Raw genomic sequence first — 281,711 nt, 5'->3', positions numbered from 1 at the left:
GACATTTGCAAGGATTGAAAGAAGTTTACGGGAGACAGGGCAATTTGGTGTTAGAGACGTTGACCGTGTGGGTCGTTCTCAAGTTCGTAATGCTGCTGTTGAAGAGAACAAGGAGGTCTTATCGGGGGCAATACCACAAGAGCTCAGATTTAGCCGGATAATTTTTGTGCTTGTCTTAGAACACTTTCTTTTTGGTGTAACTGCACGAGACCTGTTGTAACTAAATCACGAGAGCGCAGCTCGAGTGATTTTGCCAAACAGGTCGAGTTTTGTACCATAAAGAAAGTATGAGAAGACAAGCGGAAAAATTATCCTGCTCAAAATCTGAGCTCGAATGGTATTTGACAATTCCATGAATATAATTCTGAAATATAAGGTAATACAACAATTTTATTAGAAACGAGTATTTAAACAAATAAAAACACTACACATTAAAAAGAACAATTATTAAAAACGCAGTTATTAAAAACACAATTCTTTCTTGCACTTTCACCTTGAAGGCTACTTTCTAGGATCGATGTAGATTCTTTTGTAACTGTAGCACTTGATTGTTGATGTAACTGAAATAGATTCTTCGATGATGGTTGTATAGGTGCATCAAAGTTTTCAGAATGCTCTCGGAGACAGGATACAAGGTTTAAATGATGATCAGTGTGAAGTTGTAAATAAGGTTTTATGGAACTTGCTGAGGAGTGCCCAGTAATTTTGATTAAATTTTGTTCACTAACACCGGCCTTTGCTAAATTTGACACCGCACTCGAGCGGTGAGAATGATTAGTTATCTTTCTTCTTTTAATGTCCAAACCAATTTTTTCGGCGGAGGTTTTTGTCCACTTGAGTATTTCGTTAACTCCTATAGGAACATTCTTGTACCAACCTTTTGACGTGTTACTTTGCCAGAACGGATTTGGAGTTAAGAAGAATCTGTCACTTAAAATATGATTTTCTCTGTGTGATAAATTTTGTAAAATAATCTTACTGGACAAATAGAAGGATTTTCTTTGTTCTTTACTAACCATTTACTGTCGCAACATTGTTTTGAGCCACCTTGACAAGTTTTTTGAAAACACTGAATTGTACTCGATGCGGCCAGTCAAGTCTCCATTATTAAACCTTTCCTCCTTGAAATAAAACACTTTACAATTAGCAGCTTCGCCTCCGCGCCATGCTAGCTCGTATGCGACAACATGGTAAAATATTTTTAATAGGCCTATTGGTGTGTCTTCATTCCATATTAACGCCATTTTGTCGATTTCACTCTTAGTTAATGCGACAGAACTTTCTTTACCTTTAGTGTAGTCACTTTGCAGCTTCTTTCGTTTAGAATCACGTGCGTCGCGAGACTTTTTGAAACCAGGATCAGTAAAAGGATTAAAAGTAACACGGTACCTTTCTAGATTACGTACTCCTTATAATCATCGCCGTTTTTTTTTTTTTCATATTAAATCCCCAATCCATGAGTATAAGTGCAATATCGTCTACTGATTGCTGTGTCTCCAGTTCGAACTGCCTTTCTTCACAAAACTGACTAAATTGTTTCCATATTGAAGACTGGGACTTCAGTAGAACTCTATCCGAAGCGAGCCATAACCAAAACAAAACAAACAAACATCAAAATTGACAGTGCCAGCAAAAATCTCAAGGTGAGACATTGCAACAATAGAAGTGTAGTGAAAATCCGTGGAAACGATGAAATCAACAACAAAATTTATCCGATTTTTTTATCCGCTAGCAAACTCTCTTCCTTCCTTATTAGCCGATAGCAAACCGTGTTTTGATGACGTATATATGGCATTTTTTGTACATGAGTGGAATTGTCGCTGTCATTCTGGTGAAAATGCACTGCTCATATGGGACATTTAACACATGAGGGAAATATTCGGGGGCAATACCATAAGAGCTCAGATTTGGCCGGATAATTTTTGTGCTTGTCTTAGAACACTTTCTTTTTGGTTGTAACAGCACGAAACCTGTGATTTTGCCAAACAGGTCGAGTTTTGTACCATAAAGAAAGTATGAGAAGACAAGCGGAAAAATTATCCTGTTCAAAATCTGAGCTCGAATGGTATTTGATAAGACAATTCCATGAATATAATCAATAATATAATAAGACTGCGACTTCCTTGTACTGGCAGAAATACATTCTTCTGGTTCTTTTGATTTTCTGCAGTAGAACTCTATCCGAAGCGAGCCATAACCAAAACAATACGAACAAACATCAAAATTGACAGTGCCAGCAAAAATCTCAAGGTGAGACATTGTAACAATAGAAGTGTAGTGAAAATCCGTGGAAACGATGAAATCAACAGCAAAATTTATCCGATTTTTTTATCCGCTAGCAAACTCTCTTCCTTCCTTATTAGCCGATAGCAAACCGTGTTTTGATGACGTATATATGGCATTTTTACAAAGCCAAAGAGAGTTTTGAAACTAAGACATTAAGGCACTTTTTTACGTAGAACACGATGACGTAATTAGAAAAAATCTATCGTCATTGGTTTGCGAATATGGATGATAACTTTGTAAGCCATCTTGAAGGCGGCCATAAGAATTTTGTGTAATATAAACTTTTTCGGACACAACTTCTTACAACTTTCTGCTTAAAATCCAATTCTCTAGGCATGGTATAAGTTTGGCCGTTCAACCCTGACTCACCCTAAAGAATCCAATATTTGTGGGTTGTCTTATATTGATTAAAACTATTTTTTAGGCAGCAAGCAAAATAATTCTATCATCATTATAAGGAAAGTCTACTGATACTTACCAGAAATGGCAACCGGCAGTGCGTAATTCAGTGAATCGATCTGATAGATAATTGGCGTGTAGTACCTAGTACTCGTATGAAGTAGACGTCTTTGTCGCATTCTAAAACTTCTAGGTTCGCATTCTTAAGATGCGACCGATGTCCATTCGAGTAATGTCGCTTGTATCTGTTTCAGTGGCGCTGGCGCCTAATCTTCCCGCTATTTCCGCAACAGCAGGCGCCGGGGTGCTGCAAGATAAGAGTATTCTCGGGTCCTCGCCGATGGCAAATCGTGTGTTGTTATTTTATGGAGTTGTCAAACGGAGAATCCGGTTAGTAGTGGACCAGTGCTCGATAGATTGGGCAGACAGTACTAAAGAAAAGCGCGCGCTGATTCAACTTTCTTAATAACTTTGGGGGTGCTAAGTGTAGCATGACACTTCGTGTTTTTTTTTTCACGTGTGACACGTTTTTTTTTTGTTGAGCTTCCCAAGTAAGTTTTGTTTTTATTTTATTATTATTATTCTAAACGCCCGTTATTATAAAGTATTTAGAAACCAAATATTGTTGTTGCTGTCAATGATTCTATTATTACGTGGTTTTGTAGCTACAATTTTTATTATTTCTAGTTTCTCTTTAATTTTGTCTTTTTTTACATTACCTTATTCCTAACAGTTAAACAAAATGTTTTTATTATACTTCGTTTAAAACATTGTATTTTCATTTCTACTACCTAGAATAATGAAAAACGAGTTTTTCCGTGCGTTGAATAAATGGTTTAACATAGAAATATAGATAATAACCTTTTAAGAAAATTTAGAAACCCATTCATATTTAGCACAAGCCTTTTTTGTGTTTTATCATATAAATGTTTGAATATTTAGATATGTTTCTGCAAAATTTTAAAACGTTTTATGGACGTTGCCTGAGAGTACTAAAACTAAAAGCAATTAAATCCACTTTGAAAAACAGAATAGAATTAATTTTAACTCACAGTGATTTTGCACAGATATACAGGGTTTTTAACCCAGTGCATTTGATAGCTGAGATAATTTTAGAACATTCTTCCACATGTCATTTCATAAGCTTGGTTGATCTGTCTAGGTTTGGAAGATTTTAAATGTTTGGTCTACAAAAGAAATTACTGGGTGTTTTCGAAAAAGACGCAATATTTTATGAGGTACGTCTAAACAGAAATGAATTATTTATTAATCGACAGCCTAAACCCCTAGTTTCATTTTTAATAAAATTTTAAATTTGAATGTTTTTATTAAATTTTAAAAAATTTTATTAAAATTTAAATTTACAAAATTTAATGTTAAATTATCGAGAGCTTTAAAATTACCAATAATTTTCATGATATTCCATAATTTTACGAGTCCTTTAGGACAAGAGAAATGTGTAAGGAAAATATGCTACAATAAAAATTATCTGGTTAATTGAAAAGCTCGAGCGGTATTTAGTGAAATTATTTCTCAAAATGTCACCAAAAAGTCTAATTTTTATTAAATAAACCAATCGTACAATGGCATTCTTATGATTTCATGACGACGTAAAATTATCGGTGGCAATATCATAAGAACTCAGATTTAGCCGGAATATTTCCTCATGTGTTAAATGTCCCATATGAGCAGTGCATTTTCACCAAAATGACAGTGATAATTGCATTCTAAAGTGATAATTGCATTTCGATAATTGCACTGTACGTATCTATAACGACTGCATTGTTGTAGAGCCTATTGCTAGTACACTAATTGTTGTCCTTGCGCAGTTTTTTGACTTTTTATAACCAAACAATGTCAAACCCGATTTCAATAAAAATTAATGAACGGTTTGGAACTTGCTTATTGAGCTCCATTGAGCAATCTATAGTTGCAGCAAAACCAAAACATTTTCTTTATTCGGGAAATATTCCCCAAAATTACATTCGTGCCTTAAAAATGACCTGATAATTCTGCGTTCAAACTTGTCATCTTTGCAAAGAACGACAAAAATTCTCCACCTTCGGTGTCGGGCTCTTTCGCCAAAAAATATAAAAATAAACTCATGCAGTTAAGAGATAACAAGTTTTCATGCAAAATTATCGGTAATTTTTATGCACTTGTGCAATTACCCCCGATAATTTTTGTGCCAACAGGACGAGTTTTGTACCATAAAGAAAGTATGAGAAGATAAGCTGAAAAATTATCCTGCTCAAAATCTGAGCTCGAATGGTATTTGATAGGACAATTCCATGAATATAATCAATAATGTAATAAGATTGGTTTTCGTTGTACTGGCAGGAATCCTGCTCAAAATAATTGAAAAGTTGATTAAAGATCCCGGGATATAAAGTAATTTTTCTAATTTTGGCATATAAAGTGACTCTTTTCAAAACTGATTAGAGTGACAAAACGTTTTACGTTTTTCGTAACTAGTTACGAAAAGTATCACTTTATGTAACTAGTTATGAGAAGTTCATTTCATCACTCCCTGTTTTCCGTAGAAACATATGGGCGACATACATCATAACATGTCGTTGTCACAGTTTATACAAGGTGCTATGAAAGTAAATATTTGTGTTAAATCACTTTTAAAAGATGGTTTTTACCGCTTTTTGGTCAAAATTAGAAAAAATTATGTAGGCAACACGTTTCGAAAATGTCTTATTGTGTAACTCATTCAAATTGTAGGACCTCGCTGCGCTTGCCCTACAAACATCTTCTTCGTTACACAAAATCGAACTTTTCGTAACTGGTTACATAAATAGCTATTAAAAAATGTACGTGTGTTTTGAAAACATCCCATAATTCTTTTTTCCACTACTAACATGATAAACATATCATTATTGAACGATTATTAATTGAGAAATTAGTTTTCTCTACCTTCATGGTCATTGTTGTCCTAGGTTAAAAATAGAGACAAATTTCTAGTTCTAGTCTGGCACAAACCCAACAAAAAAAGAAATATTATCGACCTAGGTAAATAATAATGTCAATGCCTATTAAGACATATGACATATGAAATATACTTGACTTGATAGAGAGAGATAAATTAGGTTGACTCTTAAATTTTAAATTTTCAATAAAAAGACCATCAGAAATATGGTTAACAGGGGAAAAAACCCTATATTATCCACGGTTTAGACAGCTTTTATTGACCTAGCCAAAAAGCAGAAACACGTGTCGCCGGTTTATCATCCTTGTTCCTTTCTGCTACTTTTTTTTTGCGAACTTCACCCAAAAATCACTTTCCTGTCATTCATGACATCCGCGGTAAATTTTTATACGCTTTAAACTTTTATAATATTTTATATACGTCAGTATGTCCAAGATTCGATACTCTATACAGGAATCTCGCTTCCCGTAAGAGCTACTGCAAAGGTTAAATGGGGAAAGTTTTAGAGAATTTAATAGGCAATCCAACACCGATTTAAAAATATTTAATTTTTGCTTCGTTTTTGAATTATTTTCGAAAAACCAAAAACGACCATTTTCAAAAAAATGCTGTATTTTAGCTAATTTTAAAACTTGGCTTAAACATTGTTAGATCAACTTTTTAAGGCCTATCTTTTTGTGTATTTTGTTTTCAGTTCCGACGCTTCGGTCTCGAGATACCATCATCAACTTCTTTTTTTCTTATGGACGCCATTTTGTTTTTTTTTTATCTAGTTAAAAAGAGCACGTTGTTTGCATTAAAATAATGTATTACATGTTACAAAAAATGTTCTTTTATGTTAAAAAAGCTAAAAAACAGTAATTCTTAAAATTACGTTAATGCAAAATCTAAACGATTACAAAATGATGAAAATGTAGTATGTAATTACGGTCCAAACTAGCTTTCAATCTAACCAAACGTAACTTAATCTTAATCTGGTAAATTTTCAAAATGTCTTCCGTTCGCTCGTCGACACTTTTCGCAATTCTTTAGCACCCTACTTACGGCTCTGCCAAGTGTATATCGGTTTATCATTGCAAAAGTATTTATTACCCTTTCTCGGAGAACATCAACATTTGCAGGAGGTTCAAACTCATAAATCTCATTCTTAGCATGACCCCAAAGATAAAATCTAAAAGGGATAGGTCTGGGGATCTAGCTGGCCATGGGATTGAACCGTTGATGCAATGACATTGTTTCCAAAATTTTCTCAAAGAAAATCCATAACAGGCGCTGTGTTATGTGCAGGACAGCCATTCTGTTGAAACCATAATTTTCAAATAAAGCTGATTTTAGCTTCATTTGGCACAATTTCTAGAAGAGCTGGTAAGATCTCAGCTCTCATTAAATCCAAATACCTCCTTCCATTAAGATTATAATCAAATGTAAATTGCCCTATTAAACGATTTCCTAAAATGAGAAACATTGCTCAGTTACGTTATTATAAAAGTAATATTTTATTGCATACCAATGATTCCACACCAAATATTTAAGTCAAATCTTGTCTGCATCGATCTTTCAGCAACCTCATGGGGATTCTCTACAGCCTAAAAATGTCTGTTGTGCTTATTAAAAACACCACAATTAGTAATCCTGCTTTCATCAGTCCATACAACAAAATTAGAAAATTCTGGGTCCTCCTTACATTGATTGTAGTCTTCTGGGATAATCTCCAAAAGTCCTTGTACAACTGTTGGCTTATAAGGATGATATCCAGAAGTTTTAAGAACTTGGTGAACAGTTGATGTTGGTACGTTTACATCTTGTCCTACCATTCTAACAGATCCGGTTGGGTTTTCATTAACGGCTTGCAAAATATTTCGATTCCGGATTTCATTAAGAAGACGGTATGATCCCCCTCGGTTTTTCAAAAGCACCGTGTTCTAATAAATTAACAACTAGGTTTCTAAAGTGCAACCGCAATTGTGCGATATGAAATAGACCAATTATAGCTAATCCTGAACGTAAACAAAATAATTCTTCTGGTTGTCATCCTCACTGACAGTTGGCATCAAAACATTGCATTTTGGCTTATGTTTTGAGGCAGTTTCAGTTAGTGTTCAATTAAAGAATAAAAACTTCTACTAAATTTACAATGAATCAAATCACCGCCTTCTTTACAAGAAAGCCTAGAATGTTACTTTTAATGGCGGCGTTATCGGATTTTTTTTTGTACACAAACCTATGGAGATGCAGTAGAAAATATGTTTTTTTTTATTTTTTCGTGTAGTTGATTAGAAGTGTGAGTGAAAAATCAAACAACTCTTCATTCCTGATCCAGATATGTATAGATATGGCTTTTTATATCCAATAAAGTCCAGCCAAAGCAAGTTTGGTTAGAACCCTTTGTCTTGGAAAGTACAACAAACTAATGTAAAAACTGCTCAATCAAAGAAAATTTGGAAATCCTTGAATCTAGGTAAGCAAAACTGGTAAATGGGTTTTATATTATTACCAAGACCTTTCTTTTAAAATGTAAATGTGCCAATAGAACTTCTAAAAGCTGTCCTGTTTCTTCAGAGTAAACCTTTGTTGCTTTCAAAATGCAGGCGGCCTCAAATGTAACTCACATAAGTCACATACCAATGTATGTAAGAGGCAATAAGTTTACTGAATGAGAAAGCATATTGTACTTACCATTGAGTATTGTGTTGGAGTAAAATCATTCCACTTCAAAGCTTTCAACCACTGTTGGGTTCGAGCAGGGTCTTTTGGAAAGTAAAAGACTGACACTTTTGGGCTTTTCACCAAATTCCTTTTAGAAATTTGGCAAACAACCAGTGGACGGCATATTGTAGAGGCAATAGAATTTAAGTTAAAAAACCAACCACAAATTATTTATTTTATATTATTATTATTTATTATTATATTCAACAATGAAGGAACAATAACAATAGTGATAACACAATAAAATGAACACAAACTACACTTTCACTAGAACAATAAACATATAAACAACAATTACTTTGGCAAGTAATCCCAAGTCTTGACTTTAAACCTTAAAAATTAATTAATCATCCAAAAACTCAATTTCCACAATACAAACAAATGCAAACTGTCAATCCCATATTTCGGCCATATTGGAATTTTTGGCATGCACCTTCTTGGCTTTCTTGTACAGAGGGAGGTGATCAAATCCATTCAACACCTCAACCTAAAAGACGAAGTTAATCAGCTGTCACCCACCGGTCAAACTTTGGCTGCGTCAAAAGTGATAATGTAAACACGGAAACGTTTCAAACATTGAGTGTTTATTTGTGTGAAATTTGGTAAGTAATTCCATTTAGTCGTAGAAAAAATAGCGTGTAAAACTCCGGCGAATTGTCCATCCTTCTAGCCCGAAAAAGCACAAACTTTCGTTGTTGTACAATAAGGACATCTTATTCACCCTTGTTGACGGATTTGAACCAGCGGGTTTTGCGTTTCCGGCGCAGTGATTTACCAACCGAGCTACCAAGGCACATTGGTGCGCTCGACTTTGATAATAAATAATATAAGTGCCTTAAAATAAGTTTCATTTTAATATTTTGCTCACTTCGATCACTTTATAAGTACTTTTTTGTTTGTTTGCAGTGTGTACCAACCTACACTATTGGCATTGAGCAGGTGCTTCGATGGAAATGTGCATGGACGATCTTTCAGTTACACTTTGTATTGGGTCTTCGTAGACTTCGCAAACACTGTCTTTACTAAGAGAGAGTAAGTATGTCTAATAGCTGTATGAGTGGCAAACAAACAGACGTCCTATACAGGTAAAAGAAATTAAATTGTCTATAGGAGATTAATGGTAAAGTAAAAGAAAAGACAATCATTGCAAATCAATGCTCTCGACAAAGACATAGCAAAACGTTGTGATTACAAACCACACATCACACAACGGAACGGATGTGACGGTATTATACATCATGTGTAGCACCTTTGAACAAATTTATTCTTACGATAATATCTATAGAAATAACAGAATTGAGCAATAGTACCGTTTGATTTGACAGGTTTTATAGATATTATCTTTGTAATAAATTATTCTTAAGTACCGGCCCTTAGTAGCATGAATCCTCTCAGGAACTCTGATTGATATCTGACACTCTGTTAGTTAAAAATACACAGCAATTTCGCTTACACATAGTTTTTCCGTTACGTAATGACCCCCTTTACGCACAGTTGTTAAAAACGCCCAGCTGGAGAAAATTGATTTCGTTTCTATTTCTTGCTTTTCAGAGTATATTAGATGGAGATCATCGCGTATGCATTGTTCATACAGTTTCACGTAAATACCAGTAGGGATACTGTGTAACTTGATAGAGATAGAAACAGGCATTTAAAGAAGGCAGACTTATAGTAGGACATGCAAGTCAAAAAGAGATAAAGAAAGAAATTTATTTTCTATTCCCTTACATAGTTCCACTGCAGGTCATCTAAAATATCATCTGTAATCGAAAACAAACAAGTAATTTTTACTCTTTCTATTACTAATACTACATTATTCAATTGAGGCGTAAATAAATATAAGAAAAGCAAGACAACCAATACGCCATTTGTTCTTAATAACTGTAATTGTAAGAACAACACAATAAAAGCATGTTTGTGTGAACATTTTTTATTACATTATAATTTTTCTTAATAGCATAACACTTATGATTAGTACAAATATAGAGTTAATACGTTGAAATTATTTTTTTTTGTGAACAGAAATTACTCTGAATTATATAAGTTGTGAAAACTTTAGTAACTTTCGTTCCTTTAGCAGCATTCATTTGTAAAAATTTGTAGGCACTCTTTGGCTTCATACTTGTTTTTTAGAAGATAAACAGTAATATAGTAAGTATAATCATCCATCACAGTCAAGAAGTATTTCTTCTCATCCCATGTGTCTGGATGAATAGGTCCACAAATGTCTGTATGTATGAGTTCTAGTGGTCGCTTGGCTCGACTTCTTGTTGTGGAGAACGGATACCTTATTGGTCTTGCTTGGATACAAACTTCATAAGTATCTTCTACACAGTCTTGCTTTGTTATATTCATTCCAGTTGACATATCGATCAATTTTTTCATATTTTGAATGGTCATATGACATAATTTTTCATCAGTCAAGTTTTGTTATTTACGCGAAATTGCAAGACTGAACCATATTATATGACACACACCGTAACCAGAAAAAACCTTTTATTCGAAAATGTAAAAATTCAAAATGGCGCCCATAAAGAAAAATGAAAGTTGATGATGGTAAGCAAAAAGCGAAACGTTGGATTTCACATATGGTACTTATTGCCATGTTATAGAGGAGGAAAAGTGGCAATGAAAAAGTGTCATTTATTTTCATCAAATAATAAGTTATTTATGCAACAACAAGTGGAAAAAGTACATCTTTTTTGCACGTAAGTGAAAGTAAGTGCAAAAATATACTTTTTGCATGGGTTGCATACAACATTTTTTATAAAATCGACTTGTTTGATGACAAAAGCACAGCAAATATAACATAGTGCAAGAAATACTTTCACTGGTGCAAAGAAGTAAAACTTTTTGCACTAAAAATCATTGAAAAAAGTTTACTTTTTTACACGATTTTATAAAAAACAACAACAAAATTAAAATTGTTTATTTTTTAACATGGACGATGATATTTTCGACGGATAAATTTGTTCGAACGTTTGTTTATCAGCAGAAGAATTTCTCACTAAATTTTAGCACTTTTTTTCTAACTTTAGGTCTGTTCGTAGAGAGAATTTCCAACTAGTAATCAGAGAAATAGATACATCCATTGGTCACAAGTCAGAAAACGTCATAGTCACGTGAGCATTCAACCAATGAAACTTGACATTTACTGTTTCTGAGTTGGAAACCAGTCAGGGATTGCCTCTGCGAACAGATATAGATTATATTATTGTTCCATCAGTACCATTTTAAAAGTTTGTGTGACAGTATGCGTTTTTAAAACATTGGACGTAAGTTTTTTAATGTAATAGTTTATCTGTACGTGCATCATATTGTTTTAGTCGTCTGAAGATCCTTAGCAGGTGAATCTCGAATAACGTTTAATAAAACTAATTTGGACTTTGTGTCATTTCTGATTGTATGTACTTACAGGGAAATCTCTTTGAGCAATATGGACTATCATTTTGAAAAATAAAAATGAAAATTAATATCTAAAATTTAGTTTTTTTCCGGAAGTAATCGAAATTTTTGAAATTTTAAAAAATAGTAGTTTTCCTAATCAGTGCGCAAAGTTATGTTTTTCTGCACGTGTAAGCAGTTAGACGAACGAGTTCGGATAAGCTTTAAGTGCGGGAAAACTACTTTGCGCACGTATTACTACTTTGCATATGTAAAACTGTGCAAAGTAGCTTCTTTGCGGTCATTCGTAAAAAAAACATATTTCTAAACCGCAATTTTGCCGTAATTTAACCAACTCGGTATATCTCAACGTTTTTGAGATTCCCATACACACCAATTTGTGGCATCTTGTTTATCGAAAGTATGTAAACATGTAGACAAAAAATCCGTTGTTGCCACTGATTTCATGAAGATGTGGCAACATTGGAACTACATACAAAAATATTGGATGCCCAGTTTCTGAGCATCAAGCTCTATCGGTTAAATAGTCATCATTCCGATAAATTTAACAAAAGTTAGCTTTAAAATTAGTCCGTTTTTTAGGTAAAATGTTCCAATGTGTAGTTAGTCTTGTGAGGAAGTGGGAATTTATTATTGTCCAGTTGTGGGGGTTTTCCATTTCAGCTCTAGTTCCGTTAATCGTTCTGTTATCCAATATTATTTAACCAATATAGGAACTTTTTAAGTGGGTTTTCGAACGATGAAATTCTAGAGCTGATTACATTCTGATAGATATTTTTGTGGTTAGTTTACCGAAAACGCCTTGGCCACTCGTAGCATTTCCATGACTTCTTCATCAGAAGACGATGAATTGAAAAATCCATTTGATAACAAATTAACCACACAGAAAACAAATATAACTAGAACTTTAAAAGTTAAGTGAAGGTTTGTATTTGTCTGTCATATTTGTGGATCGGATATATGGAGACACTTTTACGATTGATGTTTCGATTTATAAAAATACAAACAAAACAAAACACCAACTTTGTTGAGTCAAAACCCTGCAAAAGCAATCGTGCGCAAAATTCAATTTTGTGCACGCAAAATGGAGCACAAAAGAACACTGATTTCTCACATTCTGCTTAAATTGTATTCACAGTTACCTTTTAAATTACCCGAAGATATTGTTGGTTACTTATCCTGCATTTTTATATTTACAGATCTTGAAGAAAAATGGACAAAACCATCGTACGATTATTTGTGACACTAATTATAGCAGCCATGGAAGCATCAGGTGCAATTAAATGTCACGTATGGAGGGATATACTCCCATGTGACTGCCAAGTAATAGCTCCCCAGACACGAACTACTAGTATAACTTGCGAGAATATGCTCTCGTTTACTCAGGTAACTGTTCAAATGACATAACACGTACACCTGTCAATAACTTATGACCGGTTGTACTTTTGTACGACGTCTTTGCGATATATTGACGTGGAGAGTTTATTTTTGATATTTTGCCCCATACAAAAGTTTGCGACTCAGGCTCGGGAAACGTCTACAAGTGGGCGCACTGACAACTTTAATTTAAAGCAAGCTATTGGTATAACTTTGATCAATTTTTTGTTGAGGTAAGTCAAAAGTTGCTTAAAAGAAACTGAGGTAACTTCGAAACTTTTTGTCGTCAAGCATTGAGTTTGGCACCCTTGAAAAGCAGGGTGATGCAGTGGTGAGCAGGTTTTTTTCTATCAGCTACACTGTAATAGTGATTCATCTACGACTAGCATGGTAATGATCCATTACATAGCTTCTTTTGAGTTACGTAATGATCAATTTTATCACAGTTTTGACCATTTTTTCCTAAAGAAGAAAATCAAATGCAACGCATTGCGTTTCAATATAAACTAGTGATTTAATAATGTTTTAGTGATAATGCCTTTCAGACGTATTTGACAACTTATAATATAGTTAACCTTATCAACGATGAAGCCGTCATATAATACTTATTTACATTACTAGTGTTAGTGTGGTATAAGCATTTTTACACTCACGACTGTGGGAATTATTGCTAGTGATCACACGAGTCCATTAATTTGCCATACCACACGGGTCATATATTCTAGTATATTATCTTACAAGCACGGAATGATACTTATTATTCCTATGAGTATGATGATTACGCACGAGCCCGAAAAGCCAGTGCAGTAAATCGTATGAATTTACTTTTTATTTCAAGGAAATAAGTATCATTCAGTGGATTCTTGCAAATAATTTTGGTTCTATCAGTAAACTTTTTATACCTTTTTATTATTATTGGATGATTGGATTTGCAATTTAAGTGACTCTCGTTATTTTGTTTAGTTTCTGTTGTAAATTTGACTGTTGTATCTAATGTGTTTATGTGTGTTAAAATTTATTCGTAATAATCATCTCCATAATGAAAGTATGTTGTTTTTCCACAAATAACGTTTTAGTACAGTGCTTTTTTTTTTAACGCGCAACATAGCATTTTACGTGTTAAATTTTTAAGAAGTATTTATTAAAATAAATGGTTCAAAGTGACCTCACAAGTTATCGCAAGTTCATTCAAGCAACTATTGACTTCACTTTATTTCAAAAAACAGAGAAAAAAAGTTTAATCAAAGTTGTTACTACTAAACGTAGCTTCCTTTTGTAACGTATTTTCAAGGTGCCATTGTATTTGAAATTTTGGAGTTTTTTGGTAGTTTGCATAACAATTCCCGGTTTCTGACGTTTTTCCAAAATTTGTGGTTTTGCGTTAAATATCTTGAAAAAATTATTACAAATTCCATAGAAAATCTTTGGTGTAAAAATTGCAGTACTTTATTTCTTTTGTCTTTAAAAAAAAGGTTTTTCTATAAGATGTTAGTTTATGAAGGATTACGTCCATAAACTAATGTTAATTCCAGGTAGTCGATTTGTTAAGAGGCCACTTTCATCCGCATGAAAAAATCAACCTCAGGCTGGATAGATCTAATCTGCAAGATTTGCAGTATCGACAATTCCGAGAAATCAACGTCACGATTGAAAGTATCAAACTCAATCACGACTACTTGGGGTGAGTCTCATTATTAATTTTTTTTATTAGTTTATTTATTAAAAAAGAAAAGCTTTACTCAGAATTGTAATCATTTTAAATGACGTCAAGCAGATGAGAAAACTGGCAAGTCTTGAATTAGATCACAATTTAAAACCTACAACATTTTTGGAAAAGAGACGCGTTTTCTGTTCACTCATCATAGATTTAGAAAAACTACGTATCAAGATTGTATAGGTACAGCTTGATAACTAACAACGTTTTTCTACTCGCGTGTGCAAAGTCGCTATTTTGCGCACGAAAAAGTTGGTATTTGGCTTGTTCTGTTTGTATTTATAAATCGAAACACCAGTCGTAGAACTTGTTACGTTAAGGTTAAATATGGTACAACAACTGTGCATGTGATAAGCTGGCATATAGAACTTCAAAGCCAACAAGATGAAAAGTGTCAAAAGTGAAAAGTGTCGTGCATATCCACTTTCTGACTGATTTTCCAGTTGGAGATAGTTTTCCATTCTAACATAATAATTCTGTTTTAGCATACCTAACATTTCCTAACCAACATTTTCTTAAGAATCTGGGCAAAATACCCCGGTCTTCTTCTTGGTCTGCGTAAATCTGTTTTTTTTTTAGTACAGGACTACTGACTATTGAATAAACAAAACTTAGAAGAAGATATAACTCGACAGAAACTTCCTTAGGCGTATATCAAAATGTGTAACATTTTTAGGAAATAATTAGATGTTCTAACATGAAAAAATGTCATCAGTTCTCTAGTATCATAGCTATGTGCTTCTTGCATCGAATGAGGATTTTCATTTAACCAATATCGACAATTATAAAAATAATGAGAACGCAACATTTCTGATCAAACTGCTTAGTTTAGGTATAGAACGAGCAAATAGAAAAATGGTGCCAAATTTACAGCAGTTTTAAGAAAATAAATCCAAATCAATACATTTATAATTAAAAAAAAAAACAATTTTTATATGTACGTACTTTATGGAGCACCTTGATGTATTATCCCCATTTACAAAATATCCTAAAACTTTTGATAATCCCTACAACTTTTATACAGACTTTTTTTATAGGAAGCGTGATTTCCAAAATATTAGGATGGTCCTGAACATTTTGCACAAAGTGTGTATTTTAGCAATAATAAATTAGATTTTAATTAATAATAAGTATTGTCTGCCTGTTAGACACAATAAAGATGAATAATATGCAGCATTGCACTGGTAATGGATTAGTATTTCAATAACTACTATTAACATTAGATAATTCAAAATTATTTAACTGGGGAATTCTGATTAGAACTGACTGTTGCCAGTCTATTAGTGTCGTAACATTGAAATTTAGGATAAAAATAATAGAATCTCCGCCTTAATACAATTTACCAATAAAATGATTTATTATTCATTCCTCGATTTTATCGTAAACCGAGGCGCCACTTTAATGGTCGTTTTATTACCAATAAAATGATAATTATTTGAGTAGATGTCAGCAGCCATTCTCATATGTAAGTGTAATTCTTGTAGGGTAACGAGATCCTCCTATCGTTAGTTGATTAATTACCCACAAATAAAAATATGAGCTGCTTAATTAAATTAACTGATGAGAAATATTAATGGACCAAGTACGTTATTTACTAATAAGTACGTGGTATATCTTTGCTTGTTAAATTTATTTATTATTTTATTATTATTCTTTAAATGACGACTTGCGGTTCTGAGACCGTAGGTCAAAAGTTTGTACCCTAAGAATTATTCAGTCTAAAGTACTCTAAAATATTGGCGTAAAAGAAACATTTTGCACACAACTATACAGGGTGTCCCATAAGTAATGGTAAATAATTTAATAGCGGATTTAAGGGACCAAAATAATTCGATTTAGCACAACTTACCTCAGACGAAAAACAGAAATACAGGGGGTGAAGTTGTTTTTTTTTAATTACTCACGAATAACTTGAAGTTTCTTGGTAAAAAAATAAAAATAGACAATCTCGCTACGCCTTTCCTCAATGTACTCTGTTGGAACATTTTACCTAAAAAAACGGACTAACTATTAATTTTAACCTTTTCTTTGTAAAACATTATCTTTTTTTTTTGTGTTTTTGTTTTGTTGTTAAGTGATTTGAGTTTAAAAATCAAAAAATTAAAGTAACTGTCTATTACTGTTCTTCTTCATACACAAAATGCTTCAGGTAAAACTTGGTGCTGGTCAGAAAATAAAAAATAAAATTTTGAAAAAGTAATTTCTCACTTGTAATGAGAAATGATCTAAGGCTCCATCCTCCAAGAAGATTACAAATTGCAATCATGTTTGGCACGAATACTTTAATTGCAAATATCTCGCAAACTGTTTATCTTAAGGATGCCAACTAAGTATACCTTTTTTGTAAAAAAAAATATTGGAAAACCGATACTTAGATTTCAGTTGTCAATTCGCCTTACTAGAAAGAAGTTAGAGTGATTTTTAAAGCCAATCACTGGTTTTAGATGGCGACCTCTATTAGCTGGCTTAAAACTGAGTAGATAATAAAAGTGAAGTGAAAAAATGAATTAAAAAAATATATATTTTGACCCCATTAAGACGTGATTACATTATTTACCATTACTTATGGGACACCCTGTATACTGATTCAATGTGCAGGATGAGGAGTATGTCAAGATTATATGATATTTTCTAAAAACGGACATTTTTAACGTGCACTTTATTAGAAGTAATTTCTTCAATATACTGGGCTAATGAGAGTCGGGATTTTCGTCTGCTAATAAATTTTTTTATAAATGAACTGCTGGCCAATTGAAACGGACCATTTTATTTACTATTTTTTTGGTTAAATTTGAGTTGAAATATTTAGAAGACGAAATTAGAGAAAAATGTTTATTGTGGGATATGTAGTTCAGTAATGTATCTGTAAATATGTGTGAATTTGAGTGACTAATGTATAGGCACTTTATATAATTAGTGTACACAGGAACTATGCAAAATTTTACAGAAAATTGTGGTGTGGTACTTACAGTTGCATTTTTTAATATTTCTATTGTTTAAAAGCAAGGTTTGTTAAATGAATGGTTCATATAGCGTGCATCAATTTCAACAAAATGACCACCAAAAATTGAAAATGGTCAGAAGGCATTATAAAAAACTTGAGGGCATTATGAAAAATAACGCCCTAGCGCATTATCTGTCATAGAATTGACCTTAATAGGTGTCCTTATTGATGAAATAATAGCCCTGTCGGACATTAAATTATTAACGAAGATGAAGTTTGCTATACGCCTTAGTGTGGTAAATCATTGAGTGAGTAATATCCATTACATACGAGTAGAATACTATATTTTTTCTACGACTCTCTATTGAAAGTATTCTTATCTGCTGTCAACGTGACTATAGCCATCACTGAGTCCATCATATTGTTTGGTTTGGTATAAGAAAATTTGACGGCTATTGCAAAAATCAAAGTAATTCGAGATACAGTAACAATGTAATAGAAAGGTAAATCAAGGTTTAGGAACAACACGATGGAACCTGAAGGCATTATAGGCGGGCGTTATCATAACGTTTCTTTATCCTAGGATGCTCTTGACTTTTTAGGCAACAAACTTTTATTAAAAATGAAGTAGTACTCCATATTTTTTCAGTGGAGTTGTGCAAGTACAACAGGAAGGGAATGGTTGTACTTCAAATGGTTGTACCATCAAATGTAAACTTTTATTAGCTTGTGCTTTATTTTCTTTAAGGTTTTCTAAAATTTTGCCATCGGGCTATAGGCCCTCTGGCTCTTTCGGCCTTCAGGACATTATGTTCTCTCTAACGCCCGTCGTACATAAATAGCTATTAATTTGACAAATGAAGAAGCAAACGTTCACTATTGTTACATTCAAAACATTTGTACTTCTATTTTACTTGTATACCGGTGGTTTCTGCAGGTGGACTAAGCCCGTAAGTAATTGTTGTGAGTATTACCCACGGGTAGGTAATGGGTGTTATTATCTATTCAAAACTAGTAAATAATAAGTATATTATTAAACAGTCGTAGAAAAAAAAAAACAATTTTAGATCTTTTTGACCAAATTAGCTCTAACTTCGGCTGCAATATTGATGATAGAAGATCTCAAAAATAAAGGGTTTCGAGTCAGTATCTAATATGTATTGTTTCTCTATCTTAAGCACAGCTTTTTAGTAATGGGGTATGCAAGAATGTGAGCGGCACGCGGAGCGGAAGTCGGCAAAAGAGGCGCCACAACATTAGGCGCCACTACGAGGAGAAATCGCGTTTAGTGCGGTTTACATGTACTCAACTCTTATTTACTGCTTCTTGATACCTTATTATGTCGATTGGCGTAAAATGCATACCGATGATTAATTGGTTTCTTGTTTATATGTCCGCGTTGTCTATCCTAATCATACTAATTACAGCATTTTGAGTTGATTAAATAAGGTCAAGTTAATTAATCCCTTTTGTAAGAATATTTCAAATACTTAGACATACACCTATAAAAAATCATTCTCTCCGCAGTTAATTAATGAGAATGATTTAGCCGAGTATTTCGTTTTTTGCTAGCATAACATAGGCATGTACTATACAGAGTATTTCGAAAACTACAAAAGTTAACGTTTTGAAAAATTTAGGATGAAATATTTGTAGTGATGGGTAAATTACCGGTAAAATAGATATTTTACTTTTGACCGGTAAACGACAAACATTGTGTTACTGGCAATTCAATTCAAATTTTGACACCAATTTTTCATGCTATTGGATAGGAAATTGAATGAGAATTCCATAAATGTGCTTAAAACAGTCATTTCCTTGCTCCAAGTGGGTTTTACAGTCGACTTTGGCCCTGACTGTTCTTTCAAACTGTGTTTCTGGCAGTTCAATGTTCGACGTCTCTTTTCTCCCTGGCTGTACCAAATTTTGTAGTGATTTTCTAGGTTATAGGATAGGAAATTTAATAAGGATTCCAAAAATGTGCTTAAAACAGTCATTTTCTTACTTCAAGTGGGTTTTACAGGCAATTTTGGTCTTTAAACCGTGTTCAAATTTCAGTCAGACCACAATTTCAACTGATGGCGACTGGAAGACGGTGAAAGTGAAAAAAATTGCAACAGTCCAAAAATTTTCCAGTTTGCAGGACCGTTTTTGCTTCCCGTATACAAAGTATGAAGTTTCACTATTTTTGTCACCCTGTACACAATTTTTAAGATAGTATGTTTTACTCTACACCACTAGAAAGAGGAGCTCAAAGCGGTTCTTTTAAGTGGTCGAACCACCTCTCAAAATAACCAAGTTATAGGGTGTTCAAATTTCAACTGATTTGAAAATTTGTTGCAGCAGACCAGTTTTTCCTAGATAACTCGAAAACGGTGAATTTTACAAAAAATTTTCAAGAGACCGAAAATGTTCGACATCAACTTCTTGACTCAGCATCGTAAGTTTGCAGGACCGTTTTTGCTTCCAGTATACAGGGTGTGCATGGAAAGTATGGTAATTGACTGTTTGTGGTCACTCTGTACGCAATTTTTCGGACACATTACATTTTTTTGCTTTACACCACTGGAAAGAGGAGCTCAAGACGGTAAATTTGAGTGGTTTAACCTCCCTGAACTCCCAAAAGTTCAAATTTCAAGCCATAATTTCAACTAATTTGGAAATTTGTTGCATCAAACTAGTTTGTCCTCAAAAACGGTGAAAGTTACGAAAAATTTGAAAGAGAACAAAAAAGTTTGTTAAAAACTGCTCAAACAGTTACAGAGTGCTCAAATTTCAAACTACAGAAGGTGAAAGTTGGAATTTACTGGTAAAATTGGTAAATTTTCCTGTCACACTGAATTTTACTTTTTCAATTTTACTTTACCTTACCGGTACATAACCGGTCACGGTAAATTTACGCCCATCATTAAATATTTGCGATATTTTGGGGTCTTCAAATCTAAAATGATTTTCCTTTTAAGCTACCACCGTAAGTACGCAAATTGGTACCAACTTCACTATTTTAAATGGATCATCCTGTATATTATTATATTTTTCGATTGTCCTGAACGATTTCAAGTATGTTTTATGTATGATAACCTACATCTCTATTCAGCTATTTTCAATATATTGACGTTTGAAAAATGACATCAGATGAATTTCATCAATGAAAGCCGACTGTCGACTATTAAAAAAAAAGTTTATTGTCTAGAAAATTAGATATTTAATTTAAACATTACAACAGTAGGAAGAATTCGGTTAATTTTTTGCTTTCTTGAGAGGGGAAAGGCTTTGATCTTCCTCTTCGTTTTCATCTTTAGTTTCGCTATCGTCTCCATGGGACCCCTCTAAAGAAACGGTCACAGGATCCTCCTGATCCCCTTCATCTTCGGAGTCAATTTGAGGGACCCCATTCAGGCAGTTCCCCTGGCAATTTTGGCATGCTTGGGAACATGTGAGGCTTGCTTTTTTGCAGCCATACTTCGCGCTGGCACAGTCTTTCGTACAACCGCAGAAAATTATTTTAAGAATATCGTCCGATGCAGCTGCTAACTCACGGGGACCAGGCAGTTGTTCTCAATCTTCCACCCATACATCTGAGGAGGCAGGTCATTTCCTAGCCACAGCTGAACTTGATAGAATATTCTGAGGGAATGCTGTTTTACTGCTACTTCGATGGGAGAAAAACAAGATTTATCAGGTTTGATGGTGGCCACCGATTTCAAGAATGACTTGTACCTGTAGGCATTCCATACCGCTTTAACATACAGGTTTCACCTGCCTTTTGTACGTGAGCGGTGGTAGAGGAAGGATCTGAAAAAACTGCTGACGCTTTCTGGATCTCTGGTAACTTCAGATGCAACTTGCTTTTTCGAAATGCGGAACATGTTGTGAAATGCATGCAAAAACAGCACGTCCTTGAAACCTTGTTGCTGAAGCTCTTGAGACTGAGAATAAGGGAATCTCTCATCTTTCCACGTCCAGGCTTGATAAAAATAATGTCCTTATACGCATGAGCTTTACCCATCAAAAGGACGATGAGGTCGACATCTTCTCCCACAATGCAGACAGCTGTCGTTTCCGACATTTCCACAGCCGTATCCAAACTCAGAACGTCCACATCACTTTCTGCTTGAAGGGTCCTAATCCCATTGTCCTCAAGCTTCACCTTAAGCATGTTGACGAGTCTGCTTTTGTTGAACTGATTCGACAGAAAATCTTCTTGTTTGACGTTTATCTCGGTGTCTTTGCTGAAATATGCAGACTTTCTGAGTCGATAGCGCCTTTGCTGCTCTGCTACTTTTGTGCTTGAGATGAATGACGAATAACCGTCAAAAACTACAGTACATCTCTTTCAGTGGTAGTTTTTCGTGATAAAGTGGATGTAACTCTTGCAGATTGTCGATATCTTTGCACCTCTTTGCCAAATTACTTTATGAAGGAGAAGCCCTCCGTCAAATACGATTTGTAGCTGTGCGACATGTACATCCTTGGTCGTAGTGTTGAATAGTTTGTACAGCGCTGACTTAGTCTCTTTCCTCATCCCACTTTCACTGAATAAGGCTAATGGGAACGGGGCTAATTCGTATTTCATGTATAGCTTTAAATCTTCGTCTGGTTTGTTTGCTGATGGATATACGTCGGAATAGCAAGAATGGGTTCACAGGAATCTTTTCGACGTTGAGTTCACTGTTGAAACAGGAAGAGCTCAGTCTTTTCGAATCAATTTGATGTTAGAAAATGTTGAATTGACCATTTTAGCCATTGCTTGCTTACCAACAAACCCTACAACAAGAGCAAAAATTTCATTTTTCAAAATTACACACTTTCAAGAGCGGATATCTCGAATACTTTACAAGATATCAAAAAACTTGACGGAATAAGACTTGTAGCAAATTTAAGCAGCTTTTATTTTGTTTAGAGAGGTCTTGTCGTTTCCGAGATATAAGCAAAAAACCGAAAAATGAGACTTTCAAGAATTAAAAATTTAATGACATTTAAAATTCCAATAAGTTTGGTGGGTGACGTTTCAAATTTAGATCACGTATAATTTACAAAATACAAAATACTACCTTGAAAAAAATACTATTTACAACACTTATAAACTTTTTCAGATATCTTGATGATAACACCTTTTTGGGTATGTCCAAGGTGACGTATGTAAGCTTTGCTGACACAGCCTTAGGAGAGGTACCATGGCATTTATGGAAATTTATGCCAAGTATCCAGACCGTTGATCTGGGAAGGACTAGAATCAAAGAAATTTTGTATAATAGTTTTCAGGCAAGTAAGCATACTGTTATTCTGAGCGCTTGATATAACTGTAAAATTGCTTCGAATATTTTACAGGGCTTGCCAGACTTGAAAACTTTAGTACTACCGGGAAATCAAATATCCAGGATAGACAAAAACGCAATTCCCTTGCATGTTCAAAGACTTCATATAGGAAGGAATAGAATTTCAGACCTGAATGGCACGATATACGGTAAGTTTTTACAGTTTGTATAGGAGTTCGAGTTATTATTTCTTCTTCGACATTTTAATTGACCTAATACACCACAATATAATAAACGATAACTTTTGTCCTTCACAAAACTAATAAAGGGGTAGACTTGATAAAATTAAAAATATACAATTTTTTACCGATTTTGGGCAGTTCTTGAACCAAAAAGCCCGATGTTCTTTTTTGACATCTTACGTAAAGTTTTCTACCATTGTTCCCAAGATTTTGGCCAGTCAAAGTAAATTTTTAATTTAAAATTTTAAAAATATATATTTATAACCTTAAGATCTTTCCAAATCGTTTCGATTTTTTCTTTTAAATTAGAAAAAAATAGTCAACTATGCAATGTAGATTTTATTTATTCCGATAACTTTAAAAACGAAAAAGTTATAGGTGATCAAAGTTACTCAAATTGAAACGCCTATACTGTGTGTTTTCACAGAAAAAACCCATTTTCCGGCTAGACAGAAAAAAACTAGTAAACATGTCTAGAAATCGATTTTTTGAGAAAAAATTAATGTCAAAAACCATATTTCAATATCTTGTCAGTTTGCGGCGCTAAAGAACGTTTTTTGAAAACTACTCACAACTTTTTTGTTTATTAAAATATCGAATCAAAACTTAAACATTCTTAAGGCACTTATTCGATGTGATTCCAGTGGCGTGCTTAGTTTTTTGCTAATGTATTCTGTTTTCTCAGAAATTTACCTAACTTTGTTGTCTGTAACTTTAAAAAATATACATTTTATGCCGTTTACTACACAGGAAGTATGTATAGTTAATCTTAAAAATAACTGAAATATTACGCTTTTTTGTTTTTATTCAAGTTGTCAGCTATCAAAAGTAACGTTTATTTATTTCTTGTTCCTATGACCACACAAATGTTTGAAATTACTGCGTTTTTAACTTTTGATTCAAAATTTAATTTTTTTTTATTGTATTTTTTTTTTTCTACCGTTAATTCAAAAATTAATTTTTTAGTCGTTAGTTAATTTAATGTGCTTGAGAATACTGAAAAAGTAATTTGTTATTGGAGTATCTGTTACTCATTTCAAGTTAACTTCATATTTCAGTTATTTGTAAGCATAACTATAGACATACTTCGTCGTAGTAAATGTTTAAAAATGTAAATTTTTTTAAAGTTATATTCGATTATGAGTTCCATATAATATAAGAAAGTTATATCAATTATTGAGAAAAAGGAAGACAGCAGTAAAAAAATAAGCACGCCACTGGAATCACATAGAAAAAAAGCCTTAAATAGCTATTTATGTAACCAGTTACGAAAAGTTCGAAATGTCAATAAGACATTTTCGAAACGTGTTGTATACATGATTTTTTCTAATTTTGACCAAAAAGCTGTGAAAACCATCTTTTAAAGTGATTTAACACAAATATTCACTTTCATAGCACCTTGTATAAACTGTGACAATGACAAGTTATGATGGATGTCGCCCATATGTTTCTACGGAAATGCATAAAAACAGAGAGTGATGAAATGAACTTTTCATAAGTAGTTACATAAAGTGATACTTTTCGTAACTAGTTACGATAAGTAAAACGTTTTGTCACTCTAATCAGTAGAGTCCGGATTTCTAGAAATTTAGCTTTTTGTAAATAATAAAAGCAACCAACTTTTGACATCTAATGTGAACGATTTATAGAAAAACACGTCATTTGACAGATTTTGTTCATGCTTTTTTTGCTTTTTTCTTCTTTTTGTGCTTATTTTAGTTTTTTGTGCTTATTTACTGCTATTTTTGTATGGTTTAACTAGTTTTTAACAAGTTTTCAAGTTTTTAAAAATAAACTAATAACTGCTTTGACAGAAAAACGCAGGAGTTTTGACGTAATCTTATTGGTTCTGTAACGTTGCACAGTAGGCCATTGGGCCAAGTGGTAATATTGACTTTTGCTGTATTGAAACGACAAAAAAATTTCCAAATGCTCCTAAAGTAGTCTAAAAAAATGTAAAAATATTCCAAAACTCTATAGAAGCTCTAAAATGCCTTACAAAAGCTTACAAAACAGACTAGAAGCTTCCAAAAGCTTTTAGAACACTAAAAAATGCTTTTCAATTTATCTAAAAGCTCTCAAAATATTTCAAGACAGTCTAACAGCTTCCGTATACTTCTAGAGTAGTAACAGCTTCAAACGTCTACAAGGTTTCAAATGCCTTAGAACCTTTAAGGATCTTGAAACTGTCCAAACACCTTACAAATGCTCCTAAATTAGTCTAAAAAGGTTTTAAAACACTGGAGAAACTCCAAAATGCTTCTCAAGCAGCCTAAAGCATTCCAAATAGTCTTCAACTAGTCTAGAAGCTCTCAAAAAGTTTCAAGGCAATCTAAAAGCTTCCGCATGCTTCAAGAGCAATTTAAAAGCTTCCAAAAGTTCAAAGTAAAATGTCTTAAAAACAGTCCAGAAACTTCAATGCTCCGAAAGTAGTCTAAAAAGATTTCAAAACATTACAGAACCTCCAAAGCATTCGGAAGTCTTTTAAAACAGTCTAGAAGCTTCTAAAAGCATTTAGAACAGTCATCGAATAGATTCCAAATGCTTTTCAACTAGTCTAGAAGCTTCCAAAAAATCCTAGAACCGTGTAAGAGTTTCCAAATGCCTCTAAAGCCTTCCAGAACCTTCAATATGCTCTTTAAACAGTTCAAAAACCTTCCAAATTATAATCTTCCGTATGCTTCTAAAGCAGTTTGAAAACTTTTAGAAGTTGAACTCAAAAATAGTAAAAAAAATTGTATCTCTGAAAGAGTTTTGTGCTTTTTTACAGATTTTTATGCATTTTTGGAGGAAAATGATTTTGCTTTTTAAGCGCTTTTTTTCACAATTTTAGTGCTTTTTAATCCGGACTCTACTAATCAGTTTTGAAAAGTGTCACTTTATATGCCAAAATTAGAAAAAAATGCATATGTATGATAGTGGATAAACAATAATGATAGTAATGCTAATATCAAAATACTCCGCGAAAACTATATCGCCGTCATCCGATTTCGTTTTCGTGCGATAAGGACATTATAAATAAAAATTTAACGCCATTTGTACTTTCTAACTCATAGAGTTGAGTGCAGATGCCACCAGATGTTGCACAACAACTATAAATACTAACATGTTAAAAATTTTGCAACTAAAAGAAAAAAATCTATTAAGTAATCGGAAAATATTCAGGTTGTTACGGACCAACTTATGTAAAGCGTGATTGATTGTAATTCAGTGTTGTTTCACGAATCACTGAGGTAAAATATGGTAACCATTTCTATTAGAACTTTATTTGATATCACTTACTTAATTTATGATTTTTTGTAACTGTCCCTCCTATACAACCAACAAACTCTAACACATTTTAGTTATATGGTGCTTTGACTGTGACAGATCATCAAAAAAATATCGCAGGGAAAGCAAAATTTAACTTAAACATGCTTAGTACTTTCAGTGAATAGAAGCATGAAAGTATTATAAACTAATTTGCTTTCAGGATTACGAAATATGAGTTGGTTATTCCTGAACGCAAACGCTTTTGAAGACTTGCAAAATCAATTGCCTTATGAAGCACCAAATCTCAAAATGATACATGCTTCTGATAACCGGTAAGTCAAATTGCAGCGTACGTATTCTCGTACTACTTCTTAGGTTTTTGCTGAATTAACGTAACCTACTTTTTGGATATTTTAAACGAACGTAATAGTTTGCTTCAAATTGTAAATTGATTAAGGATGTGACTTTTAAAACACGTTAATATGTTCATAGTTTTTAACATCAACCACTGTTGTCTTAGATTGATCAGAGTTCCGCAACAACTTTCCGACTATCCACGTCTTGAAACACTATTCCTCAACAATAATGAAATAACCTCTTTAGACGGAGCGATTGCTAGATGTAGAGCACTCGAAAGGATTGATTTAAAGTCCAATCAAATCCATACGGTATAGTAAATCGCATTTATTCATAGTATGAATCATGTCTACATATGTGATTATTACAGATAACGTCCGTGGATTTTCTGGAATGTGAAGCATTAGACACGTTAGAATTGTCGTTTAACCAAATAACTACATTAAATAATTCCCTACTACCATTAAAGAGGCTGGAGACCCTTTCTCTCGAAAACAATTTGCTTACCGAATTTTCTTTCAGTGAAATTATTGGACTAGAACGGCTTAGGAGGCTGGATTTGTCTTATAATCAGATATCAAGTATTTTAGGACCTGCTTCGGTAAGAATATTTACCTACTACTAATAATTGTAAAAATTAAAGCATTATAAACAATATGACACACAACGTAAATAATTTATTATTGCAGAATCTTGTAGAACCTAACATACCACTTACAGAGTTGAAATTAGATCACAATTCTTTGGAAGTACTAAATACAGCTTTGAGTGGACTTTCGCAATTGTTGAGACTGGATCTTAGTCACAATAAACTCAGGCGGATCTCCCCAGATGATTTTATAAATTTAGATCAGCTTAGGCTACTGGATATTTCACATAATCAGCTCAAGACTTTGGAGGAAATGAGTAAGGTAAAGAAATCATTTAGTACCATCGAAGATCGTACCTGTAAATGTATGTTTATTTCAGACTTACCTTCCAAGACTGTCGGAACTAAAGGCAACCCACAATCAGTTATCCATTTTGGATAGAGATTTTCATGGGTTGCCAGTGTTATGCGACGCTGACTTATCTAATAACCAGATTGTGGCTTTAGGCCGGGAACTCGTGACCAAAACACGATGTAAAATTGAACACGGAATCCACGACGGCATGTACGACACCTTAAAGATTGTATTATCTGGTTAGTTAGCGATACATATTATAATTTCGCGGTTTTAATCCTGTGTTTAAATTAGAAAATCCGATTTTATGTGATGCTGCAATGCCAGAAATCAGATCCGAAATGGAGACTAATCATACCAGAGTATCTGGGGTATCTCACTGTAAACCCCTCAACGAGCAACCGATTACAGCAAAACCGAATGCTTATTTAGGTCTGTTATTTTCTTATTGGCAAACGTGACGCGTTATTTAAATAATATTATATTTTTAGGGTATATTCCAGAACAAACGTCTTTGCCATCGATATATGCGAAACCATCTTACGACCAACCCGTAATTGTAAGCCAAGCAGAAACTCCCAATCAAATTGAGCCTAAACTTTATTCTTCTTTGAGAGAGGATCAAAGACGGAATGAACCATATGAGACGGAACGGACACAGCATTTAGAAGGTATACGAATTGTATACAAATATTCTCATAACTTCTTATGTACAGACTACAAGGTATTCAAATATTCAAAAAAAAAAAAAATGTTGATAAAAGGCCCAAAAAATCGCTGGAAAACGGTTGAAATTTCTAAAAATGTCCATAAGCAGGCGTCCTAAAAATTTTAATTAAAAAAGTGTATATCTCTAAAATTTCAATTAAAATGGCACTTTGAAAATACTTGCAAAAGAAAACTACTTATACTACTTATACTTTTTTATTGCAAAATGTGCTTTATCGTTAACAGGTGAGATCAACTAAGTTTTATAAAAATATCCGAAGCTGTTCTGAAAAAATAGTTTTAGATTTTTTTGTCCAAATTTTAACACCCTGTATCTCCATGATGAATCATCTTTGGACCATTTTTTGACGTTTAATCTATCCCTAAATATGACGCATTTATAATAAAACACCCTGTAGATTGAAGAGCAGCGGGGATAATATGCATCCTTGTTGCATTCCTTTTCTTATGACTATCTTCTACGACAATTTGTTTTCTACTCTTACTTGACTTGTCTGATGCAAGTAGTATTCTTCTACGCCTGTTTTTCTAAGTATTTCTGAGAATTTATATTTATTGCACACAGTCAAAAGCTTTGCGGTAGTGTTTAGTACATGAGACATTAAATTCATCAGGTAATCGTCGCATTGGGACGCGTTAGGTTTTTTGGATGCCAGGCTTCCAAAACCCCAAAGGGTCCGGCGGGTAGGCCTTAAAGTTTTTTGGCCGTTTCCCACCAAAAAAATTTTGTTTAGCTCTCGGTATCTAGTCTAGCTATAAAAGTTTAATATGACAGAAAAGGATAAAGGCATAATCTGATTCTCTGAAAACTAAACTTAACTCTGTTTTGCTGCGAAATTGGCAGCTCTTATACTGTCTTAATTTTCAATAACTTTCCAAGTTTTTGGTGCGTTTTCTTCGGTAAAAACTTTGAATTTGAGAATAACGTATCCCCCCAGAGCAAAATTGCCCCCAAACTTTCATTGTATATCTTTCTCTTAAGGCTCATAGGGATTTAACTACTAAATACGTTCTCTAATTTGCCATATCCAAACCAACACAACACACGGAGAACCAATAGAGAAAGTTAGCAAATACAAATACTTAGGAACAACGGTTAATGAAGATAATGAGTACACCGAAGAAATTAAAGCAAGAATTGGACAGGCCAGAACCATATTCAACAAAATGAGGAATGTGTTATGCAGTAGAGATCTTAATCTACACCTTAGAGTCAGAATATTGAGATGCTATGTTTTCTCGGTGTTGCTGTACGGGATGGAATCCTGGACGTTAAAGAAAGAGATAAGCGACCGACTGGAAGCATTCGAGATGTGGTCATATAGAAGGATCTTGAGAATAAGTTGGGTAGACATGGTAACAAACGAGGAGGTACTGGGAAGAATGAGAAAAGAAAAGGAAATATTAAACACAATTAAAATAAGGAAGCTGCAATATCTGGGCCATGTGATGAGGGGAGATAAATATGTATTGTTGCAGAACATTATGCAGGGAAAGATACAGGGGAAAAGAAGCAGAGGAAGAAGACGTATCTCTTGGTTGAATAACCTGAGAGGATGGTATAACTGTAGTTCCACTGAGTTGTTTAGAGCTGCAGCATCGAAAGTGAGGATAGCCATGATGATTGCCAACCTTCTGAGAGGAGATGGCACTTAAAGAAGAAGAAGAAACCAACCATTGGTTGCCCAGCCTAAGCCGATTCTTCTTTGTATCTCTAGTGTCTGGTTGTCTCTAGTGCTTTTCACTTCGTGTCCAAGGTATCGATATTGTGTAACTTCAGCTATGATAATTTTTTATTTTTTTTTTTGGTTCTGCCGATGATTAAGTTTGTCATTACAATTGTTTTACTGTGGTTTATCTGTAATTCCATTTCTTTGGTTACTTGTGCAAGTTCATTAAGCATTACTTCGGCTTTCTGTAAGTCATCAGCAATGAGTAAAATATCGTTCTCGAGCATTTTTCCGTCGAGGTTTATCCCTGTTTTGCACCAGCTAAGTTTCTTAAGGGCGTATTGAAAAAGTGTGCTTTGGTGAAGTGTGAACTAATATCACATATTTAATTACCGACATACGTTTTTTGCTCGTGATTGTGACGCAACAGTTAGAAGTCGCTGTTTCTAATCATTGTTTACTTTTTTTGAGTCAAAGAATTTTAAATTGGAAGATATCAGTTCTTATTAACTATTATTAACTTTAAACTGATGTTTTCAAACAAATATTTGATGTGGCCTGAGATATGGCAACGTTCTTTAACAACCTGAATGACCAACCAATGAAACTCCTGATATTCAACGATCAAAGCCGGTATCAGTCGAATGTCTCTTAACTTTGGTAGGAAGAGTTCACGAAGAGTCAATCTCTAATTCGCTTTTTCTTTTCAACTGTCTCTTCTTGTTAAATAGCTATTCTTTGCAGAGAGTATGTTGTCGCCTTTTTGTTTTTCACTTTTTTAATTTCTCCCTTGCCATTTTGCAAACTTTCAAGCTTTTGTTTTGTTCCCTTGTTTGGTGTATGTGCTCTTTATTGTATTGTCTTATGTTATTCCGGATATTACAATTATCCAACTGAGTTGTTAATTTCAATTCTCTTCGTTGTTCTATTAGTCCTTTGTTGTGGAGGCGGATTTTGTTTGCTTTTCCTGTTTTGGGCAGAGATCGTTTGTTGTTTTTATTAGAGCTTCTGTTACTGTTTTATTTAGCTCATTAACGTCTGCTGCCTCTGTGCTTTTTAGTGTTTTTGTAATAGTCTTTTCTGGTTCATGCCATTTCCTCTTTGTTTTGGTTTTTATCATTCTCGTCTTTGCCTTCTTGACGTTTATATTTATTAAAGCTCTCACCAAGCTGTTACCACTGCCAATAAATAGTTGGTTCTGCACTGTGACGTTGTTGACAATTGATTTTTTGTCAGTGATGATGAAGTCTATTTCATTCTTCGTTTTCCGTCCGGGCTTGCCCAAGTCCATCTTCCATTTGGTTTTTTTATAAAAGAAGCTGTTCATTAGGTATAAGTTGTTCTCTAAAAGTTGGATTCTACTACAAAGTCCGTATAGTCTCCATACTAGTGTAGAAAATGTGTCTTTGATTCATGTAATGCAGTTTTTACTTTGTCATAGAAAGTCTGTATCTCCTGTTTAGTTTTGAAGTCAAATATGCGACTCGACTAGATACTTTTTTGATAACTTCAATGTTCTCTTTATATTTTCTGTTGATCATTAGCCATAGCTCTGACGCATTTCGCGTCTTTGATTGATCTCGCATAACCCTATTTAGTTCCATCTGATTTTCTTTAGCTCCTCATCCATTTCAAGTATCTTATCTTCCGATGAAAATGTCCGGGTGTTGTAAGTTTTTTAGGATATCGAGTTGGGTGTTTAGTAACAAGGGTTTTTTAGGTCTATAAAAAATAATCTTTTTCTAATATTCATCTTTTACTTTATTTTAGGACACCAGGCAGATGGGCTCAGACAGACACTAAACGAGCAACCAATAGTCGCTGTTTTACACCAGTCAACTGTACAAACAAACCAAACTTTAGATGGACTGCCTAATGTCAATATATCATCTGCCGTTTTTGATCCAATTACCCAGGGCCAGGTGATCAATAAATTGGCTTCGGAAATTCAGGAATTAAAAACCAGAATAGAAGAAATCAGTGTACAAAACGAGAGATTTTTCAACAAAACCATTTTAGAGCAGTCAAATTTAACTGTAAAAGTTCCATGAACAATTAATGCAAAGTTGTAAAGAACACTCTATTTTTCGCCTAGTCATATCAGCTGCATGCAGTGACGTGCAGCTTTTGTAAATTTAATTGGTGATGCAACCGATTTCCGATTTATATGTTGTTATAAATCAAGTTTATTGCGATTGATTTCGGACATCGATCTGATTGATATTCATTGCAGGTAATTTCGTAAGCACTATGCAATCTAGTGCAAATATTGAAGACAGACAATTCTTCCTGAACTGGACGTTATTAAGAAAATTTTGATTCAGTGAGACTTGCGCTCTTATTAACAAATAGGTGTATTATGTTTTATAACAAAAGCAATACCATATTGTTTATGTGAAATCAAATATAGGGTATTCGAAATACATTGTCATAATTAAGATAAAAGCTGCATCCATCTCTTAATCGTCGTTTCGCGACATCTTCCACAAATTTTATGAAAATTTCTATAATCAGCAGTATAGGTTTTATCCAGCCAATTTGCTGCTATCTGCCTTTAAACTTCGAGCAAATAACAACGTTTTATTATTAACTTTTAAAATACTTATGCCCGTTTGCACAGAAATATGAATAGGGTAATACTTTACTAGGTTTCCCTAATTTTTAGGTTACCCTAACATGAAATTTGTTTGCATCATGTTTATTAGAACCCTGAGAAAATACCTTTAAGAAATAATTTTCCAATAAACTAAAATTTCTGTTACTCTGCTGACAGTTATTTTTAGTTAGGGACTCAAAAACAACCACCTTAAATAAGCAATACCTAAAGTTAGTTAGGGATCAAAATTCAGATGATGCAACAAAACAGGGCCTTACCTAACTTTATTCTTAACCTAAGGTGTAGGGATTCCTAAAACCGGGAGGCTTGTGCAAACAGGCATTAATAAGATCCAATGAGAAGGTGAATTAGGGATGAGTAGTAGGTATTTTCTGTTTTCGATTCTTCAAAATAACCAAAACAAGTTGATGATTGCTGTATCAATGTTTTATGATATGTCAAGTCACATAGTTGAGGAGAAAATAGTTCAATTAAACAAAAAAGACCTAGTAAAATTACTGACTTACTAATGATCAATTTAATTATACATTCTCCGAACCAGAATCCAAAATGTATCTATCGTATTCATCTCTCATTCCTAATCCACCTTCTAATTGGATTTGAACAGATAATTTACTAAATAATGAAACTTTAATTCTTGTTAAACGTCTAAACTCAGATAACAGGAAATAACTTTGTTAAATCTTGCTGAATATAGGAATTTTCGAAGAGCACAAAAATCGATTAAAATCGATCCCGATCTATCAAAAAAAAAATGGTGCATGTCGCTAGTCTGAATACCTAGCTAGGCTTTAAAACTTTGAAGCGATCATCAATAAGTAGATTTTCTAGCCTAATGTGGTAAATTTCACCTTCTGGCAAACGATAGACTTTCCAGGAACATTTGGAATACCCTATATATTAGGTTGTAATTAAAAGAATCACTTAGGGGCCAATTATTGAAACGCTAACGTATTTATACATAGTTAATATTTAACGAATTATTGATATTATTATCCTTTTCAAATCAGAAGACGTCTGCGAGCAAAGCTTAATAATTAATAGCCCAATGTTAATTATAACAGTAAGTTAAAATATTTATTAAAACAAAAATACAACTTTTATACTTTGTTGAGTTTAAATCTGACTTCCTTGCTATAAAATCTGTGATTTCATATCTGAAGGAAGTTTAGTTATGTAGATAAAGAGTTTTGATTGAGTGTTTGATATGTTAATGTTAATTGTGTAGCTATAGACAATTTACTACCCTTTAATACTTTAAGTAATATTCTTATGCTAGTTCAATTAATAAATTTATTTAATATACGCATATGGCCTTATTTTTACGTTTTTTCCAAATGTTCTAAAATATTAAGGTTAGGTTAGTATACAACTTACAACTCTTAATAAACACACATTGAAGTACCTACGTTAATACTTAAGAACTACTTTTTAAAGTTAATAGTTAGGCCGGGTATACAATTTTTGGTTAAATGGGAAAAAAGTTCCGTAATTATGGCCTTAATAAAATGACATTTAGGAACGTCGACATTTTTTTGTTTTTGAGATCATGAAAAAAGTGAATTTTGTGATTTTACATTTTATTTTTTTGTGACGTTAATATTAGACCTAGACCAAAACTAATCACACTGCTCCACAGCAACTTTTCTAGCTTTTCTTAACTCCGTAAAGTGGCATCAGTTTTTTATTACGACGTTTTGTCCATGCCGAACTATCCTAAACCTTATTTTTTTAAATGCGCTCTTTTATTTCAGATTCTGAAAATCCTTTTTATTCCGAATTCAATGATGTATGACATTTTATGGTTTAAATGCGTTTTACTTTGTTTTTTGACATTATAATATAAAGAAATGTTCTATTACGCCAAATCTAAAAATATTTTTTTTTTTTTTTTTAATTAAAAATTGCCTATGCCATTATACAGGGTGTCCAATAAGTAATAATTTAATGGCGTATTTATCGGGTCAAAAGAATTCCATTTAGCACAACTTACCTCAGACGAATAGTCAACGGAGACAGAAATACAGGGATCAAAGTTATTTTTTTTAAATGCATTTTTTACTTAACACGCGCTTCCCTTTTGAGTTTCTTGCTAAAATTAGGTATTCGAGGGTTTTTGAAGATGCCAAATTTGATACTCAATTTTAAGTCAAATTTCTCTGTGAAACTTTATTTAGATGCAGAAGACATCACTGATGTCAATAAAAAGAAAAACAAACTTCTCCATCTTGGTGGCCCTCAACTACAAGAAACTGCTTTTGACTTTCCGGGAGCTGTTCTAGAATATGATCCCATTACAAAAAACAATGTCTTCGAAGTATTGGTGAACGCCCTTGATAACCATTTTTTGCCACAACAAAACTCTTCTTTTGAGAGACACGTATTTAGACACATGACAGTTGAAAATGAAGAAAACCGCAAGAAACTTTTACTAAGGTGTAGAGCACAAGCTAACAAACGCTCGTTTGGAAAGAATGAAAATGAGGCTGGAGATAATAAACTCATTGACATGTGGACTCCTGTTGAGTTAAGGAGGAAACTTCTGAAAAGGGGATTACTGCTCAATTCACATTTGGTATTGGTATATTTTTATTTTGGATTTGTCACATAACGGTAGAAACGATTAATATATAAGTTTTTCCATAAATTGTATATTTTTCGAAATAATTCAGGGTTGCCGGACGTTTTACACACAGTGTATATTTTTATTACATGAAATCAGTGGCAATCACGGATTTTTGCTCGACAACCTTAGTAACATATTCTGTACTTTTATATTCTGCTAGTTATTCTAGACAATAATTTATGATCTAATCAGTTTATTTTCCTAAATGTGGTCGCTTTCGAGAAATTGACTACTAAACATTGTAATTTTCAATATTTGGTTGGCTATAGCAGACAAACGGTTGAAGAGTGCAAAACGTTTTGCATGTTTCTAACTTACCTTTTTAAGATTTATGTTATGACGATGTGATGATGGTAATTTCGAAATTTTCAAAAAGCTTGACATTTTTGACGATTTTTTTTTATTTTTCTTTGCCCACTATTATAACAAAACAGCTTTAAATTCAAGCGGCGCCGCTTATTAAGATAACATTTTTACATATCGCCATTAAATTTGCTAATATCACAGCTAACATTAATCAAACGCCTATCATAAGAGATTGCTGGATCAGTAAAATCTCTTCGGGAAGGCTCTGCCGATAAAAAACTCTCGAATCTTCCGAGTAATTCGTGAACGACTCCATAAAGTTTAGCATCATGGTAATTTCTGTTATGACATCGGCGTTTTTAAGTCTGACAAAAAATCATACATTTCTTAAAGGTTTTTTTACGATGTAAAATTTTAACTTACCCGTTATTTTGGCTTAGACGAAGAACGTAATCAGCCACTTGTTTGACAAAATGTCGGGTCACTTCAAGGTGGAATTGCTTTAAAACGGTGTGCACTGACACAGACAGAGCAGTACCGTCCATTTGTTCACTACTTCTTTTACTCAAACTGGCTGCAATTTGAATACATAAATGATTAGTGCATCGATTTTTACTTAAATAGAAAAAACACACCTAACTTCTGAGGTAGAAATATTAACTTAACATGGGCTAGAACAAAAATAAACATCGTAATGGCGTAGCTTTTGTCGCTGCGCTCGATCACGTATACTTTATTCAACGGATCGTTCAGTCCAGCATAGTCCAAATACTCGGAAAGCTTCTTTATAACATTCTCAGACGGCATTGGCTTGTCCTGATTTAAGTCTAACAGGAGAGATCTGTTTAATGTCCTCAAAGAAGCTTCCAAGTTCTTAGCGTTGAACTTGCAAGATTTGTTTAAATGGAACGCTATCAAGTTGCGTAAAAGTTGCAGTTGACCGACTAAAATCGCTTTCTCCAAAAATTCCGGCCAGATTTTTGTAGTCCTGCTGACGTAAGTCTGGTATACTTTCAGAGGGTTAACGTCATGTTCAACTGCTCGTTCTTTCATATCCGTGTGGATGGCATTTATGACGTTGCTCCAGGAGGGCACTTTGACGTTTTTATGAGTCAGATGGGCTGTGGAAGTGTGAATAATTAAATAACTGAGATAGTCTATTCACGATGTTTTTTCAAAAATATTTTATAAAGTTTATTGAAGCGGCAATTAAAAAAAGATGACTGGATATGAGCACAGGGCAAGTGTGAACAAGAAGTTTTGTCCAAGAGTTGAGAACAATATTTTTTCTAAGAGGAACCCCATACTTTATTTATTTTGCATCATAAATATAAATTAAGGCTGGTTTTTACATGTAGGTCCAATGCAACAACCAAAGAATAGAGCTATTTAACAAGGGACAGCCGGCATAATTCCTTTGATATTGGGGTGATACTTTTGGCTGACCTCGGTTTGCCTTTGGTAGGAAACTAATTAATTTTAATATTTTTTTCTCCATTATAAGGTAACCTTGATCAACCGCGTTTTTTTGAATATCTTTACTAAAACTGAATTTTGCAGATTATTACATCTTTAATCCTTAAAAACGTTAATGGGTTTTTGGAAAGTTTTCCTCTTAAAAACTATAAACCCCAGGCCCTAGATTCTTGAATCGAGGGAAGGGAGTTATCAAGAGAAAAGAACACATAATTTGACAGAAACCTGCTTTTGTCAACCAGTTCTGTCACATTCTATCAACACTGCTATCGGTAATTTTACTCCCTGCGTTCAAAAATTAGGGCCCAGGTCTGCTGCCCCCTGTTTTTACTTAATGACAGCATGATTTTGTAATTTTGTACTAGGTATAAGCTTCCTTTTGTTTTTTGTATAATTTTTTAACATTCAACATGTTCTTCTAGCCTCTGATGATAAGCTGCTTCTGCGCTCAAAACGTGCTGGGCACTTTTTAGAGAGGTTTAAGACCTAATAAATTTATTGTGGAGACGACTGAGTGTTACTGTTACCCCTGTAATAAAATATTTGCTTTGATTATTTGCTGAAAAATATTTGCTGTCGGGTTTGCCAAACAAAAAAAGAAACTTCGCTTCCCTTTAGCAAACAAGTTTTGAGGAAATATTTGCTAACGTGTAAAAACATAGCAAATATATATGCTGAAAACAAACATTTACGCAAATAAATTCGGTAGCAAATGTAGCAAATATTTGTGTAATGCCTGCTTAAGTCTTAGGTAATGCCTGCTTTATACCCCATGCTCCCATTTAAGAATTAAATTAAATTTAAATTTCCACTAAAATTTATATTTAAACTAAGAAATCTTGCTTAGGTTTATACTACAAATTAATAATTAGAAAAATAAATGACTGTTTTGACTAACTGGACGTTCGACGTTGATGTTTGACGTTGACGTTTCTATTGTCATCGTCATTACGCGTGTTTTGTGGATAAAGAAAATTTTTATTAAAATAATTTAAAAAATTTGTTCTTAAACCACTTTTTCGGTAAAAAATCCAATTATGGAAATAGACGATTCAAGTCTAATAGACTACGTATCGCAATAGAAGACAGCAATTTACATCATGAGTGATGACAAGTATGACAGTGATAGTTCCGAAAGTCAACGAATTTAAACGAATTAAGCCGAACTTTAATAAAGTTGGTTTAACTTTAATTTAAAATTAATTTTAGTTTAGTGTAAATTGAAAGTATAAATGGGCTCGCTTGTAAGTTCACTTTCAGCTTTGATAAATTAATTTTAGTTTAAATGAAAGTTTAGTTTAATTGTTAATTGAGAGGTATAAAGCAGGCATAATAGTTCTACTACACGCATAAAAGGCTGAAAGTAGAAAAATGGTTCGCGGACGTTTGATATCACAAAGCGGAGGGAGATGAGGACAAAAGCAGCAATAATACTTTACCTTGCGGGCGGAAAAGTGTAAATGACAACTATTGAAAGACTAACCTGCAATACGTTGTAAAGCTGTAATTATCATAAAGGAAAATAGTCGGTCGAGGCCTACTAAACCAGTTATTTCCACAGTTTGTGCTATTAACGCGATGGTTTCTTTGTTTAAAACTGGTTTATGTGACTTTATGTCGTACCACGTGCAAGTGGAAGGTAAATACACTGAAGTCCTAAAAGCAATATTTAGGGGCTGGATTTAAGTTTAATACAAAAGTTACCTTGGATCAGTTAATCGTATAATTTCGCGAGCCAAACGGCCCACAAAGTTCTCGCTCTGATCTAGAGCTGGATAAATGGGAATAGGGACGTATCGGCTTTGAAACCGACTTTGCCATGGCTGCACTTTGTTCTTGAGAAACGAAGTGCAGCCGTTGCACTCCTGTTCTACGTTGTAGTTCACTATCCTCGTAACCTCTTCTTGCCAAATTTTTAGGCCGTTTATATTAATATAATCCTTTAAAAAGAAACTCATCTCAGCTATTGACTTCATTGATCTTATAGACACTTAAAACTAACTTGAATATACTCAAATGATCGTTTAAAACCATCCATTATCAAACTCAAAGTGCGCAACTTTGTTTCTAGCTCATCTGGTTTCGGTTTGGCGCTGAATGTAAAATGGTTGTGCAACGCTCTAGACACGTGCTGCACTAACTCTTTCCTGATACCATCCTCCAGCAGTTGCTTCGGATCTAGACACACCACACCCACTAGAGTACTCTTCATTAAGCGCATGCCTGAAAGGTAACTATTGAGTTTTTAAACGAGAGTGATGAGTGATGTCCACTCCCACCTTGACTGAAAATGGATACCGAATGCGTCAACTCGGCAAACTCAAACCGTTCGTCAAGTTGCGCGTAATCCCTCAACTTGTCCTTGTCCACGCGACTTGGCACTTCAGTAATGACGTTAGTCTGCATCTGAATGATCCGAGCGAGTTTTTCGAACATCGTGCTCGGTATGATTTGTAACACTTTTCTGACGTAGATATCCAGCTCTTTGCTGTAGTACTCGGACACGGACACCAGATCTTCGCTGTGCGCCTGATTGATACGCAGTAACGGCAACTCCAACGCAGACGCCAACTATGAGCACAAAAATGTTGGGTACTGATTACTAAACCTTCAGACATAACGTGTAAAGTTGGGGAGGGAAAGACGTGGGGTTGGAACCCATCAATACTGCGATGGATGTATACCATGATAGTGAGACCTATGATCACATACAGCGCAGTAGTGTGGCACAGAAAAAAAAAAAAAAAAAGGTGCAGAGACTTGTATTTCTTTGCATAACGGGAGCAATGAGATCGACCCCCACGGCAGCACTAGAGGTAATTCTCGACCTCACACCGCTCCACATCATGGTGAGAAGAACTACTTGATGAGCACATCTCAGGTTGGATAAGGCCGAATTTAAAAGGAGAGCACACAGTGCAAAGGACTCACTGCCTACTGGCAGTGCACACCTCGCCGATCTCCCAACCGACTAAATCATCAGGAAGTTTAGTTTCGAAAAACAATTTCGAACGAAACTGTGCACAAGTGAGATTGGAGCAGAGAATCCATTCAAACATTGGGAAAAACAACCATAATATGGTATACGGACGGATCTAAAACTCCCGAGGGGACTGGAGCAGGAGTCTACGGGCCTCGCACCAGATATACCGAACCCATGGGCCAGTTTCCCAACATTTTTCAAGCGGAAATTCACGCCACAGAAAGGTGTATTCAGTTCAACCTCGACAGGAAATACCGGAACAAGGAAATTGCAATCCTTTCCGATAGCCAAGCAGCCATCTAAGCGTTGAGCTCATCTAACATCAGTTCGATGATGGTTCTGGAAAGCTCAATGATCTAGGAAAAAACAACAAGGTAACCCTCCTCTGGATTCCGGGGCACGTCGGAGTAGAGGGTAACGAACAAGCAGATACTCTGGAGCATCAGCGCCACTGATCGGGCCAGAACCATTCTGCGGCCTTGGAAAAGCATATGTCCAGGAAGAACTTAATAAAGCCGGGGGAAGACTGAGGCAGGCCAAAAATCTCTTCGGCAATTTTAACCAAGCAAGATCTAAGACACTGAGCTCAAGGCATTAACGGGGTTTCTAACGGGTCATTGTCGACTCAGAGAACACCTAAGGAAGCCATGCCTAGAAAAGGACAGTACCTGCAGGTTTTGCGGAGAAGAACCAGACCACACATTGCTGGAGTGTCATGCTGTACGCCACAGAAGATTATACCACACACTGGGATTATACCAGCTGGCTGTGGAAGAAGTACCTCGAACAGACCCACTCCTGAAATTCCTGAAGAAGGAACTAAATTTTGAGGGGCTGCTATGAACAAGGAAACCTTGAGATAGCAGAAGAAGATGGGGTACAATAGATCTAATCAGGTCGCAGTACATCTGTCACCATTCACACCTACCATTACCATTATTATTTGTTCATATTCTTTAATATACATTAAGTGAACAAAACATTAATGACAGTCAGAGAAAGAACAGTGGCAACTTGCGAGAGTGACAAGATGTGCTTTTAATGTATCAATGTTAACTTTATTAAATGCTACGCCATCTACTAAAATGTCATTCTTACCTTCAAGAACACAGCTCGTAGCTTAATAACCAACTTGGGCTCTTTTTTAATTCCGTTCTGCATTAAGCCCGTGTAAAAGTCTATCAACTCCCAGGCGTAACTAATATCCCCGATAATCTGTAGATGAATCAGCACATCCTCATTGATCTTCATGGTCTGAATCATTTGATCCAGATCCCTGCGGGTCTCGGACAGAAACTGCACTACTTGCATGTGATTCCCCAGTTGATGGTATTCTTGAACCTCTTCCAGCGCCTGGATCAACTGCACTAGCTTCCTAACCGAGCCGGAATCGTCCCTTGACAGATTTTCCACCTGGTTAGCGATTTCCAAGAACCACCTTTCCAGATCAGAGTTTTTCTTAATTCTAGACAAAGCTTTGGCGCCGCCAAAAACTTCAGCGAGTTCTTTCAAGTTTTGCTGGCATACGTCCTTTAAACTGTCCCACTGGCTATCCTTTTCCGTAATCAAATTCCGGTACAACTCTTTGGTTACCAACTCGAGTTGAGCTGTGTTCAACAGCAACAGAAACAACTGGGAATGTTCACAATTCGCATCCGACGCTACAGCATCCCTCAGTTGTTTTAAACGTTTGTTTTTGTCGCTAGTACCTGTTGATAACCATGTTACAGGTATAAAATGGTAAATATACCAACACAAACCTGGTTTTAAAACAATATGCAAAATCAGCCAGCGCAAAACCACATTGCACTCCCTTAAACAGTTTACAATGGGAGTGATGTTCTTCAACAGAGTGTCCCTAGTAATTACACCCTCTTTGAGAAACTTTCCTGTCGTTGCCAGCAACTCAGGAACCTTAAGACCGTGAGCGACCGCCAGATTTTTCAAGTTGACCGGTTGCAAGGTATTGCCTAAAGCCTGTTTGGCTGCCTTGAAATTTTCCCAAGTGTCTGCCAAATTAACTATAAAACTGTAAAAAACTTTGTCAGTAAAAGCAAAATCAGATCCACACAGCTATCTTGCAAAATCATCATGTTTTCACATTCTTTGGATGTAAATTAATGGAAATTGATGTAAGAAGAAACCCGAGAAGAAACCTGTTTATTCACTTGAAGAACTCACTACGCTCGTGGAGCTCATTGTTCTTTTCGTGAATAAAAAATGGTTTAAGTAACTTGCTGTATAAATAACTATTATTGTATCTGATAAGGGGAAGAAATTGCAACCATCTCGGCTCCTTAAGGAGCTAAAACTTTTTTCTACGCACCTGAAATTGCCTTACGACTTCACAAACTAATTCTACTATACATAAGAAAAATACAGGGTTCCACAAATTCGTGTGTAAGTATGGGGATCCCGAAAATGGTGAGAGATACAGAGTTGGTTAAATGGAGGCAAAGTTGCGGAATTTGGAGATACAATACAATACAATACAATTTATTTCCAATATCACAAAAGGGATGTAGGAAGATTACAAAATCACGTATATAAAAAAGAAAATACTTATCACTTATCACACATGTTATACGTCTTCAAAGCTGTAGCCTAGGAACTCCTCCACTGTATAAAAAGCCCTACTTAATAAAAGGTCTCTCATAAATGATAAAAACCTGCTGTTTGACAACTGACGTAATTTTGGTGGGATCTTATTATATATCACAGCACCAATATAATAGGGGTTCGCTTTAAATAATTCAAGCCTGTGTAACTCATATTGATAGTTATTTCCAAATCGGGTAGCATAGTTATGATTAGTATTTAGAGTTATGAAAGCGGACGCATTCTGCCTTACAAATTTTAAAAGTTCGAATATAAATAAACAAGGAAAAGTCATTATTTTCTCTGAGATAAATGATGGTTTACATGATTCCCTCGATTTTAAATTAAACATTATACGTACGGCACGTTTTTGGTTTAAGAAAGCTCTATTGGATGCAGACGATGCACCCCACAGCACTATTCCATATCTCATACGAGATTCAATATTAGCATAGTAGAATGATTTAACTGTTGCCCGACTCGTTATTTGTTTTAGGCGCTGTAAAGCAAAACAGCTTCTCGAACATTGGCTGCAGACAAAATTGACATGTTCTTTCCAATTCAACGACAAGTCTAAATATAAACCCAACAACTTAAAAGATGTAACTTGTTTTATAGTTTTACCACTCAATTTGATAAGATGACTTTTCAGGTAGTTGGCTCCGCAAGGATGAAACTCCATTGTATACGTCTTATCTTGGTTCAGAGTTAATTTATTGTTACTAAAGTAATTTGATAACAAGCTCAAATTATCATTCAAAGTCCTTCTCAAGATATGCTCATCCTTATTTGAGGATAACAAAGTAATATCATCAGCAAATTCACAATGTGGTGCACTCAAATATTTTGGCATGTCATTAATGTATATAAGGAAGAGTAGTGGGCCTAAGACGCTGCCCTGCGGGACGCCAACTTCAATTGTTAACTGGTCTTATTCAGATTTATTGAATAAAACATATTGTTTTCTATTAGATAGATACGAGTTCAATAATTTATGACAATTTCCTCGTATTCCATAAGAAAGACATTTCTGCAAAAGCAAGGTGTGCTCGACACAGTCAAAAGCTTTGGTCAGATCAATAAAAAGGGCCATAACGTTTTTATTTTGATCTAGTTCCCTATAAATTTGGTTAATAACATAGCATAGTGCTGATAAAGTTGATTTCCTGCTTCGAAAACCATGTTGTGAGTCTGATAGTACATTATTGGAATCTAGAAAGTTTAGAATGCGTTTTGATAAAACTTTTTCAAAAATTTTCGAGAATATTGACAGGAGTGATATTGGGCGATAATTTCCGATATCAGCTGTGCTACCCCTCTTGTGCGCACAAATGACTTTGGATAATTTCAAGTAGTCCGGAAAAATCGCTTGCGTAAAACACAAGTTTAATAATATGCACAAGGGCTTACTGACCTCTGAACTACAAAACTTAATGAGTTTTGCCGAAAATTCGTCAGGACCGGTGGAATTCGTATTTTTTAAACTGTTTATTACTTCAATTATTTCTTTTTCTGTAACATCAAATAAATAGATTGAATTATTAACATGTGGTACTGTATTGAGGGAGTTAGAAATTATTGGTATGTGTAGATTTTGGAGCGATAAGGGAATATTTACGAAAGTGGAATTAAAATGGTTTGCTATTTCTTTGGAATCCGTAATTTCAATATCATTTACTAATATCCTATTTATTTGCTTGTTTCCTTTATTTTTAGTAGTAGAGTTTATAATATTCCAAATAGTTTTTGATTTGTTAGTAGAAGAAGATAGTTTATTATCATAATATGTTTGTTTTGCAAGTCGCAAGGTTTTCCTGTAAATACTCTTATATCTTTTATAGTAATCCATACTAATCTCTGCTTTTTTAAGCTGGGAAGACATTTTGCGTAGGTTCTTTGATGACACCTTCAAGCCTAAAGTGAGCCACTGTTTATTCGAAATATAATCTAGCGCTTTTTTCCTTACAAAAGGAAAGCAGATGTTAAAATAACTATAAAAGATCTCAACAAATTGCAACATACTGTATCCAACATCGTCCGCACTTTCCAGTAAGTTGGTCCATGACTCCAATGATAATAATCTTTTGAAATTATTCATGTTCTTTATAGAAAAACATCGTACCATGTCAGAATTGTTAATACTTTCATTAGAACATGCCGGAATTGTAACAAGTTGATAAGTGTGGTCCGATAAGCCGTTTTCGCAAACCTTTTTATCAATAATAAATCTTATGCCGTTTTAACATTTAAAAAAAAATCCTATTACTTCCGAAAAAATACGAAATTGTGCAAAAACGTTTTTATTTTATTTGATACACTCCTCATAGGCTGAAGTGGGCAATCGACTCCTTCCAACCATTCAAGTCCCCTGGAATTGACGGCAACTAGAGAAGAGCACGGGTCACCTTCATCCCTAAAGTGGGGAAGAGGGACCCCACCCTCCCAAAGTCATTCAGACCAATCTGTCTCTCATCCTTCCTCCTGAAAACACTGGAGATGAAAGATAACTATATTAGACCCGAGATACTGGAGAGGGTGCCTCTGCACTCCGGACAGCACGCTTACAGAGCGGGAAGATCAACAGAAAACGCTCTTTTCGTGTTGTCCGAAAACATCCAAGCACAAAGAAATGGTTATATGCGCCTTCTTAGACATAGAGGGAGTATTCGACAACATCTCTCACGAGGCAATCAAAAGGGCCCTGATGTCCACAAGGAGGGGTCCTATCACCCTTAATGTGGAGTGGTAGTAGACGAACTTCTCGGAAATCTTACCGGGAACGGAGTAACTTGTCTTGGCTATGCTGACGACATAGTCATTATGGCCAAAGGCAAATTCGAAGGAACCCTCTGTGATCTCGTAGAAAGAGCTAGAGACCACCAGAAGATGGTGTTTATCAGTGGGATTGAGAATCAACTCATCAAAAACCACAGTGATACCTTTCACTACCAAGACTTCAGCACTTGAGAAATATCTGCCTCAACGACAAAAACTTGGAATGGCGGCAAAAAGTTAAGTATCTATGACTTACCCTAGACTCAAAACTTATCTGGAACCGCCACGTAGAAGGAAGAAGTTCTAGTGGTTTGTGATTCAGTTAAAATATGCTTTATTTATTATGGGTCTTATTGTGTGATTTATTATTATTATAATTAGCTTCATTAGGTTTTGTATGAATGGCATATTATGTATTAAATAACGGTCGGCTTACCTTTTTTACGTAGAGAGCAGATTAAAATCATATTGTAAAGTCCTTCAGGTGCGTAGAAAAAATTTGGATCCTCTTTAAGTAGCCCAGATGGTTTTAGGTAGAGCCCTCCATCAAATACAATAAAAAAAACGAAAGTCCTCGATGTCCGCCTCGTAAAACAATACTGCACTTATTTTCATTAACTTGATGAACTTACATAAGAATTTCAAGTTCAACAGTCTGTATCTTTTTTAATATTAACTCTCGTCATAAGAGATTTCAGCTAAATCGTAATATTTTGATGTCAGAAAACTGCTCTAGCTTTATGTACCTTATGGTCCACCCTGTCAAAAAGGCATTTTATTTGCAAATATCACAGAAACGGTAAGAGATGTTCAAGGCATTTTTTAGCTGACGACATCTCGAAAACGGTACAGATACCTACACACACAGATGTATTAAAATAAGTTTTGTAAAAGAACATTCCAGTCGGGTTTTGAGGTTCTAAGGTTTAGTTCACTGTTATAAACGGCCTCTTTTCCACACTAGTATATGATTAAATACCTACCCCATGTAAACAGAAATCACCCAATTGTCGGGAAAAAACTTATCGACAATCTCCCTCATTATTGCCGTCTCTGAATGCAGAATTCCAATGGAAAAAAACAAACAAACATATAGCATTGAGGCTTGGGTGGCCAGAGCCGTACTACGATGCTTCGGTAGAGAATACACGGGCACTTGTGAGTAAATATCGTCTGAGCGCAGCCGCCCAATTACCATCTCAATATAAATAGGATTGATAGAAACTCTCCTGGAAGATAAAAGTCAACTCAGGAAAAGGCAATAACAAAAGCAGTTTAAATAACTTGAAGTAATCCTCAGGATAATTTTGTGGTCTCTTTGGGCTGTTACATCCTGTATCCATTAACAATTTGCAAACCTCATCAAAACTGCTCTGCGTATCCCTTCTTAACGGAGTGTATCTGTTGAATGACACTAGCAGTCTTTCCCTAACGATTCCATCAATGTGAGTGTCAATGGTTAACAGCATTAAACCATAAAGGAACAATGCTTCGCACTGTAATAGTACTGTTGCTACAAGCCTTAAAATAGACCGTATAATAAATGACTTACTAAAAGTTGTTTCCCCTCAGCGTCTTGGAAGACAGTCTCCAAAGACTGATGGATGTATACACCATCTTCTAATTCTTCAATATAGTGATTTAAGTCAGTGATGTATGCATGGATGCTTTCAAACAGTAGATAAAACCTTTTTATAATTTCAATATTGTTAGCCCTGAACTCTTCGTCAAGTTCCCGCAATTGCTGCAATACAATTTAGACTCATTTTGCTCATTAAGTATTCTCTATCTAATTTACCTCATTTGCCTCAACTTTTCCTTCTTGAATCTCAGATGTTTTTAAGTAGGAAAAATCCAGTATAATTTCTCCATATTTTTGCACATCTTGTCTGCTCTCTAATCTGTGTTAAAACGCTGTATTGGAGCCCTAATAAATACAGGGTGGCCCAACGTAAAGGTCGCACCCCTACTAATGACCTTCCTGGTAGATTTGGAAAAAAGGCTCGAACCACAACCACACACATCTTGTCCACTAACATACTACACAGGGTGATCCATAAAGAAGAAACCACGGCACATTTTTAATTTTTAATTATAGTTTATATCATTTTGTCTTATACCCCCAAATAGCAGCACGACGTACTTAGTACATACAAAGTACTCGTAAGTAGGTACATCGTTGGTATATTTCTAGTAAAAAGTACGTACTTTTTTGATCCCGAGTTCCAACATTCTGAGCGTATTATAGACGTACATTTACGTACGTCCTTAATACATAAATTTCAGTTCTTACTATAGATGTATATGTGGTGATCCAATCGTGGACCATATGCAGGGTGATTGCGGACATAAGTTATTAAGTAAGTTACACACTTTGATGGACAATTTGTTTGACACTTTAGTTAGATGGATATGGTAGTGTAGGAATAGTCTCCGAATTAGATAAGATAAGACGATGATTCAAAGACTTAGAGGTGGGCCTGTTTTGCACTTGCCAAAGCTATTTGGTATTGTTATAAAATAATTTAAGTCGCGTTGCAGCCATTTTGTAATGCTTACTATACTAGGTTTTGAATCCCAAAATAGTAGTTTTCCTATTCAGTGTGCAAAGTTATGTTTATCCACACGCGAAAGCTTCAAGTGCGGGAAAACTACTTTGCACACGTGTTAGGAACAATATTTTTTCTACGAATGAAATATCTATACATTTTGTTTTTAATTTTTATTGATATTAAAAACAACAACTTATAACTATTTATTGTTATTAACAACATTAATGTTAAATGTACAGTTGGTCGCGTTTTTTAAATTGATCGCAGATTGAGCAACTGAAGGTAAAATACTGGTACTTGGAACTGCTTCACTTTCTTTAGGATTGAAGGTCAGAATTTTGTTACTTAATCCTTTTTTATAACTTGTGGATTCATCAATGTATTCTTCAGCTACCGTAGTCGATTTCCAACCCCCCAAGCGTTTTATGTCAGTGATTCCTTCTCCAGAATCGGCCAGGAACGTGCCCTGTGTAGAGTTCTGGATTTGGCAACTTCAAAAAAATAGCTATTTCGGAAGGCATTTTTCCAAAACTGTTTACTCCAACACTTTGCGAAAAACATTTACCCTTTCTGTAAACTAGGAAAAAACGATTGTTTGACTTTTTTGGACGTAGGCTGGTGTATCTTCTGTACAGTTGCAGGTAGGTTCCGTTATGAACTTCTTCTGATATTATAAAGTTTCTTGCTGTATGATTTTTGGAATCCCTAATTTTAACAATTATGAGGTTTCCTTTGTCTTCAATATCTGTAGTGGTTAAATTGGCTAGCTCTTCCCTTCGACATGCACCAGCAAGTCCGAATATAGTGGCAACTTTAATTAACAGGTAAATTTCATCTGGTGCGGAGTTCATAAAACTGAATATTTCTTCTTTTGTAAAAATTTTCGCCTTTTTAGGTTTAAAACCAACATTCTGCTTTTTCAGAAATGCAGTGAGCTTATAAAATTCACCGATATCGATGTCTCTTTTTATTTTTATTACATTTTTGAGCATTGAATACTTTGACCACATTGTGTTAGGTTTGAATTCTTTGCTTAAAGTAACAAAATACGCTAAAAGTACCTCTTCCTTTAAGGTTTTTATCCCCTTTTGTTCGCACCATTGGGTAAACAACTCCTACTGTTTCTCGTATTTTTCTCGCGATTTGAGAGGCAGCAATTGCAAACTAGCCATGTTGGCGGCTTTTAGAACATCTTCCGGAAGTTCATCTTCAGTGATATCCATTATTAAATTAAAATAGTTTTTTTAACTTAAATAAGTAAGAATAAACACTGTTGTAGACTTTAAATTTCATATAAATGCGTTGTTTGACAATGAGCTTTGGTTTTTAAGAAAACAAGCCTCATTTTCAAAGACAAAGACAAGGTGGTTTATTTACCTAAACTGTACGGAAGAATAATGTGAAAAAAGTCGTGTTTTTTATATGAAACCCCTGAATATTATTACATTTTTGAATTCTACGCAAAATTCTAAGCAGATTTTATGTATAATAGTCTATATAAAACCACTGTTGCAAGGTATAATCAGCATTTTAAAAAGTGTGAGGGAAAAAATTTTTCTGGAAAGTGCCACTTTGCACACACTTTTACGTATGCAAAGTACCTTATTTGCAAACATTCGTAGAAAAATATATTTTACGCAACTGTACTATAACAAAAATTATACTTATCTTAATATTTAAAGGCGCAGAAAAAATGGAAAATTATACTTGTCTATGAGCCCTTAACAATATTGACTTGTTCGAGCGTTTTTTTTCCAATTCTACCAGGAAAGTCATTAGCAGGGGTGCAACCTTTTTGTTGGGCCACCCTGTATAAACAAATTTACCTGTAAACTTTTGGAATGTAATCTTTCAGTCTAAACAGTTCGGCTATAATTGCATTGCCCCTAGATACCAGCAACAATATGGTTTGACCGCACGTGTTATTTTCCGCTAGAAACTCCTTCATTCTCTTCAGTTTATCTACAAATTGATTTCATTATACAGGGTGTGTAGGGTTCAGAAAGTACTTCACAAAAATAAAAGGGCGTCCAGGGGACGTCGAGAAAATGTTATTTTGTCATTTACAGAGTTTCAAAGTTGTAATTTATAAAAATTCTTCTGATCCAAACCAGAGTTCCAGACACTGAGACGGCCGTAATCTATTTCTGACTATCGAAGATTCGAAGATATACAATAGTATATCGTACGTTTCACGGCAGATATACAGGGTGTTTCAATAAGCCGTGCACGCGGCGGTTTCTCGGAAACTATACGTAGTACTAAACTACTAAAATAAAAAATACCCAAAAACTGTGAAAAGTTAAATGGAATGATTGATTGCAAAAATATTGTTACGATTGTACTTTTAGTTATTTTGTGTTACCTCATATAGTCTTAGTTCATTTCGTTTTACCCCGTATATTGTATTGTTTAGGCCCAGTTGTACATAGTTCAACTCTTGAACCTGGTTCAAGTAAAAAACGTCATTTTGACAGCAATTTAATATGGCAAAGTTCAACTGAACCGATCTTTGAACTGCATTTGTACAACCGCGCCATACTGTATAAAAGTACCAGGGTTTTTCAATGAGATGTTATTTTATGCAAGATTACCTCCATAAGCTCAAAATCAAACAGAAAATGCTTCAAAACGAAACGTGTGTTGTGTATACTAATTACTGCCATTATAACCACCGCATTTTAATAGGTATTAGACACTTTAAGTGGCAGCAAAACCTTATACGTAATACCACAGTAATACGTTATTTCAGCATCTACACATGCAAAAATAACGGATAACGTATTACGGTGTAACATAACTTTACGGACTATAATATGTACGTTATACGCAATTCGCAAACAGGTTTCTGTCAATCACCGTTTTATGATTCATGTCATTTTTCAAGCAAAACATGGAACAATCAGATTTCAATTTACGCTTTAGATTTGTAAAGACTCCAAGAGATGAGAGAGCCATAGGGCTCTTTTCTTATACACTATATTATTTTCATTATGCAAGTGCATAAGCATCAAATCATCCAAGTCGTCTTCATCTTCCGAGTCGAAATCTACAATGGCAATTTCAAAAATGTCATTCATTATGTAGCATACGTGTTATAAGTATACAAGAATCAAAGAAAACAAGAACGCCTACAGTACACATAAACAGTAAATATCAAAGAAAATTTAAGAGAAAACACGAGGTTGACAGATGTCCTGACTTATATTGTCATTTGATATTTGAAATAGCGTACACCGTGTAAGGTAAAACTTAAAACGAACTTAAAGTCAATTTTAACATAAACGCAAAATTCTTAAAAGTTTGATAAGACTCTGATAAATGGTTGAAAATAAAATAGTATACAAACCAGGGTGAAAAGTTTAATTTCTGACTCAATGTACTACAACTACCTAATTTCTCCATCAAAAACACTTTCCACCTGAGTATGTAATAGGTTTTAGAGCCAGTTTGATGTAGATTCTTCACACATCAGTCAGATCAAATTATGAGATTTAAGTAAGTTTAAATATGAGATCTAAGATAAAGTGTCTTTATCAGGATTTTATTTTTATTTTCTTTGATTTTCTTTGGGTAGTAACTCAAAATGATTACACAGTGCTGGTGCAGGGCTTTTAATGTGACATTTACTTCTTTGATTTTTGTATAAATTTCCCTGGTACCTATATGGAAAACTGTTTTCACATTCTGCTGCATTATTAAGTTTATTACTTTACCTTAGCTGGCTATGCTTTTAATTTCAGTAATTTAGAAAACCTTAGATTGGTACATGTCAAGAAAACATTGTTTCTGAAAAATGTTTATTGTTTACTATGTCAAATCCTACTTCATTTTTCTGACTTCTGACATACAATCATCACCATATATATAAACAATCTTTATTTTCAATAGAAAAAAGCTCGGAAAAAAGGCTATCAACCACTTTCTCTTTCTGCCTATGTTTTCAGTGGGATTTTTTATAGTTTTAGTATATATGTTAACTTATATCTAATTATTTACAATTTATCTACAAAAAGAACAAAAAAAAAAGTCTTAGTTAAAGTGCTCTAGTAGGGTGGCAGTGGGAAAGAGGTAACAGGATTGTCTTGTTATGCACAGTGGGTTTATTATTGTCCAGTTGTTTGGATTATTCTTCCATTTGTTTTATAGTTGTATACCTCTGTCTGTTATTTTGGTTATGTTTGTACGTTCATAGAGAAGTTGGTTGGATGGGTTGTGTAGTGGGTTTTCTGGGTGTCTTATTTTGGTTATTAGTCTTAGAGCAATCTGTTCCGTAGTCTGAGTATATCTTTTAGTTTTGTCAGTAGCATTTGCTCTAAGTAAGTGTCCGTAGTCTAGAACTGGTGTACAGATGGATTTGTTTATTTGTGTGGTCATCACCATAATTTAAAGAAAATCACATTATTATTAACTGAGATATCAAGCTGTATGTACTCATGAAAAGCGGGACACACTGTATAATAGGAATCCTCCTAGAAATCTCAAACAAAACAGTACTTACAGTTAGCAAAATACCAGGAAGAAAACAATTACGATCACCACAGCACTGAACACAAACTCACAGTGTACTCAGCATTGAATTTCAATGATTCAATTACTTCTAACTTCTATTACAAATTAAATCGAAAATAAAATCCCAAGACCCAAGATTTTTTCAATATCACACAAACATAACACAAACAAAACAAAACCAAAGTGAAAAGATAGGTTAGGTTTAAAGAAAACAGCTGTTTTACGTCAAGCTTGTGACGGTAAAACATGGCTACCAATGAATAAAAAAATATAGCGAAGTAGGAAGGAGCAATTGCTATTTGCTAAATCAAAGAGGGGGACAAAATTGACAAAAATCGTTCAGTAAACTATCAGAAAATCAGTGACGATAATCAATCTGCTGTTGCCCACTATTCACAAATCCACTAGTGATGTAAAATAAGTAACTAACGGTTACAAAGTAATCGTTACTAAATGGGACTTGAAAGTAACGAGTCTTAATTCAAAAAAAGACTCGTTAGATTTCATGAGTCCAATTTATAAATCTTTAGTAGGTTAGGTTCTATCTCGTCATAGTCGTTACAAGTTAAAACCGACACAAGATAAAACAAGTAGGTAATAAATAATTAAAAAAAGTAAAAATCATATTGCCATTTCTTTATTACCTTTGTTTTGTTAATCATAAAAATGTTATCCGAATCTGTTCTTCTCTTCAAGAATAATATCGGCCTGAAGTGTAATTTAATGGAAGTAACTAACGGGTCCGAAGTAACGAGTTTAAAGTAACGAGTCTTAAAACCTAAAGTAACTAATTGGTCCAAGTCCTTAAAAGTAACGATACTTTCCATTACTAAAATCCACTCGTCAATAATAATTCAACTAATTTAAGTTTGCAAAAATTAACCTTTAACGGACCGAAAAGCAAAACAAACAAAAACAACAAATCTTTGCGATTTTTAGCTATTTTCACATACCACCAAATATAAACAACACTGTTTTACGACTAACTTCGGAAGTTTCATTCAATTGCGCAGTAGGCGAATGTGGGGGACAAAGATGGCGACTTCCGTCTCGGTCGCTTAATGCACAAACGGGGTATTTGCTACCTCCTGATACTTGTTCTTTTTGCTCGAAGATGGCTACGTTCACCCCAAATACCTTAGGTGCTTTCCAATGATTAAAATTTAGGAACAGAGTACTCCGAGGTGTATAGCTTTTCAACTGTTCTTCTTTGCTTCTTCTTCTTTAAGTGCCATCTCCTCTCAGAAGGTTGGCAATCATCATGGCTATCCTCACTTTCGATGCTGCAGCTCTAAACAACTCAGTGGAACTACAGTTATACCATCCTCTCAGGTTATTCAACCAAAAGATACGTCTTCTTCTTCTGCTTCTTTTCCCCTGTATCTTTCCCTGCATAATGTTCTGCAACAATACATGTTTATCTCCCCTCATCACATGGCCCAGATATTGCAGCTTCGTTATTTTAATTGTGTTTAATATTTCCTTTTCTTTTCTCATTCTTCCCAGTACCTCCTCGTTTGTTACCATGTCCACCCAACTTATTCTCAAGATCCTTCTATATGACCACATCTCGAATGCTTCCAGTCGGTCGCTTATCTCTTTCTTTAACGTCCAGGATTCCATCCCGTACAGCAACACCGAGAAAACATAGCATCTCAATATTCTGACTCTAAGGTGTAGATTAAGATCTCTACTGCATAACACATTCCTCATTTTGTTGAATATGGTTCTGGCCTGTCCAATTCTTGCTTTAATTTCTTCGGTGTACTCATTATCTTCATTAACCGTTGTTCCTAAGTATTTGTATTTGCTAACTTTCTCTATTGGTTCTCCGTTGATCCATAGGTTTTCCTGTTGTTGAGCTGACTTTGTAATGATCATGAATTTGGTCTTTTTGATATTTAAGGTAAGTCCTCCTTCCTCACTGCTCTTCACTACTTGATCAACCAAGCTCTGTAACCCTCGTATTGTTTCGGCAATAAGTATGGTGTCGTCTGCATACCGGATATTGTTAATGGGTATTCCATTAACCTTTATTCCCGTTGTTGTTTCTTCAAGTGCTCTCTGAATGATTTCCTCCGAGTAAAGATTGAACAACAGCGGCGACAGTACGCACCCCTGTCTTACACCGCGTCGTATTATTATTACGTTTATCTTCTTTGCTTAGCACTGGAATATTCAAACTAGAATTGAACTGTATATACTTAACGGAGCAACATGTACCAATTTATCGGGTGGGGGCCAGGGGGCAGGGGATTACAACTCAAAGCAGTACAGAAGCGAAAAGTCCCGACCCACTGGAACGGTCAAAAGAACTACTCCGAGCAGTTCATATAGGTCACTGGAAAGCACCTCTTATAGTTTATATACGGCCAATGTCCTATGTCGACCGTTCTTCAGAAAGGTGGCCTCAAGTGGGCTGTCAAATTTATTAAACTTTGACGCCCTGTATTTCTTTAACAAAGCATTTTCGAAATATGGTCTATATAGCAAGCCAACATTATTCTACATCGAGAATCGATTATTAAAATCATTAAAAACACCCTTTATAATATTTTGCTCAAATACTCATTGGTTTTGATCGATTATGAGTAGAAAATTGGTCCACTATCCACAACACAGTTGTGAAACTTGAGAAAGTGCATTTTATTGCTTTAAAAAGAACTGGATTAATGTTTTTGTTTGATTTTGATGTATAAAAGCAACATCACTATCCGATGCTGTCTAAAGTAGTAGAAATTATAAAAGTTGCAATGCCTAAATAAGTTTCGAACTTTTGAAATGTACTAATCTTAAAATTCCCTGACCTTTTACATTGTTCTACAATTGTTTCAATAATAAACTTAAGATAAGATTATTTTCTCTAAAATTACTAATGATAACGATCAGCTGTTATAATATTATATGACTTGTTTTTAGTGTTTCGTGTAATCAAAATGTCGACGGAATTAAAATTACGAATTTTAAAAATATTAGAACAAGCAGCCAAAGCTGAAAATCTACAAAATTACGAGCTAAAACCTGAGTTAGATGCTCAAGTTGGTGATGGGTTCTTCTCCAGCTTCTACCAAGGTGATGTGTTGGACAACGATACTGGAAAGTCTTTCAAAGTGGCTATCAAAACAGTCGCACAGTTTGAATATGATTACGACAGTATTTTCGGTAACGAAATTATTTTCTACACTAGGATCCTGCCAGCTTTGCTGCGGATACAACAAGATGCCAACTTACCCAACCCATTTGATAACACACCCAAATACTTTGCATCCAGCCTGGAAAGTTCTAACAAATTTCTAGCTTTGGAACATTTGAAACCGCAAAACTATGTAATGCATGAAAAAAAGAAGTTTCTGAGCCAAGACCAGTTAAAGATGGCCTTTCAAACTTACGGGAAATTTCACGCGTTGGGTTTTGTCTTTAGGAAGCAAAATTACGAATATTACCAGGAATTAAGTAAAGCTCTAAAGGACCAATTTTCGTTGTTTACAGAAAAAGACTTTTCTAAAGCTTCTCTAACTAGAACAGTTAATGAAGTCCTGAACAATTTGGAAAAAAGTAGTGCAGCTGAAGAAGAAGGAAAGATTTTGTTTAAAAATGTCATACCTACCGTGGAGAAGTCGTTGGTTTATAAAGGTCCCTACAGATGTTTTACGCATGGAGATTGCTGGTCTAATAACATGCTCTTCAAATTTCATGTAAGTACCTTTCTAAATATGGCTCTGAAATAGCCCACTAAATTCTAAATAGTATTGATCATCACCATACTATTCCTTTAATTGATATGCCAAAATTACGTTCTGAGATAACAATCTTAAAAATGTTATTGAGCATTTCTTTGCACTTAATGACTTTTACATTGGTCTTTTAGAACAAATTTCAAACCAACTTTTCAAAAATTCCATTTTCAGAAATCTGGAAAACTCGAAGACCTCAAACTCCTAGACTTTCAACTAACACGTGATGGTACACCAATCCACGACTTATCCTACTTTTTTTACTCATCGGCAGCCAAAAAGGACTTGGACTCTTTAGAAGACTACCTCAAAATCTACCATCAAACTCTTTCGCAAACTATTAAATGGTTGGGAGAAGATCCGGAAGAAATTTTTTCCTATCAAGTTTTAATCAGAGAATGGAAAGAAAATGCTCTCATGGGGGTGATTCTAGGTGTTCACATGTGGAGGGTTAAGCTACTGGATAAAACTGATTACGAGGACATGTTAAAACCGGCTGGTCCAAAAGAGTCTATGGAGAACACGTTGAAACCAGTTATTAATCTTATAAACGCAGTTTTTAAGAGTGATACTTATAGAAATTTGAGTAGCGACGTTTTTCAGCATGCTTATGATTTTGGAATTTTAACTAGAGATAAAGCAGCCTAATGTCAGATTGGTTAATAAAAAATGATTTCTAAACAAAAATAGTTATTTACATTACTAGTGTGGTATGAGCCGGTAAGTGTATTAGACACCCAATCATGTATTTCAATACAATTGCGAAAACTACAAACATATGGTTTATCTGATAAATGTTCCATGCATTTTGGGTAACTCGGTGGAGATGGCGGTGCGGACCAATCCAATGACATATTTTAATTTTCCATTTGGTCGTAGGTAAGGTATAGTACGTCACACGTGCTCTAAGACATTTTACGCACTCATGGAATTGCACTCATTTTCATATCGTGCGTAAAATGTCTCTTACAGCACTAGTTACGTAATATACTATTACAAGTCTTGCAACCACAAACGTGCTACGACCTGTTTGAACAAACAATAGATTCGAGATAACACGAAATAAACAAAATGGGGTAACAAAAAAATAACTAAAAGTCCATTTTGTAACAACAGTTTTGAAATACCGTCTTATAAATTACTATAATAAAAAAAACGACAATTAATTTAATCATACAGTCTCAATAAGCTATTATAAGTAATATACAAAATATAAAATGTAATTTAACAGACTAGCAACCCTAACTAGATCCACTAAGAATGATTGCCTTTCTGATGACATATCATTCAACTTAACTATTACTGTAACAGATTTGGGTGGCTATACAATTTCAGCGTGTCATGATGGCTAAAGAAATTCCTTCAGGTGCTAACTTTCCTACTAAAATTTTGGGTCTAGCATCAAAATAATTTTTATTATAGGGTTTTTACTGCAACCTATCCACAGATTAATAATGATGGACCAATACTTCAGGCCTGTAAACGCCATAACAACTATTTTCTACACCTGTCTGGTGGTATTGCAGATCGATCTGTTTTTAGTAAACCCTGGAAGTTTGAAGCAATATTTTTCGTTCTTTTCTGTATCTGTTTATGTGAGTCTTTTGGTTTAGTTTTTTAGTGTAATGAGTAAAATCAATTTTTTAGGTCTTGATTATGAGCGTCATGTATCCGTTAGGAATAGATTTCTATAATGAAACGGTTCAAAAATGTAGTTCACTATTTCGGCTTGATTTGTCCGGTATTGGTGATAATACTAGACACAAAGTACAGTCTGGCACAAAAATGATGTATTTGGTTTTCGTTCTGTTTGTTATCTGGTGTTATGCGACAGTTATTGTGAACAGTATAGTATACATTCAGTATCAAGAGGATTATGTGCCTATATATGCAGTGATTCATCAACATTTTCCTTCAGGTTTATTCGTATTTTTACAGCAATAATATTTTTTTTGTTTTTTAAATTTTAGTAACTACAAATTCATCGTTTTTGTTAGTTTTGCATTGCATTTTGCATATTCTCTGGCTATCCATTCCATTTCCCAGTGTGATTTTACCTTTTTACTTCCTCTACGTGATTTTTTACGTTAAACTTCAATTGCTTCTACTCACTGACCATGTAAACCATTTACACCTTCAGAACAGTGTCTCAGTCAAAATGAACTTAAAACGGATCATTGTTTGGCATTTAAAGATATTGAGGTAAAGTTAACACTTGTAATTCAAACTTATATTAATGCCGATAATTATAGATACAACAGGAAGTTATTTGAGGAGCACAAATTTTGGAACCTAGTTTACATAGGAAACGGATTTTTGATTAGTTTTTGGTCGTTTTTCAATTTATTCATCAACTCGGATCTTAAAACTGTACAATTTAGTATAAGTCTACTGAGTGGACTAGTAACATTGGCGCTCTTCTCTTGTTATGGGTGCTGGTTAACCCATATTGGACAAGACTACCACGATGCGGTAAGAATCCCTCACAATTTTATGGTAAAGATCAATAATTAAGTTGCAGAGTATGGAACTGACTAAAGCAGTCTACAACATGAAATGGTATGACTGGAATGTAGAGTGTCAGAAAACGTATTTACTTTTAATCGTAAATCTGTCAGATGGTACAAAAATTCCCATTGATTTTTTGGGTTTTGTTGGGCATGAATTATTGAAAAATGTAAGTGCCTAAGTTATCAATTTTGAAACTGATACACATTGATTAATTTATATTTATAATACAATTTACAGACTACCAGATTTGTGTACACGTTGGCCGGGTCTTTCTACTCTTTGAGAAAGAAAGTTTAAAAAGAAGGGTTATGTAAAGCTGTCGGGTTATTGCTTTAGTTCATTTGGAAATATTATAATTATAGTAGCCAGTGCACTATATTTAACATTTAATTGTTTTTTAATTTGTTGACCAGTTGCACAATAGATATTTATATTATTAGAAAAATAAGTAATACTTGTGTGAACTACCTAATTTCTCGACAGAAATCAAACACTTTCCACCTGAGTATGTAATATACTATTCCTTGCCCAGATAATTAATTTTTGGTTTGTCCAAGATTTCTGAAGAATTTCTTCAAAGAATGGTAACTCGCATTGTCCATAATAAATAATAATAATGTATTTATTTAGCATAAGTGCTATATCCAATATACAAATATAAGTTATAAATACTACCTATATAAGATTTTAAATAAGAAACAGTTTAATACTCAACGGGAAATGACATGTTACGATCAAAACAATGAGTTATAAAATAAAAGAACAAAGAAACACTAATTACTATACAATCATCCGGATAAAATATATTTTTTCAGGTGGTATTTGAACTCATTCAAGTTGTTGCAGTTTTTCACATTCACAGGTAGTTTATTAAACTCGATCAATCCCCTGTATAATACCGAGTTTAACATCTACATCTGCATGGTGTTGCATCTATTTAACAAAATAAAATCTGTACAATTTCTAGTGCTGTAATTATGTACATCCTTAAAAAGTTTAAAATTATTACAGATATATTGAGGTAAAAGGTTATGTTTTAGTTTAAATACAAACAAATTAACATTAAACATGATTTTTTGACTGACAGACAACATATTTAAAACTTTCAACATATATGTAATAGGTGTATAATAGCTACATTTCAAAATCACTCTTAAGGCTCTATTTTGGATTTTCTCTAACTGGTTTGTCCTATATTGGGGCAAATTATATAGCAAAGTTGAACAGAACTGCAAGTGGGGTACTGCAATGGCGTTGTAAAGTAACAATCTTGTTTGTAGTGACAGTGGCTTACTTACTCTAGTTAAAAACCCAACTTTTTTTGAAAATTTTCTCATAACATAGTCTGCGTGTGCATGAAAATTTAGATTGCAATCTAATATTACCCCGAGATCTTTAATCTCTTTGTCATAAGTAATTTTTTCTCCATTTATGGTGATTTTAATGTTATTAATATTCACTGAACTCAACTTTAGTTTTTTTCGCAAATAAGCAATATTTAGATTTATTAGTATTAAGACTTAATTTATTATCACAGAGCCAGCTAATTATAAGTGTTTATCCCGATAAATTTGAGATAAGTTTTTTTTTTACAAATTTTAAAAAGTCTTTTCGATCAAGTTGCCATGATTGTCGCCTTGTTTCGAACCGCTTTCAAAAACCAAACTCGCACCATTAATGAAGCCATTTCCATTATCTGCGTGTAAGTGCTATACATAAAACGATCACCCAAAATAGTAGTAGAAGTCATCGTCATTGTATTCATGTGGAATCTTATTACTTCATTAAATTACCGTGAGTACGTTTGGTAAAACTTGTAAATATCCTGTCATCTTGCCAGCTACTTCGAAAGGAACCTTTGCTATTGTCACGTTAAGGGGTAGCCCAGAAGGAAGAATAGTCAGGTTTCCACAAGTAACCCACTTTTTACGCCCAGATTGCCAAGATAGCGTAGATCATGATGGGAGATGCTGGACAGAGAAGGCGGTAGGGTTCACGGAGGGAGAACGCATCCAAGTTTCATCCAAAAAAACAGGTGATGCATGACAGCATGACCTTCTGATAGCAAAACTGAGATTTTATGGTTTTGGAGGCGCAGTGTGCGGTTGGTTGGTGAGCTACTTGAGGGATAGAATGCAGTTAGTAGAGTTGGATGGGGCAAGATCTGATTTGACCACTTATAACAAGGGTGTACCACAGGGCAGTATTCTTGGACCTTTATTATTCAATATTTATATCGCGGATTTGCCGGAACATGTTTCACATGGTACTGTTCATCTATATGCTGATGATACTCAGCTGCTCACTTTTTGCCTCAACAAGCAAACGTGGCCATCCAAAAAATCAACGAAGACTGCTTTTGTTATTCTGAAAAGGTTGTATGAATTTAAATTCATACTTCCGCAGAACTTCCTACTAGAACTTTAAAAGTTAAGTGAAGGTCCGTAACCGTCTGTCATGTCCGTTTAGGTTACCCGTCAATACGTCCCTATTTCTGGATCAGATATCTAGTCGTTTTGGCTGTGATATCATTCTCATAACTTATGAAAGCGAAAGGTTTGTTCAGAAACCCAAATTGGACAAATAATCGATAATCTTATGTAAAAGACATCTATTTGTTCAGAAACCGGGCATCATTCGGTTTACTGATATCTAAATAATTGTCAGGTGATAAATTCGTATAAAATATCATGTGGATCTACTATATTCCAAAAATAAACAAAAGTTAAAACAGCAAATACAATTATTTATTCAAAATCTACCAACAAATTATCACACTATAATATTCAACCTCTTGTAATGTTGTAGTTCCAAAAATTTACCTGGGTGGCTTCTTAGATTTTCTGCAAAAACTCTATACTTAGTATTGCCCAACAGACTTAATAGTACTTACGAAGCAAGTTCTTCTAATTTCCGGGACAGCCTTTCGTTTTCTCTACAAACCAACTCATGGTCTCTTTGCAACAACTCTTTGGAACTAAATAACTCGTCGTTTTTATTCTGAAGTTCTCCATTTTCTCGCACATAAAGTCGCACCAAATCCATCAGTTCATTCATTTCCATATTATCCAGTTTATCAAGATCGACCTTTGACAAAGTTTTGATTTTTTCTGAAAGTAAATATTTTTCGTAAGAACGGTTTTTAGCTTTAAAACTACGTTTTAGTTTAGGATTATAGTAGTAATAATAATAGGCAAGCATTTACCTGAACCGTCATCAGAAGTTGTAGATGAAGATAAATGCAAGGCAGTTCTCAGATGGTTGTTTTCGCTCTCAAGAGTCTGGACTTCGCGTTTTAAACTGAGAATGAGTGCTTCCCGAGGATCCTAAATTTGCAGAAGAATTAAAAACAGCAGTCATTATAATAAGACATTCTTTTAAAACGTTTACAAATAAGAGAGATAATAACTAGCTAAACACTATAAACTAAGTAATTGAAAGGTTGAGGGTGTGCTAATTTCGTATACATTTGCTTTAAAAGGTTAGTTTGTATATAATAGAGGTAGTATACATTTTTAGCATACAGAGTGTAAATAACTGCAAAAAATAAGGGAGAGATTTCTGGGCCAAAATTAGGCGGAGTGTTTGGCATAAACATTTTTCATTTTAGTATTCCCCTCCTAGCTACTGCCTGGTAAAAAAATACCGCCCTAAAGCACTTCTCACTTAATACAAAAAAAATTACAAAATAAAATTTTAGAACACACAAAAAACTTAAAATTTAAAATTAAACTTTATGTTACTCACATACATCTCTTTTCTTAAATAGTATTAAGTTTTTCGGTCTGCATGTGGACGTCCGTATTTTTAGAGGGAAATGGCGGAATTGTTTATTCGGCGCATAAGTGTTAAAACAATTTACTTTTCGTTAGTTTTTTGAAGCTTTTTTTTATGGGGGCAGTTACTAAATAGGAAAATTCCACTTTTATACACCTTTCCTGATTTTGGCCAACTAGGTAATCACTTCTTAAATTTTTTCGCAGTTTACAGCCGTTACGTTAAGTTTCTTATGAAATGAATTATGAACACAAAAATAAATTAAAATACGTAAATGTATACCATTAGAACCACTGGTTTAGTGACAATTCGTTTAGCTCGAGCCGCATATCGCAGAGTGTTTAAAGTTTCAGAAACGTTGGATTTTGCCGGTGAAATACATGCAATCTAAAACAAACAAAAAATATATAATTGCCTAAACAAGAGTATCTAACTTGAATTTACCATCAGCGTGACTCCATTTCCTGCTAATGAATCTGCGAGTAGTTTTGTTAGTTTCGAGTCCCTATAAGGAACATGTTGATTTTTCTTTTTACAGTCGCTCAGAGATGCAATACAGTAACCTGAATATTTAATAAATTTGAGTAAATAAATATTTTTATCCATAATCGAATCACATAGAGCACTTTTATGTAGATACGAAACAACCCTATTATTTACTCCCTCACCCCGCTATTAGAGACACCTTGACCGTCTTAGTATATACGGGTTTTAAAGAAATTAGTTAATTTCTATGATTATTAATTAAAACTACTTTGAGTAAATACCTTCTTGATAACCAAAATATTTGATGTATGAAAAAAATGTCCGTAACAACTGCAAAGAGCGCAGAAAATACCAAAATCGTCCAGACCAGATAATCGGTAATTTCAGTTCGACGGTTGGTGCCAAGATACCGGCGGATTTTTCGTTCTTTGGTAAATTTGGGTTGGGAGCTAGAAACCAAAAGGGGGCAAACCATAATCGACTTCCTCAACAAGAAGAGGCTTTACTGCATGAATACCTTCTACAAAAAGCACCCGAGGAGAAACCGCTTTGACACAGGCATCGACCAGGATCCACGTCAATAATCGAAACCAGAAAAAAGCCTTAGTGGTAAGAAAGATACGGCCAACCCCAGGCAAACTGCGTGATAAGGAAGAAGAATTCAATAGGCAGATTGAAAGAAGCTACACCTCATTGAGGATATGCGAAACATGGAACTAATATATCCTCTAGAAGATTACCCCTAGCATTAGAAACGCAGTGCGGAAAGTCTGTTCTCTCCAAAGTAATAAATATCTGAATTTCACAAGGGGTTGGCAGTAACACACAATGCGTGTTATTACCAACTTGTACAACAACATTATTAACAATTTGTAGAACTGCACTGGGTGAAAATGGACTGTTACTTTAATCTATCCGAATTTCAGTTTAGAAACAGAACAACTCATCAAAACCTCCGTTCTTCAACAGTCTGACAGTACTTATCAAGGTATGGGGACCTGAATATGATCGTGAAAAAGGCCAACAGAACAGATCAGAGGGCTTATCTTAAGAAGATGATCGAGAAAGCCATACAGAACAACGCAAACATGAGAGTTCTCTGTTCCGAGAGATCTAAAGGTATAATGATTATCCAGAATATAAAAAAAGACTAAGGAATCATCGTGAATGAAAGAGGAGAGATCGTAGAAATTACTGAGAATTTCTATAAACGACTCTACATCCCATCGGTGGCACACTCATGTCAAAGTCAAATTCATCAGCCAGTCCTAAATATAGAACCAGAAGAACTAGAACCCATTGATGGAGAAGAACTAGAGACAGCGCTAAAACACCTGAAGAAAAGCAAAGACTCTGACGAAAGCATGCTAAATAAATGTATAGAAGAAAAGAGAATCCCGGACTCTTGGAAGAGGGCTTGGAATGGGATCAGAAAAGCATCAAAATCGACAGGAAGTATCTTAATTATCTCCACTTCGCAAATGATATTGTCCTATTTAGCAGCGATCCGGCCGAACATACGACGATGCTCCAAGAACAGAGTAATCTCCGAAACCGTTGGTCTTAAAATGAACCTACAGTTAAATTTGTTAAACTTTGATATACTCTCAATGGACATAACCTCTCTTTGCAGGACATTTTTCATCCCTTTTATGTTAGAAAGTTGTGAAGTTTGTCTGCATTACCTGAATTTGGTAGTCGAAGTACTTAAATATATTTCTGTCATATTCTAACCTTAAGACTACGGTAAAAACTAAAATATTTGGTTTGAAGTGGGGATTTGGAATCAATTTGCCAAACTTTATTTGAACTAACGACGTGCACTGAGTTATGTGGCTAAACTTTAGGTACGTACTTACCCAATACCATTAAACTTTTGTTGATGTTATTAGCTTCTTCAAGCATTTTGCCTTCACTTTGAGTTTTCTTCGTCATTTCGCTTCCCGCCAAATCAACAAAGTTTATCTTTCCTGTTCGGGATATAAACACTCCATTTTCGGCCTCTTGTTCTGATGTTATGTGCACGGTCAAAATGGAATGACTACGACTGAAAAAGCAAACAAATTTCAGTGTTAAAAGATACGTACAGTTGTTGTCAGATAAGCAGCAGATAGCAGTTTTTGATTACATGTGTCGGTAACTTTCAATATGTCACAGACTAATTGCCTTTGAAAAATCTAGAATACTAAGCCGTTAAGAAGGGCGGACATTGTAATAATATATCACAGGTATAGAATCGGTAAAAATTGCAGTCCATAGTTTGTTGTACTTGTTTAGGAAATAGAAAAACTACAGAAGAATAAGACCAAAAAGTTTTGCAGTTTTTACGAGACAACCCATTTGAGACCGCCATATCTACTGTAAACATAATCAATTTTCCAGCTTTATCAAGAACTGATCAAAGACAAATAAGACAAAACTCCGTTTTTGACCGAAAATGACAACAATCAGAAAATGGGACATGCAATTCAATTTTTATCGTTAAGGTGACGATTTCTGGGTTAATTTTTTGATGAAAAGGTGTTTCAGTATTATAATACATTACCATCCTGGAAAATGAATTAATTTCTTCTGCTGATGCTATCATTGGAGAAAATAATTACTTATTTCAACAGGATAATTACCCAGTTCATACTTCTAAAATAAAAAATAGGAGTTTAACTTGCTGTGCTCAAGACGCCCTGATTTAAATCCAATAAAAAAGGTTTCGGGAACAATTTTGAAAAAAAATTTGTGCAAATAATAATTTTACACCAAATAATGCTGAACCACTGTGGCAAAAATAAAAAACCACCTAGAATGAAATAACCTTCATATATACAAGTATCCTACCGAATTAATTCTATGACAAATCTACCTACTGCAATCCTTATTAGCTTCTGATGGAGCGGCTATTAATTATTGATTAAATAATAGTTACTAAATTATTTATCATTTTTGCCATTATTTCTTATTTTAGTAAGAAAAATCAACATTAACCCTAAACCAACAAGTATGACAAGGTTAATTTTACAGGTAAGTCCAATTTACACACATTTGGATTGGAACCAATACAAGTGCCACCTCAATCAACATAAAAAAGTCCTAAGAAAAAAACAAAGAGCAGCCTGGAGTACCTACTCCGACGAAATAGAAAATACCGAAGCAACAAGACTTCAGAAAGCTCAACTGTGTAAGGAGGATGGCATCTTTACTGCCAACATCCAGGAAAGCACAGAGTTACTACTTGCCACCCACTTCCCTGACTACACTACCACTATTGTGGAGGACCGGACTCAGAATAGACATATCTCCTCTGAGATCGATTGGCAATTAGCAAATCAAATAATACACGAGGAAAAGATAGACTAGGCACTCACTAGCTTCTCCCCCTTTAAATCACCAGGACCTGACGGTATCTATAGGACCTGACCCTACTACAGTGGGGCTTGGAACTATTCACGCCGCACCTGGTGGGGATGTTCAGGTCATCCCTGTCTCTAGAGCTAGAAGAGACATCCCAAAGGCTTGGAGGGAGGTCAGAGTGGTGTTCCTACCAAAACCAGGGATTATGGACTATACCACACCTAAAGCATACCAACCCATAAGCCTCTCATCCTTCTCTCTAAAAACAATGGACAGGCTATGTGAAAGATACATTAGGGATTAAGTATTATCAAACCATCCCCTTCACCCTAATCAACATGCTTATATCCCTGGGAGGTCAACGGACATAGTCCTTCATCTGGTGGCAGGGCGTGTTTGAACCCAGTGTAGAAGTTGGTCTCGCATCTGGAAAAAGGGACAAACTCGCTTCCACTATTAGAGGCTAGAGTGGACTCTGCAGTGCCACTATTTGCTTTCAGCAAAGTCAGTTGGATTAAAGGGCATAATCACAACAAAGGTAATAGGGTTGCCGATTCGTTGGCCAGGAAGGCTGCCAGGCTTCAGCCTTCTGGGCCAGAGCCCTTCGTGGGTTTGACCATGATGGTAGCCAAAAATATTATCAAAGAATGCTCCGTAGCGCTTTTTAAACAGCGCTAGGACGATACCATTGGCTGCAATTTATCCAAGGTACTTCTAAGATGTCCGGATAAAATTGCGACAAGAAGAAATTTGTCAATGACCAGGAAAAGGCTACGGCTTATAACGGGTATCCCGACAGGTCACTGTAAATTAAACAAACACCTATTCAGGATGAAGCTAAGTAACACCCCCTTATGCAGGGCCTGTAATCAAGAAGACGAGACGATGAAGCATATTCTCTGGGACTGCTCTACACTCTTGCCCATACGTAGGACTAAGTTGGGCCAATCTTTCCCATCCCTCGAATAGATCAGAGGCGACCGCCCGTCGCCTACGTTGTATCGCTAGGCTGGATAACGAACTGAGGATGACCTCCTCTCTTGCAGAGGAGCACTATGGGCCTACTGTGACCTAAGTGCTGTGGTGCCACCACTCTCCCAAGTTACAGATACAGATACAAGTCCAATTTTTTCATATAGGAAGAACTTTTAGGTTATCGTCAATAATCAGGTTACGATTTTATCTAACGCCAACTGTACCTGTATAATTAGAACAGAAACATACCTTGAATACTCGTTCATGTTATGTCTTCCTATTGATCTGTTTCTCAGTCCTTCTTCCAGAACAGCAATCAGATCATCGAGTTCTTCGCAGTCAACCATAAATAAATTTTCCACAAAAAATCCACATGCTTTTTTACTCCATCTCACCGCCAAAGGTTTTCTAATCGATCCTGCATTGAGCAGGTCTATAACCTAGAAAGCGCACAACTAAGTTGTTAATTTAGTTTTGGTATCATTACGTTAGATATTTTTTATAATACGTTGTAATGTAACATATTGCTTGTCGTGTTAAAAAATAAAGCAGTTTTTTAGTTGTTTGTTCTGTTTGATCTCGTCCACACCAAAAAAGTGTTTCCAGATTTGGGCTTGTTAAAAGAAGTCACCTTTTCGTTATAAATTTCCAAATAGCTGGCTTTGAGAATAAAATGAGTACTGGGTTGTTCTTGAATTTGCTGGAACAGGTACATGAAAGATCGAAATATTAGACCATGGTCTTCGCTGTAATGGACTGTGTTTGTTCCAATCTGTAATCATTCAAAATTATATTTTATAAAAATAAACAGCAGAATATTATACCAAGCCGGGAGGTCCAGTCAGAGTATGAGTTTTTCCACTACCGGTTTGGCCATAACAAAAGCAAGTGCATCGGAAACCCTCGACGGCCATTGAAATTAATTTCTTCATTCCTAGTGAACCTCTCTTGAAATTGTTGTACTATCAGCGGTAAGCAATTTTTACCTGAAAATTGCAGCACATCCTCCTGAGTGGCTGCAGGCTCAAATACCACATTGTAGGAAAATACTTTGGGCTTTTGACTATCATTTGGCCCGTTGGGTGGTGCGTGAACCATAATCCGACCATCTCCGGGAAACTCCACAATTGATTCGTCTCCTCTATCCAATTCTCTTTTACTCAATGGTCTTACTCTAAATTAACAGAATTTCGCCTCAATGATATTTTCTATTATTGAACCTGAAGAAAATTGTTAAAACAATTATATGAACTCTTTTCAGTGTGTCCCAACTTTTTCAAATTTAGACGCTAAATATCCGACTTAAATTTCCCATGTTCATGGGAATCATAATAACGCCACTATTTAATATTTATGGCCAAATATATTTCAACCTAATAAAAATGAGACATCTTGGTGACATTTTGAGAAATAATCTCACTAAATAACGTTCGAGCTTTTCAATTAACCAAATAATTTTTCATTCTAGCATGTTTTCCTTACAAAATTTCCCTCATTCTAAAGAACTCTTAAAATTATAGAAAACATGCTATCATAAAAATTATTGCTAATTTGAAAGCTCTCGTAGTATTACCTTCATTATTTAAAGAAAATATCTCATTTGTAAGAACTTTTCCTCTTTATGGGGATGTATAAACAATATTTAGTTCGATTTCTCAAAGTTACTTACCTAACTACAACGTTGATGTTGTCTTCATTTTGATTGTACCTTGTCGTAATTTTTCGAAAACTGTTAGTTTCGTTAAGTCGCTCAACACTGCCAACCCTAAAATTAAATTGTCAAAAATTATTCAAAATGCAGAAATAGTATATTATAGACCTAGGGACTAAAGTGGTTCTTTTAATCCCGCGGCGAAAGGTTCAGCAACACCCAACACATTAACACTTAGTCTAAGATTACACCTCTAATGTAGCACTGTGTGTTAGTTAATTTTTTTTTAAAATAGGGTTGAAACAGCTTTGGAAGGTAATAAGTTAAAAATTAAAAAGTTAAAAAGTTTGACCAAGGTCGGACGACTTTTATTTAAAAAATTTGCCCTAAACCGTCCCTTAGGTCGTTAGAGGTCGTAATGATCTGTAATAGTAATAAAACGAAACTATTAATTGAATATTAGCTGCATTAAAATGGGCGCTACTGATTTACTTTTAATTAATAATAAAGAATCTTGTCACCGGATTTAGCACGAGTTTTCCCTTAAAACTGCTGATTATAAGAATAACGTCATATCACTGATCTCATCACGTAACAAAAGCTCTATTAACATTTACAATTGGGGATTGAGTGTGATATGAAAAATTTGATAACTGTGGGAAATAATATGTATAAAATATTAAGTACATATATACAGTGCGTTTTTTTTAACGCGCAACATAGGATTTTACGTGTTAAATTTTTAAGTCCATGTTAGACCATTTTATTTTGGAACTGCAAGTCTATAACTTGACGGGTGTGTCTTTAGTACCCTGAAGCTTAAGTAAGTCTAGCAATTTTGTCTAAAAAGTGATTAAAAACTGGAAAAAAATCATTTTTTTTCGAAAAGATTTTATCGTTCCATACTCCCTGTATGCATTGTTGTTCCTTGTTGTTTTTATACTGGCAGGGCAGGTAACAGGTAAAGTGACATATTTTGACTGCATCACGACCCGACATCTTTTGAACGTCAAAAGGGCATTTTATGATTGTTTGGAATACTGTTTGGCTTCAAACCGAGGTCACTTTGAACAATTCACTTATAAAAATACTTCTTTTGTTCTTAACTTTCTTGATATAAAGTTAATGATCACCCTGTTTTACTTTCTACGCCAAATTTTACCTGCTACCTGCCGTGCCAGTATCAAAAACAACAAAGAACAACAATGCATACAGGGAGTATGAAACGATAAAACCTTTTCGAAAAAAGATGATTTTTTGCAAGCTTTTTAACACTTTTTAGGCCGAATTGTTAAACTTACTTAAGCTTCAGGGTACGAAACAGCCACCCGTCAAGTTTTATACTTGTAGTTCCAAAATAACATGGTCTAACATGGGCTTAAAAATTTAACACGTAAAATCCTATGTTGCGCGTTAAAAAAAACGCACTGTATATAGGCCGGTTTAGAACGTCTTTCGACGTTGTCCGACAACTAATTTCCAGCCTCTTCGGTCTTCACAATCTTCAGGTGTTAGATTTCTCTCACTCATGCATTTATGCATGGTTTTCTACCACTCCTGTTTTGGTCTTCCTCGTTTTCTTCTGCCTGTTGGTTGCCAATGAAGTACTCTTTTAGGCCATCGGGTATTTGACATTCTTTCCACGTGTCCGTACCACGTAAGTTGCTTGTTTTCGATATCCTGTGTTATTGCGTCTTTTATTCCCATCCGTTGTTTTATGATGTCGTTTCTTATTCTTTCTCTTCGTGAAATGCGCATCGATCTCCTAATTGCATCCATTTCAACTGCCTCAACTCTTTTCTTGTGTCTATCTGAAATTCTCCAGGTTTCTGATCCATATAGGAGGGTGTTTTTTACCATTGCCTCATAGATATTAAATTTCCGCTTCTTGGTTATTTCTTTGCTCCATAGGATTCCATTCAGAGCTCCGATTACTTTTTTGGCTTTGACTATTCGCTTTCCGATTTCTTTTACATCTGTTCCTGTGTTGTCGAATGTAATGCCCAGATATTCATATTCCTGACACTGAAGGATTTCTTGGCCATTGTCCAGTTCCAAATTTCCGTCCTGAGTTCCCACACATAGATACTTTGTCTTGGCTATGTTGACTGTTAAGCCCCATTCTCTGTATTCCTCTATTAGCTTTCGCATCATGTACTGCACATCCCCTTTATCATTGGCTACTATGACTTGGTCGTCTGCGAACTGTAGGGTAAACAAGCAACCATCATCAATTTCTATTCCCATTCCCTGGACCTTTCTTTTCCAGTTTTTTAGTGCCATCGCTATGTATATTTTAAAAAGAGTGGGAGAGACATAGCATCCTTGACGCAATCCTTTATTCACCATAAGCTCTTCAGTGACACATTTGCCTACCCTAATTCTTGATTTTGATTCCCTATATAGTTCTTTAAGGGCTGTTACGTAGGTGTGATTAATGTTGGATTGCTCTAAGACCCTCCATAGTTTTGATACTGGGACTGTATCGTAGGCTTTTTGTAGGTCAACAAATGATAGGTGCGTTTCCAAGTTTCTAGCACTTCTCTTCTCTATAACTTGTTTTAGAGTAAACACGTTGTCTGTACATGATCTTCCTGCTCTGAAACCGCATTGTTCTTCCTCTTCTTTTCCTTTATAATCCTCTTCAATGAGATCACGTAGAATTCTACCATATAGTCTGCTCAATGTGCTTGTAACCGAGATGCCCCGATAGTTATTGCAGTTCAGTTTATTTCCTTTTTTGTGAATGGAGGAGATGAGAGCCATTTTCCATTCCTTAGGGACGGACATGCAGCTAATAAATATTAAATAAATGCTGAACTAATAATAACTCTAACTACTACTAATGCAATGCAATAACTTTAATTTGGTAAATTGATAACTGATGTAATCAGTATTGATAAAAATCAGTAGTTAATACTAAAATGTATAAAAATACAGTTGGATACTTACTCACTGCTCCTTATACTGCTTTTGCTGAAATATCCACTTCTTTGATCAGAACTGTCACTGGAAGCAGTAGACGGAACACTGGTGTTATTCTTGTTGGTACTTTCTTTGAGCTCAGCTTCTGACAATAATTTCTTAGTATGGGTGCCCGGTTCAACATTTTCGTTAGAACCAGGTGAATATTTTGCTCTGACAGCTGGTGTACCTTTTCCAGCCATTTCAAACAACTTACACTATTGTAATTTGCGAACATTAGAACTTCAAATTACTAGTTTTCAATAAAAGGAGCCTCAATCGTAACTGATCTATTTGTCGCGAGTTTTGCCGGGAAACTATCCACTAACTTGTTTACAGCGAGTTTTTCGTAGTCTGACGTCATACCGTCGTCAGGGGTTATAGGGTTGTATACATAAGGTTCTCAACACCCTTTCAAAAAGTGAAATGCTTAATAGGGTTGAAATCATCATTTATCATACCGACATTGAATAAATAACAAATATTTTTCAAGAGCCAATAAATCAAGATCAAGTGAATAATTAATAATTTATTAATATTAAAAAGCAATTTCCTTATATATCGATTTAGCAGTTTGCTTACAAAACTAAGGTTACTGGAATTGATTGGGCCATCAGATGGGAATGGTAACACCTGGTTACGAAAGTTATTTAATTTTTTTAGAGGTTAATTGAAATATGTAAAAGGGTGTACGTATACAGGGTGAGTCAAATTGGTGATGCATGTATGGAGATTTTGTTTATCTTTATTGATACAGGATCGGTTAAATGCGAAAAGAGAATTTTATGTCAAACTTATACCCGGTTGGAAATTGGATTATCGTTTGATGTGCAATGAGAAAATGTGCAACACTGGATTTTAAAGATTGCTTAGTTTCTAAACCATCTCAATTGCAGTTTTGAAATGAAGACAGTGCTAAGGCACTTTTTTACAAAGAATTTGATGAGGTTTTCAGAAAAGATGTACCGTCATTTGTTTTCGAGTTATGTAAATAACTTATATATTATTTTTTGCATCATCGGAAAAAGCTTCAAATTTCCTTTTAAATGATGTATTGATTGATACCATTGACAAGTCCATAACGTGAGAAAATTAACTTTTATGTTTTTTTTTTAAATAGGCCTAGAAAGTTGCTTAATTTCTAAAATTAATAATAATTTATTACGATCCATAACTATCTACTCCAGGATTAAACGAAATTACTAAAAAAACTTTCAAAATTCAGACACTTTTGACGCATTTTAAAATTAGATAATACAATTTGGAAACCGGCTAAAAGTTTGTCATAAATTTATCTAAAAATTTCCCCATTTATCCGACTCTGTATATAAAGATAAACAAAATCTCCATACATGCATCACCAATTTGACTCACTCTGTATTTAATATTTTTTAAATTTTTTACAGTTTTTAATGTTAACTACAGTATTAAGTGTTTCACGGAAATTCAATTTCCAAGTCGACGTGTCATGTATGCATCAGAAATATTTTTGATTTAAATGTAATGTACAAGGTGACGACGGCGACCTATTTGACCAAAAGAGATATGCAATAAATTGATTAATAATTCAAATTCGACACTCACCATTGGGATTTCGGAAACTATAAGACATACGAGAAAGCTTAAATTGGGGCAAAGTTGCGCAATGTAAAGCTCTTCCAAATGCCGTTTCAAAAATGTCGATTTTCCAAGTAGTATATAAAAAACTGAAAATTAGATTTTTGGTTTTTATTTATTCCTAACCTTATTTGAAAAGATATCCCAAAACTAAAAGCATATTTTCATTGCCACTTTTTCCCAGCTATTCGATGATGGATTTATTGACAGTCATCATCAACTTTCGTTTTTCTCATAGGCGACATATTGGATTTTTAGCTGACCAAATAGTACATTTTATTCTGATTTCAATGATGTATGATAACTTATGATTTGCTTCATAAATGACAAAATAATTGAAGTCGTTGGCTTTGAGTTAATGAAACGTTTTATGAAATGTCATTACTTGACAGTACTTTATCAGATAATTCGGTCTGTACGATTATTATAGCAAGTTAAACATAGTTAAAAATGTATCCAGAAATGAATCCACCGCACAAAATGTTATTTTTATACCATACAATTATACCATATACCAAGTTTTTATTGAATTATTTTGTCATTTATGAAGCAAATCATAAGTTATCATACATCAATGAAATCAGAATAAAACGCACTATTTGGTCGTGTAAAAATCCAATATGGCGCCCATAAGAAAAAAGAAAGTTGATGATGATGATAGCTGGGAGAAAGTGGGAAAAAAAAATAAATATAAACAAAAAACTAATTTTCAGTTTTTTTCGGATATGTTCGGAATTACTCTGAAAATGGATATTTTCAGAACGACATTAAACTTTCTCGTATCTCTTATAGTTTCCGAAATCCCAATGGTGAGGGTCAAATTTGAATTACCCTGTATAAGTATTTATTGTAACGGGAGAGCAACTAAGAATACGTGTTACTGAAAATTATCCATTGTAAAGGCTTGTGGCAAACAAAATAACTGAAAAGACAACAAGGGAAACACATCTAAAATGTTTTTGCAATTCAAGCGTTGCCACATTTTCATGAAATCAGTAACAACAACGGATTTTTGTTCGCCAGCCCTAATAACTGGTCTCATTTTTCGATTCTGCTACATGATCTCGACATTTTTGTTCTGCGAGGTTTCTTTTGCTATGAAACCTCACGTTAATGAAATTTCAATTTTTTAATTAGTTTGCTCAAGGGCGTGGATCTGTCATCATCATCATCATTAGTCTGTATTAATCCACTCCTGGAAACAGGCCTCTTCCATTTCCTTCTATGTGGACCTGTTTTGTGCTGGGATCATCCAGTACTTTCCCAGTTGTCTCGCTATATCTTAGCATGCTTCTGCTTCTTTTTGTTCTCCGTGGTCTCCATTGCATAATGATTTTGGACCATTTTACATGTTCACGCAACGTGCCCCGCCTAACGCCACGTGTTTATTGCAGTTTGTTCTATGACATCACTCACTTTGGTTCTTGCCCTGATATCCTCATTTTTTTGTCTATTTCGCTAATTCCCAGCATCTCACGGTCAATCGCACGTTGACAAATCCGTAGTTGTTGTAATTTAACTGGTAATACGCAGGCATCGTACATTTTCCGTTTCAGATTAATTTGGTATCTTCGGTTCTTTGAGGATGTATGATATATGCAAGTTTTCCAAATGCTGCATGGGAAGACTCATTAAAGGAACATAATTACGGGGGGGATCCATTTTAAGGGGCAAAACGCAAGTCAAGTAATGTGGGTATTAAGAGGCAATGGAAGAAAATAGAAGGGGGGATGTTTAGGGAAGATAGAGTTAAAAGATCGAGGAAGAAGGAAGTCGAGGCGTGATTCAATTGGTAATTTAGACAGACAGGTGTACCATTGTTAGAAGCTTTGTTGATCTCAAGGACCTCCAGGAGGTTCAAGAGATTGCCCTTTTGGCAAAAACGTAATACCCTAAAGCCAAGGTCAGTATTAAACAAATGTTTGGTAAAATAGAGATGTCTAGCGAAGGTGGATTTAATGAAACTAGCGTCTGTCTGTCCAATGTAGAAAGCACCACACCCCGGGGTACAACAGGTTAGTTAGTAAACTCCAGATCTGTGGAGTTTGGTAGGAGGGTCTTTAGAGTTACAAAGGAATCGGCGAGTTGTATGCTGAAATTTTAAAGAAATGTTGATGTCATTAGATTTAAAAATGTTCTTTAACTGAAAAGAAATGTGACCAAGGAAGGGGATATAAAAATAATTAGTAACTTGGGGATGGTTATTTAGAAGAAGATCCTTGTTAAGAAATTTGTTCTAATGGGTGAAATAGATTTTATTAACAGTGGAAACAGGATTCTCATTACAAAAAGCAACAGTTTTAATCCATGAGAGCTCAGTGTTAAAATCAGATTTAGACATTGGAATGAATATTAAAAAGACGATGGAAGAAAGAGTTTAAAGAAGCGACTTTTTGGTTGAAGGGGTGGTGGGAAGTAAACTAGGTCGGTACTAGTAGGTTTATGAAAAATCGAAAATGTGATGTGGTTGTTATGACGAGACAGAAGGATGTCAAGGAAGGGTAAAGTATTTGAAGACTCTAGTACAAAGGTAAACTTGATTGAATTATGTAGGTTATTTGGAACAAAAACTGACCTTGATTTTTTTTAGTTACTGGCAGCACTTCCAAAAACTCAAAAACATTAAAGTCAATGTTGAATATCTTAGTAAATATGGATGTTGGAAAATAGTAGTCACACATACTCAGGTGGAAAGTGATTTCTGTCGAGATATTATGTAGTTCGCCGAGACGAAGTCGAGGTGACCTTTATCTGGAGACAGAAATTAAACGTTCCACCGTGGTTTTTATACTATTTTATTTTCAACCATTTATCAGAATCTTATCAAACTTTTAATAAATCGTTTAGTTGAAATATTGATTGCTTATAGTCTCTAACAATGAAGTAGTATAGGTGTACGAGTAGTTATGACTTCAACCATGATAAACGACGTGATTTGTTTACAATCTTGACAACGTCATTAGTGTGCTATTGTGTTTTCAATATTTTGAGCTGAAACGTTTCACTTTTCACCACCTGAGCTGCAAGCTGTTGCAGAGGTCGCGGAAGAACCGTATAAAGTAAGAGTGAAGTAGTAGTCCATAGTCACTCAGTGGAGTTGTAGTAGATAGGGGTAACTGAGTATCACACAATCTTCTCCACAAAACAAAATGTATATATTGGTCTTTAACCTTCAAAAAACGGCCAACATGTTTCGAGTGCAGCAGCTACTCATCATCAGGGGCTAACTAAACAGCCTATCAGCTGGCTGTCATTTTAAACAAGGAGACAGCAAACCTGGGGTAGTGTTGTGAAAAAATATATTAAGTTTTTCAGAATAAAACATTTAAAAAAACCATTTAAACAATTTTTACCTACGACCTCAGTGTAAATAGCTATTTACGCATAGTTTTCCGTTACGTATTAAACCTCTTTACGCAAAGTTGTAAAAAAATTGATGTTGCTGGGAAAAATTGATTTTGTTTACATTTCTTCCTTTATCAGAGTATATTAGATGGAGATCATCGCGTAATGGCATTGTTCATACAGTTTTAAGTAACTACCACTTCGTTTAGAATATTATCTGCGATAGCAAACACATCAAGTAATATTACTAAAAGTTTTCCCTTTCTTCTTATTAACTGTAATGTCACCATAAATAATTATTTTAAGAACAACATTAATAATTAATTATTTAAATAACATGATGTGTGAATTTTTTTTATTACTCTATTATTTTTTTCTTTCCTAATACCTATGATTAGTACAAATATGATGTCAATACGTTGAAAATATACTTTTTTTATGAAAAGTTACTCTGAATTGTATGAATTGCGAAAACAGGACTTTTCATTTGGTCGTAGGTAAAGTATAGTACGTCAAACGTGCTCTAACGCATTTTACGTACTCAGGGAATTACACACTCGCCGCTACGCGGCTCCGTGCGTAACTTTTTCCATATCGTGCGTAAAATGCTTCTTATAGCACTAGTTACGTAATATACTATTAATAATAGTTTTTCAGGATAAAACATTTAAAAAAACCCAAGTTTGGTAAGTTTAAAGAGAAAATAATCTTATTGTGGAGAAATCACCATTTTCCCATACACATTATCAAAATTGAAAAACTTAACGTTAACATATCAAAAATGAATTAAAACTTAAAACGACTGGTACTGCAATTTAGTGACAACATCTACCTTTCATAAAGGGGAAAATGCCAGTTTTAGTTAGCATTTTGTAAAAGTTCAGTGAACAGACACTTGTTAATGAATTCTACCTGTTGCGAACGCAACTTTAACTTTAAGTTTTTCAATTTTGATAATGTGTATGGGAAAATGGTGATTTTTCCACAATAAGATTATTTTCTCTTTAAACTTACTAAACGTAGGTATGCTAAAAGTAAGCCCAGATATGACAAAAAGCATATTGACATTCAACCGGGTGGAAAGTAAAAGCAGGTAACTTTCATTATTCCACCTGGTTTACACATAAGAAATAACGTTATTACATACATAGTTGAAAATAAAAATAATTACACTAAAGTTCTATCCTAGAAACCAAAATCTAAATTTGTTGGATTTGTCTTGATTTTGACTCAAATCATAAGTAAAAATAGATTCAATCAACATTCACCTAGATCGATGATATAAAGATGGTCTGATTCGCTAATATTGACGTCTTATCTTCTCAAAGATAGTGCCAGAAGATAACTAATTTTTATCAGCCAGCTTATGCTGTTATGCTGTTATTACTCAGTGAGGCGTGTGCACTCCAGCTTGTTGCCCGCGCTTATAATTTTGTCCTTTTTCATATATTCTTGTATAAATCCTATTCACTAAGCGGTGGGTAAGTACTTTTGTGTTATTAAAATTATTTTAAGTGCTTTAATAAACGATATGCTCAAAACGTATGGATTAGTTTCAGACACTTAATATTGATTATTGTAGTGGTGACAGCTTATCTAAAACATTCCAAGAAATTTCAGGTGAAAATCAGTAATATTCAAATTATTATAACTAGAGTTAATTCAATTACGTTATCTTGCAATGATGTTTAATTAAAATTTGAAATATAATTGTTAGATGAAGAAAACATCGAAATTATACTGTCTGGATTCAGGTTGATAAATACAAATTATGTTTAGCAAGAGCTATCTAAATATTTATGGCTGTCTGATAATATTTATGATAGAAATTAATTTTCAATCAAAATTATTATCCAAAATAAATACCGGTGAAACTACTAAAAGTATCAAAGTAAAGTATCTAAAAGTACATCTAGTGAATCATATTAGAAAAGGTGTTCAGTTTGGATGTGTTATAATTTCGTTTTTAAAGCAGCAATAATGTAAAACAAACAACCATGAGTATTTTTTTGATTACACAGCTTTGATGACAATCACTAATTGTTATGCACATTTTACATTTTTAACTGCTATCGCAAACAAATTTATCCGACTTACAATACGTGTTATTACAAATCATTATAACATTTTTTTGCTTCTGCTTTTAACAGTCTTAGTTAATTGGTCTGTAAAATTGTCCGGCTACAAGCACCGCATTTTCCGCCCCATTTCAGTATTTTATACTGACTTAAGCTTTGTATACAGTGTGACCCATTTAGAATGGAAACACCCCTATAAAATTTTAGGTTATTAACCGATTTCAATGATTTTTTTTTTGAAATAATTAGGAATGAAATGTCTATTACGGGAGAAAATTTTAAATATTTATTTCAGTTTTCAGGTCATATTACGATACTTTTTCTTGATAGAAAATGGAGAGTTTTTATTAGCGATTTTTTTATTGAAAAAATTACTACGCCACTGGATCTATAGTGCTTTCAAATAGCTGTGACCAAAATTTCATGAAAATCCATTCATTAATAACAAAGTTATGACAAATTAAAATTCAAAAATCCTCTAAGCTAACGGTCACAAAAGAACACCCTGCATCAACTGTTGCCATAGAAATGGTGTTACTATTTATTTGTTTATTATTACTTATTAATAAATTAATTTCTAAAAAAAAAAATCAAAAAAAAAAAAATCAAAAAAAAAAAATTAAAAAAAAATCAAAAAAAAAAAAATCAAAAAAAAAATCAAAAAAAAAAATTAAAAAAAAATTTGGTCACAGCTATTTGAAAGCACTATAGATCCAGTGGCGTAGTAATTTTTTCAATAAAAAAATCGCTAATAAAAATTCTCCATTTTCTATCAAGAAAAAGTATCGTAATATGACCTGAAAACTGAAATAAATATTTAAAAATTTCTCCCGTAATAGATATTTTATTCCTAATTATTTCAAAAAAAAAATCATTGAAATCGGTTAATAACCTAAAATTTTATAGGGGTGTTTCCATTCTAAATGGGTCACACTGTATGATACATGAGAAAGTAAAGATTTCAGCAAAAATGGGCGGTGTCATTTACGTCACGTTGAAAGTTATTTTTTTATATATTTTTTTATATGTTTTACAGCTCCTATAGTAAATAAAACTTTTCTCTCTAATTTTTATTAAGATAATTAAGGTTACATTACAGGGTGTCTCATGTTCGACGCTTTTGTAATCTCGGTTATTTTTACAAGGATTGCGGTTTTTCCGAGGGTATGCTTTTTTTCAGTGACATTAAAAATAGCGTCAGTAGGATTTCTATAGTTATTTACCTAACAAGGAAAGTATGACACTTTTCCGCACGCTGATTGCAGTTGTCGCTATCGAGTGCGGAAAAGACACTTCCGGCACGTATTAGGTACAATATTTTTCCTACGATCCTGCAGAAAACTACAATTAGTATTTATGTCATGCTATATGTAGATGAAGGAGTTACAATAGAAAACCAGTCAATTAAATTTCTTACAGATGAGTTGTCATATCAAGTAATTATTAAATAACCACTTAAACTGAACAGGTAAAATAATAACTAAATACAACGTATAATTACGTACAAACATTAAATTATCAATGCAATCAAAATGGTGGCGATATGGACAATTCGTCCGCGTTTTAGAGGCTATTTTTTCTACGACTAATTGGAATTACTTACCAAATTTCACACAAATAAACACTCAATGTTTGAAACGTTTCCGTGTTTACATTATCACTTTTGAAGCTTGCTTAACTTCGTCTTTTAGGTTGAGGTGTTGAATGGATTTGATTCATTGTAAATTGTATCATTTGCTTTATTATATAATAAAGTAGGGGTTTTTATTCTATAATTGAACACTAACTGAAACTTGAACGGCTTTTTCATTGCCTCAAAACATAAGCCAAAATGCAATGTTTTGATGCCAACTGTCAGTGAGGATGACAATCAGAAGAATTATTTTGTTTACGTTCAAGATTAGCTGTAATTGGTCTATTTCATATCGCACGCTGAAAATTGCCTGAGATTGGTCTATTTCATATCGCACAGTTGCGGAAAGTCTAGGATCCTGTATTCGTTCAACCGTTGGCGATTGCCTACTTACTCGTTCTCTAAGCTGTTAAGGAATGAACCAATATCCCTGTAGGAGTAGAAAAAGTGCTTTACCACATAGACACATTTAAAATTAGTCGGGACTATACAAAGTATTGCAGAAAATTGTGGCGTAGTAAAGTTTTATTTTTTTTAATACCTGGAACTCTAAAACACAGTATTCAGGAAGTAAATAAGAACAGACTGTCATGAACCTATTTTGCTTAGTGTCAAGAACTCCTGAGACTTTATTGCCCTTCTTTGCAACTTCCAGTACCATGCTTTTCCTTTTGAGGCTATGCCCGGACTCACCACAAGCCGGAAAGGAAGTAGAGCAATCGAATAACAACAAATAGCGCTACCCACTTTTAAGGGGCCTCACAGTTAGGAACGCAAGTTTACCGAAGTTCTGTAGACCGTACAGGCACAAAAGCGGGAAAGCCCGCACGGCTAAACTAAAATCTAGTGAGATGTTTGGGAACAATAAAGTCAAAATGTGCTGCAACAATTCATTTAGTTTCTTTAAAGGTAACAGTTAAGCGTAACTCTGACTTATTTCAGTGCAAAGTTTAATTCAGTGAAAAACCCAGTGTGATTGGTTACTCTAGAGCAGCTATTTAGCAACGGCAAGTTTTATAACTGGAATCTATTTTAAGATTATGTTAATTTTGCTGTTAAATCCAAGTCTTGCGGTAATTTTTTTATAGTTATCAAAATAACAACGACATTAAGTTAGCTGACTTAGGTTCACAACTGTTTTGTGGTAACTGCGCAACTTAAAATGGCTACATTACCTCGACTTAGTTACACAGTGAGAGTTTCTACTCAAACTGAGAGTTCTAAGAGAAATAAAATAGAAAGGACCAACCTTGCAGCATCCTCACATGTAGAGAATGCCAGTAAAGCAAAGAAGGGGGTACCAAGCAGGCCTAAAAGTGCATGCACACATATATGGGTGCTCCACTTTACATTTAACAATCATGTGGAGGTAGGAGATCATCCACAAAAGAGGAGAGCAAGCAGATACATACCTAGGGTTGGTGGATGACCTGAAAGTAGTTCACCACGTGGTTTCAACCACAAGAGTGTCGATAAGGCTTTCTTGTTGTAAAAATGGTTTCTGATTCTAGAATAATCGTCTTCAAGGGTACGGGAAGCTCTAGGGCCTTTTACAGAATGCACTATTTGTCTCCCACATTGTACTAAGCACTATTTGTGCATAATAGTGATGTCATAACGCAAACACTGCGGTAGTCACCAATCGGCAATCACACTGGTTAATATTAAGAATGAAAGTGAAATTATGTTCTATTCGGTTACCCTCACCACTCCAAGGAAATACATTATTCAAATCAGAATAAACATTGAGTTTTATTTAATAAAATTTATACACATTTTTAATGCCTTAACGAGACTAAAATTTGTTATGCACATAAAAACCGTAACAATACCAAATCCAAAGGAGAAAATTGATTAAAATATCAAGCGACTGAAATAAAAGAAAAAGGGTACTATAGAGTATATAAAACTAAGCAAACTAGTTAAAAAAGAACTAAGAGAACAACTAATAAACGAAACTATAGATAAAAACAAGGACATAGAATGCTTAAGACCATATCTGGAAAAAAAGTAGTGTTACCACGAATTGGAGTCGAATCTTAAAAATCGTTGAGGAATATTACTCTGACCTATAAGAATCCAAAATACAAGGATTAAAACGATGATCAAACGGAAAAGGTGATAGTGAGAAACGTCGGAACTGAAGAAATGCCGGAGTTAACTGAGGAACCAGTAATGAAAGTCCTAAATAACATGAAACGCAACAAAGCATCCAGACAGGATGATATTACAACCGACTTCGACATGGTGATTGAAGGGAAAATTAATAACGACCTTAATGAATAAATGTTTCCAACAAAGTAAAATCCCTTGGAGAGAACTACCCTTGGGAGAAAAACTAAAAGAGGCAAAGCTTTAAGAGGTAACTAATTATTCACACATTTGTGAATAACGAAAAACATGTCGCAACACAAATTTCACAATTTGTTTGAAAACTATTAATCTTGAACCAGAAACTAATTAAGTGCAACATATTTTAGATAGAGAATTTTAAACAATATTTCACAGAGTAAGTATAGAGATTACGTAGCATTAAAAATGTAATATAATTATACCGGATTATTTGATATTTGTTCATAAAACGGATTAAGAAAATATCAAATAATATACGTGACGTAATAACAAATTATTAGATAGCAACTTTAGATAACTTTTCCAATTCAAAATATAGACATATCTATATAAGCAAACACCTTTTCAAAAGATTGAAATTTTTATGACAGAAGGAATTTTTAATAAAATTCTAAACCGTGTGTCATATGCCCTAAATATTTATTTATTGTAACAATAGATACTGTGTCAAGCGTTACCTAACAAATTAATAAGGCTTACATCACATCGACAATGAAATGGATAATTAATTAAACACTTCAATATTATTTTACACATTATCTGTATAAATTCACTTGTCTTTATGCGGCAATAAAAACGCAATCTAATCTCTGAAGTCGTAACTATATTATCGCAATATAATTGATTGCATTTAACAATTAACAGTTTGTGTTTAAAAATTTCCTGTAAAATATGTATAGAAAAACAGTAAATAACAGAACGAAGGACATTTTTATACAATAAATACAAGTTCCACATAAGAGTCACTAATGGGATATTTTTGTTAAGACTACGTAGTAAACAAATAAATAGTTGCAATTTCAGTAAGTTGTTGTGCCAGTAAACAGTCCAAAATTATGATAACTGTGTCTATAACAGTTTTACTATTTCTGTTTTATTACAATTATTTTGTATATAATTTTTTATTACTGGCTTTATAAGACCGTTTTTTTATAAAACTTTATTGACTTCGTATCCCTATATCGCTTCTTGTAACTTAACGGTCACGCACAAATTTGACCGTGATTTTTGTTTTATCAAAAAAAATGTCACCTTGCATGACTGTGTTACCTATTACTGATTCTGAAATAGCACAATATTACTTAGTAACAAGCAAAATTAAAATAATAAAAAGAAATTGACATTTTTTTAGATAAACCTGAATGAATAAAACTATTACAGTTTTGCAAATTTTAGTCAATTTCGAGACGTAGCTCCTGTAAAATGGCCGATATTGTTATTTGATACTTATTACTTTAAAAAGTGTCAATAATTCTGTTTTCTACACAAAGATTTGTATGAAGAAAATAAAACATAAATAGGATGACGTAACAACGAAACACTTTCCTTATTTGCCACACTGAAAACATTTACAGCAGGAAGATACGTTCCATCGAGGAATATCCATGGTAAACTTTTATTAAACCTTCCATTTTATGAGCTTCTTAAAATGGACAATTTTGCCCTTTGACAAATTTTCTCAAATGTTTACAATGAACCCGAAAGTATTTAGCAGCCAATATCAACTCTTGGAATTTAAACGTTTTCCAGAAAAAATGGATGTTAAAAAAATAACAATTTTCATGTTGGCAGCAGATGATATTTTAATTTGCGTGTGATGGCGCAGCGTGTTATTTTGTTTCGTTGAATGAAATGAATACTTACCATAAAAAGTCGTAGAAAAAGTATAGAATTCTACTTGCCTGCAATGGCTATTACTAACTCGATGACTTGCAACACTCACTTTTGGCACATGTCGCAAACTTCATCTTCGTGAGTAATAGCTATCATTACATGCTCGATGAATGATATACTATAACCTAGTTGTTGTGCAGCATCTGGTGACATCTGTATTCACTCTATGAGTTAGAAAGTACAAATGGCGTTCCTAAATCTAGGAACAGCCCCATCATTCGGTAAACACCGATCTGATTAGTTAAAAATGGTGAGGTTTTGTTTTTTGTTTATCAATCCCAATCCTCTGACCGGTTTTGCCGTATTACGGCTCATCAAAGAGGCTATAAGGCTTGATAACCAAAGAACAAATCCTTCATTCCAGTATAGTCAACTGGATGCCAGAGATCATAGTTGTTGTGCAACATCTGGTGACATCTGTACTCAATTCTATGAATTAGAAAGTACAAGTGGCGTTCCCAAATCTAGAGGATTGGGATTGATAAAGAAAAAACAAAACTTCACCATTTTTAACCAATCAGATTGATGGGGGGTCTCAGACAAACTTTGTCTTCTATCAGTAAAGCTTACTTACTGTTCTTGAAACTTTATATAATGATTATTTCTATGTATACATAAATATCGTTTTTTTGGGCATCATCTGATGTGTAAATCCGACAAATCCAAACAGAATGGTGCGGATCGCCTATCGATACCGTGTATGCCAGAGGATTAAAAACTGATCCTATTTATGATAAGACTTCAGTTTATAAGTGTGCATGACTACTATATTGTAATTTTAAATTTTTAATGAATACATATGTTTGTCCACGACAATTTAATTACATTTTTATATTTATTAAGGTGAACAATGGAGTCTCACCTGGAAGATCGGCATCGCGTAGGTGTGCCTGACGCCGTGTTGCTGGAAGACTACAACAGTGAGGACGCTTTTGTCAACAATCTAGAAAAGAGATTCAAGGAAGACGTAATTTATGTAAGTAAATATGTTACTGGCAAAGCATGTTAATAATACCTAAAAGACATGGGTAAAGTCTGAAATATTATTCAGGGCAGATTATGATAAACCAAATTCATCAGAGAATATCAGTGTAAGCCGTGCTTGAACAAAAAAAATGAGACACCAAAAAACATTTAGTACACCAAGCAAAGATTATGTAAGCTCTCTCTAACAGTAGTAGTACAAGTACTCGTTTCTTACCTGCCGGGCATTTTCCACCAAATACCTTATTTACAGTCAGGCATTAGGATCACTATTACCTTCGGGTAGCCTTTAAACAGTGGAGAAAATAAGGAAAATATTTTCCACTAAATAAGGCAAATTAGTTGGTAATAGTTATTTACATTACTAGTGTGGTATGAGCATTTTTATAGACACTAGTGGGAAGTATTGCTATGACGAGGTCTATGAATTAGTAACTGTTTAACTTTAGCTTAAGCGCGATAAAATCGATCATTACGTAACTCAAAAGAACCTATTGTCACGATTATTGTCATCCTGAAGATGAGATTTACTCAAATCTCCCTCACCTCCTAGTTGCATGATAATATCATCATAACTGACATCAGATTCACCCTGAACATTCATTCTAATAATCTAGTAAATAAAGAAAATTTCAATAAATAAGCTTGAATAAAAATTCTATTATAGGGATGCCAAGTTATTTTTAAGGTAAATAACTAAACCTATCTAACTTACTTTCTACCTAAAAATCCTGCTTCTAAATATATCATTGAAACTACAAATGTCTTTACAAACTACTTACAACTAATACTCTTCGTCAAAGAGTCCAAATTGTCCAAAATAAACCGTCAGTTGACCAATCTTCTTCTTTTCCGTTGAGGTGGATTGTTGAACTGCAAAGGCTGTACTTCGGTAACAGCCGGGTGGCCTCCTCGGTTATCGATTTAACCACTTCTGGAATAGGTCCTCTATCACAATCTGCTCCATGTCATAACGTGGACTAGACGGTACAATTGCTGGTAGCACTCGGTATTACACTCAGTAACTTCCGTTCCGGAAGGAAACAGCTTTCTAAGATCCCCTGATCTTCAATAGTCTGATTTTGACTCCAATTTATCTTTTTTTAAAATTGACTTTTTTAGCTCTCTCAAAGTCTCTCTGACAATCAACCACCATAAAAACAAAAAAATAGCTATTTATGTAACCAGTTACGAAAAGGGGGAGCAGCGAGGTCCTACAATTTGAATAAGTTACACAATAAGACATTTTCGAAACGTGTTGCATACATAATTTTTTCTAATTTTGACCAAAAAGCGGTAAAAACCACCTTTTAAAGTGATTTAACACAAATATTCACTTTCATAGCACCTTGTATAAACTGTGACAACGACATGTTATGATGGATGTCGCCCATATGTTTCTACGGAAATGCATAAAAACAGGGAGTGATGAAATGAACTTTTCATAACTAGTTACATAAAGTAAAACGTTTTGTCACTCTAATCAGTTTTGAAAAGTGTCACTTTATATGCCATAATTAGAAAAAAACCTTTTTTGCAACAGGCTTTGCAGGATAAGAACATTGGAGTAAAGATCAACGGGGAACTGATTAATAAAATTCGATATGCCGACGACACGGCCATTTTGTGTGATAGTATTCAGGGCCTTCAAGAATTGTTCGATTGTGACAAACACGACAGGAAGAGAAATAATGGGGGTGCAAATGAATGTCACTAAGACAAAATTTATGATATTCAATCGCGAAACGCACGCCGATGCTTCCCTACAGATAGACCAACAAAACATTGAGAAAGTTACCTAATTCAAATAAATTGGTTGCTATATCACGGAACAGCTAGACCCAGATAAAGAGACGGATCGTACGACTTTTCTGAAAATGAAATCATTTTTCTCTAACGACAACCTAAACCTAAAATTACGCCAAAGAATGATAAAATGTTATATTTGGTCAGTGTTGTTATATGGAGCTGAAACCTGGACTCTAAAGGCTACTACAATCAATCGCCTGGAAGCGTTTGAGATTTAGCTACATTGAAGAATGCCCCGAATACCCTGGACAGCTAGGCAGGCCAACAAAGCAGTGTTAAGCTATGAAGACCAGAAAGATAGCATACCTGGGGCATGTTCTCAGAAGAGACCGATACAGGGTGATTCAACTTATAATGAAGGTCAAAATCGAAAACAGCCGTGAAATCGAAAGAAAATAGATGTCATGGCTGAAGAACATCCGCGATTGGACAGGAATACGCAGTGCCAAACAACTATTCAGATTAGCCGAAAACCGCGAAAAACTCTGTAATTGCCAACGTTAGGGGAATCTGATATGACACCGAAAGAAGAAGATACTATTGGAGTTCACTGTAACTCAAAATGTCACAACTTGCTTGCTTGAACAAGTAAATTATAGATGATGGTTACCTTTACTTTGTTAATATGCGGCTTTAGTGTTCCTAGATTATTAAATATTTTTAAAATTTGCGTTCTGATTAAATGTTCTTTAAAAATTAAGAGCTTTATTCTTCTATCATTATTGCTACACCGTTCTTTAACCAAGCGAAAACGGATAAAGTGCGATTTATCAGGCTAAAACCTCGATTCCATCTTTACCCGTAAAAAATTGAAACAACTAATGTATTTCATTTTTACTTTACCGCCCGTTATTGTGATAGACTAGCCGTAAAAATAATCGAAAGCCCTAGGGTGTAAAATGATTGTTTACGCAATGGAAACATAGAGATAAACCAACATTTCAAAGTCATTATTGTGTAAAATTAATTTTTATTATGTAATTACAGACATACATCGGTCCAGTTTTGGTTAGCGTAAATCCCTACAAAGAACTGGATATCTACAATACAGAAACTGTTAAAGCTTATGAAAGAAAAAACTTTTTTGAAGTTCCACCACACGTGTAAGTACACTTTATTTCAGTAATACAACATTTTTAATTAAGAAAAGCAACGTTTTTCTACTATTTTCAAGAAAAGTCACATAATTTTATGATATAAGCAAAAATATCATTTGTATGATAATAAAATAGTTACTTATACGTATCAAAGGCTGAAAATATTGTTACGCAAATTTGGAAACGCGGTAAAGTTTAAATAGTGGAATTATAGTAGTGTTTTTAGTAGCTGAATTAATTATTGTACGGAGTGTTTTGAAGTGTGAATAAATTTATTAATTGTTGAGTTAAATTGACTTATTAGCAAAGGGTGTAGTCCTTCTTTCGGCCCATGGTATGTATAACATTATACGCACAAATGATCTTTGAATTGAAAAGTTTGAACAACTAGTATGGCTTATTTTTTATTTTTTTGCCCGTTGTCCATGACAAGTCGTAAAAATTTTCGGCCCTTGGGCGTAAAGTCGTTATTTCCGACATGAAAACCTAAGGGTAAATAAACATTAAAGAGTCATTTGTACGTAAATGTCATATCGAATGTTTCAGAGTTGTGGTGACAAAAGCCTAGGAGAGATTCTTCTATCAAAATAACGCAAAATATTCAAGAACACGTGTCAGTGCAAGTACTCAGTTCTTGTAATACAGGGTTTAAAATTTACAAAATACAAATTTATTAATACAATTATCACAGCCAACTATCGAGAATTGCCTATTTATCAATCCTTTAAACTGAACAAAATAGCAAATATCTATAAAAAAATTGTATGTTTCTAATCGAGCGCGATTAGTAATTTGGATGACTTAAATAAGTCAAGCACTAATGAAATTGAAAACACAGATTATTAGAAATAAGTACTTAAAACTGGATGATAGATAACTACAATTTTGTATGTAATTGAAAATTGCACTTGCATAATGAGTTTTTATACTCTATTAACGGCACGTTACGGACGATACGTTACGGAAACGACTTGGCTTGACTGTCAATTTCAGCGGTCAATCATAAATATTACAAATTCAATAAGATTATGGCTTTTTTAATTTATATCTAAATACCGACCATCGCTGGACACACTTCTTCTAAGACTAGTGTCTTAAAAAGTCCGAGAAGGTGCAGAGTTAGATTTAGCGAGGAAGATCATCAAATACTCCTAATGGAAATTGCAGCAAACAATCTCCATATCAGTGCACCCAAAAGGGCGGACATACATTCAAATTTTTGCCAAACTCCTCATAAAACCATCAATAAAATCAAAACAATTTGGAATTGGTGCTTCTTTTGCTTCAACTATATCATCATAAAGTCTAAACCGTTCCAGGTTAAGCTATTGCATGTTTCTTAAGTTTGATAATCATCACATAATCAATTCTTTTTGATAAAGGTGGCACTGATCTGCTAAACAAGCGTTCCAAAGTGAGTATGCAGGTCTCCTTAAGAGAATGCACAGTCCTTCTTGGGTTGTACTTCGATGTGTACTATCTGTCGAGAATTTATTGGAGAGACTCAATCGTTGAGCCAGTCTTGGAATATCATCTTTCTTAAAGCCAAGAAACCTTTTACACTCTTTTTCAAATAGGTTTTCTAAATAAAAGATTCCATACAATTCGCCCTCTTTTCATTCCGATATGGATTGAAAACTTTCAGTAATAAAAAATCATCCATATCACTATCTGAATCAGAGGATTCAAACAAAACAATATGTTTATCAACCATTTTGACCGATTTGTTTAAATTTTAAATGCTGTTTAAGGTTATTTTGTTATTTGTTTTTAACACTGCTTACAAATGCACCCGTATCGTGACGTTAGCAGGTATCGATCTAAAAAACCGGAACGAAAACTATTTTTTCTACGAATGTTTGCAAATAAGCTACTTTGCATACGTGTGTGCAAAGTGACACTTTCCCGCACACTTTTTAAAATGCTGATTATACCTTGCAACAGTGGTTTTATATAGACTATTATATATAAAATCTGCTTAGAATTTTGCGTAGAATTCAAAAATGTAATAATATTCAGGGGTTTCATATAAAAAACACGACTTTTTCACATTATTCTTCCGTACAGTTTAGGTAAATAAACCACCTTGTCTCTGTCTTTGAAAATGAGGCTTGTTTCCTTAGAAACCAAAGCTCATTGTCAAACAACGCATTTATATGCAATTTAAAGTCTACAACAGTGTTTATTCTTACTTATTTAAGTTAAAAAAACTATTTTAATAATGGATATCACTGAAGATGAACTTCCGGAAGATGTTCTAAAAGCCGCCAACATGGCTAGTTTGCAATTGCTGCCTCTCAAATCGAGAGAAAAATACGAGAAACAGTACGAGTTGTTTACCCAATGGTGCGAACAAAAGGGGATAAAAACCTTAAAGGAAGAGGTACTTTTAGCGTATTTTGTTACTTGAAGCAAAGAATTCAAACCTAACACAATGTGGTCAAAGTATTCAATGCTCAAAAATGTAATAAAAATAAAAAGAGACATCGATATCGGTGAATTTTATAAGCTCACTGCATTTCTGAAAAAGCAGAATGTTGGTTTTAAACCTAAAAAGGCGAAAATTTTTACAAAAGAAGAAATATTCAGTTTTATGAACTCCGCACCAGATGAAATTTACCTGTTAATTAAAGTTGCCACTATATTCGGACTTGCTGGTGCATGTCGAAGGGAAGAGCTAGCCAATTTAACCACTACAGATATTGAAGACAAAGGAAACCTCATAATTGTTAAAATTAGGGATTCCAAAAATCATACAGCAAGAAACTTTATAATATCAGAAGAAGTTCATAACGGAACCTACCTGCAACTGTACAGAAGATACACCGGCCTACGTCCAAAAAAGTCAAACAATCGTTTTTTCCTAGTTTACAGAAAGGGTAAATGTTTTTCGCAGTTTTGGAAAAATGCCTTCTGAAATAGCTATGTTTTTGAAGTTGTCAAATCCAGAACTCTACACAGGAAGGAACAAGGGAAGGAGTTATCAAGAGAAATATATACATAATGTGACAGAAACCTGCCATTATCAAGCCTTCTGTCACGTTCTATCAGCACTTCTCTTTAGAATCCGGTTTCCTGCTTTCAACAATTAGCACCCAGAGAGACTGAAAGTATTTTCCTTCCATGGGAGGAACCACCAGTAAAAGTCACACTTTCTAAAGACAGTTTCCAGCCACGTATTTATGTTGTATGCTGCTTTTTTTCATAAAACATAACATTGGTCGTAGAAAAAATTACATGCGCAACTCTGGGGTAAACTGCTTTTTGCCCCTTTTAACTTTGAAACCGTCGTGCAAATAACTATTAAAATTTGTCAAATATCGTTTTGTGTTAACGTATAAGTTAAATGGTTACCGATCCTTTGTCTGTGCGTTTCCGAAAACTGTCTATTATTCACCTGATAGCACTGAAAACAAGGTTTACTTTTTATAACGCCATTGTCGGATAAAATAAGCTAAGTAAAGAATATCAACTAGAGACGGTCATTCAGATACACTGGTACCTGTGGTTTGCAAAATAACAAAGATTCTTAAAGCTAGTAGTAGAATAACAGTTTAGCAATTTTGTTATTGTATTTATATTAACAAATCTCTTTAATCTTTCTTTAGATTTGCAGTCACTGACACAGCCTACAGGTCCCTTATTGAAGAGCACAGGGAGCAATGCATCTTAATTTCAGGTAATATTTGAACACTCATTTAGTTTTTCTTTGTTTTGTGCATGAAATAATTTATTTTGTAGGAGTATTACATTGTCTTTTTATAGGTGGCGCAAAGAAATCTTAATCTATAAATGACACTCAATGTTTTGTCACAGAATTTTTTTTTATTTCATAACTACAAAGACGGATTGAAAATATTATACCCGTATTTTTTTGTTTTCAAAAATATTAAGTCTAAATAGAAAAAAAATGATGATAAAAACTACATTAATCTCATGTTTAAAACGCCCGCCGCCGGTGACGTACTACACTATCAACCAATCAGCGACAGGAAGTGAAACAGTTGGCGTGCAACAACCAATAAAATCGCCCAGAATTACGTACGTCACATGCGCGCCAAAACAGATCTTTTAAATTTAATGGACAAATTCAAACTAATGTAGGAACATTTACGACTATAATTTTTCCTTCAAGAATATGAAAAATTATTATTTTGATCCTATTCTTTCGATTCCAATCATTAAAACAAAAATTTATGATATGTGAGATAGGCCCATTGCCACATAACCTCAAAATTTTATGGATAGGGTAGATCCAACAAGATCACACAGACCTACATGTTTTTATACATTTATCTCATTGTATCGATGAACGAAACTTTTTGTTTAAGTTTATAAAATAACCCATTGGTTCCGGACGTATCTGTTTCATAAAATTCATATGTATTTAGTGGGCTTTCACACCAAAGTATATATATATATAAATATATATACTTATTTTAAAATGTATATAAATTAATCAGTCGTTAACACTTGAAACGATCTGTGCTTCCAAACCGGAGTCAATACTACTAATTAGATTCCACTAAAAATGTGTTTTTGAACATCTATTCTAAAACACAGTTCCAAAAAAGTGTTTTCCTCGTAGAGTTTCAACATTCCTACGTTAATCATTGTAGAAAAAATAATTTAAAAAAATATGTCATTTATAGGTGAATCTGGTTCCGGAAAAACAGAAGCTTCTAAGAAAGTATTGCAGTACATTTCAGAAGTAACGGAAAGAAAGGGCGAAATTGAGAGGGTTAAGGACAAACTTCTTAATTCCAATCCGATATTGGAGTCCTTCGGCAATGCAAAAACTAACAGAAACATTAATTCTAGTCGGTTTGGAAAATTTATGGACGTTCAGTTTAATTTTGAGGTAGGTATTACTTTGTGGCATCAAACTAAAGACTTATCAATGTTCTGTTTTTAGGGAAACCCTGTCGGAGGTATAATTTTAAACTACCTTCTTGAGAAATCTAGAGTTATAAGTCAGGCACCAGGTGAAAGAAATTTTCATATTTTTTATCAATTATTAAATGGTGCTGATGAGGAAACGTTAAATCAGTTGTCTTTGAGGAAAAATACCAATGCTTACGCATACTTATCAAACGGGGTAAGAAAAACACAACTCTCAACGTCTTTATCACGTTAAAATCTCGATGTTTACAGAAATCAGCAGACTCAGGAATAAATGACTATAGAGACTTCATGGAAGTGAAAAAAGGACTTACTACTTTAGAGTTTAATGAAGAAGAGCAAGATGCAATGTTCAGTATAGTTGCGGGTATTCTTCACCTAGGAAATATAAACTTTTCAGAATCAAACGGTAGGGCCGTAATTCTCAAACCAGATTTGGTTGATACGGTAGCCAAGGTAAGTAACTATAAGTCCATTGTTATTAAATAATATAACAATTTGTCAAAACAGCTTTTTAATTGTGACGCTAGTAAACTAAACTTGGCACTTACGCAAAGAACAATAGAAACCATAAGAGATGTAGTGGAAACACCCTTAGACAAAGATTTGGCTGCGTATGCCCGTGACGCTTTGGCTAAAGCTATCTATGATAGGCTATTCAGTTGGCTAGTGAAGAAAATCAATACTTCTTTGGTTCCCACTGATGGTCGAAGAAATTCAGTCATAGGAATCTTAGATATTTACGGATTTGAAATTTTTCAAAGAAACAGGTAAGGAAATAATTGACAGTTGAAAATTTATTCAGCTTAAAACCAACAGTCAACTTTTCAAACGAACGACAGTTCTTTTCACATATTCATCCATAAATAGCATGTGAAACCAAGTAAATTTTATTTCAAATTGTTAAAAGGATCAGGTCGAGCGTGTGCAAAATTAAATGAACTCGGTAAAACCTGTCATCCGTCAAAGATGATTACTAAGATTAACTCCTGTAACATAACTTTTGGAGACGTTTCATTATCTTGGCTACTTTACAACATCCTGTTGGGACGACAGCCCAAAGTTTAATGCTTCAGCAACGACCAGAGATGCCATCATGGAACAAGTTATTGCACACCCGCTACTATTTCTAAAATTGGTGAATAAAATTGAAAGATAGGAGTACATAACATCCAATTTTGACACAAAGTTTATAATTTTTGGAGGCAGAGTCGCTTTGCGTAAATACCATCAGGACCAATGGGCTTCCTCTAACAACGTGGAGACTGCCAGACTCGCCAGCTTGGAGTTTTAACTAAAATACTTACCATCCGGCATTCAAGAAAATTAAATTTCTACCAACCAGTGGAGCAAGCCAAGTTTCGAAGCGAATACATCATAACTGACCTAATAGAAAAATCAACAGAATACAATATTCCCATATACCTTGCATTTGTTGTTTTCAAAAATGCATTTGAATGTATAGAAACATGGTTCTTTTTAAATGCCCTCAACAATGTCAGGATAGAGACTAGGTTAGAAGTGCTCTTTGCTATGCAAAAAATATATACAATGTATGAGCACGCAACAATGCAAGTAAAACTTAACGAATATACAAAAACCGACAAAATTAAATCGCGGAGTACGCCAAAGCAATTCACTTTGGCTTTGGAAGATTTCTTCAAAAAACTTCAGTGGGGACAATAGGGAAGATTGATGGATCATTTCTAAATAATCTACGCTTTGCAGATGACAATGTCATCAATTCCAACACTTATGCTAACCTAACTAACTTATGGACCAAAACAATGAACCTCGACAATGCTCATATCAGCATAGGCGATCGTTTATCTAGGTCATACAATCAATCTAGGAAAAGAAAATCAAATACCGGAGATAAGAGAGAACTAAACAAGTGAGATTCACGTGGTCTGCAATAGGTAAACTTAAACGAAAGGTCTATTCTGCCCTGGGCAACGTACGGATTGGAGACAGCAACACTGACTAGACAGAGCTGGGGATTTTCTTTACAAATAGAGTGAGGAATCAAGAAATTACAAGAAAAACCAGAGTTACAGACGTAATATAACGAGTGGCCGAATTAAAGTGAAGCTGGGTAGGGCATGTTGCAGGTCAGAACAGTGAAAAATAGACCATCAGGTTGTACTTTGGCGACTCAGAGAAACAACGAGAGGTAAGCCACAAAGGCGCTGGATAGATGATATCAAGGAAGCAGTAGGTCAAAGCTGGTTGGGGATAGCACAAGGCCGGCTGAAGTGGAAGAGATTACAGCCACATGACCTATGTCCGAAAACGGATGAAAAAAGGCTGGAGAATGGAGGACATGACACTTTATGGTTTAAACGCGTTTTACTCTGTTTTTTTGACTTTAAAAAAATGTCTTATTACTGATCTGAACATTCTTTTTTAAAGTCGAGTGCGATAAAGTTACTTTTCCGCCTTGCAAGATTAATTTCCAAAAAAATGTATAATAAACCTGCAAATTTTTGAAGTTTATATCTGTAGAGCGAAAATACCCATTTGCACCAACCTTTTCATGAGATGTCAAGCGAAGAAAAAATGAGTGCGTTATTTTATTTAAAAAAAAAAACATTTGAATCAAAAAACCATAACTGTTTATTTGATTTCTCAATTAAGAATACACTTTTAATCATATACTCGTAGGAAAAATTTTGTACCTAACACATGCGGAAAGCGTCTTTCCCGCTCTTTAACTGCTTGTCCAAACTCCGCTTTGCGTCGTTCTGGCAACACTTGGCTGGAAGTGGCACTTTTCCGCAGCCTCATTGCAGTTGAACGAAGAAGAGTTCGGTCCGCTATCGAGTGCAGAAAAGACACTTTCCGCATCTATAGTACAATATTTAATGGCAGAGGATTAAATTCTATGTGTAATGGTATTCCTTAAGAATCACACTAGACTACTTTGTATTCTGGTCTTCTTGGTCACTATGTAATATTTGTTACAGTTTTGAACAATTGTGCATAAACTTCTGCAATGAGAAACTGCAACAGTTGTTCATTGAGCTGACTTTGAGATCGGAGCAGGAAGAGTATGAAAAGGAAGGAATTCAATGGGAACATATAAGTTATTTCGATAATAAGATCATTTGTGATCTAATTGAAGAGAAACATAGAGGTAAGTCGGAGAATTAATGTCATAGGGGCAAGAAAGGCAAAACATTGTAAATAAAAAAAATATTCATTACCTTTTTGTATACTTCTGTAATATAGTAACTTTAATGTTTTAGATATACTTATTAACGATACAAGTACGATAACGAGTGAGGGAGGTTATAATAAACAGAGTGCGTTATTTAAGCACAGTTACTACAGAAACTTAAGTGTCATAAGATTATCTAAAAAAATACCATTTACCTAATAAATTTTAGGTTTCTGTTTTGCCCAATGAATTAAAGGATTGTAAACAATGCACGAAAAAGCAAAGGGGATAATTCTTCACCTGAACCAGGACAGTCATTTCATTGAGTCATTTTAAAAAAATTGATTTTTTAAACGAAAAAAAATCTTTTTAAAACGAAATTATCGGCAATTGTAAAGCTCAAGTGGTTTTACTACCGAATATTTCCCTCATGTGTTAAATGTCCCATAAGAGCAGTGCATTTTCACCAGAATGACAGCGATAATTTCACGTCCTTATGGAATCATAATAATGCCACTGACAGTTATGACTATCATTATTAATGTCATTTTAGACAAGTAAACTATCAAATAAGACGTGTGTTATAATTCATAACTCTAAATTATAACTAAAAATTATATGTAATTTTGAAATGTCGTATTTTTTATAAAGGTGAATAGTCGAGAAAGCAGTATTTGGTCCATATTGACGATGAGGCAAATTTTTTTTGCAAATGTAAAAAATAAGCCAATAGAACCTTTTCATTGATACCTTTGATCTTCCTTAAATTCATCATCATGCTTCTTCCGCTTCCGTAAGGATATCCTCATCAGGATTTTCATCGCTTTCTTCCATTTTCTATACGTTTTTTCCTTCCAAAAAGCTTCCTTTTTCTGCAAGGAAAACTGACAAGTATCAAAATTTATTTAAACATTTGCTAACAAACAAACAAACAACACACTTTGACTAATATTTAAAAAGTCACTGCCAAATCATTCTGACATTTATAGGTTACTGAGATGCAAGAAGCTTTGATTTGTCCCATAAATAACTATTAATGTCCAAATATACTTCAACCTAATAAAAATGAGACTTTTTGGTGACATTTTGAGAAATAATCTCACTAAATACCGTTCAAGCCTTTAAATTGAAGAGAGAATTTTCATTTTAGCATGTTTTCCTTACAAATTTTCCTCGTCCTAAAGGACTCGTGAATTATTCGTATTACCCCCAATAATATTGGACCTAAATTAGACTTATAAATGACAGAAAGCTGCTGTGATGACTGAATTCGAAATGGTACTGTAATGTCGTTTTCGACTAAATCCATATCTTAACACACGTGATTTTAATTGGAAACCAGCCAAAATTATTGTTTTTCTCGGTACTGCTTCAAAATTTAACTTTTTTACACTCTTCCCACTCTGTATAGAACCGATATAGTCTAATAAAATCAAAGTTTGTTCCATCAGCTAAAAGTCGATAAATTGAAATACATGACTGTCTAAACCGCATCAAAATCCGTTGTTTCGTTTCAAAATGACAACGTTATAAAAATGACCCCAAAAAATCACTCTCCCATCTGAGGTGGAGCGCAGTTTATTTCAATAGTACTACAACTACCACCCACCAGTTCATATCTTCTTCTTTAAGTGCCATCTCCTCTCAGAAGGTTGGCAATCATCATGGCTATCCTCACTTTCGATGCTGCAGCTCTAAACAACTCAGTGGAACTACAGTTATACCATCCTCTCAGGTTATTCAACCAAGAGATACGTCTTCTTCCTCTGCTTCTTTTCCCCTGTATCTTTCCCTGCATAATGTTCTGCAACAATACATATTTATCTCCCCTCATCACATGGCCCAGATATTGCAGCTTCCTTATTTTAATTGTGTTTAATATTTCCTTTTCTTTTCTCATTCTTCCCAGTACCTCCTCGTTTGCTACCATGTCCACCCAACCTATTCTCAAGATCCTTCTATATGACCACATCTCGAATGCTTCCAGTCGGTCGCTTATCTCTTTCTTTAACGTCCAGGATTCCATCCCGTACAGCAACACCGAGAAAACATAGCATCTCAATATTCTGACTCTAAGGTGTAGATTAAGATCTCTACTGCATAGCACATTCCTCATTTTGTTGAATAGAACTAGAAACTTAATGTATACTTTTAGGATTGATTGCCTATATGGACGAAGAATGTCTAAGACCAGGAGAACCCAACGACAGAACATTATTAGCCAAACTCAACAACCGTCTCAGCTATCACGAGCATTACATAAGTCATGAAAAAGCCGATACTAAACTTCAAAAAATCATGGGTCGTGACGTAAGTTGCTTTGACTTTAGCGTTTTAAGTAAACATAACATCAATCTGAATTACCAGGAATTTCGTCTGGTTCACTATGCTGGTGCAGTGACTTACAACGTGGCATCATTCATAGATAAGAATAATGACTTGCTCTACAGAGATCTTAGAGAAGCGATGAGTAGTTCTTCAAACAATATTCTTCAAGCAATATTTCCCGAGTCTGAGCAAAAAAGTAAAAAACGTCCGGACACTGCTATAACTCAATTTAAAAATTCTTTGAATAATTTGATGAACATTCTTAAGGACAAAGAACCCTCCTATATTCGCTGTATAAAGCCGAATGAATTGCAAAAATCTGGTAAGATAAAAAATAATTTGGAAAGACATCGAAAAGTATTAACAGATGAGAGTACATTTTAGGTACTTTTGATTCTGAAATAGTAAAACATCAAGTGACTTACCTGGGTTTAATGGAGAACCTTCGAGTAAGAAGAGCTGGATTTGCGTATCGCCGCACTTATGAAAGATTCCTCAAACGTTACAAATGTTTGTGTAAGGATACATGGCCAAACTACCCTGGCAGTGCTAAAGATGGCGTACAACACCTAGTGTGCTCTTTGGGTTATGAATGTGATGAATATCAAATGGGAAAGTATGTACTTCAAATATATTAAATTTTAATAGAATAATTCGAATCATTCATTCTAAAACGAAAACGGTAATATATTTAATTATTTACCGAGAGAAGTTAATTTCATACTTCGACAACACCTGCAATTTTCATAACATTATCGAAATGATTTAAAGTCGGCATATGAAACTATTATAGACTATCAATAAATTATTCAATACAAATTTATATTTGTTTTCAGAACTAAAATCTTCATAAGACACCCTCAGACGTTATTTAGAACTGAAGATGCTTTCCAATTGAAAAAACATGAACTGGCTTCGATTATCCAAGCACAGTGGAAAGGAGTGCTGCAACGCAGATGGTACCGAAAGGCAAGGGAAAGTGTCATTGTCATACAAAAGTATATTCGGAGGTATTTGGCTAGAACCAACGCCAAAAAAAGGAGAGAAGCTGCAGAAACTATTAGATCGTAAGTACAGTACTACAGTTCAAGTTTTTTAACGAACTCAACATTAACTTAAATACACTTTGGTATTTCGGCAGCTCGAAACGTAAGAGGCTCAGTTAGTCGGGCTAGAGCCACTGAGCCCCAGATGGCTACAAAAAGGTCTAAAAAATCGTTTAAAGGCACGATCAGAGCAAAAGATATAGTCATTACTCGTGGAAACTATAACCGTCACTGTCACATCCACGTGGTCTTCTCCTAGGTTTTCACCCTTTTCGCCTCTTGGAAGTGCACCGCACAAGACAATTCCCCGTAGACTTTTAGGAATCGACGGTCCCACCATCTCCACTCGACCGGCTGCGGAATTCGGTCGTCAACTTCAAATTTCCCTGAACACCATTATGAGTATACCGTGAAAATTATACCAAAGAAATATGATAACAACTGGAAGAACACGCTCACCGTCAAGAATCTGTAGAGAGCTCTTTGACAAAGTAAAGTAACCTTATCAACCAAAAAATTAAAACCACAATCGCAGACCATTAAAGATAAACGGGGAAAAAGTATCACTAACCCTGAGGGCATAGGAGCGAAATAAAAAGAATAATGTAAAACGTTGTTCTCTAGTGACGATGAAGAAGCAGATGCACAAAAAATTAATGAGGAAAAAAAACATACCAGGTGTCCAAGAGCACCCTGGACATAGGAGATTAACATGGGAAAACGGTTTTGATTTTTTTGCGCCTGTACGGTTGATTTGATTGAAAAATCGGATCTCACCAATCTTCTCGTGTAAAAAATGTAAATGGAAATGAAGAGACAGGAGAACAAGAAGAGTTACCCACTATCTGAGAAAACCATTTGTCTGACAGCAAAGAAAATGATGATCATAACATATTGCCTGAAGTGTAAGAAACCACTCCCACTCAATTACATCCCAAGTGTTTTAGTTAAATGTAACCTAATCATATAATTGTTTTTAAATTAATTATTTTTGTAGCTTTTTTGCCATTTCTCAAAGCAATACCTTAATTAATACTTAAATTTGTATCTTGAATTTGCTAATTACGTAAAATTTACGTGTCAGCAGTATTATGCGGCACAAAATAGCAACAGCGTTCTAGGGTTAAATTTAGATTATTATGTAAGAAACATCACAGAGAAGAAAAAAATTCGCACGGTATATGACTCATCAAAGTTTAAACAACCACAGACTTTGGACAAATACGAAAAATATCTTGCTGATAGACTGGCATGCGGAGGAGCTGGCCATAACAACAGCATTGAAGAACAATCGCAAACGCTGAAAACAGTGACCAGTGGTACGGAAAAAAAATGTTTGGAAGAAAAGAAGAAAAAAGGTGTGGTACGACAAAGATGTAAGTTACTGAACGCTCAAAAGGACAAAGCCAGAGCAGTTGGCGCTGCATCACCCTTCGGAAGAAGAAGAAGAACAGAATTACGAAAACAGTCCAAGAATGCTTAAGCAAGAAATGTTTACTGATATGGAACAAAACCAAAATCAGCATAAATCCAGTGAGTTCTTTACACAAGTCAGTAACCCCAAAACTGGGTTCCAACCAAGATAAGGACAATTATTAAAAAAGAAAGATGACTTTATCGTCTCAGGTAGCGAAGAAATCCTTGCAGCCTGGAAACAGCATTTCAAGAGTCTTCTGAACTCAAGAGAAATAGAAGTGCAAGTATCACAAATATACCATGCAGTCGACCTCACATTGGAGGAAGTAACGAAGGCGATGAAAAAAATGAAGAAAAACAAAGCACCCAGAAAAGATGGCATTCCCGCGGAATGTATTAAATATGGAAAGAAAATATTACACCAACGAATACATAAATTCATTGAATGTATATGATGGAAAGCAGAACCGTTGCGTAAGAAGTGGAACGTGTGTAATATAATACAACTTCATAAGAAGGGAGAGAGAATAAAGTGTAAAAATAACACAACAGAAATTTCGCTGATCAATGTGCCTTATAAAGTTTTAGCCAATAAAATACTGGACCGACTAACACTTCCGTTTGACATCTACATTGGTAATTATCAATGCGGTTTTAGAAGACCGCTGAAAAATGATGCTGAAAAAAACATGGGAATTTAACCATGAGCTGCACAAAGACTTTAGGTAGGCTTATGATGTATGATAGTATGACTTGATTATGACAATAGAAAAAAACAAGGGTTGTACTGCTACAGTGGAAGTAAGTAAAGAAGTTAGAAACTGAAAAATCTCAAAGTGAAGACAAAATAATGGCAAAAGCACTCAAAGAAATGGGGATTGAAACAATGTTCAGTATATGTAATGAAATCTGGTGACAAAAAAGGATCATCAATGGACTGCAATAGCTACCGTATAATAGCTCTAATTTCCCCCACAAGTAAAGGTTCTCCTTATTACTATCATTAACGAGAGATTAAAATACATACTCTTACCACAGATTCTACAAGAACAAAGCGGATTTGTCACTGGAAGAGGCATACGAAAATATATACTCAACTTTGGGCAAATAATGGAGAAATCTGGAAAATTTAAATATAAAACGGAATTATGCTTTGTGGACTACTCAAAGGGTTTCGATAATGTAAAGTGGAATACAATGTGGAGCATACTAAAGAAAATGGGTACCCCGGAGTATCTAATCCAGCTATTGACAACTTTACATTAACAACACAGCAAACTTAATCGTCAGCAACACATACTCCGACGCCTTCAAACTAAAAGCCGTCGCCCGTCAGGAACACCAACAGTCGGTGGGCGAAAATCAGCAACCTCCGCTAAGCGGACGATACCTTAATACTGGCGTCCTCCACAGAAGAACTCGGAACACATATTAAGTATATTAGACACTGTTGGTAGAGAATATGGACTCCAAATTAATGCACAGAAAACTAAAGTAATGATGATCATCGACAAATGCACAAGTAACCAATCGAATAAACGAAATGTAGCAAAACATGGTGATCAGCAACAGCCAAACTTGCTTAAATCTGGAAAAATAATCACTATTACGCCTGGTACGATCACTTCTCTTTCCTATCGCTACTTACGCCGTTTGACCATCAAAAAGGACAACATATAGTGGCTTTTGAAATGTGAGTTTATCGCAAAATGATGTGCACACCCTGGACAGCACACCGCACAAATATCTCAATATTGACAGAACTTAACATCACCACTAGACATACTACCACTATTACCAAAGAATGTGAGAAGGTGAATGAGATATTAATGAGGGTAAAAAAACGCGTTCAGTGGATTGGACTGGATTTCCAATAAACAAAAACCTTACATCAGATAACCAATTCATTGTTTTTTATTAACGACAATTTTTGATATTTAGTTTCATCACTGTTTTGGATAAAGGTTGAAAGAATGAAAAACATTGCTGTATTTGTATTGACTTGTGTTTGAACAACCTTTAGAGCTCTATCTTTTACAGGTTTATTCGCGGCTTTATTACTCGCAATGACCCACCAAATGAAGACAACAGAAAGTTTATTTTGGCGACAAAAATTAACTGGTTAAACCGGCTTGCTAAAAATCTTCCCCAGAATATCTTAGAAAGAACTTGGCCGCCCTCTCCCAGAATATGCGAAGAAGCTTCCAAACAGCTTGAAGTCATGTACGAAGCCAATTTATCTAGACGCTATAGATTGGCTCTCACTCCAGAAAGAAAACGTCAGTTGGAATTGAAGGTGTTAGCCGAAAAGTTGTTCAAAGACAAAAAGAAGAGTTACCCGCAGAGTATTCCCGTTCTCTTTGTGAACGACCGAGTTTCGGAACAGGCATCTGCATTGAAGAAAACTTATGCTAGTCAACTCAACGGAGATAAAGAAATTGTAAATACGTGTCAAATTTAGTTTTTTCAACGTGTAACTTTAACAAAATATATTTTTTTTTTAGTACGCCACTTCGGTAATGAAGTACGACCGTCATGGTTACAAACCTCGAGAGAGGATCATCATTGTTACCAATAACAATCTTCATGTGCTGGAATGTAAAGGTTCTGTAAAACTAAAGCATGTTCTGCCGCTCAAAAAACTAAAGTTTGTTGTGACTCATGAGCAGGACAAGATGGTTTTAGTCAGAATACCTGAGGACTTACTTAAAAAGGACAAAGTACGATGTTCTTGGAGTAAAACACAAATTATCTAATTCTCACTATATTTACAGGGTGATTTAATTCTGGAAGTTCCTTACCTAATAGAGGCTATAACAATGATTATTGACGCTACAAAGGACCATTCCTTGCTAACCATCATTGATACTTCTACGTAAGTGTTGGTTAATTAATAAAACCTGTGTTATGCTAAACCTCTATATTCTAGTATTGAACACCATATGAACGGTAAGAATGGAACAATTGAAATTAAAGTAGGAACGCCCGAAAGAATTCACAAAGACAAGAACGGGAATCTACTTATAGTAAGTTGAAAACTAGCAATTACAGGATTATTACTACAGTATTTATTTTTAAAGGTTTCTGCTCCGTAATATGACTCAACACAATTTGGGATGTAACACCGTACTTAAAAAACCAAGCTCGCAAAGTAGCATTTGTTGGCGTATTATACCTAATTTATATTATATAAAATTGAAGATATTTGTTTCAATTTTCCTGTTGTTAACCATTATTAATTTATCTAACTGTTCTTTAAAAATGTATTAATATTAAAAAAATGCTTCATAATAATGTGTGGTAATTTTGTGGTTAATAATTAATTATTACATCATTTTTACCGCGACGTATACTGTGTTGAAAAATAATAAGCACCCTGGAAGTGATGGTCTTCCTGCAGAATTGTTTAAATTTCGAGGCAAAACGTTCATAGAACAAAAACATAAAATAATAGTTAAAGCTTGCACCGAAGAACAAATGCCAGATGAAACGTGTACTGGAATTATTTGACCATTACACAAAAATGATGATCAACTTAAATGCAAAAACTATAAAGGAATAACACTTTTTAACACAATTTATATAATTGGTAGGTGGGTTCCTGGGTTGTGGTCCAGTAAAAGAAAAAACATACCAAGTTTTTAGAATTGTGTGTCTTTAGTTCAGACGTTCAATCTTTACTCGGAGGAAATCATTCAGAGAGCACTGGAAGAAACAACAACGGGAATAAAGGTTAATGGAATACCCATTAACAATATCCGGTATGCAGACGACACCATACTTATTGCCGAAACAATAGGAGGGTTACAGAGCTTGGTTGACCAAGTAGTGAAGAGCAGCGAGAAAGGAGGACTTACCTTAAATATCAAAAAGACCAAATTCATGATCATTACAAAGTCAGCTCAACAACAGGAAAACCTATGGATCAATGGAGAACCAATAGAGAAAGTTAGCAAATACAAATACTTAGGAACAACGGTTAATGAAGATAATGAGTACACCGAAGAAATTAAAGCAAGAATTGGACAGGCCAGAACCATATTCAACAAAATGAGGAATGTGTTATGCAGTAGAGATCTTAATCTGCACCCTAGAGTCAGAATATTGAGATGCTATGTTTTCTCGGTGTTGCTGTACGGGATGGAATCCTGGACGTTAAAGAAAGAGATAAGCGACCGACTGGAAGCATTCGAGATGTGGTCATATAGAAGGATCTTGAGAATAAGTTGGGTGGACATGGTAACAAACGAGGAGGTACTGGGAAGAATGAGAAAAGAAAAGGAAATATTAAACACAATTAAAATAAGGAAGCTGCAATATCTGGGCCATGTGATGAGGGGAGATAAATATGTATTGTTGCAGAACATTATGCAGGGAAAGATACAGGGGAAAAGAAGCAGAGGAAGAAGACGTATCTCTTGGTTGAATAACCTTAGAGGATGGTATAACTGTAGTTCCACTGAGTTGTTTAGAGCTGCAGCATCGAAAGTGAGGATAGCCATGATGATTGCCAACCTTCTGAGAGGAGATGGCACCTAAAGAAGAAGGAATTCAGACGTTTCGAGACCGATTGGTCTCTCATCAGTATCATCAGTATGGGAAGAGGTTTTTGAGGTTTGTCAGTTTTGTGCCCAAGTTCACTCACTCCTTCATCAATTTGAAGATTTGGTTCCATAATGTCGCCGAGATGTTGCTGTAAGAGAGCATTTTTCCCCTGCTCTAATACAGGGTGGGACAGAATAGACGGGGAACTGTTATTATTGTGCAACGGCGTTTTCGACAACACTTCAAATCTTGGTCGTCATGGTTCAGTTCCGAAACGTGACACAATTAACAGATGGGTTCTGAATTTTAGAACTTCGGCATCGGCAATAAATCCCAAACCTCAAAATCGTCCGCGAAGTATGCGGACACCACCTTCCGTAGAAAGGGTGAGACAGGCAGTAATTGCTAGTCCAGATCGATCTGTTTGAAAACAGGCTGCAGCACTCCAAATGAGTAGTCGAACACTTCGTAGAATTTTACACCAAGATCTTTTCTTTCACCCCTATAAGCTTATGATTGTCCAGAAATTAAATAAAGGAGATTTTTCGCCACGCCGCCAGTTCGCTGAAAAGATGCAAATGATTTTTGCTGATGAAAATGAACCAATAATAATCATGACCGATGAGGCTTATTTTCGTTTGTGCGGTTTTGTTAACAAACAGAACTGCGAAAAATGGAAAAAAAAAAAGAAAAGAGGAAGAAAAGAAAAGAAAACTGGCTGCCGAAAACCCCCGTGAATTGCATCAACGTCCACTTCATGTGAGAAGTTGACTGTTTGGTGCGCTATGAGCCGTCTTGGAGTTATTGGATCTTTTTTCTTTGAAGATCCAAGAGGCCCAACTGCCACTGTAACCTCTGAGCGATATGTTTTCATGTTGGAAAAATTCTTGATTGCTGAATTGCGACGAAGAAGAATTAACACCAGACATGTTTGATTCCAACAGGACGGTACCACACAAGCCCGAGTGACAATGGAAACTGTGCGTCAAATTTTCCCTGGATACTTAATCTCTCGTTTCGGTGATGTGCCGTGGCCCCCTTGTTCCCCTATCCTTACAGCTGCTGATTTCTTTTTGTGGGGATACCTAAAGGCGAAGTTCTACGTTGATAAACCTAGAAATCTGCATGAGTTAAAAGAAGCCATCACAACACAAGTTAAGGCAATAGACATCGATTTGTGTGAGAGAGTTATGCGGAACTTTGAAGAACGACTACAACAGTGTACCTATTGTAGAGAACGGACGTCATCTGCCTGACATCATCTTTAGAACATAATTTCATTTTTTCATTGTTAAATGGCAATATTTAAGATTTCATTTTGAATGATAAATTTTTAAATTTCTTTTAAGATAAAAACAGCGAAGATATTTTTATTTCAAAAACGCCCTTCCATTCTGCCCCACCCTGTATATTGTTGCTACGCTTAGTGCGTTGCGTTGTTCTTAGACCCTTTTTTAGACCACTGGTTGTAGGTAGGTTCTTGAGTTTTGGTCCAGGAAAAGAAAAAACAAGTTTTTAGGCTTGTGTAGCTCTAATTCGAACCATTAATATCCACCACTAAAGGGCGTTTCTATACCACTAAAACGAAAAATACCCGAAACTTTCTTCCAATCCTCAAAGTGGCCCATGTTTAGTACTCAGAAAAGGGAAGAGGAAAAAAACCATCCATACATATACACGTAGAAGCAGGAGGTCCAGTCGGTGGTCTCAAGCTTTTCCGCCAAGTGTTTTATTGAATATAGTTCAGTTTTGTTAACAAGTATTATTAAAGTATACAATATACAGTCCAAATAGAAGTTTTAATAACACTTTTGGACAGCAGTAAGCCCAACACCACTTTCCCAACAAACCTTTTTGGATCTCAACAAACAAAAGTAAAAATATACTTCAAATCTGAAAAACGGTATCCAATACAGAAATAGTAATAAAAACAACTTATTGTTTTTTTCTAATACGAAATAGCAGGCTACGAGATTCCTTGGTATTTGCCATGTATTTGCTTTAAAAAAAAAAGAAAAAATTGATAAGGCCATCCTGCGTAATATAGGACCCTGTTAATAAATAAGTAACTTTCATACAAACCGACATTATAACCATTTTTTTTGCACACTTTGAAAACGTCTGGAAACTAAATAGCGTTGTCCTGCAATCTGTCTTTTGTCAGAAAAAAAGGTACAAAGCAGTTCAGACATAATTCTGTAGTAGTCACCTGAAACTTATTCATAGGTAACTGCAATAAAACGTATAACAGGTCTGAGTATTGCGTTTATATAAGAGATATTACAATAATTGCATATTGCTAAAAATAACTGGTTGGAAAACAGGTCTTCAAAATAACCAAAATACTGTAAAAAATCACTTGTTTGTTTCAAGTCCGAAATGTTCACTTTCTTTGTATTCGATCCAACTTTTCACTCTGATGGTGTGAGGTCTTTTTCTGGCTCTCCTTCTTGTAGTAGTTGACAAATTATTTCATACACGGGCTCGAATGCCTTTTTGCTGCCTGCATTGGTTAGAAGAAGATAGTCATCCATATCATGATGACTGATTGTACCTGCAATATGAATTTTGTATAATACTACTACACATTTCAATTCTTAGATTTTATAGAATTTTGTGTCAATATGACAAATTTGTTGTTTCAAGTTTGTGAAATCAAATACTGTCATTCACATATATCAATAATGATGAAGTAAACAGGGTGGTACAACAAAAACGAAATGCCAGCTAAATCGGGTCTTGAACATGTTAACAAAAAAAAACCGCTTGGACAAGTCGATTTGGTTTGGGAGTATCCATGCATAGAATTTTAATTAAAATCGCATCGAAGTTCCATGCAATAATAAATATTTTGAAGAGAAAGTCCAAAAGTAACACAGTTCACAGTAGTAACAATGGAACCACAACAAAGTAAAAAACACACATAGTAACAAATACTTAACACTAGCAAATAAAGAAAGTATAGCAGAAAAACCTGTCACCGGGTTATCATCCTTCTGCTAAAATAAGTCACTTTCTTATTTGATGCCTGAAAACCAAGACTCAACACCTGACGTTTTAATAGGCACAAAAAACCTTACAAACAGCATTTGTAACATTAACTTAACTAACAAAAACTTAATTTAACTAAAACGGACATAGACAAAGTGAAACAACAAATACATGACTACATTGAATCACAGTCGCCATCTATTAACTTAGAAAATGTACAAAAACAGCTCTCATTGGCCATAGATATATACTCTTCCAAAATTTATATTGAGACTAATTAAACACAAAAGAGAACTATACAGAACACATTAAAACGAAAACTTAACAATCTCAATCGAAACATTAAGACACTAATAGACCAATTTTGACAGGACAAATGTAAATCTTATTGGCAAAAAATTAAAAAGCTGTCACGTTATAAAAAAACATGTACCATAGAAAATATTAACAAAGACGGAACTGAACTTTACACAGACAAAGACAAAGCGGATACATTTGCTGAACATTTCCAAGAAGCCTTTAAATTTTCGACCAATCCTAACTTTGACGTAAACAATCAAAATGTAGTAAATAACTGGTACTTTAACTATTTCAATAATCCCACTGACAACACATACGAGGTAATTATAGAGACTGAGTTTAAAGAAACACTTATGCACATGAAGAACACAGCACCGGGAAAGGACAATATAGAAATAGTAACTTTATTTCAAGATTGTCATAAACAACGTATACAACAAAATGAAATTGCGTCAGCAAGAGAAAGACTACTTAGGTATATTATTATACTTATGATATAGTATACTCATTCAATACAGGAGAGTTCAACCTCTACATGTTTAGGTAATCGTCGAGATGATAGGGTTCCAATTGGATTAATAACTTTTTTAGCTCCCTTTTAAATTTTTGGTTACTCACAATTGTTTTAATATCCATAGGTAACTTATTGAAGAGCTTTATACACATATAGTGGGGAGTTTTTTCTGTTATTTGCAGCCGGTGTGATGGATACATAATTTGATGGGCTAATCTTGTATTATATTTGTTTACCTGTGGATTCTGAAAAAATAAACTTCTGTTGTTGAAAAAGAACATTAAGCATTCATATATATACAGAGCGTATACTGTCATTAGTCCCATTGACCTGAAAGTGTTTCTACATGATTGCCGATAATCCATTTTTTTAATTATTCTCATAACTCGTTTTTGAGCAATAAAAATGTTCTGAACCCTACCATCTGGGCCCCAGAACATAATACCGTACTTCAGTCTGGATTCAAAATTGGCGCTATACAGAATCTTTAGACATTGCTCACTTAGATATTTACCAGTGAATCGTATTCCGTAGCAGATAGTTCCCAAAATTTTCAAGAGTTAATCCAAATGAAAAGACCAGTCAAGGTTCTCATCCAGATAAACCCCTAGGAACCTCGTGTTTTCAGATACTGTTATGTCTTTTCCGACAATCGGGAGTCCTTCCAGTTTACCAAAGTTTGATTGTTTTGTCCTGAACAGGACTAAATCAGTTTTCTCTGCGTTCAAAATTAAGCCGTTATCAGCAAACCATGCTTCAATTTTAGACGTTAAATATTGACTATTGCTTACTAGGTTTAAACTATTTTTGTCTCCAATCAACAAGTTGGTGTCATCGGCATAGTTAATAATAGTTTGCCATGGTTCATCTGCTACCGAATACAAGTCGTTTATGAAGATTACAAAGAGGATTGGCCCTATAATGCTACCTTGTGCTATTCCATAATCGTTCGAAAGAGTCCCTGACCTACCAGATTGACCATCTTTAGTGACAGCCACTATATGCTGCCTGTTTTGCAAGTATGACCTTACCCACTCCAATGGTTGCCCCCTTATCCCATATTTTTCATTTTTTATAAAAAGTAACACCCTGAAAAATCTATCCCCAGAAACTCACGCATTTATACTAGAACAACTAAACACCTGTCTTAAAAATATCATAATTCCGGACACGTGGAAACACGGAATACTAATACCTATTCCAAAAAGCGGACTGGACAACACACGAATACAAAACTATAGACCAATTACTTTACTCCCCGTTCTAAGCAAAGTGTTCGAGCGTATAATAAAAAACCGACTTGAAAAACTGGTCTTGGCTTTAAACTAAAATACTCAACAATGCATCCCCTCTTTGTCTTGACGAATAACATACAAACAACACATTTGGACGACGGAAGAACAGCCTGCTTATTTATGGACATTAACAAAGCATTTGACAGTGTCTGGCACGCAGGTCTATTATATAAACTGCACAAACTTAACACCCCAAAACATTTACTTTACACTATTAAAAACTTACTTCAAAACAGACAGTTACAAGTACGCATCGACTCTGATTAATCTTTCTCCTTTTCTCCAGAACAAGGACTTCCTCAAGGTGCCCCACTCTCCCCACTTCTATATAATGTATACTGCCACGACATATACAACCATGATATCCAAGACAAAGCATACATAGACAAAACATCTTATATACTATAATACGTGGACGATACTGCCCTTGTATACATGACAAAACTACCCGAAAAGCAGTAGTAAGACTTCAGACTCTAATAAATGGAGACTCACTTCAAATTCTAATAAAAATCAACTCCTCTTATGCAATCATAAATCCAATAAAAACTCACCGACTATAACTTCATCAAAAATCTAATCTCTAATCTAAACTTCTTCAAATATCTGGGAATTACTGTTGACAATAAGCTAAAATTTACCAAACACTTTAGATCATTAACATACAAAACCAAAGGAATTAGTACCAAGACAGCTACAGCACTATTCCTTACAAATCCTTATGCAGACCTCTGTTGGATTATGGAAACATACGGCGGACAAACGCAACGGAAAAAACTATAAAACACACAGACAACAGAACGAATCACACTGAGACTAATCACAAAAATCAAACATCCCAATAACCCATCCAACGAACTTCAATACGAACGCAACCAAAATCTCTGAAAGACTGCTACAAATACAGGCTAAGTGGAAAAATAATCCTGAAAACTGGACCATACTGAATCCTCTTTGCTTGACAAGACAAGCCAGACTATCCCGATTCCACTTTCCTTCTTGTAAAACTTGATAGCCAACATCCATCGGGGCGGTAATTTTCATTTCAAAGTTATTCTGACTCTCAGCTAAACAGAAGTAATATATTTATAGTTAGATACTCACCATCAGGTTGGATAAAGCCTTTATCTATTGAGACCAATTCAAGTTTCGGAATCATCTCTAAATTCTTATACAACAACTCATTAACTTGTGACAGCTTATCTCTAACAGTATTTGGATTCTGTCCTCGAGGTAGTAAGGTCTAAAACTCTCATATTAAAACAACAACAAAGATTTTCATATCAATAAATCACTACATACAGGAAGTACTAAATATACATCAGGGTGTTTGTCCTTAATTGTATTAATTATTTCAAGTATTCCATCCACTATTTCATCAGGAGAATTGTTATAATTGTTTGTACCTACATGGAGAACTATAACCTAAAATACCACAAGAATTACATTAATTAGAAAAAGTTTTTGTTTGAATGCTTTGACAAACAATTATATGGTATTCAAAAACTTTTAAGTTCAATTTCTATCGTTGGTGAATTGAGCAAATCGATTTCCAGATTAATCATAATTAAATAAAATCAAATCTTTTTTATTGTCTAGGAGCAAGGAAAAAGTGGAAAACTCCAATTTTTATAAGAAATATAAGTTAAAAAAATGAATGAATGAAAATTAAGTATAAGATTTCAGAATGTATAACTTGTATTTCATTAACGTAAGATTAGTTTTAGAAAACGTAAGTTGTATTTCAGATTAGTCACTTGTATTTTAGAACGCGTTGTTTCAATTTAAGACTTTTTATCTCTATTAAAAATAACTTTGTGAGTAAGTCATTAATGAATATAAAATTTACATCCCATCTGGCATATCTTCATTTGCTAAAACAGTAAAACAGCAGCGTTAAAAGAAATGGCATATTTTGTTATCTATCAGCAGTGTAACAAATGTTACAGAAATATAGAGATGTATTTTTTTAAATTGCATTGGCTGTCTATTGACGTATAAAACTGTAGCAAAAATACTGCAATTAAGCGGGTTTTTTAATATTAAACAAGAGGATACACCAAAAAAATTGGTCAAAGTTGACGCCCTCTAGTGGCTAAACGGTACCACTAACCAACCGACTTTTCTACGTCAATAATATAGCTCATTTCATTGGCTGTCCATCGACATATAAAAATATATACAAAGTGTTACCAATGCGCATGTTATTTACGGTTTAGAGACAGGGTGCCCCAGAAACACTTTTTGACTAGTTAGGGCTAATTTGACCCTGCAAAATTAAGAAAACACGGTTACATGAGCTACTAGGTTTACTACGATGTAATGCATAGAAATTTCATGAAAAACCGATTTTGCAAATGACAATTTTCGTAAGGGTAAAATTTGCCTGAAACACCACCACTATTCCAATGGATTTTGCGTTATGTTGACCACTGCTGTGCAAGGGAAAATCAACTTTAATGATTTAATTTCTACAGTTTTGCTACGGCTCGAAATTTTACACTCACTGTTCTAGGTTTATGCCAAATATCAGGGCCGTACCTAACCGATTTCAAAAAAATCCCTCAAAAAAGTTAGAGTGGTTACAGTCAAGAAAAACCTATAGTTAGCTTTGGAGCCCTCTGGCGGCCAAACGAAGCACCCTATCAACACAACCGGTCATATTTTTGGAAAGCCCATTATATTTTCTATCCATTGACATATAAAAGTCTATACAATATGTTGCAAATAAACGAGTTGACAGTTTTGACTGAATTTGACAGCTACTACTTTAACCTTAAACTCGATTATTTTGACAGGTACAGGGTGGTTAAATGTCAAGGATATTAAACAGTACAGGATTGCTCGATCGGCCGATTTTGTTTCCCGGCGGCGAATGAATTCTGACGTCACAGTGGGCCTTCGGGTGCACAATACGCTAAATATTCGCCCGAGATGCTATGTACGAGATCATGTTCGTGAATGATCGACTGCAATCGCGCATCGCGCAAAACAATCGCGCAAACGCGAGAGACCCATGGTGACGTAAAAATCGTCACCGGCCCGAGCCGATACCGGCAAGATTGCGCTTATGGGATTAAGCACTCCTGTACTGTTTACCGTCCTTGGTTCAATGTATCAATTTAAAGAATACATTTTTTAAATAAGTGACCTAATACAAACTTGCCTTAATTTTGAAGGGAGAATCAGACAAAGTTATAAGAATAAGGAGTATTTAATTTGGAAAACGTCTTCTTTAGAACAGAACCCACTCTTAGAACAAACGTCTAACACAACAAAACACAAAAACCAAGAAAAAAACGTTCCTTGATATGCATAAATTAAAATTATTGTTTTCGAGACTGAAAATTTTAAATTTTACATAGAATGGTAAATATCTCAGAAACGGATACAGAAAAGTGTATGACATTAATGAATTTGACGTAGAATCCAAAAATGCAATAATATACAAGGTGTCCCATTTAAACTAAGCACCAGTTGATATCTACTTTGGGTTAAATCTTTGCAAGCTCTCATTTTTACTTTTTTTTTATTAAATTTTTTTTTTATATTCTCTAGTCCTGGTACTTCAGAAAATTAGTGGGTATTATTAGGTTAGGTTAGTGGGCCTTACAAGGAATTAGTGGACATTATTGGCATATTAGGAATGAGTGTACAAAATTTTACTCAGCGTGTTCCCCTTGGTAGGTATTCTTTGATTATACACTTTGTTAATCAAAATAGTTGTATAATCAAAATAGAAATACATAATACTTTTTAATCATAAGATAAACCAAATATCAACTATACAATAAAAGAAATTGTAGTTTAGTTAAAAATTATTAAGTAGACTGGGTAGTATAATTAACTAAAATTATTATACTTGATTGTAATTAAACAATATACAAACATAGTGAAGTCAGCCTCAAATTACAAAGGAATTGCTGACATGCAGGCAGAGTTACCTGGCAGATACTATAAAAATAAATAAATACCTTTGGTTTCACATTTTCTAATTCACCATTTTGTATTCTCCATAAAACATTTTCAACTCGGTCTCTATGTATACCAAAATTGAGACAGTGAAGTGGTACAAACAGTTCATTCCACACATCTGTATGCTGTAAGGCTTGGATAATTGAATCACCAATAAATATCACATCAGCATCTTTTTGCTTAGTTTCTGAAATGAATCTGTTATGCTAAAATATTTAACCATGCGTTAGTAAAACATGTTTTTGTCAATGCATATTTTTAGTGTTCAATTTTGAGTTGAATTTGTTATGAAACTAGGATCATACAACTTACTATGCTAATCCATCTGTTATCGCCGTTCTCCTCTTCAACAGGTATAGGAATTTTGCAAGAATTCATAATTAAAATAACTAATACTCTAAATAAATTAAGAATTTATTATCACTTTCCTTTGATGCTATAATAAATGCATATACAATAATAATATTAGGAAGAATTTCACGTTTGTTATTGGCATTAGCTACTGGCAGGTCTTCTTCTTTTTTTGATTTTACTTCAATTGTCTTTAATTCATATAGATTTTAGATTTAATCATAGGAGATTAACATGGGAAAACGGTTTTGATTTTTTTGCGCCTGTACGGTTGATTTGATTGAAAAATCGTATTAATGAAAGTTGTAGTACCTACCTATCACGGACTAGTTTTCTATATTTTTTTCAGATCTCTAACTTGAGCCCTTTCGTCGTTAAACACGAACAAAAATGAGAAAATTTTAACTTTTTACCTGCACTGTATAAGCGGTTGTCGAGCAACCGTACCAGCAACAATGACTTCTTTATCAGTTGCTGCAATAAATGCTTTTTTTTTTCGAAATCTGTATAATTTGTCGGTTCGTTTATTACTGCAACCAACAATACACCAGGTTCACATCTGCTCGTGGAAGATGTGGCAACATAGGGCACAGTCCCAACTGACAGTCGGCTAAACATTTTGAGGTTAGGAATTTGACAAAGTTGAAAAACACCAAAAACTACAAACAGAAGAAATAAAAACTTAATTTAGGGTTGTTTAAGTTTATTAATTAGTGTTGTTATTGTGAGACCTTCGTAGAATTTAAGATTTTTCTTCACCAAACTGGAAAACTTGCAACATTTGGTGGTAAACAAAGGCGGAAAGTTCCAATCAAACTTTGGCTTGGGAACAACAACCACATTCAATTTAAATTATGTGGAAAGAACATCACAGATAGGTGCATTCAAACGAGTCATTAACAGCCCAATACCAACGTTTCAAGAATTATTCCATACAATCTGCAAGAAAGGAAAGGCAATGTGTGCATCCTGGGGACTATTAAATCCTAAAGCAGTGTTTTAACAACAGCAGTAAAGCATACACTGATTCATGCTTTACTGCTTTAGGGTGGTCGAGTGAGAACAAACATTATACTTAAATTGTTATGATGAATTCCATTCAAACAGACTTAAACTTAATTTACTCAATATTACTAAGAATTTTGTTTTTTACAGAAGTTATTTAAAAAAATATATTCACAATTATGTGTATTGCAGCTATGCCCCTCAAATATTGAAATATTTTTTAAGTTTGACAAAGTATACATAGTTAAAATTGATTTTTGGGAATTACAAGTTAAAAAATACTCTTCTGCTTAAGTTTTTATAGTTTATTATGTATAAGCTATACACAGTACTACATCTTTGTTGGGGTAGCAAAGCCCACATCTATTCATAAAATTAATGGAACTGTTAAAGTTTTGGTAACTACTTCTTGCTAGCAGTCTTCTTCTTGAATTAAATACACTTTGCAGTAGTCACATTTTGTTTTTTTTATTTCAGCATAAGCAGCATAACCTGCTATGTATACCAAAGGAGACCACATTTTTTCATCAATATCATCTATGTGATCTTGATATAGGTATTCTGGTGTAGTCCTGACCAAATCCAATGTAACTGGAGGATCAATAAATCTTGTCTTGAAATTGGTCTCCAAACTTCCATGACTTCAGAATGAGGGGTATGACACTTTGAACCCTTAATTTGCTTTCTGATTCATAGATTTGTCGTAGTGACACATGCTAGTTGGAACCAGATTGATACCTACCTAATGCCTGCTTTATACCTCTCAATTAACAATTAAACTAAACTTTCATTTAAACTAAAATTAATTTATCAAAGCTGAAAGTGAACTTACAAGCGAGCCCATTTATACTTTAAATTTACACTAAACTAAAATTAATTTTACATTAAAGTTAAACCAACTTTATTAAAGTTCGGCTTAATTCGTTTAAATTCGTTGACTTTCGGAACTATCACTGTCATACTTGTCATCACTCATGATGTAAATTGCTGTCTTCTATTGCGATACGTAGTCTATTAGACTTGAATCGTCTATTTCCATAATTGGATTTTTTACCGAAAAAGTGGTTTAAGAACAAATTTTTTAAATTTTTTTTTTACGTCCAGTAAGTCAAAACAGTCATTTATTTTTCTAATTATTAATTTGTAGTATAAACCTAAACAAGATTTCTTAGTTTAAATATTAATTTTAGTGGAAATTTAAATTTAATTTAATTCTTAAATGGGAGGTATAAAACAGGCATAATAAATATGTAAAATTGGAAATAATCATATGATGGTGTTGTTTTTTGCCCAAGCATCAGTCTGTGTGCTGCATTTTCATCTTAGAGACGATTTGTCTTGTCCGTGGCAAGTTTGGGGGTCAGTTGTCCGAGGGCTCCGGCTCGGTGACTCGCAGTAGATTCGTTTTGAGGCTTCCCATTCCTCACACAGATTAAGTCGTCGCTTATTTACGGTGGCAAGAGACTTTTCAATAACCTTCTTCTCCATGTGAGAAGCCAGCCATCTGCGCATGGATTTAGGCGTGGGGCTGAGATGTTTTTGCTTGACGGGGCGTACTATTCTCTGGACGAATTTTACTCCAGTTCTTAAGTCCAGTACAAGCAGCACTGTTTGTGTTCTTGATCCTCTTTCTCCTCTCTTATACAGGGTAACTGCCTTTTTGTTTTGTTTTTATTTTAATAATTGTAAGGTGTAATGTTCTTTTTTTGCTGTTTTTGTATGTGTTTTCAGGGCTTTGTCAATGACTTTAAGTTTCCGACAATAAAGCTAGATTTTTTATTGATTTATTTTTTTTATTTTTAGGTAATAACGTCAGTACCTTGAAAGTTAAAAAAAAACAAATTAAGACATTCTCTGAACACAGCACAGATTTAGTGTCACTGATTAAGTTATTAGCAAAAATTGATGCAAATATACTATAGTTAAGCTTACTAGGTAATTGACAAACTACAACTATGTTGCCTGTGTATCAAAAATTGCGTAAAAAAAAAACAAAAACGACAAAATTATTGATTATTATGTCGAAAATTGCAGTGAAAAGCAACGCCTAGTTTTTATACCTGTAGTTTCCAAATCGTTCTTCCAACTTATCAGTCTGTATTTTTCCCAGCAGAACAAAAGTATAATTTTTCTTTTCTAAACAGTACTTTGATAAATTTAGCAGTGCTTCTGTAGAATGGAATAGAGCTAGGTGAGTATCTCTTGTCAGTTTTTGGAATGTATTTGAGGTGTCCCATGTTTTTAGCCATTTGAGGAAAAATTCCAAAAAGTCAAAAATATGTTTTGAATTTATCGTTACTGGTTCTTGGTATTGGTTTCTATTTCTTAGTCCTTTTAAGGGTGATTTAACATTTACAATATCCCACCACTTGCAAATGTGTTCAATAAAATCGGCAGTGTCACTGTAATTTTGTAAATTTATTTTTGGGCCTAAATCTCTGAGTGCTGCTACAATGTTGTAGTTAAATATTTGCAAAGTTAACTTTACATTTTGGCATTCAATTGAAGATGGATACAATGAGTTTAAACTTAGAGTGTGTCCATATTTTACTAATAAAGAATGTTCCTTACTGTGCATTTCCTTTAATGCTTCAAGTGAGGCAGTTTTAATAAGTCCTTGCAGGTTATCAGAAGAGTTTAATTGACTAATAGCAGGGTATTGTAGCGTTTGATCTGGTTTTTGATTGAGCCAATTATTTTTTATGTTATTTATAATCTGGACTGTATCAAGAACATAAAACAGTGGTCTGGAAGGTTCCTTTGGGTGTGGGTAAGTATTCAATAGTTTTGGAGGGTGGCAAAAGAAAGTCATTGCTTTTTTATTAATTCTATTGGCATCTGAAACTATCGCCAACACTTCAAATCCCATATCTTCCAACTCATTAATCAATTGTTTTAACACCTCATGCAGTTGTTCTGCTGTGATAGTTTTAACAGGCAAAATGTGAACTACCTCCTTGTAAGGTGATAACAGGCTATTCACCATAAAGGCAAAAGCACTTGTTGCAGCCTCTGAATTATTAAATGCTGTTCCCACTATATTTCCTCCTTTATAATCACTAAAAGGATTGAGATGAATTTTATCAAACATTATCGTCACTGTCTTATCTTCCTTTTTTAATAGTTTTAGTTTTGAAGAAACATATTGCAGAATCTGATTCTGTTCTAATCTTGGATTTGTTGTCAAGGAACCACATAATTGCTTGATGGTTTTTGGTGTTGGCAAAATTAATAGGTTTGAATTTCTTAAAAACCTATAAGCATGTGGTGCTATTGTGTGTAATAAGCCACAAAAAAGAACTGTAGTAGTGGAGTATCTAAAAGCATTATTTCCTTTGAGCATATTAGACACCCCCAATAGTGAAAGTTGCTCTTTTAAAAATTCAATAAGGTTTGTTGAATCAGGAAGTTTTTCTAACAAATGTTCCAACAAATCTTCAATTGTTGAAATAATATTTTTTACTGACGCCAGGTTTTCTTCCAAATTTTCATGTAAAGGACCTTTTATCCACACGCCCAATACATCCTTTAAATAGGTTTCAAATTGACTCAAGCTGTTTATTACAACCTCTTCTTTTAAAGGCACTCTATCACCATTATAGTGTATATTAATATTTAAATTTGCGCATACCGAGACGCAAAGTCGTATAACTCCCTCATCTTCTTCAAAGTAGAACAATGTTTTATCGACATGTTTAGATATTATCCATCTATTCAATTTTAAACCTTTAAGCTTTTCATTAAATTCAGGAAATGAAGTGACTCTATCTGCTAATTGTTTTTGTTCTTCACTAGTTAGACTTTCTTCTGTAGCTTGCTCAAGATATTTATATTCAAGGCGCCTTCTCTTAGTTTCTGGGGCTTCCTGATTTACTTCAACTTTTGATAAACTTGGAATGCAATTAGGGAATTTGGTTGGTAAGGCATCTGAAATAATTGGTAACAACATAAACATATAGGTATACCAGGTGTCCAAGAGCACTCTGGACATAGGAGATTAACATGGAAAAACGGTGTTGCCATATCAGCAACAATGACCTGTTTATCTGTTGCTCCACAACCACTTATACAGTGCAGGCTAAAAGTTTAAATTTTCTCATTTTTGTTTATGTTTTACAACAAAAGGGTTCAAGCTAGAGATCTGAAAAAAATACAGAAAACTAGTCCGTGATAGGTACTACAACTTTCATTAATACAATTTTTCAATCAAATCAACCGTACAGGCGCAAAAAAATCAAAACCGTTTTCCCATGTTAATCTCCTATGTCCAGGGTGCTCTTGGACACCTGTTAAAGGTAACTCTGCATGTAAGTCTTCAGTGAATATTGCACTCAACAGTCATATATCTCTTACACTCAAAAACATTCAGCATACAAATGTTAACTATTAGGACCACTCTCAATCCAATTATAATTTCTAACTGTAGTGTATAGCAGTGTCTATTAAAAAAATGTTAACATATTATAACAAATCAAATTTACTAAGTGCTTACCTTTGGTCAACCGTGCTCGTGCCAATGGAACTTCTAAAAGCTGTCCTGTATCTACAGAGTAAACCCTTGTTGCTCTCGAAATACAGGAGGGCTCAAAATGTAACTCACATACCTATGTATGTAAGAGGCAATAAGTTTACTGAATGAGAAAGCATATTGTGCTTACCGCTGAGTATTTTGTTGGAGTAAAATCAGTAAAGTCTAAAGCTTTCAACCACTGTTGGGTTCGAGCAGGGTCTTTTGGAAGGGAAAACACTGACACTTTTGGGCCGTTTACTGAATTGCTTCTACAAAATGGCAAACAACAAGTGGACGGCATATTGTAGAGGCAATAGAACTCAATTTCCACAATATAAACAAATGCAAACTGTCAACAGTGTCAACCACTATTTCTGGCATATTGGAATTTTTGACATGCACCTTCTTGGCTTTCTTGTATAGAGGGCGGTGGTTGAATGGATATTCATTGTAAATTGTAAGTTTTGTTTGTATCATTTGCTTTATCATTATCATATAATAACTGAAACTGAAACTTGAACGACTTTTTCATTGCCTCAAAACATAAGCCAAAATGCAATGTTTTGATGCCAACTATCAATGAGGATGACAATCGAAAGAATTATTTTGTTTACGTTCAAGATTAGCTGTAATTGGTCTATTTCATATCGCACAGTTGCGGAAAGTCTAGGATTCTGTATTCGGTCAACCGTTGGCAATTGCCTACTTATCCGTTCTCTAAACTGTTAAGGAATAAAACAATAATATCCCTGTAGGAGGAGAAAAATTCAATTATGTTAATTTATGTTTCACCTAAACATTTATGATGAATGCCTTGGAAATGGTGTAGGTTATAAGGTCTATTCGTAGAGACAATTTTAAACTGGTTTCCAACTGAAAATGGGAAATTGTTGGCTTTTATTGGTTGAATGCTCAGGTGACATTGACATTTTAAGGGTAATGGCCAATAGCTGGACATTCTTCTGATTATTAGTTGGAGATTCGTTCTGCGTATACGCTACGTATACCCTATTTTAAAATGCTGTTTTTGGGTAATAAACATTCCTTAGCGCCATTATTCTTGGCAGGAATGCAGCCTCAGATAAGGGGGTCAAGCAAGATTGTTGCTTTTTACCTCCCCATCGGTGTAGACCATTAGGCCAGTATCAGTTGCATCCCTACAAAAGCTTAGAGACCCAGGAAAGACAGTCTGGGTGAGACTTCAGTCAGTCTTACTATAAAATCAGCAGAAAATTTTATTTTGAATTAACTACCACGGGCCTACTAAAGTTTGCCCAATAAAGCAAACGGTCCTATTATCCACCTGCTAACAGGTACCGTCCACCCGGTTCACCGTCTTTAGGGTAATGCTTCTCAAGACGTGGTGTACTCCACTGCTTCGGCCAGGGTCCTCGCATATATTGCATGTATTCGTCAATACTGCCTCTATAATGCGGACAACGGCATAGCAATGATAACACCAGCCTTTTACACAACGCTTCCTACTACTTGATCGTGGAAGCGGAGGTAAGGAGAGCGCACCTTCGGCTTGTAGACAGGGTGAACCGAGTGCTTCACCAGGGTCCCTTTAGGCTGGGATAGGTCCCGTGGGGTCCAGACATTCCAATTTCTAATGGACTTCATGGACAAACAAAGCCCGGTTCAAATCACAGGTCATTCAAATGAGTTCAGAAATATCAGCAACTTTCTACAACTAGCGCTATCTCACGTACTACTTTGTACTAGTGGTTCTATGTTAGAAATGTTGATTGAGTCAATTATTCAAGTTCGTTTTTGGAAAATTATGGAATTTACATGTAAATTATACTACATATTGTCTATAGATGAAATAGTTGAATAACGTCGAAAGTAAAACAGACATTGACCTTAATAAGGAGAGTGGCGAGTAAATTATTGATTATCTCATTAACTTAGAGTTAAGTCATGTTTCAGTCGCGATGCATTTGAGAAAAAAATAAGATTTGATTGAAATAACTGCCTAGTAACGTTCCAAAATGTGTCCACAACATTTTGAATTTGTATTAATAATTATTTGTCTTAGGTATCGATCGTTTCTTCATACACAAAAGGCCGCAGGTACCTATATCCATACACAAAAATCTAATCTCTCTGTTGCGCATCTGTATAGCCTTTCTATTAACATTCTCAAAGTTTTTAGTTTTACTTATGTCATCCGTTTTGACAGACGGACAGAATAAAACAAATGACAGAATCAGAGGTTGGCTGAAATGTGAGATAACCTCAAAATCAAGAAAAAATTAGATTTCAGCAGCAAAAACCTTGAATTTTTGGATTTTATTTCCGACAATCACATAAATCATGGATGGAGTTAACAGTTTAACTAGCGCCCAGAAAGATGAACTGATGGACCAAGTAAAACAACAAATAGCAGTAGCAAATGCTCAAGAACTTCTCACGGTAACATTGTCTAAAAATGTCTAGTTCAAAAGTTAAAGTGTTTGTTTACAGAAAATGACTGAAAAGTGCTTTAAAAAGTGCATATCAAAGCCTGGTACATCGCTGGATAGTTCAGAACAAGTAAGCAACCTTGAATTCTGTATTTAAAATGGGGCTAGATAACAAAAACTTTACACTGTAGTTTTTCACTATGTTTAGACTATTAGTTATTTTACACCTAATTTGTTACAATCAAATCTCAGCTTAAATCCTTAAAACCAACTTGAGAGGGGAAGAGAAATGGGTATTATTTAAGTTTAAACTTCAGTTTTTAAAAGAGTACAAATTTAAATTTGTTAGTGTAAACATCTTGTTTGAATTGATGAAAGTAAATTGTTGCTCCAAATGCATTTAGAAAGCAGACAAAAGGTGATGCTAATAAATCTCATTACATTGTAATTCACTTTTATTTTCAGAAATGTGTTGCAATGTGCATGGACAGATATATGGACTCATGGAACCTTGTTTCAAAGGCTTATGGTATGAGAATACAGCGAGAACGGACAAACATGTAACAAAAATTAAATTTTTAGTCAACCAATTTTCAACCTAATATAGGCGCGTTTTTACTATTTGCCTGTGGTCTTTTTCTGTTGTATTTGTATTTTAAAACTGCATAGTTATATTAGTAATAAATTATCATTTAAAAGTACCCACATTGCTTCCTTTAAAACATGAACAACAAAGTGTTTATTGAATAATACAAATTTATTAAGTGTTGTTACAGTTTAAATATTAATACAAAAAAATCACAATCCTGAAAGCATGCAAATACTATTACAAACTATACTAAACATAATACTAATGGACAGATTAATAGTTGCCAAGTAAGTACTTAAAGTGGAGGAATGTAAACCAAATATATGGCACTGTTTGTTAGCAGTCAAAAAATTAATAAATTACACTTATTCACAACACTTAAATAAGAAAAGTCGAAAAAGTTATAATATTGTCTGTTGTTGTATTAACGAGTATTATAATCATATATTAAGGCACTTAATAGGATGGTTTTTAACTATTTGTTAGTTGATTTTGAGCAATTTATGTTACTTGATGTTTTGTTACTGCCACCTTGAGATTTACTTCCTAAAGATTTACTAGAACTTTCTGTAAGTGCCTTACTGCTTTTGGAAGATATTGAAGAATGTCCACTGATAAAGTCATCTGCATATTCCACTAGTTTTTCAGACTCAGGTTGATCTTTGTGCCCATTATATTTATTAAATGTCAAATCTGATGCTTTACTGTCTATTAAAATCTCACTCTTTTCACTAGCATTTGACTGATTAATAATAGGACTTAATATAAAAGTTGAGTTTAAAGGCTGAAATTTTTCAATCACTTTGGATAGACTTTCACTCCTGCTTAGTGGACCATCCTGAGGCATATTCGGGGTTCCATCTAAAGTGTCATTTGTCATGAAACTATGTATAGTTGTGTCCTGTTCAGTACTAATGTGTGATGCAGAACTATGGCTGTCATTATTGTGCAAACTGCTTTTAACTTCTTCAGTAGCTGGGTGCAAAGTATCACCGTTTAAATTACTACTTAAATTTAAGTTAATATCTAGTGTATCTTTTTTCCCTTGAGCATTTTTGCTTGTTAATATTTTGTGCAATAAAGGAACTTCCATTTCATTTGAATCTGTGGTCAAATTTAGTTGTTTTTTAAGAACAGACTTGTCATATTTTGGTAAAGTCTCTAGATAAGCTTCAGTATCCAATACTTGCAAAGTAAAGTGTAAATTAAAAAACTCCAGAAATTCTTTTACTAAAAAAAATAATGTTTGACCTTCTAGAGTTTTGAGGTAAGACTTAATTTGAGCATTTTGCAACACTTTTTCATTTTTCTAGAATTAAATAAAAATTAATTCATATTATGTAACAATGTCCAATGAATTTGTTACCTTTACTTCCTCATCAAAGGCAAGAAATACACTGGCTCGCATCTCCGCCTAAACACAAATGCACATAAAGTAATGCCCCAAATATTAAAACAACCTATCTTACCTTAATTTTTGCAAGTGTCCCATTTTTCTCTAAAAATTGAACCAATAATTCCCTTAATTCAATATCTTCATCTATAGTGGACATTATTTTCTGTAAAATGGGTGAAAACTTCAACAAAGAGCTTCTTGTGATTGGGAAAAATCTGCTTTTATTGTATGAACTTTATGTGAAGCTGGACTTGGACATTCCTTCCAAAAATTGGGGCTGTTCTTGTAAACTGTCAAAACTCAACTATTGACTATAATGTGTTTAATAGAAGCAAAAACAAAAGTAACACAAAAGAGTTTTAAAAAATAAACGAATTAACTCAATTTTTATTTAAAATAAAGGGTTCTTTTTATAAATACCAATTTCCAAAAACAAAAATAATTGAAACACTGTCAACTGTCGGTGAAAGGATTGAAAAGTGACAGTAGTCAGTTGGCGACATGTCATCAAGTAGGAATGGGCAAAAACTAACCATATTTTGTATGTTTGCTCTGAAGTTGGCTTTTGTCAACATTGTTATTATTTTGTTTGTGAAACTTTTATCTACTTTTTCAGTTTATTGAATAGGAAATTTAATGAGGATTCTAAAAATGCGCTTAAAACAGTCATTTTTGTACTCCAAATTATCCTCTAAAACAACGTGATGGTTGTCATTAACGTCAAAATTTGACTAGAATTTGCATGAATTACATTTTACACAGTTTTCGAAACAAGACGATTTTTTTTGATTTATGACAGTTATTTTGACAATTGTCACCTGAATAGTGTTTTACTATCACGTTACAACTGCCACTAACGTCAAAACTGTCAAACTGTGCTCAAATCTTGCAAAAATCAGGGTTTAGAAAAGTTTTCTTGCAGTATTCGATATGAAGAGTATTTTTGAGATTTATGATTTTGACACTGGTCACGTGACTGTCTAGCTAAACTATCCTTTAAAACCACGTGATATCTGTCACTAATGTCAAGACTTTATTAATAAAAAAATGAAAAATCTGTATTTTTGAAGTATGGTTTTTATATTTATAGCAAGAATCAATGATTCAATGATCAATCGTTCTACCACCATTAAATATTTTGACTTGGCAACCTTGATAGAGAGCGCCAGCTTGGGATTAATTAAAGTTCAGTGACATGTAGACTCAGACTGTGATGCCTACTATTTTGTATATTAGGGAATCGTCACAGTCTAAGTTCAGCAATGTCAAAAACGTCATTGCAGATGCATGTCAATTTACCATATAATTTTAATTAGGACTGCTTGCCATTGGCGACATAAGACGTATTTTGGCGTCAGTGTTTACAGTGTCTATCTCGGTTTATCTCATTCTGACAAAACAAGATGGCCTATGTTACTACAGCTTAAAACTCAGGTTAATATTTTCGCTAAAAAAGGCCAAAATTGTTTCTCCGACCCTCTGCTGCACCCCTGCTTGTTTGCACGTTTTACTTTTGTTGGTTGTGTTATGATGTATGATATTTCCTTGTTATTATTAGTTTCACAAGTTTTATTGCCAAAAATACTGCGTTTCATATCAATCTTCTGCTCATCAGTGGAACTAATCTGGCAACACTGTCGAAGTGTCAATACTGTCAACGTCAAGAGTTTGTGTTGTTTTTATAAAATTTTGTTGTGTTTGGGTGCGCTTTCTGTCTTTAAATCCATTGAAAAACAATCTTAATTTGTGAAACAAAAAACAAATAACCCCATATCAGTGTGGAAAAATTTGGTATTTAAATTCGAATTGAACTTCATAATAAAATGAGTTGAAAACTATACCAGTTTGGAAACAATCATACTAAACCCAATTTTCCCAAAAAGGAAAATGTCCACCCAATTTTCCAAGCAAAACAACAAATTGAAACGATTCTCTATTGACGATGCTTTCGAAGAAGAAACCGATGAAGCCATCAAAGTTTACGGCACAAACATTAATCATACAACAACTAATGGTAAATTGGGACATGGAGATTCAATAACGTTTAATATGGAAAATGGAAGGTGACAACTTTCTACACTTTTTCATAACTTAATTTGATTGGAAAGTTCTCGTTTAATTTAGGGGATACAAATCAGTGGCAGAACCCTCTAGAGATAGTGACTCACTGATACAAGACTATTATGAGTGTATGAATGAGGAAAATTTAAACAGATCATGTTTTACCCATCCAAAAGTACGTGAAAATTGGAGAATGGTTTTAGCAGCCACTACACTCCTTATAGTCGGTATTGGACTGCTTATAACAGGCACTCACACACTGAGTGAACCTAATTCCTTATTGCAAGCCTCAGTTTTTTTGCTGGCAGGTATGAAAGTGTTTTAATCAGTGAAAATTGGATAATTTTACACACTGATTTCTTCCAGGACTTATATGTTTTATACCTGGTGCCTATCATGTTGTTTATATCTACTTGGCTGCAAAGGGTAAAAGAGGGTATCATTTTCACAATTTACCTTTATTTACTTAATTATCATTGATTTAACCAAAGACATTATATTACAATTTCATATTGTGATTTTTAATGGTAATTCCAAGAATATTTAAAGTGGTTGTAGATTCACTTTAAATGTTAATGCATAATCTCAAAGGGTGACTGTGAAACTGGTGTTATTTATAGTGTATTAAAGTAAAATGTAGTTATACTTAAACACTTTAAGTATAACTAAAATATAATATAAATAAATTAGCTTTAATGGTGCTACATACAGATGCAGCACATTTAATTATAGACTAGATTAGATTTTAGAAAATCAGCACTGTTCTTTTCAAGATTATCATTGCTAATCCTGAAGTTGTGTGTCATTTAGTCATTAGAAAGGCCTGCTTATATTTATTATATAAATTTATAGTGCCATTAATTAATACAGGAAATTTTGCCATACAATGCAATTATGTTATTGGACATGCTTTTTTGCATAGGAACGCCAAAGTGGAGAATGCAATGTAAAATAGTGGCTTTTATTAGAGTCAAATTAATTATTTTAAGGCTTTTCACATTTTATGCCAAAATAAAATAATCTGGTGTATTTTTTATTTTATTGATGACTTTACAAACACCTGCCAAAGTAATTACATGTAAAGTATTGTGCCTAAAAACTACACATTATGACTAACAGAAAAGAAGAGAAAGAAACTAAATACTAACCAACTAAACCTAAAACACTCAAGTGCGGATGGCCCAACAGCCTTTTCAGCGGCGGCTCTTTAATTGCAAATATATCAAAATTACGTGTTCATATTATTCTGTTACACACTGACAGAAGTTTACTTATCGGTGATAAGGGATTCCTATCTGTGAACAAATCCGATTGCGAAAGTCTTAAATGTAAATTAGGAACTTTTAAATAAATTAACTAATCAACTCACAGTTATTGTACTTAATATTATTAATAATGTGGTAGACAAACATGACCTGTATGAAACCATGTGCGGGTAAAGCCTACATAGAAGAACATAGAGAAATCTGAGGAAGCGCTTCTGCACTCTTTCAATCAGATCAATTTGACTGATGCAGTTGGCATCCATATAATTGAAGCATACTCCACATAAGGCCTCACACAGGCGTTGTACAACGCGATAATAGTCGAGATTTGAAAATGCCTGCTGTTGCATAGCTCAAATCACAAGAGCTTTATAGGCCTTAAATGTTAGATTGTGATAGTGGTTATTGAATTTCAAGCTCTGATGGAATGTGACTCCCAGATCAACAACTTCAGTTTTTCTGTTTAAGGCTTCGCTAACATAATAGCTTTCCGCCACAAACGCAAGCTTTCTAGTAAATGTAACAACTGAACATTTTTCAATATTCAGGCTTATATGATTCATGTCGAACCATTCCACCACAGCATTAAGAACAGCCTGCAGTCTGTTTTATCATTTACTGGTCTAAACATTTTAAAGTCATCCGCGTACAATAAGCATGTTGAAGACCTCACACCATCCGGCAAATCATTGATAAAATCAAAAAAAGCAAAGGCCCCAGGTTGCTACCCTGAGGAACCCCCCGAGGTGGCTTCAAACACTTCAGACCGGGCTCCCCCCACTTTAACGACGTTTCGTCTACCGCTTAGGTAAGACTGAACAAAGGCGACAGCATTTTTGGAAAAACCCAAGCAACCTAACTTTTCAAGCAGCAGGCAGTGGTCCACCCTGTCAAAAGCTTGCACAGCCCGTGTACACTACATCCAGTTGCTTCCTTTGATTTAGTGCATCAATTGCATTTTCAGCAAATGTGCAAAGGTTAGATACTGTAGATCTACCTGGCAAAAATCCATGTTGATATATGTCACTCTTATTTCCACTTTTATGAATTGGGGAGTAACAACGCCAATTTTCAAAGAGTCAGGAAATATATTTTGTTCCAGTGATAGGTTAAAAATATATGAGTGAGGTCTGAAAAGTGAATCTTGACAGTCCTTATAATACCATCCGCACCAGGGACCTAATTCTTGAAAGCAGAAAGCAGGGAACGGAAATCTCAGTGTCGGAAATTTTAATTTAAATATTTTAACAATAAGTCGTCAGCTTTTTTAATGGAGTTATAATAATAATATAATAATAATTCTCCTTTATTGCCAGCTCAGTTTACAATAACCATAGCAATGTCACAAAACAGTAACAATTCTAACAAATAATAAGATAAAATTAAGAAAAATACACTTACGTATTAATTTTACAATTGAAAATTAAGTAAAATCAAAGGAATAAAAACTCTCTTCAATAGCGTACTTGATTACTGCCTTTCTAAAAGCTTTAATGCCGTCAATCTGTCTTATGGCACTGGGTAAAAAACGATATGCAGTTACAGCACGATAACATGGGCCTCTCTCAAAAAAGCAGAACCATGCCAGAGGACCGATAACTCGCCCCTGCTCCTAGTTGAAATGGACATTCCCTCAGAATAACAATCGCTGTTTCGAGGAAATTGCTGCGGATTTCTCCTAACAAGCAGAACCAGCTGTACGAAATACATTGAAGGCACAGTGAGTAGCTCGAGCCGCCGAAAGTACTCTTTGCAGGATACCAAGGGGTTCCCCTAATAAGTAGTTTCTGAGACACAACGTTTCTAGTAGCATGCGACGATGAGCCCCAAAAGAAGATCCCGTAGCTTACTATAATGATTGAGCATGAGAGAGATAATATACTCGTAAGCAGTGAAACGACACACTATCCCTAATATGAGGCATGACCCTAAATACTTTGTTTAATTTCGGGCAGAGTTCCCCTATATGTCGCTCCCACCTAAGACATGGGTCCATGTGAATCCCAAGAAAGTTCACAGAGTGTGCACTTATTGGGACAGAGGCCCCATTGAGCCAAACCAGAGGAGACTTATGTGAACAATACTCACTTATAAATAAAATGCTCCGTCTGATATCTTGTTCTTGAGTAGATAGTTCATCACAAGAAAACACATTAATATTGTTCAAATTAACAATTTAATTGATAGAACTTAATTAACTATGTACATTATGTACAGGATTGTTTTGTTCAGTCAGGCATTTCTATGCTAATTATCGGCAAAACAGGCTTCATGAGATCTAGTTTTTTAATCTGAGCATCGCTTTTATCCTTTGGCTGCTCCAACTCAACCCCATTTTGCCTTTGTTCTGGTTGATATGAAATGTTGCCATACTCTTGAAGCAATGGACATGCTCCCAAAAGAAATGAACAAAAATCTTTTCTTATTCCAAACCACCCTACAAAATTTATGAATTGTGGTGAGAGTTTATGGGATAACACTTTTATAAACTTACATTTGTTTGCTCCTTTGGCACTAAACGACATTAGAATCAAAGTTATAAAAGATACAAACAATGGACTAACTACTGCAATAAAAGACATTCTTATATCCTCATCTAGTTTGTTAGCTAATAATACCTGAAATAACAGGTAGATTCAGTTATATAGTAACAATCTCAACAGTTTTATATACATACTTGGAATATTAATACAGGAATTACTAAGAAGGTATATCCTATAGCTGATTGGAAACTACTTCGTCTTTGTTGAGCACTTACTTCTGGTGTTCTCAGCAAAATTGCTGCAAAAATGATTGTATAAAGAACACCCACCTACAACATAGACTGAAATAGTTATACACACTACAAGGAAATTTCAGTTACTTCTCACCAGTGATAAACACATAACTATCCATAATGGCACAAATACAACCTCCCAAGACCAACCTATAAAGCCATCTAGTCTTAAAGCTAGAAATATAAATTGTAAGACATTCACAGCACAGAATAACTCCAACTGTAAAAAATATATCAATTAGACTCAACAAACTCCAGACATTTTTGAGTCTTACCTCAAAACTTCTTTCATGTTTAACTGCCCATATACAAACAGCTATACTGACAATACTTATAAAAATTAATGGAATAAACACTAAAATCCATAAATGACGGGAAGTTTCTAATTTATCGCAGACTAACAGTTCAAACATGAGTAATATCAGATGCAAAGCCAATGATATGAGCATTGACTTGTAGTGTATGTAAGCTTCACCTTCCAGTCTGCAACATACACACTGTATACTCTATGCAATATTACTTAAAAGCACTAATATAACCTGAAATGGGGGTAGCGCCACCAGACATAACTGCCTACTGTGGCTCCTGAAATTACCAATGATTTCCATACCCATATTGGAATAAATACCATCCAATAAGACCAGTTTATGTAATTGTCCAAGCGCAGGGCAAAAAAAATTGTGAATATTAACAGGCATGAGTGTACTATAAATTTGCTGTAAAAATAGGTTTTTGGTAGTAATTTAAAGGGAAAAATTTAATGAAACATAATGAGACCACAATTAATAACAATGATGTTTGTAGAGTATGGAAAGGGTACCATGGATTCAAATATGGTTTTTCACGATTAGTATTAACATTTTTTTATTGAATTTGCAAAAAGTGCTCTTTTGCTGTTAAATTCTTGTGTTTATTAAATGGTCAAGCATAAAAACAACACTTTAAGGTTACCTGGGGTTGAAGTCCTGAAGTAAAGTTTGCAAATTCATCGTTGGTCAGTAATCCATTATTTTCACAATAAATTGCGGCATCAAATAATTATATCTTTAAGTTTTTAACACTTTTTTAAAATGTTTATTTTTATTTTGCTACTACTTTCTTAAAATTATAATTTGACAACTGTCACTCACATTACTGGATGTATAATTTTGACAGTTGCGGTCCCCGGTCGGTGGTAATAGGAATGGGGCGGAGAAAAAATATTATAAAAACTTTCGGCACCCGGTTTCCATTATTGGACCCGGTTTCCGACCCGAAAATCTAAAGTTGGACAGTGCAACAATTCTCCCTTGTGTGTGTGGATGTATTTTAACAGCTCTGGTCAAGTAAACGTCTTCAAATTCGCTCATTAAAAAACGCTTTCAGGTTAACACTTCCACCAAAATACGTTCCTATTTAAAGAGCCGAGGAACGTCTATGAAACAAATTCGGTGCGTTAAGGGTGCCTTGTGCCTTGAGGATCGAGGGAGCCTCAAGGAAGAACTAGTAATACGGGCATAAATTATTTTTAATTGTAAAAAATATGATTGAAAAAATCGGGTAAAAACTGAAAACCCATCTCTAAAAAAAAAGACAACAATGCTGTCAGATGTCGACGGCGACAACCACGTCAACAGTCATCATCAATGTCAAACGATCCAAATAACTATTTGCTATCTGACATATTTGACATTGTAGGGATTGGGAAATTAGTGTGGGTCTGGAAGAGAAATATGGAATGGGAGAAAAGCTGAGAGTGTGCAAAGTGTTTTGTGAAAAACCTGAAAATTCGTTTTTGTTGATATGATTTAAATTATTCGAGTTGAACTTTTCCAATTCTAAAATCAAGCAAATGAAGGCCAAACGGTCCAAAAGGATGGTGGGAATGATCATCCGTTCAAGGAAAACCATTGCAAAAGATGGGGTCGTTACGGTAAGTATCCAGTTTATTTGGTTGTTGTTTTTTCCATACAATTCTACACAGGAAAACTGGTTATACAAGGGATTTATGAACTGATTGTGAGACAAAATGGCTCAGTAATACATTCAATCACACAATCAAATAAGCAAGAAATGTCTTTACATTGTTCAAGTGTTTTTCTTGTAGTAAGTATGCAGATTGTTTCCTAGTGATTTAAACCAAACGCTGTTGCTGTTAAAAGGTTGTAAATTTCTCAATATTTTCACATAACTCCATTACTCATTTAAAGATTATAAGTAGTAGGTATCATAAAACTTCAAAGATAAGATTTGCAAAACTGAGAGAAATCTCTTTATTTTATAGTTGATTTTACATTATTTTTTGTATTTTTATCTGTACCATTATCCAATTTAGTAATAATAATTATTATGTAGTTAATCTCCACTAAATAGTTTAGGTTTAGTTTGTATTCTACAAAAATAAATTATCATTAGGATAATGACTTCCAGTTTGTATCTGACACCAAAAATTGATTACCTGTAATGTTATTGCTATAAATGCCAGTAATACTTATCAAATTAAGAGTAATAGTTTGAGTATATTTTGCCTCAATGTAATATACCCATGGGGGACTTTTCATTTTCTGCACCAGCTTCATAACAGGAAGCTTTGGTCTTTGGTGCTAATCAATAAGATTACAATAAAAATTCAATTTTGGTCAAATGTGGACTTACAACTTTTGCAAAATAGGATAAGGATATCTGCTTTATAAAAATTATTATTATTATATTGCTGATAATGCAGTGTTGTTATCAACGGTGACATTGGGGAGCATAACACCCCGTACACTAATTCCTAACATGCCAACTCATTAAAACCTTATGTTTTATTTAAATATTAGGAGCTGATTGAAAATTTGGTTGGCAATACTGGTAGAATGTAATTAGGTTGATGGTACAGTTTACACAGGTGAAATTATAAGTGAACAGTTAATTTTACACAATAGAAACCCAGTAATTTTTGTTTTCAGTTTCTTGTTGTATTCGAGTTGTTTTCAGTTGGTTTTTAGTTTTTTGTTTTAAATTGTCTGACAGATTGATATAACAAAAGTGTGACCCAGATGTGACTCTTGTATATTGTGTGAAAAATAAGTGAGGCAACAAGTGTGTCATTCTGTTTTTGTTTGTATTTTTGTAGCTGTTACACACACATAACAAATAAAGTATGCAAAGTTCTACATAGAAGCCCAATAATTGAAGCTGCTATCTTTCAGTCTTTATTATTTTGGTCCAAATCGAGTTATAATTTTTCTCAAATTACATTACATTGTCTTCAGCAGACTAAAACATGTCACTTACCTAGTTTTTTCATCTTTGTCAATAACATTTTGCTTTACAATGGTTCTCTCTCCTTATTATTGACTTTCTTTGTATTTTATTGAAATTTTCATACCTCTATATGAAAATATCTAGGTATCTATTTAAGTCTTAAATGTGGCACCCTATGATATAATTGCTGAAATTTTGTAGGGACTTTTGCTCCTGTAAAACAAAGTTTTTCTAGTTTTTAAATAGTACAGGGTATGTATTAACAATAACCAGAATGCTCTAAATTATCACAATTGTAAGACTTCAACTCAAAATGTTCTTTTTAATTGAAACAAGATTTAAAAAAAAGAATAGTCCTATCTATTATGTATTGGATTTTAGACAGTGTATGTCTGTCACAACTAACAAATAAAAAGAGGAGTTAGAGAATTACTGAGAATTTAAGAAGAATTATTCAAAAATCTGAGTATTTGTAAAAGAAAATAACGATAATTTACAGTTTTCCGTAAAATCTTTATGGAGAAAATGGCTTTGGGCCATCTCTATTTACCATGTCAAAAATCCAAAACAAATTTGTTCAAACACTCAATAAGCGAGTCAATAACCAAGATCAAACTAACCTAGTTTAGTTTAGGGTAGGTAACACAAGTTCCTGAAGAGAAGATAATAAATCACAAAACCTTGGGGTTATTTTAAAGTTTTTTTTAAATAAAACCCTACAACGAATTTAGTACTGTAATTTATGTAGTACAAAAATTAAGATTTTTAACCCCTTGTATTGATTATTATCCTGTTTCATAAACCAAGATTAAAAATTGTAGATAATAATTTCAAATTATTTTATGTGAGTTGTTAACTGAAATTATAATTTTATTGAATCCAAACTGGTTTGTACTACAATAAGCACGCACTTTAGATAAGATTTGAAGGTTGCAAAACTTAATTAAATGATATCAGGTGATTTAAGACTGGAAATCCAAATGGCATATTATTAGAATGTTACATATTTGTGTACTCAGAGTTAGGGAATTTATTGATTAAATTCCACTGTAATTTTAGTGTGTGATTATTTCCAATTTTCCTATAATTTGATATGATGTCATAGTTTCAGTGTTTTCTTTTTAACAGCTGGAAAAAGGAATTTCTGTCCTAACGTTAAAAGTCAATAGACAAGTTATTGATTAAAATTTGCGCCATCACCTTCAAGTCACTTAAAATTTAGCAATAAACAGATATTCATAATTAGTCAGAAAACTAATTTACGATGACTAAACTGGAATTAGAAACGAAATCGGAAAGCGCGTGTACCAGATGTATCATGACTATGTGTGTCTGCTGTGTACATATTAAATAGGTATGATGTGTGCATGAGATAACGAGTTTTTATCAATAAGATGATAACTAGAGATTATAGGAATCTGACAATATGGTTTAACAACAAAACGATTTCAGTTCTTCAACGTGTCATACTGTGATTATTGAGCATTTGAGTTAAATTGTAATACATTTATGGATTACTTTTTGCCAGCCTGCTGTTCTAGTTAACCTAGTGATCAATGGAATAATTTATTCACATGCGATTGTACAAATTATGACAGTAGTATGTGTATGATAGTGTTTTACTATTGTTTTAAAAGATATGTGCTCAACTTTAGGAGATTCAAGAAATGTTATTTAAGTTTTCCGGTGAGTACTAAGAACTATTTTGGCAACAAGGTGATTATTGTAGTTGCCTCAGCCTCCACTGCACTAATGTAATTCAACTTTTAACCATGACTAGGGTTTTTTTTTTAGTTTCAACATTTCTGAATATCATGTGAATTTATTAGTGTGACAAATATGTAGTTTAGCATTGATTGAAGGTCAATTACCCAATTAATCCTATTCTGAGAGCATTGTTTTAATCCCCCAATGTGTTTATTGATATAACCAGATTTGAGTTTTCCTTAACCTAGAGGACCATAATTTATACATTTGAATATTTGATTTTTTTCAATAATTATTAGAGTATAGAAGTAACTAAAAATTAACCATTACAGGATATTTATATGATATTTAAATTTATAACTAAAAAACCAAGTCATTAAATTTAAATTTCTTATCAGTGCTCAATAAGCATGATATCAAGTGGGAAAACATAAAATTAACATTACTAGTAATTTTGCTTATTTAAAATGTAAAACCTTTCTACAAAATGATTTTTAATCACCAGGAAAGAATGAGTTACTTTCTTGCCATGTGTAACTTATTTTTTAACTTTTTAATTTACATTATAACATGAAAATTTACTCTAAAATATGTACCTACACTTAAATCACTCTTTGTAATTATCATAATAAGCAATTCTGAAATTTTTTACTGTAGTCCAAAGAAAATATTACAATTTAGTAAATATGCAAATACAGCAGTTTGCTAATTGATACTTTACAGTGGGAACAATATTAAGTACCATACTCAACTAGAAATGTATAATGAGACCCCCTGTACTTAAACATCCATAAGAAAAAAAGAGGTTGATGATGGTATCTCAAAACTGAAACGTCGGAGCACTTTATTCAAAATGCAAGCAAAAGCAAAATTTTAATGTTGTTAATGTTGTTCAAATTCAGGTTGGGTATGACAAGAATTTGGTTCTTGCCTGTCAAACTGTGCTCAAAGTTGCATAAATCAGGGTTTAGAAAAGTTTTCTTGCTTCATTTGATACAGAATCTCAGATTTATGAGAGGTATTTTGACAGTGGTCACGTGACTGCTTAGCTAAATTATCCCCAAAAACCATGTGATATATGCGACTAATGTCAAAACTGTCAAAATTTAGGATTGGAACTCATTTGGTACAAGAAAAATTTTGTCAGAAAAAGTTTTACTTTATTTATTTCATTATTGATAAACCAAAATCTCGAAAACAAAAATAACAAATCAAAACAGCTTTTTATTCAGTCTTCATTTTTTAGGATCTAATTTTGACAATATTGACCGAAAATGACTTAAATGAAATTAATGACAGCCATGACAGGAAAATTCAAGCAAATTTCAATTAGATGTCCGTAAATGTACTGGTCAAATTGAAATTTACTGGTAAAACTGGTAAATTTAAATTAAAAATATAATTTACAAATGTATGGTGTCACAGTATGAAAATTGCCCTGTAATGGTTCAAAATTAAAGCTACTAAAGTCGAATTTTTCTACTGAAATATGCTCTTCTAGGATAATTAATTATTCATAAATTCAGAGTTTTTACTGTTTTCTCAAAGGAGACTTTAAGATTGAGTCTATTAAGAAAATTTAAGTTTAGGTAATTACGTTTACCAATTAAATCAAAACAGTTACTATAGAGACAATTTTGCGAGCAATTTTGATAAACTTTTTCATAAAAGTTCTGCATTTTCAAGTTTATAAATTTAAAAATGTTTGAAGCGTTTTCAGTATTTTGCTATGTTTGCCCAACATAAACTTCCATCAAAGATAGAGCATTCTTTGCATTCCAAATTTAGTTTTTCCAGGTGACTATTTGATATTACCATAATTAGGTTATCTTTGCTGCTTTATTGTGAAATTTCAGTTTGCTTCATTTTTATCTCTATTTTCTTTTTCTAACCAAACTACACAGTAAAAAAGAGATTGTATCTATTTGTTGTTATATTGATAAATTATATTCTTTTCGCACACAACACAGGAATCAAGAAAGCTTTACTAACACCAACTTTTCAGCCTACTTTACGTGCTCATTCATATTTACTAATACTCATACTAGGTAAACTTAAAATTGCAATATAAAATGGATTAGGTGAGATAAGGTGATGATCTAATCAGAGTAAAGATTAGCCGGCCCCCAAAAACAGCGTTTAAACTTGTCAGTTCATATTTCATCTAGGTCTTAGGAAAATCAATTATTTTTCTTTCACTAAAATTAACATGTCCGGTATAGAAAAACGCGAAGAAGATGATTGTAAAAATATTGATGAATCCGAAGTAGTCGAAACGGGTAATAGCCGCAGCAACGCGGTTAGAGCATTTTTAAAATTGTGGGTAAGTCGGCATGTTGTAAAAAAGGTAGATTATTCACTATATTTGACGATGTTAATATTGTCAGTTGTAACCTTATTCTTTAAAATATTTGTATTAACTGTCTTCCGTATTGTAGTAGGTTTGAAACTATTTGTTGTTGAATAAACCGCGGATGCCACGGTATACATAGAGATGGCCCAAGGGAATTTCCTCCACGAAGAATTTACGGAAAACTGTAAATTATCGAGAATTTTCTTTTACGTTCTCAGAATTTTGAATATTCTCTAACGCTTGTTGGAGCAACAACTCAGGAAAGCTGAGTGCATTTATTTGCGGCAAAAGTCTATTATAATCTATTACATTCTGGTTCCGGTTAAATCTGTACACTTACCTACTTTGACTGATTACTAGTGAAAACATTTGTTAGAACAGATATGTCACTAGGTGTACACTGACTATTGATTTGTAACTAGTGTTTAACTGTAACATTTTGGTTTCAGACCTCCGGCATCGGAAGCCCCTCACTGTACCACGCTTTGGTGGTGATTTTTTTAGAATTCTTCGCATGGGGCCTGCTCACCATGCCTCTGATATCCGTTTTGAAATCAACGTTCCCTGACCACACGTTCCTCATGAACGGACTCATCATGGGCATAAAAGGAATTCTAAGTTTTCTTAGCGCTCCTTTAATTGGTGCACTCAGTGACGTTTGTGGAAGGTACCCATCATAATAATTATCAAATCAAAGCCTGCGTTAAAAAGAAAGTTTTCAGGAAACTATTCCTTTTGGTTACGGTGTTTTTCACTTGCCTGCCGATACCGTTAATGGCCATCAACACTTTTTGGTTCTTTGCAATGATCTCCATATCAGGTAAGGAATGTTTTTCCACGTGAAACTGCAATAAACGCTGAGCTTTTTTTTCAATTTAGGTGTGTTTGCCGTGACTTTCAGTGTGGTGTTTGCTTATGTGGCTGACGTCACCGACGAAAAAGATAGATCACTGGCCTATGGGCTGGTAAGTGGTACTTTTGCCGCCAGCATGGTAATCTCACCGGCTCTAGGAGCTTATTTAATGGACCGGTAAGTTGTTGTCAATTACAAATGGGATGATGTTTTATGAGAAAACTGAAAAAGTTAAGTTAAAACGATGTTAGTTTTGCTCGAATTGATCATTAGATTTACACGAAATTACAGTTAATGGGTTTTCCAACCAGACAAATTTAGATTTGACTTAAAACCGTAATCTTGTCTATATTTAAAACATTAGATACACATGTTTGCGCTTTCATATAATTGTTTATTCATATAATAAAGGTACTCTTTTGACCACCATATGTACCAGAAGTTGCTTCTTCACTTCACTATTTTAATTGAAACACCTAAAACCCTTTCCATCTAGAATCAATTTAGGAATGTAATATTTGCCTCCTCTAAGGATATGGCCGAAGTAGGAAACTTTTCTTTCTTTAACGATGTTAAGTAGTTCTCGTTCGCAGCCTGCAGTTCTTAGAATTTCTTTATTCGTGGCATGTGCTGTCCATGGCACGCGCAAGAGTCTCCGGAGAGTCCACATTTTGAACGCCACGATCCGGTTCAGGGTTCTAACTTTGATAGACCACGTTTCTGCGCCATATGGTAAGATGGGCCATATGTAGCACTTTATTACCCGTAGTCTAAGTGCTAGAGAGAGACTGCGAGCTAATAGGAGGTTTTTAAGTTTGAAAAATGTTGCTTTTGCATAATTCGTTCTTAGTTTAACTTCTTCATCGCAGTCCCATCCTTCGTTGATCGTGGCATTCAGATATTTAAGCCGTGACACCCGCTCTATAGTTTTTCCGTCGATTGATTCAGGGCTGGCAGCCTATTACCATGAGTTTGGTTTTGGTAGCGTTGATTTTAAGACCAAAACGTTTACCCATATCTTCTATCCTATCCATCATTTTTTGGAGATCCTCTAAAGTTGCTGCTAACATTGCCGTATCGTCTGCATATCGTATATTGTTAATTGGAGATCCGTTAATCTTAATTTCTCTACTTTCTCCTTCCAGGGCCATTTGGAAGATCTTTTCCACGTATCACGTATCTGTTGTTAAGTTTTTGTTAACTTTTATCTCCGCGATTTGGCTCCAATATAGTTCCTGTATGATTCTGATGTCCTTGGCGTCTATTCCTATCTTGAGCAGTCTATTTAGGAGGATATCGTGTTTAACGTTGTCAAAGGCTTTCTGATATTTTTTTTGCTTGCTTTAAAAACTTGTTTTGAATGTTCTGTTCTGGTTTTTAAGTAAATTCAATTATAAATACTAAAATTAAATTATTTTTTTATAAACTCCTTCGGTCATAAGCTTTGATTCTATTCTTAGAACTAATATTAATACTATTAGTAAAATTAAATTTTGTTTTATAAACCAGACTACACCCAAATTAATGGAGGTGACAGGGTGACCTCATTCTGTGGGTATGGGAGCCCCCAATCGTGAAACATTTTTTGGATTTAATATGTCGGTTGGTTGCTGAGGGCAGATCAAGGACAAAATTTGGATTTTCATTTAGATACTTACACTTTTTTTATGTAAGTTACCCTATAGTTCTCTTGAACGGTTTTCCAGAAAATGGCGTATGGTAATTACTGTTTTACACAATTCTTAGAATAGAAAAGTATACTTGAATGCTTAAAAATGCAGAGAAATTAGCACCTTACGTTCAACTGAGTTTGACGTTATCTACTATTTGGTTGTTTAGCGGCTGCAACAATGTGATTGTCGCGAAAAAGGTTAAAGAAGGTCTTTTCTACACGATTTTCAGCGGCCATTTTACCAAAAACCATTGAAAATAAGTATAGGGTATGCTACATAAAAAAAATGATTAGAATTTTGTAGAGAACTGAATTACAAAAAAGAGGATTTTCCATTTAAAAAAGTTGGCTTTGGTATGATAATTTTTTTTTGAATCATCCTGTTAAATAAAAATTGACGATTTTTCAAAAAATAAACAAAAATGAATTTTAAATAATTATATGCATAATACATTTGCCGCTCACTATATAAATGATAAGATCATAGAACTAACATTTCTTTATAGGTGGTCAGTCTCTCTAGTTGTCGCTCTTGCCACTGCTGTAGCCATTCTGGATGTATTTTTCATCCTTGTTGCCGTTCCCGAATCCTTGCCAGAGAAAGTACGCGCATCTCCTATTAGTTGGGAACAAGCAGATCCTTTTGCCTCTTTACGGTAAGTAGTTACCCTGTTCTACTAACTTCGTTAGTAACTTAAACGAATTTGTATGCAACAGGAACGTAGGTCAAGATCCGACAATATTGCTGATCTGTATAGCTGTGTTCCTGAGTTATCTGCCCGAAGCTGGAGAGTACAGTTGTATTTTCGTCTATCTAAAACTAGTCATGGGATGGAGCGATAAAACGGTAGCGGTCTTTGTGGGACTGGTCGGGCTGCTAGCTGTTATAACACAACTAGCATTAGGTAAGGATTATTGATGCCATTAAATAAATATAAATTGGCTGTCAAAAACAACACTTGTTTATAATATCAACTCAATTTGCAGGAATATTAATAAAAAATTTGGGAGCCAAACACACTATCATGCTTGGACTAGTATTTGAAATGCTGCAATTGTTGTGGTACGGGTTCGGTACCACCACATGGATGATGTGGGGTGCCGGAATTCTGGCTTCGATCGGTTCTATAACATATCCCGCCATATCTTCCTTCGTTTCCATACATAGTACCGCTGATCGACAAGGAGTAGTCCAAGGTAGATAATTTTGGTATTAAAATATATCGGTGTAAGTTTCAAGCTTGATTTTGCAGGTATGGTAACTGGAATGAGAGGACTTTGCAACGGAATGGGTCCGGCAATGTTTGGGGTTGTCTTCTACATGTTCCACGTCGATCTGAATGAAGGGGATAGCAGTCATAATGCCACCCATTCTACGCAAGTTTTCGAATCCTATACTCAGGTAAGTTTTGATAAATACGTAATTTGTTTATTTTAACTAAATACAGGTAAATTAATAGTTGTTTTGTTTTGTTCTTTGGTTATCAAGCTGTATAAAGGACAAAACGCGTCAGGGCGATTGATACCCAAAAAACACCTCATAATTTTTAACAGATAACCTACTTATTGTAGTTTTCCTTTTTTTAATACTAATACTGGTATGCAGGGTGTTACTTTAATACTATAATGCGTAAAAATAAAATAATAATCCCGAAAGAAACAAGTTGAGACAGAGATTAGGATTACTTGAACTGAAATTTTATTTTTATAAAGCTTTATTATAATGTTACACTTTACTGGTTTTTTTTTGATAAGTGAGCCTTCGTATTACTGGGTTGCGGTGTTGTGCACTTTTTCCCTAAATTTCAATCTGGTTATGAGGCCTTTGTAACAATAAAAATAAAAGTTTGTTATTTAACTCAATATTTTGATGTAATCCTGTTGCAAAACAGTTATTACGAACCCAAACAACAAAGTATTAGCACAATAATGGTGTTGGCGATTTATTTTTTCTATTATTGATTGGAATTTTTATTATCAACTCAAAACATTTTACAAATATTACTAATCTGTAATCTAACATGAATATGTGAGAGTATCAAAATAACTAATTCGGACAGTAGGACTAACTTTCAAAAATGTAGTGCATTGTTACGAGAAAACAATGTGTTTCGCTCATTAAAAAATATAATTAAAGGTTGTCAAAAGCAATATGAGCAAAATGCCACTTTAATTATTATGAGCCCCTTGGAAAAGTTAAACGAAAGTTATCGGGTTTTCGGAATAAAATGCTATGTGTATCCCTACAAAGGCAACGTCGCAAAGCTCAAGAAGTTTTTAATTCGTGTGGTTGTCAAAACGTGACGATTTGAACTGGATATGACCACAGCTATGACGTTTAATAACAGGCTTTTAGTCACCTGGCAGCTGTGAAAACTTATTAAACAATAGTCAGGTCTATTAGGTTAATCACGCCGCAAATTGTTATTCGTAACTATATGGAGTTAAATTTGGCAGTTGTGACGTTAAATGCTAGTTAAAGACATTCAATTTGACAGTTATGACACTTAATGACATCTCACAGCGTGGCTTATAATGAGACACCACTTGTGATAACTATTAAAACTCATTCAGCAGTGGCCCAAAACTAACAAATGCAAAACAGTTGTACCTTGTATTAACACCTCGATAGAGCCCAAAATTTCACATTTGTGAGGTTGGGGACACTAAGGCCGGGATTACCCAACTTTATAGTCATGTGTGTTGTAATGAACAAAAATTAAGTTTATGATTACGACTATGACTAAGAAGTTGGGTAAACCCGGCCTAATATATTTCTTACGTCGGCAGCTGTCAACTGTCAAACCTCATTCAGCGCTAACATACAACTATGGAATACGCGCATTTTGATAAATAGCAATACAAGTTGTATTCAGCCATAAATACATAGAGAACTTTGGGTCCCATTCGTTTTCAAGCTCCATGGAGCATCAGAGAGTCTCTCTCTTATTTTGAAACGCCAATAGTTTCAGGTCACTAATTATCGGGTTTCGACACATAAGACAGCTGTCACGTGACCTAAGAAAAGTATAAAAGTGTTCCTTAACATCAGATCTGTTGAATTTGGCTCCATAAAGCTGTAAACCCTACGATACAGTGTGGTCCTTCCAGTTGATGTAAATTTATTAGCTTTTTCTTCATCATTTTCTTAAATTCTTTAAATTCTCTTGGCATTTTATTAAAAAATACACTTCTGAGGATCTTGCATCTCAGGGTAATACTAAATTTTAACTTTCAGCTGGTGCCGGGACCGCCATTCGTCTTCGGCGCTTTTCTAGTCATTTGCGCTATATTTGTCGCTTCATTCATTCCGACCAAGTCGGTGATAGACAGCAGTAAGTGTCTTTCAACACCTTCAATACAGAACAATCGATTAAATCATAATATTGCAGACATTCCATTGGATACCCACTACGAAATGGAGAGGGGTCAAAGGGTACCGGGGGCACTCAGTCCCTTGATGGCGGGCCGAAGCATACACGACGCCGCCATACTATAAAAACAAGTCCTACAAGTCTGTGCGTATCAAAAGTTCTAGAGATTAAGTGTGATCGACAATTAGTTTTTAAAGTGTTTGGAAGACTTGTTGGAAATGAAGAGTTTACGGTTGTTTTTTCTTGGTTGGTGTTGATTGTAAAGGTTGCACTGTAAATATTAGTGATTTGGAGTCTGACGTATGATTGGCATGGGAACTATTGCTCGGACAGTGGTTTCTGTGACAATGATGGGAACAAGATGATGTCACATGTGATGCGGTGTTTTTGTCCTGCCCGATTTTTCAGTAAAGTTAGGTAGACCACCAGTAACAAAGCAATAATTCGGTTTGAGCTTTCGATGTGTACTAAAATAAATATCATCACTTTTTTTCAACAACTCTTAGTAAAAATTCTAAGCTGTTTTAAGCTATTTCACTTTACAGCCTGCTCGTGATTCTAATGAAATTATAGAAACTATTAGTGTAATTAAGAGCAGTGTTATTAAAGTTTTGTCAGTTTTAACTTTAATAATACAACCCTAAATCAAGTTTCTAGTTCCACTGCTTTCTACCTAATTAAAAGTGAATAAATTGTCTATTTTCCATCGACATTCTGTAAATACCAACACTTGGACACTTATTTTATATAAATGCTGGCTTGAAGTTGGACATTTTCCAGTCAATTTTAAAGAATATAAAATTAAACCTTGCTCAGTATTAATACAAAAAAAAACGTTTTAAATTTTACAAACAGTAAATGAAAAAGTGGCGAGTTTAAATAACTTTATTTAGCATTTTTGAGCCCTCCTATTTAGGGTGTTTTGTATCAGAATCCAAAAGAGCCGGAAGTGAACATATTTTTGTTATTAATAGGTTCTTTTAACAGAAACTATTTGTCCTGTGAAAGCAGTTTGCTTTTTTACGTTTTATTTTTATTTACTTTTACACGAATACCTAAACTATTTAGGTACAGAGTTAGTATTCGTATATTTAGACAGAAAGTTTTAGGGCTTGTCCTAAATCACCAGAAAATATTATTGAATAAAATAAAAAATCATGGCAAAGGTAAAAAAAAGTACAAAGTGATAAAATGTTGATGGATATTTTATGATTAGTTAATAGAAATTTTTCTTCCGATTCCAAAAATATATACAGTATGTCCAAGATTCGATTATCTATACTGAGATCTCGCTTCCCGTAAGGGCTACTGCAAAGGCTAAATGGGGAAAGTTTTAGAGAATTTAATAGTCCATCCAACATCGTTTTAAAAATATTGAATTTTTGCTTTGTTTTTGAATTATTTTCGAAAAATCAAACACGACAATTTTCAAAAAAGTGCTGTATTTTCGCTAATTTTTAAAATTTGGCTTAAACATTGTTAACAGCAACTTTTTTTATCTAGTTAAAAAGAGCACTTTTTTGCATTAAAATGATGTAATACATGTTACAAAAAAAGTACTTTTGAATGAATGAATGAATGAAATGTAAAAATTGTAATTTTACTGTTTTTAAAAACACAATTGCCATGAATAATTTATCATTCTTTGTTTGAAGAAAATTATTTTCGTCAGAGACAACTTTTGCCGTATTTGTCAAAACACTAACAGACGCAACAAGTTGATAATTTTGCGGGCTTTTATTTTCAAATTTTGGTTCTACCAATAGGAAATAAGTGACGTCAGACGCAAAACGCGGTTATGAGAAGCTTTAAACAACAGTCAAATTACGTAATCGTGACGTCAAACTCGCTCTACACGCTCGACGGAGCGTCAAAACGAATGCATTCAAAAGTGCGGTTAAATTATCATTTGACGTAATTTAACAAAACAATACATTGATCAACTGTCAAATAACGTCACCGTGACGTCAAACACCTAAACAAATGTGTCCAAAGATGTGGTTAAATTATCATTTCACGATGACCTATTCTAACAAATACATTGTCATCAACTGTCAAATTACGTCATTGTGACGTCAAATGCAACGTTTCAATATCTTGCTCATGGCAACCGTTATTTTGAAAAACAAAATGACAATGTTTACATTCCATTTACTCAAACTAAATGTCAACTTATTATATATTTTTGGTATAAGAAGAAAACGATCCATTATTTAATCACAAAGTATAAGTACAGGGTGTTACATTAAAAGTGTATTTTTCGTATTTTTTTTCACGTTTGCTATGGTCTTTAATTTTTTATTTCAATAACTTTTTCTGTTGATTTAGGAGAAGTCCTATAAATTTTGTATTAACAGTTTTTTTCCTACTTGTAAAAGTCGCAACAAGCTGTCTAAATATACACACCAACGTTGTACAGTGACATTAAGCCTGGTTTGTAAAACAAAATGTAACTTTAAATGTAATTATAACTACTGATTGGTTTTCCATGAAATTTAAAATTTTCATTATGTTTAAAAATCATGTGAAGTCTTAAGCAGAAATTAAAACTATTTTCTTTTTAAACCCTTAAAAACATTAAGAAAGGTTACTTTTCAGAAAACTGTAGGGTAAAATTATGAGTTTTATAAACACCCTTATTTACCTATAACTACTGATTAGTTTTCCATAAAATTTAAAATTCTCTGAAAGCGAAAGCAATATTTAATCATGTGAAAATGTTAAATTATGAGTTTTATAAACACCCTTTTTTTCCAATGTTATAAAGCCATTGCTTATTATAAAGTTAAAATTTCTTTTATAAACTAGACTTTACACTAAGTGTTTTTGAAAACTTACTCGAATTAATTTGGTCACTTTCAAATCTGTGTGACATCTTCACTTAACTCTCATTTAAAATGATTAGGTTACTCTCGAATAAGTTTCTGAAAACGCCATATGTCACTTTGTGGAAATTTTTGGTATTTTAAAGTGGTAAGACCCCTTCAGCTCCAGATAAATTTATTTTTAGGATAATTTCCGTCCGGAATAAAATTATTCTGAAGTGAAAATGGTCTATTTATAAATTGTCTTGTTATCTATGCCAAACATGTTTTGTTATCTGTACAAACTACTTTAATTTTAAGCTTTATACAATATTTTGCCATTTTTTTTTCTAAAGAAGACTTTGTTGTCTTGTCAATAGGAGACATTTTGATAATGACAAAAGTGGAATTTGCAAAAGTAGCCCGTACAAGGTATTTCGGTCGTGCCAACGCTTTATTAGGGATTTCACATGAGTTTGCGGCTTACATACTGTAATAACCCAAAACAATTAAATGTGTGCAACTCTTCGCATTCTAAACCAAGAATAAGTTTTTTGGCTGTGGTAATTTTTAGTTTTCTTCGGTTGTGTCCTAAATACCTTGCTCCAAGCTCGAATGGTCAATGTTTTGGTAATTTTTCCATATTAAACCCGTTAATACACAAAAACATTGGCAATTCGGGCGATATAATATACGGACTAGATAATGGAGGTGACTTGAACTTATTGAATCGCCAGCAGTTCATATTATTTCGGTCACACCCTAAGACGCCTCTATCTCTAATAACTAAGTATTTATTTCTAGGTTTGTATACATATTTTTAACTATGTGACAAGGTAGTATGTAATAAAAAAAATGTTGATAAAGTAAGAAGTATTTTAGGGAGTAGAGAGCATCCATTATTGAAAAGAGAAATAAATTAACGTTTATGTAACACTTTGTCTGTAATTTCAAGAATATCCCTCCATTTTTATGAAGGAAATGGAATAAAAAGTTAATGTGACAAAATTGTCAGAAAAGATTGCAGTTACGGTCGTCTAGCGGCCATTTCAGAAACTTGAAAATATTTTATACTTTTATTGGCCTCCACAATGGATAGTTTTTCAATTATAGTCAAAATTTTACCCATCTAAAATGACGTCAAGCAGGTGAAAAAACACGCATATCTTGGGATAGTTTTCTGTGACTATTCACACTTACTGGTCCATTTCCACTTAAAACCAATAGTTTGCATCATATTTGCAAGGCAGAAATGGCCCTGCAAGTTTTTAAATGTTCTCCAATTTGGTCTAATAATTCTTTTTCCGATAACTCTTCTATTCAGAAACTAACAGGGTAATTGTACTTCTATTCAGAAACTAACAGGGTAAATGAATAGAACGGATACCAGAAACGATTTTGTAGATATATGAACTACTGTCTATATTACCCTAATTACTTATTGTATCTGACACGTTTACGGAATTAGTCAAAAAAACAAAACGTCTAATTAGCATATGATTATAAAGAAAAACAAAACATTTTCCAAAAGTTATCAAAGATATCTTGCCATCTTCCATAATGTACTTAAAAGAATAAAAGTATGTATGTATCAATGAGATATTTAATAGCTGTTCTTATGAAAACAATAAGTAATGCTTCAAAATTATCAAAAAAATAGTTTGTCAGTGCTACTGAATTAAATTCTTATCGCTAGTTTATCTGCGTGTGAAGTACCAACGAATGAATGACAATTAACATTTTAACCACTTAAATACTAACACAAACGATTATAACGTATACTTACAGGATTAGAACGCTAATCAAACACACTGGTTTGGCTGTTAAAATTGAACATTTTATCATGATTCAGATTCACGTTAAATTCATAGGAATCCTTGGGAAAACAGACATCGTTTGTAGGACGCTGCGAAGCTTGCATTTCAAAATTATTCCCATCCATAACGACCGTTATATCATGTTCATTGATACAAGTATCGATTCTCCTGTTTCTGAAGTTAATCATATTGGTATTTTCCTCAAAGATGTGTTCATTATGTTGATGATGATTATCATAATATGGTCTGGTATAGTGTTGACACTAAAATTAAAAGAACTGCAAACTTTTCAATAGTTATAGTTTGAAGTATAAGAGTCCCAATCCATAGAAGCCAATAAAAAGCTGGGCTAGAACAGGTTTTTGTTGTTGTGGTTGTTAACGGAAGTTGTCAGTTCATGTCAATGTCAGTTTGTAAACAAAAGTAATCTACAGTGCGAAATAAAAGTATCAAGTGGGGTTTTAGTGGAAAAACGTTACATTTGGTGTCACAAGTGGGATACGAATATCCAGGAAGAAGAAATAAGAGCCCGAATCTAAGAGAAAGCAAAGAAACAACAAGAAGGTTGAATGCTCGTGAGTAAATGAAAGTCAAAACCGTAAATTTGAAGAGATAAAAGCAATTCAAGATAGCAAGTTGGAGGAAATACAAGCTGCCCAAAGTTCGAGGCGAAGCTGGATATGCAAGCTAAGAACACAAACTAGAGGAAATGCAAGCCAGTCAAAACCATATAAGCTAGATGACCTAAAAGAACAAATCAAGGACCAAGAACAAAAACTAGATAGTGAGATTAGTGAACTGAAAAGTGATATGGTAAGCAGGAACACTACAGAGGAAAAAGTGCCAAACTCTTTGAAGAAGTGACAGTGCGAATAGGCGGAGTAGACGAAACTGTTCAGAACTTGTCAAGAGAAATTGACAAGTTGCAAGAACACTGAAACCAACATTATTTACCAGCCCAAACGCTTGTTCAAATATTAAGCCTCCAGTTTATGATGATAAGACCTAAAAACAGTAGGAGGCAAACAACTGGGCATCGAGTGACAAAAGCACCGCCATGGTTTTATCACTCAGAGAGAAAGCACTGGAGGTTTTGCAAACCGTGGATGAGAGCCGTTATAAGAATTACAGCCTTAATTCAACATCTAGAAATGAAATTTGGGAATAAGCATCTGGAACAAGTGTACGAGGCTCAGTTGTCAAGCAGAAACTAGAGAAAACAAGAAACTTTGCAGCAGTCTGAAGCTGATATGTCCGTCTAGTTTGTCTGGCTTACCCAACACAACAGAGCGTTTGGCAGTAAGAGGCCTAAAGGCGTAAGGGGCCTAAAAGATCGTGACACTGAGCAAGACTAGCCAGGTGCAAAACATTACATACTGTACCTGCCTACGCTTTGAAGAATAGAAAAGCGGAATAAAGAAAAGAGGCAAAACAATCGTAGTATGCAAACGAAGCCAGTTTCCCATTTTTTTGAATGCTAGAATTGTGATGAGAAAGAGAACATTCGACCTCAATGCCCTAAACCGACAAGAATAGACAACCAGAAAAGGTGCGAAAAGACAAAACAACCAAAAAAAGCCGTTTACACAATTCTTGAAATGCTGGAACTGCGGTGAAAAAAGACATAAACAACATCAGTGGTCCAAACCAGAAGGAATGGTGAATCTGGGAAGATAAAGACTAGGCAATCATCAGAAGTAAAAGCAGACCGAAAATCATGATCAAGCTTCACCTACAGTTATTAAGGTAGCTCGACTTCAGCAAAACAATACCAGCTTAGTAGGTAAAGGGCAAGGTTTCCGGAAGAAATTGTCAAATGGTTGTCGACACTTGCACTTTCTCCACCATAGACCAGACATTGTGAAGCATTGCAGAATTGTTGATACTGGAACAAAGTTTATCCATGAAGCTAAAATAAATTTTAGACACTATGAATTCAGTCATTTGGTTCTCAATGGCCTTTTGGTCAACATAAGCGATGATGTACTGATCGGTCTGGACCATATGAAACAACATAAATTCCATTTTGGAAAATAGTGTCACCAAGGCAGATCGAGAAGAGACCGGTGTGAAAATGACCGAGTAGAAAAAACCCAGAGATTCAGAAATCTTATGTTGCAAAGAAATGACTTACCCAGAGCCGTAGAGTCACGAAGATCTTGTCTGGGGGCTTATTCTTGAAAGCAGGGAACGGAATTCTCAAAAGAAGTGTAGATATCTGAAACGTCGTGCAGGAGAGTAGCTGTGAGGACTGACACCGTCAGGAAAACAATGATTTGTCAAGACGTCAACTTAGAAAAAAATCCTGTTAAACGGATTCCTGAACACGTTCGACGAGAGAAAGAATTTGGTAGAAATTATTGAACAAGCAGATGCTATGCCAGAACCAGTAGCAGAGGAATTTAAACTGCTGAACGTATCTGGTTACATAATCAAGTTCGAAAGGAAGGAAAATCGGCCTAGTTACAGAAGTCTTGGGAAAAACCATACAATGTTAAGAAGCAAATGAAGAAGAAGAGTGACCATAGAATACAGCAAGGACCTCAAGTAAAAGTGAAAGTTTTGTACTTGAATACACTCTCACACTATCCAACCACTAAAAGTTGGTCTAGGTAGTGCTCGATCTTGTAAACAAAAGTATTTGCGAAATAAAAGAACGTGGTGTTTTAGTGAAAAAACAGTCAAATATGGATTAGGATCTGGCAATCACGGTGACGTTTATTTTTATGTTTGCTGGTTTGCCTTGTTGATGTGACATTAAAATAATAAACTGACTTCTGTCAGTAACATTTTCAGTTTTTTTTTGTATAGGTACTCGAAAATGAAATGGTACGATGAAGATTCCTGCATTCCCCCGAATTAAAAAAAGTAGCAAATGGTGCACAATGGTCACATCGAGAAATCATAACCAGCAACCATTAATAGACGTCACAGTTATTGTTAACCTAGTTTTTCCCTGTATTTAACTTTTTTGGCCGTTGTTAGTGACACTGGTCGAAATTCACGTCCGTTTTAACAAAAAAAACTTTTTACAAGAAAAACTAACCTCATGGAACGGCATTGAATTTGCCACTTCTCCATACATATTCACAAAATGAATGCAATTTTGAAACGGCGCTTCAGCATTTCTTGCAGGAGTTCTTGTAGTTTTGGCCATCTGTCTAAAACATTCATTCTCCACGTGAATTTCTTCGCCGTCATCAAATTTGGAGCAAAACTGCACTTTCTGCTTTCGGTTTTTGCTGTCTTCCTTCAACATTATTGCTGGTTCAAGTTGGTTTTCTTCTATTTTAGACGTGGCAATTTTTTTGTTAGGAGTGCAGTAAACCCACTTTCTGGGCGGTACTAGAATTAAGTTGTCCGCATCTCTATTCTCCTCTGTCAAATCAACATCATCAGAGACATTCAAATCTTTTTTTACTACTTTCCCTGCTAAGACTGCATTAGCCTTTGAGACTTCGGCCTGTATACGTTTCTTAGCTTGTTCTACAGAATTTTGCTTGAAACTCACTTGGATGGCCTGGACAATCTTTCTGCAGAATGTTTTTCTGTAACTTTCTTCAGTAGCAAACTTTTTACTATTTGGAAGTGTGGGACTGGTTTGATGATAGCAAGTTTGTTCCAATTCTGCATCTTCATTACATAAATGTACTTCACTGTTTCTAGGAACCTCATCATCAAACATGCTGGAACTGTTATCTGACTTATCGCTACTATACGCAGGACTATGTCCTTTTTGTCGTTTTGAATACTGGCGATTGATGTTTTTGAAGATACTTTTTGATCTTTTTTGTTTCCTCTCTTTTCTATTAAGATCACCATAATTATTGCAATTACGGTCACGACTGCTGCTCTGGTTTGTGAGTATTCGTTGTGAACGTCTCAAGTTGCTTTTCTGGCCTATCAGATCCTGGAAACTTTCGCTGAACATATTTTCTGTATTCTTGCTTTGAGCTAATAATGAATTTACATCATAGAAACAATATGCTTTAGTCATATTCATAGTTATCTTACTTGTATTTTTTACTACTGTGCTTGTCTGATAGCCTGTGTTTACAAATCCAGGAAGAAACTAAAAACATTAAATAATAAGTTTTCTATATACATGGTGCTTTCAAAGTGACCCATCATTGGGATCTTAGAAATATCAATAGTTAAGTACTTTGTTCGTTAAATGGAGAAAAAGTTGCCCCACTTAGTACCTGTTAAGAATGTGTCTTAAAATCCAAGATATCTACAGGAGTTATTGATTTATTTGACAAAAGGTCACATCAACAAAATTTTCATGACTTGATGGGGGAGTTTGCTGACAAATCCACTATTTTTATGAAATATCTAAGAAAGGGTGCAAGATAGGTATAGGAAAGTCAAGAGGAAAGTATTAACAATAACTAGCCTTCTTACCAGGAATTCTAAAATAAGATTAGAAAAACTAAGATTAGACTGTTCAATTTGAAAATCAAAAGTTGGTGTTCTTTTCAACCACAGACTACATAAACTAAAAAAACACAAAGTATAGAGTACCTACATAATAAAAAAAGTTTTATTAGTTATGCTATGTTTTCAACTGATCTGGCAACACCACAAAGTCCAAAATATTTCACAAAGAAAGTTATCATCCCTATACCATATTATAGAGTTGTTCTCTAGATACTTTTAATCAGGCTTTTAATATACCATCATCAGCTGGAATCACCCTGTAGATTAAAGTCCTAGTGCTTAAAAAACTTAAACTTCTACACTAAATAAACTTTCAGAATAATGCTTTAATTCTACCATAAGGAGGCTAATTTTCTGCAAACTACCTACTGGTAACTATCACCTCGGGTATCACAGACACAAAAGTGGTGTAATAAGAAGGAATTCATTTTGCATCATAAACATTTTGCTTAAAAAACTTACTGTGATTCCCTGTCTCATTCTGTTCTTCACATAATTCGACTCTTTTAGATGGGCTTTTTGCTTGACATGATCCTTCTTTTTCGGTCCCAAAGATTTTAGATTTTGTCTTGTGAACCTTGGCATGTCTATGCTAGTTAATAGACTTGTCCTATTTTCTTTATAAAATTCCGGTTTTGTACGGTTAAGGTGGAAACAGGCTCTAGACTAGTGTTCTTAGCCCTCTAGCCCTGCAAAATATAAATTTAATGTTAAGAGACGCGCAGACTAGGCAATAAAAAGCGAAAAGGTTGTATTTACCTAAAGTGTATATTTCACGAAAGGAAGTGAGGTTTGCTGGTTTATTGAAGTTGTAACGGCACCATTCTGTTAACGTTTTATTTAATTATTTGAGCATCAAAACTTTTAGCAGAATACTAGTTTGAAAATGTCGGGAAAACAGCCATGACACTTGTTGTGTTTTTTTGGATCTGTCAGAATTACATCAATGTCAAAATTAAGTGCAGTGTTGCCAGGTAGGGTTTTCGTTGCTATGTTGCTATAAAAACAATGGCCACATTCGTTTTCAAGCTCTGCGCGTTTTTGACGTCACGATGACGTAATTTAGCAAAACTATAATTTGAGCAACTGTCAAATTACGTCATTGTGACGTCAAAAATGCTCTGCTCGCTCCACGAAGCGTGAAAACGAATGCGGCCAATGCTTTTATCTTGCCATGATTCTCTATAAAGACGTTAAAACTGAGTTGTTTGATAAGTAAAAAACTCACTTATTTGACGTTTTAGGTAAAAACGCTATACAGAGGGTGTTCAAAAGAGAATTTCAAGGACTACAAATTGGTATATCGAACCACCCTATAATTGTCAAAATAACCGAGTTATTGACAATACAATGGAGTAGTTTACAGGATGATTCAATGAATTTTTAACATCCAACACAGCAACAAACCACACTTATAATTTTTTATTCGATTTTTGGAATCTACGTCAAATTCTAGGCCTACTTGAGTAAGGCAGCATTCCTTTTCATGCTCCATGGAGCGCGCAAGGCGAATGTAACGTAATTTGGCAAAACCATAATTTGACCAACTGTCAAACTACGTCATTGTGACGACACAATCGCTCCATAAAGTGTAAAAACGAATGCGGCCTTAACGTTTCAAATGTAATAAATAAAGACGCAAATGTCTATTACATAGGTACGCCATTCTATTTTTGTTCGATTTTTTGCATACGTTCACTTATTTAATCACATTTATTTTAAATTAGCTTTTCTAATTAAGCGGAAATAAGTCACAGTTTGGCAACGCTGCTTCGTCTTTCAATCCTAAACACAACAGAACGTTCAGACATCGACTTGCTCCATGCTTTTTAGGATGTGCTAGAAAAGGACGGGTACACCGAATGGATGCGTGATTGAGTGAGACCACACGATTTCAGAGTTGCGCGTAGCTTTATGGTCTCAGCCCATTAATTTTCTGATAATTTTAGTCCCGCTTCGGTAAGTGTTGGGTGTAGACGTGGTGCTTTCCGGGGTGTATCGTGGCTTTATCGAAATTTACGTAGTTGTGCGAAAAAATGTCGCAAAATTCGTCGTCTGCAAAGGCGAAAACCGCTAGACAACTGGTGAGTACGGTTTAACTAGATTAAAATGCGGTTTAAGGGGACATTTCGCTGCCATTTTGTAGGACAAAGATTTCACGTAAACTTGTCAGTTTTGTAGTACAGTCGCCATGCCTCTTTCTCGCAACCAAATGCACGCTCTTATCGCTTTCGATTTTTCTTCAAGTATTGTCTGGTTTTTCGTATGGGGTGGGCTTTTGGTGACCTACGGGACGAATTAATTCTCCACCTACACCCGCTTAAGTCACGATATCTTTCGCCTAATCCAATGTTTGCGCTAGTTTATGTTTCCCGATCGATGTAGATCGCACAATGCTAGCGGTGAAGGTTGACGACGTGGTGTATTTTCAAGCCAAACGGCGAGACTGAGTCGACGAAGACTTCCTAAAGTCGTCGACACCGGTTTTGTGCTACTGGTTACTGGCTCACCTGTTTTTAGACGTACTGCTCGCATTGGGTTTCATAAGATTCATATGCTAACTTATGGTGAATTTTCCACTTCTGTCACTATAACAAGTGTTGCGGGTGGGTGTGAGTACGTTTTAATTGCTGATGTGCGTGTTGATCACTCCAGACCTTAGACAATTTAATATCGATTTCTATGTCACATTCAAAATGCACATGGTAGCTGTCACATTGTTGACCCAGTCAAATCGCCAACCTTGATCACAATGGCCGCATTCGTTTTGATGTACGACGTCACGATGACGTAATTTGACAGTTGCTTCATCCAATCACAATTGAAGCAATTACGTCATCGTGACGTCAAATTTACTCTTATTTATTACTTTATTAAAAAACGTCATAGTCACGTGAGCATTCAACCAATGAAACTTGACATTTACTGTTTCTGAGTTGGACAGTTGTAAAAAATTTAAATTGCAAAATACACATCACTTGACGTTGATAATGCAATTCTGAGCTTGCACCACTGTAAAGGCCAGTTGATATCTGTCAAAATTAATCACGTGACCGTTAAAATGAGGTTGAAACTTTAAAAACTTGGTTAATTAAATTTCGGCTATTTTAGACAGTTGTAAAAGCTGAAATTGTAAGAGACGCATCACGTGACTTTGATTATGCCATTTTAGAGCTTGCAACACTGTAAAGTCTAGTTGACACGTGTCAAAAACAGTCACGTAACCTTAAAAATTGGTAGATTATTATAATAATTTGTAATGAATATTGTTTCAACTTAATATCATGTAAGAAAGATTTTACCATAATAATTACATGTGCGATCAATTTTGTTATACCAGGTGTCCAAGAGCACCCTGAACATTAATATCACAAAAAATATATCGCAAAATTTCCTTTATTTAGGCTTTATTTCGCTCAAAATTCCAATGAAAATGTCGCAAAACATTTTGAAATATACAGTCAATGCCTCAAAATTGTATGAAATGCCTTAAAAATACCTCAAAATGACTCGTAATACCTTGAAAATTCTTGGTGATACTGGCAAAGTGCCTCATAATATCTCAAATTACCTAGAGTGTGTACACCAAGATACGGCCATCTACCCCTCAGAAAAAACCTAGAAAGTTTTGATAAAACCTGACCCATTGGGTTTTACTTACGAATCGAAAAAAAATGACTATTGAAGTAGATAGAGATGGCATGACAATATATTCGTAATTGCTATCTAACAGCAATTGACAGAATCTTAATCCGATTATTGAAGGGGATAGAACAATCATAAGTTGAATCTCGTTTTATACGTTGACATTGTTTCGATTGGTCAATCGATATAGACAAGCCGATGGAACCAGAACAAGACAGCAACAAAATAAAAAAAGATACAAAATAGAAATAGAACTGACACTGATGACAACATTCCTATTTTGTCGCAGTCAGCTGTCAAACGACCTTTCCGTTTTCGGTTTTTCCTCCAACAAATCAAAACGAATAAATTGAACGCTTTAAAATCAGTCAAAACAGAAAAAATGAGTGGTTTCTAAAGAAAAAACAAAAAATAAGAGTTTTTTTATGATTATTTTATTCGCCTGCCTTTGTTAACGTCAGTTGTCAACTGCCAGATTATTCAATCCATCAATCTCGTTTAAAAAGTGGCTTTTTAATCGGATTCAGTGTTTCAATCTTATTAATATTTAGGATCGACTAGTCAATTCAAATCGTTAATCTGCGTTGTTTATAATATCGAAGATTTTATCGGATCGGATTGAATCCGCTTGTTCAATCCGATCATGTAAACCGTCATAAAATATTCGATATAAACGATTCGAATTGTGTGAGTTTGTACTTCTTATGTTATGCATCTTTCACAATGAACGTAAACGTAATACTAAACACATAAATCTTAACGTAAATGAATAAGATTACTTTGAGTGAAAAATACTTATTTGTTCTTTCATTTAAATGCTGCGTTTCCTGATAGATTAGAATTGATCATAACTTCTACATAACGTTAAAAAAATAAACTGAAACTTTATGTTTACGTCCATTGTGAAAGGGACATTAACTTGGAGGAGTTGGACTCAAAGTTCAATAAACAAAAACATCCAATTTTAAGTGTTTTTCCTAACTTCAACCCTTGCTGAAAAAACAATGGCCGTTCTTCTACAGGGTGTCCCATAAGTAATGGTAAGTAATTTAATGGCGGATTTCTGGGATCAAAATTATTCGATTTAGCAGGTTTAGCACCTCAGAGGAATTATAGTCAACAGAAATACAGGGGGTCAAAGTTATTTTTTTAAAATGGTCTTTTTTAAATAACTCACCAACAACCTGAAATTTGTTGGTAAAATTAGATAATAAGATAGATAATTAGAGTAATTCGCTTTAAAATTGACAACTGGAACCCAAATATCTTCTATCCAAAAAAGGTATATCTACATGGTTATTATTCTTAAAATAATCGATTTTCGAGATATTTGTAATTAAAGTATTGGGCTTGATGCATTTATGAGAAAAAAATAAGGAAATTTTGGTTGAAATAACTGCACATTATTGTTCCAAACAGCCTACTGCTCTTCTCAACAGCATTTTGAGTTTGATTTCATAATTTGCCTCGGTTATTTTTTCATACACAAACGGCTTCAAGTAACCCATACACAATAATCTGGAAAAGTAAAATTCAGTAAAAAAAAGTCAGGTGCAGGTCCTAAATTATGTTTTATCTCGTGTTTTACATAATTTTAAATTAACTGCCTTGATCGATAGAACTCTACAGGGTGTCTAAAAATAATTAAAGCAAGAGAACAACTCGTGCAAACATTTTAAAATTTCACTCGCTGTCTGTGGAGACCCTGTAAGGTCTTATCAAACATGAGACTTGTTTTAAAAAGTACTCAAATTATGTAACAGATAATGTTGAACATATTTGAATGACAGATATAAACGTGCTGATATAGCTTAATTCAAGATTAAACATTTTATATCCTTGGTTCTATACATTTTCCGGATATATCTATATTTCCGAGGATATTTCACATGACACATGACGATAATTGAGAAACGCTCAAAAACGTCCCGAGATATTGACCCAAACAAGTTACTATGTTAGAAAAAATATTTATTGGTAAAGTGACTTTAAGGCCGTTTTAGACTATCCAATTTCTTATACAAGATCTTGAACAATATACCGAAACAAACTTGCAGCAAATCTTGGTTCCTATCAAAATTTATACTGTTTTACATTACAGCCATATTGGATAAAATTCGACCGGAAATTGTCTTCTTTATGTCATTAGTGTCATTCGTAATGACATTTGCAGAAAAAATTATGAGGTTTGATTTGATATTATACTTACTGTTTTTGGATAGGTTTTTAATTAATTAAGAAAAGTCATGGATGACCTAAATTAAATGAGTTTCATACTCCTGTTTGCTTCAGTAAATGCTCCTGCCCTTACTGTATGTAATAGATAATATTGGATCTACAACCTGTTACCATAACTAATTCAATGTTGAGCACTGCAATGTCATCTTTTTTGGATAAATCAAAATTTCTTGAGACAAGGGACGTTAATTGGGAAACGCCTTAAAACGTTCCGAAATATTGACCACACTTCCTTATGTTAGAACCAAACCAAAAAAAAAATATTGGTTTTCCACCCTGTATAGAGCACTGAAGTAAAAGTTTTTCACGTCGGCAAAAAGCCAATAAATCAGGCCCAAAGAAGAATTTACCTATAAAATTTTAATGTTTAATGATAGATATCTCTAAAACGACAAAATTTAGAACAAAAATTGTCCAAACCAAGTAGCATAATCAAAAAATGGTATCATGTAGATGTGGAAAGCTGAAATTACAATTTTTTTATCTGTTTTCTTTCTTTTGTCTCTTGTGTTGGCTAGTTTTCCAAATACAGTACCTTCCATTCTAGCTGACCAGCCGTTACACCAAAAGAATCTACTCTCTGAAGTATATCCCCCGCAATAACCTTTTGTATCATGGTAATGTCTAATAATGTTTTAGAAAAATGTTTATAGAAAAATTCGTTTTGACTCCAATCCAATAATTCTGACTAGTGTTAAGAAGAGAACACTACATATTAGAAATATAAAAATCAATGGATTAGACGAAAATGCCAAAATGGAGGGGATGTAATCGGTCACATGATTGGTAGTGACACTAGAGTAGGTTAATACGGAACGTGTTCAAATCCGTCAACAGTGTCCGACGTTCACTGTCAAAAAAGTTAGGTTAAGAAATTGTTGTTGTTGTAGAGTGATGAGTGGAAAAAGGCGGCAATAATGTCTCTAATAGAAAGGTTAGTGTTTTAATGTAAAAAGTAAGAGCAGATAAGTTCACAGTGTATTGTGAGAGCACTAAAGTATCTTACCTGACCTAATCCGGGAAATTTCATCAAGACGGGTAGTTTTCCTGAAGTTCCCACATGATTGTTTTATCAAAAAGTGTGAGGTCTTGTGATCATTGTGAATCAAATAACATCACAGCCGTTCCAGTAAACTGACACATGTGTTTTACGTAACGTTTGTCACCATCTCTGGTTTACCTCATTGATTTCTAATGGTTCTCCAAACATTAGCCCCAATTAACTCGCATAATGACAATTTTGTAGGAGAAAGGTAAAAAACTTTGACCATTTCACATTTATTTAGAAGAAAAACAAAACTTTTCGGTATATTGAATTATGGCGAGTAGAAGTCTTTAGTGGCTTTAGGCCAGATCATGGTGGCGTTTGTCACTGAACGACCTTAATACTTTCGTTCTGACTCAAAATGAAATTAATCAATTCTGAAGAGACTGGTAACCCATTTTGAATCACCATGTATAACCACCCACTAAACGTCCGTTGATTAGTAACTTGTTGCTGTTGACTGTGGAAAATCCGGGGGTGTGTTAAATAAGTCTACCTATAAAGCGTTGCTTAAGAGCTTGAAAGCAATTTCGTTTCAAATATGTAGAACACGGAAACGAGAGAGCCTCTGAAACGCTCCTCTACAAGAGAGTGAACTTGTCTGGAAAACGCCAATTCTTTACTCAAAGTTTTCCGGCCTGTGTATAGCATAATTGACCCGTTTTCACTCTAGAAGCGCGACTGCGCCTTGAATCACCTCTTCACATTTGCTTCCTGAAAATTGAGTACGAACACTCAGAGTTGGTTAGTTAGTTTATAAAAAGTGTTGTTTGACGCAAAATCTCTGATCCACCATTGCCACTTAATGTTAGTTTGATTGCAGAAACCCTTTAATTAAACCTCCCATAAAATATGACTGAATGTTCGCGTCAAGTTCTCATAAGCGTTTGCCTATCCCGCGAAGCTCACGCTCCCAGCAGCTTCGGTTTCAGTTTCAGTAGTTCAATATGGCGCATAGGGAACGCAAGTTTGCCTGCCGATCTTCTCCAAATCGTCAAAGTATCATCTCTCGTATGGTATGTTTCGTGCAAATTTAATTATGTTGTGACGGTTGCAGCTTCAGCTGCATATTACTACTTCATTCAGCTTACAATATTGCTGACAGTCGGTTCTGTGGCTGCTGCAATCTATTGATTTTGAGCTGTCTGAAGTGGACGTATGTGTATGCCGGGTATGATGAATTTCCGTGAGAGTTGCACTTTTTTGTCATATTTTACCCTCATTAGAGGGTGGGGTGTGCATATTAATTACATGATTTTCTTGGTTGCGCCACCCTTTGCTTGACATTTCTCCAAGGGAAAATTTGCCTTGACCCAAAACACGGATTTAGATTCTGACCAACTTGTTGATCTCTATCTTTTGCAAATGCGCCTTTTTCTTTAGAGTCCATTTGATTGATGGTTTATCATGAATTTTATGTCATCCATGATATTATCATTCTACAAATTTTTTATTAACAATTTTGACGTTTCAGCGTGAGCGTAAACAGAAGAAGCTTTACTCAGATGATTGGGCGTTAGGTGATGATGATGACTTGGACGGGCGGCGGTCATTTAACCTCCAGGAAAAACTGGAGGATCCCATCTTCGAATCCCATGGGATGGTGAAGGAAATGCGTGGGGAGGAATTGAACGTTGCCTACTTTCAGAAGTATGGTTTCAACACTCCTCTTCTGTTTAAGGACAAGACTGGTTTAGGTGAGTTTAGTCTACTGAACTGAGTAGTGCTATTAACCTCTCGGAGGTCATTTTTATTTTTTCTATAAGTTCGATTTCGTTTTCATTTCGGACTAGGCTTAAATTAACTAAACGCAGGCGCTCGAAACTTCCGCAAACACCAGGCGTCATAACGTGTACGACGGATGGAGAGATGGATGTGCTCTGACGAGTCTGATGTTTCTGTTTATAGTCGGAGGTCGGGTTTTCGTTGTGTTCCTAAGCGTTGAGCGGTGTTGTCACATTGTCTACCACATATTTTGGGTAGTTTTAGAATGTTTCGAAATTTGGATCCAATAGTGCAAGTCGGGTGTATACTATTACTGGGCACAACCACTACGTTCAAAATTACCCTTACTACTATAACCATTGTTAACTTTTTATTATTGTTAATTTACTCATATTTTTATTTAACAAGAAGTACCACTATTGTAATCACCTATTGTTGTTAAATATGTTAAGATATTGTTGGGGAGCTTGTTGTGATTTCGATTATTACCATCAAAATTCGTTCATTGATCCATTGTTTTTTCCACAGGATTTTCCTGTAAAATTTGGATAGTTATTTTAAGTGAAATCGACGATGAGGAATCTAGTATGAAGTATGTTATTAAAAGTATAAATTTAGAACAAATTTAATTAAAGGCAAGACAAAAATGACCACATCGTAGGGGTCTGTAGGGAACTTGAGGAACATTCCAACAAATATGAGTCTCGAAAATTGTTTAACTATGTAAGATATATCTCTGAATTCAAACTACACACCCAATTAATAAAAAAACGAGGAGGGAGAAATTATAAACAACGCCAATGGTATAGCAGAAGTTTGGAAAGTATACTGTGAAAAACTTTTCAAAGGTGATTTAGAACAAATTTCAGAAGAAATAAATACCCCTCAAGAGCCTAAGATACTAAGATCGGAAGTTGAACATGCCATAAAACTTCTCTGAAACAAAAAATCACCAGGTGCGGATCAAATAACGGCAGAGGTCCTAAAGGCTCTGGGCAAGGATGGCTTATGGAAATCATTGGCTTATATGGAAAACAGGACAGTGGCCTGAAGATTGGGGGAGTCGCTGTTCATTCCAATATTCAAAAAAGGATCGCCCTTGGAATGCAACAACTACAGAACGGTTTCTCTTATCTCTCACGCTAGTAAGATCTTCCTCCATATCATACATAACCGTCTTAAACTATTTCTTCTCAGAGGAACAAGCAGGTTTTGACCCAGAAAAATAAAGTAGAGAACAAATATTAAATGCCAGGCAACTTATTGAAAAAGCTAGAGAATTTAATATCCCAATGTATCTCTGCTTTGTAGACTATCAAAAAGCATTTGATAAACTAAATTGGAGCTACCTTTGGACCATAATGTAGGAAATGGGAACGCCAAAACATCTGGTTCAACTGGTGCGCAACCTCTATCAGAAAAACAGCGCGAAAGTCAGAATCGACGGGATTTACTTGGGGAGCTTCAAAACGACTTCAAGAGTTAGACAGGGTTGCATTTTTTCAACAACCTCCGTTACGCCGACGACACACTGATCATAGCGTCAACAATACCAGAAATAACGGAAATTATGAGCATACTGTCAGTTATTAGGGGAAAATATGGCTTAAAACTAAATAAATCTAAAACGAAAATAATGATAGTTGAAGACAACTATGAAGTGGTAAACAATTTCAATTATCTTGGTTCCTTGATTATCAACACTGGGAAATGTGAAAGCGAAATACGGCGTCGCCTTACTATGGCTAAGATCAGCTACTACCAAGCTAAATAAAATATGGAAAGACAGATCTATCACCAAAACAACGAAACTCCGTCTAGTTGATGCTCTTGTCTTACCCATTGCAACGTAGCGGACACATGGACTTTAAACAAAACAGAATAGAGGCTTTCGAAATGTGGGTATACAGACGATTCTTAAGAGTATCTGCTAAACAGAATATACCGGATGTATCTGCAGTACCTTGGTCATATAGCTAGAAGATCAGGAACAATGGAACGACTAATCATAGAAAGGAAAGTAGAAGGCAAACGCTCAAGAGGCAGATCTCCAACTAGATGGGTAGACCAAACAAAACCCTTAATAAACATGAGACTGCATGATACCAAAAGGATTGCACAGGATAGGCAAGCATGGAATCAACTGCTGAATCAAATATAAATGGTGTCACTACATCCTTTAGAGGATAATGGAAAGAGGAGGAGGATATTTGGACATTCATTAACTAAACCAATCGTACAAGGGGATTATTATGATTCCATGATCACATGAAATTACCAATAGTAATATGTTAAGTGCATGTAAAATTGCCGAAAATCATGCATTAGATTCCTAAAAGGTTTTGTCAAATAACCAAAGAATGCATGAAAGCTATTTCTTTAGGGCAACAAGCCTGAATGCAAGATTTTCTAAAATTTTTCAGGCACAAAACGTATTTTGTGTACTATATCCCGAAGAAAAATATACTGTCAACCTTGCTGTCAACTCTATAATACAACTTGTTTTTAGTTTTTCTATAACGTAACTATGGTTGAGTGGAATAATCAATGTAACTTTTGTGAACCTTTGCTTCTTCATTTGTCAAACTCAAAATATTTACCTTTTTGAAGTAGTTCTCCATCATACATTTTCCATACCACATACATATTTATGTCCCCACAAACAGAATAAATTTAAATTCCCAAAGTTCATAGAGTAGTAGCAACTTTACACTTATCGGCTTAAGGAAGTTATCAGAAGTGTGTGGGTCCATGACACAGGCTCTCTCCAAGTGTTTAAGTTACATCTGTAATCATTAATCATTTAAGTCATATCATACAATTTCCGACAACAGAAGAAGCACAAAATAGAGTAAAATAACAAGAACTTATGGAGAAAGATGCATTTCCTGGGATAGTAGGTGCAATTGACTGCACACATGTAGCAACACATGTAGCTCCCTTCTATGAAGAACTGAAGAATAATAGAAAAATAAACTCAGTACAAATACCTAAGTTTTAAACTAAAATTAGGATGATAATAATAGGTTATGAGTAAAGAGTGAAGATAGGCACAGACCAATTTTCAATTAACAAACCGGTCACAATTTTGTAAAAATATTGTTGTGTAAGAATCTCTCTCATTTTCTTCGTATTTGCCATCGTCGAAACCACCGTTTGCAAATTATTTGTTAAAGAATTAGAAATTATGTCAATTTTGGCTTAATTTTACTGTTAATTACAGCACATTTAATGCTAATACGTATGTAGGAGTATCACCAATTTGTAAGGGCATTTGCAAGAATATGCGAAAAATATTCTGTAGACATATGCTGTTGGGGCTTTAGCTTTCAAAATACGGGTTAAAGATGTTTTCTAACTTTAACGTTAATTTAAGAAATGTTTGAAATTTAATTTAGTTCTTAGTGGCAGTTATTTTACTTAAACGCTTTTACCCAGTTTCTTACTGATACTTAACCTGACCATATTTGTAAATCCTAATATCTTAAAATCCGTGCTTCAAATCAACTCTTTTCAGCTATAGCTTTTTTGGGTAAAATACATTAACAAATTTTAAATTTAGAGATACAAGGTATCAATCTCAAAACGTTATGGCGTACTACAGGTGGCCCCTCTAAATATTACAATAAAAATTAAAGCAAATTTTGATTATTCACCTTACAAGATCTTTCCTTGTCGAATATTGAAGAAATACTCCATTTATTATTTAAAAAAAATACTTACGAAAAACTGATACTAAATTGTACTTTTGACACTCTGTATCTTCGACATTATACACTTTCGACTAAGGTAACGTGGGTTAGATCGTTGTATCTAAGCCTCTGCATTTTCAAGATGTATGTTTTTTTTTGTATGAAAACTATATAAAACTATTTTTATAGGTATTAGAATACCCAGTTCAAATTTCTCGATAAATGACGTGAGGGTGAGCGTGGGATCCAGAAGGATACTGGACGTGATGGACGTCAGCACCCAGAAAAACAGCGAAATGACTATGAAAGAATGGCAAAAATACTACGAAGATCCCAATAAAACTCGATTGTTGAACGTTATTTCTTTGGAGTTTTCCCACACCAAATTGGAAAACTATATTCAAAGCCCCCAAGTGGTTAGGTGAGTTGAACTATAAATTGTAACTATCACTGGTATATAAACCGTTTCAAATTAGTGTAAGTATAGAATACAGAAGCCACAAAATGTAAAAATATAAAGAATCTTCAATTCATTTATACAAACTTACATTGTAGAAAAATCACTTTAAAACATATTTTCGGTCATAGAATATTAATGTGGTGTTTTGAACTTAGACAAATCGATTGGGTGGATTGCGTGTGGCCGCGACATTTAAAAGAAAGTCAGACTGAGGCTACGAATTTATTAGAAGATATGAAGTATCCCAAAGTGCAAAAATACTGTTTGATGTCAGTTAAAGGGTGTTACACTGATTTCCACATTGATTTCGGTGGTACCTCAGTGTGGTATCATATACTCAAAGGTAATGTTAATCTGTGATCGTTTTGCCTGCATCTAATATGAAATTTACAGGGTGTAAAGTTTTCTGGTTAATCCCTCCCACTGAACACAATATCAATCTTTACGAAAGGTGGTGCCTTTCTGGCAAACAGTCCGACGTATTTTTTGGCGACACGGTGGAGAAATGTGCCAGGTTTGACCGACGTTTTGCCCCATATCGTACAATAATCAATAAAGTGTGGTAATTTTAGGATTGTACTGCAAGCGGGAAACACATTTTTTATTCCTACGGGCTGGATTCACGCAGTTTACACCCCCGTGGACACTTTAGTGTTTGGCGGCAATTTTTTACATTCATTTGGAATAGAAAAACAGTTGAAAATTGCGCAAGTTGAAGATACCACTAAGGTAGTTTGGGATTTTTTTGTTTTTCTATTCAGCCATACTAAAACAAGAGTTTTAGGTTCCTCAAAAATTTCGTTACCCGTTCTTCACCGAAATGCTATGGTACGTTTTAGAACGTTACGTTCACTGCCTGTTGGGGAACTCTCATTTGAGTAGCGGCCAGGATTCCCCAATTCCATCAGATAGGCCGCATATTCATTTAACTCAAGCCGAATTACATGGATTAAAGGTAATATCAATGTGCGTTCAAATGAAATTTTCTATAATTGTTTCGTTTTGATATACTTTCAGGATATTGTAAGATACCTTCACTTGTTGCCTCCAAACCGCAAAAACCTTCCCGATCTAATTCGTGATCCCATAGCCCTGATACAAGACGTCAGGACTTTGATAGGGTTGCACAGGCAAGATATACGGGAGCTGGCCATCACTAATCGCCCAATTCTGTCACGTAATTTGCTCATTTCGTATTTTAATAACATCTTGTTGATTATTGCCATTATTTAGTGCCCCAGGACGATAAGAAAAGCAAAGGATTTTTGAATAAATCCAATCCTAACTCCATGAGACTTCCCAAGCCTCCGTCGGCATTCAGGGGCCCGAAATCCGTCCCAGGTTCCGCGCCCGGTGATAAAGGTGGACCCCGTCGACGACGTACTCGGTAATTAACACGTTTTAAGTTAAAGTACTGGAGTAGATTTTTCAAGGTGTGTTTTAGGTGCAAAAAGTGTTCGGCTTGTCAACGGGCCGATTGCGGAGAATGCACTTTTTGTTTGGATATGGTCAAATTTGGTGGTCCTGGACGAGCTAAACAAACTTGCAACATGAGACAGTGTCTCCAACCAATGTTGCCAGTTACAGCCGCTTGTGCAAGGTAAATATATAGTTTTTTAAAACGGGTGATCTATTCTTTGATAATTCTTTGCTCACAAAATTAATTTGTTCAACAATGCAGTCTTTGAATTAAAAATACTCTCTGTTCAGTGACTTCTTGAGAGTAGTTCTGTGTTCAAAATACCTTTCAAGTACAGTAAAAAGAAACAAATCCAGAAGGAAAAAGTGGCTGGAAAACATTATTAACGCGAAGTGCTGTTTTCAAGTTTAGTAGATTTTTTGACTAAGAATTAAAATTTTTGTCCGCAATTGACGAAATTAGAATTGGAGAACTCGCGTCAATATTTAATACTAGTTCAGGCTGTTTTTGGATCTAGTTTGTTCTTTTCTCTCATGCAATTTTTCTCTAAAAACGTCAGACATTTTTGGGTAACGTGTTGAAAGCGACATTGATCGTTGCCACAACTACGTACCCTTCTCGCGGAGCTAGTTTAGCTGTGCGTCATCAATACTGACGTCAATATAACCGTATGAATCAAATTAAAATTTGTATGGAAATCATATATGGAAAACGGCATGTCTAGAGGTTCGCCAAAACAAAACTACCCGCAGAGTTTACATACTGATTAAGATAACTATAGTTGCACGTCTTCAAGGTGAAAATGGGCGGCGTTGTCAATATTATAAAAAACGAACCGAAATTGAAGAATATGATTTTGCTTTCAAATGTGAATACAAATTTAACTTTTTAAATATTCCAATGAGCTAGGGGTATGTCTGAGAAGTGAAAACTGGTCTCTATAGTATAGTTGATTATAAATTGAAAACAGTTTCGTAAAATTGTTACAAGATATACACACTATTTCAAACTGAATGATTAAATGAGAATAATGAAAATATAGTATAAACTATAAATGGATATAAGAAAAGCAAAATATGAATATGTCTTATTTTAAAACCTTACATTCACATTTCATTCAGCCGTTGAGCTAATTCAAGCACAAGAAGATTACAACTTGCAAACCAAACAAAAACTACAAAAATTACTGAAATTACAAAAAAAAAAAAATACAACTCTGAAATTTCCGCCTACATCAATGTTATTTTTAGATTCCTGAGAAACATGCCTGGTACATGAACTAAAGGGACAAAGTAATATGTCAGGCAATAATTGGGAATATACTTTCATATATTTGAGAATATGCCCGTGTTTGAAAGTAACTGCCAGGCATACAATTTTGCAATGTAGTGTGTTTGTTTACATTTTTAATTGCGTTTGCAGAAAGGTTTGAGTGGCTTTCACTGTTTCAGTTAAACTCTTTTGAGGTATTGAGGATGAGATAACCTTATTATAAGTGTGTTTAGGAGACCCTGAGTTGAGGGTTTTGAGATCTGATGTGTTTTATTTGGCATTTGCGTATAAAAGCTTTCAGTAATAATGGAGATATGTTTATTGCGCCGATTTTCAGGTAGGGGTTTAACAATTCAATGTTTTTTTTTCATAAAAAAGAGCACGTTTTTAGAAAAAATGTATTTTTATGTTAAAAAAGCTAAAAAACCGTATTTCTTAAGTAGTGTATTTCGGTTTATCATTGCAAAAGTATTTATTACCCTTTCTCGGAGAACATCAACATTTGTAGGAGGTTCAAACTCATAAATCTCATTCTTAGCATGACCCCAAAGATAGAAATCTAAAGGGGATAGGTCTGGAGATCTAGCTGACCATGAGATTGAACCGTTTAATGCAATGACATTGTTTCCAAAATTTTCTTTAAGAAAATCCATAACGGGCGCTGTATTATGCGCAGGACAGCCATCCTGTTGAAACCATAATTTTCTAAAATCAGCTTCATTTGGCACAATTTCTCGAAGAGCTTGTAAGATCTCAGCTTTCAATAAATCCAAATACCTCCCTCCATTAAGATTATAATCAAATGTAAATGGCCCTATTACACGATTTCCTAAATTGAGAAACATTGCTCAGTTACTGAGTCGCAACTTTATTACAGGTGGGTTGGTACGTTTACATCTTGTCCTACCATTCTAACAGATGCAGTTGGATTTTTATTGACGGCTTGCAAAATATTCCGATTCCGGATTTCATTATGAAGACGATATGATTCCCTGGTTTTTCAAAAGCACCGTATTCTAATAAATTAACAACTAGCTTTTTGGGTCTTGTGAGATATATAGACATAGAAACCGCCGCGTGCACACTGCATAGCTTATTGGAATACCCTGTACAATTTTCCTCCATAAAAAATAACTAACTAAGAAGGCTCTGTTCAATCTGTTACTTATTCTGTGGCGGTTGAGTTCGCACAAATGTTGAATCATAACGGTCATTGTCAGTCATTTTACGGTAACTTGTGGTCATCATTACAATAACTATCCAAAAAAACTACTATCGTGAAAATGAGGCTTAAAACAGTAAACATTTTTTTTAGGTGTGGTTTAGATGGTTGGATGCAAACCCCAGTGGCACCGTTACAAAAAGGACCTCAGCGTTGTGATACCCCCAGTACGCTAATGGAGTGTTCGGTGAGTAAGTCAACGAGGCTGCGAGTTCTCTCTCCAATTCCCGACTTTTCTAGATTTGCTACGAAATAGCCCATCCTCAGTGCATCCAAAGGCTGTGTCAAGAAGCGAGCGGTTACATAAACGAGGATATGCCTAACAGCTGGGAGTGTCCGTTGTGCTGTAAAATGGGTAAAAATAACGACTACCGGCCTAGACATTTCCGGGCCAGACAGAAATCCTCAGATATTAGGTGAGTTTCTTATGTTCGTTTATTGGACGTTGACTAAGTTGAGTTTAAGAACAGCTTAAATTGTTTAATGATCCAATTTATGTGATGTATATTATCGGTAAAGTAAATATTTTATTTTACCAGGATTTGATCAGTAAATTAAAAATACTGTGTTTCTGGCAGTTCAAATTTTGACACCGCTTTTCTCCCTGACTGTACCAAATTTTGTAGTGTTTTCCAGGATATTGGAAAGGAAATTTAATGAGGATTCCAAAAATGTGCTCTAACAGTCATTTTCTTACTCCAAGTGTGTTTTACAGGCGATTATATCCCTGACTGTACTTTCAAACTGTGTTTCTGGCAGTTCAAACTTTGACACCGCTTTTTTTCCTGACTGTACCAAATTTTGTAGTGTTTTCTCAGATTATTGGATAGGAAATGTAATGAGGATTCCAAAAATGCGCTTAAAGTCATTTTCTTACTCCAAGTGTGTTTTACAGGCAATTTTGTCCCTAACTATCCTTTCAAGCTGTGTTTCTGGCAGTTCAAACTTTGACACCGCTTTTTTCCCTGATTGTACCAAATTTTGTAGTGTTTTTTCACGTCATTGGATAGGAAATGTAATGAGAATTCCAAAAATGTGCTTAAACAGTCATTTTCTTTTTGTTGTTTGTTGTTTGACAAGCAATTTTGTTTCTGACTCTCAAATTGTGCTCAAAAGTTGCAAAAATCAGAGTTTAGAAAAGTTTTCATGCAATCTCGTGTTTAACAAAACGTGTTTCTGAGATTTATGACAGTCATTACAAAACTGCCTGATATCTGTCTAATATCAAAACTTACAAAATTTGCCTAGAATTTGCAAGAATTACTGTTTAACACAGTTTTCATACAGTTTTCGAAACAAGACGTGTTTTTGAGATTTTTGACAGTTATTTTGACAATTGTCAGTTAAATTGCTGCTAAATTAGAAACTGTTTAAATAATAATATCTTAAGATTACCAACTTACAGAATGTATTGAGTGGTATAAATGAAAAATAATTTTTCAGAAGGATCAGCATAAGTTCGGACGCCTCCAGTGCTTTTGAAAATAAAGCGCAACCGGAACATTCGGACTCGGGAAGTGAAAACGATCAAAAAGATTCCAAATTACAGGAACTATTACCCATTAAGAAACGAAGATCGAGTGATAATTCTGAAGTAGAGACCAAGGTGGCTCCCCTTCCTACTGCCAATGATGGCCATAGAAAGACTGCGTTCCGGATGCAACTGGCTCAGCAGATTGCTAGCAATAGTACAAAGGTACAGTTTCTAGCAAAATTCCTGATAAAATTGTATGTATATTACTCCTCTATTTTGCAGGTTTTGAAAAAACCAATAGTAGTGGTGAGGCCGGCACCGTTAATGTTAAATCCTATCGTCCCTACCAATCATTTAGTGCTGGACAAGAGAGTAATACTATGTATATTCAAATACTTAACCCCCCAAGAGTTACTTAACTGCGCTTTGGGTAAGTCACACTGATTTTTTTTATGTAAACAGTATATGGGAAAAATGACAAAAAACTAGGGCGACGTAACATGAAATTCTTGCTGTAAAAGTTTCGAATGTTACGTTTGCTTTCTTATTTGTCACATTTTTCACATTAATAGTTATTTATACAGCAAGTGACTTAAACTATTTTTCCACGGTGACTTATGCCCGTATTCATATAGTCGCACCTCAAAGGAACCTTTAAGCCTTCCTTACTCAAGGCCGCTTTGAGTTGCCCTCGGCGATTCGGATTCACAGACGCTCCTCAAGTAGCCCTTGAGTAAGGCGCTCTTGCAAATGATAGAAAACTGTCAACACCGTAAATCGATAAAATATCTTAACCTATAACTGGGGTGTCAAAAAAGCTGAAGTATATTTCTGTACCACAGATTTAGGTAAAGTTAGACGAGAAAAGATATAGGTATACCTTATGATTTGGCAAACTCCTGTTAATAATGATTTATTAATCACTCTGACGTTATATGACCCTCATTTAGCTTCTGTCAACACGCTGAATATTAGTACATTATTGGTTGGTCGCGGACAAAAATGTTTAAATCGTTGCTAAGCGTTAAATAACAATAATAATAGGACGAAATTTAATAAAAGCATTTACTGGAGGCACGACATTGTTACGTCATCCTTATTTGGTTTGATTTTTCTCATAAAATGGCTAATTTTCAGTTTGTAAAACGTGGGCTACGTACTCGATCGACCCGTCCCTATGGAAACGCATGGAGTTTGACCATAAGAAAATTTCTAGCGACATGTTGAAGGGCACCGTGAGACGTCAACCTGAAATTTTAAGCCTAAACTGGTAAGTTAGGCGTTAAGGAACATTTGGGGTTTTACCGTTGATTATTGCAGGTGTCGAATAAATCACTTTCAACTGCCGTGGCTTATACAAAGGTTGAACAATCTGAAGCAGCTCTATTTGCAAAGTATCGACGTGAAAAGTGCCATTTCGTTGCGAACGAACCATTCGGCAGTGTTGCAAGTTCTCGATCTGAGTTTTATTTCGGATTTTAATGATTCAGCGTTACGGGAGATTTTAGGTGAGTGATATTATTCTTATTATACAGGTTGATTCACGCTGATGGTATATTAGAAGTATCTAGAAAACGACTCAATATTTTTCGTTGGAACTTGGAGTGTTGCCTAGATTGGGTCCAAACTCTCTATCTAAAATATTTCGGACTTTGCGGTGATGCCAGATCAGTGTGAAGGAACACTAACTTTTGATTTTCAAATGCAACACTCTGTTTCCACAATCTCATTTTTGAATTTCTTATTCTTTGATTTACACGACTGCCGAAAGAATAGAAATTGTACGTTTTTATTTCAAACATAACGACTTTCAATGCAATCCATCCAGATAAATTAATTGGTCATCAGTACGTCTTAAAGTTGATGCAAAAATTCATGGAAACTGGTTCAGTGACAAACAAAAAACATCAACCTGAAAGACAAATTATTAATGAACCAATTGAAGTTGCTGTTTTGGGACACGTTGCAATGGATAATATCAGTCTTTAAATCAAATTTCCCATGCATCGGGTGTTTCGACAAGCAGTGTATGGAGAATTTAAAAAAAACACAATTTTCATCCATACAAGGTAAAATTGGTTCAGGAATTAAATGAAGATGACTATGATAGAAGACTACAATTTTGTGAAATTATGTCTACCAATCTGACAAACAACGTGAACTTGTTGTACAATATTTGCTTCAGTGATGAGTGTATGTTTTTTTTGAATGGAGAAGTGAACAGGCATAACTGTAGGTATTGGTCAGACACGAATCCACATTGGTTTAGGGAAACCCATACCCAATATCCAGAAAAACTTAATGTTTGGGCAGGTATTTTAGGAGACCACATCGTTGGTCCGTTTTTTATTGACGGTAATTTGAATGGCGATACTTATCTTGAGCTTCTTTACACCACTGTTGATCCGACCATAACAGAGCTACTAGAAAATGATGAAAATTTATTTGAAAATCAACTAATTTTCCAACAAGACGGTGCACCTCCACACTATTCACTTCTCGTTCGAGAATATCTGAACAATCGATTTCCTGGAAGATGGATTGGTAGACGTGGTCCCATGGAATGGCCTGCGAGATCACCCGACCTCACTCCGTTGGACTTTTTTTTATGGGGGCATTTAAAATCTAAAGTCTATGCAACACAGCCGGCCAATATTGCAGACCTTAGGCAGAGAATAATACATGAATGCCGACAACTGACACCGCAAGTCCTCACAAATGTTCGCGAACTCTTCCAAAGTCGCTTGTATTATTGTATGGAAGTTAACGGAGGTTATTTTGAGCCGTTAATTAAATGATAACCGCTATTTGCTATTATTTCTGCAGTTAACAAAAAATAAACACAAAACGTATTTATTATTTTTTTTGGTCTCAATTCAAAGCAAATGTACAAATAAAATAGTGCAATTAATTGCTTATGAAATACCCTTTCCAACGATATGCCACACAGGGTATGGTGCCATTTGAAAACTTAGTGGGGGTGGCTATGGCGGCAAAAGGGCTGATGGCAGAAATTCAAATCCTACGTAAAAAGATGTCTCCCTTGCAATCTTTGTTGAGCATTTTTTAACAGAGAAATTATTTTGGAAGATATTCAGGGTGGCTACTTTTCATTGAAAAACCCTGTATAGTCTTTTTTTCTTTTACAATACCTGTATAAATAAGCAAGAGATTAAAGTTAGCATTCCTTTTGTTGGTTTGCGCTTATGTAGCTGTACTGTTATGTATTAAAGGTTTAAATAGGGTATATGAAGTGAAATATTTACACATTTTTATGAACTTTTTGTTTACAGACTTATATGAACTTCTTTTCCAGGTACTAATAATGACGCACGTTCGGGATTAGCGGGCGACAAAATCCGTTTCCGAAACCTCAGAACGTTGAAGCTGGCCGGCACCGACATCACCGATATCGCTATGCGCTACGTTACGCAATACCTGCCCAACGTCCACACCCTGAGTCTGAGCATGTGTCCGAGGATCTCGGACGCAGGTATCGCGCAGCTAACCACCAAACCGGCCAACACAGTGGCCAATTTGCTATCGTTGGATTTGAGCCATGCGAAATTGGTTACCGAAGCGAGTTTGGAGCACTTGGCCAAGTGCGAAAAATTGACCAGGTTGGATTGCAGACAAGCGTTAAACATTTCCACTCAAGCCCTTATTAAGTTCGCGGCCAAGAGCAAACACGACCTCCAAGTGCGGGAAATCAAATTGGTCGACGTCAGGCAAAAGCCTGCGCAATAAGTCTGAGACGTAGTGAAATTTGGTAATCAAAATGTATTTTTTACTTTGTTTTTGGATGCATTTAAATCAGATACTCACTATTGTTACGGTCAGGTCTTGGTAAGTTTACCAAGAAAATGATTTTATGACTTGACCTAGCATGAATGAACTTATTGGCAGAACCAATATGTATGATTTAAAAACGAACAAATAACCAAAGTTGTCGGTGGTTTGTCTTAGGGAAACAAACCGCCGTTTTGATGTAAATATTGTGATGTCTACTAATTAGGTGCAAATAATTTTAAGTAAGTAATCTTTGTAGAGAAATGAGAGTTTATTTTCAGTTTTTTCGAGTGAACGATTCATTTATTTGATTTTATACAGGGTGTCCAGTAAGCATATGAGCAACAGGGTATTTGACGTAGTTGTCATTAGGAAAAAGTGACTGGCTCTACTTTTTCTATTAAGTTCTTGAAAATCAGGGAATCCAGACACTTTTTCCTAATGACAATTATGTGAAATCGTCATCATTCGGATCTAAAAAATGTCAGAGAACCTTTTTGGTCATGTGGTTCACCTGGTATATTTTGACTACAGAATGTCCGTTTTACGAGTTTTACTATGGCGATCTCGGTTGTTTGAAGAAAAGGAAGTTTAAACTGGGGCAAGAGTCGATTAAAATGCCGCTTTCAAATTTTAAAAATGTTTAGTACTTTCGGAGATATCCGAAGAAAACCGAAACTTTGGAAATTTGTTTTTATTTTTTTATTAATTTACTTGATATAATAACTGAAAATAAAAGATACTTTACCATTGTCACTTTTCGTCCTCTACGACGAGGCATCATCATTTTTGATATTCGACGTTTCGTTTTTTACTTACCACATCATCAACTTTAATTTTTCTTATGTGACATGATGTGACAAACTGTCAGATGATGATACGAAACGCGCTCTAATCTAATAAATTGTTGAATGATATCATGTACAGGGTGTATCATTATAAACGGCCCTTTTAACTTTTTTGTTTATGATTTTAGAACAAAAAATGTCTTTACAAAAGTTGTAGAATTTGTTCTAAAAATTTGTCCAGGATGTCCCAAAAAAGTGTGACAGACCAAACTTATGTTTTTTTTTAAATGGGACACCCTTTATATTATTTAACTGTTGAATGGAGCACGTCGAAACGATTACAACGATATATAATTTGTTGCATTTAACAATACTTTTCTAAAAAAAAAATGAAAAAAAGCAAATCTAGTGTGTTTACCTATTAACGAGGCTATTAATAACTATTTTTTTATGTCACACTTTTTTGGGACATCCTGTACTCTTTGTGAGTACAGGATGTCTCATTGTGATGCACTCTTTGTAAAGATACAATTTGTGATATTTTAGCTAAACTGTAACAAAATACATTCTAAATAAGTAAAATTTTATCTAATATGGCATATCCAAAATAAAAACCTAAAAACTGATAATTGTTGTCAAAAACTGGGACGTTTTATGATGTCATTAATGATAAGTAAGTTTAATTCATTTTCAAATACTTCATCAAATAAATCAGGAAAGACCCAAAAGAGTGCGATAAAATAATATCAATCAACAATTGATTAGAAAATCAGAGGGGATTTCGTGACGTCATTTAACAATGTCACATGCTCATCGGTTTGAAAATGTCAATGATGTCACGTGAAGTAGTGTTAAGTGGCTTAACAGAACAGTGGTTCAAATTAAACTGTTAATTTGAACCGTATTATATGATACATCATCGTAATCAGAAAAATTGGCCGATTTCAAAAATGTAAAAATCCATTATGGCGCCCATAAGAAAAATTTAAGTTGGCTATGGTAACTAAAAACCGAAACGTCTGAACTGAAATTGGATATTGTCACGTTGTAGAGGAGGAAAAGTAGTTTTGGTAAAGTGTCTTCTGTTTTTAGTTATCATATCAAATAAATTGGTAAAAAATTAAAAACTAATTTCCAAAATGTAGTTTTTTTTCGGATATCTCCGGAAGAATTTAAAAAATTTTAAAGCTGCATTTTAATCTCTATCTAACCGAGTTTTCCATGGTGAAGCTTGTAAAACAGACACCCTGTATATTGTCAGTGTTAAGTTAGTATATGGATTTCTTTTACCAATTTCTTCTAATTTACTGCCCACTTTTTTATAGTATAAACCATTTTCTTTTAAATGTACGTTTACTTGTTCCTGAATCAAAGAATAAGAGTTTTGCAGTTTTGTTAAGAGTAAAAGTTAATGGGGTAAAAATTTATCTTCCTTCTGCAAAGAAAGTATTATTAGGCGTAGCTGTAACTTCTTGTTTTATAAGATTTATAGAGTGGCAAATATAATAAAAAAAGTTTTGTATAATAATTTTTAAACTTTTCTGATTTCGACCCTTTTAGCACCATTTGCACCGTCGCGTGATGAATTTTGATAATCGATCCAAACAAAATGCTTTTTTACATCGAATACTTTAAAAATATATTTTAAAATGTAAACCAACTTTGTTGACCAACAATATACAAAGTTTCAGAATGTTTTACATGTAGAGAGTGTATTAATACTATACACATATTTATTATATCCATTTCAAGCACTATTTATTAAACTGTAAAAAGCATTATACAAAGAAAAAAAACTATATAAAATATATTTAAATATGTATAAATAGTGTTGGTGTTAAACACCGATACCTTAACAATTAAAAAAGTATATAAACAGATAAAGCGCATATAAGTAAAAGTATATCACTAAAAATTATTTAAAACTTGTGTGGTTTGGCTCGTTCAGCTGCCGCTCCTTTCTCGGTTCAAAAATCTGCCGGGACTCTTTTGCGGTTTCCTGCGGACAGAATCAAAACTACGTCCCACGTTTCGCAAACGTTTTACCCGCCCTACGGAGTCGCTTTCCAGCAAACGCTTAAGCGCGCTGGCCGGACTAGTAGAATCTGATTGGGATGATATCGATGTAGTCGGTGTCGATAATGTGCTCAAGTTCTGCGTGACGGCACGGCGACGCAATTTGACTTGTTCCAAAAGGTCCACAGGCTTCGGCGATGAGACTCTGGCACGGCTAACTGACGATTGTCGGACCTGAAAATTATTTTAGTTAGACGATGTATTTCCATAATGGCGTTTCAAGACAGGAGAATAATTTTTAAGCATTATTTCAAACACCAGAACAACAAACAAGTCAAATAGTATAAACATAAACTTACCGTGGCTTTTTTCAGCTTAACCTTGCGAAGATCATCCACAGTAATAGCAGGACGGCAGTCCTTCTTCTCGCTGATAATACCTAGAGTGCTTTTAGACTTCTTACCCAATGCCAACATAGGTGGCGGTTTATGAATGGCCGGCATTGGAGGAGGAGGAGGCGGAGGTGGAGGTGCTGGTGCTGCGGGGACCGGCAGTGGAGGAGGAGGAGGAGGCGGAATGGTCGGTGGTGGCACTCTAGGCGGGGTTTTTTCAATAGTCAAAGGTGGTGCAGTTTTCAAATTCCGCAACTCGTTTTTGATTAGCATCAAATCGGATCGGACGTCTGTTAGTGTATTTTTGAGCTAGAAATTGATAATTTGCAGTTAATGTTTTTCTATAGTGGTTCACCTACAATCTGCTGCATTTCCAAACCACTCTCGTCAAGTTTTTTATGGAGATCTCCGATTTTTGTGTTGATAGTTGCTAGTTCAGACTTGTATTGTTCGCAATGGCATGATTCTGGAGAGCTTTCTAATAAGCTACTGTGATTTCGGTTAACGTGACAAAACCATGGTAAAGTCTACAATCAATTATGCAATGCAAACTTAAATCATGAAAACGGTTAAACTTACATTTTTTATTTGGACACCTAAGTGGGCGCAGGTATTCATAATCTTACAACTCCATTTTACAGATTCTCTGCTGTATCTAAAAGTTTACCAGTTATCAACCCGTACAGAGTTTACCAGTAGGTATACAGCTAAATTTGTAGTATAATATTTTAATATGTCAATATAATAGTATATTATATAATAAGTGTGGTAAATAGGTTATTACCCCACACGAGTAAAGCTTAAATGATGGACTTAAGTGAAAATTAATTGCACTTTTCTGCAACTGGCTCCGCCCCTAGGGGATGTAAGGAGTTTTGTCATTATGTGCTTTATATACGTACCTAAAGGACATTTCCGGCCAGTGGACAATTTTAAAGAAAAAAAACAAACTTTTTTTTAAATTAAACATTTTCACTCTTGTGCAGTTTGCTCCGCCCCTACGAGGTGTAAGGGATTCTCACTACCGTCGAATGATACGTCATTATATGCCCTGTAAATATACCTAAAGGGTATTTCCGACCGATGGACAGTTTTAGAGAAAATGGACAAAAACTATAGTTTTTCAAAGTTAAACATTTTCACATTTGTGCAGTTTGCTCTGGCCCTACGGGGCGTAAGGAGTTCCCACTACTCTCGAATGATACGTCATTATATGCCCTATAAAGATACATAAAGGGCATTTCCGACCGATGGACAGTTTTAGAGAAAATGGACAAAAACTAGTTTTTCAAAATTAAACATTTTCACATTTGTGCAGTTTGCTCTGTCCCTACGGGGCTTAAGGAGTTCCCACTACTCTCGAATGATACGGCATTATATGCCCTATAAAGATACCTAAAGGACATTTCCGACCGATGGACAGTTTTAAAGAAAATGGACAAAAACTAGTTTTTCAAAATTCAACATTTTCACATTTGTGCAGTTTGCTCTGGCCCTACGGGGCGTAAGGAGTCCCACTACCCTTGAATGATACGTCATTACCCCTATAAAGGTACCTAAAAAACTTTTCCGGCCGGTGGACAGTTTTGTAGAAAACAGACAAAAACTATCTTTTTCCTTGTGTTTTAAAATAATTTTTTTTTTACAATTGTGCAGTTTGTTCTGTCCCTACGAAATGTAAGGGGTGCTTACTACTATCGAAGAATACTTCATTATGTGCTCTATAAAGGTACCTAAAGGGTATTTCCGACCGATGGACAGTTTTAGAGAAAATGGACAAAAACTAGTTTTTTAAAATTAAACATTTTCACATTTGTGCAGTTTGCTCCGCCCCTACGAGGTGTAAGGGATTCTCACTAACCTCTAATGATACGCCATCATGTGCCCTATAAAGGTACCTAAAAGACTTCCGGCCGGTGGACAGTTTTGTAGAAAACAGACAAAAACTAACTTTCCCCTTGTTTTTTAAAATTATTTTTTTTACAATTGTGCAGTTTGTTCTGTCCCTACGAAATGTAAGGGGTGCTTACTACTATCGAAGAATACTTCATTATGTTCTCTATAAAGGTCCCTAAAGGACATTTCCGACCGATGGACAGTTTTGGAGAAAATGGACAAAAACTACTTCTTCAAAATAACAAATTTCCACTTTTATGCAGTTTGGTCCGTCCCTACGGGGTGTAAGGAGTTCTCACTACTCTTGAATGATATGTCATTATGTGCCCTATAAACGTATCTAAAGGACATTTCCGACCGATGGACAGTTTTGGAGAAAATGGACAAAAACTAGTTTTTCAAAATTAAACATTTTCACATTTGTGCAGTTTGCTCCGCCCCTACGAGGTGTAAGGGATTCTCACTAACCTCTAATGATACGCCATCATGTGCCCTATAAAGGTACCTAAAAGACTTCCGACCGGTGGACAGTTTTGTAGAAAACAGACAAAAACTATCTTTTTCCTTGTGTTTTAAAATATTTTTTTTTTACAATTGTGCAGTTTGTTTTGTCCCTACGAAATGTAAGGGGTGCTTACTACCATCGAAGAATACTTCATTATGTGCTCTATAAAGGTACCTAAAGGATATTTCCCACCGATGGGCAGTTTTGGAGAAAATGGACAAAAACAACATTTTCAAAATAAAAATTTTCCAGTGCAGTTTGCTTCGCCCCTACGAGATATGTGGTTTTCAGTACCCTCAAATGACACGTCATTATGTGCCCTATAAACGTACCTAAAGGACATTTCCTGTCGGTGGACAGTTTTGAAAAAAATGAGTAGAAACTAGTTTTTTTTAAATAAAAATATCTACTTTTGTACAGTTTGCTCTGTCCCGATGAGGTGTAAGAGGTCCTCACTACCTTCGAATAATACGTCATTATGTGCCCTATAAACATAAAGAACATTTCCTGCCAGTGGACAGTTTTGGAGAAAATGGACAGAAACTAGTTTATTTTTAAATTCAAATGTCTACTTTTGTGCAATTTGCTCTGTCCCGACGAGGTGTAAGGAATCCTCACTACCTTCGAATGACACATTATTATGTGCCCTATAAACGTCCATAAAGAACATTTTCGGCCGGTGGACAGTTTTGGCGAAATTTAAGAAAAACCGAGCCGATGAGGCGAGGTTTGCAATCAATTGAGGGCGGTAATAACCAAATACCACACGTATTATAAACAATTCTTTATCTACAGCGGTAACCAGAATACACTTGAAATTCAGATGTCAGTGATTCAAATACAGTGCGTTTTTTTTAACGCGCAACATAGGATTTTACGTGTTAAATTTTTAAGCTTATGTTGGACCATGTTATTTTGGAACTACAGGTATAAAACTTGGAAGATGTGTCTTCAGTACCATGAAGCTTAAGTAAGACCACCAATTCGGTCTAAAAAGTGTTTACAAATTAGCAAAAAGTCATCTTTTTTGAAACATATTTTATCTTTCCATATTCCCTGTATGTATGTTTACCTGCTATCTGCCCTGTCAGTATCAAAAACAACACCTACCATACATACAGGGAGTATAAATATTTTCGAAAGAAGATGACTTTTTGCTAGTTTGTAAACACTTTTTAGACCGAATTGGTGGTTGTACTTAAGCTTCAGGGTACTAAAGACACACTTGTCAAGTTTTACATCTGTAGTTCCAAAATAACATGGTCTAACATGGGCTTAAAAATTTAACACGTAAAATCCTATGTTGCGCGTTAAAAAAAACGCACTGTATATTTCAGACATGTATCTGTTTTACCTTTAAAATCAGTAAGTACACCAATACAAGCAACATATCAACAACTGTCAAAAATAATATTACCGCATTGCACCTACTGCACGCATATCAGTGCGGAAAAGTAGACTTTTGCACTGTTGTAGATAAAAGTAAATAATAAAATGCTTCTCAAATGTATTGAGCACCCTGTATGTAGTACGTACCGTTTAAGTCGACTTAACATAGTTTCATACGTTCCTATTCGAGCAGACACTGATCTACGATCAAGAACGGAATCATCCAACAACGATCTACGGTTCAGATCATTGTTTGACACGCAATTAAATGTTCGAGAACGATTGAGCAACCTGTTGCACTTGGGTGTTATTCTGTTTGAAAATTACACAAAATCATATTTTCAAACGGTTAACAACCTTTAACAGTAACTTCATACCTCACATGTTTGCGGTTCCGTAATAGTTTATTGCTATGTGTCAAAACTTTATTTTGCACTTTATCGGTCTGGGGTGGTGTATTCAAATTAACGTTCTCAAATCGACTTTTCACTCCTATCGATATTCGATCAACACTTTCGTTAAATATTTGTTCCTTAATTGTGTCTCGACTGAAAACAAAATAAACTGCTCAACAGAAAGATCGCACCGATTTTTTTTTTAGTTCATCTGGACATTGTATAACCAAATATAGTAAGATATTGCTTATGGGAAAAATTCTCTCCTATTTTACTTACTACGCCTAATATAATAGCATTTATAAAAACACGATTCATATTTTCCTATGAGATCATTTTTGGAACAAAACATGTAGTTCGGATATGGATTACTGTCCCAGGTATTGGGGGATGTTTCAGTTTTTAGCCGATAGATGGCAAAATAATTCATATATTATATTTTAAGTATACAGATGTCGCTAAGGTATTCCGCGATCTTCCAGGATGGAGAATTTAAAAACAAAGGAATGGCTTACTATAATATGCGAATTCAAACATGCGAGTATTTGAAAAATAGATAATTAACCAAAAACATACTTGAAATGACGATTCATGAATGAAAAATACCATAAGAAACTATCTCTTTTTTTCAAAGGAGCAATGAACCTAATTATTAAATTATCTACTCATTATGACATTTCAATTGCTTAAAGTACCAAGTAACACAACTAGGTATATTTTTTTGACAAGTGTGACACATCATTAGTTTTGGAAGATCTGTACCTACTAAAAAACAAAATAAAAAGTTTAGGTCCCTATTTGAATATTTGAAGTTGATGCTGAAAACTAAAACTAAAGGCACTTAAAAAGTGCCTCCAGAAAAAGAAAAATCAATAATAAAGTGGTAAAACAATAGAAAAGAAATTTGACTTTTTCGGGGTTTTTGTCTGATATCTCAGGATGTAATTAAAATGTTTTGAATTTTTTTTTACCAAATTATTTATCAATAAAATGCGCTCATCTTTGCTTCCATTTAACTAAAGCTCTATCAACTATACTTTCTGAGATAGCAATGCTAATGCATCGAATTTGTAACACCCTTTATATTCAAAAAAAGTGAGTGGTGAGATCTTTTTGTTGAGCAGTTTAGTTGAATTAACCAAAACACTTAATTCTACGTTACTTACAATAATGCTCGGTCTGGAGTACCATTATTTAAAACACCACCCGATTGCAGCTGCAAATTATCTATCTTAACACTTTCCAGTTTAGTAGCTGGGGGATCAATAGGCGTAGAACTCCAATGTATATTCGGTTGGTAGCATGAGAAAAGCGACGGTTCTTCCATATTTTGTTTCAATCCAAGTGACTTTGTCTCCAAAGCTAACTGAATCACATCCATGTCTTTGAGATAAGGGTTTAACTTAATGTGATTTAGATGTTTTTCTGTGCTGCTATTTTTCCGGTCCAAATTTTGGGCTAAAAGGCTTGACATTAGTTAACAGTTTATAATAATTTAGATAACGTAGGTAATTACTTGATTTGGTCCTGTTAGAGATTTTTGGAGTTTCTACAATTAATTCTTTCAAAGTTTCATCATTGTCATAGTAAGTTTGGGTAGATTTGTGGACTGTCTGTGTTTTTGCACTAACCTGTCCTGTTTACCATTTTTTAAGTTAATACAGCCGAGGAAAACAACTCGAATTTACCTGATGGGGTACTTGAGCTTCGTTTCAAATAGTCACGACTCTTAAGTAATACATTAGCAGCACTTCGAGGAGTCTCCAAGTTATCAAACAACAAATTTAAGTTAGTCACGTTCAACGTTCCACTTAAATCTCCATTCTGTCTATGAAAACTTCGTCTTTTATTTATTGGCGTTTTGTATAAAGAACAGTTGTTAGGATTATACTCGTCAGAAAGTTTGTCCATCGATTTCTGAAAAAAAAAAAACTTGGATGCATGGATGTTAACCAAAATTGTACAGTGTTACCGATCGGAATGGAATTCGCACAGGAGTTTCCATTTGAAATGAGTCTTTAGTACATACGGGAGTTACATTAATGCCCGCCATAATTTGATCAGTGTTGCACCCAACGTGAACACTCCCCTTTTTTCCTGAACTCCAAGGATTGTTTGGTTTACGATGAGATTTTTTTCTCCTTGGCATAGCGGAACTAAAGGTCCAGTACTGAACACATCATCGATTAAAACTCTCAAAATATACGCTATTTAGTAAAGAAGGCATAGATAAAGGGACTGGTTAAGGTATAAAAAAGGATAAAATAAACATTTAAACTATACTACTGGACCTGAACATTTACGATAGTTGTACAGGGTGTCCAAATAAGAATGGCTGGCTTTTGTGACTAAACGGTTAATCCTAGAGCTTCTGGGAAACATTAAGAAAAGCCTAATAAATTGCAAAATAGGTTCAATTTCGAAAAACATTCACACAAGGGCGTAGATTGTAGTAGGTCTTATATGACCTCTAGGTAAATAACTAGTAAATTACAAAGACTGTGTTTCTGGCAGTTCATACTTTGACACCGTTTTTCTCCCTGACTGAACCATATTTTGTAATGATTTTTTAAGGTTATTTGATAGAAAATTTGATGAGGATTTCAAAAATGAACTTAAAACAATAATTTTCTTTCCCCAAGTGGGTTTTACAGGCGAATTTGTCCCTGACGGTTCTTTAACTTGTGTCCAAATTTCAGACCACAATTTTAACTGATTCAAATATTTGTTGCACCAAACCAGTTTTTCCTAAATAACTCAAAAACAGTAAAAGATAAAAAAAAAACGAGAGATCAAAAATGTTCCTAATCAGCTCCTTAACCCAAAACCGTAAGTTTGTAGGACCGTTTTTGCTTCCAGTATGCAGCGTGTGCAAGAAAAGTATGCTGCTTTGCTATTTTTGTCACCCTGTAAGCAATTTTTCAGATAGAATTTTTTACTCTATACCACTGGAAAGAGGAGCTCAAAACGGTTCTTTTAAGTAGTTGAACCCCCAAAAATAACTGAGTAACAGGATGTTCAAATTACGAAAAGTTTGCAAGAGACCAAAAATGTTCCTAATCAACTCCTTAACTCTGCACCATAAGTTTGTAGGACTGTTTTTGCTTCCAGTATAAAGGGTATACATGAAAAGTATAGTGATTGGCTGTTTTTGGTCACCCTGTACGCAATTGTTAAGATAGAATTTTTTGCTTGACAGGCTGGTTAATTTGAGTGGCTCAACCTCCCTGAACCCCAAAAATACCCAAGTTACAGGGTGCACAAATTTCAATATATTGGGTATGAATGGGCATTATACTATTACTATTTTAATGTAAAAAATACTTGTTTGTAATTCTGGGAGTTCAAAGTTCAACCTGTCCCTTCCAAGTGTGTATAAAAGGTTTTCCACTAAAACTCTAGTTTGGAGTAAAATCTGCTTAAAAACTAGCAACTTAAATGTCCTAAAAATGCTCTTGAAACATTAAACACGGCTCTACGGTGCCCATAATTAGGTATATGACTTGAGATTTAATAACATAATCAACCCTCCCTACTGGCTGTTTTTATAGGTTTTCTGTTGGCCAAATATAAACTTAATGTATTTGAACACTGAATTTTTGTATTATATAGTTTACTTACCCCTGCTTTAAGTAAAATGTGAATAATTGATTGTACACTGATAAAAATAACCACTTTTGTAACTGAAAATATTACTGGTTTATTGTTTACATTTTGAAAATTCAAATTCAAACTGACGTGTCAGGTGTTTAACAATGCTTATACTCATTTGAAACATAAGTACCGATCGCAAGTCAAAAATGTTGACTTTCGATAGCGGATCACATGGTTGATGCCTTGAAAGCTGCATTCATTGCCACGTGACTGTCGTCAACATAACTTAGAAAGGTAGTTAAATGATTGAGACTAAGTGCAAAAATGACAGCAATATCCAAAAATGACAGTGACAGCGTTTTGTTTTTATTTATTTTTTACAACAAAAAATATTATAAATTGGAAAAATATTAAAAGGCTGTAAAAGGTAAATAACTATGTTTTCAAGTAGCTTAGTATTTATTCATTTTTTTTTTCAACAATTCTAGTTTTAAAGTATAACCATTTTTGAAAGAGTGGGAAGATGGGGCCTCCACCTGTAGTAACTGGGTTGTCTCCAAATGAAGGACCTCCAGGCACAAGAATCAAAATACGGGGTGAACATTTGGGAAACTCACCCCAAGACCTTATCGGGCTTAAAATTTGTGGTATTGACTGTCTCTTGACTGCAGAGTGGAAGTCACCCACTAAAATTGTAGCTATCTCAGGTCCAATCAAAGGCAAAGGTTGGTATTAGTTTTGTCTATAGTAATTGGTCACACATTAAATTTAAAAGACACCATATAGATGTTTTACATAATTATTTTTTGAATAAAGTATAGAGTGGTATAGAGGTTACTGAGGAAATAATTAAGATAATGAGAATTATTTTTTTATGGTCAACTAACTGTATCAAGGCAGGAGCCAAAGTTTGGGTTGATTGATTGCTATGTTAATTTTCCGAAATGCAGAGGTGTTTTTATTTTATACACTAGTAAGGTAAACTCTGGTACCTAAACCTTCTAATGGTTTGAATTGGCTTTGAGAAAACATATATCACTAAGGAATGACTAGAGATGGAAAAGTCTCAGAAATTTATTTTTGGTGAAAATGCTAAGAAAATTTAAGGAATTTTAAAAGAATTCAAGAGAATGATGAAGAGAAGGCTCATTAAAAGTAACAATTCAGGCAATCTAATTTGCGAGGTAATTTGGACTGATTGGAAATTATAAAATGCCAAGTAGGTAGATGTGTTTCTTGGAGAAACCACACTATAAGTAGTATTTACAGCTCCATGGAGCAAAATTTTACAGTTGAGAAGTTAAGGAACATTTTAATACTTTACTTGCATAATGTGACAGCTGTCATAACTGTCAAAACTCATGCACTAGTAACCTGAATGTATAAAATGCCAAAAAGACGTCTCTTACTTGATACGCCACTTAACATCCCAACTGTCAAATTTTGCTCCATATAACTATAAGTACAATGTATATATATAATATATAATATTATTTATATCACCTATTTTTGCTGTGCTGTAAGATTAGATGTACTGATTAACAAGTATAAATAGTTAGACAAGTTTCTTTCGTTTAAGGGCTAGTACTTTCACTCTCTGCGAACAGACCTTCTGTCATTTCTATAAAAATTAGCTTAAGCATAAATTTATCCAGAGATGAAAGTACAGGCCCTTAATAGTTTGTTTAATGAAAATGCATTCCTCAAAATAATATGGTGTTTTGAATTTGTTTGTGCTAAGTAAATTTAAAGACAATGCTTCAGATTTTATGTTTTGATTGTGGTAAAAGGCAAGCATTTATTCACAACTGACAAATAAAAATAAGCCTAAGAGAATATTTTCGGTAGACTACTGAGAATTGAATGAAGAAGAGATATTCAAAATTCTGAGAAAATTTGTAGGACATTTTCAATAATTACCGTTTTCCGTGAATTCTTCCTGGAGAAAATTATCTATGGATGACTAGCTCAGTTTTTTCTGTTTTTCAACCTAACGTTGAATAAAACAAAATTTATTATCGGCAAGTATATTTCCGGTTGTGTGAGACATTTCTGGTTATGGAGCTTTGTAGAAACATAAGGAACAAAACTCAAAAAACTGAGATAGTCATATCCTAGATGATTATTAAACCGAAAAATCCATTCTGTAAATGAAATATTGTGCAATCGGCCTGATAAATATAATTATTGCTGTCAGAGGTCAAAATAATTTTAAGATACAAAAATTAAATGAATTGTAGGGGATGTAATTGTGACTACAAGATCAGGAGGGATGGGAACCTGCAATGTGACATTTAAAGGCTATCACATTGCCACAATTGGTCCTTTAAAAGAAAGTGCTGTTTGGGTACGTTATTTTTTTCTAACTTTACTCAACTCAGTAATATGGGAATTACCACTTTAAGGTGGAAGAAACAGAATCATTCTCTTGGGGTAGACACTCGTTATCACCTAGTGGTTATCAGCAAGAAGATCCTTTAGGTCTATCAGTTGAAGATACTGAAAAGAAAGTTTCTGAAGATGACCTGTTGCAGTTTTATCCCAGCAAAAATGGGGATATATCCAGTGATAGTTTTTCACCTGGTTGGTTCTTGCTTGAAAACCATCAGGCCACCACTTTTAATGACCTGCAAGCAGGTTTGTTTGAATCGCATCATGTGTAAGCAAGTGATATCACCGAATCACATTAGGTTTGGTGCATTTAAGAAGAAAAGTTCAAGGACAAAAGGAAGGTCAGCTGTCATTCCTCAAGTCAAACATAGGGGCGGTTATGGATCAAATTGACACTCTGGTTACTCTCAAAGATCGGTATGAGACTGATTTACCGAAATTCGGAAACGAACCCACATTAAAACTGGAAAAGGCTATTAAGGAGAGTGAACATGAGGCTAGGAAATTGTTTGATGATGTGCTCAGTCGCAAAGACCGAGCCGAAAAAACTAGGAATGCTTTAAATGTTTTAACAAGGTAAGACACACACTTTGTTTAATTTTATATGAAAAACAGTTCTGCAAAATTAATAATCACTAACAGTTTCTATTGAATTAATACTACAGTTGAATATTGAACCACTCTGTCTATTGAATTGAAAATTTTCCTGTATATTCTTCTAAATAATTTTTCCTCGGATTTTTTACAAATGAATTGTCCTGCTAATTATACTTATTTTTGGATATAAAAATTGGGGATCCGGGGAAAAATCTTTACGTACAGCATCATAAACCAATTTTACTACTTATTTTTGCTAAAATAAGTACCTTATATCCAAAAAGAGAAGTTTTTTTGGCTAATTTAGTGGACAGACGCTGGAATTGTAGGTACGACAAAGAAAAACTGTGTATTTGAAAGTTTCCTGTTGCTAGAAAATATAGAAACCATAGCACTGGAAATATTGGTGAAATCGGTAAATCTGTTTTTACCAAAGCACTTCCAATAAGCAGTAAAAGAAGATTTTAAACCCAATCTTTTGAAAACTTATATCGACGTAGAAATTTGTGGTGGCTGATTACTAGCAAAGGATTTTATACATCTTATATCTACTTTTCGGCAGTCTGTAATTTTCTAACAAATTTTCTTCATGATCTGCATCCTCTAAATCAGCATGGGTCATACTGAAATTATTAGTTATATTGAAGATCTCTGATTAATTCATTTCTACTTTTTGGTAACTACTTTCACAGTATTTGTTTTCTGTGAAATTAATGAGTTGAACAACAAACCTTTTTAAGTTGAGTGTTAAACTTCTAACCTTCAATTGGAGACAGTTTTATTTCGAAACGTCAAAAATTAAACCAAGAAATGCTCAAGTCAGCAAAAATTAAATATTTTTAAAACGGTGTTGGATTGCCTATTAAATTCAGTAGCTCTTACGGGAAGCAAGATCCCTGTATAGGGAATCGAATGTTGGACATACTGTATAATGTAGAATGTTTTTATGTAATTTTCAAACCAACTGAGATAATCCACTTACCCCAAAACACCCTGCACAAACAAAACTATAAACACTTGCTCTTTTTCCAGATTTCGCTTTCTCTTCTGCCTCCCTTGTGTAATAGATAGGAACATCAAAAAAGGCGATTACGATATAGTGATAAACGACTATATCAGAGTTAAAAACTTGTTCCACAAAACTGATATTCCAATATTCAAAACTGCACTAAACGAAGTGGAGAAGCGGATTGTTGATCTCCAGAAAAAGCTTCACCAGGACTTGCAAACGATGCCGATTACGGTGGAACAACAGAAGAGGCTGATTCGATACCTGGTGAACTTGGACGCCCCCGTGGATTCTGCATGGGACGCTATTAAAGCCCGCTCGGAATACATCAACAAGAAGTTTAGTTTGATTTACGATTACCACAAGTCGCTAGATAGAACCGATGGTTTGAAAACACCTAAAGGATCGAGTGGATCCAAGTATTCGAAGTACAGCAAAACTCCAAACACTGAAGTGGCTGTTATACCTGCGTGTGTTAATTTTACTGACGAAATTTGTTTGAGTATCACCGAAACTTTTCCAGATTTGTGGAAAATTGGACAAGCTTACTTTTCGGGTGAGTTACAGGTTAAAGTAGAAGCTGGCCGACAAGTGGAATACAAACACATGGTAATGAATGTTATGGAAACTTTTTGTAAATACGTCCGAGCTAGTTTGATCCCCAATACTTTGGAGAAGAGTGAACGATCCCAGTTTGGATCTTTTGTTACTCCTGATCGCGAAGAACTCGCACTGTACTTACCAGAATTATTACAGTCGGTGCGAACTACTTATTCCAGTTTAATTAAACTGGATTTACCTAGTGATGCTCTAGATATTGTCAATTTACTCCTGTTGGATTTACGTATACACTGCATGAGTGTAATCCTTCAGCAAGCTACAGAACAGACTAAGCAGTTGAACGAAAACTGGAAAATTAATTACAGCGGAAAATACACGGGAGTAACGGAATTACCGCTGAAATTTTTGACTTTAATTGAAGACGTGGTAAATGTAGTGAAGGACAGCGCCTTGGTAACTGAAATACGTGAAATCAGCCTGCTCGATAGCCAACAAGCTCAAAAAGAAACGGAGAAGCAAGTGAATAACTTGCTTACAGCCTTCCATAATGTCCTGAACAACTTATCACTAAGTGAAGACTATGATGATGATGAAGGTCATGTAGTATCTCAACTGATAGGAACTCCAGTTAGTTCCCATAAAACTAGTAGTCAAAGCAACATTCCAATATGGGAACACAGGCTTCTTATCACATTATCTAACTGTCTTTTTACTAAAACGACCGCCCTAAAAATTATAGGAGACCAATTCAAAGAGCACAACTTTCCTTCTTTGACTATCACTCTGGAAAGCGCCCACACTAAACTAGAACACTTAGAAAAGTCAATTTTGGATAAATACCTGGAGCAAAAAAGCGATCCTCTAGTGGGAACCATCGAACCTTCAATGTACTTAGGAAGATTCGATTGGCACCTCACCATACCTCCAACAGACATCCGGCCCTACGCTAAGGAATGCATCAACAATCTTATAAACGTTCACTCGGAGATTATTCACATTTCTCCCACTTTACTGAGGGCTGTATTGCCGCAGGTGGTGGAGACCGTTTCTGAGGAGTTGTACAGATTGATGTCGTGCGTCCAAAGGTTTTCCAGAGAGGGTGCAGTCCAAGCCAGAGCCGATATTTTGGCTTTACAGGAGTTCCTGCAGGATTACACTACGGAGAAGGCAAAACAGTATTTTGCTGAAGCTGTCGATGTGGTGCCTCAAGTTGATAGGACCGATGAAATTATAATTGAAGATATATTGAGACAGTGCAAGGCGAGGATGAAAATACAAGTGTTATGTTTACGCAACAAGCAGTAAGTGTACATAAAGTAAGTGTACGTAAAATATGTCAAGATTTATTTATATTATTTATTAATACTTAATATACACTTTTAATATACTGTCTTGAAACTAAGGATTTTTTTTTCAAGAAAATAAAGAAAATTTATTTATTTAATTTATAGAAAAGGTACATTTTTGTAGGGATGTCAAGTGTTTACCATTATAGTTAGTTTTAGTAGGATTGTATGTAGTTATTAAGAAAATTAACAGTATTACTTGATGAACTTCAAAGGAGGTGAAAAAGGTGGTACGTGGAGGTAGAAGGTGGGAAAAAAGGTTTTTTTGTTTTTGGTTGTTGATTGTCTAGAGAGACTTTTAATGAGAGCTGGAAAGTGAGTTTTCTAAAAAATTCGAGCAAAAATCAGACTATTGAAGATCAGGGGATCTTAGAAAGCTGTTTCCTTCCGGAACGGAAGTTACTGAGTGTAATACCGAGTGCTACCAGTAATTGTACCGTCTAGTCCACGTTATGACATGGAGCAGATTGTGATAGAGGACCTATTCCAGAAGTGGTTAAATCGATAACCGAGGAGGCCACCCGGCTGTTACCGAGGTACAGCCTTTGCAGTTCAACAATCCACCTCAACGGAAAAGAAGAAGATTGGTCAACTGACGGTTTATTTTGGACAATTTGGACTCTTTGACGAAGAGTATTAGTTGTAAGTAGTTTGTAATTTTTTGTATTAAAGACATTTGTAGTTTCAATGATATATTTAGAAGCAGGATTTTTAGGTAGAAAGTAAGTTAGATAGGTTTAGTTATTTACCTTAAAAATAACTTGGCATCCCTATTATAGAATTTTTAGTCAAGCTTATTTATTTAAATTTTCTTTATTTACTAGAATATTAGAATGAATGGTCAGGGTGAATCTGATGCCAGTTATGACGATATTATCATGCAACTAGGAGGTGAGGGAGATTTGAGTAAATCTCATCTTCAGGATGATAATAATCATGACAATACATTTGGCAAAATATACAACTTATTGAAAAACATTTATGTTTAAATGACATTTTCTAATTCGCTCTCTCATTCTGATCACATTTTATTTAATATGTTGTATGGTTATCTTGAACAGTTTGGCAGCTATTTAATTATTAAAGAAAAAATTGCTTTTATGGTATCCCATGTTTATCAATAGTAATTCTTACCTTTACCTGATTGTTACATTTTTGATAGTAGATTGCGGGTACCTATTTTTGACATTAGCTGGTAGTGTCAATAATTGTCTGTACACAATGTCCCTTACAGAAAAGGAACGTAAAACTCTGCTTATGATAAGAGGTTTTGGCGATAGACAATTTCTCAAATAGAGCCCCAATAGCAAAATCTACTGTTTTAAAAACCATTCGCAGATTTGAAGAAACGGGAACTTGCACAAATAAAATCCGTTCTGGAAGACCAAAAGAAACAACGTGATAATAAAGCGTTGGAAACCTTGTTGCATTATGAAGAAGATCCCCACTTATCCTTGAGAAAAGCTGCTGCCCGAAAAGATATTTCGTTTAAATCTGTCGGAAACATTTTAGGCATAAATCAATATCATCCATACAAAATAACTTTACTTCAAGAGCTCTCAGATGAAGATTTTTGATCGCAGATTGGAATTTTGTGAGACGATGATGCGTAAATTCGATGAAAATCAAAATGTGTTTAATCAAATCGTATTTTCTAAAAAAAGTGTCATTTATACCAACTTTTACTCTTTTTGCAGGCGTTTATTTCATTGAATGTTCTCTGTTCCATTAAGCCTAAAATTTCATTTGTCCAAGGGTTTGATTTCCTTTTTTCAGATAAATAACTGGGTATAAATAATATCTTTAATAAATCTTTATTAAGCTTTTATAGGGGTAATTATATTGTAACAAGTCATATATCACAATACTCATATGTTTGAATAACACTGAGAAAAGTTATTTACAAAAATATATGTATAAATGTACTTACATAAAGTACATTTTTACTATACTCTAGTAAAACAATGCACATATTTTGTGTTACATTATTAAGTAATTTTTCTTAAATATTTTGTATATTTCCAAAAACTATTAACTATACTACAAATCTTGAGTAATCCGTCTTCAATCCGAAATTAAGTTCAATTGATATATTAAAACGTGACCATAAGCATAACAAGAAACCGGCTCTTGTATAAATGGTTTAACAATCATTATTATTTACAACAATAAATTGATATTTTTAAGGTAAATGAACGATGACTCATATCTTTGGTTTTTCTCTAATAAAGTGTTATTGGTTTAAATGGTTCTAGTAATACAAAATATATTATTATGCAAAACGAGTCCTAGTAAGAAATAAATATGGTTATGTTTTTTCTATGAAATTTTCTATAACTTCGTCTGTTCAGTCTTATCGTCGTCCAAAATTGATGCTTCACCCACATCACCAAGATTGTCATCAGAATCTACGTTATCGTATCTGCTGTTTCGATCACTTAGATGTTGTTTTATCTCCTTCGAAAGCTACAAGCACACTTTAATTAGTTTTTCTAAATTGCCAAAGTACAGCCGTAACTTTACCTCGTCCATGCTCCAGTTCGTCATCGGACTACTTTCTTTTGCGTTTTCAAAACTAGACCTCACCACATCAGGTAAATCATCATTAAAGGCTTTAATCGCCACTGAAAGAAACTTCTCCACATCCTCGACAGAAACCTTATTTTTTTTCGGTTTGTACAGAGCTACAGCCCAACTTTTTATCACTTCTTCTTTAGCGTCTTCTTGGGATTTGACTACGTCGGCCAAGTGTCGAAGAAGAAAGATTAACGTGTCTTTTTTGGGTGTTTCTTCGATTTTTGACATCACTTGGTGCCTCAACACTGGTTTGAGATAGTTTTCGGTGCAGTCTGAAACGTTACAAATAATTTATTCTACATTAACTAGAAGGTTGTATTAAAAGAGTTTAAGTACACTCTGACAAGTGATTTGTGGGTAATTCCGCAACAAAAATCTGTAATGAACAATATAATCCTGCGATACGTGTTTCTGCTTATTGGCTTCATTAGGCATCTAACTTCAAGTGCACGTAAAGAGCTTCAAAACTCAACTGACATGCACATGATGATGATCGTTGTTTTCTAGTTGCTCCTTCTTAACTTGATTGAGTCCGCGCTAAACTTAGAAACATAGAGATAACGCCGGTGTAACGGACAGAGAAACATTGATAATTGCATGCGCGAGACAAAGACAGACAAACTAAAAAAAGTCCAAGAAGGCGAATAAGTTCCGCAATTTAAAGTTCAACCCAATAAAGTTCCGAAAAAACGAGTACTTTGCCGAGGATATCCGAAAAAAACTGAAAATTTGGATTTTTGTTTTTATTTATTTCTAACCTTATTTCAAGAGATATCCCAAAACTAAAAGCATCTTCTCATTGCCACACGACGTTTCGTTTTTTAGCAGTCATCATCAACTTTATTTTTTCGATGCCATATTGGATTTTTAGACTACCAAATAGTGCGTTTTATTCAGTGATGTATATTAGCTTATGATTTGCTTCATAAATGACAAAGTAATTTAATAAAAACAACTTTTACCTGCTTACAGACTTTTCAACTGCTTAAATGTCATTTTACAAGCTTTTAACGTTAAAGACGACATTTTCCTGGTCACGTGACTGTTGTTGACAAGTTTCAACTTAATTTTACAGTGTTGCCAGCTGCAAATTTGAATTGTTACCTACGATCACTTGACGTGCTTTTTACAACTTTAGCTGCCCCAACTGTTTAAATGTAATTTACAGACTTTTCAAAGTTAGACGACATTTTCCGGGTCACGTGACTGTTGTTGACAAGTTTCAACTTAATTTTACAGTGTTGCCAGCTGCGAATTTAAAACTGTCGTCACGATCAGAGAGAGGGTTTTTACAATCTCAGCTTTCCCAACTGTATAAATGTAATTTACAGATTTTTCAAGGTTAACGATGTCATTTTCTTGGTCACGTGACTGTTGTTGACAAGTTTTAACTAATTTGTTTAGTAATTTTGATCTGTCCAATAGAAAAACCTAACATAACCTCAAAATGAAACTAAACACTAAACAAAGACATTAATAATTGACTTTTGAAATTAGCTAAACAACTTTTGATAACTTTCTAGTGCCTTAATTTACATCTGTCAAATTTCAAAAGTCAATTATTAACAAATTCGTTTTATTTAACAATAAATGCTGAAACCACACCAATCAGTAAACACCCATTCACAGAAATAAATAGGATTGGTCCAATATAGTTCAATAGCAAAATTATGTAACCAATCCAGTCGATATGGTATTCAGATAGATGTCTGGCAACACTGCCCCAAAGTTTGCGCCTACTAGACTTTTTATTAGGTTTTTTTTGTCTTTGTCTTTCGCATGCAATTGTCAATGTTTCTCTGTTCGTTGCACGGTATATTAAAAAAAGCTATACAAATTTACTTCGTAAACTAAACGACTAAAGTTTATAAAATTAGCTGATGATTCCAATACTTTCACAAATGTTTTTAACCAATGGCAATTTGGATGCTACTTACCGGAAGTAATTCTTAAAACTGATTGGACCGCATCGTCACTGATCAAACTATCGTGATCCTTCAGGTATTTCTTCAAAGCGTCAGTGAGTTCAGGTACGTCATTTTTGTATTTTTCTAACTCTTTGATTTTCTTCTTATTTAGTTTCTTCATAATTTTATTGGTTTTATCACTCGATCCTGGTTTCCTGTACAATGGTTGAGTGTGTATGTGTGGCTGAATGTAGTCCACCAAAGATTTGATCACCTCATCGATACTTAAACTCAGATTACTACCACCTGAGTGTCAACTTGGTTAGTTTTTTGGATGGATTTGCAGTAAAAGAGACTTACTTTTTTTTTGGCTGCCTCTAGAACTGTCGAGACTCCAGTCACTTTCCCTGGACTCTTGCCTCCGCAATGTGTGCATTTTTTCTGATATATCCTGCAATCACATACTCTTTATATACAAAGTTGCAGTTGTTTTACTAATTCACATACCAGTTTGGTTCTTTTACCTAAAGTTCCTAATTCAGCAGGGTACTGCTCGTAATATGTGAGGAAGAAATCCACCATTCTGGTTGCGCTTTGACTGAGGCAGACTATATCCCTGCAGGATTCTATGGTAGGATTTGCATCCACTATAAGAATTTAATGTACAATTTAACTTAAAACCTTTCAACCACGCACGATTACCTCTAGTAACATTAAAAACCATTGAGGGACCCCAACACACAGCCAAATTATAACTATCCATTTTATTGTGTTCTTTATACTTGACCACTTCCAATAAGTGCCTCATCAGGGTAACGAAAGTTTCCAAATTCGATTCGTGCAAACTGTTGATTAAAATTGACCTAATTTTTTGATGATCCTTTGCAGTAAATGTGTCTGGATTTTGTTCTGTTTAAATGCAAGAAAAGTTGTATTTTTACAATAAAAATGTCAAAAACTCAGAGCTGTCGATGCTTGAATTACTTTAATTAAAACATGTGATTCAAGTTCTTTCAAGCAGTTGAACTATAAATATAAATTAATATTTATTTCCCTTGACAGGATTTAGCAAAAGTCTAAAGAAAAAAACTGTAACTAGTTTAATTCTCTACCAAAATCTTAGAGAGACATTTTGTCCTCAGGCTATTGTGACAATCTAACTGGACATAATGTTGGATTATAGTTCAATAAGAGCATATTGAAGGTTGTGGACTGCTTTAGAGGCAATTGGAAATCTTAGACATTTTTAGAAACTATTGGATGCTTTTGAACTCCTCTAGAATCAAACAGAAGATGTTAGACTGTTTGGAAAATGTTTGAAAGCTTCTAGACTAGTTGAAGACATTTGAAATCTTTTTAGACTTTTACAAAAGCTTTTGGAAGATTCTATGCTGTTTCAGGAACATTTGGAAGCCTGGAAGCTTCTAGACACTGTTTTGGAACCATTTGGAGTTTCTACAGTGTTTTGGAAGCTTCTGATTTTTTTTAGACTACTTTAGGAGCATTTAGAATGTTATAGGACAGTTTAAAGAGCATATTGAAGGTTGTGGACTGCTTTAGAGGCAATTGGAAATCTTAGACAGTTCTAGAAATTATTAGATGCTTTTGAACTGCTCTAGAATCATACGGAAGCTTTTAAAATGTTAGTAGCAGTTTAAAGAGCAGTTCTACACTGTTTTAGAAGCATTTGGAAATCTTAGACGGATCTAGATATTGCTAGAAGCTTTTAAACTGCTCTATAATCATATAGAAGCTTCCAGACTATTTTAAAAGCTTCTAGAATAGTTGAAGATCATTTTGGAAGCTTTTAGGCTGTTCCAAAGGCTTTTGGAAGCTTTTAGGCTGTTCCAAAGGCTTTTGGAAGCTCCAATGCTGCTTCAGAAGTATTTGGAAAGATTTTGGATAGTTTAAAAAGCACATTGAAGTTTCTGGACAGCTTTATTAGAGGCAATTGGACGTCTTAAATGGTTCTAGAAATTTCTTGAAGCTTTTCAACTGCTCTAGAATCATACGCAATAAGCTTTTAGACAGTTTTGAAATCTTTTGAAAGCTTCTAGACTAGTCGAAGCATTTGGAAGCTTTTTAGACTGTTCCAAACGCGTTTGAAAGCTTTAATGCTACTTCATGAGCATTTGGAAGCTTCTAGACACTATTTTGAAAGCTTTTGGAGTTGCTATAGTGTTTTACAAGCTTTACAAATTTTTTTTGACTACTTTATGAACATTTGGAGGGTTTTTGGACAGTTTAAAGAGCATATTGAAGATTCGGGACAGCTTTAGAGGCAATTGGAAGTCTTAGATGGTTCTATAAATTACTGGATACTTTTAAACTGCTCTAGAATCATACGGAAGCTTTTAGACTATTTTAAAATGTTTTGAAAGCTTCTAGAATAGTTGAAGATCATTTGGAAGCTTCTAGACGCTATTTTGAAAGCTTTTGAAATTTTTTAGGCTACTACAGGGGCATTTGGAAGGATTTTGAACAGTTTAAAAAGCATATTGAAGGTTCTAGATGATCCATTATGGGATGCTTTTAAACTGCTTTAGAATCATACGGAAGCTGTTTTGAAAGCTTTCTAGACTAGTCAAAGCATTTGGAAGCTTTTTAGACTGTTCCAAAAGCTTTTGGAGTTTTTACAGTGTTTTAGAAGCTTTTTAGAATTCTTCAGGAGCATTGGGAATAGCTGTTTTGGGCTGCTTTAGAGGAATTTGGAAACTTAGACGGTTAAAAGTAGGAAATTTTCAATTTCAAGAACCTAGTTCATCGATTCGTTAATAGTTCAACTGCTTTTCAGTAGTAATAATTGGTAATTGAACTACTTTTTAACATTAATTGATAATTGAATTACATTAAATTACTTGTTTTGAGTAATTGCGACAGCTCTGGCAACACTTACTTGTACATTGCAGCAATTTATCACAAACTTCATGAGTGATAAGAGGTTCCTTTAACTCTCTGAAAAATAGCTTCAAGCTTCCAGTTAACACATCAGGATCTTTGTCGTATTCATTCAGAATGTTTAAGTTGTTCTTGTCCACTTCCAGTCGAATTTTCTGGATTGTTGCCAGGTTACCTGAAGTTCTATATAAACCTGAAATATCACATAGATTGATAGGTTGAAGGTTAACTTAGTGTTAGACTAACCGAGGCTCTTAACGTTTTCAGGCTTTTCCAATAACCTTATGGTTTCCGTAACAAACGCCGGTACTAACTGATTAGTGCAATTTGTTATGTCTTTTAAGGTGTTGCCGAAGAAAGGTTCTGGTTTGTAGATCCCTTTTTTCTCCAAGTATTCCTGACTAGCCCGTTTTCCTAAAAAAAGTGATTTTCAAGCTTTTAAAGTTTTTATGTAAACTAGGAAACTTACCTAACAATTTGCGTAGAGAGTGCATCAGCCCCACTTTATTGTCAGTAATGTATTCCAGCACCTGATCGTTTTCCATAAACTTTTTGGCCGCTTCCAGTTTTTGAAATTTTAACGTGAAGCACTCATTTCTGGTATCCCTCAGTTCCACAGCGGTTGACTCCTTAGACTTTTGGTACCTCACCGACTTTATTATTACATTCTGACATAGGATTTCCTGGAAGCAATTATTTTCGGCATGGTTCACGCAATATTCAAACTCAAATATTTACTCGTTTTCCAGTTTTGATTTCGTATCTGATGAGAGCCTCGTTTTCGTAAATTAAGCATTCGTCCTTCACTTTAAATAATCGGCTTGACGGGACGATATATCTGGGCGGAAAATCTACTTTGACTAGGCCACGAACCTCGAAGTTTTTCAGGTGGGTGGTACTGAAAATAAACAAAAATGCTAAGTTGTGACATTTTGACCCTGAATTAAATACGTAAGTACTTGTGCATCTTATTTTAGAAGTGGGATTGAAGATTCAGAAGAAACCGACAAAAACTGCAAAAAGCTGATAAAGGAAAGAAAGAAAACAAATCAAAAAAGTCAAAACCGTAACTTAGAAGAGATTAAAACCAGCCAGGACAGCAAGTTAGAGGAAATTAAAGCAAACGAGATAAGTCCAAATCAATTTGAGGCCAAATTAGAAGAGTTGAAGTCAAGACCAGAAGTTCGATGACATAGATTGTGTTATTAATGAAATGAAGAGCGAAATGGAAAACTTGGAAGAAAAAGTTACCCATACCATTGAGAAATTTACTGGAAGAATAGGGGGAGTAGAAGAGACTGTCCAGGATTTACGAAGGAAAGTTGACAAACTGCCAGAAAAAGCCAAAATAGTCAAGACCTCGTGGCAGGTTGAAGCTGCTGCAGAGACAAACAGTTGGACATCAAGTGACAAAGCCACTACCATGGTTTTGTCCTTTCGAGAAGAAGCCGTGGAAGTTCTGCCCTAGATGATAGTCATTGTAGAAACTACGACGACTTGATCCAGCCCTTGGAAATGAAGTTTGGAAACCAGCACCACAAGGAGCAAGTTTACGAAGCACATCTATCAAGCAGTTATATTGCCTACGCCTTGGAGTTTGAAGCGGTAAAACAAGTGTCACCAGGATATGCAGAAGTGCGCCAAATTAGAACCTGTACACCCAATTACGGGAACTGTTATGGTAATCCAGACCACTTAATCACCCAGTCAGAGTTAAATTGGCAACTGGAGACCTTGCAAAAGGAGTTAATGGAAATGTGGAGTAAAGTAAAGAGGCAAAACACAATCGTAGTGCGCAAACGAAGCCGTTTGCTCGTTCTTTTGGATGCTGACACTGTGGAGAGAAAAGGCACATACGACCTCAATGCCCCAAACCCAGAAGAATACAAATGTGGGATAGGACAAGACAAGTTAAACAAAATTACCAAACATAGCCGTCTACACGATTCGTAGAATGCTGAAACTGTGGTGAAAAAGGACCTGCCCCAACCAAAAGGAATGTTGAACCAGGAAGGAGAAGGACTAGCCAATGTTCATCAGAAGTAAAAGCTGACTGAAAATTATCATTCACCTTCAGTTGTTAAGATAGCTCGTCTTCAGCATGACAACACTAGCTTAGTAGTAAATGGCAAGGTTTGCGGAAGGAATTGTCAAATGGTTGTCGACACTGGAACTTGTTTCACCATAGTAAGACCAGACATAGTGAAGCATTGCAGAATTAATGATACCGGAACAAAGTTTGGGAATCCATGAAGCTAAAATCAAGTTTGGACAGCATGAATTCAAACATTTGGTTCTCGTAGCCAACATATCCGATGATGTACTGTTGGGTCTGGAACTTATGAAGGAACATAAATTCTGTTTGGATTTGGAGAATAGCGTCATCAAGACTAATCGAGACAAGTTTAGTGTGAAGATGGTCGAACAGGCAACAAGAAAGGTTACATTGCAAGGAAATGACTTGCCCAGAACCATGGGGGCCAGAACGGCTTAAAATGGCTGAAACTGAAGCGCCGTGCAGAAGAGTGGTTTTAGGGACACAGAAAATAATGGAAAGGAGTAGGTACCTGTTGAAAAGACCGCTGAACAAGTTGGAGGAAAGAACAAGTTTGGAAGAAGTCATCACAAGGCACATGTAATAGAATCTAGAATTTTGAAACGGAATTTGCTTCAGCTTTATATTTCTCAACTTTTTCCTACATCTTATAGCTTCGCTGTTTTATTTTCAAAAAAAAAGGCTAAAAGGCTAAAAAAGCTATGCTGCCTTTTTTTGCCATAATTTAAATGTGTATAGAGGGAACTTACCCAGGGAATTTTCTTCCTGCCACATCAAAGTCCGTTGTTTTTGACCTGCGATTCCTCCGGATATCCGGATCATTCCGTATTGCCACTGCGTCATCGATGGGGAATTTATTGAACTGAGGTCGTGGGGATTGAGCCTTGTTGGCATCACTGAAGGTTTTGAGAAGTTCCTGGAATAAAATTTAATAGTTGAGTAAAAGTAGAAGTACTTTAATCATCATCACTATCCGATCATCACTTCTCAAGCATAAAATTACACATTGAAGCAGTAATAGATTCAAGTACATTAACACTAATCACCATGAAGGCACTTTTTCAGGTTGAATGAGTTGGTAGAAAAAAACTTACAATTAAGTAAATAGCCTGACGAATGTCACCGTATATTCGTTTAACTAAAGCCATCAACACTCACTTTTGATACAATTAGAAAATAACCACATCTAAGTCCTAACAATACGAACAACACCCGACAAAATGATTTGCATGTTAATGCTAGTGACGTCTTTGGTACCATGTGTGGTGCTAACATAAAATAATAATTACTATGACTCTAGCAGACACAGGAACTACCAAATTTGCATGGTGATGGCCAGAGCTAACAGGATTATCCGGCGGTTTGTTGTTGTAAATTCCTTGCACAATCCAATTGATTTGACCCTTATTTCTATATTACATCAGTCGAGATGATCTATAAAATGTACAAATTAATTGCAACTTGAGGTGACCTTGCACCACTTAACGGCAAGTTTTACCCAACGGGTTAAGATATTTACGTTATTGTGACAGTTATTATGGGTTACATTAAAATTACCGTTGGTTGACTAATCGTAACCAGCTTTGTTCTGTATGGTTACATCACGAATGTAATTATAACACCGTAATGAATTAAAGCATTGCTTTATTGAAGCGGTTATGAGTTTAATTTAAAAGTTGATAATTTGCCACAAGTATGTTTGGCATTGTTTTATAAATTAATACCCAACACGATAAAATACGTTATCATCAAAATATTAATTCTTCCTTTTGCTTTTCCTAAGATAGTCTACAAATAATTATAAAACCTCTCTTAAATGGTTCTAAACAATTTATTGTTACTATCTACAGGGTGATTGATGGTCGATGGTACCTTGTATGTATACCAGTTTTTTCAGAATTTGATTATGACTCCTCTTGATCTAAAAATCTCTTCAAATAGTCTTTTCAAACCTTAAACCACAAAAATGTTGTCAAGTTTATTTTTTTCTAACGTTTTCCTATATCTAATTTAAAAATAATATTAACTATTATTGATTTAGGTACAGGAACATGACATACTATTTTATTTAATTTGAATTTTCAAATTTGTTGTTCCGCAACATTTTCAGGTTTCGACCTGCATTACTTGTGGTCACGTGACTAAAATTTTGACAGCGCTAATATGGCGTCCCAGATAATTTTCAAGTTCAAAACTGTAGTTATTCGGGTCACGTAACTGTTTGGACAATTTAAAAAACATAATTTTTTTTCTCCTGTTGACATTTGAATTTTGACAGTTTCAAATTAAATTTTTTCAGGGTCATCTGACTATTTTACTAAATTTAAACGATTTTCACGATTAAAATTGTATTTATTAGGGTCACGTGACTGTTTTAATCAAAATGAATAGAATTTTTTGACAGTTGCCACGCTTGTGACAGATCAAGCTGCGTCGAAAATTGACAGCTACATCTCACATCTATCATTGCCCAAAGTGACAGCAAAACTATAAAGAAACTCTGATATTTGTTTAACCCCATAGAAAGTTTATTGCAATCATTTTATAGGTTTACGAATATGATTCTGACAGTTTTGACAAATGATTGTTAGCTTGACATTGATATTCGATTTCCCATTACCTTAACAACTGTCAAAATTGTATTCATAAAGCTATAAAGCGTTATTCAGCTAATTTGTACTCATTTGCATTGTTTTCAAGTATTTTATATATTCATAGCTCTATGAACAAGATTTTTGACAGTTGTCACGTTTATGACAAATCCAGTTGCGTCCTAAATTGACGGCTGCATGTCACACCTGTCAAAATCCAGCCCAAAATGATAATAAAACTATAAAGAAACCCTGAAAGTTGATTAACCCTATAGAAACTATAATAAAATCATTTTAAAGGTTTATATTGTGATTTTGACAGTTTTGAAGTATGGTGGTTAGTTTGATATTGTCATTTGACCTTAAAATCTGTCAAAATTGTATTCATAAAGATATAAAGCGTTATTCAGCTAATTTGTACTCGTTTGCATTGTTTGCAAGTATGTTTTATACATTTACAGCTCTATGAACAAGATTTTTGACTGTTGCCACGTTATGACAAATCCAGCTGCGTCCAAAATTAATAGCTACATGTCACATCTGTCAAAATCTAGCCCAAAATTACAATAAAACTATAAAGAAACCCTGAAAGTTGATTAACCCTATAGAAAGTATATTAAAATCATTTTAAAGGTTCTAGACAGTTCTAAAGTATGGTGGTTAATTTGAGTGAGTGAGTTTTGACAGTTATGACAGCTGTCACGTGACGCAAGCAAAGTATTAAAGTGTTAGTTAACGTCCTAACTGTCAAATTTGGCTCTATGGACCTTTAAACACCACTTCTAGTGTCATTCCTCAAATTAGCAACTACTTGTAATTTTATAGTTTCAGGTTACTGGTGAACGGTTTTTGACAGTTATGACAACTGTCACGTGACGTAAGCAAAGTATAAAAGTGTTTCTTCACGTCAGAACTGACAAATTTAGCTCCATGGAGCTGTAAACACCACTTACAGTGCAATTCCCCAAAGAAACACATCTATTTTATACTCTCAGGTCAGTGGTAAGTGAGTTTTGACAGTTATGACAGCTGTCACGTGACGCAAGAAAAGTATTAAAGTTTCTTAACGTCCCAACTGTCAAATTTGGTTCTATGGAGCTTAAAACACAACTTCTAGTGTTATTCCTCAAATTAGCAACTATTTGTAATTTTATAGTTTCAGGTTACTGGTGAACGGTTTTTGACAGTTATGACAACTGTCACGTGACGTAAGCAAAGTATAAAAGTGTTTCTTCACGTCAGAACTGACAAACTTAGCTCCATGGAGCTGTAAACCACGAGGTAAACCACTTACAGTGCAATCCCCCAGAGAAACACATCTATTTTATACTCTCAGGTCAGTGGAGAGTGAGTTTTGACAGTTATGACAGCTGTCACGTGACGCAAGCAAAGTATAAAAGTGTTCCTTCACGTCAGAACTGTCAAATTTGGCTCCACGTAGTTGTAAACACTATTTACAGTGTGGTACCTCCAAGATACACAACTACTTGGCATTTTGTAATTTCTAAATAGTTCAAATTCTATTGCCTGAATTGTTGCTTTTGATGTGCATTTATTAGCCTTTTCTTCGTCATTATCGTGATTTCTCCTAAAATTCTTTTGGCATTTTCTCCAAAAATAAGTTTCTGAGAATTTGCCATTTCTCTCAGTCATTCTGTTTATTCTTGTTTTCTAATTTCACGTTAAATTAGTTATAAACATAAAAAATTCGTTGCTTCATCTTTGATTTAATCACGAATCTCAAGAATTCAGGTTTTTATCGCGTTTTTAAATTTCTTTCCGTATGATGGTCTTAATTGATTTTTTACCGCTTTTACTGTGATTTTTAGTGATTGCACAACCGAAGCCACCTTGGCTGGGTGCTTCCTCATAACAATTTCCTGAAAATCGTTGGTTTGTAGCAAAAATTAAAAAAAGAAAGTTGCGTGTTTTGATGTTGCAATTACTAATCAATTTCTCAAAATTGCTTCAATTAACTTTTGGTTCATAAACCGCGCAGTTTATTTTTCTTCAAGGCTGCTCAAGCAAAAACTGTTACGTTTTTACGGCAATTATTCGGTATTATACAGGGTTGATCACGCAACTAGGGGGGTCACTATACGCGGTTTACGCCATATAAAAATGGAAAGTTTCGGAACGCGAGAGTGGTCTTCAGTAATGTCACGAATTGCGCTGGTATTTGCGAGATTATTATTCTATTGTGTTTGCTGTGTTTATTGTTTAGCTGGCAGAGAAATTGACGGATGTCGGCCGAATAAAATAATTAGCGGAAACATTAATTTCCGTACAGTGTTGCCTTTGAATTTATTTAATAATTATTAATATAACACTCGAAATTGTTAACTCACCTCCACTACATAAGCATGACGCTGACTTGCCACTTCACACATTTTAACCACTAAAATTCAGTCATCGTACTGTACATTTACATCGCAAATGCGGTGAACTTCAAATAAGCAATAAACCAAACAAGTATGAAAAAATCCCTGACCGATTTATTACAAATTTATTCCAGGATTTTAATTGCAAATGCCTGGATGAAGCTCGACCTATAATTAGATAAAATTATTGGGTCAATGTGTATATATTATAAACAAACGGGCGATCATCTTGTAATATCCCTTCAGTCAACTATCAAAGAAATTCAATCAGTATTATTAACTCATATAGTTCGTTGATGCCTCATTGAGAGTTTAATTGTTTCAAAGAAAATAAACATTATTTACTGTTAAAGTCGAAGGGTAGACCGCCGATAATTTGTTGTACACCAAAATGCCTTTTTGCATACAAAACACCTTACGGTTCTACTTAAAATTCCAGATAGATTTTATGTATAATCTCATATACCTGTATGTTTCTAAGATATTTATCATTTTATGTGAAATTTGACATTTTCAATACCTAAAATACGAAAATTAAAGATTTTATTTTTTTTTGTACTGAGGATGCAAATTTTGCGAAGCGTCGGCTATTCTGTTGAAGTTTCAAAGTAGAACAGATTCAGCTCCCAAAAAAAAAAACACCATAAAATACCTAAAACAATTGTAATATTCGCATATCAGTAAACGCTGTTTTTCTTAGTTTTCGAGTTTAAAAGGTCAGAAATAATGATATGAGGTGGTCAAAAATTGGAATCAAAAAATGGATTTTAAAAAGTATAAAAAGTCAAGTTTTTCAAAAGAAACATCCCTATTTTCGTAATTTCATCTTGTTCCCCGTCTAAAATCAGGAAGTTTGTATTATGATTTTAAAATAATCACAAATAGATGAATTTGTATACTGCTAAAAAAATACAATACATATAACATAATAATAGTTATAATATCATTGTAATACCAAAAATTCAGTCCCCTCTGTGATTAACTCAGTTATTTGATATTTTCACTATAGACACTGTACAAGGTGGTCAATAGAAGATAACACGGCCTACAAATTGGTATACTGAACCACCCTGTAGCTCTTAAAAAACGGAAATGAGGAGTGAAAAAGATCAAAATCAAGTATTGGAAATAATAAATTTTACATAAAAATGGTACATATCTCAGAAACAGATACAGATAAGTATATGACATTATATATAAAATATATCTGGAATTTGAATGGAACAATAATATACAGGGTCCTTCATCTAAAATAAGCGAGTTGGTATCTACATCCGGTATAACCGCAAGTACCACTACCCATCGACTTTGGAAAACTACCAAATTTTCAGAATAGTGATTATTATTGTTTTTCCAAAATGGTCCGCGGCGGTTAGTGGTGAACCACCCTGTATATTATAAACAAACAGGCGATCATCTTGTAAAATCCCATCAATCAAAAAAATCAATAACTTTTAACTCATAGTCCGTTGATGCCTCATTGAGAGTTAAATTGTTGTTAAGGAAATAAACATTATACTGTTAAAGCATAAACATAAATCAGAACAAATGAACAATAAGGCTATCAACTATCCCGGTTTATATGGATTAATCTGACCTAAATATAGTCTTTCAATCGTAAAATTGCAATTTGGATAGTAATATGCATGTTTCAGTGTGATAAAAAGCCTTTAATTAAAGTTATTTTTAAATCTAGTGAGGCAAATAGTTGATTGGCTAATTATTGTGTTATCTTTGTTAAAATTAGACGTTTTAGCAACAAAAATACAGAACCAGCAACAGGGTTGTATTAAAGACAAATTAAATTTTGATTATAAGCTAAACTGCTTTTTAAAAATAATTAATCAAAGAACGGAGGTTTTAGAAAAATAGTCTGTAAAAGAAAAAGTTTGTCGAGAACAGTTTCTGAGATATTGTTATAAACTTTTTTAACAGACTTCTATTATACAGTGCGTTTTTTTTAACGCGCAACATAGGATTTCACGTGTTAAATTTTTAAGCCCATGTTAGACCATGTTATTTTGGAACTACAAGTATAAAACTTGACGGGTGGCTGTTTCGTACCCTGAAGCTTAAGTAAGTTTACCAATTCGGCCTAAAAAGTGTTAAAAAGCTTGCAAAAAAACATATTTTTTCGAAAAGATTTAATCTTTCCATACTCCCTGTATGTATGATAGGTGCTTGTTGTTTTTGATACTGGCACGGCAGGTAGCAGGTAAAATTTGGCGTAGAAAGTAAAACAGGGTGATCATTAATTTTATATCAAGAAAGTTAAGAACAAAAGAAGTATTTTTATAAATGAATTGTTCAAAGTGACCTCCGTTTGAAGCCAAACAGTATTCCAAACAATCATAAAATGCCCTTTTGACGTTCAAAAGATGTCGGGTCGTGATGCAGTCAAAATATGTCACTTTACCTGCTACCTGCCCTGCCAGTATAAAAACAACAAGGAACAACAATGCATACAGGGAGTATGGAACGATAAAATCTTTACGAAAAAAAATGATTTTTTTCCAGTTTTTAATCACTTTTTAGACCAAATTGGTAGACTTACTTAAGCTTCAGGGTACTAAAGACACACCCGTCAAGTTATAGACTTGCAGTTCCAAAATAAAATGGTCTAACATGGGCTTCAAAATTTAACACGTAAAATCCTATGTTGCGCGTTAAAAAAAACGCACTGTATTGTTTTTTTTCTACAATCTTGCGTAAATAATAACGTTGGTCACTTTGACAGATCACAAAAAAGTGACATTTGTTAGTTTGACAGATAAAAAAAATTCTGTCACCTTGACTAGTCAAAGAATGACATCTATCATGGTAAATCCACGTTCAAAACAGTCTAAACACTATTCAAAACATATTATACATCGTTGAATTTTTCAGCCAATTTTTTTTTTATTTTATTGGTTATTGCTCTGCAATTGTTGTGGTGTTTACAATGTTTATTGTTTTTAATAATTGATATGTCCATTTTTTATTGTTTGTTCGTTCAGTCAACACTCGCGTTTTTCTAGTGCAAAACTAGTAAAACTACTGTCCTAGTATTTTATTCTATCAAACGTCATTGAAACAAAAGGTCAATACCAGTCAATACACCAGTTTGCATGTTAAGATGCTGCAAAGGCAACGTTGCGTGTTATGTCTGTGATATGACAACAATGACAGTTTGACATGACAGTTGATCATCAAGTGAATTGTCAATGTCAAATACGTCATATAACCACAAACAAAAATTTGCTAATTTGAAAGTTTCGGAAGTAATACGAAAATTTACAGATTTGCCCAACTCTAGTTTGTTTACATTAAGAACGTTTGCCATTGACACTGTTGACGTAAGGCGGGGTGATTTGACGGATTGACAGCATACGGTCATGGTTGCTCAGATACTATACGTAATATCGATTATTTTCTTCTTCTTTTGGTTCACACGAGTGCGCACATGTATTATATTAGTTTCCCACACTAAGGTGGAAAAGCCAATATTTTATTTTTTGATAACAAAAGTTCTTTCCTAATTTGTTTTATTAATATTTTTGTATTTAGTAATGTGCACAGTATAGGTAATTCCATAATTTTCAGTTAAAGGAAATTCCCGTAGAAAAAAATTATAATCTTATAAGGTGCAAAAAGTGCTTTTCCCGCACTAGACTGATCCTGAGACGAAACTTCAGTTGCTGGAAAGTATCATTTTACGCACGTGTTAGGAAAGTAACTATTTTCAACGTCTCATCAGGATTTGCAGATTAATTGTCATACTCTGTCTGAATGCAATAATATAATCATAAAGAAAGTACAATGTGTCTTATTGTAAATTACCGAGAGGTAAATTTCACGTCAAGTGTATTTTACAATTACAGGTTTTACAACTGTCTAAATATGATTTACCAAATTTTTACAGTTTAAATTATTTTTTATGGTCACGTGACTGTTTTGACAGGCATCAATTGGCCTTTACAGTGTTGCAAGCTCACAAATTGGATTATCAAAGTCACGTGACCTGTCTCGTACAATTTCAACTTTTGCAGCTGTCTAATTTTAATATACCAAATGTTCAACGTTTGGACAATATTTTTTGGCAGTGACGTGACTGTTTTGAACGATGTCAACTAACTTTGACAGTGTTGCAAGCTCAAAATTGCATTATCACCGTCACCTGACGTGACTCTTACAATTTCAGCTTTCGCAACTGTCTAAATTTAATTTATTACGTTTTCGACGTTTTTTTTTTGGCAGATGTCAACAGGCCTTTACAGTGTTGCAAGCTCAAAAATTGGATTATTAAAGTCACGTGACAGGTATCTTACAACTTACAATATCAAGTTTGGTAACTGTCTAAATTTAATTTACCAAAAATGTTAACGTTTAATCTACATTTTAAAGGTCACGTGACTGATTTTGAACTAGCCTTTACAGAGTTACGAGTTCAAATTGCATTATCAACGTCACGTGGGGTGTATTTAAGAATTTCAGATTTTTCAAGTGTCTAAATTTGCTTAAGTAATTTTTACAGTTCAGACTATGTTTTAGGATCACGTGACTGTTTCGACAGGTGTCAACTTGCCTTTACACTGTTGCAAGCTCAAAAATTTGATTATCAAAGTCACGTGACTAATTTCACCCCATTTTTAATATTTTCAAAACGGCTTTCATAATAAAGAAATAACACTGATAAAATGTATTAATTCGTATTATTCCGGATGTAATCGAACTTTAAAACACAATATTAAGTTAAGAGGGCATTTAATTGAATTCGTTATTACCCAAAAACTTTGATACAATTGATCGGTTATCGAAATTCCCCAACTTAAATTCAAATTTGTGACACTCTGTAGATATGACAGAAATGCAATTTTTCCGGTCTTAAGAAGCCTAATAGCAAAGCTGGTTTCCAGTATATTTTCGTTAAAATATCTCAAAAACTGTAGGTACTACATGATATTTTTTAGACATTTAAGTAAGATTAAACTTGTGTGTTAAAAACCTTTTATCGACTTAACATCCACGTGTGACTTAAAACTTAATAACAGCCATTAAACTTGAGATCTCCTATATGAAGATAAACATTTTCCTTCAGGTTCAAATTGCTTACAACCTTGTAGAATAATAACCACAGGTTGCAGCTTCTAATGAAGATTATACTGGTTTTTGATAACGAGCTGAAGAAAACGTAATTAAAAAGCAGTTTAGCAGTGAATTACAAGGTTTGATGGAAATTTAATGCGCTGATTAGACATTTCCCAGGGTCGGTGCCCACATTTCGATATTAAGTTCATCATCAGATTCTTAGTATTTTAATAAGTTTGATTTGTTTTTTAAATTTACTTATGGATGGTTCAAGGGATTTTTTGCATTGTTCCTATTTGTGTTTGATTGATCATAAAAACACACACTAACAACCATAAAACACTGAATGTTTACACAAAAGTTGAAGAATCGAACGCGCTTTCGACACACGACCGAACGAACTTGCACCGGCACCAAACAAAACCCGATTCACACTAAATGTTTAGGTTGATTTTCGTTTTGTTTATTTCCTTTTACAGTTTAGTTTACATCTCCCTCGGACTGATTGCATGGTGCGCGGTCCCTGCCCGAAACCGACCATAAAGACGAACATGCGCACCGTACGAACGCAACGTGCAATGTTTTTTCCGTCACCTCGACGATTTACGATCGCTTTAAACTTTATTAGCAGCCCCAGTTTTTCGACATTGCCGTTATTATTTAACGTTCCGAAGCTCAATTCCATTGGCGTACCCATAAATTATTATTTTTTTTCAAGCGGTCTAAAATAAGCCTATTGTGTACCTGTACTGCCGGCGTAGAAAGGCTATTTCATATCGTAGGAGGTAAAAAAATAATGTCCAGAACTTGATCCAGACTAAAAGCGTTGCATTTAGAAAAAAGCAGATGAAATTAATGCAACACTTACTTTGCTTTGATTGGCTTGTCAGGCTTGACTCTGCAATACAATCCTTTCATGTTCTTATTCTGAAATACAGTTTTCCTGAAGGTGTCAGGGCTAAATTTGTGATCAAATTCAAAATCAACATAAACAAACGGACTGACACAAAAACTGATTGACACAACACGGCTAATACGATAACAACCACCGCCCTCTGTACAAGAAAGCCAAGAAGGTGCATGCCAAAAATTCCAATATGGCCGAAATACTGGTTTGACAGTTTGCATTTGTTTGTATTGTGGAAATTGAGTTTTTCGATGATTAAATTAATTTTTAAGGTTTAAAGTCAAGACTTGGGATTACTTGCCAAAGTAATTTTTGTTTGTTGTTTATATGTTTGTTGTTCTAGTGAAAGTGTAGTTTGTGTTCATTTTATTGTGTTATCACTATTGTTATTGTTCCTTCATTGTTCTATAATTTGTTGTTGGTTTTTTAACTTAAATTCTATTGCCTCTACAATATGCCGTCCACTTGTTGTTTGCCAAATTTCTAAAAGCAATTTGGTGAAAGGCCCAAAAGTGTCAGTCTTTTACTTTCCAAAAGACCCTGCTCGAACCCAACAGTGGTTGAAAGCTTTGAACTGGAATGATTTTACTCCAACACAATACTCAGTGGTAAGTACAATATGCTTTCTCATTCAGTAAACTTATTGCCTCTTACATACATAGGTGTGTGAGTTACATTTTGAGGCCGCCTGCATTTTGAGAGCAACAAAGGTTTACTCTGAAGAAACAGGACAGCTTTTAGAAGTTCCATTGGCACATTTACATTTTAAAAGAAAGGTCTTGGTAATAATATAAAACCCATTTACCAGTTTTGCTTACCTAGCTTCAAGGATTTCCAAATTTTCTTTGATTGAGCAGTTTTCACATTAGTTTGTTGTACTTTCCAGGACAAAAGGTTCTAACCAAACTTGCTTTGGCTGGACTTTATTGGGTATAAAAAGCCATATCTATACATATCTGGATCAGGAATGAAGCGTTCTTTGATTTTTCACTCACAACAACTTAATCAACTACACGAAAAAATAAAAAAAAACATATTTTCTACTGCATCTGCATAGGTTTGTGTGCAAAACAAAAACCGCTAAATGACCGCTAACGCCGCCATTAAAAGTGACATTCTAGGCTTTTTTGTACAGAGGGCGGTGCATGGCACCCTTAAAAATTATATTTTGACAAATGACAGTTTACGTCACATTTCTACCATTAACCTTAACTAACTAAGGCAGTTAAAGACAATTTTCAAAATTTAACAATATTCATGGAATTTGTTACGCCACTGCCTATTATGATCATGTAACTATCGCGCTTACATGTTGATGTTTTATTACCCATGTTGCGTTCTTAAAGTTTGGAGTTACGCATTTTCTACAGATTATAGGAATTCAAGCTGGTTCCGATCAAGACAGGCTTGATTTATCGTTCGGTTTCTGGGTTATTTGAGCTGGTTAAATGTTTAAGCCATAAATGAAGCCCCGAAGAGTCGCTGTCGGGCTTTGGTTTACACGCACAATCAATCATTGAGCAATCAACAAACTTATGTAATTACTCCTAAATGAAAAAATAAAATAAAATTGTTACTAAACTACAGTTAAGAAGTGACAAGATAACGGGACAATTTTCTATATTTTTTTTCTTTATATTGGCATTATCCGTGTTATTTGCGTATTACATTAACATCTGCCATTTTGCTTCATTCCATACGCGGTTCAGCCTTTCCAACGCCATAAAATCCCAAGCAAACAAAGACTGCAAATGGATTTTCATTCTGCTAATGTTCCGATTAAGGACATGTACATTTATGTCAAAGGCCTGAGGAAAATCCCGAATTAGGTTTATTTATTCAGGTAGGTCTAAAAATATCCGGTATAAAAGTCTATCTTGTATAGGTAACGGAAATAGAAAGAGAGGAAATCTAAATATTGACAAACAAATGAAAAACTTGTCTAGTCTTTATGACCTATTAATTAAGTAGTAGTTTAGTTTGATTGCTGTTTATAAATTGCATTTGATTAATTTGTAATAAAATATTAAAATACTACCAATAATAGTTGAAGAGTCACTCTGTAGTTGTCAAAATACTTAAGAGTTTCCAAACTTTTGTATAGAAGCAGTGTTGCCAACCCTTAAATAAAATAATTTTTCAAAAAGTGTATTGAAAAAGTTGCCTAAATTTGCACTAAAGTTCTCCAATTTGGTTGAGTTTTTTTTAAGTTTTGCTTTAATTCTTAATTATTTTTAAGTGTCTACTTAAAATACTACTATGTAGGTATTACATTTACTTAACATGGATTTGCTGATCTCAAAACAAATAATTTTGTTCTTAGATTTTTAAAACATGCTTGTCACAACTCATGAACCTATAAAATTTAATGATTTAGAACTGTATCCCTTTTGAGCAAGATTTTTTATTTTTTAGCTTCATAGAGTGGTATTTGACAGTTTGCAGTACATATGGAGAAAACAGCCTTATGTCACATCTATCAAATTCCTGCCCATGGAGCTCTAAAAACCAGTTAATGTGAATTTTAACTGTTCGTACCAGTTTTAAGAATGTTTTGTTATTTTATACCTTCATGGAGAAGATTCTGGTAGCTTCAAAATTTATGACTGATTAAATTATGCTCAAAATAAACAGATAAACAAATTTCTATTCGTAGACCTATAAGCAAGCATTTAATATTTTTACAGCATGTAGAACCTTCTCAATTTTCCCAACTTTTGACTACACCCAGTAGATCCTACCTTAAAATTATTTTGTGGCTGAAAAAAACCTAGAAACTACCCAAATTTGCTCTCCTGAAAACGAATTTAATGTCCAACATTAAAATAAGTATATATTTTGAGAATATAAAAAAGAAACTCTAAATTTTCTATCTGTTCTGAGATAACAATGATAATGCATCGAATTTCTAACACCCTGTCATTATTATTTCATCAATAATGACACCTATTAAGGTCAATTATCTAAGAAATAATGCCCTCGGGCGTTGGCATAATGGCCTCAGGTAAGGACTACCCTATCGACCTCATGCATTATTGTCCTTATAATGCCCTTGGTATCTTAACTACTATATATTATTACGTAATGAAAATTGTACTGTTTGAGCAAAACTGTTTTTGGTGTTTTTTCGCAAATATAATTTAAATACGGTGGCTTTTAATACGGTGTTTTCACCTATTGATTGGAATGCAGTTACTGTACGCACACACGTTAAAAAATCCCACTTTCGCTAATATAATATGCCACATTCAGCGACCCAACATTGTTTCAATAAAAAAGAAATTTAACTTATATGCAAAGTTTGGTCACGTTGTCTTTATCCGTTATTTTGTTAAAACGACCAAAACATTGATTAAATATTCTATACAAGGTGTTCAATACGATCAAAGGTATCGATCGATATAAGAAAAACTAGAAATAGGAAAGTTTTGGGAATTTTTTATAAAAATGTTGTTAATGTTATGACACTTCCGGTTATACCGGAAGTAGGCTCCAACTTCCTTATTTTTAAGTGGAACATCCTGTATACTATTATTAAAAGAAAACAAAGAAATTCATGAATTTATTCATGAAGCTGCTTCAAGAACGATTTTTTTCAGTGTAAAACAAAATTTTATGTTAAATTTACCTTCAAATTATTTTCTATCAAATTTTTTACCGAATAGGACTCTATCATATCGCCCGCTTATAACGCCCTGAAACCTTTTTTAATATTAGCAATGGCACTTTTATTCTATCATGCCATAAAAACTACGTATTCCCTACCTTAGAATGCTCTTAACTGTTGAGGTAATAAACTTTCGTTAGCTTTTACTGCATTTTCTTTACTATTTTCTAAAACTTCGTCCAACTTTTGCCATTTTCGGTAAAGGTATACCTTACTTTTCAATGCCAGAAACAGTAAATAATTGCTGAATTAGGTGAAACATAAAACATTGTATGCACCACAAACGTTAGGAACATTATGTTCCCTCTAACGCCCTTGGTACATAAATAACTATAAAAGTAAGTACGAACTTTGCCTCCATTTAACTAAAGCTCTACCAACTGTAGTTTCTTAGATAGCAATGCTAATGCATCAAATTTGTAACACCCTGTAGCAAAAATATAAAAACAGATTTGTCTTGTTAATCTCTTATGTGCAAGTGATCCTGAACAACCGGGATTTTCTGTTAACATATCTAGCAATAGTTAATCATACCTACAATGTGACTAATTTTGATACTTTTTATACGTTTTCTTACACAATATGGTGAAGGCGAAATGCTCGCCCGCCAACTGTCAAGAAAACCCGCACAAGCTTTACTGTTAAATAATAAAATGTGGTTAAATTCATGGGCGTAACCTCAAAGGAAGCTTCAAAACATTTGTTATTCACCTTATTAATAAACATGCGAATAACGATTGTGTGAATTTCTTTGAAGAAGTTATACACACTGGAAAACCAATGTCTACAGTTAGTATTCTTAAAAGATATTTTGAAACTTATTAAAAACTACAGATTTCCATTTACGACCAAGACTTTTGGCACAATTGACCAGTGGATTTGTTAGGTTGTGTTCATTTTCTGGAAATTTCGACGTATATAATCATTGCAAAGCCATTTGTGAGTTAAATTAAATTTTCAAACTATTCTTATTATAAAATTCCAACTTCATAATTATGTGAAGACCCTTGACTATTGACACTGTTGACTAGTGTTCTTCTTAGGGAAGCTTTACCAGCTTTTTAGTTCCAGTACTTTCCTTCTTCAATTAAGAATATTTTTATTAACCATGAGTGAAAATGAAAAACTGCTAAGTTTTATAAGTTTCTCAGTCGAATGCTAAAAATTGACTTTCTCTACAGGATAGTGAGAAAAAAATCAAAATTTTACACTTTCAGAACAAAAGTTCTAGCAAATCAACTCTAAAGGCTGACATGAAAAAAGTATCACCCTGTGAAATTTCATCATTTTCAGACTATCAAAATATGCAATTCATTAAAGGTAACTTAAGGAAAATTCAATTATATCGTCCGAAAAAGCGAAAAAATCGTCCACAAAAGCGTTAAAAGTACTAAGAAAAATTCATAACTTTGACACCCTGAATCTAAAAAAGGAAACGATTTTCGACATATGAATTTTAAAATAAGCTGCTCCCTGTGTATTAAATGATTTTGATCTCAACTATTTTCTAAAACATCAATAAAACACTGATTTTTTCATAAATAGTATACTGGGGTAAATGTATACAGGGTGTATGGATTTGCGATGTTTTGACCGGAAAACCCAATTTGTTGGCTAGTTAGGATAATACTAGCATACATAATTTGGTCAATCATTTTAACACAATCTTATAAATTCAATAAATTCGACTTTTTTACTTTTTTTTTTTGGAAATCGCATTGAAATTTTGAAAATATTGTATCTCCGCCATTTTTGTACTTTCAGCGACTGTAAAAAGCTCAAAATATTCTTCTTGAACTGCTCTTTCACCACGATGAATATGTACAGGATGTTCAAAAAAAAAAACAAAAAGGAGATCAGTTAATTTTGAAAGTAACGCTCTACCAGTTGTGACTGCGTGTTTCCTGTTCTGAGTGGGTGTAAACATAGTCCACAGTGTACATACAGGAAGTCATTCTGAACATTTTTAGTCTTCTGCAAAATTTCTGTAACTCAAACCGTTTTCGAGATATTCGACTTTTTTTTGGAAATTGCATTGAAATCCATTTTTTGTGATTTTAGCGACTGTTTTTTTGATTTCTCTCTCTTGCCCCTTAACTGCAGTCTCGTGCGGGAAATTACCACTTTTCGCACTTAGGTAAATAACAAGCTTAAAGCAAGTGCATTACTGCTATTATACACTTCAGTTGAATTATTCTAAGTAAAGACGTATCACTAAACTTAAAATTACCAAAAAAATACATCCAAATGCATTACAAATTATAATGCAAAGTAATTCTAGGAGAATGTCCCATCCAAATCTGAGAATTTACTGCTCTTAAGATAAAGCTAAAGCAAACGTTATACGTGATGTAAAGATGAGTTTCCACACTGTAACTTACAGGACGATTCAATTACCACACTGATTTGTTGTGTTTACGTCACATCATTACAACACGCCCGGAGAAAATCCGGAATTACAATAATAGATATTAGTCAAGTGTTTATTTCTTAGAGTAATTAACGGGTGAAAGTTTTTTGGTGAATTGTGTTATTCATCTTCAATCTTCACACACACACAAATAGTATTATAAAATCCCACACGTTGGTTTGCTGGTAAATTACACTTGAGACGACCTTGCTTCCGCAGGAATAATTTATTTCCCACTTGATTATTATTATGATACAGCTGTCCTTTTCTAAAATTGCAAAAACATTGTAAACTAAACGCTTCCAAGTATAATGTTAAAATTTTATTTATTGATAATATGATCAGCTTTATCTTTGGTTCACCGACCCAAGAAGGTGATATCGCAGTAGAAATTTACATGCATTTCATACATGTGTAATTGGGTGTTTTCTGATGTAAATTTCATTGTAAATGGGATCGAAGTCAGCTTGGCTAGTCTAAGGCTCAGTTGTACAATGATTTTGAGTTTAAAGACTAGTTAGCCAGAAGAGAATTGCCAACAATTTTTCAAGAAAGAAATCTACTTTTATTGAACAAAAGATTTGCTTTAGAACAAATAAGAATGGGTTTGGAATCACAAAAAACTGTTCTCCGAAGTATGTCGTGAATAGAGATGGAAAATTCTCAGAAATTTTATTTTTGGAGAAAAAATTGAACGAATTTTAAGAAAACTCAAGCAAATGATGAGGAGAAAGCTAATAAATGCACATCAAAAGCAACAATATAGGCAATGTAATTTGGACTATTTGAATGTGTTTCTTGGAGGAAACACTCTGTAACTAATTTTTACCTATGACGAAATTGATTTCGTTTCCAATTCTTGCTTGATCAAAGTATATTAGATGGAGATCATCGCGTAGTGCAGTGTTTATACAGTTTTAAGTATAAATTCCAGTTCATCTAGAATATCATCTGCAATAGTAAACACATCAAGTAATGCTATTGAAAGTCTTCTTCTTCCTCTTATTCATATTTAAGATCTCGCGATCTGTTAGTTTTACAGGTTTCTCTGGATCATTTCCTGGGAGGTGGACTGCCAGCTGTCCTTCCATCTCTTAGGTGGTCTTCCGGGTGGTTAAAATTTATTTGTGCAAATTAAATTTGAAGACAATACCTACTACAAGATTCATGTTTTGATTGTGGCATATTGTGGCATAACTGACAGATCAAAAGAAGCGTAAGAGAATATTTTCGGTAAATAACTGAGAATTTAACGAAGATAAAAGATTAAAACTTCTGAGAACATTTGCAAAATAAAATTACCGATAATTTACCGTTTTCCGTATAAATTCTTCGTGGTGAAAATTAACTGACAAACTAATGTGTGTAAACTGTAAAGTGCTGTAAAATTTGAGTAATACATTTAATCTGACCGATTTTAAATGGGAACGGAAGTATGCACGTCATTCCGTTCCGGGGAAGTCCTTTTACATTAACCGAATTGTTTTCTGAGTCAAATATTTTTGGCCTTCAAATATAAAATAAAATAAATGCATTATTAAGTACTGATAAAGCAGTTTTTTTAACAGAATTTCCAAATATAGGATGATGTCACAAAGTCAAGTTGAGTTGGCAGCATTGAGCAGTATTGCCAAATTTATGTTTTTTTCCTAGTTGCTTATTGTCACCACACTCTATTCATGTTTCCTGTTTTAAACTCCTTGCTGAACATTTTCCTTTGTTTAACCTTTTTGAGTTTTACTGCCGCTTACCACTGTACGACTATAGTAAATATTTAATTATCACACATTTTTATATAGAAAATTTGGAAAAAAGTACTAGAGAGGGAAAAACATTTGACAACGCTGTAACGGGGATAATAAAAAGTCTCTAACCTAACCTCTGTATGGCGTATCGTTAGCAATAGTAGTAAACAGTATTTAAGTCACCCTGTATACAGCGTTTACAGCGCAATTTCGAAAATATTATTGGTTTAATTTTTCAGATATTTTAAAAAAAACTTTGATTTATATCATAAACGGTTTTACCTCACTAGTAACTAATTATTACTGCACTAGTTTGGTATAATAATTGCTCATTACGTAATCCAAAGTAAATTATGAAATTAATCATTACCACCATGTTACTCGCTGATAAAAGCAAATTTTAATAAATTATTCCCATTTTTATCAATAGAACTAGAATTGCACTTGTCAGTTCTAATATCTGTCAATAATCAATTTGTCAAAAAAAAAAAAAAATTGTTGTAAGATTGAAATGATGAAAATATATTAACAAATTGGGATATGTACTGTTATTATCAGATATTTGTCGAAATCCGAAATACGGAAAGTGTTACTTTCCCGCACTCTGATTAAATAAGTTCTGAAGCATCATCAGTCATGTACTGAAAAGGTTCTTTCTGCACCTGAATGAACATAAACTTTACGATATAAGAATACAAAAATTAGCATATTTAATTTACCCACCCTGATGCAGGAAAAATTGTATAAAATAAATAATAAGAGAATGTAATACTTTATCTACAACTAGCATGATAATGATTCCTTATATAACTTGAGTAGCGTAATGACCGATTTTACTTCACTAGGGCGGTAATTGATTTTGTTACAGTAGTGTGGTGATAATTGTAAAGCCAATTTGAGTTAAAAAATCACTAATTTCTGTGTTGATCGTTTTGATAAAGTATTACGGGTGTGGTATGGCAAATTAATGAATTCGGAACTATAAAAATGCTCATACCATTAGTAATGTAAATATCTATTTCTGCACTTGTGCGGGAAGGACCATATATTTCGGGAACTAAAATAGTGTGACAGCGGGAAAGTTAACATTTACGCACACTCGTAGAAAAAGTTACTTTGCTACTTGCTATTCGTCTTATTTGAGAAAAGTAATTTGAATGCAAAAAAGTAACTTTCTTTACCCTTCAGTGCGGAAACACACTACACACATATACAGTGTGAAAAAGTGCACTTTACCGCACCCCAGTTTGAAAAAGTCTACAAAACTGCCTAACAACAATACGTTTAGAACTCTAACTTACCTAAATTGAGCATTCAACTGCAAAACTTTAATAATTTTTCTAAAATGATATCAATGAGTTATAAGACCTGTTGTAGAGGCATTTAATTAGTCATTAATTAGAAAAAAAAAACCTTACAAGAGTGGTGAAGTTGAATTTGATTATGAGATTAGTATAACTAACCGTATTGAAAAAACAAAAAAAATAATTGACCATCAGTCTAACTTAAAATATTTTTAAAGAAAAAATCATGATAACAATCTAAGTTTGGTGTTATTATGGTTCTACGAGACCGTTAGCACGATTACCAGCGGTTCTTTTGCGTCACTATACCAAAATAACAACCCAAAAAAGACTATCGCCAAAATCACACCGGAAACGTACCAAATTTAGGTACACTTGATAATTAAATTAATGTATTCAGACTTTAGTTAGTACGGTAGTAGCAAAATGTTACCTTTTCTTCAAGAACACAACTTCAAGAACAAATCCTGGACTTCTTCATTTTGAAACACCTGAGTTTGCCAGGACCACCAGAGATGGACGAGCTGAGGAAGAAAGAAGAAATGGATGACAAGAAGAGCCCCTCCGTCAGCGGGGACATCCTTCTCCCAATTCTGGGAACTTCCCGAAAGGAAAAATTCCTGGACTTGTAGCGACTTTCTCTTCCAGACCTATCCTTTTGGTACAGCGATGTGAGGGTAAAAATCAGTAATCTTGCTTGACCCATCTATCAGAGGCCGCATTCCCTGCCAAATAATATTGGCGCGTGGAACTGTCTGTATAATCTTTGTAGTTGACTGGAATTTCTTTGAAATCTTTGGAAAACCTCCTCCTCCAGTTTGAGTGATCGGTTAAAAGGTACGTTTTCGTAGATTGGGTCTTCCAGATTCGTTGATGAGTTAGTTATCGGTTGAAGGTTTTTGTAAATAGCTTCAGGAGGACTATTCTTGAAAGCAGGGAACGGAATTCTCAAGAGAACTGTTGATAGAATGTGAAAGAAGTCCCTGTCACATTCTACAGGTGTTTCTCCTCATAATTCCCTTCCCTCGTTTCAAGAATACGCACCCAGATGTTTTATTTTTACAGTTCTAATATTTGCTAATAATGTCGATTTAATGTTTTCAATAGTTATAAAATAATGGAGATGATTTCATGTTACATTTAAATAGCATTAAATCATATAAACTTTGTCCTGCTTTTGTAAAAGTATTTAATCAGTAAACCATCCTAAATTAGGACAGAACAGATCGGGATAAGCAGATATTTGACGGAATAGTTCATTTGGAGTTGTAATTTTTGCGTGCGGAAAGTTTTACTTTGACTAGTTCTGCAGCATCGGTCGAGTGAGAAACAAACAAATTATGAGAAACATTTCAACACCCTTTTAATACAGATTAACAGATTAGTTCCGATTAATGACTAATTATATGCTCCTACTAGAGAATATTAAGGTTTTGTAGTTAAATAATCAATTTAGGTCAGTTGGTCAGCCTTTTAGGTTGATAGACTCCTAAAAAGACGTTTGTTAGTTGAACTTAAGTTCGATTACTTTTTTATCATAGATTCTTACAGCTCGATGATTATTAAAAAAAGGCAGTTTAGTAGACTTTTTCAAACTGGGGTGCGGTAAAGTGCACTTTTCCGCAATGAGTAGGGTAAAGCTACTTTTTCGCATTCAAGTTGTTTTTCTAAAATGAGTGCAAAAAAAATTTGCACTCAGAGTGAAGTAAGACTACTTTTTTCTACGTGCGTGCGTAAAGTGTATTATTTCTGCTTCCGTTTTTTTTTGTTCTCGAGATATAAACTTTACTGATCGACACAGAAATTAGTAATTTTTAACCCTAAATTTGGTTTATGTAATGAGCGATTTTGCGGCGCTAGTGTGGTAAAATTGCTGATTATGTAACTCAAAGCCAAGTCATAGATAAAATATTATTTTTAGTTAGTAGTTAGTTCTTGTATTCTTGTTATTGGAAACACGTTTGTAGTAAAGGTTCTGTTCTTTCAGGTGTGGAAAGAAACTTTTCCTACTCTGATCCAGTAAAAGGCACTTTTCTGCACCGTATGCGGTAAAGTTTCTTTTCCTGACGTGATCTTAAATCTCACTATGTAACTCAAAGCCAAGTCATAGATAAAATATTATTTTTAGTTAGTAGTTAGTTCATGTATTCTTGTTATTGGAAATACATTAGTAGTAAAGGTTCTTTACTTTCAGGTGTGGAAAGAAACTTTTCCTACTCTGATCCAGTAAAAGGCACTTTTCTGCACAAATTTGAGTGTTGAAGAGAGTATTTTTCTGCACCGTATGTGGTAAAGTTTCTTTTCCTGACGTGATCTTAAATCTCACTATGTAACTCAAAGCCAAGTCATAGATAAAATATTATTTTTAGTTAGTAGTTAGTTCATGTATTCTTGTTATTGGAAATACATTAGTAGTAAAGGTTCTTTACTTTCAGGTGTGGAAAGAAACTTTTCCTACTCTGATCCAGTAAAAGGCACTTTTCTGCACAAATTTGAGTGATGAAGAGAATTTTCTGCACCGTACGCGGTAAAGTTTCTTTTCCTGAAGTGATCTTAAATTGAATATCAAACTTAATAAATTTTTCAGGATATAATCATGATAATAATTTAGGTTTGTAGTTATTATGGTTCTACGAGACCGTTTTGGCGGTTCTTTTGCGTCACTATACCAAAATTACTTCAGAAACATACCAAAATTAAGCAGACTTGAAAGTTTAATTAACTTATTCAGACTATGGTTAGTACGGTAGTACAAAAAGTTACCTTTTCTTCAAGAACATCATTTTCCCCAATACAATCTGACATCAGCAAGGCTATCCAAAAAATCACGTCTTCTTTTAAAGTCTTCACTAGTGGTTCTTCTTTCCGAGTGTCCGGCGATAGAACCAATTCCAAATCCTGGACTTCTTCATTTTGAAACACCTGACTAATTGTGGTTTCTGTAGCAAAACATAAACTTTTTTCACTACAAAAATCACACAAACTCCCATCGAAACTGTGCGGTCTTCGCGTTATGGTAGGATGATTGCTGAAAGGGACCGAAAATCGTTTCTTCCGGTCCACTGTCATGGTTTTTGGTTTTGGTATTAGTTTTAACTCAGGATCTGGTTCTGGTTCTTCGATTAAAGCACTCACTCTGTTTTCCTTGGCGTATCTTTGGTGTAAACTAGCTAAGTTTGGTGAGTTGTCAGGGTTTATAAACTCCCCAAAGCTGCTGGAACTGTCTGTAAAGTCTTTGTCGTTGACTGGAATTTCATCTAAATCGAAATCTTCACTCTCAGCGTCTGCCACTCCTATAACGTTTTCCAGGTACTGGATGGTTTGGAAAACCTCCTCTTCCAGTTTGAGTGAGTCTATTGATCCGTTAAAAGGTACGTTTTCGTAGATTGGAGTTGATGATCTGGAGACTAGAGACAGGTTTTCGTAGATTGGTTCTTCCAGATTTGAGTTGGTTATTGGTTGGAGGTTTTCGTAGATTGCTTCAGATGTTTTACTTGCCCTGGGGGTGGCCACTGGTTTTTTTCCTGTTTTGTTCACTCTGACTTGCGCTAAGTCTTTGGCACTGTTAGCACTACTCGCACTTAAAGAACAATCCCAGATGTTTACGTATATTTCGTCATCTTCAGCACTACTAGTCATATTTTTCGCACTATTGTTTTCGCGACCGCTTTCAAAGGTATCTTCGTAATACTCGATACTAAATCTGAGCGTTCCCAGCCATGATTTCAGAATACTATCGCGGTTCGACGTCATTTTCTTAGTCACCTGCCGATTAAAATCGGAACTTTAATATCCTTTCAATTCCGATTGTGCGGCAATTCAGTTTTCCCGGTTGGAGACTTTTTAATGAACTGACCCGATTTTTCAATCGACTAGTTGATGAAGCAAGAGGTGCGACCTGAACTGAAGCTAAAACATTCCGGCAACCATAATTGATTGATTAAATACATAACCCAATCACGTCAACCGCGAAAAACTATTGTTTTCCGATTTCTGTTCGACGACGGAAATGCGACTTATATGCGAACGGAGGTACTAATTCAATTGGCCAAGTTAAGAATCCGTATTTAAATACTGTTTATGTGGATACGACTGTATGTTAATATAATATCTCTTGTTTTCGTGCTATTTCCGAGCAAATACCGACCGCCACTCATTGATAAGGATTTTTCAGAATGTTGCGAGCTTTCGTTCATGAACGACACTCCCATGCGGTCTTACTCATTTATTTATATAAACCGAGGGTTTAGAAGAGTTCAATTGGTTCAAAAAGAATTAAATACGAGCTGGATGTGTGCAGTAATATGTCGATTAAGTGGTTTAATTAACCGTCGACAAGCTCTCGGCTATTTCATGTTGACTCACCAACGAAGACGGATATTAAGAATTCCGTTTGCCAACACCCGCTCGCGTAATTTGCTATTAACAAGAATCTCATCTATTTGTATCTTTGTTATATGAGCCTGTGTTATTTACATGTTTTTCTCATATGTTAAATCTTCCATATGAACAGTGCATTTTCATACTAAAATGCAATTTTCATTTGATTACAGCGACCTTCTAAGTGAAAATTGCATCCTAGTAACCATATTGTTCAAATTATAGCTACTTAGCATTTTATTCTGAATTTAGTGATGTATGACAACAACTTATGATTGGCTTTATAAATGACAAATTAATTGAATAAAAATTAATTTTGCCTTAGCTGGCTATGAACAGTGTTGCCAAGTCAAAATATTTAATGGGCAAAAAATTAAAATGGGGGTAGAATAATCAGTCAAAAAACGGTAGATAAAAACAAATTCATTCATTTTACATTATTATACAGGACGTCTTTTAATAGTTGTCAACAATTTTAATCATTGATTCTTGCTATAAAAACCGTACGTCAAAAATACAGATTTTTCATTTTTTCATTAATAATTGTTTTGCAAGTTTTGACATTAGTGACAGATATCACGTGGTTTTAAAGGATAATTTAGCTAGGCAGTCACGTGACCATTGTCAAAAATCATACATCTCAAAAACACTCTTTATATCAAATACTGCAAGAAAACGTTTCTAAATCCTGATTTTCGCAACTTTAGAGCATGGTTTGACAATTTTGACGTTAGTGACAGTTGTCACGTGATTGTAGAACACTATTTAACCAGACGGCCACGTGACAATTGCCAAAATAACTGTCATAAATCTCAGAAACGCGTTTTATATCAAATCCTGCAAGAAAACCTTTCTAAACCGTGGTTTTTGCAACTTTTGAGTATGGTTTGACAGTTTTGACGTTAGTAACAGTTGTCACGTGATTGTGGAACACTATTTAACTAAACGGTCACGTGACAATTGCCAAAATAACTTTCATAAATCTCAGAAACGCGTTTTATATCAATTACTGCAAGAAAACGTTTTTAAATCCTGATTTTTGCAACTTTAGAGCATGGTTTGACACTTTTGACGTTAGTGACAGTTGTCACGTGACTGTAGAACATTATTTAGTTAGACGGTCACGTGACAATTGGCAAAATAACTGTCATAAATCTCAGAAACACGTTTCATATCAAATACTGCAAGAAAACCTTTCTAAACCGTGATTTTTGTAACTTTTGAGCATGGTTTGACGGTTTTGACGTTAGTAACAGTTGTTTGTCACGTGATTTCAGAAGACTATTTAGCTAGACTATGAAGTGACAATTGTCAAAATAACTGTCATAAATCTCAGAAAATCGTCTTGTTTCGAAAATTGTGTTAAAAGTAATTCTTGCAAATTCTAGTAAAATTTTGACAATAGTGATAGACATCACGTGGTTTTAGAGAATACTTTGGAGTAAGAAAATGACACTTTTAAGCGCATTTTTAGAATCCTTATTGAATTTCCTATTCAGTAAACTGAAAAAGTATATGAAAAGTTTCACAACCAATATAATAGCAATAATAATAAAGTCAATGACAAAATGGCGGCAGTTACAGCAAAACGGACACCAGATTCATGTTCTCCATGCCAAAATTAGTTAAAATGGCCCCTTGACAAGTCTAAATCCAATATGGCGGCGGTCAGTATAGTAGGCCAAGAAAACCCTTCATTTGAAGAAAATGTCGGTGCATTTTTCCAAAAATTAATTGATTATTTGAAACGTTCCGTAGACATATCATATGATCGTAGGTAGCTAATGAATGAAGCTATCACGTGACGTTGAGCGCGCACTTGGCTTCTTGTTAAATAGCTATTCTTTGTTTTTACTATGTAGGCCCCTCAAAGAGACGCTTTTTTTATTAAATATAGTATTTTTATATTCGAACAAGTCACCAGTTGACCTTAAAACATAAAACAACAGATTTTTTGAAGTTTTTAAAATGATCCTCTCACTTGGAAACATAAAAGTAAATACGTTGATTTGCTCTCAAAGTGCTCGTATTAAATTTCTAATAAATCTTAAAATAAAAATAATGTGTAAAAGAGATTAATGAAGTTTTTCATTTAAATAAAAATTTTATTGAAAATCGTGCAGTCTAAATAATCGCGTTTGACAGATCCTGTCAAGTCGTGTTCATAAAACTTCTCATAAATTCAAACCCAACTTACTGAAGTAAAATTAGTTTTAATTGAATTATTTCGTCATTTATGAAGCAAATCATAAGTTGTCATACATCACTGAAATCAGAATTAAACGTACTATTTTGACGTTTAAAAATTCAATATGTCGACCATAATAAAAAAGAAAGTTGATGATGACTGCCGACAGACGAAACGTCGGGCATCAGTTTTTTCGGTTTTGGAATATCTCTTCAAATAACGGCATTTGGTTGAGTTTTAAATTGCGCAATTTTGCCCCATTTTAAACTTTCTCGTATCTCTTATGAGATCCCAATGGTGATGGTCGAATTTGAATTACCCCTGTATAGTTTTTAAGGTAGCATGGTGAATTGAATTAAAGCTAACTTGATATTCTGCCGTATTACTGATACTGTGGTCAATTCCTTTCTGATTTCACACAAATCAACGCTGATTAAGCGCCATGAAATACAATAATTGCAATTTTCTCAGATTAGTTGCCCACTATATTTCGCCATATTAACTTCAATTTCCGAATAACAGAAAAAGCCATGTGCGTTGGTACTGTCCATTCATTAAAACCATTGACGACACTCCTCATCAGGGCCGAAACATTGACGCAGTGAGTAAACATAATAAAATACCATCAACGAGTTTGTATGGTTTGAATTTTGTCTTCAATTCCGTTATTGACTTAAGGTTATCGTTTTTGTTATCATTTTTCGTGGTATTTGTATACTTGAAATAAAAAAATATACTCTAGATTCAGTATGATATTAAAAGCTCTTGAGCAGCATTGATATGAAAATGTAACCGTATACACCAAACGCCCCATTTAAAAATATTTGCCCAGATATCAGTAACCTTGAACATCACCTACTGCTATATTAAGTGACACATTAGTGACGTAATTACAACAATTGTTGAGTTGTCCAGTGGCGTAACTATACCCCCGCTAACCCCTGCGGTATAAACAGTGTCAACCAGAAAAATCTGACAATAATAATGTATAATATTTTTAAATAAGGCGTCCAGTAAGCACATGATCAAAAGGGTACTGTGACATTCTTTAGATCAAAAGGTGACAATTTGACGTAATTGTCAATAGAAAAAAGTGTATGGTTCCAATGCTATTGAGGGTCAAAGTTCTTGAAAATAAATCTATTTCCGGAAACGTTTGACTTGCCTTTTGACTAAGTTCTTCACTGACTGGGTTCAAAAATTACCAGAACTTTTTATTTCGTCGTTCAAATTAATTTTTTATTATTTAATCTGACGTATTGGTCCTTTTTCAAGGTTTTACTACTCTTGGTAAAATCTTCTAGCATTTTTTGTGTCCCCCTGCTATTTACCATTTTACATATTTTTATTGCAAATAACGTAGCCACCAGTTAATTTGGTAACTAACTTAACTATCAAAGTTTGATTGACTCTAGTGTCAGAATGACAGTTTTTACATTTTTGGCATCGTTGTCAAGCCGTGCGCACTCACCTTCAACAGAGACTGTCAACGATCAGGATCGTCAGCAGTTGAAAATTGGCTAAAATGACTGCTGAAATAGTCCGGTAAGTCAATTTTGATGATGTTTGACTGATTTCCAACATTTTGGTCTTGAAAATTGACTAGAATGACTGCAATTAGCCCTGTAAGCCAATTTTCATAAAATTTTACCATTTTCCAAAAATTTGACTTTGAAAATTTACTAGATTGACTAGAAATAGCGCGTTAAATCAGTTTTCATGATATTTGACTATTTCTTAACGTTTTGACTCAAAATAGTCCTTTAAGCCAGTTTTCATAAAATAGTAAGTACTGTTTTTCAACGTTTTGACCTTGACAATTGGCTAGAATCACTGCTCAACAGTCCAGTAAGTCAATTTTCAAGAAATGTTATAATTTTCTAATATTTTGACGTTGCAGAAAATTGACTAGAATGACTGTAAATAGTCCGGTAAGTCCATTTTCATTAAATTTGAGAAGTTTTCTACGTTTAGAATTTACTAGAGTGATTGCAAATGGTTCAGTTAGTCAGTTTAGTGTTTTTTTTTTGACTGGAAATAGTGAGTTAAATCAGTGCTTATGATATTTGACTATTCTTTGACGATTTTCGGACATTCATTCAGTATTTATGACGTCAATTCTGACAATTTCTAGATGAAAACAGTCTCTGTGACGTCGTTTGTCTACTTTAAGACAGCAGAAATGCCTAAAAAGTCAATTTTGACAACTCAAACACAGAAAAACATTTTTTACTGTATTTGACACTTTTCGGACATTTTCAGTCCTTATGACATTAATTCTGACAATTTTTAGACGAAAACAGTCTCTGTGACGTCATTTGACTACTTTAAGACCCCAGAAATGCCTAAAAAGTCAATTTTGACGACTCAAACACAGAAAAACAGTTATTGACTGTATTTGACACTTTTCGCACAATTTTCAGTCCTCATGGCGTCATTTCTGACAAATTCTTGATGAAAGCAGTCTCTGTGACGTCGTTTGACTACTTAAAGACAGCAGAAATACCTAAATAGTCAATTTTGACAACTCCAAAACAGAAAAACTGTGATTGACTGTATTTGACGATTTTCGGACATTTTTCAGTCTTTATGACGTCAATTCTGATATTTGACTATTCTACGCTTTGACTTTGAAAATTGACTAGAATAGTCTATTAATAACATTTTACTATTTTTCAAAGTTTTCACCTTGAAAATTTACTAGAATGACTGCAAATAGTCCCTGTAAATCAATTTTTATGAAATTAGACGAGATTTCAACGCTTTGACTGAGAATTGACTAAAATGACTGCAGAAGTCAATTACCATAAAATTTTACAAAATGGACCTAGAAAATTGACTAGAGTTATTGATTATAGCCTGTTAAGTAAGGTTTATAATATTTGATAATTGTTTTATCGTTTTGACTTTAAAAGTTAACTAACAGTGGCTGCAAATAGTCTAAATAAATTAATTTCCATAAAATGTTACTGTTTTTTAACGTTTTGGCATTGAAAATTAACAAGAATGACTGCAAATAACAGTCTAAATCAGTTTTTACTGGTTTTGCCTCTTTTTAGCATTTTGACGTTTAAATTTGACTCGCACGACTGAAAACAGTAAGTCAAGTCAAGTTTTATGATATTGGACTATTTTTTAACGTTTTGATTTTAAGAATGTTTAAAACGACTGCAAATACTCCGATGTCAATTGTCATACAATTTGACTGTTGACCTTGAAAATTGACAAAAATCATTACACGCCACTTTTCTGATATATGACAATTAAAAAATTGTTGTTTTTACCTTGAAAATCGACTAAAACAACTGAAAACGGTTGGGTAAGTCAATTTTTATGAATATTGACTGATTTTTTACATTTTAGCAGAAACATGAATAGAATGAGTTGGAATTGCTTACTAAATCAGTTTTCATGAAATTTGTTCTCTTACAGGGTGTCCGGATTTAGTGTGTTTTGACAGGAAAAGCCTATCATACATGTAGCTCGATTTTTGAGCAATGAGTAACTGATATAACCCAATAACAAATTACATTTTCAGAATTTTCACGCAAGTGTCATAGAAGCAAGAAATAAATAAAGTCACGTTTGGAGGAATTTTCAAAATAGGCAAAATTTCTGGCAAGATATCGAAATACGGTTTTTGCCATTAATCTTTCATGTATACCAGTTTTTTCCTGTCTAGCTGGGAAATTGGTTTTTTTCTGTCAAAACACACTAAATCCGGACACCCTGGTACATAATCGTTGAAGGAGTTCAAATGTAGCTATTACCACTAATATTTTAATTATTCTTTGTTTTAGATTTTTGACGAAAACGTTTGCTTGTTGCTGTTGAATTTCTGGAAAAATACTGTAATTTTGCTAATTTAACTTATACTGTCAGAGCAAAATTAACGCAGTTATAAACAAATACCCTGTACATCGTAAAACTTTAAATTATATTACCATGGTGAAATCAACTATAATATCGATTTGTAATTTATTGATCGAGATAGTATCACTTAAGTAATAAATAAATAGGAGAAACTTACCGTAGTCTGCGCATCACCATCATCTTGATCTTTTTTACATAAAACATCCGAAATAACTGACTCCTCCACTTTCTCCAGGTTAGCAGGACGTTCATCTCTAAGACACACTTCTCCCAAAACTGGAGGGTGAACCTCATTATAACTTAAATCTTGCACTGACCCGAACTTCAACTTTCCCTTCTCCAACGCAGCCATATTGCTGCTAAACTCCACGCTATCCCTCAACAAATTATCTAGAGAAGCACACTTTTTCAACTCCCCAATTTGGTCAGCCATTTTCCGCATTGAGTCACTCAATTCATTGTCTATTTTTCTAAAATTTATAGGACTGGATATAACTTTTTTCCTTTGAGTCAGATCTTTGGTTTTTTTATCTCTTTTAGTAGAGCTTTTTAAGGCATTTAGTTGCTTATCCATCTGTTTCAGTGAACTTATGTGGGCTTCGTAGTATGAGGGAGTTAAAACTTTATAGAAAGTGGTGCTGTCAGATTCGAATTTATCTCTGACCTCTATTTCTTCTTCTGCTGTGAGGGACTGTTCCTCAGGTTTACTGGGAGACGGTACCGATCCATCAAGGGGTTTCAATGGTTCTATTTTAGGTTTGTTTTGTGGTTTTTGCACTACCTTGCGACTGGTTTTGCCTTTACCAATTAAGTTCAAGCGCTGCATACTGCTACTAAAGTAAGTGAGGTCGAAATCCATCATCACCTTATTCCTTTATTAACATTTTAGACCAACATATTACAAAATATATTGCACTCACAACACCTTAAACCATTAACTGATTAATTGTGAGCATTACATAGATTGCATTATCTAAGATAAGATAACCTGAAGGATTATACATATTTGTGTATGAAGCAGCCGTAATTAATTGGGATGATAACAATTGTTAGGTTGGAATTTAACTAATTATATGTTTGCATTGGCTATATAGTGCTTGGATTGACAACTATTATTATAAAGAAGAAGTAATGTTGAAGTGACGCTTTTTCAAGCATCAAAAACACTAATAATTGATAATCGTAATCTACAATACTATTTATTATTAAAAAACAACTTACCTCGCAAGATCTCTTAGATCGAGGTGTTAAAGCAGATAATGAAGTAGATAGTCTCTCTCCAGCAACCAAGCACATTTCATCATTACTGGAAGTTCGTGTAAACACATCCTGAGTATTATTGTTCAAATTAGCACTTTCACTATTACAATTCACCATATCCGTGTAAGACTTGGAGATCCTTGGATGATCCACTTTAAGTGCATTTTTAATAAACTTGTCGTTGTTTACGAGCTCATTGATTAGTCCCGAAGGAGTCGAAGCTGAGTGTTTGCTCAATTGTAGTGCTCTGAGATTAGTTCGTTCAGATCGAAGTTCCACTAAATTGTCGTTAGATCTCTCGTTCTGGTCGTTCCTCACAGGAGGTTGGTCACGTCGCACTTTCCCTTTCCGGAAGGAAAAACTAAAACTTTTCTTCAATGGCATGGCTAGTGAAAATATCGCGTCATTTTCTAAGTTTTAAATCAGCCAGTGAATATGGTCTTATCTCTGTTCGTACACTGAGATAATAACCTGTATCTATCTCGTATCCAAATAGGTACTATAGGTATTTGATAAGCAAGTATTGCTTGATTTATTTTAAAAAAATATGTTTATAGTGTCGCATCAGCTGTGAGTAGAGGGGCAATTATACAAGTGTCTACAATTTGGTATACAATACTTTTTTTGAGATTCCAGATCAGCTGCTCATATACAGGATACAGAGATGGCCCAAGCTAATTTTCTTCACGAAGAATTTATACGGAAAACGGTAAATTATCGTAAATTTCCTTTTACAATAATGTTCCCAGAATTTTGAATACTCCATTATATTATACTATAATACCCTTTTTCTGTACTTTATTATATCCATGTTACCATGGACTAAATTATCACCGAATAAACATTGAAATATAAATTTAGACACTTGTCACTAACTAACTTGGTCAGTGACAATCACAAAAAATGGCGAAATTACAAAAAGCATAAAAGAAAATGCAGCGAAAGCGAATGAAAGTTTATTAGCAATAAAGTCAATAGCTTCCCATGATAGGGAATACCAAATTTTTATTGCCTGGAAGACAAAAAATGCCATTGGTAATATTAATGAAACTGTTTTAATGGCGTGTATCCAGGAGCTGGTAAGTTGAAAATTTTATCATAATTTCAATACATAAATTTAATTATTCTTACTTTATATTTCAGGCAGAGGCTTTCATATTTCAGAAAAATATACTCCTAACTCACTATATGGACCAAGTACTCAATTCTTAGATCTACGCTGATCGTTCATGAAAATATAGACATTTCACTCAATTTCAACGTCTGATATCATTTTTGAAGGTAAAGTCAAAAGGATAAGTTCCGAAAAAATCCAGTTTTAGAAAGAGAACAAGTTTCGAAATTTCTGGTGCTCCTGATGACATTCATCTGCTACATAAAGTAATATTGGTAAGGGGTTTATTTGGTGGATTAACACGAGATGAGTTAGTTAAAATGACCATATTGAAGATAAAGGGGTGGTTATATTTGTAAAAGTGACAGAAACTAAAACATTTACTTCAAAAAGTTTTCCTATTTTTGACGAGGAAAACATAGGTGTTTTAAGTATGATAAGAAGATATGCAGCACTAAGACCTAAAGGAATAAAATAGCGAAAATTTGGGTGAACAGTGGGTAAGAATACGATAAGAAGTATCTACAGCTATAGCAAAGTATTTGAAATTGGATCATCCGGAGTCGTATACTAGCCACTATGCGGCTCACGTCGTCTACTCTTCTTGTTGGAGCAGGGGCTACATTTTGGACTTTAAAACGACATGGAAAGTGCAAAAGTTTGACGGTTGCAGAGGGATATATTGAAGAAACTTTTTCTTCAAAAAACAAGGTTGCTCAAATGATAGCTAGTTAGTCTTCGCACGGAAATGCAAAAGGAAATTCTTCGATAAAATTATTGTGCAGCCAAAGTTTGACCGGCGTCCCGGATTGTCACCGGGTGACAGCTGACAGATGTCTGTGATTGGTCTATTTTATATCTCACGCTGAAAATTGCCTGTGATTGGTCTATTTCATATCGCACAGTTGCGGAAAGTCTAGGATTCTGTATTCGTTCAACCGTTGGAAATTGCCTACTTATCCGTTCTCTAAACTCTGTTAAGGAATGAACCGATAATTTTTTTTCATAAAGAATAAATCATATCATTCCGTTTGATTTTTTTGATTAATTTGGAATTTGGGTCATGGTGTCAAAACAAGCCCCCTGGCGGAGTAAGATTCAACTATATTATGGTTGATTCTTATTCCCCAAAGAATGCTCTTTTCAACGATACCAAAATTTGTTAAATAATTAATTTTAAAAATGTCAAATCTACAAAAACTTTGTAGTTTGTTATGCAAAATTTATAGAAAATGCAATTTTCAAATTTAAGATGGCAGCTGACACCTCTTCTGGTCATTTTTAGAACTTGAAAATAGTTTGCAGCGATTCTTCATGGCCAATTTACCCAGTATTTTTTTTTATCCCAAAGTCATAGGACGAACGGTTTCTGAGATATAGCCGAGGAACAGTCTTATTGGGTCACCCGGTACTTGAACGGTATTTTTAACACAGAACTACTCTATTTAATACGACTCGCATTGTATATTTACGAAACTGATAAAAACGTCAAAATAACCTGACATTAATTGATCCGTCAAGGCGACAATAGCTGGTGGTAGGATGACAAAAATAGCTATTTATGTAACTAGTTACGAAAAGATCGATTTTGTGTAACGAATGAATGTTTGTAGGGCGAGGTCCTACAATTTGAATGAGTTACACAATAAGACATTTTCGAAACGTGTTGCATACATAATTTTTTCTAATTTTGACCAAAAAGCGGTAAAAACCATCTTTTAAAGTGATTTAACACAAATATTCACTTTCATAGCACCTTGTTTAAACTGTGACGACATGTTATGATGGATGTCGCCCATATGTTTCTACGGAAATGCATAAAAACAGGGAGTGATGAAATGAACTTTTTATTATACTTAACAGAAAATACTACATTTTCAACTGTTTATAAAATACAGTAAATATGACATTTTCGGAACAGCGCACGGAAATTTTTTCCCGATCCCTCTTTCCGTGCGCTTAATAATAAACATAGATATCCACGATACTAGATATCCTATGGCAACCCGAAGAAAAAAAAGAAACGAGTAATGTGTCTATAGCAACGATTTATTTATTAATGACAAATTTTATTTTCTGTCAGTGAAAATTAAGTATTTATGTATTTATTACATTTTGCAAAAATGAATTCAGATTGTGAAGAAAATCGGGATATTCCCGAAAATATCTTACAACGAGCGGCAGAAGTGAGTGCAGATTTATTACCAGTGAAATCCAGGTTGAGATATGAACAAGAATATAACAGTTTTACGGAATGGCGGACTCAGAAACGAATCAAAATTGTGAGTGACGATATTCTTTTAGAATATTTTTCTGAAAAAGCCAACACTATGAAATCCTCCACTTTATGGAGTCGATTCTCTATGTTAAAGAGTTGTTTGGCAATAAAAGAAAATACTCACCATCAATATCCAAAAACGATTGCTGTTTTGAAACGACAAGCTGTAGGATATATACCAAAGAAATCCAAGATTCTTACAGCAGAACAAGTAACCAAATTTTTATGTGGAGCTTCAGATGGAGAATATCTACTAGCAAAAGTAATTTTAGTGTTTGGCATCTTCGGTGCATGCCGCAGAGATGATTTAATACGTTTGAGTTTAGATGATGTGGAAGATAATGGGCGTTTCCTTGTCGTGTTCTTACGAGATGGAAAAACTCACAGGTCAAGAAGTTTTACCATTACCAATGAAAATTGCAAATTCGATCCCTGTACAATTTACCGTAAATACGCAGATCTCCGCCCTAAACATATGGAGAGTAGAAGATTATTTGTTGCATACCGAAACCAAAGATGTTACGCTCAATATGTTGGGTGCCATACTATCAGTGGTATTCCAAAACTTATTGCAAAATACCTGAAACTAAAAAATCCCGAAGAATATACCGGACATGGGCTAAGGCGCTCTTCGGCAACCATGTTGGTGGAAAACGGCGGTGATTTGCTCACTTTGAAAAGACACGGAGGATGGCTTTCTTCCAATGTAACAGAAGGATATATAGAAGAGTCCATACAAAGAAAAATTGAAGTATCACGGAAGTTGTTTAGCCCTTGTAACTTGGAAACTACAACATCTGTAACAGTCAATCAAGAGAACCAAAGCACACACGAACACTCCGCTTCAACATCTTTAGCAGAGTCTTTAGTTCAACAAAAAGAAATGCAAAAGGGATTGAGCTTCAACAATAATACGAATTGTACAATAAATATTACTATTAATAATAACGGTTCTGTCCAAAATTAATTTTCTTAGAATTACCTACTTGTATTTTTTTGTTAATTTGAGTTGTATGTACAGGGTGCTGCATTTTCGATGGTTTTACGGGGTACAGAGAAAAAGGTAATAGATAGAAAAAAAGTAGCATACGTGTTCCGATCTCTTTTTCCGATCTGAGATGACTGGCGAAGGGTGGGCTGCGCAAACTTCTTTTGTTTTAAAGATACGGGGGGCTTTTGAAAATTGGTCATTTTTGAACCTCTTCAGTATTTCAGTTGCTATTAAAGTTATCAAAAAAGGAAAAACGGTTTCCGGTAGAAGCTTTGACGTAGAATCCAATGGCGTAGTCAGTTTTTTTCTATTATGTTTAATTTCTGACATATGATAATATAAGTAAGTAAGTTATATTTTTTTAAATGGAACACCCTATATATTTTTAGTTCATTTAATTCTGTTGATTTTTACTTTTTCAACGGTGTATTAAAACATATAAGTTTGTAAACGTTAATCTTGGTAATTAGAAAAAAAGCGTTTCCTTAACAAAAAAGTGCTAAATAATATGTATAATAATACCCACAGTCGAAACAAAATTTGGCTATGTTCATATTAACATGTTACATGTCGTTTATAAACAGTTTTTTCAACTTCCACCTTAAAAATAGTAGAAAATAGAAATGGCCACTTTTCTTATTAAAGTGACGGTAGAACTGTTTGTAACTTTTTTGATTTTTAATAAGATTTATTAAAAATATTTAATTTTCTGATGTGTTTATTTTATTTCCGATTTTGTTGTATTGTATTTTAGATATTGGCTTTTTTTTTAGCTCAGCAAAGGTCTTTTTTTTAAATAACAGGATTAACCTCTACAAACTTATATGTTGTAATACACCGTTGAAAAGGTAAAAATCAACAGAATTAAATGACGTACAAATATATAGGATGTTCCATTTAAAAAAATGTAACTTACTGTCATATGTCAGAAACTAAACGGAATTGAAAATAACTGACTACGCCATTGGATTCTACATGAAAACTTCTACCGGAAACCGTTCTTCCTTTTTTGATAACTTTAAGAGCAACTGAAATACAGAAGAGGTTCAAAAATTACCAATTTTCGAAAACCCCCCGTATCTTTGAAACAAAAGAAGTTTGCGCCGCCCACTTTTCGCCAGTCATCTCAGCTCAGAAAAAGAGATCACAACACGTATGCTACTTTTTTTCTATCTATGACCGTTTTCTCTGTAGCCCGTAAAACCATCGAAAATGCAGCACCCTGTACTTACATTTTTACTGTTTTAAAAATAAAAATAAATATTCCCGATTTTCTTAATAATTTTTTGCGATATTTTTTGTTTATGTTGATTTCAGGTACCTAAGTATAATAAAAAATATCGTTCATTACTCGTACAGAAATGGATTTTCCGTTCTTGCAAGACAAAGAGAATTTGTCACGCGCGCACGGAAAAATCCTCATTTCTGTACTGGTAATGAAATATACTATTTCATAACTAGTTACATAAAGTAAAACGTTTTGTCAACCTAATCAGTTTTGAAAAGTGTCACTTTATATGCCATAATTAGAAAAAATACTTTACAGTTAGCTTATTATTGTATTGATTTAAATTCTTTACCTGTTGCAATGCCTTTGTTGTCCAATTCAGTTTGAAAATAGTCAACTAAGCAATTAACAGCTTCTCCGCCTCGCCATGCCAGTTCTACAGCAGCAATTTGATAGAACTTCTTTTGTAAACCAGCCGGGGTATCTTCATCAAACAATTGAATAATGGATTGGTATTCAGTTGGGGTGAAAGCTTTAGAACTTTGCTTTTTTTTAGTAGGATCTTTTTGTAATAATTTTCGCTTTGTATCTCGAGCATTTCTTGCTTGTCGAAACATTACGTCTTTAAAGGGATCAAATACTATGTTATAATTGTCAAAATAAAGCTGTTGTAACTGCTTGGCCGTTATATTTCACATTGTTTTGATAACTCCTTCTTTATAATCTGTTCCATCAACTTTTTTCATATTAAACGCATAGTCTTTCAAAATGTTTGCAAAGTTTTCAACTGAAGTTGTTTCATTTAAAACATACCCTTTTTGTTCATAAAAGGCACTAAACTGATTCCTAATGGATATATGTGTCCTCTTTGTAGTCCTGGGAGTACAGTTTTCAATTTCTTGATCAATTTCCACAATATTAGAATTTCCAAAGCGTGACATTTTAAATCGCGGAATTTTTCACAAACTGTTTTGAATGTTTGTATTACAAACAGCGCCGTTACTATGGAGACCACCCCGGCTCACTACAGATTTTCGTTCAGCCATGTATATTTTTGTTTACATTTCAAATTGACAATCATACATCAAAATATTTTAATTTATGTAATTATTTAATGAAAACTACGTTACAGTGATTTATTAATTGTTAATATTGAAGAAGATAACTTAAATTTTATAAGTGTCTAAATCCCGTTTCGTTTAAAAAACAAATTTTCTTCAAAAAACGTATTCGAAAAAGGTAGGTGGTGTTTAATCACTGTTAAATTTTAGCAGCCAGGGATTTAATCAGTATAAAACGGTTTCCATTGGTGGAACTAGAAAGGTTCTCGGAATTTGATTGGCTGCTGCCGCTGCTGGTACAATGAAGGAAATAATCACTCTAATCAGTTTTGAAAAGTGTCACTTTATATGCCAAAATTAGAAAAAAAAACATTTTTTGACGTTTTTTTGTCTAATGAAATGAGATAAAGGATGCGACGTAACAGTCAAAAGTCACTGAACACAAATACATTATAGATATTTATTTTTTTTACGTCATTTGTTTTTATAAGACTGAACAGAGAATACCTACGTAACCTAACAAACGTAACTTTCTATTTACTCTCCCATAAATAACATATTTATCTCTTATGGATAATATTTTGAATTTTCTGCCATTCACGATCCAAATGAGCTTTCTCGTTCTTATCCTTATGCTTCCTGGACCTAAAAACCCAAACGTTCTGTAGATAAGTCTAATGACACAAAAAAAATGAAACTTTACCTTCTACCATCGGCCATTTTAAGCCCATATTGGAACGCAGCCTTAGGCAACGCTTCCTTCTGATTCATATAGTCAGAATACTCTTCAGCAGTGTCAAAGTCCCAACGACCGATCGGGCCCTTTTTGTTACCTATAAACAACAAATAAAACATGGCTACAACATTAAAACTGTCTAAATAATTTACCCAAATCCATTTTAGAGTAGTCGACTTCATCATCGCTGTCGTCTATAGCGTCATTCATTTCCTCCAAACCTGGATAACATTCAGCGTAACCTTCTGGTTCTTGTTGCAGTTTGTTGAGAATTTCAGCTGATTTGTTCACTCTGTATGATGGTCCAACATTGTCCACAGGTTCCCTGAAGAACATTACAATTAATACAGTCTCGTTTATACGTAAATGATAGGGAATACCTGTGATCCTGTTTGTCAAAGTAGGAATCGTTGTGCTTTGAGGACTTTGACTCTCTGTGATGATCCCTACGCCTTTCTCTATGGCTGCTACGAGACGGTACGTAATCCCCGATGTCTCCGTATATTGAGTCTTCCACATTGGTTCGTTTAGCAGGTTTTTTGCCTGTATCCACCTCCTCTTCTTTGTCATACTCTTTAGAGTCTTCAAGGGTTCTCTTGTGTTTGTTTTTCTTTCTATTCCCTGTAAAACACCCCCAACATTGTTGTTTCTAGCAGAAATAACTTAACTGTTGGCGAACTCTGTAACGATGTAGGAAATAGAAAACACATAGAAATAGACAAGAAAGATAATTTCTTTCTATTAACTGTTGGTACTCTCTAAGCTATTTTCTATCACATTCGGCTGACACCGTCAACAGAAAACGGGAACTTATCGGTCCTAAAAACATTGACTAATTTCTAGTAATAAATCTAGGGATTTTACTTGTTTCGTCGTATTCGGGGTTAATGACAAGTATCAATGACAATAATTGGAATAATTCTACGTTTTTTACTTTCTTTTTCAGTAATTAATCATATATTTCAAAGTTTACATTCTAAAATAATCCGTTTTGTTGCCATTTTTGTTGTTGGTTTTATTTATTGTAGTTCTGCCTCTTCAGTTTCTTATTTTCTTGTTAGACCATTAATATTTTTCAGTTGCTTGTAAACATGCTACCAATTTTTATGCATTTTGTGAAGAAAGTAGGATGGGACTTTAAGATGTGTTGATGGAACCCATATAGCCATAACACAACCATTCCATCATGAACAGCTTACACTTCAAAAACAATAACTAATAGATGCATTAACACTTTAACTAAAAACTCAAAAACAATGAAAGGGGGGTGCAAATTCAATCAATTGGTCCCCAACACAACCTTATTGACACAATGTTGACACTGACGGGCATAAAGGTTAAAAAACAAAACGTTTGAATTTTAGAAGACGACAGAAAAGAAAGATTGACAAATACAAAATTTCATAGCCGCAAGAGAGATAAAATCATAGCAAGACCTCGTTTGGTTTTTCTATTTTACACAACCCGAAAAGCTACGTTGAGTGCCGATCTTCGCCAATTGAAACGTAGAGAGTACCATATATTAGGATAGAGAAGGGTTTTCTATGATAGCAAAGAAATTTCCCTGCTATTCCTTAGAGAGTTCGCCTTCTGGATACTTACCTTGTCGCAAGTAGCTCAAAATTTGAGTCAACTTGTTGATAACAATGTCATTTGTAGTTACAGTGGTTGTGAGTTCGAATGACGGCACATCAGCCACGGAACGCAGTAAAGTAGTTGGAATATCAGTTTCCGCATCATCATCTACAAGATAACACTTACACTAACCCAAAATTGTGATAATTTTGAAATTACCAAGATCAATAACATAAGCCATACGGCCAGGCACAAACATTTCAGAACGTTCAATATGCCTGGACTTTAACACCTGAACAGTATGATAAATTGACCGGCCCAGTTTCGTTTTGAACTTCATCTCATCTTCTTCCTTCTTCAGTAAATCCTTTCTTTCCTTCTCTTTTTTCTTTTCCTCAGACTCGCTAGCCAATCTTTCCAACTCCTGCACCACCACATTAAAACTACCCACTCAAATCTTGATAAGGATTTCATTTACCTGTTCCTGTTCATATTCCTTCTGCTGGATTTCACTACGAACTTTTTGCAAAAGTGCGTAATCTAGACCTTTCACCAAGTGAGTGTGTTCCATGTCACCACCCAAGAACTTAGACTCTTGGATCATTTGTCGTCTACGCTCGGCCGCATCAAAACCTATGAATATACTATTAGGTATACTTTTTTTAAATTTTGTGGTAAATATTTACCAGATTTTAAGTCTGGGGCCACAGCCCGGTAGGCTTGAGCCGTAGCTACCGGATCGTCAGATTGATAGTCTGGATTCACGCCTTTTCTTCTTTCGCCAGCTCTGTCGCGGTATTTTTCTGCTAGTTCCGCAATTTTACTATCTTCCTACAATAAACGAAGACTTTTAAGACAATGATTGTAAATCTAAAACTGCTTTACACATAACTGTAGTCAATTTAAGCAGTCAGTTATTCAAGAATTCTGGTTAAAGTATTTTGTTAAATGTACTTTTACTACTGCAGATGTTACACAGTACGTTCTTTCCAACAACCAATATGTTTTAGCTCTTGAACCAAAGAGCACAGGAGTGAATTTCTTTTTTCAACACAAAATTGAATCAACTAAAAGTTACTGATGATTCCTATTTCAAACAACCCCTGTCACCGATAAAATTACCGTAGGGAACTGTTCAAATGATTCTCAGCCTAGTGCAAGTATAGATAGTTCATTAATAAAAACCTAACCTTTTGACTTTGTTTTCTGTTTATTGATTGTTATTTACCGGTTTCTTTTTTTAAATATAACAACACTATACATATCTGCTACAATCAAGATGAGTTCTGACACAGATGAAATTCAACTTTCAACTTTGTGATATTTACAAAGTTTAAATTAAAAGTATTGATACAAAAGAGCTTTTTAAAATGTTCTGTTTTTTTTTTTTGTTTTATCAACCCATGCAATTTTTTTTTACCAAGAGTAAGCAAAACTAAAATTACTCATGTAAGCGCAGTAAAAATAACTGACAGTTGTATTACCATCTGCAACCAGAACTAACTGTTGGAAAGAACATATTATTTACCATAATCAGAAATGAAGCATACACATACAATAATACCAGAAATAACGGAAATTATGAGCAGACTGTCAGTTATTAGCGAAAATAGTATACAAATAGTTGATAGACAAGACAACTATGAAGTGGTAAACAATTTCAATTATCTTGGATCCTTGATTACCAACACTGGGAAATGTGAAAGCGAAATACGGCATCGCCTGACTATGGCAAGATCAGCGACTACCAAGCTAAATAAAATATGGAAAGACAGATCTATCTTACAAAAAATTGGTCCATGTTCAAGGCTGCTAAACAGAATAAACTGCATGTATCTGCAGTACTTTGGGCATATAGCTAGAAGATCAGGAACAATGGAACGACAAATCATAGAAGGGAAAGTAGAAGGCAAATGCTCAAGAGGCAGATCTCCAACTAGATGGGTAGACCAAACCAAAACCCTTAATAAACATGAGACTGCATGATGCCGAAAGGATCGCACAGGTAAGCATGGAATCAACTGCTGAATTAAATATAAATGGTGTCACTACATCCTTTGGAGGATAATGGAAAGAGGAGGAGGAGGAAGAAGATCTAAGAATGCTACACATTTTTTCCGCATATTTTAAGGCCACCCTGTATGGAGTTCACAACTCAAAATCGCAAACCAAGTTGGGTGCCTTCTTGGATATAGAAGGTGCTTTTGATAATACCTCTTTTAAATCAATCATCACGGCAGCCAAAGAAAGAGGACTTGATGACACCTGCTGCAGGTGGATCAAGGGCATGCTCAAAAACAGATTGGTACACTCTTCACTCATGGGTGAAAGTCTTTCAGTGCAAGTAGCTGGAGGATGTCCCCAGGGTGGTAACCTATCGCCTATCCTATGGAACCTTGTCGTTGACGGACTGCTCAATAAGCTGAGCAGGGAAGGCTTCCATGTTAATGGATATGCCGACGACATAGTTATCATGGTGAAAGGGAAGTTCACAAGTACAGTACGGGAAAGGATGCAGATGGCCCTAAATACTGTAGCAAGATGGACTGCAAGTGAAGGGCTGAATATAAGCCCCACAAAAGCCACCATCGTCTCATTTACCAGAAGGAAAAAATTGGATGGAATTGGACCAATTTATCTTCATGGTGAAGAGTTAACATTCAAGGGAGAGGTTAAGTATTTAGGAGTCATCCTAGACTCAAAACTAACCTGGAACCAGCATCTGGAAAAGGTCATAAACAAATCGGTAACCACATTTGCAATGGTTAGACGAATGTATGGAAAAACATGGGGTCTCAGACCTGGTATGGTGCACTGGGTGTACACCAGGGTGATCAGACCAGCAATAACTTACGCAGCTGTAAGCTGGTGGCCAAAAGTCATGCAAAACACTGCGATACACAAACTAGAGAGGATTCAACGAATGGCCTGTCTAGGCATAACTGGTGCAATAAAAACCACTCCTACTGCGAGCATGGAAGCTATATTAGACCTGCCTCCACTGGACCTAATAATTTTAGGGGAGGCAAGATGTGCTTACCAAAGGCTCCGGGACTTGATTGACCTGCCGGGGAACATAACAACGACAGGTACAACATCAATTTGGAACACAGTAAGGGATCCAATTCTTGAAATGAGATCGGATTACATGTGTCCTAAATATCACATTCAGAGGAAATTTGAGGTAATACTGGATCAAAAATTCTGGGTAAATAATGCGAAAAAACTGACCCAGGACTGTCTAATATGGTTCACAGATGGATCTAAACAGGAAAGGGGAAGTGGTGCAGGAGTTTATGGCGAGAGACCTAAGGTAAGCATCAGCATACCACTAGGAAAACACGCCACAGTTTTTCAAACGGAAATATATGCTCTGTTATGGTGCATAGAAGAAAACATTAGAAGGACTTACAAAAATAAGCAAATTCTAATAATAACTGATAGCCAGGCGGCCTTGAAAGCACTGCTTACGTGCAAAACATCGTCAAGACTGGTAGATGAGTGTCTACAGAGAATTACGGAACTGGCAGAGCATAACAGGGTAAAACTTGTATGGGTACCAGGTCACTCAGGCATTCCTGGAAATGAAAAAGCAGATGAACTTGCCAGGCAAGGCTCAAATGCAAACATGATTGGACCAGAACCATCTGTAGGCATACCTAGATGCTCAACAAGACGGGTCACTGGAGAATGGATCAACACAAAACACCTGGAACGCTGGAAGACGTACCCAGGAAATAAGCATGGGAAGCAAGCTATTGCAGGACCAAATAAAAATAAGGCTCAAGAACTGCTAAAGTACAGCAGGAAAGAACTGAAAGACCTAACAGCGCTTCTCACAGGGCATGGACCTGTGAGACAACACCTGTCCACCATGAAACTATTCGATGATAACCTGGACTGCAGACTATGCGGGGAGGAAATCGAAACGTTTGAACACATCATATGTGAATGTAAAGCACTTGGTCAAAGGCGACAAACAATCTTCGGGAAAACTAAGTTAGTACTGAAAGAGATACAAAGAGCACCAAGCAAGGACCTTCTTCACCTCGTACGGGAAACAGGGATAATGGACTGGTGTAACTAAAGTACCACAAACATGGGGACAGTACAATAAGCCATTAGGCTTACGTGCTATCTGGAGCGGACAGCCGACAGACCCATGGAGAAAGAAAAAAAAAAAAAAAAAAACCAAGTTGATGAAGCAAAGTTTTGCAATATTGCAATCAAACAAGAAATACGACAAACATTAAAACGAGTTTTTCTGGAGTAGATTAAAAACAAACGTTTTCCCCTTTTACCTTTAAAATGATTTGTCAAAAATACAAAGAACAATAAAAATCCTTAAAAAAAAATGGGTTTGTAAAAAATATTTCATACCTGCTTTTTAAGCTTAGCATACAAACTCTTCCTCTTTTTCCGTGCTTCACTTTTGTCCTCATCTTTAGGCGGAGGCATGCTGGAGCTGTTCTGCATTGCCTCCTTAATTGATCCAGGAGCGGCTGGCGCATTTGCAGGCGTTGAACGTGGGGTCATGAGAAGTTTACGGAAATCATCATTGGTTAGGCGTTGAGAGCCTGGGGTTTGTTCTACTGTTTGCGGCATTTTGCTCTAAATCAAAAATAAATAATTCAAAACGGTAGTCCATAAATGTGGTCTGCAAACCTTTCGTCTTAATTTTAGAAGAATTAATAATGGCATATATAAATTTTCAAAAAAATACAGAACTACTTGCTCTATTGTCAACTGTTTGTCTGGTACAGCCTTCCAAGTATTACATTGTTTAATGTTCAATATCTTGAAAATGAAAATATTTAGAGAGAAACTGAATTTACAACAATATTTTAGGTAGACCCTAATCTATGTAGTCATACTACTGAATCAAATTTTTGTTTCTAACTTGTGTCATTTGTAGTTTTCTATACTATAGCTCATATCCTTTCTTGTGGTTCTTCCACTACAGTACAGAAAAAAAATAAGAAAAGAAAATTTTCAGCAAATTCTCACAAATATTATAAAACTTGCTAGAATTTGGTGAAAGAACTTACTGGACGCCCACAACCTAAGCTAAATACAATAACAATGAAATAAACTATAAAAAAGAAACAACAAAAGCAAAAAAGAAGAGTGTGTGAGAAGAGTGCAAAAAAGGAAGTATGAACTATTGTTATTCATTCCTACTCCAAGATCTTGCCAAACTCAGCTTTACATCAGTTAAAGTTTATAATAACAAGCATTAAAAGTTGAGAAACTCCAAGTGAAGCATACTTTTTGAGAGCTTTCATCAGAATATGTACAAACAACTGAAAACTGGGTGTATTTCCTTTCATCTTTTGTCAGAAGACAACATAATCATTGATTCAATCAACTAAGTGACATGGAAAAAAAACTGGTTTCAGGAGATCTTAAATGGGTTTGACTGGACTTTTCCAATGATGACAGATCAGATAGGCTAACTAATATCTTGGACAAGACTTGCTTAGACTAGTTCTGTAATTTTGAATAAATGGACCATCAAAAATATGGTTAATAGTAGATAAAATGTTATATTATCCACGGTTTAGACAGCTTTTATTGATGGCTTTGTCCCTTTGCTCTTCTGGATTTAATCTTGACATACAGTCAATAAAAGCTTCTGTCTAAACCTTAGTTAATAATAATATACTATTTTCTACTACTAACATGATAAACACAGCATTATTGATGGATTAGTAACTTGGTCATTGCTTATTGTTGACCTAGGTCAAAATGTAAGTGTAAATTATAAAAACATAACATACATTTTTTATATTAATAGAAATGATATGCAATACAATGATAACATTGAGTATTAAGGACAATTATCCAGACAATGTAGCTGTAGCAGGGAAGGTTTCTGAGTTTGGCAACAATGGTTTTCTGCTTAACTTTCAGTAAAGTTTTTCAAAATAGTATAAAACGTTAACATACTTTCTAATCTACTTGGTAATCTTACATTGGGAAATAAACCAATTATTTCTGGATTGTAATCAAAAAAACTGTTCTACTTACCACTTTTACCAGTTAGGCAAGGAAGGATTTTGGTGTATAAAAATTTTCTAAATGTGGTGCTGGATAATATTTGTGTTTCTAAATGATTATAATCTGTACATATATTAATATTATAAGTTTATGATAAAAGAAAAACAGTACTTTACTTTAAGTTTTCCTAAAAATTAACAATAACACAAATAAGACTGCAAAGTGCAAAGATGTATTTGTGACATATGAATGTCATACGTATGTCAAGTCATTAGTCAAGAAACAGGACTGTTTAATCTGTTATTCGGTCAGTGGTCACGTGACTAATGCATAGCAAATTCTCCCTAATACTAATAATCTCATGCTACTGGTCACGTGCTCTGAACTACTCTAACTAATCACTGCTCATTTCTCAAAAAAACGTCAGTTTTATATTTGCTTTGACAGGCGACAACAATTGTCAATTATTGATTGATTAAGAAAATTTAAGGTTATGTGTTGCATAAAATAATTGAAGAACCCCAAGTTCAATGATAATTTCATGAAAAAATGGCAAGATATGTAGCCCAATTAATTATAGCAGGATCGCAAGTGATAGGAAAGGCTTTTGCCAGGGCGCTAAAACAGGAAATTGAAGCGTCACAACAGGCCGCGCAGCGATTAGGCCAGGGAAAAACGCGGGGCGAACGAGTAGCCAACCAAAAGTTGGGACTTACATTAGATGAGGCTAAACAAATTTTAAATGTTTCCAAATTATCAAAAGAGGAGATTGACGAAAGGTGAGTTGAGTTTCTCTCAAGTGTTTCCTCTCTGAAATGTTCTAATTTTTTAGATATAACTCTCTCTTCAAAGCCAATGAGAAAACTTCTTTGTACCTGCAATCAAAAATAGTAAGAGCAAAAGAGAGGTTAGACCATGAATTGAAGAATGCATCAGTCAAGGAGAAAGTTAGGGAAGATATAGGAAGCAGTAAGGACACCTAGCAGATTGTTATAATGTTAAGACACATGATGTAGGAAATGTGATTTATATACTACAGCATTGCTGTTATGTACCTATATTTTTTTGTTAAGTAGATAAGTTATTAACATAAAAAATAAAAAGGAGCTTTATTTCACTATTTAGAGTAGTTCCTCTACAATTATTTTACTTGTCTGAGTCTGTGAGTGTGACTTCAATACCTTTACTGTCTAATAAGCGAAGAAGCCTCCTGAACTATTGATGTCTTATGTGTACCATCACAAAATGGTCTGTGTGATGTGTGCTTACAGTTACACAGCCAATATTCTTTGGTTTCTTCTACCATAAATTTAACAGGTCTACAACAAAACAATTCAATCAAACAATTACCTTAACATCTCCAAATATCTTACTTCTGCTTAATTTTCAATTGCTCATTTCTATGAGTGCCATCACAAAATGGTTGACTGTGACTCCTTCCACACAAACACCATGAATACTTTTTACCTAGGAAGTATTCGGTGCAATAATGGATTATAGTTGAGTAGCTGGACTTACCTGCTTCAAGTCTGATTTTGATTGGACGTTTATCATATACAGCACCATTTTCTTTTTGATTGTGGGCTGTGATTAAATCTTCAAGAAGGTTTTTTGGTATGCCTGGTGTAGCAGCTTTTGTACTGAAAGTCTATAACAAATTAGTGGTAAAACTAATCTGAATTTGAATTAACAAAAACCTTAGTGCCTGCGAGTCTATGCAGTCTGTGTGGGTTTAACATTATTCTTGCGCTTATGGACATTTTAGATTAGAAAATCGATAATTATTAAATAAAAAATTGAACTAAGTATTCAAAAATAAAGTTTAAAGAATCTGGAATAACTTTTTTAGGTTATAGTCAAATGTCATTTATTTAGATCAATGACAACTGTGTTCCTGCTCACTGCGCGAAATATTTTTAAGCAGAGTCACGTGTTTCGTGTTTGCTTTCTTTGAGTGACTGTCACGTGGCATTCTGGTTTAAGGACAGACAACCAACAATACACATTGAAAGTTTCGATGAAAGTCGTAGAGATGTAAAAACGGTAATTTTTGGGGCGGAAAATTTCTATTTTTCAAAATTTACCGGAAAATTACTTCATGGTTAAATGAAAATTGTCCTTGACAGGGAAAACAACTATAAAACTTGTTATTGTTATTATCAAACTTATCATGCATTCTAATGAGATAATTGGCGCATCTAAGCGGCATTTGCACCGTCGTATTCAACTACATTAAAGATTTACTTTTAATTGGTAGATAACCATAATACAACATTTTCTTTCGTAAAATATGGGTTTTGTTAAACTTTATTAAAAATACAACTTCTTTAACCTGTTACAGAATGAAGCTATTTCTGTCTCCCTGTATGTTGTCACTTTGACATTTTTATTGGTTTCACTCAATGGAAGTCCGAAAGTCCTATAATGACTAGTCGATCTATTTTACAAGTTTTTGATAATTACCAAAAATCAAGACTGACTTTTGTACAGGCGGTAAGCGACTTGGCGACCAGACCTCAAAATGTAGAAATTATGAAAAGTGCTAACGTTTTAGGTAAGGTCCTGCTTTAGGATTGTTAACTATGTTACTTTGGTTTTAAAACCTTTTTTAGAACTACTCAAACCATTGATAGTGGACGTTTGTCCTCAAATTAAGCAGTGTGCCTCAATCGCGTTGGGAAGATTGGTGCATAGTGATGCGGTAATGGCAGAGCAGCTTTTGGATGCAGGATTGTTGAACCTTTTGCTTCGTAACGCCGGAACTGGTAACGTACGTATTTACTATTAGTTTAACCAGAAAGTATAACTTAAGTTTTATATTAAATGATATAGAAATATCAAAAAACAGCGGTCCTATTTGTGTTGCGCTCTATTTGTAAACACAACGACAAAATCGCTGAAACTGTGGTTAAAAATGGAGGTTTACAAACTTTGGCATATTGCCTAGATGATTTTGATTCAAACGTAAGTTAATACACTCTTTCGTTAATTTCTTGATTATAAACAACAAATTCTCCAGGTGAAAGAGTCAGCAGCCTGGTGCGTTGGTTACATTGCCAGACATAACGCTAAACTAGCTCAAGAGTGCGTTAATGGGGGCGTTCTACCCTTACTAATGCTTTCCCTTCAACAACCAGAATTGGGTCTTAAACAAATTGCTACCAGCGCCGTCACTGATATTGCCAAGCACAGCGAAGAATTAGCTATGAGCGTTGTTGACGCTGGAATTGTACCATATTTGGGAAAAAATCTAAGAAACAGTGATCCTAGATTGAAACGACAGTGCTTAGCTGCTTTGAGTAAGAGAAAATAATGACACATGAATTTCAGAAAAATAATATATTTTTTGATTAGGTGCTGTGGCAAAACATTCATTAGAACTAGCCGAAGTAGTAGTCGAAGCTGACATTTTTCCTTTTGTGTCCCAACACCTCACTCATCCCTGTCCAGGAGTGGGCAGGAACGCAGCCGGCCTCATCAGGGATATTGTTAAACAATCACTTGAGCTGACCCAGTTGGTTGTGAATACCGGAGCTATTGGTAAGCATTAAGTAAAACTAATTTTAGTCCTTAAAATGATTTATATATGTGGTTTTAGGTTCACTTTTGGAGGTTCTGTTTCAATGCCCGGCAAAAGAACCTGATCCTGCTTCTGATGCTCGAGTACCGTGCGTAACTGCTGTGGGCTTCATAGCAGGTCAAACCTTTCAAAATGCTTAATATGCGGATTTTTGCAAAAAAAGTTAATTTCAGGACAATCACCCCAATTGGCAATGACTGTCCTAGGTTGTCACACTATTCAACTTTTAGCTAGAATCCTGAACGAGTCCCGAGATGATAATTTGCTGACTGCAAGCGCATGGACTGTAGCTCAAATTGGACGTCATAGCCCAGAACATTCATCCGCTGTTGCCAATGCTAACATTTTTCCCAGGTAAAATAAATCAAGTTTTGGTTAACATGCCTATTTGGATAGAGTTTAATGTTGTTTTGCGAAATCTGGCAACTACACATCAGTGATGACATAATTTATGAATTTAATGAGAATTTATATCGATAAATCGCTCATTGTGAAACTAAGTACCTCGTAAAACTTACTTTTCTTCTTACTTTCTACTTACTTATATTCTGAGTGTTTCAGTTTGCTATCTTGCCCCATTTAGAGTTCATTCAAATACTGCGACGTCTGCGACATTGGTCTGAAGACAGTTAGTTTCTGCCAAAACTGGTCACCTACGAATTACTGTCGTTTTTACGTTTACTGAATAAGAAAGTTATCCGGGCTTATAAGCCGTTTTTATAATTTACATGTTTATTAAAACCATAATGTAGATTTTGAATCGTATTTAGATTGGTTGAACTCTTCAACTCTCCGAAGTCTTCGACGGACCTCAAAGACAAATGTCAAACCGCCCTCAAATTATGTCTTCAAAATTGCTTAATCACTTCAGCACTAGAACCCCTCCTGTATGTGGCGCCCCCTGAAATTCTAAAGTACGTTTTAGGACAATACAGTAAGGTAAGTACCTTTTTTGTGGTTTTAAATGCAAAACGCAATAACACAAGAGCTGTCAGTAGTTGGATTGCTGTATTTGAAAAATGGAATCCAATTTACTTTCAAATAATTAAACTACTAATATTGAATTCCATTTAAAAAACAACAATTGTAAATGATTTTACAGTTTTTTCAGTTGTCGAATTACTTTGAAGTAATTGAATTATTTTCAAAGTAATTCAACCACTTTTCAAATAAGAAAATTAAGTACATTTAAAGTAATTTAACTACTTGTTTCTGAGGTTAGGTATGTTTGTAGTAGGTGACTCAAAGGAATACGGTTTATTTTTGGTTTAAATTTAAGTTCCTAATGTCTTAAATTATTTTTATTATATTTATCAAGTTCATTGGTTTTTGGTACCATCAGTTGGTGCCAACCAAAACAATACAGGTGCTTTCGTTGTCGTTGTTGTCTATAATTTTGATCAAATTACTTCTAGAAATGTCTGAAAATTTGAGAAATGTTGACAGACCACCTGTAGAAGCTTCTGGCAATACCAAAATTATTCTAAAATATATAGTCTTTGGTAATTTAGGAAAATTCTTAGATAATTCTTGCAGCTTTTAGGGGATTTCTAGCAGTACTTACAGAGGTTTTTCTTTTAGAAATCTTGGAACGTTTACTGGCAGTTTGTGGAAGGTTTTTAGCAGTATTTAGGAATTTCTGGCATTACCAAACTAACTTTAAAAACCTTTGGAAAATATCAAAAATTTAGTAGCTACTGGCAAATCCAAAATGATTCTAGAACTTAATCTTCCTGGATCTTTAAAGACACTTGTAGAAATCATCTGGAAGATTTTTAGTAGTATTTAGGCAAGCTGTTCAGCAGACACTACCAAAATGGAATACTTTTAGAGGGTTCTGGCAGCTTCTAAGAGATTTCTAGTAGTATTAAGATAATTCTCACATGATTTAAACAAGAGATTTTTAGTAGTATTTAGAGGTTTTAACTGTAATTTTTGTAGTAGATCAGCGACTACTAGTAATTGGAATTCAACTATGTACTTGCAAATTATAATTGAAAACATACAATCAACAATTTTAGAGTAGTTGGTAATTGTAATTCAATTACTTTTTTTGAGTAATTGCTAAAAATAAAACAAAAAGAACAAAACAGAGTATATTTATTATAAAATGCGGAATTGTACACAACGCTCGTGATTGCTGCTTTGCTACGTATTTATCACTGTGGTTATGCAGTTTATAATCAGTTAAACATTTTATGTAAATAAAATTTGCTGTTATTAAATTAACACAGTTGTTTGCATAATTATGCGGGTATTTCTACTCTAATATTAATTATACAGTAGTGGTAACGCATATATCTTTCACCTGTACGCTACTTTAATACCAATAATCAATAAATAATTTTTGCCCTGTCCTATACCAATATCAAATTGGTTCCTCGATAATTAATCTAATCAGAACCTACATGCGTGTGAGACCAGGGTTGGCTTTTAAGGTCATCATCAGTATATTGATTAGCCATTTTGTGGTAATGTCGTATATGACAATGAAGTTTACTGTTTCCACATTATGCACCTATAAATTATTAGTATTATTAGTATACAGGATGTGCTCTATTTTACACAGGAATTTAAGCTCGTTTTGAAGATTGCGAAATTTGGCACAATGATAACGCGTATACACGTAATGCAAACGAATTACAATAATTCTTATATAAAAAGCTTATAAAGTATAATAAAACCTCCATATACAAAAAAAAAACTAAAGTATTAAAGCTAAGACACTAGTACGCAGGTAAATATATACAATATTTGTATTTATGTATAATATAAAATGTATAAAAAGGTGCGATAAAAGCACAAATCGTTTATAAGGCATGTGAGTGAACCTTTCTCTACAAATGGTTTGGTTGTTGATACATCTTGAATGGGTTTTTTTCTATGGTACATATAGCTTAACCTGGAAAAGAAAAATGATATAAGTAATTTGTAGCATACAACGTGGTTGTTTACCCACTTTTTGGTTTCATTAATTTTTATATTATTTTCTACTTCATTATGTATTATGGTTTGATAAAGTATGGTGGCATTTTAACTTTGGTAAATAACCCGGTTTGTTAAGTAGGTACCGATTTCTAGGTTATTACGATTATTTTAGTAAAAAACCAAACATCAGAAATCAATCATCGATTAAAATATCTACATTTGGTTCAAATTTAAAAAAATAATCTTACCGGATACTACATACAAATAAATATATTTGTCATAATCAAGACATAAATACTTTATTGAAATTTCTTAGCTATTTATTATTATTATCTTATCCTTTACTACTCAAAATTAAATCAAATTTACCTGACATGAGACTTTCTTTCATAAATACAATGTACTAACGTACTATCAATACTATCGTTGTGTATAGTTTTTTTTTTGGTAAACGATTCGTTTCTGGTATACTGGATATTGGAACTTGAAATTTTATTTACCCAGAGGCAGCACATCTACATCCATTGGGTGTCCAAAGGACAGCTAACATTGTATTTACTAGTGTCCAATGAACAACGGAATATTAGCAATTCGCATTACTAATTTTGTACATTGGACATACAAAAAACCTCATTTAAAATTAGATGTCCCACAGATGTTCATAAACAATCATACAATGGATATGTTACAGGTACATCCATTGGAACTATAAAATTAGTTTTCATGTACCTATTTTAACTATTGTGGGAAGAATAATACATTTATTGTTCTTAGTAGCCAATAGCCAATTGTAGACAACTAATTGCAAACACAAAAAGAGAATACTGGCGGGATAAATGAAGATTTATAAGATTTTTTTTGCAAAATTTATAAACTATGCAGGCTGGTCCAACCTTCTTCTTCTTCTTCATAAACCGTAGTTTCTCCACTGCTGGAGATAGGTCTCTTCAAGTCTCTTCCAATCATCTCTGTCCTGGGCTTTTTGTGTCCAGTTTCTGCCCGCTGCGGCTTTAAAATCGTCTATCCATCTCCTCATTTAGAGGTTTAGGATACTTAAAGAGTGGAAAGTACATAAAAATTAAACGCCAAAGTGTCATATAACCTATGGTTGAGAAGAGCCCCTGGCGGAGCTAGCGCGCCCTGAAATATGTGCTCCAACAAACAGTTTTCTTATTTTAATTCCTAGACAAAAAAAAACTGAAATAAAATTTGGCATGTTTGTTCACCAATTTGAACCAGCAATTTGGACATTTTTTCATTTTTTTTTAAATTATGTAACCAATCCAGTGGATGAATTCAGATAAGCATCTGGCAACATTGCCTCGAAGTTTTCGCCTACTTTAGATATTATATTAGGTTTTCTGTCTTTGTTTTGCGCATGCAAAATTGGTTCAAAAACTAAAAAATTAGCAAAATTATGAATATTGATCAAAACATGAAAATTGGTTCAAAAACTAAAAAATGAGCAAAATCATGAAAATTGGTTTAAAAACTAAAAAATGAGCAAAATTATGAAAATTGATCAAAATCACGAAAATTGGTTCAAAAACTAAAAAATGAGGAAAATCATGAAAATTGGTTCAAAAACTAAAAAATGAGCAAAATTATGAAAATTGATCAAAATCATGAAAATTGGTTCAAAAACTAAAAAATTAGCAAAATTATGAAAATTGATCAAAATCATGAAAATTGGTTCAAAAACTAAAAAATTAGCAGGTTCCGTGTGCTTAAGCAGTTTAAAAGCTTCTAAAAGTTCAAATTCACATGTCTTAAAATCAGTCCAGAACCTTCAATGCTCCTAAAGTAGTTTAAAAAGATTTCAAAACAGTACAGAAACTCCGAAATTCTTTTAAAGCAGTCGGAAGTCTTTGAAAACAGTCTAGAAGCTTTCAAAAGCATTTAGAACAGTCTAAAAGATTTCAAATGTCTTTCAACCAGTCTATAAGCTCCCAGAAGATATCAAAACAGTCTAGAAGCTTCCAAAAAATTCTAGAATCGTGTAATAGTTTCCAAATGCCTCTAAAGCATTCCAGAACTTTTAATATGCTTCTTAAACAGTCCAAAAACGTTTCAAATGCTCTCAAAAAGTTTTCAAAACAGTCTAAAATCTTCCGTATGCTTCTAAAGCAGTTTGAAAGCATAAAAAAATAATAAGAATATCTCTGAAAGAGTTTTGTGCTTTTTTTAAAGCTTTTGTACAGATTTTTATGCTTTTTTGAGAAAAATTATTTTGATTTTTAGGCGCTTTTTTTCATGGTTTTAGTGCTTTTTAATCCGGACTGTACTCATTACAGTTTGTTACAATGGTAAATCCTGTTGGGTGACAGTGAAGGGTTTCAAGGTAAATATGATTTTTCTAAAATTAAAACTACAATTTCTAACGCATTTTTAATGATTTTCAAAAGTTATGGTGAAGTTTTCGAAATTCTTTTAACCTCCAGTATCTCGGAAACGGGAAGTTCGAAAAAACCTAGGTGTAAGGTTTAAATTACACCAAAAAATTTACCAATGATTCTAACTAAAATGACTAAAATCAACCCTAAATCGACTAAACCAGGAGTTTTCCTTAAAAAGTAGATTGATTTCATAAGTGATCGCTTCAAATAGATTTCTGTACTCAATTTCACTTATTTTAATTTTTAACGTCTTAATAAAATAAATCAAGAGAGTGCAGAATCATTGACTGTTTACTGCAACTTTTTGAGGTCGTGTGTTCGACTACTAATCGAATTTGTTTATAAACCAAATAACAGCATTTTGTTGTTGTGAAAATTTACCAATTTCATTATCTGCAACGTATTAAGTGTATACGTAAACAAGTTCAGGCCGATCGACATGTGTTTTCAATTTAAGTGTTTATCATCGGGCCCCATGTCTGTTGTTGTCTTAGATCGAGTGCTTAGCGCTAAAGAAATAATCTCACTTTGTGCTTCAATTCGACCAAAGATTCTAATAAAACGTGAAAATTATGAGTTTTTAGTTTGTCTTTAGTTGACTGGAAGTTGTTTGTGTTGATAATTTGATACGTTTTCGCGTTAAATGGTTTCCTGTTATGAGGGACTTTTCGAACTGTCGACCAGTATAATAGTAACATACAGAACAAATCGACTATTACCACACAATAGATGACGAAAAGCTTTTTGTGTACTAGTTTTATTGTTTATAATCGCCGTAATTTCATGGAAAATTTGTTACTAGGTGCAATTTGAAAATGTAGGAAAAGGTGGAAACTTATTAGGTGTGAGAAAACATTACTCACTTGTCATCCAATCATTCAACAGGCAGAATTCAGATTTCAGAATGCAGTTTTTACTAAATGACATTTTAGATGTAAAAACTTTTTTAATTACAACTTAACAGTAAAATTGTAATATTTTTAAAAAATAACCAAACTTAACATTTACTTTTGTTATTACATTGTTACGTCATCCCGGATTACTTTGATTTTTGTCATATATTTAATTGTTCTTGACATTGAATTTTTAATTATGGTGATAGTTGTTATGCTTGATATCTTATATAAACCTTCTCTCTTAAGTCGCCATAAGCTTAAAAAAGGTGGGACCATTGCTGTTAAACGTATATGTCAATTTGATTTAAGAGTTATTGTTTCAAAGAGTTATTTAGGAACCTTATAACTTAACTAGAGCAACTCCTCCAGTCCTATTTCCTTATCTTTAAAAACACTAAGGGACGGTTTTTCCATCGGCTCATAAAACAGCTAATAACTATTTGGCCTCTAAAGTGTATAATATAATAGTTGAATAAGTTGTATCTCTTTTTCATTGCTAGTTTAAAAGATGACTCAAAAAGATGTCTTGTTATTGTCAGATGAGTTTGATTTGTCAATCCTTTGGTATCCGTGGCTGTTAATTAAGACCTTCAAAGGCAATCTGTTTGAAAAAGCAGAAGGTAGTAGTATTTCGTGACCATAAAATGGATATAAGAAACAAGAAGTCAGCAATAATAGATTATGATTAGGTGTCTGTAAACTAACTATTTGGCCACTAAAGTGTATCCCAAAGATTAATTGCCGAATAAGTTATCTTAGTATGTCTGGTGGATCTGCCACACTACTATAATCTTTTTTACCGCACTATTTTACCAAAAGATTAATAGTGAACATGCTTAAGGATTGATCACTCTGTTCTGTTGGCACCTTGCCCATTAATGTCAACCGATCAACACTTCAATGGGCGCAGCATCAATATTATTGCATATTTCTATACCCAAACTTCTCAGTTCATTTGTCCATAATCCATTGAAAAATGGTGTCACAGTATTGGAAATTTTAGTTTAGTCAAGGGCATCAAATCGACAATAAAAATCACCATGAATCAAGTTTACTTCAAAACATTGATGAGATTCTTCCACTGTAGTTCCTCCAAACAAACAATGAATGAGATCCTCTTTTCCTTTCATAGTAAGACCAACCTTTTCTCCAGTGGATTTTAAGATCTCATTAAACTTGTATGGCGTCTTTGACAAATTAAACACTTTATGTACCCTCTGCATCGAGTTGATGTATGACCAACCTTCAAACAGCAGAAACATGCCTTCTTGTCAGACAAAATCCTCTTCTTATTAAGTCAAAGTCATAGAACTAACTTTTTGACACTGGGCGGTCTATATGAAGTCTACTACAAAAAACGCATTTTGCACCAGAACTCTTCAGTAACCCTGCAGCTGTTGCTATATTACCACCATTTTTGCCTTTCAAAAGTCAGTACTCTATATATCAGGCCTATTTTGTCTCGTCAAATCAAAACCCTCTGCTTCAAGTGACACCCTCTGCTCATTCTCAACCTCTCCCTGAAGAAACTGCACCAGGCTCTTCATTCGAACATCCAAAGATTTACCCTCTAGTTTACCATCAGCTGTTGCCCCTTCTTTTGCGTCAAAACATTGATTCATTGAAGCACAATGCCACACTCTGAGCAACTCCTCTGGTATACATGACCCTATCAATGGAAAGAGAATGGCTGAGTATTTTTCTAAAACTATTCCCAAGGTGTCTAGAATCTTAGTTGAGTTTCAATGTTTGAAGTTATACGTTGCTTAATACGAGACGTAATACCTCCCTTATGTACATTTCAATCTGAGGTGTTCTTTTCCAAAATGTGACTTTAAACTTTCAATTATTCTGCTGTAAATTCTCTCTTATAGCAGGAAAACTCTCAACTATATTTCGGGCTCGACTTCCAGATACTGTGGCTTGAATCAGGTACTCAACCTTATCAGCTAAATCAATTTCTTGATTTTCATCAATTTTCCTAAACTGGGCCCAAAAAGACACCCAGTCTTTGATCGTAAAGTCAAACTTCTTAAACTGGATTGTGGGTTTGAAAATTTCTATTACTTGCAACATTGAACCTGATATTTGAGTAACATTGACATTGTCATCTGTATGTTGTCGTATCTGCAGCAAATTATCACACCGAATAGCTAATTCTTTCTCACGCCGAATGTAATCATCACAACTGTCTATTTCTATACTTAAATCTTGTTCACTACTGTCAGCAGCCATCTCGAATATTTCACTGTTGTACTCCCTAAGTTCACTAGCTTTTTCTCTGACAATGTCCATACGTACTCGTATTGCCTCACGATCAAGCTCTGGATATTTCGTCATTGTCAGATTAATCTGATTTGTCATTTCTTCGGAATCTCTGGTTCTTATGTAAGCCCTCTAAAGAGAATCAATTTGAAAAAGTGAAAGATTCGTCTTTCGTGATCATAAAATGGAAAAACCAAATAAGAAAGAGTTACTATAATTTAGTAACGAAATTTAGTTGTAATTTAGTAGTAACAATAGAATTGTATTCTCAAAATTATAAAAAATTGTTATTTAAAAAGTGCTAAAGTTCTGGAAAGGAAGTATGATGTATTGAAGAGGGAAGAATAATCCTCCTTTTTAATAAAAAAAAATGAAGCAACAAACTAGGATACTATAAAACTGAAAGAGGATTGTCATCCATTCTCACAGACCTTCTTCAGTCCTTAATAATGTCTTAGTTTCAAAACTCTCTTTGGCTTTGTTAAAGAGTGTTTAAAATGCAGTCTCTGACGTTTTCCTAATTTTCCGGAAAACGGAGAAATGTAATTTAATTTGAAAACCGGAAATAAGTTTCACATAAAATTCTCTAGAACTTTTCCCATTTAACCGACTCTGTAGCTCTTACGGTTACAGAGATCCCAATACATGTAGAACCAATTTGGGACACACTGTAGATTGAGTAGGTATTACGACATTGCCAGACTGCAACATTTGTATCAAATTAAGTTGATCAAAGTCGTTTTTGTGTTTTTCAGAAAAGTATATTGAAGTTCTTTATATCCACATCAATGCATTTCTTAAAAATAGTTTTTAAAGGAAACATTAACTTTTATTTACACTGTAAAGCTCAAATGTTAGAAAAGATACCTGAGCATTAACCCCAAAAACAGAAATAAAACCGTAAATTTTTGTATCTCTATAAACGAAGAAAAACGTGGGTGACTTAAAAACAAGAGTTACCTGGATCTAAATTTGCAAAAAGCAGACCTCATCGTATAAAATGTAAATGGCTCGTAAAATCAACATTATTGCAATGTTTTGACAATATAATATGACGCCAAAACCTGGATTGATTATTTTTTTTATGTCAGTAATTAACAGTGTTTTTAACAATACCAGTCACAATAAAAACATGTAGATCGAAACTGCATTGGGGTCATTACGGAGATCTTTCCGAAGATAATTTTGTTTGACAAAGAATGTGTGTTATTTATTGTGCCTATAAACATGCAATCAAGAAGTAGTTCATGATGATACAAAATAATTGTTTTGGAATATCAGAGTCGTAGTAGTTAAAAATACATTTTAAATGTATTTTGATGCTGTTTACTACGCGCAAATTTGCTCATGGTTAAACATAATAAAAGTATAGAAACTCCTGGTTTAATTACATTCCCATTGATTATTGAGTGAGGTTTAAAATTAGGTCAGACCGTTTTAACTATAGTGAATAAACAATTGTTTTGATTTGAATTGTTCTGGAAAATTAACAAACTCTTACCTTAAGTAGATAAACAGTAAATGCTATTCGGTCTCGGATTCTCCGTCCTGTTTTATGACGTTATAATTGGACTTTTTGGTTTTGAGCATCCTGAGAAAGGATCCAAGGGCGAATATCGATCTTCGATGCCGTTGGAATATTTCCGAATACAAAGTTTCTCTTAGGACTTTGCGATCCAGCTCTCTCGATTTTACCTGTGAGGGTAGGAGAGTGGGAGGAGGTGGAGGCACTCGACATTCCATGTCCGATTTGGTCACTTGCACGTATACGAAAAGTTGTACTTGTTATTTAGTCCGACACGCGTTGTAAGCAAATTGGTACTGTTTTTCAGTCCAAGTCGGGTTCCACCATCGATAAAATTTATAAACTGCCAAGGTTGACTGGCGCACTATTAAGAAACCACCTTGGGTTAGTATGTGAGGCTTATGAAAATATATAGCCACTAAGTAAATATTATCTGATATATATTTAAGTATATAAAAAGCGGGCGACGAGAGAGCAGACTTTAGGGACAAAACACCCTGTAAATATCACAGATTCTTTTTTAATAAAGCAAGCAGTGCCTCACTTAATCGGTGGTGCTTACGATACTGGACAAATAGTCGAAATGCTTTCCAAAAAATTCCTCATAAATATCACTCAGGTTGTCCAGAACACTTTGGTTTAGTACCCTAGGTGGTTTTTGTCCTTTTTGCAGGACATTACTTGTCGGTAACACTTGTAAAATCTTCGTAAAATCCTCAGCTTTTGTGGCTTCTCTGATTTGTTTCAGTAATTTATTGGACACTTCAGTGTTGATGTACTCTTTCACTGTGGGTTTCCGGACATTACGTTCTTGAACGTTTACAACCTGCAGCTCATCCAGTAACACAATACTTTTCCTAACAGGTTGCTTACTTTCCAATCTTTCAGGAACCACCAAAGGTTTTTTCCTGCCAGTAACTTCTAACTCGATATAATTGTACACTTTGCTGCTGTTACTCCTGCTGCTACCACTTCTTCTCATACTCTTCCGGTGATTGACACACGATTACTGCATTTTTTCACGAAAAATTCAAAGAAAAAACCAAACTAACTATACACTTGAAAAAATATAGTATTTAAACGCTGCAGTTGTGGAAACGGACAAGTTCACTCGGTTACTGAAGTGAAAAGCGATCCAGGTTTGGACGATCGATAGCACACTCGACATGCAGAAGCGGATCCAGGATTTCCACAAGCCAACATTGGATACTCAGAATTGTTGTAAAGTAGCTTTTTCATTGAATATGTAGAGGAAACAGTGGCGCGACTTGATTCCAGAAAACTACTTATTGTTTAGGATCCAAACATTTTAACTTTTCTCAACTTACAAAAATGTGTAAACCAGGTGGAAAGATGAAAATTACCTGCTCTTTCACTCACAAACCACGGTGGAAAGTTTAATTTCTGTCTCGAAGTAACGTTCACCACGACTTCGTCTCGGTCAACTACCTAATTTCTCGACAGAAATCAAACACTTTCCACCTGAGTATGTAATACCGGGTGTAACACTTAACTTGAGACATCTCAATATCTCGAAAAATAAGCACTTTTCGAAAAAATTTTTAGTATCAAAGTTGTATTATTCCGCGGGGGAAATACAATTGATGACAAAATTTGTGTTCCTTTATTGCAGATTCAGATTCTGCGGCTAAAAACACGTGGAATTTGTTTAAAACATTTTTTTGTATTAACGATAGATGGCGCTATAAACGACAAAATTTAATTTACATTTTTTAATTAAATTTGTTTTTTTTTCGCTCATGGCTTACCGGAATGTTTGGTAAAATCTGCTTAAAAAACCGTCGTTGCTAGGGATACATAGGTGTAATAAAAAACAAAAAAAAAAGAAAAAAAAATGAAAAAATAAAAGAAAAGAAAAAAAAATAAATAAAAAAGTTTTTTTTTTGTAAAAAATGTTTTAAACAAATTCCACGTGTTTTTAGCCGCAGAATCTGAATCTGCAATAAAAAATTGGGGGTGCCATTTAAAAAATGAAAGTTACCAAGTTACCCCCCTTCCCCCCCACATGGAGGGGCAGAGGAATACAAATTTTGTCATCAATGTATTTCCCCCGCGGAATAATACAACTTTGATACTGAACATTTTTTCGAAAAGTGCTTATTTTTCGAGATATTGAGATGTCTCAAGTTAAATGTTACACCCGGTATATTATTTCTTTAAGATGTCATTTGACAGCTCCTAACTTGGTTCCTGCGACACTTAAGAGGTTCGTTCCAACGTCCAAATCTACTGCTTTCTTACTTAAAGGCAGAGTTTTTGTGAAAATAACACTAATAACTGAGAAAACCGACCTAGAACAGTGTTGTACACGCCAAACTTAAATACAAAACTTAGTATTACTACCATCAGGGTCAGACCTAAAAACCCCAGTTATTTCCCTAATAAATAACTTTCCCGCAGGAGAAATTTCCCGGAAAAATACCATAAAGAACTACAATTTTTTGGGAAAAATTCCCTAATCCGGCAACTCTGACCATTCTATTAATTAAATTAAATTTGCATTTCAAAAATGTCATCATTTTTGTATTGAAAAGAGAATGAACAAAAACTGGAAAAACGTAGTTTTGGTGGTTTTATGTCCGTTTCCCCAACATTGGCTAAGTTGAGTTTAAGGACGGTGTCGGATAAGTTTAGTTTAGACTGTACTGGTACTGAAATATGAACAATGTATAGAAAGCTACATTAACGACAGAATCCTGAAAAAAAAACTCTAAAAATCAACCACATGCAGACACACTTAATAAGCACATAGAGGAGAGCGAAACATTTTACCAACACCTACAGAATACTATAGACAAACAAAGCAACACGGATAAAATCATTATACTCGGGGATTTGAACGCCAGAATAGGCAGGAAAGTAATATCAGGCATAAAACAAAAATACAATGAAGAGATAACCCACGAAAACGGAGAAGTCCTGATAGACTTTTGTGCTAGAAACGAACTACGAATGAACAACACGTATTTCCCTCACAAAGAGCAACATAAATACATATTTAGTAACACCAGAGATCAAAAGTCGATGATTGACTACGTAAGAAGTAACCAGGATAATCACATCATCACAAGTAATAGATGTAAGAGCACTAACCTCAGGGAACATATCACAACCTACTACTGTGTAAAATGATCATGGAAAACCCCACAGGATCAAAAAACTGCTTAATATTCAATCACTGACAGATAATGGCACGAGAAGCCTGTATGAGAACCGATTAACAATTAAACTGAAAGGACTTATTACGCTGATGTGTAATGTGGAGAGCTGATGGAATACAATCAAATCATGTATGGTAGAGGCAGCCGAAGAATCCATTGGTAAAAGAAAAGTCAACATAAATGGGACCAATAATAGCAAAAAACTCTGGTTCTGCCACGAAGTTAAAGACCTTTTACAACAGAAAGAGAAATAGAATCAATGCCAGAATCAAAGTCATAAAACGAGATTACTTTTATAAAAGCCTTTTATAAAAATACTGGAGAATTAATGCTGAAAAGCAAGACTTAATAGGACATTGTAAGACATAAACTGTATTAAGTTTATATTTTAAACCATCAATTCTATTATGGAAGAGACCTCATTGGCTTTGAATTTTTTTTGTCTCATTCTGAGGTTTACCACATTCAATGTGTGTCAAAAAGTTGTAATTTCTTCCTTTCTCTTACATGGTCATGTTTTTTTAAGAGCTTTGCCCTCCTGTTTCCTGGAGATATTTATTAAAACAAAGGAGTCGCGGCTTCCATCTCGCGGCAAATACTTGAAATACAATTTTAACGATTTTGTAGAAGAAACTTCTACGAGTTCATTCAATAATTGTTTGCGGGTTTATCCCAATAATGGCAATTTTTTAACTACTAAACTATAAAAAAAACCACTACGCCCCTGCACTTTTTGAATATTATATTACTATTACTGGTTATACACGTTTCCGCCATAATTTGCTTTATTAAAACATTTTTAGATTTCTTCGAATTCAGTATAGTTTTTAAGTAGTAATTACCGATTAGTATAAACACTGGTCACGTCTAAAAAGTGCAAAATTATTATCTTTGTCTATTTCTAGACTTGATTCTAAAATCCTGACCTTCCGTCGTAGTTTCCCAATTTCCAATGAATTTTTCGTCATTTTCATAAACAACGATCAACTATTATAATCATTACCGTCACAGCTAATTAGAAGCAGTAGTTTAGATGAAAAATCAGCTTAATATCCAATTATATTGATGAATTAATCAAAAATTATTCATGAAATCTTCACTCGATGAGCGATTTAGATGAAAAATCAATATGAATCCCCAACATATTGAAGAATTAATCAAAAATTACTCATGAAATCCTCACTTGATGAGTAGTTTAGATGAAAAATCAGCATAATACCCAGACATGTTGATGGATTAATCAAAAATTACTCATGAAATCTTCACTCGATGAGCAATTTAGATGAAAAATCAGCATAATATCCAGTTATGTTGATGGATTAATCAAAAATTACTCATGAAATCTTCACTCGATGAGCAATTTAGATGAAAAATCAATATAAATCCCCAACATATTGATGAATTAATCAAAAATTACTCATGAAATCTTCACTCGATGAGTAGTTTAGATGAAAAATCAGCATAAATACAAATTAGGAGTGTTTTTAATAAAACAGTGTAAAATTCAATTATTACCTGTTTTATCAGTTTGGAAAGTTTTAGATAGGAAAACAAAACAACAATTAATAATATACAGGGTGTTTCACGATAAATGTCATATTTCCGGGTTTGATAGTGCATCAGAAAATAAACCAAGTTTTCTATAGAGGGTGTTCAACAAATTCTATGAGTTATCTCAGAAATTATTGTTGATAGAGCTTTAGGTAAATGGAGGCAAAGTTGCAAATTTTATTGATAAATAATTTGTTAAAAAAAATATTCATAGCATTCGGAGATATCCGACAAAAACCGAAAAAGTCAAATTTATGAATTATATTTTTACCACTTTTTTATTGATTATTTTGGAAAATCAATATGGGATCTTCTGGAAGAAAATATATTTAGTTTTCAGCTCCCACGTTTCGTTTTTTAGATACCATCATCAACTTAAATTGTTCAAATACTTTGTTATTATTTTGGTTTTTAGAAGCTACAGATTTTACGAAACTAACAATGTGTCACACTATGTGAATGAATGAAAACTAGAAACTAATATCAAAATTATGAAAATGTACTTGAGAACTGAAAATTTACATCAAATTTATGAAAATTTACTTATAAACTGCAAGAAACTTTTTATAGTGATGGAACACCTTTTATACTAGAATAATAAGAAGTTTTCTACTAATTTACACATTTATTACAGACATAAAAATATTTACAACAAATTAAAAAAAAAAAAATATTTTTTACTGGAGTCGAACGTTGTGGGTTATTATAAAATTTTGATGTCTGTTCAGTGTGCTTTCTGCAGACAAAATCAAATATTTTTGGTCTAGTCCTGACCTGGACACGCACAAATATGTATATTATAATCACATTAAATACTTCAAGAACTTTTAAGAGGCTTATTAATAACCCTCGTCAAGATGAATGAAGGGGGCTATAAATAAGACTTGTACAAGCTTTTTTATTCCTGCAAAGAGTAAACTGTGTTTTTGCTAATTTTAGATTGCGTCGGCATATAAGTAAATCCGCTTAAAAACGTGGCATATGTATATCATATAGATAATTTTAAATCTATAAACCGGATGTATGTACGATTTTATGAGGTGGACTAGGAAGTGTTTGTGTTAACTACACAAGGTCTTATCTTGCCTTGCAGGATCAACTTTGGAATGGAATATCTCGCGCCTCTCAGAGTATGACCAAGATAAGATATCTTTCGTATCTTCTCACTTCTAAAACTTCAGTTGTAAACTTCAGCCATCCTCAACACCTCTTCGTTGGTTTTGCGCGCAGTCCATGGAATGCGGAAGAGTCTAAGAAGGGTTCACATTTCAAGTGCCCCTATACGGTTCTATTAACTTACCCTTTAGTTTCTATAACTTTTTGGATAGCGGGTAGACACTTTCTATATTCTCGACAGAGACAGGTTTACTTCAGGAATGCCAACAAATGTCTCCTATACCTAAACCGGAAGATTCTTCATGTCCCATCCTTAAATCCTTAGCTAAATCTATACGTCCCTTTCCTGTATCCTCCCCTTGAGGAAACCACCCAAGTATTTTATTTTTTTCCTTGTAAGACATCATGGATATGTTCTTATTAAATGAGCTCCTTGGGTGCGTATTCTTGAAATGGGGAAAGGAAGTTATCAAGAGAAAGGTCTGTAGAATGTGACAGGAAGCTACCATTGTCAGCTTTCTCTGTCACATTCTATCAACACTTCTCTTGAGAGTGTCGATCCTTGCTTTCAAGAATTAGGGCCCTCATCGGATTTCCGAAGGGAGCAAATAAGAATGGAAACATAAATAATAAAAAACTGTAAACAAAGCAAATTAATAGAATATCCACCTGGAATATGTGAAGACAATGGCCTGATCTGGAAAGTTTCAGAATGGATAGTTGGAGATGAGAATATTGAATATAGAGATTTTGGAGGTTATCAACCGAGAAGAGGAGAATGACGTAGTAATGTGTGTTTAGTCCCAGGAGCTGCCTTTGGACTTGTCAGTAAGGCTTGCCATACTGTCTTGGAATAACTTCGTGATATTGGAGAATTAGAACTGTATTGCTGGTTGCAAGGCGTGTCGCCCACAGTATTATGGGAGTGAGTGAGATGAGAGGGCCCAGCTCCAGCTACTGCGATATGGAAAGTTTTAGAGTATACTATTCTGGAACAACTAATGGAGGTTACGAGCACAGAATGGGATTGATTTATCAGAAAGGATGTTGCTAGACACGTCACTAATTTTGTGCCTATGAACGAAAAAGTCATGCTCCTGTGCAAGATAAGGGTATGGGGAAAGTTCTTTAACGATACACTGATCAATACTCATGCACCATGATGACATGACAACCAAACCAAATCGCCCATGTTCTCATAGACTCAAGAAACGGTTCAGACGTAATGGACTGCCGAAGTTATTGAGGTGCAAACATAGATTCGGTCCATTGCCTACTCCAAACAACTATAAGAGCGCAAATATCAAAGCTACCAAAGACAGCGTCAGGGAAGAAAGATGTAAAGTGGGTAGACTACATAACGCAGCTACCAGAACTGAATATGAAAATCAACTGAGAGGTAAAATAAATGGAAGAAATAAAGATGAACAGCAAGAGGTAATCACAATGTGGGAGAAACTGAGAGAAAATATTAAAAGCACAGTAGATGCCAAGAAACCAGTGGTTTGATGAGGACTGTGAAGGAGCAAATCGAAAAAGGAATGAAGCTAGGAAAAAGGTGCAGGCCCGAAAAACCCGTGCCTCAATTGAAGAATACCAAAATAAACAAAGAGCAGAAAAACCAATGCATATAGAGAAGAAAGAAAAATAGTGGAGCGAAGAACTGGGAGAAATAGAACAACTGAAGAGAGAACAAAAGTATAGAAAATTTTACAGAAAAGTCAATGTCAATAGAAGCAGCTTTAAACCGCAGACAACTCAATGTAAAAATGAGCAGGAAGAACTGATATTCACCAAGAGAAATGTATTAGAAAGATGGGTAGTACTTTACAAGGTAAGTTGATAGAAACTTTTTTTCATATTTTTATATTTTTAGACGAGTTCACATATCCTGAAGTCCTGCGGATATATTATGAAACACCCTGTATACGAAAACGTTTCATTATTAAGTGAAACGATGGGGGGTCTCAAACTTTAACAGCAAATTTCCAGAGACAATTAATTATTGTCGTAATGGAGAAAATGCGACTGAAAATAACTAGAAAATTTTTCTTTTGTTTATACACACACTGGCACTATTTTCAGAATTTATGAATCCCATCACATTTCGTTTATTCGGGGGCGTAAAATTTCATATTTTTAGACTAATGAATGACTCTTTATAATTTTATTTCGGTAACCTGAAAATATTGCAATTAAAATTCTTTGCGTTTATTTGTTCAAAAAATAAACCGTCAGTCCGAAAGGATGTGGAAGTGTACGATAGTATGTTAATGGATCTCAAGTTCAGGAAATTTGTAATGGTAGTGGTTTTCTATGAAAAAGATGACGCAAAAGTAGTTTTTTTTTTATTTCATAGTTACAATTAAATTACCAAAACCAAGGCAAATAATGTTATTTTAGTAACGGGCGGTAAAAATGATCGACAATCCTAGATCGTCAGGTCCATGGAAACCTAAGGGGAAACAAACGTTACAGTGCCAATTGTGCGTAATTGTAAGTTTATGACTCAAAAATAATTAAAAATTTTCCCTAAATATCCAAATGTGTTTCGAATTCCCCTGAGATGAGGAACTTTTCCCATACCTCTCCCAACACTGCAATAGGAGGCGTAAGTTAAATTAACAATGTTAAACCACAACAAACTGTAATGACATCAAATATCTTCACACTGGAAAGGTTTCCTTCTTTCTTTCACACTCAGAAAACTATTTTAATATAAAGCACAATGTCACTTGCGTCAAATACTCTTTGTTGCAGGTACTTCCAAACGATCCGAAAGCAAGAAGACTATTTGTCACTTCTGGGGGTTTGAAAAAAGTCCAGCTTCTGGATGCCAAACCAGGCAGTACCCTAATGGAGTACATCACCGTGATTAACTCGTGCTTCCCGGAAGAAATCGTCCGATTCTATTCTCCAGGTTTCTTCGAGTTTGTTAATCATTGATTGGGTCCAAATACGGTAATGGTTTTAGGGTTTCCTGATAGTCTGCTGGACCAAGTCGAAATGTATGCCCCACAATTAATGACGGTACTGCGAGAGACTGCAAGAAGCAGTGAAGAAGTCCAGACTGAAATATTAAAAGGAGTGGTCGCTAGGGATGAGCTGAGCACCGATACGGATTCTGCGCAAGTTATAGCAGAAAGTGATAAACCAAATTGATAAGTGGAAGTTTGTATTTTTCTACATTTAATTTTAATTAAACTATTAACTCAAATTAAGGGTTTTACCCTTGTTTTCGAAGGTATGCAAAGGTGCTTAACTACCTGCGGTACATACATGGGTACTTTTGTACCTTTTCCAATATTTTGCCACACATTGACTTTGATGATTTCATAGAGTGTCTCAGGCAAGTTGACTCTTGTTGGATTTTACACATTTCTAGTAAATGCCACTACAACTTTCTTTTCCCAAAACTATAATTTAATAGTATTTTTGTGATTTATACTAATGGCAACTACATAAACTGTAACAAACATAATATCACTTAGTAGCCCCTTTAGTACAGTATAATAATATTAATAATAAAATAATAGTGAAATCATAGATTTCAATCTGAATTAAACACAACCAACCCCCTAAAATATAATACTAATATACACACTACAGATGAAACTAAACTAAAAAATATCATCAGGAAACTCATATAACATATTAATCAGAATTCTTCTTGGACTGTATTTTCTTTAGCATCCAAGCAGGAATACGTTTCTTCACTTCTTCTTTAAGCTGTCTGTACACCATGACCAGCAGAACTGGTATGGCCAGCAGCTCGTTGTCAAACAAATACAGCCAACAGGCTACAGCAAACATGGCTAAATCCATCACCCAATCAACTGCTGTTCTGACCTTTCTTTCTGCAAGTGCCGCCAACTCCTCTTGTCTTCGTTTTTCATCCGGAGTGTAATTTTCCAAATATCCGGAAGTTTGAGTAGTAATTTCCTTTAGCATTGTTCGTTTTACTGGACTTGGTGACAGGGAGTTTCTTCTAGATGTGCTTGGTCCCTGCTCTTCTACTTTTGGACTCCAATTTTCTGGTCTAGCTGGACTTAAAGCAGATTTTCTGGTAATGCTGGTGCCTCTTTTGCTTGGCGATTTGGATCGACTTACTGCCCGCTTTCCTTGTGTTGTGAGAGAAGATCTTCTTCCTGTGGGGTTTTGTGAGGTATGGAACGAGCTGGCAAAGTTGCCCAACTGGACTCCAGTTCCGCTATCTCGTCTTCCTGATGAAAAACCTGCAGAACTGTCTCGTCTGACGCTGGTTCCACTGTCACGTTTTGGGCTTGTTGCACTATCTCTTCTTTGTGGAAGACCAGTTCCACTGTCACGTCTTACAGATTTTGTAGGAGACTTTTCCCTGTTAACAGGGAGTGGTAATTCTAGACTGGGTCTTCTAATTGGGGATGTGGTAGTAGAGGGCTGTTGACTCTCGAATGGTTTTCTGACTGGGGATCTAAACACTGGGAAAGTATCGTAGTGATCCGTAAAGCTGCTTCTTCTGTAGCTTGGGGACACGCTTTGATAGCCACTATCCTGGCTCAAGTTTTCTTTGGATGGCGTCTGCTCTTTGCTACTAAAGTCTTCTTCTTGGGGTGTCTCTAACCCCTCTGCAGCCTTTTTCAGTTGCTCCCTGTCTAAAATAGGGTTACTCCTTCGTCTCTGCCCTACACTTTTCACTATGTGATCATAGTGATCAGCCATTACTTTAGCGTCCTCATCCACTTTTTTTTTATCTAGGAGGTTTTTGGGAATTACTACACTAGCTGCAGTAATTCCAGAGATTTCGGCTCCTGACGTAACACTGGGTAGAGCAGTATTACTTTGGGTTTTCTTTTTCAGTTTAGGGGAGTCTTTTTTAGTGGGAAGATGAAGGTTTTGAGCTATGGTTAGGGATAAAGAACGTTTTCTGGGTTTGGTGTTCTCATCACTTTCGTCACCTGAAGAGGACAATAGTGTAGGTAGTTCAGGCACTGCCAACGACTTGGAGCGGTTTCGTTCGAGAACTATATCTGGCCTAGGAGACAAAGCACGTGCTGTTTTTATAGGGGATGATGGTGGGGAAACAGCAGGGGAAACTGAAGGTGCGTCAGTTTTCTTGAGGATTGGTTTGGGAATAAAGTTGGGGTCAGGTAACTCCTTCTTTTTGTTGAGAATTTCGAAAGGTTCGTTGGTAAGTACCACCATGCCACCTAAGGCACCTGGAGGACGATAAGTGTCTTCTTCAGGATCAGTAACCAAGACTTTTTTGGTTCTTTTGTGAATTTCTTTTTTAAACTTTTCCATTTCTGAGTTAGAGTCGCTGTCACTCTCTGACATGCTTTCTTCGTATGAAGCTTTCCACAACTCCTCCTCTTGATCACTTACTGGGCTTCGCTCGTAACTAGCTTGACTATAAAGTTTGTGGCTTCTAGATTCAAACTCCTGGTCTGTTAATTCCTCAGAGGTAGTTTGGTCATTGTAGAACATCTCGCGCTTCATATTAACTAAAGGCGGAGCCCTTTTGAGAGGAGTTCCCGGCGTGACATTGATCAATTCTGAAGGGTTTTTCAGACTGTGTCGTTTCTGAGACCATTTACTGCGCTGCACATTCTTTCGTAATGAATGTCTTCTATCCAAACCCACTATGTCATCACTATCTTCAGAGTTGATTCTGATTTTAGGTATTTCTCTTTCGCGTTCAAACTCTTCTTCTTTAGCCGCAGCTTCGTTAAACCGCATTACCGTCCGTTCATGCAACAACTCTGTCGAACTTGCTGAATATTTTAATGGGGGGAATTCTAGGGCTTCTAAGTTGGACAACTCAGGTGCTGACAAAGACATAGGTGGTGCTACAGAATTTTCTTCGAAGAGGTCGCCACCTTCAGAGTAAAGGACCAGCATAAATTCTGAGCTGTCTGTAACTGTAGCACTATGCTCTCTGACTAGTTTGTTCTTAAGTTTTGGACTAGGAGGTAGTTTTGGAGGATCGACAGTCACAGCTTTGAGTGGTTCTTTTGGTGGTTCAATTTTTACGGTGTACACTGCACTTTGGTGGTCTTCGTCAAAGCTTTCTGCAGCCCTTTTCAATAGTTTCATTTCAGGAGAACCGTATGCCAAATCTCTAGCTATAGATGCTCGATCAAAGATGTTTCTATTGACGTGAGATACTTCTTTACGAGGTAACATCGGAGAAGCTTCAGGGGTTTGCTGTTGGCTTTTGCTTTTTAGTCTTTTTGGTCGCACTGGAGGTGCAGTAGAATTTTGGGTCTCAACCCTTGAAGATGATTGAGATCGAGGTTGTCTAGGTGGGTTAGTTTCTCTAGAGTTTCTAGAAGGAGGGTGGATCAACCCTCTCTTAGGATCAGGGATGAAGATTATTTCTGATTCTTCACTAGGTTCGCTAATTCCGTAAGGGCTTTCAGCCTTGATTCTAAACTTATACTCGCTCCCTTCTATAAGTTCACCCAGTCTGGTTGAAAGCTGTCGGGTTGTGGCAGCTTTCAACCACACATTCCATCCAACACGATAGTACTCGATAATGTAGTTTCCTATTTTACTGCCACCATCATCTTTTGGTGTTGACCAAGATAAGGTAACTGAACGGCCTAAGGTCATCATAACCTGAGCTTTCCCTGAAAAAACTTTTATTTTAAATTAAGTAGATAAAGTGGAGTGAATAGTACCTGGTGGTGATGGCTTGTCAGTAATAGTGACAAGAAACGAAGCCGTATCAGCACCCAGTTTGTTAACAGCTTTAATTTGGTACTCTCCACGGTCAGATCTTTGGGCGTCAGCAATTTTAAGGGTGCTGGTTTTGTCGGAATAGTCGATTTCGTAGCGCTCATCATTTTGAATAGACTCGCCATTATGGCTCCAAAAGACTAGGGGCGTGGGTCGCCCCACCACTGAGACTTTGAGGCGGATTATTTCTCCTGCAATAAATAATTAGTTGGAAAAGCATTTGAAGCTTAAAAAATGGTTGAATAAGAGGCAAAACTATAATATAGAGTGCACTAATGTGAAACAAAAAACGTTTAACAAAAATAAAATAAATACTAACAGAACTAACTTGGACACATCTTAACACTACTCCCAAAAATTTACAGTGAATCGGAGAGTACGTCAGGGATACTGTTTAGAAAAGCGTTCAGCGAAACATAAGAAGACATTAAGATATATGGAGAAACCATCAATTATTTAAGGTATGCAGACGATACAGTTCTCATAGCAGAAAGTGCTGAGGGATTACAGGAAGTAATAGACCGAGTTGTAGATGCATTTGACATAGATTGCATGCTGATTGCATTAGGGCGGCTCTCGACAGGCTCATATGGAACAACATGATTGCCAACATCCATAAAGGATAGGCACTGACAGAAAAAGAAGATTTAAATTTGTTTAAGTTATCTAGTAACACAGCTGACGTAACATTATGGCTTGACTTCATCCTAATTTGATTAGATTTTTGGTATAGAAGAAAGAAAATTGTAGAAGTTGGAATTTACAGCACTCTAAAAGACGTAATTCCTGGAATACAAGAAATTTGTTCGGAGGATTAATTATAATCCGGATTCAGAAAGCTGGAATAAGGATTGTCAACAGAAGTGCTCATAGAATATGAGAATATAATGATATATGATTATGAACAATTGACAATAAACAAAAATTGACAGTATCTCTGTTGTGATATTATGTTTCTTTTAGTGGCTCCTTTCGGTTGTCCTAAGAGTGCGGCTTCTGATGCATTTAGAAGAAATCTTTCAATCAAGACTAGTTTCTATAAGCTTCTTCTTACGTTAGAACTGAGTCCTGTGTTTTGTTTATCTCCTCTCTTCTATCACTCTTCTTCGGTTTCATGCTCATCTCGCCACATCTTGGATCTCACATATTTCCTTTATTTCTTCATATCTCTTCCGGTCAAATAGCGTATGGCCTGTTACTGATCTTACTGTTCGCATTTCTGCTGTTCTTAAGGTTATGCCTTTGTGGTTTGGGCTTTCACTTCATCCTTTAGGTTCCTATTACTTGTTATGTTTGTCTCTTGATATTTGAAAGACTCAGATCACCTGTTCTACACTCTGATCGTAAATCTACAAGCATACCACTCAAAAATACTAAGACTTACCAATTTCAAACAAAAGCCCATCTTCATAATTCCTGGGAAGTCGTATACCTGGTGGAGCCTCCACACTAAGCTTAGCCTTGGTGGTGACGTGGCCAGCACGATTTGTGGCCGTGCATTTGATTTCGCCTTCGTCAGACAACGAGGTCTGGTGAATCGTGAGGACGCTTCGATCGTGCTCGGTAAGGATTCGGATTCGTCGGCTGCTGAAGATTTCGAAATCGTCTTTGAACCAGCATATCTGCAATTACAACATTATTAACAGTTTGGCTGGACTTGTTTTGGTGGTGGTGTTACTCTTGGTGCAGGCTGGCCAAGGAAGTAGGCCACAAACTCGCATTTTTCGTTTTCTAAAGCGACGGTGTCAACCACTTCTTGCGTGAATTTGGGTGCTGTCACAGCTGATCGGTGTAAGGTGACGGTGATAGGTTCGGAGACTTCCGAAGGGTTCGAGTAACCCACGGCATTTTCAGCACTTACTCGGAATTGGTACCTCCATCTGTTTTAATACATTAACATCAACATTAGTCACCTCTATCTAGATGAAACAGAATGTTGGATATGATGTCCCTATCGCTATCTATAAATAGTTTTTTTTTTTGACGCTGAGAACCACTCTTATTCTACACCCTGTACAAGGTTTGTCAAAAGGCAACATTCCTAAAGTCATTTCTAGCCTTAAAAGTGAACTTTTAGACTATTTTTAGTAGTAAACAATGAGTTTTCTGCACTACAATCCCTGTCTTGATTTCCGGACTTGAAATGCAGTTTCAGACAAAATTAATTTTAAGACTATTCCTATAGTAAATAGACAAAGTTGTGACCGAAATCTGGAAAACTAGGATCAATTTGGCCACGCTGTAAACTGTGTTTTTTAGCATTAGAATGGTAGTAGTATTTCTCAATTAAAGCAATTTTGGTTCTTTTTCACATAATTTAATAATCCAAGTAAACAAATTGTAATAGTAAAAAAAATAAACATCTAAATGGAATGTAGGCCCGGGTCCAGAAACATTTAATTTTATAGCTGGATTTTATGAGTAACACACAACTTTTAAAATACTATTTGACCTTCCAAATATCAACACTTACCCGGGTTCAAGTCCGCTGAGAGTTATCTCAGGAAATGGTACTGGAAGCGGTGTTGCCCTCACCCAATGGGGTGAACCAATTCTGCGATGTTCGACAAAGTATCCAATTATGGGGGAGCCACCATCGTTAAAAGGGCGCGTCCAGTGCAAAGTGATCAAATCTGGGGTTCCTTCACTTTCTGGTAAGAGTTCTGGCTTGCCTGGGGCAGTTGGTCGGTCTGGAAATGATCACAACTTCAGTTTCCCGCATATTCCAACAGAAAAACGAATTAAAGTGGTTTTGTTGTATTGTGACATGCAACAGTTGTCGTGCCCTTAAAATGTGTGGAAAAAATACTACCACAAGCCAAGATACCACTTTGGTGTTTCTGAGCAACAAAAAACGTCGGGTGACGCCGCTGCTGATGTTTTGGTGCTTCTGAGCAACTAAAAAATTTCTGATAAACTTAGGATGTTTCTGAGTCTCCAATGCCGTTTGAGAACCCCTTTAAACTCATTCGCGGCTTAGAATCCACTGATGACATTTTGGTGTCTCTGAACAACTGAATACAGCTTTAGAACTTCTAGTGACATTTTTGAAGATTCGTCAGTTCTAAAGCCGCTGATACTAGCCGCTTTGGTGTTTCTTAGCTGCAAAAAAAGTTTGAGAACCTTTGGTGACATTTTCCAAGCACCGAAGACAGTTTGAGCTGCTGATGGTGGCGTTTTAGTACTTAAAACTGCTTTGAAAACTTTTGGAGCCACTGATACTATTTTGATGTTTTTGAGCTGCCAAAAACCGTTTGAGAATAACTTCCCACAATTTTAAGGTTTAAAAAACAGAGTCGCTGATGTCATTTTGGTGCTTCTGAGTAACTAAAAACAAGGTTAGTATTTTTATTGACATTTTAAAGAATCAGAAGACAGTTTTGGATCTACTAATGCCATTTTGTCATTTTGGGGTTTTCGGACCCCAAAAAAAAATACGTTTAAGAATTTCTAATGACATTATTTAAGCTTGGAATACACTGATGCAATTTTGGTGTTTCTGAGCAACTAAACAGTTTTAGTATTTCTGGTGACATTTTATAGAGTCATAAGACAGTTTAAGATCTACTGATGCTATTGAGAGTTTGCAAAAACATTTTTATATAGAACATTATGACATTATGATGTTTCTGAGCGATCAATACCGTTTTATATACACATTGACAATACACTGATGACAATTTAGTGACATTTTTTAGGACTTTAAAACAGTTCTGAAGCCGCTGATACTATTTCGGTGTTTCTAAGCTACAAAAAAAAGTTTGTTAACCTTTGGTGATTTTTTCCAAACATAGAAGACAGTTTGAGGGCTGCTGTTGGCGTCTTGGTACTTTTGAGCAACTAAAAACAGTCTTAGAACTTCTGGTGGTTATTTTTAAAGATCAAAGGACAGTTTTCGAGCTACTGATACTATTTTGATGTTTTTGAGCTGCCACAACCGTTCGAGAATTTGTTCTAATAATTTTGAGGTTCAGAAGACAGTTGAAGATCCGCTGATGTCTGATGTAATTTTCGTGCATCTAAGTAACTAAAAACTAATTTTTATTATTGGGGACATTTTATAGCATCAGAAGACAGTTTTGGATCTACTTATGCCATTTTGGTGCTTCTGAGCAACTAAGAACAATAATAGATCTTCTGGTGACATTTTAAATAATCAGTAAACAATTTTGGAGGCACTGCATTTTGTTATTTGGTGTTTCTGAGCGGCAAAAACTGATTGCGAGTCTCAATCAGACAGTTGGAGAGCCGCTAATGCAATTTTGGTGCTACTGAACAATTAGAAACAGTTTTAGTATTTCTGGTGAAATTTTAGATGATCAGAAGAAGATTGTTTTGGATCTACCTATGCCATTTTGTCATTTGGGTGTTTTTGGCCCGAAAAAATAACGTTTGAGAATCTCTGGTGATATTTTTTAAGCTCGGAAGACAGTGAAAGAGCCAGTGATGTCATTTTGGTGCTTCTGAGGAACTAAGAACAATTTTAGAACTTCAGAAGACAGTTTTGGTTGCACTGATACCACCTTGTCATTTTGGTGTTTATGAGCTAAAAAGCCCGTTTAAAAATTCTAGTAAAATTTTATTAACTCAGAAAACAGTTTTGAATCCACTTATACCACTTGGTGGCAAAAAACAATTGGGAATCTTTTTTTAAGCTTGGAACAGACATTGATGCAATTTTAATGCTTTTGAGCAACTAAGAACAATTTTAGAACTTCTGGTGACATTTTAAATGATCAGAAGACAGTTTTGGTGGCACATTTAGTCATTTTGGCGTTTCTGAGCTGAAAAAGCAACTTAAAAATTTCTAGTGACATTTTCTTACGATCAGAAGACAATTGAAGAGCCGCTGATGCCATTTTAGTGCTTTTGAGCAACTAAAATGAGTTTTAGGGTTTCTGGTGACATTTTATAGGATCAGAATCAGTGATCAGAAGTTTTAGATCTACTAATGCCATTGAAATATGACAATACAACCCAATTTGTTTGAAATAAGCCATTTAATCAAAGAAAAAACAACAAATCATTATGGTTCAAATTTGCTGGAAACAAGACACTATTCTAAAGGGGTTCGTCATAAGAACTGATAATAATTTGACGCAAAAATAGACTTAAATGACATAAATGATATTCTTTGTTGTAAATAAATGAAAACGCTATGCATTTTTCAAAGAGAATTTTCATGCTTCTGATACGTCTGCAGATTGTTGTAAAAGTCAACTTTAGAAGGTTTAAATATTTAATTTCCTGCATTTCCCAATAATTATAGAAAGAACAACAAATATCATTATGGTTCAAATTTGCTTGAATTAAGCCACCGTTTTAATAGGTTTTTGCCATAAGAACTGGAACGAGTTTGATGCAAAAATTGACCAAAATGACATCTTATTTGCTAGTAAATAAATTAAGAAACTACGTACATTTTCAAAGAGAGTTTTCAAGTTTTTGACACAACTGCAGATTGTTGTAAAAGTCAGTTTTAAAAGCTTTAAATATTTAAGTTGGGTTAGAGAGTTTTAGAGATATATTTACGTTTCAAAAACATTGTAGAAGCAATTTTTCCGCACATTTTAAGTACACCGTGTATTTTAATCGGACAATTGACTGATAAACTGACATAACCCATGCACGGTTACCTAAACCGTCGTCGTTATCGTCAAAACTTTGGGTCGGCCCTTTGGTAAAGCAGGATCCTATAGGTCAAAAGAATTGAATTATACAAACTAATTACAAAATCAGTTTAACCATAAAACAAGGAAACAATCATTAAAAGGTTAACTGACACGTTAACACACTTCTAAAAATACGCCAAGTTTTCCCGACCTGACATCATTTGACTTACTATATTAAACTTTTCTCGTTTCGCTGCTGGTTTGGGTTGAGTTTAGCGTTTTTTTTTTTTGGGCAAAAACAAGGGAAAAAAGTATGAAATTTACCTGCAGCTTTCCAATGCACTTGTTTTTTATTTCTCACTCTCGGATGGGGTTTAATATGCGCGTTTCCCATATCGCACCATGGCAGCGGCTGCCTCAGGCCGACCTACTACTAACTGGGATAATTTTAGGATCACCGTAAGCGAATCGTGGATCGTTTATTTGACAGATGGAATAGAAAATCTGTTTTTGTTTTTTACCAAAATAAAAGCGGGAGTTATGAAATATTTAATGGAGAAGCGTTGGCACAACGAATTCTTCAGACCTGAAATGTTTGTTTGCTTAACAAAATATTTATTGGAGATGTAATAGAGACTAGGAAATACATCATTTTTACCAAAGCAAGCCAGAAAACGAGTAAACGTATATACAGTGTGTCCATAAAGTATGGAATAAATTTGATTCCAATTTTGAGAAAAGCTCCGGCACGTAAGTTATCATTTTTACTCCTAAACTTAACTAGGGATGGGTAAACTTAAAATGATTGCTAAATTCAACACTTCCTCTCAATCATTTATGTTTATTTGTTTCACAATTTTAAAATTTTTCTAAGTTTAGAAAACAATGTATATCCTAATGTTGACGTGAGTTATAACAAAATTATAACTCACGTCAACATGCTTTAAGCGTTTATGTTGATGATGTTTCATTAAAATTATACAAGGTTGATTATCTTCAAAAAAATTTAAATTTTGTACCCGTATAACCAAAATCATCTAACAAGATCACCAACCACATTCCTTCACGTGCACATTCTGAAAGAGCAACATATTCTGCCTCGGTAGAAG

The 281,711-nt window shown here is 34.5% G+C and overlaps 24 protein-coding genes and 6 long non-coding RNA genes across 50 annotated transcripts; 15 read left to right on the top strand and 15 right to left on the bottom strand.

The window, feature by feature from the left end:
* Positions 1-2,731: 2,731 nt before the first annotated feature.
* ltl (leucine-rich repeat-containing larval translucida) lies at positions 2,732-34,140 on the top strand. 3 transcript variants are annotated; one of them, XM_081976078.1, is made up of 16 exons: positions 2,732-2,878; positions 2,940-3,236; positions 9,233-9,358; positions 11,365-11,601; positions 12,931-13,117; positions 14,641-14,789; positions 22,863-23,031; positions 23,098-23,233; positions 26,739-26,850; positions 27,039-27,186; positions 27,246-27,476; positions 27,565-27,786; positions 27,845-28,058; positions 28,114-28,251; positions 28,311-28,490; positions 31,989-34,140. In XM_081976078.1, exons 5-16 carry the CDS (start codon positions 12,944-12,946, stop codon positions 32,267-32,269), a joined length of 2,154 nt encoding a protein of 717 aa, XP_081832204.1. In that variant the 5' UTR covers positions 2,732-2,878; positions 2,940-3,236; positions 9,233-9,358; positions 11,365-11,601; positions 12,931-12,943; the 3' UTR covers positions 32,270-34,140. The 3 variants fall into 3 exon arrangements, with proteins under 3 accessions (XP_081832204.1, XP_081832201.1, XP_081832202.1); XM_081976075.1 differs by lacking the exon at positions 11,365-11,601 and having other exon boundaries at positions 2,733-2,878; XM_081976076.1 differs by lacking the exons at positions 2,732-2,878; positions 2,940-3,236; positions 11,365-11,601 and adding an exon at positions 8,797-8,928.
* LOC145726829 (uncharacterized) lies at positions 20,494-21,604 on the bottom strand. The gene is made up of 3 exons (XR_014177692.1): positions 21,487-21,604; positions 21,302-21,415; positions 20,494-21,245 (listed from the first exon to the last, which is right to left on the bottom strand). It is a non-coding gene; the product is annotated as an uncharacterized LOC145726829 (long non-coding RNA).
* Positions 34,141-35,844: 1,704 nt separating the features above from the next.
* Strump (WASH complex subunit strump) lies at positions 35,845-52,855 on the bottom strand. The gene is made up of 15 exons (XM_081976073.1): positions 52,653-52,855; positions 49,978-50,113; positions 47,398-47,500; positions 47,152-47,343; positions 46,884-47,095; positions 46,583-46,828; positions 41,987-42,255; positions 41,325-41,935; positions 39,523-39,814; positions 39,246-39,466; positions 38,948-39,183; positions 38,727-38,899; positions 36,403-36,888; positions 36,191-36,341; positions 35,845-36,132 (listed from the first exon to the last, which is right to left on the bottom strand). The coding sequence occupies exons 2-15, from the start codon at positions 50,097-50,099 to the stop codon at positions 35,979-35,981; spliced, it is 3,468 nt and encodes a 1,155-aa protein (XP_081832199.1). The 5' UTR covers positions 50,100-50,113; positions 52,653-52,855; the 3' UTR covers positions 35,845-35,978.
* Positions 37,485-37,792, top strand: LOC145726827 (uncharacterized). Its single transcript, XR_014177690.1, has 2 exons — positions 37,485-37,608; positions 37,666-37,792. It is a non-coding gene; the product is annotated as an uncharacterized LOC145726827 (long non-coding RNA).
* Positions 52,856-55,582: 2,727 nt separating the features above from the next.
* On the top strand, positions 55,583-57,084 carry LOC145726823 (uncharacterized). Its single transcript, XM_081976082.1, has 2 exons — positions 55,583-56,358; positions 56,572-57,084. Exons 1-2 carry the CDS (start codon positions 55,600-55,602, stop codon positions 57,043-57,045), a joined length of 1,233 nt encoding a protein of 410 aa, XP_081832208.1. The 5' UTR covers positions 55,583-55,599; the 3' UTR covers positions 57,046-57,084.
* A 338-nt stretch (positions 57,085-57,422) lies between these two features.
* Positions 57,423-59,275, top strand: LOC145726824 (uncharacterized). Its single transcript, XM_081976083.1, has 7 exons — positions 57,423-57,763; positions 57,820-57,992; positions 58,045-58,315; positions 58,368-58,599; positions 58,650-58,869; positions 58,919-59,074; positions 59,146-59,275. The coding sequence occupies exons 1-7, from the start codon at positions 57,739-57,741 to the stop codon at positions 59,203-59,205; spliced, it is 1,137 nt and encodes a 378-aa protein (XP_081832209.1). The 5' UTR covers positions 57,423-57,738; the 3' UTR covers positions 59,206-59,275.
* A 2,321-nt stretch (positions 59,276-61,596) lies between these two features.
* On the bottom strand, positions 61,597-72,616 carry Klp54D (Kinesin-like protein at 54D). The gene is made up of 12 exons (XM_081976081.1): positions 72,095-72,616; positions 69,161-69,256; positions 68,478-68,665; positions 68,316-68,425; positions 68,123-68,263; positions 67,741-67,931; positions 65,031-65,218; positions 63,130-63,248; positions 62,968-63,072; positions 62,114-62,234; positions 61,802-62,018; positions 61,597-61,751 (listed from the first exon to the last, which is right to left on the bottom strand). Exons 1-12 carry the CDS (start codon positions 72,307-72,309, stop codon positions 61,727-61,729), a joined length of 1,716 nt encoding a protein of 571 aa, XP_081832207.1. The 5' UTR covers positions 72,310-72,616; the 3' UTR covers positions 61,597-61,726.
* A 5,777-nt stretch (positions 72,617-78,393) lies between these two features.
* Positions 78,394-104,841, top strand: Myo61F (unconventional myosin 61F). Its single transcript, XM_081976074.1, has 18 exons — positions 78,394-78,549; positions 85,649-85,781; positions 88,586-88,701; positions 92,304-92,374; positions 93,348-93,556; positions 93,611-93,793; positions 93,850-94,053; positions 94,108-94,367; positions 96,564-96,733; positions 98,913-99,067; positions 99,125-99,407; positions 99,470-99,701; positions 99,922-100,152; positions 103,588-103,987; positions 104,052-104,267; positions 104,322-104,422; positions 104,477-104,573; positions 104,628-104,841. Exons 2-18 carry the CDS (start codon positions 85,656-85,658, stop codon positions 104,640-104,642), a joined length of 3,069 nt encoding a protein of 1,022 aa, XP_081832200.1. The 5' UTR covers positions 78,394-78,549; positions 85,649-85,655; the 3' UTR covers positions 104,643-104,841.
* On the bottom strand, positions 96,192-98,919 carry LOC145726828 (uncharacterized). The gene is made up of 2 exons (XR_014177691.1): positions 97,508-98,919; positions 96,192-96,444 (listed from the first exon to the last, which is right to left on the bottom strand). It is a non-coding gene; the product is annotated as an uncharacterized LOC145726828 (long non-coding RNA).
* Positions 104,842-108,344: 3,503 nt separating the features above from the next.
* On the bottom strand, positions 108,345-115,643 carry LOC145726825 (platelet-activating factor acetylhydrolase IB subunit beta homolog). Its single transcript, XM_081976084.1, has 5 exons — positions 115,480-115,643; positions 115,167-115,373; positions 112,495-112,617; positions 112,297-112,435; positions 108,345-108,646 (listed from the first exon to the last, which is right to left on the bottom strand). The coding sequence occupies exons 1-5, from the start codon at positions 115,543-115,545 to the stop codon at positions 108,504-108,506; spliced, it is 678 nt and encodes a 225-aa protein (XP_081832210.1). The 5' UTR covers positions 115,546-115,643; the 3' UTR covers positions 108,345-108,503.
* A 1,170-nt stretch (positions 115,644-116,813) lies between these two features.
* LOC145726821 (THAP domain-containing protein 11-like) lies at positions 116,814-121,769 on the bottom strand. 4 transcript variants are annotated; one of them, XR_014177689.1, is made up of 5 exons: positions 121,182-121,202; positions 121,016-121,127; positions 120,877-120,962; positions 117,759-120,450; positions 116,814-117,261 (listed from the first exon to the last, which is right to left on the bottom strand). XR_014177689.1 is itself a non-coding variant. In XM_081976079.1 (3 exons), the coding sequence occupies exons 1-3, from the start codon at positions 121,332-121,334 to the stop codon at positions 118,571-118,573; spliced, it is 2,145 nt and encodes a 714-aa protein (XP_081832205.1). In that variant the 5' UTR covers positions 121,335-121,769; the 3' UTR covers positions 116,814-118,570. The 4 variants fall into 4 exon arrangements, 2 of the variants coding, with proteins under 2 accessions (XP_081832205.1, XP_081832206.1); XR_014177688.1 differs by lacking the exon at positions 120,877-120,962 and having other exon boundaries at positions 121,182-121,769; XM_081976079.1 differs by lacking the exon at positions 120,877-120,962 and having other exon boundaries at positions 116,814-120,450; positions 121,182-121,769.
* A 1,462-nt stretch (positions 121,770-123,231) lies between these two features.
* On the top strand, positions 123,232-124,142 carry LOC145726345 (mitochondrial import inner membrane translocase subunit Tim13). The gene is made up of 3 exons (XM_081975394.1): positions 123,232-123,451; positions 123,503-123,571; positions 123,907-124,142. Exons 1-3 carry the CDS (start codon positions 123,353-123,355, stop codon positions 124,003-124,005), a joined length of 267 nt encoding a protein of 88 aa, XP_081831520.1. The 5' UTR covers positions 123,232-123,352; the 3' UTR covers positions 124,006-124,142.
* Positions 124,143-124,179: 37 nt separating this feature from the next.
* On the bottom strand, positions 124,180-125,895 carry LOC145726344 (centrosomal protein 43-like). Its single transcript, XM_081975393.1, has 3 exons — positions 125,500-125,895; positions 125,397-125,444; positions 124,180-125,339 (listed from the first exon to the last, which is right to left on the bottom strand). Exons 1-3 carry the CDS (start codon positions 125,581-125,583, stop codon positions 124,506-124,508), a joined length of 966 nt encoding a protein of 321 aa, XP_081831519.1. The 5' UTR covers positions 125,584-125,895; the 3' UTR covers positions 124,180-124,505.
* A 1,201-nt stretch (positions 125,896-127,096) lies between these two features.
* Positions 127,097-128,516, top strand: LOC145726257 (uncharacterized). Its single transcript, XM_081975278.1, has 3 exons — positions 127,097-127,489; positions 127,551-127,795; positions 127,854-128,516. The coding sequence occupies exons 1-3, from the start codon at positions 127,314-127,316 to the stop codon at positions 127,955-127,957; spliced, it is 525 nt and encodes a 174-aa protein (XP_081831404.1). The 5' UTR covers positions 127,097-127,313; the 3' UTR covers positions 127,958-128,516.
* Positions 128,517-130,909: 2,393 nt separating this feature from the next.
* On the bottom strand, positions 130,910-132,998 carry LOC145726255 (transmembrane protein 185B). Its single transcript, XM_081975276.1, has 7 exons — positions 132,480-132,998; positions 132,068-132,244; positions 131,804-132,011; positions 131,623-131,748; positions 131,430-131,564; positions 131,247-131,370; positions 130,910-131,189 (listed from the first exon to the last, which is right to left on the bottom strand). The coding sequence occupies exons 1-7, from the start codon at positions 132,515-132,517 to the stop codon at positions 130,981-130,983; spliced, it is 1,017 nt and encodes a 338-aa protein (XP_081831402.1). The 5' UTR covers positions 132,518-132,998; the 3' UTR covers positions 130,910-130,980.
* Positions 132,999-133,179: 181 nt separating this feature from the next.
* Positions 133,180-148,453, top strand: LOC145726253 (solute carrier family 71 member 1). Of its 3 annotated transcripts, none has more exons than XM_081975270.1 (10): positions 133,180-133,440; positions 139,266-139,483; positions 139,539-139,636; positions 139,696-139,846; positions 141,848-141,997; positions 142,059-142,246; positions 142,329-142,538; positions 142,595-142,743; positions 144,580-144,676; positions 144,734-148,453. In XM_081975270.1, exons 1-10 carry the CDS (start codon positions 133,360-133,362, stop codon positions 144,838-144,840), a joined length of 1,449 nt encoding a protein of 482 aa, XP_081831396.1. In that variant the 5' UTR covers positions 133,180-133,359; the 3' UTR covers positions 144,841-148,453. The 3 variants fall into 3 exon arrangements, with proteins under 3 accessions (XP_081831396.1, XP_081831395.1, XP_081831394.1); XM_081975269.1 differs by lacking the exon at positions 133,180-133,440 and adding an exon at positions 136,209-136,442; XM_081975268.1 differs by lacking the exon at positions 133,180-133,440 and adding an exon at positions 138,638-138,786.
* LOC145726254 (uncharacterized) lies at positions 139,755-154,707 on the bottom strand. 4 transcript variants are annotated; one of them, XM_081975272.1, is made up of 6 exons: positions 154,536-154,706; positions 154,239-154,465; positions 153,351-153,408; positions 152,383-153,290; positions 149,306-149,599; positions 139,755-139,891 (listed from the first exon to the last, which is right to left on the bottom strand). In XM_081975272.1, exons 2-5 carry the CDS (start codon positions 154,359-154,361, stop codon positions 149,318-149,320), a joined length of 1,371 nt encoding a protein of 456 aa, XP_081831398.1. In that variant the 5' UTR covers positions 154,362-154,465; positions 154,536-154,706; the 3' UTR covers positions 139,755-139,891; positions 149,306-149,317. The 4 variants fall into 4 exon arrangements, with proteins under 4 accessions (XP_081831398.1, XP_081831397.1, XP_081831399.1 ...); XM_081975271.1 differs by lacking the exon at positions 139,755-139,891 and having other exon boundaries at positions 149,109-149,599; positions 154,536-154,705; XM_081975273.1 differs by lacking the exon at positions 139,755-139,891 and having other exon boundaries at positions 149,109-149,599; positions 154,239-154,457; positions 154,536-154,705.
* A 763-nt stretch (positions 154,708-155,470) lies between these two features.
* Positions 155,471-178,074, top strand: Kdm2 (Lysine demethylase 2). 2 transcript variants are annotated; one of them, XM_081975259.1, is made up of 17 exons: positions 155,471-155,860; positions 162,179-162,401; positions 166,311-166,542; positions 166,737-166,924; positions 166,975-167,095; positions 167,154-167,310; positions 167,366-167,536; positions 167,599-167,758; positions 167,815-167,968; positions 168,026-168,181; positions 170,589-170,682; positions 170,736-170,911; positions 171,942-172,191; positions 172,252-172,399; positions 173,107-173,239; positions 173,290-173,477; positions 175,286-178,074. In XM_081975259.1, exons 1-17 carry the CDS (start codon positions 155,813-155,815, stop codon positions 175,714-175,716), a joined length of 3,030 nt encoding a protein of 1,009 aa, XP_081831385.1. In that variant the 5' UTR covers positions 155,471-155,812; the 3' UTR covers positions 175,717-178,074. The 2 variants fall into 2 exon arrangements, with proteins under 2 accessions (XP_081831385.1, XP_081831384.1); XM_081975258.1 differs by having other exon boundaries at positions 155,474-155,860; positions 171,939-172,191.
* Positions 178,075-178,278: 204 nt separating this feature from the next.
* Positions 178,279-186,893, bottom strand: LOC145726249 (uncharacterized). 3 transcript variants are annotated; one of them, XM_081975263.1, is made up of 12 exons: positions 186,761-186,893; positions 185,112-185,309; positions 184,828-185,056; positions 184,656-184,775; positions 184,306-184,597; positions 183,122-183,292; positions 182,892-183,056; positions 179,534-179,609; positions 179,314-179,481; positions 178,922-179,263; positions 178,602-178,796; positions 178,279-178,545 (listed from the first exon to the last, which is right to left on the bottom strand). In XM_081975263.1, exons 2-12 carry the CDS (start codon positions 185,286-185,288, stop codon positions 178,462-178,464), a joined length of 2,019 nt encoding a protein of 672 aa, XP_081831389.1. In that variant the 5' UTR covers positions 185,289-185,309; positions 186,761-186,893; the 3' UTR covers positions 178,279-178,461. The 3 variants fall into 3 exon arrangements, with proteins under 3 accessions (XP_081831389.1, XP_081831387.1, XP_081831388.1); XM_081975261.1 differs by having other exon boundaries at positions 178,279-178,796; XM_081975262.1 differs by lacking the exon at positions 186,761-186,893 and having other exon boundaries at positions 178,279-178,796; positions 185,112-185,357.
* Positions 186,894-187,030: 137 nt separating this feature from the next.
* Sec5 (exocyst complex component secretory 5) lies at positions 187,031-192,693 on the top strand. The gene is made up of 6 exons (XM_081975260.1): positions 187,031-187,160; positions 187,222-187,458; positions 188,974-189,080; positions 189,139-189,370; positions 189,424-189,700; positions 190,754-192,693. The coding sequence occupies exons 2-6, from the start codon at positions 187,257-187,259 to the stop codon at positions 192,594-192,596; spliced, it is 2,661 nt and encodes an 886-aa protein (XP_081831386.1). The 5' UTR covers positions 187,031-187,160; positions 187,222-187,256; the 3' UTR covers positions 192,597-192,693.
* Positions 192,694-194,435: 1,742 nt separating this feature from the next.
* Positions 194,436-234,307, bottom strand: LOC145726246 (uncharacterized). 3 transcript variants are annotated; one of them, XM_081975257.1, is made up of 12 exons: positions 233,810-234,307; positions 202,825-202,991; positions 200,758-200,917; positions 200,489-200,702; positions 200,266-200,433; positions 200,018-200,212; positions 197,824-198,030; positions 197,629-197,768; positions 197,482-197,572; positions 197,152-197,427; positions 195,161-195,486; positions 194,436-195,103 (listed from the first exon to the last, which is right to left on the bottom strand). In XM_081975257.1, the coding sequence occupies exons 1-12, from the start codon at positions 234,230-234,232 to the stop codon at positions 194,969-194,971; spliced, it is 2,502 nt and encodes an 833-aa protein (XP_081831383.1). In that variant the 5' UTR covers positions 234,233-234,307; the 3' UTR covers positions 194,436-194,968. The 3 variants fall into 3 exon arrangements, with proteins under 3 accessions (XP_081831383.1, XP_081831382.1, XP_081831381.1); XM_081975256.1 differs by lacking the exon at positions 233,810-234,307 and adding an exon at positions 232,746-233,514; XM_081975255.1 differs by lacking the exon at positions 233,810-234,307 and adding an exon at positions 224,911-226,258.
* LOC145726262 (uncharacterized) lies at positions 229,886-232,739 on the top strand. 2 transcript variants are annotated; one of them, XR_014177546.1, is made up of 4 exons: positions 230,264-230,340; positions 230,402-230,563; positions 230,616-230,646; positions 232,516-232,739. It is a non-coding gene; the product is annotated as an uncharacterized LOC145726262 (long non-coding RNA). The 2 variants fall into 2 exon arrangements; XR_014177545.1 differs by lacking the exons at positions 230,264-230,340; positions 230,402-230,563 and adding an exon at positions 229,886-230,260.
* LOC145726263 (uncharacterized) lies at positions 234,094-234,636 on the top strand. Its single transcript, XR_014177547.1, has 3 exons — positions 234,094-234,353; positions 234,406-234,418; positions 234,478-234,636. It is a non-coding gene; the product is annotated as an uncharacterized LOC145726263 (long non-coding RNA).
* Positions 234,637-234,729: 93 nt separating this feature from the next.
* LOC145726261 (uncharacterized) lies at positions 234,730-235,102 on the top strand. Its single transcript, XR_014177544.1, has 2 exons — positions 234,730-234,927; positions 234,992-235,102. It is a non-coding gene; the product is annotated as an uncharacterized LOC145726261 (long non-coding RNA).
* A 5,864-nt stretch (positions 235,103-240,966) lies between these two features.
* On the bottom strand, positions 240,967-249,067 carry beag (IC cytokine homolog beag). The gene is made up of 10 exons (XM_081975267.1): positions 248,862-249,067; positions 247,212-247,442; positions 243,518-243,662; positions 243,310-243,464; positions 243,051-243,255; positions 242,859-242,999; positions 241,637-241,877; positions 241,409-241,581; positions 241,224-241,353; positions 240,967-241,165 (listed from the first exon to the last, which is right to left on the bottom strand). The coding sequence occupies exons 2-10, from the start codon at positions 247,434-247,436 to the stop codon at positions 241,081-241,083; spliced, it is 1,500 nt and encodes a 499-aa protein (XP_081831393.1). The 5' UTR covers positions 247,437-247,442; positions 248,862-249,067; the 3' UTR covers positions 240,967-241,080.
* Positions 249,068-249,287: 220 nt separating this feature from the next.
* Positions 249,288-249,951, top strand: LOC145726259 (mitochondrial import inner membrane translocase subunit TIM16-like). Its single transcript, XM_081975280.1, has 2 exons — positions 249,288-249,610; positions 249,664-249,951. Exons 1-2 carry the CDS (start codon positions 249,381-249,383, stop codon positions 249,812-249,814), a joined length of 381 nt encoding a protein of 126 aa, XP_081831406.1. The 5' UTR covers positions 249,288-249,380; the 3' UTR covers positions 249,815-249,951.
* Positions 249,922-250,691, bottom strand: LOC145726258 (uncharacterized). The gene is made up of 4 exons (XM_081975279.1): positions 250,529-250,691; positions 250,350-250,479; positions 250,205-250,298; positions 249,922-250,150 (listed from the first exon to the last, which is right to left on the bottom strand). Exons 1-4 carry the CDS (start codon positions 250,589-250,591, stop codon positions 250,015-250,017), a joined length of 423 nt encoding a protein of 140 aa, XP_081831405.1. The 5' UTR covers positions 250,592-250,691; the 3' UTR covers positions 249,922-250,014.
* A 486-nt stretch (positions 250,692-251,177) lies between these two features.
* On the top strand, positions 251,178-271,487 carry LOC145726251 (uncharacterized). Of its 2 annotated transcripts, XM_081975264.1 has the most exons (10): positions 251,185-251,385; positions 251,444-251,601; positions 251,664-251,795; positions 251,851-252,130; positions 252,186-252,371; positions 252,430-252,528; positions 252,585-252,765; positions 253,182-253,350; positions 271,031-271,190; positions 271,245-271,487. In XM_081975264.1, the coding sequence occupies exons 1-10, from the start codon at positions 251,256-251,258 to the stop codon at positions 271,430-271,432; spliced, it is 1,683 nt and encodes a 560-aa protein (XP_081831390.1). In that variant the 5' UTR covers positions 251,185-251,255; the 3' UTR covers positions 271,433-271,487. The 2 variants fall into 2 exon arrangements, with proteins under 2 accessions (XP_081831391.1, XP_081831390.1); XM_081975265.1 differs by lacking the exons at positions 271,031-271,190; positions 271,245-271,487 and adding an exon at positions 253,993-254,345 and having other exon boundaries at positions 251,178-251,385.
* LOC145726260 (uncharacterized) lies at positions 254,495-262,648 on the bottom strand. The gene is made up of 2 exons (XM_081975281.1): positions 262,398-262,648; positions 254,495-255,313 (listed from the first exon to the last, which is right to left on the bottom strand). Exon 1 carries the CDS (start codon positions 262,637-262,639, stop codon positions 262,421-262,423), a length of 219 nt encoding a protein of 72 aa, XP_081831407.1. The 5' UTR covers positions 262,640-262,648; the 3' UTR covers positions 254,495-255,313; positions 262,398-262,420.
* On the bottom strand, positions 271,429-281,087 carry MnM (myomesin and myosin binding protein). 4 transcript variants are annotated; one of them, XM_081975250.1, is made up of 7 exons: positions 280,927-281,062; positions 280,627-280,683; positions 277,464-277,680; positions 276,669-276,870; positions 276,375-276,612; positions 274,933-275,181; positions 271,429-274,890 (listed from the first exon to the last, which is right to left on the bottom strand). In XM_081975250.1, the coding sequence occupies exons 1-7, from the start codon at positions 280,994-280,996 to the stop codon at positions 271,925-271,927; spliced, it is 3,999 nt and encodes a 1,332-aa protein (XP_081831376.1). In that variant the 5' UTR covers positions 280,997-281,062; the 3' UTR covers positions 271,429-271,924. The 4 variants fall into 4 exon arrangements, with proteins under 4 accessions (XP_081831376.1, XP_081831377.1, XP_081831378.1 ...); XM_081975251.1 differs by having other exon boundaries at positions 271,429-274,881; positions 280,927-281,061; XM_081975252.1 differs by lacking the exon at positions 280,627-280,683 and having other exon boundaries at positions 280,927-281,087.
* Positions 281,088-281,711: the final 624 nt, after the last annotated feature.

The sequence above is a fragment of the Ips typographus genome, linkage group LG3 (genome assembly GCF_016097725.1).
Source record: "Ips typographus isolate SLU linkage group LG3, UJ_Ityp_2.0, whole genome shotgun sequence".
Taxonomy (NCBI): Eukaryota; Metazoa; Arthropoda; class Insecta; order Coleoptera; family Curculionidae; genus Ips; species Ips typographus.
Note: the sequence above shows the minus strand (reverse complement) of the source record. Positions and strands in the feature narration are given on the sequence as shown.

What these genes read in the sequence shown, in the direction of transcription:
- ltl (XM_081976078.1), top strand. Translation starts at nt 12,944, where the DNA reads ATGGACAAAACCATCGTACGATTATTTGTGACACTAATTATAGCAGCC. An exon ending in CTCAATCACGACTACTTGGG is followed by an intron (nt 14,790 to 22,862) that starts GTGAGTCTCATT and finishes AAACTTTTTCAG; the next exon opens with ATATCTTGATGATAACACCT. An exon ending in GTATTTTAGGACCTGCTTCG is followed by an intron (nt 27,477 to 27,564) that starts GTAAGAATATTT and finishes TTATTATTGCAG; the next exon opens with AATCTTGTAGAACCTAACAT.
- Strump (XM_081976073.1), bottom strand. Translation starts at nt 50,099, where the DNA reads ATGAAGGAGTTTCTAGCGGAAAATAACACGTGCGGTCAAACCATATTG. An exon ending in TACATTCCAAAAGTTTACAG is followed by an intron (nt 47,501 to 49,977) that starts GTAAATTTGTTT and finishes GTTTTAACACAG; the next exon opens with ATTAGAGAGCAGACAAGATG. An exon ending in GATCATTTGAGTATATTCAA is followed by an intron (nt 39,184 to 39,245) that starts GTTAGTTTTAAG and finishes TTCTTTTTAAAG; the next exon opens with GATTATATTAATATAAACGG.
- LOC145726823 (XM_081976082.1), top strand. Translation starts at nt 55,600, where the DNA reads ATGTCGACGGAATTAAAATTACGAATTTTAAAAATATTAGAACAAGCA. An exon ending in ACATGCTCTTCAAATTTCAT is followed by an intron (nt 56,359 to 56,571) that starts GTAAGTACCTTT and finishes TTCCATTTTCAG; the next exon opens with AAATCTGGAAAACTCGAAGA.
- LOC145726824 (XM_081976083.1), top strand. Translation starts at nt 57,739, where the DNA reads ATGATGGCTAAAGAAATTCCTTCAG. An exon ending in GACAAGACTACCACGATGCG is followed by an intron (nt 58,870 to 58,918) that starts GTAAGAATCCCT and finishes ATTAAGTTGCAG; the next exon opens with AGTATGGAACTGACTAAAGC. An exon ending in GGCATGAATTATTGAAAAAT is followed by an intron (nt 59,075 to 59,145) that starts GTAAGTGCCTAA and finishes TACAATTTACAG; the next exon opens with ACTACCAGATTTGTGTACAC.
- Klp54D (XM_081976081.1), bottom strand. Translation starts at nt 72,309, where the DNA reads ATGGCTGGAAAAGGTACACCAGCTGTCAGAGCAAAATATTCACCTGGT. An exon ending in TGGAAATTTATAACGAAAAG is followed by an intron (nt 67,932 to 68,122) that starts GTGACTTCTTTT and finishes TGCGCTTTCTAG; the next exon opens with GTTATAGACCTGCTCAATGC. An exon ending in CAAAAGTTTAATGGTATTGG is followed by an intron (nt 63,249 to 65,030) that starts GTAAGTACGTAC and finishes TTAAATATTCAG; the next exon opens with GTTACTGTATTGCATCTCTG.
- Myo61F (XM_081976074.1), top strand. Translation starts at nt 85,656, where the DNA reads ATGGAGTCTCACCTGGAAGATCGGCATCGCGTAGGTGTGCCTGACGCC. An exon ending in TTTGAAGTTCCACCACACGT is followed by an intron (nt 88,702 to 92,303) that starts GTAAGTACACTT and finishes ATCTTTCTTTAG; the next exon opens with ATTTGCAGTCACTGACACAG. An exon ending in GATGAATATCAAATGGGAAA is followed by an intron (nt 99,702 to 99,921) that starts GTATGTACTTCA and finishes ATTTGTTTTCAG; the next exon opens with AACTAAAATCTTCATAAGAC.
- LOC145726825 (XM_081976084.1), bottom strand. Translation starts at nt 115,545, where the DNA reads ATGAATTCTTGCAAAATTCCTATACCTGTTGAAGAGGAGAACGGCGAT. An exon ending in TAGAAAATGTGAAACCAAAG is followed by an intron (nt 112,618 to 115,166) that starts GTATTTATTTAT and finishes GTGGTATTTTAG; the next exon opens with GTTATAGTTCTCCATGTAGG. An exon ending in ATGTATATTTAGTACTTCCT is followed by an intron (nt 112,436 to 112,494) that starts GTATGTAGTGAT and finishes TGAGAGTTTTAG; the next exon opens with ACCTTACTACCTCGAGGACA.
- LOC145726821 (XM_081976079.1), bottom strand. Translation starts at nt 121,334, where the DNA reads ATGCCGTCCACTTGTTGTTTGCCATTTTGTAGAAGCAATTCAGTAAAC. An exon ending in CTCCAACAAAATACTCAGCG is followed by an intron (nt 121,128 to 121,181) that starts GTAAGCACAATA and finishes TTACATACATAG; the next exon opens with GTATGTGAGTTACATTTTGA. An exon ending in ACGAGCACGGTTGACCAAAG is followed by an intron (nt 120,451 to 121,015) that starts GTAAGCACTTAG and finishes CAATTATTTCAG; the next exon opens with ATGCCTTACCAACCAAATTC.
- LOC145726345 (XM_081975394.1), top strand. Translation starts at nt 123,353, where the DNA reads ATGGATGGAGTTAACAGTTTAACTAGCGCCCAGAAAGATGAACTGATG. An exon ending in ATGCTCAAGAACTTCTCACG is followed by an intron (nt 123,452 to 123,502) that starts GTAACATTGTCT and finishes GTTTGTTTACAG; the next exon opens with AAAATGACTGAAAAGTGCTT. An exon ending in CGCTGGATAGTTCAGAACAA is followed by an intron (nt 123,572 to 123,906) that starts GTAAGCAACCTT and finishes TTTTATTTTCAG; the next exon opens with AAATGTGTTGCAATGTGCAT.
- LOC145726344 (XM_081975393.1), bottom strand. Translation starts at nt 125,583, where the DNA reads ATGTCCACTATAGATGAAGATATTGAATTAAGGGAATTATTGGTTCAA. An exon ending in GGACACTTGCAAAAATTAAG is followed by an intron (nt 125,445 to 125,499) that starts GTAAGATAGGTT and finishes ATTTGTGTTTAG; the next exon opens with GCGGAGATGCGAGCCAGTGT. An exon ending in CCTTTGATGAGGAAGTAAAG is followed by an intron (nt 125,340 to 125,396) that starts GTAACAAATTCA and finishes ATTTAATTCTAG; the next exon opens with AAAAATGAAAAAGTGTTGCA.
- LOC145726257 (XM_081975278.1), top strand. Translation starts at nt 127,314, where the DNA reads ATGTCCACCCAATTTTCCAAGCAAAACAACAAATTGAAACGATTCTCT. An exon ending in TTTAATATGGAAAATGGAAG is followed by an intron (nt 127,490 to 127,550) that starts GTGACAACTTTC and finishes CGTTTAATTTAG; the next exon opens with GGGATACAAATCAGTGGCAG. An exon ending in CTCAGTTTTTTTGCTGGCAG is followed by an intron (nt 127,796 to 127,853) that starts GTATGAAAGTGT and finishes GATTTCTTCCAG; the next exon opens with GACTTATATGTTTTATACCT.
- LOC145726255 (XM_081975276.1), bottom strand. Translation starts at nt 132,517, where the DNA reads ATGAATTTGCAAACTTTACTTCAGGACTTCAACCCCAG. An exon ending in AACATGAAAGAAGTTTTGAG is followed by an intron (nt 131,749 to 131,803) that starts GTAAGACTCAAA and finishes TATTTTTTACAG; the next exon opens with TTGGAGTTATTCTGTGCTGT. An exon ending in TAGTTATGTGTTTATCACTG is followed by an intron (nt 131,565 to 131,622) that starts GTGAGAAGTAAC and finishes TCTATGTTGTAG; the next exon opens with GTGGGTGTTCTTTATACAAT.
- LOC145726253 (XM_081975268.1), top strand. Translation starts at nt 138,673, where the DNA reads ATGTCCGGTATAGAAAAACGCGAAGAAGATGATTGTAAAAATATTGAT. An exon ending in TATAACACAACTAGCATTAG is followed by an intron (nt 142,247 to 142,328) that starts GTAAGGATTATT and finishes CTCAATTTGCAG; the next exon opens with GAATATTAATAAAAAATTTG. An exon ending in TTTTCGAATCCTATACTCAG is followed by an intron (nt 142,744 to 144,579) that starts GTAAGTTTTGAT and finishes TTTAACTTTCAG; the next exon opens with CTGGTGCCGGGACCGCCATT.
- LOC145726254 (XM_081975272.1), bottom strand. Translation starts at nt 154,361, where the DNA reads ATGCCAAGGTTCACAAGACAAAATCTAAAATCTTTGGGACCGAAAAAG. An exon ending in CACAGTAGTAAAAAATACAA is followed by an intron (nt 153,291 to 153,350) that starts GTAAGATAACTA and finishes ATTCATTATTAG; the next exon opens with CTCAAAGCAAGAATACAGAA. An exon ending in ATTCAATGCCGTTCCATGAG is followed by an intron (nt 149,600 to 152,382) that starts GTTAGTTTTTCT and finishes TTTTAATTTTAG; the next exon opens with TGTCAACACTATACCAGACC.
- Kdm2 (XM_081975258.1), top strand. Translation starts at nt 155,813, where the DNA reads ATGTCGCAAAATTCGTCGTCTGCAAAGGCGAAAACCGCTAGACAACTG. An exon ending in CAAAGCCCCCAAGTGGTTAG is followed by an intron (nt 166,543 to 166,736) that starts GTGAGTTGAACT and finishes TTTTGAACTTAG; the next exon opens with ACAAATCGATTGGGTGGATT. An exon ending in TTGCTAGCAATAGTACAAAG is followed by an intron (nt 172,192 to 172,251) that starts GTACAGTTTCTA and finishes TCTATTTTGCAG; the next exon opens with GTTTTGAAAAAACCAATAGT.
- LOC145726249 (XM_081975261.1), bottom strand. Translation starts at nt 185,288, where the DNA reads ATGCCAAGGAGAAAAAAATCTCATCGTAAACCAAACAATCCTTGGAGT. An exon ending in AAGCTCAAGTACCCCATCAG is followed by an intron (nt 184,776 to 184,827) that starts GTAAATTCGAGT and finishes AATGGTAAACAG; the next exon opens with GACAGGTTAGTGCAAAAACA. An exon ending in CGGAACCGCAAACATGTGAG is followed by an intron (nt 183,057 to 183,121) that starts GTATGAAGTTAC and finishes ATTTTCAAACAG; the next exon opens with AATAACACCCAAGTGCAACA.
- Sec5 (XM_081975260.1), top strand. Translation starts at nt 187,257, where the DNA reads ATGGGGCCTCCACCTGTAGTAACTGGGTTGTCTCCAAATGAAGGACCT. An exon ending in AGGTCCAATCAAAGGCAAAG is followed by an intron (nt 187,459 to 188,973) that starts GTTGGTATTAGT and finishes AATGAATTGTAG; the next exon opens with GGGATGTAATTGTGACTACA. An exon ending in TTTTAATGACCTGCAAGCAG is followed by an intron (nt 189,371 to 189,423) that starts GTTTGTTTGAAT and finishes GAATCACATTAG; the next exon opens with GTTTGGTGCATTTAAGAAGA.
- LOC145726246 (XM_081975255.1), bottom strand. Translation starts at nt 225,900, where the DNA reads ATGACGTCGAACCGCGATAGTATTCTGAAATCATGGCTGGGAACGCTC. An exon ending in TAGGTAAAAGAACCAAACTG is followed by an intron (nt 197,573 to 197,628) that starts GTATGTGAATTA and finishes ATGTGATTGCAG; the next exon opens with GATATATCAGAAAAAATGCA. An exon ending in TAGAGGCAGCCAAAAAAAAA is followed by an intron (nt 197,428 to 197,481) that starts GTAAGTCTCTTT and finishes GTTGACACTCAG; the next exon opens with GTGGTAGTAATCTGAGTTTA.
- beag (XM_081975267.1), bottom strand. Translation starts at nt 247,436, where the DNA reads ATGCCGCAAACAGTAGAACAAACCCCAGGCTCTCAACGCCTAACCAAT. An exon ending in ATGCTAAGCTTAAAAAGCAG is followed by an intron (nt 243,663 to 247,211) that starts GTATGAAATATT and finishes CGTTTATTGTAG; the next exon opens with GAAGATAGTAAAATTGCGGA. An exon ending in AAAATGGCCGATGGTAGAAG is followed by an intron (nt 241,166 to 241,223) that starts GTAAAGTTTCAT and finishes TTGGGTTTTTAG; the next exon opens with GTCCAGGAAGCATAAGGATA.
- LOC145726259 (XM_081975280.1), top strand. Translation starts at nt 249,381, where the DNA reads ATGGCAAGATATGTAGCCCAATTAATTATAGCAGGATCGCAAGTGATA. An exon ending in AAAGAGGAGATTGACGAAAG is followed by an intron (nt 249,611 to 249,663) that starts GTGAGTTGAGTT and finishes CTAATTTTTTAG; the next exon opens with ATATAACTCTCTCTTCAAAG.
- LOC145726258 (XM_081975279.1), bottom strand. Translation starts at nt 250,591, where the DNA reads ATGTCCATAAGCGCAAGAATAATGTTAAACCCACACAGACTGCATAGA. An exon ending in ATAGACTCGCAGGCACTAAG is followed by an intron (nt 250,480 to 250,528) that starts GTTTTTGTTAAT and finishes AATTTGTTATAG; the next exon opens with ACTTTCAGTACAAAAGCTGC. An exon ending in CAAAATCAGACTTGAAGCAG is followed by an intron (nt 250,299 to 250,349) that starts GTAAGTCCAGCT and finishes AATACTTCCTAG; the next exon opens with GTAAAAAGTATTCATGGTGT.
- LOC145726251 (XM_081975264.1), top strand. Translation starts at nt 251,256, where the DNA reads ATGACTAGTCGATCTATTTTACAAGTTTTTGATAATTACCAAAAATCA. An exon ending in TAGATGATTTTGATTCAAAC is followed by an intron (nt 251,796 to 251,850) that starts GTAAGTTAATAC and finishes CAAATTCTCCAG; the next exon opens with GTGAAAGAGTCAGCAGCCTG. An exon ending in TGCTGTGGGCTTCATAGCAG is followed by an intron (nt 252,529 to 252,584) that starts GTCAAACCTTTC and finishes AGTTAATTTCAG; the next exon opens with GACAATCACCCCAATTGGCA.
- LOC145726260 (XM_081975281.1), bottom strand. Translation starts at nt 262,639, where the DNA reads ATGGAATGTCGAGTGCCTCCACCTCCTCCCACTCTCCTACCCTCACAG.
- MnM (XM_081975250.1), bottom strand. Translation starts at nt 280,996, where the DNA reads ATGGGAAACGCGCATATTAAACCCCATCCGAGAGTGAGAAATAAAAAA. An exon ending in CTCAGCGGACTTGAACCCGG is followed by an intron (nt 276,871 to 277,463) that starts GTAAGTGTTGAT and finishes GTATTAAAACAG; the next exon opens with ATGGAGGTACCAATTCCGAG. An exon ending in TGACAAGCCATCACCACCAG is followed by an intron (nt 274,891 to 274,932) that starts GTACTATTCACT and finishes TTAAAATAAAAG; the next exon opens with TTTTTTCAGGGAAAGCTCAG.